This window comes from Symphalangus syndactylus, chromosome 10 (genome assembly GCF_028878055.3).
Source record: "Symphalangus syndactylus isolate Jambi chromosome 10, NHGRI_mSymSyn1-v2.1_pri, whole genome shotgun sequence".
Taxonomy (NCBI): Eukaryota; Metazoa; Chordata; class Mammalia; order Primates; family Hylobatidae; genus Symphalangus; species Symphalangus syndactylus.
The window spans coordinates 123,956,443-124,244,800 of NC_072432.2; the positions used below are offsets into that span (position 1 = coordinate 123,956,443).

Below are 288,358 nucleotides of genomic sequence, written 5' to 3' on the forward strand. Positions count from 1 at the left end.
AACCCCATCATTAGCATGGAGCCTGGTGATTTGATCACTTCCCAGAGGCCCCACCTCTTAACATTGTTACATTGGGTATTAGGTTCCAATGTATTTCAAACATCTAGCCTTCAGAATTGGGAGACAATAAATTTCTGTTGTTTAAGCCACCCAGTCTGTGATACTTTGTTTTGGCAGCCCTACAAACTAATATAGGCAGAAACTAATGCATTTTGTGGGGACATCAACTTTTAGGCTATAGAAGGATTCTTTAAGAATTGAAAAAGTAGAATATAGTCTTTTATTATTTTTTAATTATTAAATTTTTTTTTAGAGACAGGGTCTCAGTCTGTCACCCAGGCTGGAATGCAGTGGCATGATCATAGCTCACCATAACCTTGAACTCCTGGGCTCAAATGATTCTCCTGCCCCAGCCTCTCCAGTAGCTAGGACTACAGGGGCACACCATCACACCTGGCTAATTTTTAATTTTTTGTAGGAACGGGGTCTTGCTATGTCACTCAGGCTGGTCTTGAACTCCTGACCTCAACTGATGCTCTCACCATGGCCTCCCAAAGTGCTGGGATTACAGGCTTAAGCTACTGTGCCTGGCCTTAGAATATTTTTGTCTTAATAGAAGCTCATTTGCATAAGCCTCAAAGGGTTTTAGGAATGACAAGAGCATCTAGTAGCAAAAAGGTAATGGAAGGACGACTTGATCAGTGGCCGAAGAAAGAACATGCATAACTAACCAGCACTTAAGAGACAGGGAGAATGTGGGGGAAGGCATCAGAAGCAGTTCTAATATTCCTGGCTACCCTTCACACGGATTGCTTTTCCTCTAAACGAAGCTGTGTTCACATTAGAATTACTTCTTAGCATTATGAAAGAATCTAGGATCTAAAAGTCATTGCATTTTTACATGTAAGCCCTGCTGTAATGCAATAATTTGCATTTATATAGCAACATTCATCTAAGGCAGAAACATGCTTCTCCAGCATTAACTCATTAATCCTCACAACGTCCTTGTGAAGGAGCTGGTGAGTGTGATTATCTCCCTTTCACAAATAAGAAAAATGGAGCCACAGAGATGATAAGTGATTTGGGTGAGAATAGGTTGAGTCTATATAATGAATTCATAACTAGTATTAATACAAATCTCTTGGAAATGAGTTATAAATGATTGGTTCAATACAGTTTGGTGTTCAGATGTCTCAAAAAATTTTAATAAATGAATATCTTACTTTGGCTTTATAACCAACAGAATCTGATTATTATTCAGGTTTTATTCACCCTGACTGATGAATGACAAAATTTGTCTCACGGGAATTAAATCCACTTTCCTCTCCGACTAATAACTTTAGAGCCCAGGACTCTATGAAAGGAATTACAAGATCAGGGTAATAATAAAAGAAAGTCACTTGGTTTAAACTGGTTATGAGCAATTTTTTTTTTTTAAGACAGGATCTTACTCTGCTGCCTAGGTTGGAGTGCAGTGGTGCAATTGCAGCTCGCTGCAACTTTGAACACTTGGGCTCAAGCGATCCTCCCACCTCAGCCTCCCCAGTAGCTGGGATTACAGGCGTATGCATTACCATGCCCGGCTACTTTTTTCATTCTTTTGTAGAGATGAGGTCTCGCTATTTTGCACAGGCTGGTCTTCAAGTCCTGGCCTGAAGCGATCCTCCCACCTCGGCCTCCCAAAGTGCTGGGATTACAGGCATGAGCCACCACTCCCAGCCTCCCACTTCTGAGATAAAGATTTGGGTGCAAGTAATTTATTCAGAGGTTATCCCAGGAAGCATGTTGAGGGCATGGAGAAATAAAAGAGGAAAGTTCATAACCAGTTTCTTACATGGGTAACAGCTGTGAGCCTCAGCAGATAGAGCCCATTACCCGCAGCTGTTATCCACGTGAGGAACTGGACCTCAGAACTGGCAAGGGAGTTTTTTGTTTTGTTTTGTTTTTTGTTTCTTTAGAGACAGGGTCTACCTCTGTCACCCAGGCTGGAGTGCAGTGGTACAATCATAGCTCACTGCACCTTCCACCTCCTGAGCTCAAAGGATCCTCCCACTTCGGCCTCAGCCTTCCCAGTAGCTGGGACTGCAGGTGTGTACCACCACACCTGGCTATTTTTTTAAAATTATTTTTTGTTGGCCAGGCATGGTGGCTCACGCATGTAATCCCAGCACTTTGGGAGGCCAAAGCAGGCAGATCACTTGAGGTCAGGAGTTCAAGACCAGCCTGGCCAACATGGTGAAACCCCATCTCTATTTAAAATACAAAAATTAGCCAGGCAGGTGGCGGGCACGTGTGGTCCCAGCTATTAGGGAGGCTGAGGCAGGAGAATCACTTGAACCTGGGAGGTGGAAGTTGCAGTGAGCCGAGATCTTGCCACTGCACTCCAGTCTGGGCGATATACTATATATATATATAGTATGGACAGGCTATGTTGCCCATAGCCTGTTACCGTATTAGCTTCCATTTTCTCCATCTCTTCTAAACTGATTTACAAATATATGTGCTTCTTTCTTGTTAGCTACTTTGCCTGCTTTTTCTCTTTTCCACCTGATTCTCTTTTGTAAATATCTTTCCAATGATTGCGAGCTCATTTGGGGCTTTCCTTCCCTTGTCTTGGGCTCATCTCAAACTTCTGGCCTCAAAATTAAAATAAAATAAGAAAAAAAATAGCAAAAAAACAAAAAACAAAAAAACAAACAAACTTCTGGCCTCAAGCCATCCTCTTGCCTCGGCCTCCCAAAGTGCTTGGATTGTAGGCGTGAGCCACTGCACCCGGCCCAGAGTTGAGCTTTTCATCTACCATCTTTTGCTCCTCTTCAGTGAGCATTGTTCCTGTGGCACTTCTGTTCTGCTCTGTGCTCAGGCTGAACACCCCCTGCAGCCAGAGAAATTCCTCTGACAGAGAAGTGCTGGGCAGCCTGGTCCAGCTCAGACCGAGACATCTCATCTGGCCCTGCTGGTGACCTCAGGATAGTGGAAGAGGATAAGATCAAGATACTGACTGCATGTGCTGCAACGTTTAACAAATATTTATTAAATACCTACAATGATGTGTCTGCCACTTTGCTAGGTCTAAGGATAAAAAATAACTCAGACATGGTGATTTCTCTGAAACGTAAAATCTGATCCTGTCATTCTCCATTCCCATCTTCTGGTAGTTCAGATCTACTTTGAACTGCTGCAATATTATAAGAGATGCAGAGAACTTTGCAAACTTGAGGTGGAAAAAACATCAAGTAGCCCTAATGTGTTCTCTTCAATTTCAGTTTGGTTTGACTTAGGGAGGATTCCCCAGACTGCTTTTCCCATCGCCTCCCAATCTCTCAGTTACAGACAGGACTTTGGATTCATGGCAGAGCAGGGCAGAATCCTCTCACTTTATGAACTTCCTTTAGCCACGTCTTAGTTGCTTTTTCCCTAATAGGCTATTTGGGAAGACTGTCTATTTGGCTACTGTATTAGCCCATTTTCATGCTGCTGATAAAGACATACCTGAGAGGCCAGGTGCGGTGGCTTACACCTGTAATCCCAGCACTTTGGGAGGCTGAGGCGGGCGGATTACCTGAGGTTGGGAGTCAGAGACCAGCCTGACCAACATGGAGAAACCCCATCTTTTCTAAAAATACAAAATTAGCCAGGCGTGGTGGCGCATGCCTGTAATCCCAGTTACTCAGGAGGCTGAGGCAGGAAAATCGCTTGAATCTGGGAGGCGGAGATTGGAGGTTGCGGTGAGCCGAGATCGGCCATTGCACTCCAGCCTGGGTGACAAGAGCGCAACTCCATCTCAAAAAACAAAAAAATAACAAAAAAAAACCATACCCGAGACTGGGTGATTTATAAAGAGAAAGAGGTTTAATGGGTTCACAGTTCCACTGGCTAGGGAGGCCTCACAATCGTGGCAGAAGGTGAAAGGCACATCTTACATGGTGGCAGGGAGGAGCGAACTTGTGCAGGAAAACTCCCCTTTATAAAACCATCAGATCTCATGAGACTTGTTCACTATCACAAGAAGAGCATGAGAAAGACCCGCCCCCATGATTCAATTACCTCCCACCAGGTCCCTCCCACGACATGGGAATTGTGGGAGCTACAATTCAAGATGAGATTTGGGTGGGGACACAGCCAAACCATATTAGCTTCCATTTTCTCCATCTCTTCTAAACTGATTTACAAATATATGTGCTTCTTTCTTGTTAACTACTTTGCCTGCTTTTTCTCTTTTCAACCTGATTCTCCTTTGTAAAAATCTTTCCAATGATTGCGAGCTCATTTGGGGCTTTCCTTCCCTATTCTCTGATGATTTATGGTCTCAATTAAAATTTACTGATATTATTATATAATCCCAAAATTCTATGCTTTTTTCTGATTTCCAAGGTGATGCTAGGTAAATTTTTCCATGGGTTAGCAGGTTGTTGATGAGAAAAGACAAGGCCCTGTCTGTTCTGCCTGACAAATGCATCCCAGGTAGCATTTATATACCTTAAACACAACTCTCCAGAGTCAGCCTTCAATTCCTGATCACTGCTTGGCCTAACAGAATAATGATGTCGAGATCCTCAGTTTAACATGGAGGCAAGAGTGATAGGCTATCTATGCATGGGGCTATTTTCTGCTCCGTACTTAAATCACTTGGATTACATTTCCAGACAGTTTTGTGAAGAAGGGAAAGAAAGCAATTTGGGATGCTGAGGAGGATTCAAGTCCTATCTCTATTAATAGTCGGGTAGTGGCTGCTGACTGTTGTACAGCTCTCCTCTTGGGCACCTGTGTGCTTTCTGGTCACAGTCAGACACTGAGAACTATTAAGGGTTGGGTGCAGTGACTCACACCTGTAATTTCAACACTTTAAGAGGCTGAGTCAGAAGGACGACTTGAGGCCAGGAGTGAGACCCCCCTCTCTACCATATATATAGTAAAGACCCTATGTATATAGTCTGTACTATATATAGAGTCTGTACTATATATATATATATATATAGTCTACTATATACAGAGTCTCTACTATATATGTAGAGTCTACCATATATATATAGTCTCTACTATATATATAGTCTCTGCTATATATATAGTCGCTACTATATATAGTCTCTGCTGTATATATATAGTCTCTGCCGTATATATATACAGTCTCTGCTATATATATATAGTCTCTGCTATATATAGTCTCTGCTATATATGTAGTCTCTGCTATATATATATAGTCTGCTAGATATATATATATAGTCTCTGCTATATATATATATAATTAGCCAGGTATGGTGGCATGTGTCTGTAGTCCCAGCTACTTGGGAGGTAGAGGCAGGATGGTCACTTGAGCTCAGGAGTTAGAGGCTGCAGTGTGATTGAACCACTGCACTCCAGCCTGGGCAATAGAGCAAGATCCTATCTCATGAAGAAGAAGCAGAAGGAGAAGGAGAAGGAGGAGGAGAAGAAAGACGAGGAGGAGGAGGAGAAGGAGAAGGAGAAGAAGAAGAAGAAGAAGAAGGAAGAAGAAGAAGAAGAAGAAGAAGAAGAAGAAGAAGAAGAAGAAGAAGAAGAAGAAGAAGTTGAGAAGGAGAAGGAGTAGGAGAGAAAGAGGAAGAATGTGTGTGTGTATGTGTGTATGTGTGTGTGTATGTGTGTGTGTGTATGTGTGTGTATGTGTATGTGTGTGTGTATGTGTGTGTATGTGTGTGTGTATGTGTGTGTATGTGTGTGTGTATGTGTGTGTATGTGTGTGTGTGTATGTGTGTGTGTATGTGTGTGTGTGTGTGTGTATGTGTGTGTGTATGTGTGTGTGTGTATGTGTGTGTGTATGTGTGTGTGTGTATGTGTGTGTATGTGTGTGTGTGTGTATGTGTGTGTATGTGTGTGTGTATGTGTGTGTGTGTATGTGTGTGTGTGTATGTGTGTATGTGTGTGTGTGTATGTGTGTGTATGTGTGTGTGTATGTGTGTGTGTGTATGTGTGTGTGTATGTGTGTGTGTGTATGCGTGTGTGTGTGTATGTGTGTGTGTATGTGTGTGTGTGTGTGTGTGTGTATGTGTGTGTGTGGTGATAACACAAAGACAAAGTCAAGGAGTCTGGAATGCATTAGCCATCTTGCATTATTGACACTACATTTAGGAACTCCAAAAGCTGAGCGTTAATGCCACATCTGTTTGGTTGGTAGCTTTTTTCTAAGGTGACCAGAAGGTAGAAGATATGAAGAAAAGACACAGAAGGTATAATTATATAATTGTAACCAATGAAAGTCAATTTTCTCCTTCACTCATTGAAACAATCTGAGGAGGTTATGAAGTATGGGGCCAAAGACATAAATTCAACCTGTAACTCCCATGCTAAATGGTGGTCCATTTATTATTAGGGGTAGGGGAAAGGAGAAAAAGAATGGAAGTGTACTCTTGTATCACTTTAGAAAACAATTCTAAATGGAAATCACAAGGGCACGTTAGTTTCTCAAAAATCTTGGCCAAAAAGGAAAGGAGAGAGGTAGAATGGTAGCCATAAAGGAATGCAGCATCAAGCCGGGTGTGGTGGCTCACGCCTGTAACCCCAGCACTTTGGGAGGCTGAGGCAGGTGGATCTCTTGAGGTCAGGAGTTCAAGACCCGCCTGACCAACACGGTGAAACCCCATCTCTACTAAAATACAAAAAATTAGCCAGGGGTAGTGGTGGGTGCCTGTAATCCCAGCTACTTGGGAGGCTGAGACAGGAGGATTGCTTGAACTCGGGAGGCAGAGGGTGCAGTAAGCTGAGATGGCACGGCTGCACTCCAGCCCGTATGACAGAATGAGACTCTGTCACCAAAAAAAAAAAAAAAAAAGGAATGCAGAATTAAAAAGCTAGTAAGCAAGCAAGCACTCCATCTTACTGAGATATTATCAAATAAAGTTAGGATATTTTGTTTCTGTCTTTACTCTTTAAATGTTTCCCTTGGTTTTAATTTTTTTTGGCAAAAATGTCCCAGTCTCTACTGTACTCTATGCTCTCACTCTATGTGGGTTAGGTGGGGTTTACTCTGCCTGGGTAATCAGAACAGTCTATCCTCCTGGTCATCAGAATTGGCTGATGAATTGGCTGTAATTCAAGTCAGGCCAATGAAATTTTGGAGAAACTGGTAGAGAGTCACTCTCTTTCTGAAGTGGTTGCTAAGGGGATAGGAGGTAAACTTGGAGCTGCAGGTAGCCATTTTTACTATCATCTGGGGGTGAACCCACATAAGAATGAAATTAACATAGAGGAGAGCATGACTAATAGAGACAGAAGAAGTTATGATTACACTGAATATTTGAATCCAGCCATGCCTGAAATATAACATTTATTACTTGACTTTTCAGTTACATGATCCCATACATTTTCTTTCTTTTATCTTTTCTATAAACAAAGGGTTGAGTTGCCTTTCTTGTGCTTGAGAACCAGAGTTCTAATATAATCTTTTATTAATCAATGGCTTCTCTTTTCCATTGCTCTATTTGGCTTGTGTGAATATTTTTAATATAAACTCAGCCTTTTTTATTGTAATAAAATATACATAACAAAATTTACCATTTTAACTATTTTAAGTGTACAATCGCATGGCATTGAGTGCATTCACAATGTTGTACAACCGTCATAATTATCCATTTAGCTCAGCCTTTTTAAAGAAGGAATATTTCAGTTAACTTTTCTTCTTTATAATCTACTTCCACAGAGGCTTAGTCAATTACAGTAATGCTGGATCAAAACCATTATGTGAAATTAATTTACCAAAAACAATGCTTGTGGGGGCAAAGAAATTACCCATCCACAGGTCACAGAGGAGCTATTTCTCCCAGATACATATTGAGTGGATACAATCTTGTTGCACCCTGAATACCTCTTTAGTCTAATGTTAGTACTGTAAAAGGGCGCAGTACAAAGAAACCTTATTAAGTTATGAAACTACATTAAGAGTCAAAGTCAGAGACACAAATGGATGTATAAACACCATTGACTTTGCATTGGCAAGTCAAATCACTCTAAGTCCTTGATTCTTTGATCTTACCCTTTGTAATCTTTAAACAGGGACTTTGAAAGCACATAAAAACTTGGAGCAATGGGGAATACAAGACACTGAAGTGAATTGTTGCTGGGAAATACATATCAGAATGTAGTAAGATGGCCTCGTGTGTGTGTGTGTGTGTGCTTGTGTGTGTGCTGGGCAGGTAGGGGAGCAGTATTTGGAGAAAGCTAATAAGGGAACCAGCTCAGATTTCATCTGGGTAGACAGACCAATGTGGCCTTCATTTAGAATCTTCAGGGAATTACTGGAGGTGATTTTTCACTTCTCAACCTTCAAATACATCTCTTTCCTTTTCTCTTTCTATTGTCTCTCTCCTCCTATCTTCTGACCAATTTTTGCTTCCACATGTGTCCTTTTTTCTTTTTTCCTTTCCTTTGCCTCAATTCCACACTCACTACCAAAGGCAGTGATAGGCACCACGTACGAATGCTCTGAAATCTCCTTAGAATCCAAAGTTGGTCCATTTAGGCCAGGAATCACCTTAATTTCTCAAAGAAACTCAAGATTTACTCTATCTCTTGACTAATTGCATGGGAGGTCAGAAATCATGTTGTCATATTATATGTACCTGAAATTGTCTCATAGATATTGGATTATTGTGATTTTAGGAGTTCTGGTATTTCAAGCCCTCAGGCATCCTCAATGGAAGATGCAGGAGAAATGATAATGGTTCCAGCTAAGAGTTCTTATTAATAGTGAGTATAATGTAAACATATTTTTTTCCAAGTCTTCATGGATAACAGAAGGAACTGGGATCAAAGGCACTTAAGAGTAACTCACAATGATTTAAAAAATCTGTCCTGCTTGCTACTCTACAATTTTTTTTTTTTCCTGAGACAGGGTTTTGCTGTTGCCCAGGTGGCAGTGCAGTGGCGCAATCTCAGGTCACTGCAAACTCCATGAGCTCAACTGATCCTCCTGAGTAGCTGGGACCAGAGGTACAAGCCACCACACCAGGCTCATTCTTTTTTTTTTTTTTTTTTTTTTTGTAGACATGGGGTTTCACCAAATTGCCCAGGCTGGTCTCAAACTCCTGAGTTCCAGTGATTCTCCCACCTGAGCCTCCCAAAGTGCTGGGATTATAGGTGTGTACCACTGCGCCTGGCCTACTTTACAGTTCTTCTGTGATATTGGGGTCAGTGTGTTGAATTCTGATTTGGTTGATATGTTGCAGATGTTGGGGAACACTCCTGTGAAGAGTGAGGGTTTTCTCTGAAGAGTGTCCCATTTTGGTTTGCTTTTTTTACAGATAGATTTCAAAAAGAATTTTCAGGAAGGCAAGTACTTGGGTGTGGACTGCTGGGTAAGAAATGCAAAGATAGTATCTACAGGAAATTTGGCATTTATCACTTTCCTATTTAAGGTGGTTTTTTTGAGACACTGTTCTGACACAGCTGTAGCACAAGTTGTGGGTAACTAACTTGTGGATGGGCCAGTTAGATTTTTGCTTTAGAGAAGCTGAAATTTAACAATGAGAGTGTGAGTCAATTAGATGATTATGTGTACTTGAACTAAAAGGTCATATACACTCAGGGATGGAATTAATTTCAGGGTGGGGCAAATCCCTGTTGCAGCCAAAATTGTAGAGAGCCTTAAAGGTGGTCTTCAAAGAGAAGCAGGAGAATGGCATAGCAATGCAGGAAAAAGAGACCAGAGATTAAACAGCATCCCAATTGCTTAGGGGAAGCAATGTTAGCTGCTATAATAGATAAAACCCAGGCCGGGTGCAGTGACTCATGCCTGTAATCCCAGCACTTTCGGAGGCTGAGTTGGGTGGATCACTTGAGGCCAGGAGTTTGAGGCCAGCCTAGCTGACATGGTGAAAACCCAAATTCACTAAAAATACAAAAATTAGCCAGGCGTGGTGGCAGGCACCTATAATCCCAGATATTGGGAGGCTGAGGCACAAGAATCACCTGAACCCAGGAGGACGAGGTTGCAGTGAGCCAAGATCACACCCCTGCACTCCAGCCTGGGTGACAGAGTGAGACTCCATCTCAAAAAACAAACAAAAAACTCAGTGGTTTAACAGATGCATTTCCATAGTTTAACATAGTAGAAGTTTGTTTCTAGCTATACAAGGTCCAACTGGGTGCTCTGGGTTGGTGGGTGGCCTTCCCCTTAATCATTCAGGGACCTAAAGTCCTTTTGTCTTGAAGCTCTGTTCTCCTCTAGTGGCTCATAATTATATTTTTGATACCAGTTCCTATGCTGGGTAGAGTGAATAATGCTCTGTAACAGATAAATTCTCACCACAGTGGCTTGACAAAATAGTAATTTACTTCTCGCTCATATAAACTCCAATTTGGGATTTCTGGGTGGAGAACAGCCATCTCTGTGGTCATTCTGAGACACAGAATCTTTCTATTTTATAGATCCACCTCCTTCTAAGGCCTTGGAGTGTAGCTACCTGACAGATTCTTCTTGCTAGCTGCACAGAAAAGCTGATACACTGAGACAGCAGTGTTGCAGTAAAGAAAGTTTAATAATCGCAAGGCTAGACAAGCAGAAAGATGAGAGATAATCCTCAAATCCACCTCTGTGAGAGCTGAGAGGCTAACGTGTTTAGGATAATTTGGTGGGCAGGGGGCTAGGGAATGGGTGCTGCTAATTGGTCGGTGATGAACTCTTAGGCATGTCCAAAGTGTCTTTGTGTGCTGAGTCAGTTTCTGGGTGGGAGTTTCTGGGTGGGATCAGTTCCTTGGTATGAGTTGCAGATCTGAGTGGAGTGAGTCAGTCACCAGAATGGAAAAGGCTGGAAAATATCTCAAAGATCAAACTTAGGTTTTGTTTTGTTTTGTTTTGAGATGGAGTCTCGCTCTGTCACCCAGGTTGGAGTGCAGTGGCATGCGCTCAGCTCACTGCAAGCTCCGCCTCCTGGGCTCATGCCATTCTCCTGCCTCAGCCTCCTGAGTAGCTGGGACTACAGGCACCCACCACCATGCCCGGCTAATTTTTTGTATTTTTAGTAGAGATGGGGTTTCACCTTGTTAGCCAGGAAGGTCTTGATCTCCTGACCTAGTGATCTGCCCGCCTCAGCCTCCCAAAGTGTTGGGATTACAGGTGTGAGCCACTGCGCCTGGCCCTAGGTTTTTTTTTTAATATTTGTTTGTTTGTTTATGATAGAGACAGAGTTTCACCATGTTGCCCAGGCTGGTCTTGAATTCCTGGCCTCAAGCAATCCTCCTAAAGTGCTGGGATTACAGGCATGAACCACTACTCCCAGCCCTTAGGTTTTGACAATAGGAAAACCCTATAGGAACATCTGGGGAAGTTACAAATCTTGTGACCTCTGGCTACATGACTCTTGAGCAGTAAGTGATTATAGAAAGGCAACCTAGGGAGCAATGGCTAGTTATCATTTAACTATGCGTACATTCTAGGAGAATTCTGGCCCCTCCTATAATCCTAACCTTGTGGCTTTTCATTAGTCTTACAAAAGTGATTTCCATCCCCAAGCAGGGAGGGAGTTAGTATCAGGAAGGGGCTGTTATTATCTTTGTTTTAAAGTTAACAAAGACAGCTTGTGAGGTTAGAAGCAACGTGGAGTTAGCAATGTCAGATTTCTTTCACTGTCCTAATTTTTGCAAAGGCAGTTTCAGGAGTGCTCTTCACTAAGTGATCACATGGAGTAAGAGAAGCTGATTGTGTATAGGTGGTGTTTGTGGGTTAGGCCTTCAAAAGGGGGATGACATATTTACTATTCCTTGAGCAGAAGTTAGTCACTTGGCTACAGCTAACTACAAACGGAGGTTGGGGAGGTTAATCTAGCTATGTGGGCAGAAGTAAAGGAAGGTGAGTTTGAGGAGCATTTTTTTTTATTACAAACACTCTGATATTTTCTACTTCTTTTTCTTCCATGACATTTAAGACCATGTCATATGATATATATTTTATTTATTTATTTTGATTATTGTCTGATTCCACCATATAATGTAAACTCTCTGATAAAGGTTTGCTCATGGACATTTTTTACTGCTGTATCTGCCTCATTTAGAACAGTTGCCAGGAGCTTGGGATAGATGCTCAATGAGTCTTTATTGAATGAATGAATATAATTCAAATCTTTCTTTTTCCAGTTCCTATATAGTTCAATCAGCTCGGCTTTGCTTCCTGCCTGTGAGTCCATTCTTGAGCACCTGTGTGTTCTTTCCAAAAAAAGTCTTTTGACTAGAGCTAATTTGACTGTGATTCTTTTTTCCTCTGACAATCGTAAAAAGCCTGGATTGAGATAATACCTACCTCATGAAATAGACTATGAGGTGGAAAAAGACGGGGCCTGAGGGCTTCAGCAAGCAAACCGTATCTTGCAGGATATGTTATTTTGTGGTACATTGTGCATTTATTTTTTCTCTTTTATTGTTCCCCCAAGTTAGTCTTACTAATATTCCAGCCAGCCACATGTTAGGTGTGTTTAGGAAACTTAAGAATTATGTGTGTGTGTGTGTGTGTGTGTGTGTGTGTGTGTGTATGTATAGTTGGTGCAAAAGTAATTGCAGTTTTTCTTCTTTTTTTTTTTGAGACAGGGTCTCACTCTGTCTCCCAGGCTGGAGTGCAGTGGTGTGATCTCAGCTCACTGCAACCTATGCCTCCTGGGTTCAAGCAATTCTCCTGCCTCAGCCTCCCAAGTAGCTGGGATTACAGGGGCCCATCACCATGCCCGGCTAATTTTTTGTTTTGTTTTTTGGTAGAGATAGGTTTTCACCATGTTGGCCAGGCTGGTCTTGAACTCCTGATCTCAAATGATCTGCCTGCCTTGGCCTCCAAAAGTGCTGGAATTACAGGCATGAGCACTGCACCCAGCCTCCTTTGCCATTACTTTTAATGGCAAAAACCACAATTACTTTTGTGCCAACCTAATACATATCGGGTAATATGGTAGAGACTACTAAGTGTCCAACAAAATCCATTATTTTCTTCTTCCATAATAAAAAAAAAAAGATGTGCTATTCCATAGCTACACAGCTAGTGGCCACATTTCCCAGCTTCCCTTGCAGCTAGGTATGACCGTGTGACTCAAGTGTTCCCAGTGGAATGAGCAAAAGCGGTCTGTGCAACTTCTTCCTCGCTTGTTTATGATGGAATCCCCAGCCTTGGTGAACCATTCTTTCCTCCTGCCAGTTACCTGATATGGTGAAGACCAGAGTGCCCTTGGAAGTCACACATTGAGACTGCAGGGCAGCTATTAGCCTGGCTCCCTAAAGGATCATGTGGATAGATTTGCCCATCAACCTAGACCATCGTTCTGGGCTGTTGCGAGGGATAGAAATAAACTTTTTAAAAATGTCATGTTATTTTTTGGTGTCTTGTAACAACAGACTAGTGAGAGATCCTAAAGAGAAATGAGCCTTGGGGGTCAATATCAGGGCTGTGATGTCTAATTGGCCCATTCTCCAATACAATATAATGATTAAAATCATAGGCTTTGTGGTGAAACAACCTGGGTTTGAACAATAGCTTTTCTACTTACTATTTTCAATTTACTAATAAACTGAGTAGTTTACTTAATCTCCCTGGGCCTTGGCTCTCTCTCTGTCTCTCTCTCTCTCTTTTAATTGAAGAACAATATTACCTTAGAGGGTTATTAAGGGGATTAAACGAGATTAAATTATATCAAGCACATGGTAAACATTTAAGAACAGTAGTGATCACAATTTTAAGTCTAGGAATTCCTCCTCTGGCTAGGTGCAATGGCTCACACCTGTAATCCCAGCACTTTGGGAGGCCAAGGCAGGAGGATCCCTTGATCCCAGAAGTTCAAGACCAGCCTGGGCAATGTGGCGAGACCCCAGTCTCTATTAAAAAAAAAAAAGAATTCCTTCTCCATTGCCAACTTTGAGGTACAAAAGCTTGGATTTATTAAAGAGATGGTTGGTTTCCTTATAAGGCACAGAAAGAGCTTTGGATTATCTACGTTGACTGTGGTTAGACACCAAATGCCATAATCTCTGACTCTTCCAAACAAGAGGTGTTCTCACTTTTCAAAATTGAGGTACAATTCGCATACCATAAAATGTATAAATCTTAATCATATAGATCAATAAGCTTTGAAAAACATATACACTGCACTGGAGTTAAGTATCACACCAGCCAATCTATAGAACATTTCCATCATCCCAGAAAGGGTCCTCGTCCGCTTTCCAGTCAATTTCATTCCCAGTGGCAACCACTATCCTGATTTCCATCATCAAAGCTTAGTTTTTCTTGTTCTGGAATTTTATATCAATGGAATTATACAGGATATGGTTTATTTTGCTCAACTTAATGTTTCTGGGATTCATCCATGTTGTTGGTATCATGTCAAAGACAAAACTAAGTCTGAGACAAAATTAGCAAAGGCTCATTATTCATAAACTTGTGGCGAGGGAACCCATCTGCCATCACTTCTGTGGCAGCAAGGGTTCAAAGGTGTTAGAAAGAAAAGTAAGTTTTTATAGAGCAAAAAGAGGAAGTCTTGGGACAGTCTCTGATTGGCAAATATTCTGTTAGGGTGGAATTTTTGGAAGCAGGGGAGACTTTCTAATTGGTTTCCAGGTACATTTGGCAGCTCTTAGTTGGTTGAAAGGGAGCCAGTGGGAGCAGTTTAGGAACAGTTCAAAAGAGGAAGGCCAGGCATGGTGGCTCACGCCTGTAGTCCCAGCACTTTGGAAAACTGAGGATGGAACATTGTTTGAAGCTAGGAGCAGCCTGGACAACACAGTGAGATCCTGTCTCCACATAAAATTTTAAAATTAGCCAGGCATGGTGATGCATCTGTAGTCCTAGGTACTTGGGAGGCTGAGGCAAGAGGATTGTTTGAGCTCAGGAATTTCAGGCTGCAGTGAGCTCTGATCACACCTCTGCACTCCAGACTGGGTGACAGAGTGAGACCCTGTGTCAGAAAAAAGAGAAAAGAGTGTTCAGTGTTGGGAGCAGAGGGCTTTCTGTGGCTAGCCATTGCCTGGAACAATGTTTTTTTGTGGTCAAACTGTCATAACAGTCCTTTGTGGGGGATGTTGCCAGAGCAGGTAATTTCTCAATCAGTAATTTGGTCTTTTTCATTCCCGAGTAGTATTCCATTCAGCATATTATACCATTCCATAGCAAACTACAATTTGTCTATGCATTGATAAATTCTCTTGGGAAAAAACTCAATATACAGCCAATAAATTTGTTAAACTAGGCCAGGTGCAGTGGCTCACACCTGTAATCCCAGCACTGTGGGAGGCTGGGGGGGGCGTGGATCACTTGAGGCCAGGAGTTCGAGACCAGCCTGGCCAACATGGTGAAACCCTGTGTCTACTAAAAATACAAAAAAATTAGCCAGGCGTGGTGGTAGGCATCTGTAGTCCCAGCTACTCAGGAGGCTGAGGCAGGAGAATCGCTTGAACCCAGGAGGCGGAGATTGCAGCGAGCCCAGATTGCACCACTGCACTCCAGCCTGGGCAACAGAGCAAGACTCCATCTAAAACAAAACAAAACAAAACAAAACAAAACAAAACAAAACAAAACAAAACAGTGTTTGTCTTTTTGAAGGAATGTAGAGAGAGCTACACCTAACTGAACAGATGAAAAAAGTAAAGATTCCCTTAGGCAGAAGGCTAAAATAATGTGATAATACCTAAATGTTGGTTAATTTTTTTTTTCAGTTAGAGAATAAATAGGTACAAAATTTTTTTTACTAGTCTCTGAGTCTTTCAGCATTTTAAAAAGTTTTCTATAATTTATTTTAAAGAATCCAATTTAGGCCTAGTCCAAAAAAAGGGAGTCATCTCCTGTTTTAGCAAGTGCTTAGCATAGTTACTAACTGATACTCTTACATTTGTCTTTAATAAATCATCACTTCACCCGAGCAAGTAGAAGAATGGTAATTTGCAAGATTGTGTTGTCTTACTTACAAGTACTCAAGTAATTTCTCTCTCAGAATTCTCCTTGATTAAATGCCTACATTTTACATATCTTTCTTTAAAACATAATAAATCATTCAGCATTATTATTTTCATGTAACAAATACTTATGTGGTAGGTGTCAGGGATACAGTAGTGAAAAATCAACAAGCTTATCCTAAAAACAAGTTGCAAATACTGCAAATGAACAGTTTCCAAGTGAGAAATTCATCAAGCTGAGATTTTGCTTTTGGTGAAAACATGCAGAGAAGTGAGGAATAAAGACATAAGGTGAGATTTCCCAAGGAAGGGCATTCACTCTTACTTCCACAAGCTTGAAAATGCAGGAAGTTCTGTGGTCAAGAAGCTCACGTCTGGGATTAAAAGCATCATTCTTTAGAATGGTTGCTATTCCCTCACCTTAACGTGGAACATTGTTTATAACATACAACACACAAAGAATGGCATTCTTTTAATTTAAAAACAAGATGGGGCTGGGTGTGGTGGCTTACGCCTTAATCTCAACACTTTGGGAGGCCAAGGTGGGCGGCTCACCTGAGGCCAGGAACTCAAGACCACTCTGGCCAACATAGCGAAACCCCATCTCTACTAACAGTACAAAAATTGGCCAGGCATGGTGGTGCACACCTGTAATCCTAGCTACTCAGGAGGCTGAGGCAGGAGAATCGCTTGAACCAGGGAGGTGGAGGTTGCAGTGAGCCGAGATTGTGCCACTGCACTCCAGCCTGGCCTACAGAGTGAGACTCTATCTTAACAACAACAACAACAACAACAACAACAACAACAACAACATGGAAGATGTAGCCTGGATTTTGTGCAAGTAGGACATACAGGTCATACAGATCAAATATGACATACAGGTCAAAGACCACAACAAATTTGCTTCATCTTCACAGAAAAAGCGAAGTTTGTTTGAAATTATCCTATCAAGGTACAAACGGGCAGAAATTAAAGACAGAAGCATTTTTTAATGAATAAATTTTCTTCACTCTAACAACTTTCTGCCATATAGTGATGAGAATGAGAAAGGAACCCTCAAATGCAAATGCTAAACTTTTACGCTGACCTGTTTCTACCGCTATCTAATCAGTGGGCCAATAATGTCCAGAACAGGCAGGCATTGCCTGAAACACAAGATCCATCCCTTGCTGTTTAAGTGACTATTCATGCTGGCAGCAATTTTCACAAAGAGAGAAAACACTGGGGGGAAGGAAGAAAAGTTCATTTTCATTGCTATTCCTCTGTAATGCCAGAAATAGTCTGCTGAACAGTAGTAGGGGAAAAAAAGCCTAACAGACAACTGGTGTTTGTCTGTTTCTAAAAAATATTTGTTAATGAATTGACTACAATGAATAATTGTTTTTGCATCGGCTGGAACAACTTAAGATTTGCCAACGAACAGACTGCTAGCCCAGTGATGGACAGTGGTGCTGCTGGTGGTAACAGAAGCTATTATTCTTTAAATGTTTGCTATGTGCCAGCCATTATTCCACATCTAATCCCACAATAAGCTAATGAAGTGAGCATTATTATTGTGTTCAATGTATTAGGTTGATGCAAAAGTAATTGTGGTTTTGCCATTGAAAATAATGCAGGCTGGGCGCGGTTGCTCATGCCTGTAAATCCCAGTACTTTGGGAGGCCAAGGCGGGTGAATCACCTGAGGTCAGGAGTTCAAGACCAGCCTGGCCAACATGGTGAGAAACCCCGTCTCTACTAAAATTACAAAAAGTAGCCGGGTGTAGTGGTGGGCACCTGTAATCCCAGCTACTCGGGAGGCTGAGCTACTCAGGAGAATTGCTTGAACCCGGGAGGCGGAGGTTACAGTGAACCGAGATGGCGCCATTGCACTCTAGCCTGGGTGACAAGAATGAAACTCCATCTCAAAAAAAAAAAAAAAAAAAAAAGAGTAACGCAAAACCGTGATTACTTCTGCACCAACCCAATACAATGAGGAAATGAGACTAGGGTAAGTTATTTGTCCAAGATCGCACAGCTAATATGCAGGCAGAGCTGGAATTTGAACCCAGGTTGGTGAACATCAAAGCCATGTATAAAACATGCTGTGGAAGAGCTCATGCTTGCTAAAACTTGAGTTCCCAAAATGCCTAGGAAAACATGTGACTTGATATTAAAAACCTAATAATAATAGACCCTACATGCCTTAGGTTTAAATAACTCCTTTTTTTCCTGAATACTGTACTGCATTAGAGCAGTTGAATTCACTCAGTTACCTACTGTACAGTCCAGCAAAGCCAACGATGATGTGGTTGTCACTGTAGGCTTCTGAAGAAAAAGTTGCTTAGGTGTTCTGTGCCTGGTTACTTGTATTATCTTTCTCTATGTAAGATGTGTCTGATGCTAAGAGAGCAGTTCATGGATAGAGAAAGGGAAGGCAACTGAAAGTCAAAGGAGGGTAAAAACCAGGAAACTTGAAGGGACCTATGAAAAACTGAGAAGAGTTAGGAGCAAATTGTTGAAAGATACCACTGCGTGGTGCCCCAAGAGCAGCTGACAATTGGCATGGTATTTTTCATGTTCCTTTTACACAATGGAAAACCCATGACTCTGCTTTATGTATGAGGCAACTGAATATTTTTACTCTAAAATGAGTTTCCATACCTCTGGTATTTGACTAAAGAAAAGCAGTCTCGGGCCGGGCGCGGTGGCTCATGCTTGTAATCCCAGCACTTTGGGAGGCCGAGGCGGGCGGATCACGAGGTCAGGAGATGGAACCACGGTGAAACCCCGTCTCTACTGAAAACGCAAAAAAAAATTAGCCGGGCGCAGTGGCGGGCGCCTGTAGTCCCAGCTACTCGGAGAGGCTGACGCAGGAGAATGGCGTGAACCCGGGAGGCGGAGCTTGCAGTGAGCCGAGATCGCGCCACTGCACTCCAGCCTGGGTGAAAGAGCGAGCCTCCGTCTCAAAAAAAAATAAACAAAAATAAAAAATAAAAATAAAAATAAAAAAATAAAAAAAAAGAAAAGCAGTCTCTACAGTTTTCAAGCACCCAATTTTTCAGTCCTTCCGATTTTTTTCTTTGGGAATACATTAAAACTATTAACTTTCCATGTGTTAAGTAAAAATTATGGGAGGTTATTGCTTTATTTATTTATTTTATTTTTTTTGAGACGGAGTCTCGCTCTGTCGCCCAGGCTGGAGTGCAGTGGCACAATCTCGGCTCACTGCAAGCTCCGCCTCCCGGGTTCACGCCATTCTCCTGCCTCAGCCTCTCCGAGTAGCTGGGACTACAGGCGCCCGCCACCACGCCTGGCTAATTTTTTGTATTTTTAGTAGAGACGGGGTTTCACCGTGGTCTCGATCTCCTGACCTCGTGATCCGCCCGCCTCGGCCTCCCAAAGTGCTAGGATTACAAGCGTGAGCCACCGCGCCCGGCCGAGGTTATTGCTTTAGACTAAGCTCCTGCACTAAGCCCCAACAGATCAAATTAAAAATCAAAATGGCGTCACTCATGCCCAAGGTTCCATATCACCAAACCAAATTAAATTGTTATCTGACCTTTTGAGAAATCAGGAGAGAGATGTAACAGCATAATTTTCCAGACAGGTCAGTTTCAGTCAGCATGATGATAAAGTTCCCTCTGCTTTAATTCTCACAACAAAAGGTAAACTGAGGTAACTGGATGTTAATCAATCCGTTATTTCTCTAATATTCTGTTCTCTTGTTCCTGCCTTACAAGGAAAGTAACTTTGAAATGACCAATATGCTTTTTGTTCTTTCTTTCTGTTTTCTTCAGTCCTGTCTATAAAACCAAACTTGTCTGCTTGGATCATTAGAACATTTATTCTATTTAATGGAATGAAGTGTTGTTGGATTCTAGAATTGCAAATAAGCCAATTAAGATTTTTTTTTTTTTTGGCAGGATCTTGCTCTGTCTCCCAGGCTGGAGTGCAGTAGCACAATCACGGCTCACTGCAGCCTTGACCTCCCGGGCTCAAGGGATCCTCCCACGTCAGCCTCCTGAGTAGCTGGGACTACAGGCACGCACTACCACACCTGGCTAATTTTTGTATTTTTTGTAGAGATAGGGTTTTGCCATGTTTCCCAGACTAGTTTTGAACTCCTGGGCTCAAGCAATCTGCCTGTCTCAGCCTCCCAGAGTGCTGGAATTTCAGAAGCAGCTGCCAATTAAGATATTCAAGTGAGGCCGGGTGCGGTGGCTCATGCCTGTAATTCCAGCACTTTGGGAGGCTGAAGGGGGCGGATCACGAGGTCAGGAGATCAAGACCATGCTGGATAACACGGTGAAACCCCATCTCTACTAAAAATACAAAAATTAACTGGGCATGGTGGTGGGCGCCTGTAGTCCCAGCTACTTGGGAGGCTGAGGCAGGAGAATGACATGAACCCGGGAGGTGGAGCTTGCAGTGAGCCAAAATGGCCCCACTGCACTCCAGCTTGGGCAACAGAGCAAGACTCCATCTCAAAAACAACAACAAAAAAAATTCAAGTGAAATTTTTGTAGTTTTGTCTTTTGACACATGATATCTATGAATTTGCCAAAATGGAGAAATATATCACCAAATTTAAAGTGTAAAATATGTCCTACTTATATACATAAAGTGTAAAATATGTTCTACTTAATTTAGCCTTTCTCTTTAATTATCATTTTCTGAACGTAAATTATATGGCTGTCTATCAAAAAGTGCAAATAAAAAATTCCTACTTTGACACTATCAAAATAAGATATTTAAGTACATAACTAAATTACATGTTTATCTTCAATACACCTTATTCATCACCTCACACAGAATTTATCTGATGTTGGCTATTTAAAAAGCCTTCTTTACAAACTAAGTATTGATTCATGCTACATGGATGAGCTTTAATTCCATTTATATGAAATGTCCAGAACAGGCAAATCTATAGCAACAGAAAGTAGATTAGTGGTTGCTTAAGGCTGATAAGTGGGGACCCAGGGACTGACAACTAATGGGGATGGGGTTTCTTTTATGAAGGATGAAAATGTTCTAAGACTGTAGGGATATTTGTGAACTATCCTATTTTATTTCCATTTAAACCCCAACAAATTTGCATGTGGGAGTACATGCCACTTTAAGTATTGACATAGCAAAATCACATAGTTGCATTCAGAGTTATTCAGCGGTGAGACATGCTACTGTTTATATCTCATCTTTCACAGAGTTGGAGGGTGGCCAGTGATTTCAAATCCATACACAGAGTGCGATGTTTTCTGGTGTAATTAACAAGTGAGAATGTAAATGACTGATGCTGTGTGTCTAGTTTTAGCTCAACCACAAAACCATCTTTTAAAACCAGGAACTACAACATAAAGAAAGAAATTCTATTTAAATAACAATGCTCCATCTGTAGAAAATCAAAGCCAATTACTCTAACCCTTCATTTTCTGTATGCCCTCGTTGTTGAGGACCCAGGCAAGTCAGGAAGATAATTCGTCTGTTGGAATCTTTTTTCTCCTGCTACCAGTTGAGCAATGAATGAATAAATGCACACAAAAAGATACATGAAAGGAGATCACATAAACGAAAGAAAATAACATAGTGTCTAGCATATGGTGGGTATGTGATAAATAAATGATATAGTAGCTTCTTAATAAATAGGAGGGGGTTGTTTCCTGCTAAACAGAGAGCAGGCTTCAGCTTGAAGCTCTTCACTAATGCATAATTACTACTTCACTATGTGAGAGATTCAGAATATAATTAGTTATTTTCAGTATTTAGACTTTTGCTTATTGGGGCAGGGGCAAGAGGATAGAATGCAGAAAGGAGATGATCTATTTTTTTTGTTAGTGCTTACACTTTGTGAGTGTGAGGAAAAGAACATTCAGTCTGGTGGTTCTTGGTGTTTTTAACCTTTTACTCTCTGGCCTCCATGGAGAACTGTCAGGAAAATTTTTAATTTTCACTCTTCTGCTTTGAGATCCATGAATCAAGAAGAGATTGTCCTGAGAGACAAAGACACTTTTCAACTCAGTAGCCTCAGCCTTCAAGCTGATTTGAGAGAGGTGTTGAGTGCCCAGACACCATGCCAAATTGCTTTGACCTGCAACAGTAACGAGAGACAGAGGGATTAGAGAATTCAGAGAAAACATGAAGCACAGCAAGCCGTCTCTACAATTTCATTAAATATCCCCATAGTGGGCAGGCAACTAACAACATGTTCCTCCAGCCAGGAGTGGGGAATCTCCAAATCACTTTTAAGGGAGTTCTGAGGACAGACACAAGGTCTATAGCCTTCCAAAATCTGAGAGTAGCAGAATTTGTTTTAAGGTTGCATAGAAAAAAAATGAGCTGACCTCTTCTGGGCAGGGTGTATCATTCATTCTTTTATTCATTCACTAATTTCACTCAGTTCAATAAATAATGAGTGTCTATTATGTGACAGACTCTGTCTTAGGTCATGGAGATACTCTATTAAATGAAGATATTTAAAATTGATAGTGATGCTGAGAGGGGGGTGTAAAAAGAAGGAAAGAAAATGAGGAAGAAGCCTGGATTGTTATTGGCCCGGGTTAATAAGGATTATGGTCAAATTAGAAACAAACAAAGAAATATACAAACAAACTAGAGAACATGTTAAGATTAGTAGGATTACATCAGAAAAAAAAGAAATCTTTACTGGAAGATGAAAAAGAATAGCTATGTAAAAGGGAAGTAGTAAGGGAGAGAGAAGAGCTTGCAAAAGCTGCGTTTGCCTGAAACTATTTGTGAAGATCTTGAAGATGGACAGCTGAGAGCTTTCATGCCAACTTCTGTGAGTGTAGAATTAGAAAAAGAAGGCATAAGAAGGGAAAAAAGAATAAACATATTTTGTTTGAATAAGTGACTCACTCTTTTGGAATTTTCTTTTTGGTCAAATTTATTTTGAATTGATAATACTTGGTTTCAGAAAAAATAAGTGTGTATACAGTAAAAAATGTCTCTTTCCTAATCTAACACACAGTTACTCTTTCCTAAGGCACCAATTGTGTTTGTTTCTTGTATGTCCTCCCATGGATATTGTATTAGTCCATTTTGCACTGCTGTAAAATATACCCGAGAGGCACTTTATAAAGAAAAGAGGTTTAATTGGCTCACGGTTCTGCAGGTTGTACAGGAAGCATGGCAGCATCTGCTTCTGGGGAGTCCTCAGGAAACATGGCGGAAGGTGAAAGGCCAGCAGGCACGTCCTACGTGGCCAGAGCAGGAGGACGAGAGAGAGTGGAGGGAGGCGCTACACACTTTTAAACAACCAGATCTCGAGAACTCTATCATGAGAACAGCACCAAAGGAATGGTGCTAAACCATTCATGAAAGACCCATCCCCACGATCCAATCATCTCCCACCAGGACCTACCTCCAACACTCGGGATTACAATTCAACATGAGATTTGGGTGAGGACACAGATCCAAATCATATCAGATATTATGCAAATACAAGTACATGCAGTAATATTTTTTAAAATACAACTTCCAAAGCAAATACAAGTATAGGCAGTAATATTTTTTCTCTTTTTATGTAAATGGTACCATACTAAATATGGAGGGGAAAGTACTGAAGTTCTTCTGTGATCAGAGTTGCAATTTGGGAGAAAATGCACTGTTTGGTACTGAATATAATCAGATAAAGGACCAAAGGCTTGCAGTGAGCCGAGATCGCGCCACTGCACTCCAGCCTGGGCGACGACGAGACTCCGTCTCAAAAAAAAAAGTGTGTATTTGTCATAGATAAGCTCCTTGGGGAAAAGGTTCTGGGTCTCTGAGGCATGTGTGTGGATTGTTCTAGCCACTTGGTCTTGTAGTGCCTCTTCCTTGGTTGATGTTCTCTGGTGGATAACACGTCTTGACTACTCCAGTCTTTCCATCTACAAACCTCTTCCCCAGATTTTCTTTTTCCCAGTGTTCCAGTCCTTCTCCTTTCAAGGTCTTGACCAAACAACCAAACCATTTGTCACTGTCCATGAGTCTGCCTAGTCTTAGCTTGGGCCATTTTTCTTTTGCACAAAGTGGATGACCCCAGGTGCACCAACAGAAGCTCTCTCCATTGGGAGGACCTCCCTTCTCCATTTTTCACTTGTACCTACATATTGAGCTGAATCATCCATGAACCAAGCCCTGTCTTTTTCCTTCTCTGTGAACTGTTCACAAGGGCCTTGTTATGTAGTCACAGGTGTGAGCTGAGGGAAAGGTGCAATAGTGGTGAATGACATGGGGTCTGGGGCACCTGCTCGTATAGCTTATTTTTACCTTTTGCCCTTTGCATGTGCTCAATCCTGAATGTGTAACTTCCATCTTAGAATGGAATGCTGCTGAATGCACCTGACCTTATAACTTTGTGGGTGTGACAGATCCAGTTTGTGATGGGTAGTTCTGGACACATGGTCAATTCCCGTCCCACAGCCAAGCATTTCCTCTCTACCAGAACCTAATAGCATACCAGGAGCTGCTTTTCAGATGGTTTATAATTACCTGCTACAAATGGCATGATTTGGCCCAGAACCCTAGGGATCTGCATTGTGATTCTTATGTTGGAATAAAATCCATATGGCATCTTTGCCTACAGCAGATTTCCCTAATAGCATAGGATTAGCTGGGTCAAATGGCAAAGTGATATATCTGTACTGCAGGCTGGATCTGCTGCAGAACCCTTTACTACTCTGGGCCTTACTCAAAGCAGGAAGCTTCCTTGTTATTTGGTAAAAAATAGGCCAGAGCTGTATTTCTGAGTGTGGAATATGATACCTCCAGAACTTGAAGATCCCTTCTAGGTGTTTTGGTTCCCTGCTACTGGTGGAAAGTGTGACATACATTAATGTGTCCTTCAATTTTGTGGGGATATCCCATCATGCCTTAGACCATCGACTCTGAGTATCTTTGCTGATGTACTAGGCCCTTGAAACTTTGCTGGTTTTTTTCTCTATTGTCTGGAATGTGTGTCTTACTGAAGCTTCCAACACATTTGCCACGTTTTGTTTATCTGGGCCAACCAACATAGTGTCATCAATCCGATGGGCCAAGGTGATATTCTGCAGAATGGCCAGAGAATTCAGTTCCCTTTGGGCCATATTTTGACATAGTCCTGTGCCAAGACACTAAACATATAGTCAGTCCCAAGTGAATGTAAATTTTTGAATCTGTCTTTCCGAGACAGAAAAGAAGGCATTTGATAGTTCAATGGCCACATACCATGTACCAGAAGCAGTGTTAATCTGCTCCAGCAAAGATACCACATCTGACACGGCAGGTACAATTTGGACTACTATAGTAGAGTTTGAGGTAGTCCACTGTCATGTTCCAAGATCCAGTTTTTTGTAGGAGCTAAATTGAAGAAGTAAGTGGATGTTTGATGTGAACCACTAATCCCTGCATCCTTTAGGTCTCTAAGAATAGAATTAATCTCTGACATTCCTCCCTGGATATGATACTGTTTTTTAACTTATTATCATTCCAAGGTGGTAGGGGGACACTTCTAGTTCCCATTTTGTTAAATTTTACCCCAAACCAAGTAACAAATGTAGAGTATTCTGCCAACTAGGCCGGGCGCGGTGGCTCACGCCTGTAATCCCAGCACTTTGGGAGGTGGAGGCGGGCGGATCACAAGGTCAGGAGATCGAGACCATCCTGGCTAACACGGTGAAACCCCGTCTCTACTAAAAATACACACACAAAAATTAGCCGCGCGAGGCGGCGGGCGCCTGTATTCCCAGCTACTCGGGAGGCTGAGGCAGGAGAAAGGCATGAACCCGGGAGGCGGAGCTTGCAGTGAGCCGAGATCGCGCCACTGCACTCCAGCCTGGGCGACGACGAGACTCCGTCTCAAAAAAAAAAAAAAAAAAAAGAGTATTCTGCCAACTATTAAGTATGTCTAGTCCAATAATTCATGCATACATATACATATACTCACGTTTGCAAGATATAAAAATAAATCAATTGTATACAAAATATACAAATATCAATTATATTTTATAGGATAGGAATGAACAATAAGAACAATTATAAAAACAACATGAGTGATAGTAACATAAAAATTGTGAATATTTAGGAATATACCTGGAAAAAGATGTGCAAGATGTGTACATTTAAAACTACAGCTCATGAGATAAAAAGAAGAGCTAAATAAATGGAGAGATATATAACGTTCATGGGTCAAAAGACTCAATATTGTTAAAATCTCAATTCTCCCCAAATTGATATATAGATTGAATGCAATCCCTTCAAAAAATTCCATCAGGCTTTATTTTAGACACTGGGAAACTGACTCTCAAATTCATTTGGAAATGCAAAGGACCTAGAATAGCCAAAATGACGTTACAAAGAATAAGAAAGTTGAGAGACTAATGTTTCCGATTTCGAGACATATTAATCAGGACAGTGGAGTGTTGGCCCCTAGATATATAAATATATCAATGGCATAGAATAGAAAGTCCAGAAATAGAGCCATGCATATATGGACAACAGATTTTCAACAAAGATGCAAGGTTAAATCAATGGAATTGAGCAGTCTTTGCAACAAATTGTGTTAGAATTATTTGGTATTCTTTTGCAACAAAATGAACTTTGACCTATATCCTAAACCATGTGCTAAAACTACACAATGTGTCATAGACCTAAACGTGATATATACAATTATAAAATTTATGGAAGGAAACATTGGAGAAAATCTTTGTGACCTTGGGTTAGACATAGAGATTTTAGCTATGGAAACAAAAGCACAGTTCACAAAAGAAACAATTGATAAGGTGAGCTTTATCAAAATGAAATCAAATTCAAATGTTCTTTGAAAGCCATTGCTAAAAAAAAATGAAAAGGCAAGCCATAGAGTGGGAGAAAACATTTGCAAATCCTATATAAGAACTTGTTTAAAGAACTCTTAAAATGCAAACAAGGCGATCAAAAAATGGGCAAACCAAAAATGGACAAAGATTTGACACTAGGCCAAAGAAGATATACGGATAGTAAATAAGCATATGAAAAGATTCACAACATCCCTAGTTATTAGGGAAACGTCAATTAAAACCACAAGAGATGCCCCAACATCCTGTTTGAATGGTGAAAATTTAAAAAGCCGACCACACCAAGTATTGGCGGGGATGTCGAAGGATTGCTGGTGGGAATGTAAAGTGGAACAAGCACTTTGGAAAATAGTTCAACAGTTTCTCAAAAAGTTAAACATATACTTACCATGTGATCCAGTCATTCTATTCCTAGGTGTTTACCAAAGAGAAGTGAAAGCAAATGTACATAACAGTACTTGAATACAACTTTTTATAGGAGCTTTAGTTTTAATAGCCAAAGACCGAATTAAGCCAAATGTTCATCAATAAGTGAATAAATGAACACATTCAGCATCCATATAAATTCAGCATATCCATATCCATAGGATAATATAAAGAAATGAACTATTGATACACACAACAATATGGCTGAATCTCAAAATAAATATGCTGAGTAAAAGAAACCAGATTAAAAAATAGTACATATTGTATGAGTCAATTTAAAACTCTAGAAAATGCAAAGTTATCTATGTTGATGAAAAGTAGGTCAGTGGTTGCCTGGTGATAGGATTAGAATGGGTGTCAGAAGGGGAAGAAAACTTTTTTTTTTTGAGACTTTTTTTGAGTCTCGCTCTTTTGCTCGGGCTACAGTGCAGTGGCGTGATCTTGGCTCACTGCAACTTCCGCCTCCCAGGTTCAAGCGAGTCTCCTGCCTCAGCCTCCCGAGTAGCTGGGATGGGGTTTCACCATGTTGGTTGGCCAGGATGGTCTCGATCTCTTGACCTCATGATCCGCCCACCTTGGCCACCCAAAGTGCTAGGATTACAGGCTTGAGCCACTGCGCCCGGCCAGGGAAGAAAACTTTTTTGGGTAATGAATATATATTTTTATTATTATTTTTCAAATTCTCCTAGATCCTGAGGATGTGCTTATTCTTTTGATTGTGGTGAAGGTTTCACGGCTGTATACATAATCAACACTTATCCAATTGTACATTTGAAATATGCACAGTGGTTTGTATGTCATTTATGCTGCAATAAAATAATTAAAACATGCATCTTTTATGACCAAGACACTTCACTTAAGATATGTGTAAAATGTGTTTAATATAGCCTTGGTTGACACTGTAAGAATCTGTGAACAATGCAATGCCCATTATTAGGGGATTATTTAAATAAATGTTGATGCCTTCACACAATGGAATTATAAGATACTAAAAAGAATTTTACTCATGTCTACACACAGAAAGATACTCAAGATATTTTAAATATAAGAAATAGACCAGGTGTGGTGGCTTATGCCTATAATCCCAGCACTTTGGGAGGTCAAGGTGGGCAGACTGCCTAAGCTCAGGAGTTCAAGATCAGGATGAGCAATATGGTGAAACCCTGTTTCTACAAGAGAAAAAAAAAAAAAAAAAATATATATATATATATATATATATATATTTTTTTTTTTTTTTTTTTTGAGACGGAGTCTTTCTCTGTCACCCAGGCTGGAGTGCAGTGGCGCGATCTCGGCTCACTGCAAGCTCCGCCTCCCGGGTTCACACCATTCTCCTGCCTCAGCCTCCCGAGAAAAAGAAAATATTAGCTGGGCATGGTGGCATGTGCCTGTAGTTCCGGCTACTCAGGAGGCTGAGGTGGGAGGATTGTTTGAGCCCCAGAGGTCAAGGTTGCAGTGATCTGTGATCATGCCACTGCACTTCAGCCAATGTGAAAGAGTGAGACCCTGTCTCAAAATAAATAAATAAATAAATAAATAATTTGCTTGCTGCTGGAGATATACAATGCTACAGCCACTGTAGACAACAGTTTGACAGTTATTCCAAAAATTAAACATAGAGTTACAATATGACCCAGAAATTCCACTCCTCGGTATCATATATACCCAAGAGAATTGAAAATACATGTTCATGTAAAAACTTGTACATGAATGCTCATAGCAGCGTTGTTCATAATAGTCAAAAAGTGGAAACAACCCAAATGTCCATCTGATAAATGGATAAACAAAAAGTGCTATATCCATATGATGGAATATTATTCATAAAAAGGAATAAAAAAGAATGAAGTATTGGTATATCCTACAGCATGGGTTAACCTGAAAGAAGCCAGACATAGAAAGCCACATATTGTATGATTCCTTGATACGTAATGTCCAGAATGGGGAACTCCTAGAGACAGTAGATTAGTGGCTGACAGAGGCTGAGTGAGAAGAAGAATTGGGACTGATTGCTAATAGACATGGCATTTCTTTTTGCAAGGATGAAAATATTCTAGGTGATATGGTGATGGTTACACAACACAGTGAACATAATAAAACAACCAAATGCGTACTTTCAAATAGCAAATTTTATGTTATATGAAGTACATATCAATTTCTTTTTATTACTAATCCTCATTTCAGTAGAGTTTTAAAATATCCCAAAGGGTAATAAATATTAATCCATCCACAGAATTGTTTTTGCTTTTTAAAATATATTCTGATTTGCACATGTAAAATAATGCACACTTATGAAAGAAAGTCTGAACTCCTATGGTGACCTTTACAAGTCCAAGTCAATTCCTAAAACAGGCAATGGTAAAAATACTGAATGATGTTGTACCACATATAGACTGACAAAAATGCAAAAGACTGTGTGAGGAATATCCACATGTTTCTGAGGGTCATTTCCCTGGAAACAGCTTCCTTATGGCTCTTGGAAGGTGGAAAAGCTCCTGTTTCATAAAAATGTGGTAAGAGGTCCTCTTTTTCAATAAACCGTAAGTAGATCCCACTGGTAAGGTCATCAGTCTCCAGAGATACATCTTTAACTGGAAAGATCCTGTAATGTACATGTGGGACTGTTGGTTTCCTGAACCCAAGGATCCAGATTTGAATATTGATAGGTTCAGCTTTAGGATAAGCTATCATTGTATCTATTATCCACTGGAGGCCTTTTGATTTGCTAATTCTTTAGCATCTCCTCCTGCTGGACTTCCATTTCCCTCTTGTGCTACAAGTGCATTCAGAATAATTTTTGTTGCCCCAGACCTTTGCAGAGTAACATGTGTAAGAAATGGCAAGTTATTTTTCTCTGCAAATGCCTGACTTGTTTCTCACCTCTTCCTGAGGAAGCCCCTTTCTGGAAACGAAATAATCCATTTTCGATCTCTGCTCCTGTAATTACTTTCTAAGTGCTTCTGAGAAGCAGCAACTGTTGGTCACGATAAGATCTTCCCTGTCTTATAAAAAAGTCTCTGTGAACTACAGAAACAATTCCAAAGTTTGTGTACTTAAAAATATGATCCATCAACCACATCATCTGAGCAGCACCCAGTCCTTTGTCCTGGAGGCACATCATCAGTGTGCACACATCTGCTGTAGCCTGATGATTCACCAACATCACTGCTTCATCTTTTGAAATTGCTTTAATGTCTTTTCGCCATTCTATCTGTTTTTTTTTTTTTTTTTGAGACAGAGTCTAGCTCTGTCACCCAGGCGGGAGTGTAGTCGTGCGATTTCTGCTCACTGCAACTTCCACCTCCCGGGTTAAAGTGATTCTCCTGCCTCAGCCTCCCAAGTAGCTGGGATTATAGGTGCACGCCACCATGACCAGCTAATTTTTGTATATATATATATATATATATATATATATACACACACATATATATACACACACATATATATATACACATATATATGTATGTATATACATATATGTGTATATATATGTGTGTGTATATATATATGTGTATATATATATATATGTGTATTTTTTTGAGATGGAGTTTCGCTATTTTTGCCCAGGCTGGAGTGCAAGGGCATGATCTCGGCTCACTGCAACCTCTGTCCCCTGGGTTCAAGCGATTCTCCTGCCTCAGCCTCCTGAGTAGCCAGGATTACAGGCACCCGCCACGACACCTGGCTAATCAATTTTTTAAAGTATTATTTTTAAAAAGCTGTGAAAAGCAAAAGTTGTAATGTTAAGAAAAGTAATTTGGATATAGTATAATTGGGTATAGTAAAACATAATTTTACTTAAAAATTAAGGCCCTGTGTGGTGGCTTATGCCTGTAATCCCAGCACTTTGGGAGGCCAATGTGGGTGGATCACTTGAGGCCATGAGTTTGAGACAAGCCTGGCCAACATGGCAAAAACCCATCTCTACTAAGAAAAAAAAAAAAAAATAGAAAAATTAGCTGGGTGTGGTGACACATGCCTACAATCCCAGCTACTCGGGAGGCTGAGGCAGAAGAATCACTTGAACCTGGGAGGTGGAGGTCGCAGTGAGCCAAAATTGCACCACTGCACTCCAGCCTGGGTGACAGGGCAAGACTCTGTCTCAAAATGTATATATATTCCAAATTAATTGATATACATACATATATACGCTTGGACATACAAAAAGATTTTTAAAATTATATTCACATGTTAATATATGTATATAATTAATTTGGAGGACTATTCATTGAACTGTGGAAAACAAATAGTAGAGTTTTGCTATTATGTCATATCAAAATCATTTTAAAATCATCTTTTAAGTGAAAATCATTTTATACTTACTATTTGTACAAACTTAGCTTTTTGTATATTGAAAGAAATGGTTTTCATTCCATAGATAAGATATATATGTGAGATATATGTGAGATATTTGTATGTTAAAATAGTTTGGGTTTTTTTGGTTCTTTTTGAAACAGAGTCTCGCTCTGTTGCCCAGGTTGGAGTGCAGTGGTGCGATCACGGCTCACGGCAGCCTTGACCACTGGGGGCTCAAGCAATCCTCTAACCTCAGCCTCCTGAGTAGCTGGGACCACAGGCACGTGCCACAACACCCAGCTTATTTATTTATTTACTTGTAGAGACAGGGTTTTGCTATGTTGCCCAGGCTGGTCTTGAACAGCTGGGCTTAAGGGATCCTCCCACCTCAGCCTCCCAAAATAGTCTCTGAAGTTTTAAAGTATTTGACTTTTTCTGCAATAGAAAATCGACAATTGAGCTTAAGAGTATTCATTAATACTTTAATATTACTTTTAAGTTTATTACTTATGGTCTGTTCAGATTCTAATTAGGGTGATTCTTTTCCCCCAATTTTGAGTATAGGAATACAAATTATCTCCCTGTCAAACTGAGCAAAATAAGCCTGACCATTTCATTAATGCCCGAGATTCGCTTTGTGTTCTCAAATGCCTCCGTGCAATGGCATGGCAGCCCTGGGAGTGTGCCTCTCTGATCTCCTACTTCAGGGAGGGTAAGTAACTAAAGGCACAAACTGCTGTGTTCTGACTTCCATTCCTGTGTTCAGGCCAGGGCTCCGCTTCCCCTGCGCTGTTCCCATTGACTGCTCATGGCTGGATACTAAGGCAGGCCCATTTCTGAAGACGTAAGACTCCTCTAAAAAGCACCTTTGGCTTGAGCATTCCCTGTTAGCCTTGCTGAATCTTCCTTATTGCAATGCTGCAAACTAAGCTCTTTGTTCTCTCCTTTATAGGGGTGGGATCATAATGGAGCCTGATATCTCACCCAGCCTCCTCCAGCTCCCCATTTTCCCTCACCAGCATTTGACCCAGTATATCTCTTACGTGTCTGATCCTATCTTGGCTTTGGCTTCTCAGATGTCCTGTGCTACCAAAAGTAGTATCAAGAATGATCCAAGAAAACAGGTGGTAAGATTGTGATTTGGAATTGACCTACCAACCCTCCAGTGGGCAAAGAGGATATTAACTTGATTGATAGGTGGGGTGTGGATAGTCGGTAGCATAAGGTGGTGAGTCAAAGGTGAAAGGTTTCATTGATGGTGACCTGGGAAGATGTCCTGGTGGGGAGGAAAGATGTTGCAGGTGTGATGATTGAAGCATTTGAAACTTATGGAGAGAAAAATGTCCTCAAAGACAGCAGAATTGTTGGCTGTTTACTGCTAAGTTATATTGCTGCTAGCTAAGGGATAATGAGAGCAGTTAAGCAAGCAGTAAATGGCTAAGTGTGGGAGGCAAGAGGCTTTTTGGCGTCTTACAAGAAGGCCCTTACCTTCTGCAGTGTGGGAGAGCAGACATGGTGGAACAGGTGAAAATCAAATCGTTAGAACTGTAGAGATCCCTAGATGTTTGAATATTCAGTGAAGAATAGGTTGCCAGCGGTGGGAGCTGGGGGGGGTTCGGGGAACACCTGGGACTCTGGGAAAACTTGGGACCCTGAAAACTGGGATGAGGGTATGTAGATGGAGGCCCTTGAATATATTGTCTAGGCAGACTGCCACCTTCTTTCCCAATCCTTTGGGCTTGCACAAGTGCCCCATCCTTTCTGGTAAGAGCTAGTGCTTCTATTGTGTAAGAAGATGCTGCAGAGGCCCCTCCTTCACAAGGCAACACATGTTTCCCAGTAGGTGCCCTCATCTCTCCTGCCTGATAACTGAGGTTCAGTCCCAGCATAACATGGGTGGGTACATGCTGGGGATGATTAAGTAAAAAGGAGACTACGCACCAGATGAGCCACAAGAATGAGCCAGTGGGAGCCAGAGGAGGGCACCTTGGCCTGTACTTTGAGAGTGCTTGATCAAAGGGCTTGGAATGGAAGTTTCTCAGAAACTGAGATCTAACACCTTGGCCAGGACCCCAGGGAACAGGGCAAACTCACTGTGAGGGTGGTTCTTAGAAGTCTGGGAAGAGTGATGACCAATGCACAGTGAAGGGGAAAATTCTGAGTTGCCTTTAGCAGGAAAGACTTCTGCTACAGGTCCAGGCTGCAGTGCAAGCAACACTGCTCATTGGTCCATAGGATCAGAGGAAGGGATAAAGAGGCTGAGGGAAGTGGGGGCTTGAGAATGAACCCTAGGAACATTCAGGCTCCTGCCACTTCAGTGACATTATTTAGGAGGTCTATTAGGGCATGCCAGGACATCTTCTCCAAAATAAAAAAAAAAAAAAAAAGAAGCAGTCACCTCTTATATCCTTACTCCATACAGGAAGCTGAGCATCCTGGCAAACCTCTTTGGGTTCAGGAGACAACACGTTCCACAGATAAGATTACTGCTCTGCCACATATACTGCCAGCTTTGAGTAGGTCTCAGAGCAGGAAAGGGCACTGCAGCAGGTGAAATGGCCTTAGTTCTTAGTCTGCATGACTGGGCATATCCAAGCCTTTGGAATGTCAGTGTAGGGAAAAGAAGCAGTAGGAAAAGACAGAGTTTGTATCAAACCCTAGGGAGAGAATCACCTTGCAGCCTCTGGGATTCTGGAAGATCATGCCAACCACTGCAGAGAACTACACACCTTTTGAGAAGTTGTTATTACATGACCTGCACGTTGGAAGGTCAAGGTGGGAAGATTGCTTGAGGCAGGAGTTTGAGACCAGCCTGGGTGATACAGAGAGACCCTGTCTCCATTAAAAAAAAAAAAAATTAGGTAGGCATGGTGGTGCATGCCTGTAGTCCCAGCTACTTGGCAGGCTGAGGTGGGAGGATTCCTCGAGCCCAGGAGGTTGAGGCTGCCATGAGCTATGATCGCATAGGCAGTAAACCGCCTTATTCCTTTCACCTTCAATAGATGCATGAGCACCCCCTCCCATCTCACATGTATGGCCATGTGGAAGTTCTCATAGGACCAGCTGAAGGAGGAGGGAAAAGACTGAACTTGGTTTATAGATGAGGTGGGTCTGTATGTAGATGCAAACTGAAAATTGGTGAGGTGGCTTTGAAAGACAGTGGAGAGGGAGAATCTTCCCAATGGGAAGCAGTGCACCTGGTCATCTACTTTGCAAGGAAGAAGTGTCCTGCGTAAGAATATTTATAGTTCCTGGGCAGTGATCGATGGTCTGGCTATCTGGCCAGAAGCCTGGGAGGAAAAGGACTGGAAGACAGGGTCTAGGGGTAGAGGCTTGTGGGTGCACATATGGGAGCAGGCACAGACTGTGAAAATTTTTTTTTGCTTTTTTGAGATGGAGTCTTACTCTGTAACCCAGGCTGGAGTGCAGTGGTGCGATCTTGATTCACTGCAACCTCTGCCTTCCGGATTCAAGCGATTCTCCTGCCTCAGCCTCCCGAGTAGCTGGGTTTACAGACATGCGCCACCACACCTGGCTAATTTTTTGTTGTTGTATTTTTAGTAGAGATGAGGTTTTACCATGTTGCCCAGGCTGGTCTCCAACTCCCAGCCTCAAGTGATCCGCCCACCTCGGCCTCCCAAAGTGCTAGGATTACAGCTGTGAGCCACCACACCCAGCCCAGACTGTGAAGAGTTTTGTATCACAAGTTAATGTCCACCAGAAGCCATCCATCATGGGAGAGGCGCTGACCAACCAAGTTGACAAAGTGACTCGGACAGTTGACCTGAATCAGACTGCCATTGGCCACCTCAGAATTGGCAGGATGGGCACATCAACAGAGTGGCCATGGCAGCAGAGACAGAGGCATCCAACTAAGGGACCACTTCACAGCAAAGGAGGTGGATGGTGTAGGTAGAACACGAAAACCACACCATTCAAAAACTAGCATCACAGAATGCAGAAATAGCCCGTGAGTCAGTTATGCTCCTGGTAGAAGAAAATTTCAGAGATGCATTTTCATGGCCACCACAGACTCTCATGGGCACTGAACAGCTCTAAGTCTCCACCTAACTGGCCCACAGATCCAGCTGTGGTGCTCTGAAATCTATCGTCACGTTTGCCCTGCAGGTGGGCCCTTCCTAGGCTGCTCCCAGCCGATGACTGAGTGTGACAGGGATACCAAGCAGGCTGAACCTGCAAGATGCTGGCCTCTTCTGAAGAGTGACTTTGGCTCAAGGACTCCCCTAGGCCTGGCTGAAACTTGCTTATAATTGTGCTGCAGTCTAAGAAGTAACTTCCTTTCTACCTCCCTCCCCTTTTCTCCTCTCTTCTCCTTCACAGGGGGCGGACTTGCATCTGAGTCTAATGTCTCCTCCACCGGCTCCTTCTCCATTTTCCCTCACTGGCATTTCCTCTAATAAATCTCTTGTACATCTAATTCCTTCTTGGCATCTGCTTCTTGGAGGATCCAGACTAATACAGATGGCATGTATATGTGCTGGTGGGTGTCTAAGGTAGAAAGGCAACTATGTCAATCTTGCATGCTAAGTGTAGTCAATTGGGAGCAGCTGCCAGGAGAGTGCTGAGTTGAGAAAAATTCTAGAGCTGTATCTGGCCATTTGAAATAAATACTATGGCCTACTTTTTTTTTTTTGACAGGGTCTTGCTGTGTCGTCCAGGCTGGAGTGCAGTAGCATGATCACAGCCCACTGAAGCCTCGACCTCCTGGGCTCAAGTGATCCTCCAGCCTCAGCCTCCTGAGTAGCTGGGACTACAGGTACATGCCACCAAGCCCAGCTAATTTTTAAATTTGTTCTAGAGAAGGAGTTTCACCATGTTGCCTAGGCTGGTGTTGAACTCCTGGGCTCAAGTAATCTGCCTGCCTCGGCTCCTAAAATGCTGGGACTACAGGTACATGCCACCAAGCCCAGCTAATTTTTAAATTTGTTCTAGAGAAGGAGTTTCACCATGTTGCCTAGGCTGGTGTTGAACTCCTGGGCTCAAGTAATCTGCCTGCCTCGGCTCCTAAAATGCTGGGATTACAGGTGTGAGCTGCTCCCAGCTGCTATGGTTTATTGGCAAGGTCTACCATGAGGGTTAAAGGAGGAACATCTCGATCTTTCATCAGTCACCTCTGCTGAATATGGATGTTCCCTAAATCTCTATCAAGAAGGGTCATGGCCAGAGAGCTATTGTATGTAAAACTTTTCTTAATGATGGATGATATTTATAATGAGAGTGAATGATTAATGGTACTTAATGATTAATAATAATGATTATAAAAAAATAGGCCAGGCACGATGGCTTATGCCTGTATTCTTAGCACTTTGGGAGGCCAAGGCAGGAGGATTGCTTGAGGCCAGGACTTTGAGGCTGCAGTGAGCCATGATCACGCCACTGCACTCCAGCCTGGGAGATAGAGCGAGACTCTATTTCTCAAAAACAAAGAAGCAAAATAATAACAATGATTATATGTTAATGTAATGATATGATTATGTAATATGATTAATGATAATGCTCAATGATATTTATAAAGCAGTATTCTATCACTGAAAATCCTAAAGTGATACTAAATGCAAGATAATATGTGGCTTAATCATATAAACAATAATTTTCACACCGAAAGATGATGGGTCACATGGAATCTAGAAAAAAAGATTTAAAGCATAAGGATTTGTTAGTGCTTTCCATCTCTGACTTGGGGTGACTGTGCTCTGAGCTGATATGCTGATGTGGTTATTCCTGATTTCTTGGCAGGTCTGTATCATGAAGGCCATCATAACATGATGCCATTCATGAATATTAGTCATTTCCTTTCACCTGATTTTATGCTTGCCAATCAATGTTTTGACATTAAGCAGGTTTTAGAAGTAGATTTTCCAGCTGGGTGCAGTGGTTCAATGCCTGTAATCCCAGTACTTTGGAATGATTGCTCAAGCCCAGGACTTTAAGACCAAGCTGGGCAATATAGGGAAATGCTGTCTCTACAAAAAATAAAAAATTAGCCAGGCATAGTGGCACGTGCCTGTGGTCCCAGCTACTTGGGAGGTTGAGGTGGGAGGATTGCTTGAGTCTGGGAGGTTGAGGTTGCAGTAAGCTGTGATCCTGCCATTGCAGTGCAGCCTGAGCGACAAAGTCAGATGCTGTCTCAAAAAAAAAAAAAAAGAAAGAAAGAAAAGGCAGATTTTCCTACTGGAAAGAGAACGTGCTGACCAGTTGATAGAGGTATTCTAGTCAGTCTAGCATTTGATTTCTTTCCTTTAAAAAAAAAGTCCTTTATAAATTATAAAATAATACAAGCGAATATCATGAAATAATATTCAAAAAGTGTAAAAGCAAACTTCAAAGTTCACTTCTCACACACAGCTTCTTTCCAATCCACTCCCTGGGTGTACCACTTTATTTTTTGTTGTAAGTTAATTGGTTTCTCCATTGAATATCTGATATTCAAGATGTTTTCTTTATGACCTTGTATAAAAGGAATCTCTTGTGAATTCACTCAGAATGAACTAACAAAACTGAGTTTCCTTTTTTCTTTTTCTTTTTTACTTCTTCCTTCATCAAAGTCTTCTTAGCTAAAAAAAAAACCTGAACTTCCAAATACACAAAAGTGAGGGCCAGCCTTTTCATTCAGTCCTTTTGATCTTCATGTGCCAGTGTTTTGTTAAGTCTTTTATGATGGGAAATTTGCTTCGTGAAAAGTGTAAGAGGAGAACAATTTGGCATAATATGTGTAGTGCTGAATTCAGTGAGTTCACTGAATTTCATGATTTATTCAGTCCTGTGAACTACCACTCCCTTATTTTGTGTATATTGTATTACTTTCTAGTTATTTTCCGAAAGTCTTTTCACCTCCCTTGAATCCCTGCCAAGGATAAAGGATAAAGTAGGAGGTAAGAAAATAACTTTAGTCCTAGTGCAAGTCAGTATGCACCTACTTCAACAGTTTTTTAGCAAGATCGCATGAAGACAAATCTGAAATTATGTAGACTGCAGATTGGCTTATTATTATTATTGGCCATTTTCAAACTCAAAGCAATTTCCGATGAGAAAAATTACTTCCCCAACACAAGTACTATTATGCTTTTAGTGTACATGGAATTTATTATGCAAGATTTTCCCTACTGGAAAGAGAACATTTGGGTCTGTTTCTGAAAATGCTTTCCCATAAGGATCTAGGGAAAACCTTGAGCATAAGGTCTCTAAGGGAAAATTACTGTTTTAGGAACAGAAAAGATAACTTACCAAAATAATGCTAATAATGCTATAAAAATGGATATAATTACGTAATTTAAAAAATGATTTCACTTACAGAGGGACTACATTATTTTTATAGAGGACAAAACTTACAAAGTATATTCATGTTATTTAAGGCTGATAAGGTTTTTAAAAAATTTCACTACTACCAACGAAAGCTGATAAGCATTTTTCAGGATAATCTTTTTGATGGGACAAACAATGATCACAATTAATACAGAAATCTGGTTGACTGTGGGTGTAAAATTAGAAATATTTTCATGTAGATTAAACAGATTTTTCTTCCAAAAGAAAATGTGCAATTAATTTGTAGCACATTTATTATTTACCAGTTTTCATAAAATGGAATACAGTTAAGGTAGTTACAAAAATATATTGTAGAAATATCTTTGGTGAGAGGCTGTGATTTAGTAAATATTGCATTTATTTCAGATAGTCTCAGAAGCAAGCTTAGGGTTCACATTGGCACTATTCTCTAAACTTCATTTTCTGATGTTAGAAGTTAGACACAATTTAATAGCATTTGAGGCAAAAGTTACTGGGCCTGAAACTCTTTATATAATAAAGAACCATAGTAGTATGGGAAGATCATTTCAGTCATCATACCTGCTAGATTCTTAGACTGATAGGTTTGATCATCTTCTATTTAAGGTCAATGATTGTTGCTCAAGGAGCTTTAATACATTTGTTTTGATTTTTTTCTTTTCAAATTTTAACATTACCCATGAGTTAGGCAAAGTACCAAGGTCGGAATGCAAATTTACATAGTGCCTTTATATTGAATTTATCTCTGGCTTGGGAGAAACAGCCCTCTGCCCTCATGAAGATATTAGCAGGTTCACTTGGCCTTCTGTTGTGATTTAATATAGATGCAGAAGCTAAAAATCCAATAAAACCATTGCCATGAGTTTATCTATTATGACATTCTGGCATATGATGTCAGTTTGTCCTGGAAAATTCAAAATTAATTTTTTTGTCCCTATTTTCATATATGAGAAGTGGAACTTTTAATATCAGCATATAGAAATGGCCTTTTCAATGTCATTTGAGTTGCAATAAAGGTTTCGAAGGCATACTTGCTTTCATGCAAGTGTTATCTCCTGGCTCAACCAGGTGATAAAACCTTATTAATAAATTACAAAATAGATAAAGTCACTGTAATAGACTGGATTGGCACATTTTTGATCTTCTCAACTTACTTATTTCCAGTTCTGATAGGTCTAGTTTCTATAGATCCTACCCAAACATGATTTTGGAAGCCAGACAAACTGCACTGAAATTTATAAAGGTACCACGAATTTGGGGGCACAAATGATATAATGAAATAAACACAAAATCAACTTTTGGGGCCCAATAGAGCTGAGCTGCTTTCTGTAAAATAATTAAGAATCCAAACTAATCACACATATAAACAAGTTTATTAGATTGTCAGTGATACTTTGAGACAAATTCAAGTTATTTTATTTTACTTCATATAAACAGAGGAAGGGAGGAAAGTTTTAAACTTCAAGCTTTGTTCAGCATGTGTGCAGTTAGCATCCACAAAAGCACCATTGGGTATGGGAGAATTAGCACCACAGAATTTTAGGACCTAACTGTTAACATGCATCACTGAAAAACTTGGAACATAAAAACTGAAGTAGTACGTGGTATGGTCTATTATAAACAATACAAGGCAATTTATGATTTGTTCTCATACAGTACAATACAATCACAATAAATGAGAACCTTTTAAGAACAATATGGGACAAAAACCACCTTGTACCCTGTTAACACTAAAGCAGTTACAGATTTAAAAAAATGTTTCTGGTAAGAGGCAGTGGGTTGAAATTATCCCTCCCCCCTCAATTTTTAAATTCAGAGTTATATAGTTACATGATCTCTTAAGAAAGTATTTTCAAATCTATACGTCTCTCTACCTCAAGGCTGACAAATGGTGGTTTGAAAACAGAAAGGCTCGATGAATTAAAAAAAACAAAACCCAAAAACTGGATAGAGTCGAAAGGTACTTCAATGTGGTGGAAATTATTCAACATAAGATCAGTTTGGAAATGATGCCAGTGGTGTTGATACTTGTCTTCCCTTCCGTGGAGGAATGTCAAGTACTGAGGCCTTGCATTCATGATGAACTTCAGTTCATTTCTTTCACCGAATGCCTTTATTCTGAGGTGTAACATAAGAGATTTATTCCTTATTCCTCAACTGTTTTTGTAGTATCATGGGGCTGTTCCTTATGCTTGATTTGACAACAGTGAAAAAGGTTGATATTCTCTCTGGATTTGGGGTAATTTGTGAGCTAAAGAAAAAATATTAATTTGAATTTAGCAAACAGGAAGTTTTCAAGGGAGTTCCACTATTTTCACAGTACAAACCCATAATTAATCTCGTTGAAAACCTTTCTGTTAGAAAGCATGTAACAAACCCTCAATTTTTAGTTGTGTCTAGGCCAATTTTGGCATAGTTGAAGCTACTGCATAAGAAATGTGTAATAAGGATTGATAGATACAGGTATATTCAGATCTCAATGCATTGATGCCAAGGAAAATATAATTTTACTCACCAAGAGAAGAATATACCTTGAAGCATCTATGCAGACACATGAATCAATCATGTATCTGCCCAACTTCTAATTCTGGAATAGTGATAACAGGGTCATTTAGGAAAAAGTACTCAATTACAGTACGGCAGCAATTTTATGTTGTATATATTTAACAGCAAAACATTTTTGAAAATAGAAATCAGTACTATATGGTAAGTTTACAATTCACCATTTCTATACTTGTAGTACATGCGTTTATTTGTTTTCCAAGTTTAAAAAAATCCCACTAGGACCAACATCTTTCAGAACAACAATCTAACATTAAACAAAACTTCCTAAGGAAAATATTTAGCATCACAGAGAGTTGAGAAACGTCTGTTACTCAGCATCACAAAATACTCAATAGGTCTACATTGAAGATTGTTCATGCCAGGACATTAACACACCTTTGGGTTAATATATCTTATTTTCAAAAAAAAACAAAGAACCAAACCAAACAACTGACATGGAATTTGTGTTTGGTCTCCCCTTCACAAGGATAGACCTCTGATAAACTTGACTCCTTTCTGTATCATGTAATGATCAGACTGTCTATGAAACTGCATGTACATTTAGTAAAACATTTAAAATTAGAGATGGAAAAATGACCACCAGAGAGAATGACTTAAAGATACGTAAACTTACAGAAAAATGTGTTTTTTGTAAAAGTGTACTGCCCCTCAAGCAAAAAAGAAAGTGGAGTTTGTCCACTTTGAAATAATTTTCTGTTGAAAAAATTTCTTGGATAAAAGCCTATCCTTATGAATGTCAGAAAGATGTTAAGGTTTAGCTTGAGAGGGTTGAACCCTTTTGAAAAAATTATCCTATGCTTTTTCTGCTGAACTAAATTCCTTGTATAAATCAAGTACTAATTTCCTGAAGAGGAAACAGCTACACACAGCAGCACATCCATGTTGATGATTTAAATTTGATAGTTCACCAGGCATGGCTGACTTTAGCAAAAAAGAAACAAACGGATGTTTTAATGTTTTAGAATTACACTAAAAAAACTCAGCTAAAACAAAATTGAATTATAATGGACTGGCTTAATAATTATGATTGCCTTTACATTTGATCAACATTTCAAGACAAGGTAGTACCAATTAAAAGTAAGATTTAAAAATAAAAACTGTCCAAAAATTGTTCAGTGAAAAAGCCTTCAAATTTTACAACATTTTAAAATCTCAAATGATCGTAGACTAACTTAGACTAACAGTCCTGTAATCACATATAGTTTTGTTATTCTTGAGTTTTATTTCTGTATTGTTCATCGGTTATATTAACAATTTTTCTGTTAAGTTACAATAGTTTGAATTAACACATTATACCATAAGAGGCTTTAGAAAAACATGTAACTAGGATAAATTTATAAAATGATAAAAGAATAATTTAACGGATTTTTGACATATTCTATACAGACGAATAGCTAGTTCAAGGTAATAAAGTGCCTTCTTTTCCAGGTAATTAATTTATCATTAAAATATTTTAAGGCTTTATAAGAAACTCAATGCTATCAGAAGTTTGATAGCATATGGAGTTATGTTATTAATTAGCATTCTTTTGTAGCTCTTGTTTCATGTAATCTTCAATCCATAAGGTATTAATATTTTTTAATGATTAGCAGCTTACAATTATAAATTTGAATTGTCAATTCTGAATTCATTTTGTGGGGAAAGTGAAGGATGTATAATTTCTAAATGCTGTGATAGACTCATGTTGCTTCTGAACAATATAGTTTATGGCGTAATATACAGCAGCCAATGCCCCTCAGAGAATTCAACAGAATATTTAATCCCATGGCAAACAGGGCCATCATTTTATCCATTCATTCATATATCCTGCTGTCTTTACATTTACATTTAAAATGATCATGCAGGCCTAAACAAAAAAGGCCAGAGAAAACCTAAGGTAAATTTTTCAGGTACAGGCACAATGAATATCTTTTATTGCAACAGTTTATGCATAATCTATATTGGTGCCAACACCTAAAGTTAAGCATTTATATTTATTTTTATTTTGCTTCTACTACCCATGGGTGCATGACAGTAAAATACTGGTAACCTAAAAGAATGTAGGTGTATGAGTATATACATATAAAATAGCATATATATATATGTGATATTCATAATAATACAGAATTCTGATGCTTCCAAGTCTTGTCATTTCTCTTTAGGGGATATGGGTGTGTTTTAAGCACTTCTGTGTACTTAGTTGTCTTGGCAGCTCCAGAGTTTAGATAAATTATGACTATATGGACATCAACTACTCAATTATTTATGACCAATGAAAACTAATTAAAAAGTTTGAATATTCTTTTTCAGGAATTCAGTTATTTTTATCAGAAAATTACTAAAATCAGGCACAAGATTAAGTGGTCATGATACCTAAAATATTCTTCTGGTTACCACTGGATTAATTTAAAATGGTTCTTAAATTAAAGGTTTTGAAGTTAGGATAGAGGAGGAATGCTAAAACTCATTGCAAAGAATGGTTTAAGTTAAACATTCTGTGTAATTAGAAAAACAGGAATTACCAGTAGGAAAAAAGTGCTAGTCTTAAAATTGGGTTTGGTTTTGACTCTAAAGCCTAGTAAGAATAATTACTGGGAATTAGAAAAAAATTAAGTGGCATTAACCTTTATAATTGCACATTCCTTTACCAAAGTGCCACAAGTTGACAAATATTTTTCTAAAATGCACAATGCTACTTTTCAAAATCTAAATACATATACAGTTTTACCTTTTTCATACTGGTATAGTACAGATTCATACATTCAGCACAAATATAACCAAGAAGATGATACTTTCTAGAAACAGTATAGTCTTTGTTTTTTGTTTTAAACAACTGTTAAGAGGCTTTGTGATTATGAGGATTCAAATCCAAGTACTATGTAGTCAAAGCATTACCATAAAACCTGAAAACATCATGATGGTTTGTTTAGGCGAATTTTAGTAATGCTCTGCCATGCAATGTACATAAGTCATATGTGTTTTCCTTTGAAATAAAAAAAACCACACTGGTTTAATTACCCTGTTTTTATCTATTTGTCTACATATACATCTTGTCTCCAATCACTGAAATGACAATATATGTAACAATCAAGTTTTGAAAACAGTATTAAACACTGAGGTTTCTAGCCTTAACTGGCCATTCCTATAAAGTCCAGCAAAAATGTCTGATGCATGGGTTATTAATTTTCATGCTTCTATTTCTTTACTCTAAATAGAAACACTAAATGGAAATGTTCAGAGATAATATAATGACAAAAGGACAGTAAAGAACAAAGCACCAACATGTGGAACAAATAAAAGTAATATGCAACTCTGTGGAGGTTCTCCATATTACCAAATTTGGCAAATCAGGGATGACAATAAAAAATGAAGATCTCTTACTCATGTAATAATCATATTGATATATAGTTGTAAATAAATGGAATGCACAGAAAGTTAAATTTTGAATATTTTTGTTGTTTCTGAGTGTGATAAAACTAGAGTTGCCTCATTATAAACTAAGATTCTCCCCACCCCAAAATTCTATTGTTCAGAGGAGAGAGAGAATGTAAGATTATGATTCTCTGTGACAGATGACCTGGGCTCTGCTACACCACAGGCTAAACTCTGCGGTGTAGTGCCCCCATTTAATTAGGGTGAAAGCTGGTAAGAACATAAAAGTACTAAAGTTAAAATTAGGATTAGTTCATAGTCAAAGAACATTAAATAACTGTCTAAATGGGTCTCTTCCTTGAGCATCTGAATCTTAGGTATAAGAATGACTATATAGAAGCATCTTAAAAACATGGCCCATTCTATAAATTCATCTTTTGAGGGTGTATAATGGGATATAAATTGGCATCCTCATCTTCTGAGAGAATTAACAAACTTTAAAAACATAACTAAAATCAGAAAAGATCAGGCATAATAAATCACTGATAACTCCCCCAAACCCAACATACTGGCAAGTTAATCACAGGATAGATATTCATCTTATTTAACAAACCTTCCTACAGTTTCTGAGTATTAAAATATAATCCGTTGTTTGTGAATAATAGTCTCGGATAGTTTCAGCATTTAAATATTGGAGAAATACTTCCGATAAACATTGAAATACAGAAATTCTTAATAGAAGCTGCAGATTTATAGAAACTTCATAGTATGTGTGATATTCCAACTATATTTAGCTCACATAATACCCAAAATAATACAACATTCCACAATTTATCTTGTTAATACACACAGGTATTTTCTTGACTTTGTAAAAGCTAGGCAATTGTATTTACCTAAAATAGCTTTTCCCTGGTAATGGTCCTATAGTGTCGACATAAATACTGAACATACCTATGAGAATCATTTCTACCCTATAATTTAATATTGTTTTCTTTTATTCAGCTGCTTTGTAGCTCTTTTCATTTCCAAAATGCTTCACAACTAATTATAACAGTTATTTCTCACTGTATCCCAATGAGCAAGGCAAAGTTAATGAATTGCTTGTGCAGTGGTTTGGGGGCACAGGTTTATAATGATCTTACGTAGCTTCTCTGCTCTCTGGGCAGTTATCTAGCATTGTCCATGTTGTAAGTACCTATACTGTGTGCTCTTTGGGTCCAAAGACTGGATCTTCTTGTCTGCTATATTACCCAGACCCAGAGAAATGGTTAGCTCATACCACAGGCAAAATAAATATCTATTGATTTAATGAATGAATGAGAAATGGGACTGAGAAAACAGAACAAAGAACCTCACTATAACACTGTCCTACCCCTAACCCCCACAAAAAGCTGTGCTGGTCCACTTTTGCTTCGCCCATACAATGGGGTAGGTAGTATTACTTGTCTAAAAGAATAGGGTAGTATTACTCACTCTTGAAATGGTACTCTTGAATCGGGTAGTATTACTCTTGAATAGGGTAGTATTACTCACTCCTGAATTGCTATGGCAAAACCCATATGATATGTTTTCCAGAGAACCAATGACAAAATTGACTATTACTACAACTACTTCTAAAACTCTGAATTACTCATCTTTACCTTTGCCAAGCATTTAAATTAAAAGTTGTGCATCTGGTAGACTATTCTTTTCTTAAGCTAATTCAGGCATAATGAATCAAGGAAATAATCCTCATAGCTGCAATCATTAACATGAATATGGAGACTATGAGAGGGAATAAAAAGGCAGTTATGCATATACACAAAGGGGATCTGGGGACTACTGGTTCTTCATTGTTGTGGAAATTAGGGCAGGAAAGCTAAGACCTGTAAAAGGATAATAATTATATTGAACCATTGAATACTGACAGGTAAGACTTGATGTTGAAAGTCTCTTCTACCTCTAAAATTCTATATTATGCTAACTGGTTCTTCCTCTGATAAGACGGGAATCTGTACAGTATTCAAAATATATTTTCTTTTTTTTTTTTTTAAATGATAGTTAAATCCAAAAAGTTTGATGTTTTGGAACTCTTGAACAACTGTATTAAATGTTTTCTTTAAGCCACCATTACTCCTTCTTTTGCAATGATACCATGTAAAGTATTTTATTTTATTTTTATTTTTCTTAAGACAGGGTCTCTCTCTGAAGCCCAGGCTGGGGTGCAATGGCGTGATCTCGGCTCACTGCAACCTCTGCCTCCTGGGTTCAAGTGATTCTCCTGGCTCAGCCTCCCAAGTAGCTGGGATTACAGGCACCCACCACCATGCGTGGCTAATTTTTGTATTTTTAGTAGAGATGGTGTTTCACCACGTTGGCCAGGCTGGTCTCGAACTCTTGACCTCAGGTGATCCACTTGCCTTGGCTTCCCAAAGTGCTAGGATTACAGGCGTGAGCCACCGCGCCCGGCCGAGATCTCTTTTACCTTTCTAACATTAAATGGATAGCAGTGTTCATATTCAAATGGGAACAAAGACCATATCCTCATTTTCTCATCTGGAAACAAACAAACATTATCGGCAGTTTAATTAAAATTAATTACTACAACCAAAACGATAATGAACTGTTTAGAGACTTCAATTCATACTTTTGAGCGATTGCTCAAAAGCACTTATCAATCTTGAGAAGATATATCCTTGAGGCTTAGTATGACAGCACTGTGAGTTGCCCTTCTGGGTTAAATTATACAAATAAGATTCTCTTGGTAATTCAAATGTAACTGCTTTTGTATGAGAAATGACTTAGGCCAAATTCTACACTAAAGTAGGTCATGTTAAAGGGAGGATTTATTTCAGTATTTTTGGAATTATCAGAATGAAATACAAAGATGGTAAAACAACTTAGGAACCTGAAGAAAAAAGTAAGTATGATAGGGGAAAAGGAAACCACTGTATTTCAGTGGTAGGTGAAAGAAATCAGAAAAGCGAATGAGAAATATTTCAAGAATGGGAATAATCTGAAACTTCATCAGTGTTTTCTCTCAGTAATCAGGCTATATTTCTTATTTCTTTTGGGTACCATTTTTTTTTTTCCCACTGAAGTGATATAAGCATTATAGTACTATAGGGCTACTTTTTTTCTGGCTGAATAATTGTATAAATATAGAAAACTGGCTGGGCACAGTGCCTCACACCTGTCATCCCAGCACTTTGGGAGGCCACAGTGGGCAGATCACTTGACGTCAGGAGTTTGAGACCAGCCTGGCCAACATGGCAAAACCCCATCTCTACTAAAAATACAAAAATTAGCTGGGTGTGGTGGTGCCCACTTGTAATCCCAGCTACTTGGGAGGCTGAGGCAAAAGAATCGCTTGAACCTGGGAAGTGGAGGTTGCAATGAACCGAGATCGCCCCACTGCACTCCAGCCTGGGTGACAGAGCAAGATTCCATCTCAAAAAACAAACAAACAAACAAAAAAACCATACTAACTTTTTGTAAAAGTAAGAAAGTGGCTGTTGGTATGTGACAATGTTTTGGGATCTCTTTGTGCTCCTGCAGCTCCTTATTTCAGTCTTGAAGGTGGAGATGGTAAGAATGGGGGTGGACTAGCCAAAGGCCAGCTCAACCCTCTCCTTTATGATGTCGAAATTCAGCCACCTTTTTGGTAACTATAGCATTTTCTTGAAAAAGACAATAAGCAGAAAGTAAAAATTCACCCTTTAGATTTGTTGGTACACAATTTACTATGGCTCCCCAGAATCACAGTATAATCTTTGCTTAAATTTACTGCCACTCCCCAGAATCTCAATGAATCTTTGCATAACACGGCAAACAATTTAATTAGGACTTTCTAAAGAAGAAAAATGCAATCTGGATGCTGCTCTTACTGTATCTACTCTTGTTTCATTTATATAATGTTTGTTTGGAATTACAGATCAAAATGAGTTTCTAATAATAAAACTGAGTTCATCAGGTCTATATTACATAATTTTAAGAGGGCATAAAAGCTCCTAAGGCATCATCATATTGATAAACAAGTAAAACATTCTTTCCAGCACGTTTTGATAATGGAGATACTACAAGAAAAATATCCTTGGCTGGGCACAGTGGCTCATGCAGGTAATCCCAGCACTTTGGAAGCCCAAGGTGGGTGGATCACTTGAGGTTAGGAGTTCGAGACCAGCCTGGCTAACATGGTGAAACCCCATCTCTACTAAAAAATACAGAAATTAGCTGGGCATGGTGGCAGGTGCCAGCTACTAGGGAGGCTGAGGCAAGAGAATTGCTTGAACTGGGGAGGCAGAGGTTGCAGTTGCAGTGAGCCAAGATTGAGCCACTGCACTCCAGACTGGGCAACAGAGCAAGACTCTGTCTCAAAAAAAAGAATATCCTTAAATGGGATTATTTCTCAAACTAGTTTCTGCAGTCAAAGCAGAACTATAAAGTGATGGAAACAGTAATAGTTTTACGGCTATTACAATTGCTGATGTGAACTCAGGTTCTGTTTTTAGTAATTTAGAGTCTTCCAAAAGAGTAGCTCTTGATGCATATAACACTAACTAAGGTGGGAGAGTTGTTCGGATGTTAGAAGTACTGTCACTTAATATTAATATAAGAGGGTATTTTCTCCCCCTGCATTCTTACTACAGGTTTGCTGCCATGATTTTAATAGTAGTTATGTGTTAATCAAGATATTAAGTGACAATCTGCTTATTTGTTGCCCGTTTTAAAAAAGTGTCATCAGCATGTAATCCCAGCACTTTGGGAGGCTGAGGCGGGTGGATCACGAGGTCAGGAGATAGAGACCACGGTGAAACCCCGTCTCTACTAAAAATACAAAAAAAATTAGCCGGGCATGGTGGCGGGCGCCTGTAGTCCCAGCTACTCGGAGAGGCTGAGGCAGGAGAATGGTGTGAACCCAGGAGGCGGAGCTTGCAGTGAGCCGAGATTGCGCCACTGCACTCCAGCCTGGGCGACAGAGCGAGACTCCGTCTCAAAAAAAAAAAAAAAAAAAAGTATCATCAGCAATAAAAGAAACACTCTACTGACAGACTCAAAAACATAGACAATCTCAAAATTATTATGTTGAGTGAAATAAGCCAAACAGAGAAAAATACATGCAGACCAGGCATAGTGGCTCATGCCCATAATCCTAGCACTTTGGGAGGCCGAGATGGGCAGATCAACTGAGCTCAGGAGTTTGAGACCAGCCTGGGCAACATAGTGAAACCCCATCTCTACAAAAAATACAAAAGTTAGCTGGGTGTGGTGGCATGTGCCTGTACTTGGGAGGCTGAGGCATGAGAATTGCTTAAACCTGGGAGGTGGAGATTGCAGCGAGCTGAGATCGTGCCACTGCACTCCAGCCCGGTGACAGAGTGAGATTCTGTCACCAAAACAAAACAAAACAAAAAGAAAAATACATGCAATTAACAGGGGATTCCAGAATACACAAAACTAACCTGTGGTGATAGACTTCTGATCAGTGGTTGCTTTTGGAAGTCAGGGTCAGGGGATTGTTGACTGGGGAGGGGTACATGTGAACTTTCTGGGGTGGCAGAAATGTGTCTTCATATTCATCAAATCTGACTGAATGGCATGCTAAGATCTGAGCATTTTATTAAATTATATCTTAATAAAAATGTTAAAATGCATTATAATGAAACACAATATTTCTTGTAAAGCATCAGAAGTTGCTTGGCATTTTTCTTTTTTCTTTTTTTTTTAATTTCAAAACTTCTCCCTTCAAACCACCACATAGAGAACAACATGCCCTGGAAAGGGATTCATGACTAATTCTCTATGGAGGACATGGGTTTTATATCAGGGGCTACTAGTGGAGCAACAGGACACCACCAGTAGAGAGAGGAGACTGATGCACTTAAAACTTATAGGTGGGAAGGAAACAAGATTTTACCTTATGCCTCCTGCTGCACAATCAAGTGTATACATGATCTATCACATTTCAAAATCATGTTGAATGCCAGTGTCTGGGAGCCTAACTTATGACTACCTTACCACTTCAAATCTAAGGGGCCACTCATTCATCAGCTTTAAAGAGGTTACATTCAGAGTCAAACAGCCAATGAATTCCCAGCTTCCTACAGAAATAACTTTATTACACTATCTGACAATTCTAAAAATAAATAAGTGAGAAAATTCTATTGGTTTTGAGAAGAAAACAGTAATGACCTCGACAGAATTTATCCACATGTCATGCCAAATTCATCTACAAAATTAAAACTGTCATCAGAAGGCTGGCTGTGGTGGCTCACGGCTGTAATCCCAGCACTTTGGGAGGGCAAGGAGGGTGGATCACAAGGTCAGGAGATCGAGACCAGCCATGGCCAATACGGTGAAACCCTGTCTCTACTAAAAATACAAAAATTAGCCAGGCGTGGTGGTGGGCGCCTGTAGTCCCAGCTACTCAGGAGGCTGAGGCTGGAGAATAGCTCCGTCTCAAAACAAAAATAAAAACTAAAACACCCTATCATCAGAAGTCAGACAATTATTTCTCTAATTTACTTCTTTTTGTAATTCCAAGTGAAACCCACCAAAGGCTTTTGCTGTCCCAAATCCACCTATAACATACAAAGACATCTAAAACATGTAATTTTTACTATTCATTATCATCTCCACCTTAGGTTAGAGGGGAAAAATAAAAATAGTGAGCAATTTCCCTAGTACAATGCTGGGCCTGTGGGAGGAACTCAATACATATTTGTTGACTGAATAAACAAATGTTCTCATTCCCCTTGAATTGCCATTTCTTACCTCACACAGTGTCTTCTAACTCAACATTACACATTCAATATGGTTAAAAAGGAAAAGCATAGGCACATACTTAGCTTTTTTTAAAAAAGCTCTGGAACTCCCAAGCCACACATTATATTGCTACTGCTATTATGCTATTAACATAAAAGTTGCATAAATATATCTTGACCCAATTGTAAAAATGATAAATTGATACAACAGATTCTTAGCTATCAGATCTTCCTTTTAAAAACTCAATTAGTGACACTAAAGGACATTATTTGCCTCTCTAGAGTGAACAATAAAAAGTTTTGGGATCAAGAAAAAGGACAGTCATGTGCTGTTTCATGTAAACATTTCTGAGGGTGAGAGGAAGAATCATTAGTATCAAAGGAAAATAGAGTTCTAAGAGCTAGATGATAGAAAAATATATAGTTCAAATATGAAAGAGGAATATCTCAGTATTAAGATGGTGGTCTGGTAAAAGCTGTTTTATGACAGTCACTGGGGCCTAAATTATAATGGTTCTTTACTATCCTGAAATTAAAGATTAAAGTGTGCATCAGCCTTTAAAAAGCTATTTTTTTCAGAGTCAAATGACCCACTAACACAATCTTATAATAATGTTTTCAACTTGAAAATAAAGAGGTGAGAAAACTCTTCTAGTTGAAGGATAAAAACAAATATTCTGAATGACGCCTATATAATCTCACTGATTTTGAAGCAAAATCAGTGTAATCAGAAAAACAGACACTGAACAGTGGAAGAACCACTTAATAACGTCTAGTTCAAGTTCTGAAACGACTAGTTAAATGATGTCAAAGTCATACAAATATTTTTCCTATCTCTTGTAAAATGAGGGTGCTATATTGCCCCCAAAGACACCTTCAGGCAAAAAACGATCAAAGTCGATGGTAGATCTAGACGAGAAAAATTGTAGGTACTAGGAAATAGGTGAATGTAATACTTTCAGCGCTGCAGCAATTGGTCCCTCAATCATGCAAACAGCCTAATGATCATCTTTTTTTAAAAAAAGAAAAAAACAAAGCTGTTCTGATTTCCTCCAGGAATAAAACTATGTTTCAATTATTTTCCAGTCTGTGGATAGTTTATTCATTTTCTTACTAGTGTCTTTGGATGAGTGGGAAATTTTAATTTTGATGGAGTCTAATGTATTGTTTTTTTCTTTTATAGTTAGTGCTTTTTGTTTCCTGTGCAAGAAATTTTTGCCTGCACAATTGTGCACTTTTATATTTGACTGAAATCAGTTTCATGAGATTATAAGCAGCCCAGTTCCCTTGCAGCTGCTACACCTAAAGGTTCCTATGGTAAAAGGAGGCTCCGTTTGAATTTTGCATAATGTTGTTATACTTTCCAGGGAACCATCCATTTCGTGGGTTGGGAAGAATTAATAATGATGTTAGTATTTGTTAAATGCTTTGATTATGTGGCATTTTGTTAACAGCCTTACGTACCCGAAGGCATTTAACTTTCTGTTTTTTGAGATGGAATCTTGCTCTGTTGCTCAGCCTGGAGTGTAGTGGCATGATCTCGGATCGCTGCCACTGCAACCTCCACCTCCTGGGTTCAAGCGATTCTCTTGCCTCAGCCTCCCGAGTAGCTGGGATTACAGCTGTGTGCCACCACACCTGGTTAATTTTTGTATTTTTAGTAAAGATGGGGTTTCACCATGTTGGCCAGGCTGGTCTTGAATGCCTGACCTCAAGTGAGACCCGCCTTGGCCTCCCAAAGCGCTGGGATTACAGGCGTGAGCCACTGCGCCTGGTCGCATTTAACTTTTTTAAGAGAATTCTGGTTGACTCTAGGTTCTGTGAGGGCAGGGAACCTTATGTTTTGTTATCAATATAATCCCCTGAACTTTAAAGATTGACAGTCACATAGTAGGTGATTGATAAATATACAATGAATGATGAATGAATTCTCACAACTCTATACAGTTATATAAACTGCTCCAAATTTCACAATAAATGACAGAATTTGGACTTAAACCTAGGATTGGCTGACACCAAGGTCTGTTCTGTTTACACTTTATACTAGGCCACTGAGATTGCCTGATAACTTTAGGGGATCCAATACCTAAAAATACAGCTGAAATTACTGCCATTGCTTAAGGGGGTAGAGGAAGTGGATTAAAGTCATTGTAGTTTTCTTCTCCTGGCAAAAGGCAAGTGTGGAACTCCTATTAAGCTCCTCCGTGAGAATCTTAGCCATATTGATCTGACTTTTATGTTTATAACTATATGATAATTTGTGCAGATCTAGCCAATCTGAAACTTCTATGGCCATAAATACAGAAAAGGCCAGAATAATTCGGTCAGGTGCAGTGGCTCACACTTGTAATCCCAGCACTTTGGGAGGTTAAAATGGGTGGATCACTTGAGGTCAGGAGTTCAAGACCAGTCTGGCCAACACAGTGTCTCTGCCAAAAAATACAAAAATTAGCTGGGCATGGTGACATACACCTGTAGTCCCAGCTACTCTGGGGGCTGGGGTGGGAGAAGTACTTGAACCCGGGAGGTGGAAGTTGCAATGAGCCGAGATCGCGCCACTGCACTCTAGCCTGGGTGACGGAGTGAGACTCTGTCTCAAAACAAAACAAAACAAAACAAAACAACAACAACAAAAACCACCAGAATAATTCCATCTGCATGTTAAGAATTCAGAATTTAGCCTGCTAGTTCCTCAGCGATGCTACAAAACCATGGTTAACTGGGAATGCCAGGGAGCGAAATCATTTACTTAACAGCAATTCCTAGCTAACAGTATGCTTTTAATCCTATTGAAATGGAAATATTTCTAATATGTATTATTTTGATTTTTTGCTTTAATAAATACAACATAATAAACATGATTAAATTTTGCATGCACAAATGAGAACACTGCAGTGCTCTAGGGCCTTCACTGTCAACAACTGTAATCATGGTACTCATGCAGATGAAAAACAGTGGGTTCTTGAGTTGGATCCTGGATCATTCCTTTCAAACAGGTTTCTGAAAAAGTCTGCTTCTAACTTATCGTGTGGTCATTTATCTCTTGTTCATAAGCATGTAGAGGGAAAACCAGCCTAGGCAACATAGGGAGACCCTGTGTCCACAAAAAATAGAAAAAATAGAAAAAATAGCTGGGCGTGGTAGTGCATGCCTGTAGTCCCAGCTACTCAGGAGGCTGAGGCGGGAGGATAACTTAAGCCCCGGAAGTCAAGGCTGCAGTGAGCCGTCTGCACCACTGCACTCCAGCCTGGGTGACAAAGCAAGACCCTGTCTCGAAAAAATAAAAAATAAAAAAATAATAAAAAATGGAATGCAGGGAAAAGATTTACTCGCTGTTTAATTAACCAAACTTATTATGCAAATGAAGTAGTTTTACCTCTTAAATCCTCTAAACGATATCACTTTTGGAGGGCTATTCTGCAATGCAGGTGCCATGACAAGATTTGGGTTGACAGGTGAGGAAACGTCAAGTTCTGGAAAGTTAGCTAAGGTGGGAAGCTCAGGCAGGGAGTCTTAAGCACAGAGGACAAAGGCTCAGAGTTTGAGGCAGAGGCTGAGGTCGGCAAGCAGCTGGTGCACAGACATGAGCACCAATGTAATGAGTTGCTAGGCCTTCTGCCAGGGCCAAAACCAAGAGTTTACTGAGTGCAGAATTGAGCCTAAAGACGTGATGAAAGCAACAAAATACCTAGAATGCATTTCAAAAAAACTCTTTAAATGAGCTATAAACATATATGCTTAATTTTGCCAAATTTTGATTTCAAGTTTACCTCTTTAAATTTCTATGTTATTATTAATATAAAAGGCTTCAATGAGCAGTGGGCTTGTTAAAACCCTGGTATTTTTATCAGGCAGCTAAGTGATTACATCAAATCATTTCACCTGCGGGGCTTTGGTTTTCTTCATCTGTTAAGTGGGGATAGTGATATTGAACTAATCTAAATCAGGAGTTTCATCAAGGTAAAATGAGGTATAATAGAAAAAAGAACTTGGAAAATGATTTTAACTTATATGTAAATTATTATAACTTAAAATTACGTATTCTTTTTATATTTAATTGAATTAGAAAATATTTCATAATTAATGACCAGTTATGGAAAACTTTCAGGACAAATTTTTTGTACTCATGATTAACTGAATTTATCTATTAATTGTCTTCATTGCAATGTCTCTACAGTGAAAATTATTACAACTGTGGATTTACTAACACAGAGGTGTTAGTAAATCTCATTTGGTTGGCTAAGACATTGGTGAGATAGTCATCATAGCTGAGAACACTGATGGATTTTTGTCAATCCAAACATATGAGGAGAAAAAAATTTGTGAATACACTGTATATGCAATGAGAGTGAAATAAAATTAGCGAGGATGAATACAAAAGCCTGGGGCAGGAAGGGCTAACATGTGACATGTATATAACTACTCTTTGCTTTCCTCATCTAACTGCCCCATCAACATACAGAAATCATTGCAGTCTTTTACCATGGGCTTGAATGGAGCTTCACAATCATCTCCAACCTAGGACTCACGTAGTCATTACCACTTGAACACAATGGCACATGAGATGAAACAGAACAGTTATTTTCACCCTAGGACATCAAGGCAGATTTGGAATGAGGAAGACAGAATTATTGTTTAAAACAGTATCATTGTATTTCTCTAAATCTGCATCAATGAAATATATTTTGAGCACTACGACAGTATGTAGATAGTTAATCATATTTAAAGGATAAATTGATAAGGGAAAAATAATGCATAGCATTTTATACTAGATAGCTTCAAATACACTTCCATATATACCAACATACTGTCTGGCACATGGCAGATAATCAAATAAATATCTGTTGAATGAACAAAATGATACTGTAATTAGGCTCCAAAAGCTGCTTTGAATCAAATAACTTTGGACATGGCACGCTTAAAGCTAATGGCAGTGAAATATTTGTCTTTCCTAAGTTATTGTATCCCTAGACCCTAGCACAGAGCCTGGCAAAAAGTAGCCACTCAATGTCCATTGAATGAGTAGAGGAACAGCATCACTTATCCATTAAGCAAGGGAAAGAATATTTCTGAAATAAAATTTAGGGTGTGCAGGCAACAAATCATCCTTTAATTGTGTCATCTTTGAAATAAAGATGACATAGCATTTTTTGTTAGGTTTTAAAACTATCACTTTCATTAACAATTGTCGCCATTTAGATTTGTCTGTTAAGTACTGTGATTCTGAAGCAACAAGATTTCAAAGACAAAACAGGAACAGGAATGCTGGTGATTAAGTGAAAAGAGATGATTTAAGTAATCAGCCCAGTGCAAGGTGGAGAGGGGAATACAAAAGAGGAAGAAACAGTCTGCTTTGAAACTTAAATTCAAGTTAAGGAGTTAGGATTTTTCATATGGGAAACAAGTTTAAAATATACTCTAACAAGTTTTAGGTTGTGTGTCTAAAAAATCTCTTGGAACTGGAAGAATTGCCTATTTAAAACTTTTGTGTACAGGGCCAAAAGATAAGTCTTATTGATTATATATATGATATATCATGATCAACTAGTTTTTGTGTTAGTTCCAAGGTAATTTATATGTAAAATTAAAATGGCAGGGTAAAAAAGGGAACTGGGCAAATTAGGCAGAGAAGCAGCATACTGCACACTGTAAAGTGGCCATAACTAAATATGAACCATGCCAAGAAGGAAAGGATGGTCAATAAATGTCAGATGAGAGATGAAACCAAGGGGAGTGGGAGGAAAATGAGAAAAGGCCAAAGAAGAAAGTAGAAACTACCTTTAAGAGAAGTTTCACTGACTTCAGGGATACAGAAATTGAAGGGGTTCTTAGAGATCATCACTCTGATCCAATTCCCTCAATTTATGGATAAGCAAGCTGGGGTCCACAGAGGTTAAATGACTTGCCCCAGGCCCAGCTAGAAGGCATAGATCCAAGGCTTCTGAAAGACAGTGCATCATCTCTATGTCACACTACTGCACACCATGAGGTCAGCAGCAAGACTGCAAGGATTTTTTAAAACAATTTTCTGAATGATCGAAATAGTAGTCCAAATAATACACAACTAATTTTTGGAGATTATTAATTATAGCATAGATATACTGAGTAATTTAGCATTCACATTCTCTTTATAGTTATTTTGTGACAAATTTACTAAGTAATCATTTAGAATTGAGTTATTAAGAATCTAATTTAAGAATCAGGTTGTGTTTACCTAAGATTGATTAATTTTTTTATATAAAATATAAAACATTTGCATCAAATAAAATGTAGATTTTATTTAATATGCTTCAAGTCAGATGCAAATCACCTTAATAGAGGGCACTGCTTGAATTAGAGCTTGGTATATGATTAAATATAATACTTGGGTCTTTGAAAAAGTGAGTCAAACAATAAATGGTGATCAACAAACCAAATCACATAGTTACCTAGTGACCCAAAAACTTGCTTAAAGAGGAGTACAGTTTAGTAACGCTTGAAGAACAATAATGCAAACTAACTTTAGTCATTATAAATCTTATGGCATTCTTCATTCCAAGTAAGTTTAATATAATAATTGATATATTAGGTAAATATGTATGAAATAAAGGCTGAGAACTTGGGGAATTTTCAGGCTAGAATTCATTGTAATATATAAAGGTTCCTGGCCAGGTGCGGTGGCTCATGCCTGTAATCCCAGCACTTTGGGAGCCCGAAGCAGGAGGATTACCTGAGGTCAGGAGTTCGAGACTAGCCTGGCCAACATGGTGAAACCCCCGTCTCTACTAAAAACATAAAATTAGCCAGGCATGGTGGCAGGCGCCTGTAATCCCAGTTATTCAGGAGGCTGAAGCAGGAGAATCACTTGAACCCGGGAGGCGGAGGTTGCAGTGAGCTGAGATTGCGCGACTGCACTCCAGCCTGGGCAACAAGAGCGAAACTCTGTCTCAAAAAAAAAAGGTTCCTACTGGCAAAATATTAGTGTCCAGCTTAGGTTAGAAGCTAAAAATTGAGGGGAGGTTAAGTTCTGGCATCACATGCTCTGAGGAATGCATGGCATTAAATAAACTTCTGTGATTTCAGGGTGGTTTGGTGACCAATGAGGAAAGATCTTAAAGAGTGAGGGGAGCACTGAAAACCAAAAAAGGTAATTGCCTGGAACATTACTGAATCAGCTGCAACACAACTCCTTCACTAAATCTTTTCAACTCAAGCAGTATTTTTTCCCCCAGAAAATATTTCTAATTTTATAATGGAAATCAAAGAAAAAATGAGATTCAATAATACCAATATGTTGCAGCAGATCATTAAAAAAATCGGAATTATTCCAGATTATGGAATTATTTAAAATGGTTCCATACAAATAGCATTTGTCTGAAAAACTCATAAGGTAGCATTGATATAAATTGTTAAATACATGAAACGAAGACTTATTTATCATTATCCAAGAGTCATGATCAATCAGTTTTTGTGCTAGCTCTGAAATAATTTAGGCCAAGAAAAGACAGATTTTTTTCCCTATGGGAAGATCATAAGAAGCATACTCATAATTATAGTGTTTTTGGTTATTTAGATGTATATTGCTTATAAGACTTTAAGCTTTTATTGATTTCTTTAAAAAATTTTAATAACAGGAAGAGAAATGTTTCAAAAGAAAAACTTTTACAGAATAAGAGTTTAAAAAATGTATTTCTTGGGTTGAGTATTTTCTTACTGCCAAAGATTTTGAAAATAACACTTGAAACAGTTCATTTGCAGAAAAATACATTTTTATTTTTTACGTATTTCCTCCCAAATTGTGTTTCTATTAAAGCTGTTTAAAGTTAAACCGTTTTATACTGAATAAGCAAAGATTATGAAATCATTTAGTAAACATTAATTTGACAGATTCCAGAAAAACATCCAATCTACTACTTACGTTATAAAGTGTTATGGTAAAACAGTCTTAGAATGTAGACAGGAAAAAGCCAAGGAAATTCTAGGATTTAAGCCTAATTGCCCTGGTAACTCTAACCTTAAACCTTCAACAAACAAATAAAATAACAAACCAGCCAGGAAGCATAAAGTGAGATCCATAGGTCTCAAGAGGAATAAAGGCTTACCTTCCCCTGTAAATCAGTGGAAAAGAATAAAATACCTTTATTCCAGGATAAAATACCTTCACTCAAAGATTATAAGCATATCTTATCTCAATACAAGCACAATTGCTTTGTAATTATAAATCTTTTTGCATGTGAGAATTCTAACAATACAGGAGATAAGGTTTATACTTGGAGAGCTAAATAGCAATAACTGTAAACCCATTATGGATGGGAGAAAGGTTAAGAAAACATATTGCTTATTTAAAGAAAAGGTTGAGAAGAAAGTGTAATGGTAGTTGCCAGGCTTGGTAGGGAAAGGAAGACGGGGAGTTGTTCAATGGATATAGCTTTTCAGTTTTGCAGGACAAAAAAATTCTGGAGATTGGTTGCATGACAAGGTGAATATATTTAACGCTACTGAACACAACATTACTGAACACTTAGAAATGCTTAAGATGGTAAATTTTATGCTATGCATTTTTTTAACCACAATTGAAAACAAACAAACAAACAAACAAACACACCACCACCAGAAGTGAGGCATTCAAAGATTGACTAGATTGACTAAGGCAATTCTTTTCTACTCCTGATAAATGATAGGTTTATACTGTATATATATTAAAAAAAAAAAAGAGGTTGAGAAATGTCATTTGAGACTTAAACGGTCAACTTTTGAGCCTGAAAGATTAGTCACTTGGCTCTGAAGGCTCTGAATGTTTGGTTGTGAAATCCAGGGAGTATGAAACCAGTGGACTGATGTCAAGTAAGACCAGACAGACAGAACTTGAGTTTAGGAGGCGGGTGAGAAACTGGCATTTCCAGTAATCACTGCCCAGAAAGCTGGCCAATATGATAGCATACAAAATCTTAAACACCTGGATTTATGCATTTAGCCTCTCTGTGTTTAAAGTGAGCCCTGGCTGGGTGCAGTGCCTCATGCCTGTAATTCCAGCACTACGGGAGGCTGAGATGGGAGAAATGCTTGAGCCCAGGACTTTAACACCAGCTGGGTCAACATAAAGAGATGCTGTCACTACAAAAAATAAAAAAATTAGCCAGGCACGGTGGCATGCACCTATGGTCCCAGCTACTTGGGAGGCTGAGGTGGGAGGACTGCTTGTGCCTGTCAAGACGAGGCTGCAGTGAGCTGTGATTGGGCCACTGCACTCCAGCTTGGGTGACAGAACAAGACCCTATCTCAAAAACAAACAAACAAACAATGACAAAAACAAACAAACAAACCAAGGTCGGGCGCAGTGGCTCATACCTGTAATTCCAGCACTTTGGGAGGCCAAGGTGGGCAGGTCAGCTGAGGCTAGGAGTTTGAGGCCAGCTGAGGCTAGGAGTTTGAGACCAGCCTGGCCAACATAGTGAAACCCTGTCTCTATCAAAAATACAAAAATTAGCCAGGCGTGGTGGCACATGCCTGTAGTCCCAGCTACTCAGGAGGCTGAGGCATGAGAATCACTTGAACCTGGGAGGTGGAGGTTGCAGTGAGCTGAGATTGCACCACTGCACCCCAGCCTGGGCAACAGAGTGAGACTCCGTCTCAAAAATAAATAAACAAATAGATTGATAAATAAATAAAAAAAATAAAGTGAACCCCAGATACTACTTATTAATATTGTAACAAAAAATCATCATTCCATGGTGTCATGACTGACAGTATTTAAAACTTAAGCAATTTCTGCTGGAAAAATGATATGGAAGAAAGAATGCAAGTCTAACAAGAAACAAAAAAAAAAAAAAAAGAAAGAACGCAAGTCCACCGTCTAAGTCAATGACAAAGAGTGGCTTCCAGACCACTTGTATCAGAACGAGTAATACAATGAAAAATGCCAATTTCTGAACCCCTCTCTTGAACCAATCAAATGAGAATCTCTGAGGATGGGGACCAAATCTATATTTTTATTTAATACACCTGCACACTTATGTTTGAGAATCACTGGACTAAATTTTAAAGGATGCAACTGCTGTAATTTTTTTTTTTTTTTTTTTTTTTGAGACGGAGTCTCACTCTGTAGCCCAGGCTGGAGTGCAGTGGCACGATCTCGGCTCACTGCAAGCTCCTCCTCCCGGGTTCACGCCATTCTCCTGCCTCAGCCTCTCCGAGTAGCTGGGACTACAGGCGCCCGCCACCACGCCCGGCTAATTTTTTTTGTATTTTTAGTAGAGACGGGGTTTCACTGTGGTCTCGATCTCCTGACCTCGTGATCCGCCCGCCTCGGCCTCCCAAAGTGCTGGGATTACAAGCGTGAGCCACCGCGCCCGGCCACTGCTGTCATTTTAATGGGGGTTAGAACTCATTAGAAGCAAATGTAGAGTTTAATACTTAAGAGTATCTTTGATGACATCATCATGGCCATCACTCTAGTTTCTCAGAGGCATTCTGGAGATGCTCTGCTCTTTTAAAGGAGAGATGATCAAAAGAAAAAAAAAAAGGAAAGAGATTTCAAACAATCTCTTTCACATATTAGAAGAGACACATTCCAGGTGAGTCACATGGTAGTTTGTGCTGCAACTGCCAGCTATCTGGCTAAGCTAGAAATTTTTAGAGCTACAATGAGAACTTTTATGTCTCTGAAGCAGGAATGACAAATAGCAAATATTTGGCATGAATGCTGTTTTTTCCCTCTCCCTGTAGATACGAACACAGCACTTTAGGGCAGCCAATCAATTGTAGATACAAGCGAGATGAAACCAATTTGCCACTACTTCTCCAGGGACAAGAAAAAGGTGAATGTTTATAAAATCTTTTACATATATATGTAAAAAATTGCATATATATGCATGTGCAATATACGTATGTTTAATATATATTACACATACTCTCTATAAGAGAGTATATATCTATATATCTATTATATATAAAGTGTATGTAATATTTATCTAGAGGAATAAAATTTGCTTAGCCAAATATTTAGAAATGTGCAATATAGTTTATAGATGTTTGTGTGATAACATTTAAATCACTCAGATCTCTCCATAAAAGCTACTATTTGCCCACTTGAAATCTGGAAATCTTACAGTATCACAAGAAAGCACAGATGATTGGAAGTAACAACAAAAAAGTGGACACCACCAGGGAGAATCGAGTTTCATACAAATTCACTAGGTCCTGAATTTAGATATTATTGCATTTGTAGCAATAATGAACTTACTTGGAAACTTGCTGTCTAAATCAAAAAATTTAAGATGAAATTAGCAAACGATGTTGCTTCTTTCCACCTTAATTAGCAGTGTAAGAAAAAATGGAGAAAGATATTATAGATGTTTCGACTTTTAAACAGAATTTAATGTGAATTTTTATAAAGAAAAAATTTGATAATATCCAATAATTTGGTTTTCCAATTTACCCTACTGCCTCTTGTGTCGTTCTAAATAAACCTATAGCAGGTACTTTTGAAATAGCACTATAAATACTAAATTTATTCCTTCATATTTTTGAAAAAAGATTGAAAGTGAAAAGTTTCTTTGAAAATTATAAAAGGTAGACTTAATCTTCCAGAATAAATTTCATAAATACTATTTAACTAGTCATTTAATTAATAAAGTTCATGAAAATTTAAAACCTAGTTCTTACGTTGTTTTGCAATAACAAAGGATGGGAAGAAGGATTTCTTTTCTTTATATGTTTTCACAATAATATTAGAAAATTTGAAATCACACTTCTTTATCCAAACCAGTAAATTAACAGAAAGCCTGAAGGCAAAAGTTCCAATGATAATTCCCAATAAATTCTGAATCCCTCAGAGTGGAGAAGAATCTCTGAGCCATAACAATTCACCTTTTCTGATTTATTAATTCCCTTTATGCATCCCACATTCAGTGCGTGCCTAGTCTCTACCTTAAATAATTCCAGGAGCAGAGAAGTCACGCAATCCTTAAAGTTTGCCCTAATGTTGAGCTGAAGTCTACTATAAATTTATTCTGCCTGAAGTCTACTTAAAGTATAATTCTAACACTTAATTTTTTTAAATCTAAAATTTATCTTGTAGCCAGAATACAAATGAATAGATAATTTTTTAAAAAGTTACATTGCCTATGATCCATTTGAGTTTGTGACTATCTCTGTTATGTCAGCAGTTAGTTAATCATTTTCACAATTAGGAACTCATTCAGTGTTCTGGAGTGCTAATCATTCAAAGGTAGTAGCTGTTAAGAGAAGTCAATGAACTTGCAGAACTGCCAAATGTCTATGTATGAATTAATTTAATACTTCAATACAATGTAATACACTAGAATGACAGCATTAAGGTTTATATGTAGTTATAGATATTATATAGATTTAGATATAAAATATGGCTTTATTATTGGGAGGCTGAGGCGGGTGGATCACGAGGTCAGAAGATCAAGACCATCTTGGCTAACATGGTGAAAACCCGTCTCTACTAAAGAATAGAAAAAATTAGGCGTGGTGGTGGGTGCCTGTAGTCCCAGCAACTCGGGAGGCTGAGGCAGGAGAATGGCATGAACCCGGGAGGCGGAGCTTGCAGTGAGCCGAGATTGCGCCACTGCACTCCAGCCTAGGCGACAGAGCAAGGCTCTGTCTCAAAAAAAAAAAATACATATATGGTTTTATTAATTTTGATCAACATATTAATTATGGTACAGAATATCTACAAGGTTGTCAAGCATAGAATAAATTATTTAAAAATATGTTAGTTATAGAAAATGGGCTCAATGAGTGTTCAGGTGAAACACCTCTAATTTTTTTTTTTTTTTTAGAGGGAGTCTTGCTCTGTTGCCCAGGCTGGAGGGCAGTGGCTCAATCTTGGCTCACTGCAATCTCCACCTCCTGGGTTCAAGTGATTCTCCTGCCTCAGCCTCCCAAGTAGCTGGGATTACAGGAGCCTGCCAACATGCCTGGCTAATTTTTGTATTTTAGCAGAGACGGGTTTCACTACCTAGGTCAAGCTGATCTTGAACTCCTGATCTCAAATGATCTGCCTGCCTCCGCCTCCCAAAGTATTGGGATTACAGGCATGAGCCACCATGCCCAGCCAATATCTCTATGTTTGGTTTTTTTTTTTTTTTTTGTGAGATGGAGTCTCACTCGTCATCCCCATGCCTGGCTAATTTTTTGTATTTTTAGTAGAGACGGGGTTTCACTATGTTAGCCAGGCTGGTCTCGAATGCCTGACCTTGTGATCCACCTGCCTTGGACTCCCAAAGTGCTGGGAGTACAGGCGTGAGCCACCACGTCTGGCCCAGTATCTCTAATTTTAAAGCAATGAGTTCAGTTGTTAATCTAAAGAAAAGTACTGTAGGCTGGGGGTGGTGGTTCATGCCTATAATCCCACCACTTTGGGAGGCCAAGGCGGGTGGATCACCTGAGGTCAGGAGTTCGAGACCAGCCTGGCCAACATGGCAAAACCCTGTTTCTACTAAGAATACAAAAATTAGCTGGGCGTGGTGGCACACGCCTATAATTCCAGCTACTCAGGAGGCTGAGGCTGGAGAATCGCTTGAACCCGGGAGGCAGAGTTTGCAGACAAAAAAAGGTACTGTAAACACACTACAGTATATAGTTCCTCCATTCTGTATGTACAGAGAGGATACAGGAAGATGGTAAAAATGCGATACGCTTTTAGAAGAAATTAGTATATTTCTCACCATTTATATATCTTAAGAGATAATCAGCATTTTAAGCTCTAGCCTTTAAATTCTGTTTACTTAGCATATTCTAGTAATTATGAACAATTTGAGCTACATGATGTATGTCACAAAATGGAAAACTAAGGGACTAAATTAATTCCAAGGTCTTTCAAGTCCTAATATTTAATAGTTATTAAGCTTGTATTAATAATTCTTAGGTAGAGAAATTGTTCACTTTTCTTTACCAAGATTTATATCATAATTACATAATAAATTAAAAATATGCATCAGTCTCCATATATTTAAAAGCTAAGCTTTTCACATGAGGCTTCATAACTGTTAATTCCTATCAGATTTCTCTCAAGATAGCTGTTGAAAAATGAGAGGGAATCAGAAAGGTTATTCAAAAGGGAAGAAAATAATTTTTTACAAAACTCTGGTCAACTTAATAAAAATGTTGCTTGTTTCAAGATTTGTAAGCTTGTCAAGGTAGAAGGAGTAGCTCTCAGAGTCTTCTTTCCACCTAGATACCCTAGTTGTTTTGACTGAGTTTTTCCATCACTATCTTTTGTAGCTAAGGTAAAATCTCATCAGCTGACAGCAGTGTGGTTCTTAAAGTGCGGTCCCCCTACATCACAGCATCCACTCTCCTTGGGACTGTTAGAAATGCATATTCTTGGTCTTCTCCCCACCTCACCAGTCCTACTGAACAGAAACTCTGAGCTGGGGCCAGCAGTCTGTGGTTTAACAAACCATCGAGATGATTTGTATTCACACTGAAGTTTGAAAATTAGTGTACTATAGTAATGGGGAAAAATATGTATCTGTAAATGGAGCAATTATCTGTTTATTCTACTGGAAATAAGAGAAAGAGGAAAAAATTTGGTAATTAAATATGAAAATGAGTGGAATGATATAGGGAGGAGTATGGCAGGAAAAGTTGTGAGACATCAATAAGATGGCAGGGAAAAGTTGTAAGAAATCAATAAAACTTCCAAAAATATTGATAAGATTTATTTTGAAACTAAGATAACATAACCAGTTGTTTTTGGTTCATGAAAATGAAATTGTAGACCCATGGTGAATAGTAATTTGTCTCCTCTCTGCCCTTAGGGATGAAACTGTGAAGCTCTTCTACATTCTTATGATCTGACCCCTTTAAAAAATTATGACATTTATTGGAAATAGTTGATCAAGATTAGAGGTTTTATCTGTAAACTAAAGATCAAATAACTTGTATTTATTAGCACCAACTTTAACCAACGGAATCCTCACATAAGCCAAGTGTCTCTTTGGTGAGACTTGTCCCACATATAGGGGGATGGTTTTGGATAAAATAATTCCCAGTAAGCTGAGGCAGATGTATAGTGGCGGCTGGGGGTAGACTGTGCTTTATTAAGAGTTGGAAGGATCAGCTTCATAGGAAGTCTGAAAGGCAGTTTGGCCTAACTGAATGGGCAGAATCTTTGGCTTTGGTGTAAATTTCGGTTCAAATACATTAGTTCTGATATTCTGAACCAGTTTATAAACCTCTGGAAAATCATATGAAAATGGGGATGATAATAGGGTTGTTATAAGGATTAGGAATAGTAGCTATAAGGGACCCAGCTATGTCTAGTATACATTGGTCAATAAGTAATAGTTATTACTACTAATAAATCTTAATTGACTCTTCCTTTTCTTACCACCTTCTCTTTTAAAATGGTCATGGTGAAACTTCTCTAGGGACAAAATTCATTTCTTTCTTTTTTTTTTTGAGATGGCGTCTCACTCCGTTGCCCAGGCAGGAGTGCAGTGGTGCCATCTCAGCTCACTGCAACCTCCGCCTCCTGGGTTCAAGTGATTTTCCTGCCTCAGCCTTCTGATCAGCTGGGATTACAGGAGCGCGCCACCATGCCTGGCTAATTTTGGTATTTTTAGTAGAGACGGAGTTTCACCATGTTGGTCAGGCTGGTCTTGAACTCCTGAACTTAAAGTGATCTGCCTGTCTTGGCCTCCCAAAGTGCTGGGATTACAGGTGTGAGCCACCACACCCAGCCTAAATTCATTTCTGAAATTACCTGGCAATCATGCTAGTCAAAAATATTTTCTGAAGATGCACTGTGTGTTGAAAAGTTGGAGCAATTGACCTTTCAGTTCATGTCATCCCAAGTCAAATCTGTTTTCTATTCATCCTAAACTGTTATATAGAAATCTGGCAAGAGTGTGGAGAACAGTTCAGTGAAGTAGTAGCCCTTCTTTCTTAGAGTCTATAGATCTAGCTCACAGGGCAATTTCTAGATTTTCAAAGAGCAGCTCTGGTCTCTATTGTGTTTCAATTGTCTTCTGAACAAATAAATAGGATGGAATGGGTCCATGTGATAGTGAAAGAAATTAATGCCCTTACCCACTTCCAACAGGGTACAGTGTACAGGAGGGAAGAAGAAAAGAGGATTATAATGAATGGAATTTTGGAATTCTATTTTTACAACTGATTATAACATGAGATACCCTTTTTGGAGCATTTACTAAGCAAAAGATTTTGTTCTATTGACATTCTAGACTGACAAATCATTGGAATAAACCACACTGCTAGTTTGAAGAACCTAGAAATAAAATACAGCAGTCTCTGAAGTAAATTAGCAAATGATAAGGAATGTTGTGAATTTGGGTGCCTGTATGTATCTTTATTCTTACTCCTACATCATTTTCTATGGTTCTGTTGTTTTATTTTGCTCAGTGGTTTTGGCACGTAGGTGAGTTCTTTTGGTAAAGTTGCTTAGAATATCTGATGGGAAGCCGAGGAAGGTTCCTACAAAATGGCAAGGGTAAAGAATTGCCAAACTAAACTATTCTCTCAAATCCCACTTAGATTTCAAACACCACTGAAAAAGAAGCAATCAAGAATTTAAAATGTATCTGCTATTTTGAGAAGAGGGAAGAGAAAAGAGAGAAAACATTTTCTAACAACAGCCAATTCATTCTATAGAATTTGTTGAAAACAGACCAACCAAATTGCTATTTTGAATCACCACCAGGGCAAAGATTAGTTATCATATGGAATGTTTCCGTAATGGAATTTATGTGCACAGAAACTTTTGAAATTAGCAAAATACACACGCATATGCACTTTGAAATACACTTAAGTTACTCTTAAATGGAATCTCTGATAAACAAATAGGCACCAAAAGAGAGGTCTAGGGAGAAACATGTCACTCTTTTTTAAACCTCTTCACTGGCAGTGGCGGGGCACTGCATAGTTGAGGACAGGGGTGCTTAAATACATGCTTCTCTGCACTCCAGCCTGGGTGACAGAGCGAGACTCCATCTCAAAAAAAAAAAAAAAATAGTAATAATAAATAAATAAATAAATAAATAAATAAATAAGTGCTTCTAAGACAAAAACCTTGTGTGCTGCTTCTTCTCTTTTCCAGTCACCATCCTTTCACGTTTCTTAAGGCTAAAAAAAACCCCAAACCATTAGATGTTTAATCTTTCCATATCCTAGTAGTTACAGGTCCTCTAAAACAGAACCATACTGTTCACAGGTCAGTATCCTTTCTGTTGGTCTTTGTCAGACATCATTATTACTAGCACAGGATATTCGACAGGATCAACAAAAAGGAATCAAAGACAGTAGGGACCACTACCATGACAGCTGCAGTATTATTTGGCAAAGTGATCTATGGTTATTTTAGGAACAATGGCATTTCAGGAAGTGATATTAATCTGTAAAATTCCTTTGCCATGGAGAATATAAAAAATGATTACAGAATATGCAGAAACAAGCAATGCTCCTTCCAAATAATGAGATATTTGATATAATAAGGAGATGGGAGATAATCAATATTTAAAAATATTCCTTTTTAAAAAATTAAAGTTTAGGATAGTTATGTAGTTAGTATACAACAACTTGGTCTTAATAAGTACTAGAAACAAAATTTTATTTTGTGTGGCTAAAGAAATACATACATATTATAAAACTGACATTTTTTTGCATTGTTCCGTTGGGTATCATCACAGGTTGCTGCATCACTATAGTTGTTTTTAATGTAAACAGATAAACTCTCACACTTTCCAACTCTGGTATTATCCATCTATTTTTCCTTTTACAGTCCACTGATACAGAATTTTAAACGTTTAGAGTAGGAGGGAACCTTAGCTTCCAGCACAATACTGTTCATCTTTCACATGAGGAAATCATCCAACAGAAGTTGAATGATTTACTCAGGGTCAGGCCACACCTTGGCAGAATTAGATCTTATTACTCTTTCTCAAATGCTCTTTTAAAGGTTAAACAGAGATTGAGTTTTGAGAATGACTTATTTCTCTTAGATGAATTTTGTTATAGACAAGCAAAATAATCAGCCACTATCTTTCTCTTTTCTATTTCTTCTTTTCTGTTTGCTACCTCTAGGCAAAAACCTCATCAAATCACAACAAAATTCTGAAGATTTCTGTATTATCTAAGAGAACCATTTTCTTTAAGAAAAATAAAATACTAAATATGTTTTGAATATAAAAGTTTCTGATAAAAGAAATCCTGACTTTAATCAGATCAAGTAAGATAATCAGATTTATACCATTATTTTGATAAAGACAAAAAAACCAACATAAGCTTTTTTTCCCCAATCTTACACTTTGAGCAACTCTTAAATACTATAAACACTTTTCATTAGGGACTATTTTTCCCTTTTCCTAGGAAAATGAAAACCAAATAGAACAATTTTTTGCAAAAATTAAGTTTAAGAGGGTAAAATGTGAAGACAGAGAACTGCTACTTAATCAGAAATAAGTTAACAATATTAAACAGGAAAGTATATATTCCATTTCAATGAGTTATTTTTTTCTTCATATTCATATCACAAAGGAACTTCACTATAGCAGCACTAATTCATTATGTTTTTATTTACTGGTGGATGTCACTGGCCTCAATAAAAATATGTAACTTTCATAAGAAATATTCAAAAGAACATAAAGTTTGAAAAATATAATTTACCAGAAAGCACCAACATGGGAAGCTCTTCAATTAAGGATGGGAAATTATTAATATGTTTTACCCTAAATTTAAGCAAAATTCATTCCTAAAGATGAATTTTTAATGAATTTTATAATGAATTATTCAGCATGAAAATAAAGGGAGCAAACTCTTTTATGCTTTTAAAATATATTTAAGAGGATCTTATCTTTTAACAACACCTCTCTCATTTTGTAAACAGGACATTATGCTACCAAATATAGAGTTATTATTCTAAAGTTTAAAGCAATGCTTTAAATTTTTAAACCTTATGACATGTTCATAAAATTCACAGACACCAATCCATGAAAAAATTCTTCTCCCTCAACACACATTTTTAAAGATATTTGCAATTGTATTGGATCTTTTACTCTGGTTGCTTTAATTCATAATTAGATAGCATCTTTCAGGACTCAAGTATGGGATCTTTCATTTTTCAGATAATTTTTTCTTGGTGGTCAATAGAAAAGTCATATCAAAATGCACTCTTGAGGGGAATGAAAAGAGAATTATGATTTTTGGGGACGGGTGCTCACAAAACTATTAAAGCAGCTTTATGTTTATAGGACTAGTAATAATGCTAACTTTATTAAAAAATGATATTGACCATTTTATATTCTTCCAGCAGAGAGACAGTTTAGCTGTACTTGTAACCTCACAGCACCCCAATTTTTACTCCTTCCCCAAGTCATCCCAGCGCCTTTGGTCCCAAGACTACTGACAGACTCTTGGTCCTTCAGTGAAAAATCAATGCTTTAAACGATCGGGTCTAGAGTTACCTATTTGCTTAAACTTGGATTTGATGAGGTTGCTAAATGAACATTATACCTTTCTCATAAAGATAAAGGCTTCATGCTAATAAAGTATTTCAACAGAATTATAACATACCTTTTTACTATAGTTCTAATACTCATTTGCTCTTATAAGGGCAAGGTCTTTGGATAAAGATAATAGTAACACAATTGGTAAAAATTGACTGAAAGTGATACTTTATTAAAGCTTTTAAATATGGGTGTTTTTCATTAGGGAATACGGTTTAAGATAACACTTGGTTAAATTATTTAATATCCTGGCACTCCTGAACTGCATTACTTCAGGAAAAAGACCAATATATTTGTGAGGGGAATATAGGAAGGCAAGATGGCTAGGAAGAGGGAAAGGAAACTAGTAGGATAAACTGAATATTTGTATATTAAAAATACACATATATTTGCATTTTAAGTAAATACCAATGGGATTCATTCAAAATTTCCTCGATATTTCCTTGGTATGGTTAATATATTTCAAATTAAGTGATATGTTAACTAGCTCAAGTATGATATCTAAGTTAAAAAAAAGTCACTTAAAATGACAGATCTGAAATTGAACCTACTAGGTACAAGATAGTATATATAATATGTTTTCATCTGTATGTTTTAAAAAGAATATATATATATATACATACACATATACTTGTATATGCCGAGTAACTCTAGAAGGATATACAAGAAATTGCTAACATTGGTTGCTACTTTTCACCCTCTACCCATCTGTACTGTTTCCATTTTGTACTATATGTATGTTTTTCCCTATTCAAAAATATTGATTAAAATCTCATTACCAAAATAAATTTAAATGATTTAAAATAGCATGTCAAATTAATAACAACTATGGATTTTTTCCATTATACATGAAAATATATACTTATACATATATTATTTTTCTAAGCTCTACCTACTAAATTTGGGTATATTTTCTTTATGACAGTTACTGTGATCTGAAAACCCAATTTTCACATGATATTAAGTTGGGAAAAACACATTTTCCCTGAACTTCATTGCTACAGTATGGTGGACTATGAGTTGTTTCAACAGCATGTTAACATTCTTATTCTTTTTCTCTGATGGGCTAGCCATTAGCCACCATTTCTCTTTGAAATTCAAGAAATATTTAAGGATATTTCAGAAGGATTTAAGATCCTTTTCAGGCAGTGATAAATATCACACCTGTATTATTCTGTAGGCATAGAATCAATGTTAACTCCTCTTTGTATGTTGTCAAAGATGTTTGGTGTTTTAGTAAAGACAGACTTCAAACTAAGTGGTGACTAAGCAAACCCCTTACATAAAGCTTTGAATAGGATTTCATCAATAGTTCCAATGAAAAACATTTGGAGATAAGCAGGAAAAAAAGCTCACACTTACGAAAAAATATTTTCAGAAAAACCACTTAAAATTCAAATTAAGTCCTATTCATTTAAATATTAAAATATACCAAAAACCCAAATTTAAAGGAATGATAATACATACGTCAGCTTTCAATGGTAGCTGCTTATTTAAAATGAGCATCTGAGGGTATATTCCAATTTCATCCTCTTCAAATTGTGCAGCTCAGATAAATGTTTATTTTATGGAAAATATTTGCAAAATTACAATATAAACACATGATTATATTAAGGTAGGATGACTATATAATTTATTCTTATCTATAGATATAAAATGAACGCAGTAAATATAGCACACTCTTGATGAATTGTTAGTACACAGTGTTTCTCAGTAAAGTATTATTAAGCAACAGTTATCTAGTTTTCAAATGTACATCTTAAGAAGCTTTTAAGATGGAAGGATACACTAAATCCCCCAATACCCTTTTTAGTTGGTGAAGGTTAGTACTTCTGTGAATTCTGAGATACCATATTTGTGTTAGTGACTGTTCATAGGCTCCTTGCATTTCCTTAACTTGAAACCTTACTTCTTTAGTCTGAGTGTTCTTTAAATAATGCCACATCAGCTAACCACACTTTTAATTTGAGTATAATATTATGTACTGCATATTTATTCATTACTTAAACACATGTCAACAATGAAACAATGATTGAAAAAAATTTTGTCTAGACAAATTCCCCAAATTAACTGTCAGGGCATTGTGGGGAATCTCAACTAAATATAGTCTCAACTGTAATACGAATTTGGGTTAGAAATAGTATTTTATTTATTCTAGTTCTTAAGACATCAAATGTGAACCCTACTTTAAAATTCTTTGTTAAATATACTGGGATTTGTTTCAAAAGCATCTTCTACCCTTCTCCATTACACTGATTTAATGGAAACCTGTTACTACAACAGTTCCAACACAAACATATGCATGCACGGGATCACCTTATAGATTCTAGCTACATAGTTATTGAAACACATCCCACCTGTCAAGTGGCATAAATGTACATCTTCTATATACAAAAGGTAAAGTGCATTATTAAATTAGTGAACTGACAGATTGTCTGCCTGGACCATACAGCTTTCAAATAGACAAATGTGAAATTCTCCTATTAGAACCAATTATTTCAAGAGGTTCCAACTAGCTTTTCCACCCTGTCATTTATTTTTTTGGCCATGCTCTTTAGTGCAAATAAGCTTGTGTTTGACTCAAGTTTCAGGGACATGGCAGTCTGGGGCTTTAACAAGGAAAACTATAAAATGTAGAAGAACTTTAATATCTTTATAATACATTGCATCTTTTGCATATAAGCAACAGATTAGTGCTGCTTTCAATTGCTAGGAGCACACTGCCAACTATCAAGAGGAACCCGTTTCCAAATTTCATACTATTAGCTTATATTACTACAGTTTTGAGCCTGTACCACATTATGCTTGGATTATTATGTGCAAACATCATCAGTGTTTTAGAATGATACAGTGAACTAGTACTTTTGTTTACTAACTTTCATGCTCATTTTTTAACTTCTAACTTCCAGTTGCCTTAAGAGTTTAATGTCTTCAAGGCAGGGATTCTGTTATTTTGAAGGATACCATGAACACTTGCAGCTCCATGTATGTTACAAATGACAATAAATAAAATGCATATCGCACAGATAAGAATAGTAGCTTATTTTATAAGATACATGGCAATACATGTCCTAAGACCAGAGTTTTGAACTGGATCATATTTAATTATGGCTAATGAATTCTTGGGAATTTTAAGTATCAAAAAATCATAGCATCATCTCATTTTTCAATGATTAACTGAAAAAAATGAAACAAAAGGACTGGCAGAAGGCTTAATAATTTTAGAGCATATTCAATTGCCAGTATATATGCATCTATTTTAATCTGCAGCTTTGAGATGGTAAAAACTTTGAAGTATACATACAAGGTAGAAAATCTGGCTGCTTAACTAATTCTTTACTTAAATAATTAATGGAAAACTAAATTTAATAATGTTTATATACAATGAGTTAAAGATATTTATCTTTAAGTCTGACATGGTATTGTACGTATGTATACACACATATATATGTATACATGTATATACATATGTGTGTGTGTATATATATAGATATAGACACATACCCAAATCTTATCAGACCCAAAAGGTAAAAGGAAATCATTTAGACCTAATGGATATAAATATTTTAGAAAGGAAGACTTTAAGAGAGTGTATACACTCATAGCAATAGAGATAGGAACAATCAAATACTAGAATATTCACAGCTCCAGTTTGCCAAAATCTGACAGGTTGATTATTATTAATAGGCACTATGATGGGCAGCAATAACAATCAGTAGTACAGTAATTCAAGTGCACATCACTCCTTCATAGACCAAAAACTACTTTTTTAGCAAGCCTACATAGTTATTTTACAGTTAGGACTGTTTAAAAATCCTTGCTACTTTTAGAGTCTCAACACCCACCATGTGCTATTAGCTCTAGTACTAACATTATCTCCTAACCTTCAGTTGTTCCATAGTGATCCAGATGGTCCACAATTTTAATGAACTAATGAGATTCCTTCACGCTACTAGAGGAAATGTGAAATACAATCTGCAAACCAACACTAGTATATATGTTGGGGTTACTGATTGCTTGTTCTTAAGTAACATAAACCAATGAAATTAATTTTCTTAATTCATACCATCAAGTTTTCTTAGTGACCTCACATAAATGTATTGGGGGACAAAACTCTGGAAGAAAAAAATTGCTGATATAATTTTAAATTACTTTTAGCATATGAAAGAGCTACATTCTGATTTGAATCCATGCAGTCAGCTCTCATCAATGAGAGTGATATTTGGGGGTTGAAATCAGTGTTCTGGCTCTTAAATACGATTAGATGGACTTATTGTGTGGGAGGTGAATAAAGCCAAGATAAAAGACAATAATCTCATTCAGAAGAAAATATAGCTGAATAGATGTAATTTCAGTCAGTTAATATAGGATGGGTTGGTACACATATAACACTATACCCACTTGTTTAAAAAATTGCTTAGGTGTTGAAAAATTGCTGTGGCACTTCCTGGAAAGTAATTTTTAATACAGGTAAATGGGTGAGTCTTGTGTAAAGTCAGAAAGAGCACCTTGGAAAATGCCTGAATTTTCCTTTCAAATATATTTATAACCAATCTTCAAATAATATTTTTCTCAGACTGGAAATCTGTATTCTAAATTCTTTTTAGAAAAAAAAAAAAATAATCCCCGCCCGCTCCAGAATTAAAACACCTGTAAAATTCAGGTTTATATTGGAAGTGTTGACATGGTTTTAAGGGTAGCAATTGCAAAAGTGCTACTAAAATATATTATTACAGGTATATTTTTATATCAGTTAATTGGTGCACCAACCCTTCTGAAATAGTGTTAAAGAAGAAGCATAAAGTATAACACCTTGAGTCCATGATATATTTTGGGGAAGAAACCTCTTGCAATCCTCAAATTAGCATGAAAAGCTAAAACACCAAGATTTCCATAGCAAAGCCATTGGATGAAGCCTCCCACTCAATGTGACATAAAACTAATTCCTGAAACTTTGGAAAGTCAATAAAAATATATGGAACATTAAGTAGAGGTAAAGAAGGGATTGTAACTAAACTTAGAATAACGAATTAAAACTCTCCCATGGCTTTGATATGGCAACTATAAAATGTAGGGTTACCACAAAGTTTGAAATTATAGAATACTATAGTATTCTTAAGAAATATTATGACATTGTATTTTTAAGGTTTAATTAGATAATAAGATTTGATCCTTTGATGGTATATTCAGTTATCCAACGGACAATATACGTCTACTTGTACTTTTATAAGTAAATATTTATATATACCGCAGGTCAATTTCTGTTTCTGTGGTAACTGCCCTACAGGTAAGCTTAGCAGCTTTTAATGAAGTAGGATTGAAATACTTTTGGGGGAATTTGTTAACTAGAAAGTCACACTTCCATTTAAGTATATGTATATTTTTTTCAGGATTATGTCATAGTGCAATGTAAATCTTAGTTATGGTATTTAGAATGTCAGAATGTCACATTTTGTGCTGATTTGCATACTTCAATAGTCTGGAGCAGTTGAAGCAGCTAAACTATTTAGCTCTGGGAAGGTTGGAATTCCCGTAAGAATTATAGTGATCTATGTGTAACATAACATGAGAATCAGACTTCTTGAAGTATAACTACTAGAGGTATTACTAATAACAATGGGCCAAAAAAGAGGAAAAACTTCTTCAAAGGATAATGGATCAGTACTTTTAGCCAATTTGTGATTTTAAATTTTGCCTGATGGAGTTCAATTTCACTCTAGTCGAGGCATTCTTGTTCTTCACCACTGGCCTTTCTGCCATCCATTCTCTTTTCTTTATGGCTGTTGCAAATTTTCCTCATCTCTTCTTCATACTTGATAAAATTCTCCCCAAACCTTGTCCAAGCTTTGAATGGAACAGTAATAGTATTACGGTAAGGTGGTCTCACCTCACTTACCTTCAGGAAAATTCCATATTTATTAGAGCCCACATCAAAGTAGAACCTTTTATTGTCCACTCTGAAAGAAGTCCCCTCGGGGAGTTCAAGCGGGTCATCATCTCCACCTCTTCGTTCTTCTATGTCTCCTTCGCCATAGTCTTCAATCAGCTGCACCAAGGCATCACGAAACTCAATCATTCCTTGTGCTGGGAGGACAATAGTCTGTTCTTGGCCCAAACTGTGGCCAAAATAACCTATCATGCCAGTCCCCCGCATCATGGTTTGTCTAATCCGTAGGAAGCGACCCCGCTGATTTTCCTTTAGGTCTAGGTAATATTTCCTGTTGTCCCTCTCGATATAGTCTGTTTTCAGGACACTGTGAGGATGCTCTTCGGACCCCACCGAGACTGGTGGGGAGGGTGCCGAGTGCTTCTGCCTTCTCCTGGAGCCTTGTTCTTTGCTGTGGCCATGCTCTAGCCGGTGGCCTTTCAGGCCCAGGTGGGCATAGTGCTCGATGAAGTCCCCTAGACAGTCCTTCAGCTCCGCTGCCACAGACAGGGAGAGGGTCAGTTTACTCTTTCTGATGTTGTCCTGCCGGCCTCTCCCTATCCAGACTTCGGCTATCTTCAGGAAGCGGCCCCGGGAGCTTTGCTTCACGTCTAGGTAAAACCTCTTTTTCTGGATGTCCACTCGTTTGGAGGCCAGCTCCTGGATTTCGGCTGCGCCCCCGGCCTGATTAGGGGTGGCTGAGGCCGCGTAGTGGGGGTAGTGGGAGTGCTGGGCCTGGGGATAGAGTCTACTCTTGCTTAGGCCGGAGCCCCCTACATTCTTGCCTCCGCGGCCGCGGCCGCCGCCGCCTCCCCTTCGCCTGGCTCTTTCCATCTTCAGCTGCAAGTGACAAACAGACACACGGGGTGGGATGGGGGAGGGGTGTTGAGAACAATCGCAGACGCCCCTCGGCCTGACAGCCCCCGCCGCCGCCCGCGACCCCCACGCCGGGCCGGGCTCCCCCGGCGCCGCAGCGCGGGGCTCCAGCCACTGCCGGCCGGTTGGCGGCCGCCGCTCCGGCTCTGCCCGCGCTCCCCGCATCCCTCCGCCGCCCCCGGGGCCGCTCCCGCACGCTGCCGCCGCCCGTCCCGCGCTGCGCGGCCCCAGGTCCCCAGCCGGCGGGCACTCACATCATCTCTGCCATCACCGCCGCCGCCGATGCCCTTCACGACCACCGCCGCCGCCGCCGCCAGCTCTCGGCCCCTCTGCTGCAGCCGCCGCAGCCGCCGCCCCCCGCCTCCTCCCCCGCCGCCACCGCTCGCACTGCCCCCCGCCGGAGCAGCCGGGCAGGGGCATCGCCCGCGGCGCCCACCGCAGCCGCCCCTCCTGCGGCCGCTGCGGGGGCCGCCGCCTGGCTTCGGACACCGGCCCCACACCCGCCAGAAGGGGAGGGGAGGGGAGGCGGGGAGAGCGACGGCGGGGGGCGGGCGGTGGACCCCGCCTCCCCAGGCACAGCCCGCTGAGAAGAGCGGGTCTCCGCTCTTCCTCAGTGCAAGCTCTGACAGAAGCCCGGCGCGTGGGGTGCAGCGGGAGTGCAAGGGGACTGGACAGGTGTGAAGATGGGAATGAGGACGGGGCGGCGGGAGTGTTCTCACTTCTCCGGATTCCACCGGGATGCAGGACTCTTAACTGTCCAGCGGCACCTGCAAAGAGACTACACTTCCCGAGGTGCTTAGCGGCAGCGAGGGCCTCTACGCATGCGCACCGCGGCGCGCTGGGCGGGGCTGGATGGGCTGTAGTGGGAGGGTTGCAGCGCCGCGCGAAAGGCGAGCCGGGCCGGGGGCGGGGACGGGGCTGGAGGGGCGGGGCGGGGCGGGGCGGGGCGGGTCGGTCTCCCGGAGCTGATGTGTAGTGTGTGCGCCGGGGAAGCGCCGGGTTGTACTCGGCAGCGCGGGAATAAAGTTTGCTGATTTGGTGTCTAGCCTGGATGCCTGGGTTGCAGGCCCTCCTTGTGGTGGCGCTCCACAGTCATCCGGCTGAAGGAGAAGACCTGTTGGACTGGATCTTCTCGGGGTAACGTGTCTTCCTATTCCGGTTTTCCCAGCTCCGTGCCCCGGAGTATCTATGGTGCTAGGCTTCTGAGACACGTGGAGGTGCTTAGGCCCGCGGAGCAGGCCCCTGGGCTGTGTTTGTGAGATTCTGGAAAATCTGGAGCAGCCCCTCTGGAGCAGCTGGGAAAGGCGTCTCTCGGAGTTTCCGCCATCCAAAAAGTGCTTCCCCGCCCCTGACGGCTCCAGCCTGATGTTTATTTACCCTGCGCGTTTAGGATTGCTCTTTTTCCAGTACGGCCTTTATTATGGCAGAAATTGAGCCACTCCAGGTCTGCAAAGCAAAGTCGAGGGAAATAACCTGCTGCCTATGATTTACCAAGTGATGATGGATATTTTTGAGTTCAAATCACTCAGTCTTTAATGGATTTTCTTTTCTTTTTTTCCTAGTTGAATCTCAGTTGTTCTCAGGCTAGGTTTGATATGAAAAATACTACTGCCTATTGAAGAGGGTAATATAATTCTTAGGATGCTAATACAGGAGTCTGTAAGTCGGTGTACTTCAGGCTTTTTATGGTTTGGTACATTTCTTTTTAGGGGTGGGAGATTGGGATAAGTAGGACAGTTCAGATCTTGATGCCATTGAATAGTGGTGTCTACCTAAAAGGAAGAGGCTGGAGCACAAAATTATAATTTAAAGTGTTTACTTCAGCCAAAATGAGGACAGCTGCCTAGGACTCATTTCCCAGTTGCCTTGGGGAGTGCTCCTTCAGCCTTGGTTACAAGCAGGTTTTTAAAGGCGAAGGGTAAGAGTGGGCTGAGACAAAGTTGGTCAGGAATTGTTATTGATTTACAGAGATACCATTGCTTAGTGATTGGCTGTACACTGTAACTCATAGGGTATGAGTTATCGTGTCCAGCATATGGCATTTTATGGCTTCTTGGTGCCAGTCTAGAGCCCATATAGCAGGTGGGCTTTAAGAGATAATTATCCAGCTCAAACGGGGAGTGAGACGGGACTGTTTTTTCATTCTAATGCTTCTCTGGGCCTGATAATTTAAAGGGGCTTGCATTCTTCAGCTAAAATTTTATTTTCTTCTATTTTTTTTCCCCCACAGTGGTCTCCCTTTATTAATCCAACAAATGTTTGTTAAGGACTGCTCTAGGCACTAGAGATACCAGTAATGAACAAAACAGACAAACATCTCTCTCCTTTTGGAGCTTACATTTTAGTGGAAAGAGACAGGCAAAAAGTAAAATGTATAGGATGACAGAAGGTAAAAATAGAGATTAAAAAGGAAAGGGGGATGAAGAGTGTGTGTGTGTGTGTTGTGGGTGGGGGGCTGTAGGGAGCTGCAGTTTTACAATAAGGGTCAGGGAAGTCCTCACTGAGAAGGGAATTTTTGAGTCCAGAGCTCAAGGAAGTGAGAGAAGTTACCTTGACGTTCTCTGGAGAAGAAAGTACAAAGGCCCTGGGGGAACCTGCCTCTTTATATTCAGAGAGCAACTTAAGAGGCCTAGTGAACTGGAGCAGAGCGGAGAGGAGGTCAGAGGTCAGGCCAGAAAGGGAAAAGGGCCAGAATGTGTAGGACTTTGGGCTATATTGAAAATTTGGAGGCCGGGTGCGGTGGCTCACGCCTGTAATCCCAGCACTTTGGGAGGCCGAGGTTGGCGAATCACGAGGTCAGGAGATCAAGACCATCCTGGCTAACACGGTGAAACCCCGTCTGTACTAAAAATACAAAAAAATTAGCCGGGCGTGGTGGCGGGCGCCTGTAGTCCCAGCTACTCTGGAGACTGAGGCAGGAGAACGGCGTGAACCCAGGAAGCGAAGCTTGCAGTGAGCCGAGATCGCGCCACTGCACTCCAGCGTGGGAGACAGAGCGAGACTCCGTCTCAAAAAACAAAAAAAAAAACCAAAAAAAAGAAAATTTGGGCTTTCATTCTGAGGGAGATGGGAAGCTGTTGGAGAGTTGTTAGGGAAACGTGATCTGAATTATGTTTCTAAAAAATTATGGCAAGATACCATAAAATTTGCCATCTTAACCATTTTTAAGTGTTCAATTTAGTGACATTAATTACACTCATCATGTTGTGAAATCATCACCACCACTATTTCCAAGACCTTAACGACTTCAAACAGAAACTATAACTTTTAAGCAGTAACTCCCCATTGCCTCATCCGCCCAGCCCTTAGTGACTTTAAATGCACATTCTTCCTCTACAAATTCGCCTATTCAAGATAGTCTACATAAGTGGAATCATATAATATTTGTCTTTTTTGTATCTGGCCAATTCCACTCAGCATTCTTTTTTAAACAGCTTTATTGAGATATAATTAATATATCATATGTTTCACCCATTTAAAGTGTGCAATACAATGGTTTTTAGTTTGTCTTCAGAGTTGTACAACCTTTATCACAATTACCTTTAGGATTTTTTCATTACCCAAAAGAGAATCTCCATAACCATTAGTACTCAATCCCACCCGCTTTCCTAGGCAATCACTTACCTATTTTTTTGTCTCTATATAGCTATCAAACCCTATGATATTCCTTCTATCTAACTGTATTTTCGTACTCTTTAACAACCTCTCTTCATTCCCACCACCCATCCATCCCAGCCTCTGGTAATCACCGTTCTGCTTACTACCTCAATGACATCAAATTTTTTAGCTCCCACATATAAGTGAGAACATGGGATATTTGTCTTTCCCTGCCTGGTTTATTTCACTTGACAAAATGTCTTCCAGTTCCATTCATGTTGCTGCAAATGACAGGATCTCATTCTTTATTATGGCTTAATAATATTTCATTGTATACATAGATCACATTTTTTTTATCCACTCATCTGTTGATGGACAGTTAGCTTGATTCCATATTCTGGCTATTGTTGAATAGTGCTGCGGGAAACATGGAAGTGCAGATAGCTCTTTGATATACTGATTTCATTTCCCTTGCATATATACGCTGTAGTGGATTTGCTGGACCCGCTTGTAGTTCTACATTTAATATTTTGAGTTATTTCCATAATGGTGGTAATAATTTACATTCCTACCAACAGTGAGGAAGGAGTTCCCTTTTCTCCACATCCTCGCCAACACTTACCTTTTGTCTTTTTGGTAATAGCCATTCTAACAGGTGTGAGGTGATATCTCATTGTGATTTTGATTTACATTTCCCTGATGGTTATTGATGAGCAATGTTTCATATACCTGTTGGTTATTTGTATATCTCCTTTTGAGAAATGTCTATTCAGGTCTTTTGCTCATTTTTAAAATATGGTTTGTTTATTTATTTATTTTTTTGCTATTGAGTTGTTTGACATCCTTAAACATTTTGGAAATTAACCTCTTATTAGATGTATAGTTTGCAAGTATTTTTTCTGATTTTGTAGATTCTGTCTTCACTCTGTTGAATTTGCTGTGCAGAGAAGCATTTTATTTTGATGTAATCCCTTCGTCTATTTTTGCTTTTGTTACCTTTGCTTTTGAAGTCATATCCAAAAAATCATTACCCAGATCAGCAGTCCCCAACCTTTTTGGTACCAAGGACTGGTTTCATCGAAGACAATTTTTCCATCCACAGGAGGGAGGGGATGGTTTCAGGATGATTCAAGCACATTACATTTATTGTGCACTTTGTTTCTATTATTATTACATTGTAATATATAATGAAATAATTGCACAATTCACCATAATGTAGAATCACTGGGAGCCCTGAGCTTGTTTTCCTGAAACTTGAGGGTCCAATCTGGGAGTGATGGGAGACAGTGACAGATCATAAGGCATTAGGTTCTCCTAAGGAGCATACAACCTAGATCCCTTGCATGCGCAATTCACAGTAGGGTTTGGGCTGCTATGAGAATCTAATGCCACCGTTGATGTGTCAGGAGGTGGAGCTCAGGTGGTAATGTGAGGAATGGGGAGCAGCTGTAAATAAAAATGAAGCTTCGCTTGCTTGCCTGCTGCTCACCTACTGCTTTGTGGCCTGGTTCCTAACAGGCCGTGGACTGGTACTAATCTGCGGCCCCGGGGTTGGGAACCTCTAGCCCTGACCAATGTTAGGGAGCTTTTTTCCTGTGTTTTCTTCAAGTGGTTTCATGGCTTTGGGTCTTACATTTAAGTCTTTAGTCCATTTTGAGTTGATGCTGTATGTGGTGAGAGATAATTGACTACTTTCATTCTTTTGCATATGGTTATCAGTTTTCCCAACACCATTTATTGAAGAGCCTGACCTTTCCCCATTGTGGGTTCTTGGCTCTTTTGTCAAAAATCAGTTGGCTATAAATGTGTGGTTTTATTTCTTGGGTCTCTATTCTCTTCTGTTATCTGTGTGTCTCTTTATGCCAGTACCGTGCTGTTTTGATTACTAGAGTTTAGTATATTTTGAAGTCAGGTAGTGTGATGCCCCTAGCTTTGTTCTTTTAGCTCAAGATTGCTTTGGCTATTCACAGTCTTTTGTGAGGATAATGTTTTCAAGGTTCACCCATGTTTTGGCATGTATCAGAACTCGATTTCTTTTTATGGCTGAATAATATTCTACTGTTTATATTATATATATGCCATATTTATTTATTCATATGTTGATGGACACTTAGGTTGTTTCCACCTTTTGGCTATTATGAATAATGCTGTTATTAACATTGGTGTACAAGAATCTGAGTTCATATTTTCAATTCTTTTGGGAATATACCTACGAGTGGACTTACTGGATCATATGGTAAGCTTTTGGTTTAGCTTTTTAAGGAACTGCTAAAACTGTTTTTCCATGGGAGCACTGTATAAGTGTTCCAGTTCTCCATATGCTCACCAAAACTTAATTTCCTTTTTTAAAAATTATAGCTATCCTAGTAGGTGGTGGAAAGTGGTATCTTACTGTGGTTTTGTTTTGTATTTCTTTAATGACTAATGATGTTGAGCATCTTTTAATGTGCTTATTGGCCATTATATATCTTCTTTGGGGAACTGTCTGTTAAGTCCTTTGCCCATTTTTTAATTGAGTTTTTTTTTTCTGTTGAATTGTAGGAGATCTTTATATATTCTGAATATTAAACCCTTATTGGGTATATGATTTGCAAATAATTTCTCCCATTTTGTGGGTTTTCTTCACTTTTTGGTATTGTTCTTTGATTCACTTTTAAATTTTTATAGAGTCCAGTTTATCTATTTTTTCTTTTGTTGCCTATGCTTTTGGCATCATACCTAATTCCCAAATCCAAGGCCGTGAAGATTTTCTGCTATGTTTTCTTTTAATAGTTTTATAGTTTTACTTTTTCTATTGGAGTTTTAAGTTAATTCTTGTATATTAGTGATACATTTTAAGTTATTTTTGTATATGGTGTGAGGTAGGGGTCCAACTTCACTCTTTTCCATATGGAGATCCAGTTGTCCCAGCACCACATGTTTAAGAGTCTATTCTTTCCCCACTGAATGGACTTGGCACCCTTGTCAAAAATCAATTGGTTGTAAATGTATGGATTTACTTCTGGAATCTCTATTCTATTCTATTTTATTTATATTTCTGTCCTTATGCCTGTACCACACTGTTTTGATTACTGTAGCTTTGTAGTAAGTTTAGAAATTGGGAGACATGAGTCCTCCAACTTTATTCTTCTTTTTCAAGATTATTTTGGCTGTTTGGGGTCCCTTGCAATTCTGGTGAATTTGAGGATCACCTTTTCCATTTCTGCAGAAAAGCCTTTTGATAGGGATTGCATTGAATCTGTAGATAACTTTGGGTAGTATTGACATCTTAACAATATTAAGTCTTTCTATGCATGAACATGGGATATCTTTCCATTTATTTGTGTTTTCTTTAATTTCTTTCAGCAGCATTCTGTAGTTTTCAGAGCACACGTTTTTCACCTCCTTGGTTAAATTTATTCCTTGGCATTTTATTCTTTTAGCTGCTATTGTAAATGCAGTTACTTTCTTAGTTTCCTTTCAGATTGTTCATTTCTGGTGTATAGCAACAGCTGATATTTCAGTGTTGATGTTGTACTCTGTAACTTTGTTGAATTTACTTATTAGATCTAGTAGCTTTCTTTTGAGATTTTTATATGGGATTATGTCATCTGTATACAGAGATAGTTTTACTTCTTCCTTTCCATTATGGATGCCTTTTATTTCTTTTCCATATCTAATTTCTCTGGCTAGAACTTTCAATATGATGTTGAAAAGCAGTGGTGAAAGTGGGTATCTTTGTCTTGCTTCCTATCTTAGGTGGAAAGCTTTCAGTCTTTCACCATTAAGTATGGTGTTAGCTGTGGGTTTTCATAAATGCCCTTTATCATGTTGAGGAAATACCCTTTTATTCCTAGTTTTCTGAGTTTTTATCATGAAAGGGTGTTGGATTTTGTCAAATGCCTTTTTCTGTGTCAATTGAAATGATCATGTATTTTTCCTCCCTTATCTTAATGTAATGTGTTATATTGATTAATTTTCTTATGTTGAACCACCCTTGCCTTTCTGGGGTAAATTTCAGACGCTCATGTTATATAGTCCTTTAAATTGAGTTATCTTGTAACAGAATCACTCTGCCACTGTTTTGAGCATAGGCCATGGGGAAAAGCAGGTAAAAGGTAATATGGCTTGAACCAGCATTGTAGCAGCGGAAGTGGTGAGAGGAGGTCGAATTTTGGCTTTGTTTTGAAGATAGAACCAACAGTATTTGCTGACAGATTAGATGCAGAATGTGAAAGGAGGAGATGAGTCAGGATGAATCCAAGGCTTTTGGCATGAGCAACCAGAAAGATGAAGGTGACTACTAGGAAGGGAAATACACAAAAGGAGCAGTTTGGGGAAACTTTATATCTATTGAGTGGAATATGCCAATTAGAGATTCAAATATCCAGTAAATAATTGGCTATCAAAGTTTGAAGTTAAGAGGAATGGTCTAGGCTGTTTATATAACTTTGGAAGTCATTAGTATATAACAGCTAATTTAAAAGCCAGCAGACTCTAAGGGAGTGAGTGTAGAGGGAGAAGAGAACAGGTCTGTGACTTGAATCCTGGAATGCTGTGATGTTTAGAGATTGGGGAGGTAAGAAGGAGCAGCAGAGTATACTGAAAAGGAGTTGTTACTGATATAGATGGAGACTCAAGAATTATCACAGAAGCCTGATAAAATGTTTCAAGAAGATGGGTGTGATTAATTGTGTCACTTACTGCCGGTACATTGACTCAGATGAGCGTTGAGAATTGGCTATAGGATTTGACAACATAAAAGTCATTGGAAACCTTGACATGAGCCCTTTTCGTGGAGTGGAGTGGTTACAATGGATTTAAGAGAGGATTAAAGGAGTGGAAACAGATGCTAGTATAGATGACTCGTTTGAGTAGTTTTCCTACAAAGGGGAGAATAATAATGGAGCAGTTAGCCAAAAGTTGAGTTTTTTTTTTTTCTTTTTTTTAGTTGGGAAAAATTACGTATATGTTGATGGGTCTTTTCTGGCAGACCAGTAGAGAGAAAAAGTTGATGATGTAGGAGACGGGAAAATGTCTTTGAGTAGATGTCTTTGAGAAAATGTCTTTGAGTAGATGAGAGGTTTGCACACATGGAGAGGTTGGATGTAGGAGTACAGACAGTTCATCCATAGTTACATAAGAAAAGGTAGATGTATTAGGGTTCTCCTGAGAAACAGAACCAATAGGAGATCTTTATATCTCTGTGTCCATCTCTATCTGTATCTCTGTCTCTGTATCTATCAAGAGATTATAAAAGTCTTAAGATCTGCCAGGAGATATACCCACGGGAGCTAATGGTATAGTTCCAGGCCAGTTGTGAAGGCCTGAGAACCAGGAGAGCCTATGGTGTACGTTCCAGTCTGAGTCCAAGTCTGAAGGCAGGAGAAAACCAATGTCCCAGCTCAAAGACAGGCAGAGGGAGCAGATCTTCCCTTACTTAGCCTTTTTATTTATTCAGGCCTTCAACAAATTGAAGGCCCACCCACATTAGGGAGGGCAGTCTGTTTTACTCAGTCTACTGAATCAAATGTTAGTCTCACCCAGAAACATCCTCACAGACACACCCAGAATAATGGTTAGCCAAATATCTGGGCACCCCATGGCCCACTCAAATTGACACATAAAATTAACCACCACAGTAGAATATATGGGTACAAATATAATTATGTGACATAGATTTCAGGGTAAGAGCTTGTGGAAATTCATTTTTGATTGCTTCTAATGAAATCGGAAGCAAGATCATCAGCTAAGAGTGACGATTGGTGGAGGAAATATGAAGTTTAAGTGGAGAGGAGAAGGTATAAAATAGTCTTAGGAGGGGAGGATAGTAAATAGATTAGGGAAAAGTTGTAGGATTGCCAGGAAGCACTAAGGGCCCACTTGAGGCTGGTGGTCACAAATTTAAAGTGAGACCAGTCAAAATCGTTGTGCTTTTCACCTGCTACATTCATTCAGCTGCATAGGTACAGGCACAGAGTTGGTCAAGAGTTCTTTTTTATTCGGGGTTAGAGTTTTGCCAGGAGATAATAATAAAGCCAGAAGGGCAATGAATTTGAGGGAGTATGCAAGGAAGTGGCTATTAACTTGGAGTTTAAACTGATCAAGAAGAGAAGTAAGGACTGCCCAAGGGGTGAGGACAATGATATGGTAGCAGGGCCCTTAAAGGCCCCAGTTAGATGAAAAGATTGTTGGAATTGAGTTTCTAGAGGGAATGAACTTGAAAAACAGGAGGTGTTGGTTGGAGAGTGGGATGTATGGAATTGAGATTATGGAAGGATTCAGTCGTTGGTAATAACATAGTATCTTTGTAGGAATAAATGGGTGGAGCAGGATGCAGACAAGATCACTGGAGGAGGGCTGGTCAGAAGACTGGGAGGCACTATCTCCCTTGGATATTATACATCAAAGATTGTGATCTACTAGACAAGTAGTGGGGAAAGGGTAGGATATAGATATTAATGGCTATAGTTTTGATGGTGATGGTCATGGTGATGATGATGGTCCATTAACACTCAACTCAAATACCATCAATTTGATTAATATCTAACACGACAAAGTTAGGTGTTGAGTTACATGTGGTTATATTGTAACTAATAGTCAACCCTTCATGGACTTCTATTCTTTGATGAGACTCTTCTTGTAGGAGTAGTAGGTGCCTTAAAGCACCTTTTCATAGTTGTCAGATTGAAATCCTTCACCAGTGGTTTAGTTTAACCCTGCTACTGTGGAAGCTTCTCTTGGCTTTCTGTGTGGGCTGCTTCTTTGTCTAGTTTTACCTTTTAGCATAAAAGGGGTTAGCATACTATTGTGAATAATTTATTGGTGAGAAGGTAAGCAGAGAAGTAGAGTACTCTATGACCTAGTAATTTCATATCTAGGAATCTATCCTATAGAAATGATAGGAATGCCTAACAACACCCACATATCCACAAGGGTATTCATTGAACGTTATTTTTGGTGAAATTCGCAAGCAACCTAATTATCATCAATAGGGAATTGTTCAATTATGATAGATAAAATGGAATTCTATTCAGTCTTCAAAAAGTCAGATCAAGAAGTGGTATTACATTTTAATTATCCCATCCTGTCAACAAGAGTGCCTTCAGTTGCAAGTAATGGAAAAACCAGTCAAACTGACTTCAGCAATAAAAGGTTATTTATTGGTCTGTTTCATGGAGACATCTGAGGTAGAGTGGCCTTCAGGCAAGTTCACTCAAGGATCCGACTATTTTTCTGGCCTTATTCTTGGCCCTCTTCTATGAAACCACCTTCAGGGTGGTTTCTTATATGCTCGTAAGATGGCTACTTGCATCAACCTTGACTACATCTAGCAGGAGCAAAAGCATCCTTTCTCGTGCCAGAGGAGAGTCCCGAGATTTATTGCAATTGGACTGCCTTGGAACCAATAATTATGGCCAGGAGATGGAGGCTAGAGAACTGAGACCTGGGTCATAGCTCCTATCCTTGAATCAGTTGTATAGCAAGGGGAACTGGATTTTCCTATTGGCCTTAAGACAGTTGGATTTCACCTTAGTCTTGGTGATGAGGTCAATTCCATCCATAAAACTTTGCTGTTACACATTTTGGGATGGAGTGAGGAGGGCTGAATGGATATTAGGATGCTACTGAAATTTACCGTACACAATGGATCATTATCGTCTTCTTTCTTAGTGTTAAGGTAATCAGCCTCTTTTTCCTCCTCCTGTGCTTGACTTTACTAAAACCATGAGACATGTTTAACCTCAGGACTCCAATTTGAAAAAATATAGACTTATTTACTTTATTACTTACAGAAGCCCTTCATAGTACTCTCAGATAGCAAGAAAGAGGTAGACAGGGAGTGAGGGAGGGGGGATCATGCTTACCGAGAAACAAATTATAGAGTATTGAAACTCCCCTTCATATACCTGACCTCAATCCCATTCAGTTACCAGTAGGGGCCCCTATTAATTGGTACCTCACCAGCTTTTGCTGTTCATTCATAAAACTGAGTCATTGAAGTACAGTAGAAAAATAATTGGACTACAAGATAACTTATTTCCTTCTAGGAAATCCATAATTTCAAAATATCTGATTTTTCTTCTTGTTTGTATTATGTAAACTTACCCTGTCTGAGGGTCCTCCTGGATTGTTCTTTGCATTTATATATACATAGAATTCCATTTTCTTTTTTCTTGTTTTTTTTTTTAGATGGAGTCTCACTCTGTCGCCCAGGCTGCAGTGCAGTGGCACAATCTCGGCTCACTGCAAGCTCCGCCTTCCGGGTTCACGCCATTCTCCTGCCTCAGCCTCCCCAGCAGCTGGGACTACAGGCGCATGCTGCCACTCCCGGCTAATTTTTTGTATTTTTAGTAGAGACGGGGTTTCACTGTGTTAGCCAGTATGGTCTCGATCTCCTGATTTCGTGATCCGCCCACCTTGGCTTCCTGAAATGCTGGGATTACAGGCGTGAGCCACCTTGCCCGACCTTCTTTTTTTTTTTTTGAGACGTTGAGATGGAGTCTCACTCTGTTGCCCAGGCTGGAGTGCAATGGCACGTTTTCGGCTCACTGCAACCTCCACCTCCTGGGTTCAAGTGATTCTCCTGCCTCAGCCTCCTGAGTAGCTGGGATTACAGGCACCTGCCACCATGCTCTGCTAATTTTTGTATTTTTAGTAGAGATGGGGTTTTACCATGTTGGTCAGGCTGGTCTCGAACTCCTGACTTCGTGTTCTGCCTGCCTCGGCCTCCCAAAGTTCTGGGATTACAGGCGTGAGCCACCGTGCCCGGCCAATTTCATTTTCTATTTTAAAATTTAAACTACCACTGACACTTCGTTTTCCCTCTGTTTTACTTAGCATTTATCTTAGAGAATGATCTTAATATGTATAGTTCTATTTTATTCTTTTACTGGCAGCTTAGTATGCCATATTTTGGATGTGTCATTGTTTGTTTACCTATTAATTTACCCTATAACTGCTTCCCGTGTTTTTGCTTTTACAAAGGGATGTAATGAACATCCTTTACGTACGTCTTTGTGCGTATGTGCAAATATTTCCATAGGATAGATGTAATTACTGACTTGAAGGTTATGCAGATTTAAAATTTTGATGCCGTCTATGAAACGTCTTTCAAAATGGTGATGCCAGTTTCTTCTCTTTTTAGAGAAGACCAATTACTGCATATGGTCAATCTTTTAAATTTTTGCTGGTAATGATATATCAAAGTTATAACCAGTTTTTTGACCTCATTTCTTGAATAACTTGTTTTTTCTCAAAGATAAGAAATGCTTCCTTCATCGTATGTCAAATTTCCATATTTACATGGATCTATTTCTGGACATGGCAAGTTTTATTTATTTATTGTATGTATTTACGGTGTACAACATGATGTTTTGATACACATATACATAGTGAAATGATTCCTACAGTCAAACAAATTAACATGTTCACCACCTTCCATAGTCTCTGCAGTCTTCAAGGTTTTCTCCATATGGGATGAGACATGCTATGTCTGATCTGTTTTTGTATTTTTACACCAATTCCACACTAATTTTTTTTTTTTTTTTTTTGACGGGGAGTCTCGTTCTTATTGCCCAGGCTGGAGTGCAATGGCATGATCTCCGCTCACTGCAACCTCCGCCTCCCAGGTTCAAGCAATTCTCCTGCCTCAGCCTCCCTAGTAGCTGGGATTACAGCACTGGCTACCACACCTGGCTAATTTTTGTATTTTTAGTAGAGACGGGGTTTCACCATGTTGGCCAGGCTGGTCTCGAACTCCTGACCTCAGGTGATCTGCCCGCCTCAGCCTCTGAAAGTGCTGGGATTACAGGTGTGAGCCACCTCACCTGACACACACTATTTTAATTACTGTAGTTTTAAAAGTTTCGTATTTAATACGGTGAATTTTTCCTTGCTGGTCTTGTTTTTCAAAAAAAAAATTGCTGCTCTTGAGTATTTTCTCTTCCCAGTGAACTTTAATGTAAAATCATGTGGTTCAATGAAAAATTCTGATGACTTTTTTTCTTGGTATTGCTTCTTGAGTGTATTGATTTAATTAATATATTTACAGTTTTGGGTCTGGCTGTGCTGGAACTCTGTGTCTTATCCAGTCCTTTTTTAACTGTCTTAATAAAATTTGCTAGTTATCTTTAAAGTGGATCTTGTATATTTTATGTTAGGTTTATTCCCAGGTAGGTTGTCATTTTCGCTGTTACTGATTTTGGATATACATTTTGGATATAATTGTATAATTTTTACCTGGATATAATTGTATTTGATTCTGTCTCATATATAAAAATGAGATAGGATAATAATTTATCCTAGGATAAAAATAATTTGAGTATCCTTATTTTGAATCTGGTACCTTACTTGCTCTTCTTAAACAAATAGATAAAATTACTTGTCTTCAAAGAGATACTGTGGAAAAATTATTTATTTTAGGAGACTTTGGAGCTTTGATAAAAATTAGGCTTATCTTTTGTAAAAGCTGGTTAGTGATAGCAATCAGACTCTTTTGAAGGTGATTTTTTTTCTTTCCTTTGATAAAATGCTTAATATGAGGGAGGATTAAGAAAGAGGATGGCTTTTGAACAGTTTCTTCATGGGGAAATAAGAAATTAGAATAATTTCATGTTCTCCAAAAAAGAACAATGACCTTCCCTCCTGAGCCTACTTCAGGCCTCTGTTTCTTTCTGACTCTGTTGTTCTCATCTCTGCATTTTTCTCATCTCTTCTACTGTTAGTGTTTTAGTCTGGCTCCTCAGCAGAGGGCAGAAATTCACCTTCTCTTTAGCTGTCTTTGAAACCAAGAAGATAGAGGTATGAGATCTTCATAGTCTGTGGTAAGAATAATAGAAGCCATCAGAAAAAAATATCAAAGCTTTGTAGCTCCTCCTGGAAGTTTTGATGTGAAGCAGGAGACATCACCTGTTGGTACCTGACTCGCTTTTGCTGTTCATTCATAAAACAGAGTCTCTGAAGTACAGTAGAAAAATAATTAGACTGGAGGATAACTTTTTTCCTTCCAGGAATTACACAATCACAAAATTGCTGATTTTTCTTCTTATTCATATTACATAAACTTATCCTGTCCAAAGAGACTATATTTGAACTTACTATGTAAGATTTGCATTAGGTAAATTTATGGCTGCTTCCAGAATTGTGTATTAATTTTCCAGTTTCTTTTTTACCCAATCTCCACTTTTACCTTTCCCTCTTCCCCTTATACTTAAATTGGTCCTATTGTAAAATTTATGCATTTCTCTTTCTACCTGGCAATGCTGATTATTTTTATTTTTTTTATTTTTTGAGGCAAGGTCTCACTCTTTCACCCAGGCGGTAGTGCAGTGGCACGATCATGGCTCACTGCAGCCTCGAACCCCTGGGCTCAAGTGATCCTCCCACCTCAGTCTCCCAAGTAGCTGGGACTACAGATGTGTGCCATCGCACCTGGCTAATTTTTGTATTTTTTGTTGAGACAGAGTTCGCCATGTTGCCTAGGCTGGTCTTGAACTCCTGGACTCAAGCCATCCTCCTGCCTCAGCCTCCCAAAGTGCTGGAATTACTGGCACGTACCACTACGTCCAGCCAGGGCTGAGTTTCTGAATCATCATTGCAGCAAGAGGAATTGGATTACCTTTAGACCACTGGCTCTACTGTGGACTGGGAGTGGGACACCTTCCTTAAAGCACATTGGACATTGGCTTTGTGGGTAACTGATCTTTACCTGAATGAAATTTATTGGTACTGTATTAAGGGTCCAGGGTGGAATGGATGCTAGCAAGGCAACTGTCAACATCCACTTACTGATGAATCCTATAAAATTTTATCTCAGGCCATACGAAGTAACAGTACTAAATATGAAAGGAAAAATAGACAGCCTAAGCAACTTTTTAAATTGACTTACTTGAAAACTTTCTCTGCAGTTTCCCAGTTTATAATGGTTGATTTCAGCTGACTGGCTATAGCTACTTAGAGAACAGAGGAAATTCATTAAAAATAATGAATTATTCAGTTGGGTAGTGAAATCCAGTTATAAAGCACTTTGCTGTGCCATGGATTCAGTTCAGGTCAAGTGATGTTCCTGGTTTATGGGCAGTGCGGCTTCTCACTATGACACAGCAAAGAACGTGGCTTTTATCCTTTACCCTTGTTGCTAACTAAAATTAATGGCATTTTATTGTGTTTATTTGTTTGATTCCATTTACAGTTTATTTCACTTGGTTTTATTAGTACAAAATTGTGCTTTATGTAATATTTGACAGTTAGGAAAAATTGTTAGATACCTATAAAGAAACAAGTCTCTCAAAAATCATCCTACTACTTTTAAAAATTACATCGTCTTGCTACAGTTAACCTAGATGTGAATGGGTAATTTTATTTAGCTTTTCTGGTTTGTTTGCTTGGTCTGTTTGGAGGGAAGTTAAGATTAGCAGAAATGTAGTAATAGATTCATGAAAGTCTTGAAAGCTTCTTTAATTAGAGAATTTAATGAGGGCTTTGGCATGCATTCTTTGGTTTTTCTCTGTTTTCCTCTACCCCTTCTTATTCTTTTTGGTTCATAGAAAAGTAGAAAGAAATTCTCAAAAACCATACAGGAAAATACCTTATAAATGATATCTTCTGCAATAAACTATAGATTGTATACATGTATCTGTATCTAGGTACACAATCTGTGTGTGTGTTTATATATGCATGTGTGTGTATAAATGTATAAATTAATTACTAGTATATACGTAAGTATAAAAGCTGAATGTGCAAGGTTACATTTTCAGAAAATATGTAATATAATAAAAGAGATCAAGCTCAGAATTTTTAAAAAGTTTATTGCGTTTTCTGTTAAAAATGAAAGGCTTTTTTGACTGGAAGCTGCTTCTCAGTAAAAATAACATAATTGTGTTGGTGAAGCCCAAAATTCTAATGAAAATTAGGGTGTTGACAACCAAACTGAATTGCTGGAGTACTTAAGCTGCTTTGGTTTTGTAATCTTTCTGTGTCAGAATATTTGAAAAACACTTATTAATCCAGTCTTGTAACTTATCCTTGAAATCTCGTTTTTAATATTCTTTCCCACACACATGAAAAGTTAGATGAGTATATGAATTTCTCTTGTCAGACTAGTTGGAAACCTCCTAAATATAGTTTGTGCAGTATAGTTAAAGAGAAAGAACATCCTGGCTAACACGGTGAAACCCTGTCTCTACTAAAAAAAATACAAAAAAATGAGCCGGGCATGGTGGCGGGTGCGTGTAGTTCCAGCTACTCTGGAGGCTGAGGCAGGAGAATGGCGTGAACCCGGGAGGCAGAGCTTGCAGTGAGCCGAGATCACCCCACTGCACTCCAGCCTGGGCGACAGTGTGAGACTCCGTCTCAAAAAACAAAAACAAAAAAAAAAAAAAGAGAGAGAGAGAGAAAGAAAATAGGCCCAGCAAGATAGCTCACGCCTGTAATCTCAGCACATTGGGAGGCTGAGGTAGGGAGGATTGCTTGAGGCCAGGAGTTCAAGACCAGCCTGGGCAACATGGTGAAACTCCATTTCTACAAAAAATACAAAAATTCACTGGGCATGGTGGCATGTGCCTGTAGTCCCAGCTACTTGAGAGGCTAAGTGGGAGGACTGCTTAAGCCTGGGGAGGTTGAGGCTGCAGTGAGCTGTGACTGAGCAACAGAGCTAGACTCTATCTCAAAAAAAAAAAAAGAAAAAAGAGATGTGTTTCGAAATTCAGTACTTTTTTTGAGTGAGGTCCAATGGGTCAGAAAGAAGCATTGGATAAATGAATCCATTTTCTCTTCTCTGTTTGAATTTGTAATTTGAAAGAATATTCTACCTATAAAGTACTTCAGTGCTTAATTAGCTGTCAGTGAATATATATATCTTATCTAATTCGTATGGATTTGCTATTTTTATCTGTACCTACAGATTCTTGACCTCTCTAAAGGCATCCCAGTATACTATAGGGAATGAGGTATAATAGCAGTAAAAGACCTGTCACTAGTCCTGTCATCATTCCAACTCATGTGTAATTATAGTTTAAAAGAAGTGACATCATATGTATTGCTGTTTATCTTTACATTAATCTTGTGGTCAAGAAAGCAAATAATATAATATATAATAATGATATAATATCATAAGACAAGTAATATAATAATGGGAATATAATCCCATTTTACAAATGAGGAAATGAAAATTTAGAAAAATAAAGTGGCTCGTCCAAGGTCACATGGATACTAAGTGACCAAGTGTCAAAGCAGAATTTTCCAAATAATTTAAAGATAATTCTTGTACAAATATAGAATGAACACATGTCATATGTGTTGTGTTAATGACACATTAACATAGCAGGATGACAACATTGGTTCAGAGAGATGCAAAGATAAATATAGACATTGGAGGAAAAAGTTGGAAATAAGATTGCTAGGTTAGATACAAAGCTGTGTTATAGGGTAATAAAAACCATAGACTTTGAGGTTATCTTTTTTACTGGACAGGATTCAGTTACACCTTTTATGAGACCAAAATTTATTATTTAACATGTGGATATTAGAGTCTGAGTTTTAAAATTATTAGTAAATAACCAGTCAAATAAAGATATGTCCCCTAATGAAATACTGATAATCGCTGGGTGAGCTTGTGCTGCCATATGCCATTGAAATGACATACTGCCCTCTCTTTGTCTTCTAAGTTTTGAATACTTTTTTTTTTTTTTTTGACACAAAGCAGCATTGGAACCTAAGTTTTCTGACTTTCAGTCCAGATTTCTTTCCACTCTACTTCCTGCTTCTTCATAGTATAATTTTCAACACTAGAACAGTCTGCATAACTTTTGCAAAATCAGCTAGTCTTATTAGTTTTCCTTTGTGCAAAGTGATGTAGACACAGCTTTCTTCTTCAGAGAAACATTGTGAAATTCAATGAATATTTGTAAAATTTGCATACATGCCCAACGTGACAAATTGAAATTATAACTTAAGTATTGCAACTGTTCTTTTAGGATATTTTGTTAGCAAATTTCAGAGTAATTATAAATATTCTTGCATTTTTATTGTAATCAGTATTTATAAAACAGTGTATTTCATCACATTAACCTTTACATATTTTGAATAAAATATAATTGAACCGTTTTAAATAGTAAGTGGAAATTTTTCCACATTAAACAGTATAATGGGCTAGCAGAGTTAAGCATTGCATTATTTAACTAATAATTTTTTCCTGAACTTCAGATTATTATCTGTATGTGTCATATAACTTGACAATTTTTTTTTTTTAGTGCTTTTCAAAAAGAGTGGGATACTTTATTCAGTTTAGCCCTCAAGCAATTAGGCAAGTCAGTTACCATGGTAACAGTAGGTATTAATTTCCTTACCTAGTTAGAGGTTTTATGAACAAAGAAATCTCTGAGTTCATCCACCAAAACCCAACTTTCTCTTGAGACTGGCCTCTTGAGACTGGTGTTAAATCTGTCTATTTTCTAGAAGATGACACTATTCTAAGTGGAAAATGCGGTTCTCTTGAGGTGAATTTCTACTCTATCAGAGTGAAGTAGAGTATGGTTTAAAAGTTAAGTGATTAAAAAGCTACCCTTTCTTAGCTAATTTGGAATGTAATTGGTCTTAATTTTTCTAAATTTGTTCTAACTAAAATCTTATTGGCGTGATTTCTATTGACATGAACTAGAAGTGACTTCAGCAGACAACTTGTCCCAATATCTAAATGCTGTCAAATAGAATCACTTAAGATGAATTTCTTCCAAAACAGAGTTCACAACTTTGACAGATAATCTCTTAGCATTTAATTGACTAGTATTACCAACTTTATGGAATAGGTCCACTCATTTAGCTATCATGAGGACCATTTTGCAACTAATTTATCAAAAAGCCTTCACCAAGAAGTTGCATATCTAATTGATATTTTAGAATGCATTATGGAGATTAAAAATCACCACAATGGGTTGTTAATAATGCCAGCCTCGAACTTTCAGTTTTAGAACATTTTATCTGTGTTCTGTAGTCAAAGTTGGTAAGGTGTGCAGTGGGTCATGTTTGACTTGCTGCTTGTTTTTGTACTATGTGCTAAATGGTTTCTACATTTTTCAGTGGTTGAAAAGTCAAAAGAAGAAGAATATTTTATGGAATTTAAATAAATCCAGGTTTCAGTGTCTATAGGTAAAATTTCATTGTAACATTATTATGCTTAAGTATTGTTTATGACTTCTTTGCTATAGTGACAAACTTGAGTAGTTTTAACAAAGATCGTCTGGCCCATAAGGCCTAGGACAGTTACTATCTAACCCTTTAGAGAAAAAAATTGCTGGTCCTTGTTCTATAGTATGAAAAAATATAGCCTTGATTATTCATTAAAAAATTATTTTCCCATTTTATTGACATACTTTTGTCCCCTGATTGTTAAAAGGAATGCATGTTCTTATAGAAAAGTTGGAATATATAGAAAAGTATAAAGAAGGATATGAAAAACCATTTGCAATTGTGAGATAACCACTAATGTTTTCATATACATTGCTCCAGACTTACACACAAACACACACGTGTATTTATTTTATACAATTAGAGTCTAATTTCCTTTTTGAGACAGTCTTGCTCTGTTGCCCAGGGTGGAGTGCAGTGGCAAGATTTCAGCTCACTGAAACCTCTGCCTCCTGGGCTCAAGTGATTCTTGTGCCTCAGCCTCCTGAGTAACTGGGATTACAGGCGTGCACCACCTTGTGGACGCCTAATTTTTGTATTTTTAGTAGAGACGGGGTTTCGCCATATGCCCAGGCTGGTCTCGAACCCCTGGCCTCAAATCATCTGCCTGCCTTGGCCTCCCAAAGTGCTGGGATTACATATGTGAGCCACCACGCCTTAATTTTTTAATTTGCTTTTTTCACTTGAATAATTATAAGAACATTATTTTTAATGACTGTGTAGTGTTCTGTTTTATGGATGTACCATACTTAATTATTTAGTCATAATTTATTAATATGAGGTTGATAAACATGATAATCAGATTGAGCTCAAGAAGCTAGTTATACGGTTGAACAATTAATGAATCCCAGGTACCTCGCTGGGTTGCTGAGGCTGTTACTTTTTTCCTGCCTGTTTGGAACACTGTGTTTGGGACCAGTGAGGCAAAGAAAATTGAAGAGCTGCCATTTTCAATTATTCTATTAGAAGATACATTGAAGATTTGTCAAATGACATAGACACAACACTAATCCAGAAGATTATTTAATCAAAAAGGCATTCATTTCAGATATGAATTCATAAACATTTGTAATGATCCTCAGTTTGAAGACTGTATAGAATCCCTGAAGAACTGGAAGACATTATTTGCTTGGCAAAGAGAAGTCCCCAAACCAACTGGGGATGAAATATTTGAAGAGATAAATGAATACTTTGAAACATACAAGATACTATGGAAAAAGAGTGGAAGTTTGGGACAGGTAATGACAGGAAGATATAAAAGCTTTACATTAAGTTCAATCTAAAACTTTATTCCAAGTAACAGGTTGTCTTATTCATGGAGAAGCAGTTGTAAATTAAAACTTGCCTGTGGTTTGGAATTTCACATTAAATGATTACATTAAAAATTCAAATGGTGAGCCTAACTAAATCCAAGCTCCTACAGTACCTTCTTTTCACCTTTAGGTGAAGAAATGCGATGAGCTATTTTATTACTGATTATGTGGACAGTCCAAAGGAAGATTTATAAGCGAAAAGGAAAAATTTAAATTATTCCATGTGAGTGATTCTTACTTTGCAGATTTGTTGAAGTGTAGTTACTGGCTTCAAAAAGTGGTATCCTTAACTGACATTTTGAGCACTTGAATTCACTCAGTAAAAAAATGCAATGATCATGTGGAAAATACATTAAGGTATATGACAGAGTTTATGGATTCAGAGCAAAAATTCAGCTTTGGAAAAGTGAAGTTAAAATGGTTTTATAAGTAATGTTTAATTGGTGTTATTTGAATCCTAAAGAAGAATTAATAGTACTAATAGAGAAAAGTCAGTGTGTGTCTGTGACAAAGCTTTAATATTATTTTGAAATACTTGATATAAAAAAGTTCACGTTTACTCAAAGCTTACTTAAATCATCAGAATAAATTAACATATTTCTAAATTAAAGAAAAGGAGAAGCTATTAGACTTAAAGAATTTTTACACCCTTGAAATACATATAATTTGAAGAGATTAAGTTGTTGGAATACTGGTTAGTGGTGAAAAAGGAGTTTTCAGTCTATGAGAGCAAAGCCTTCTCTTTTGCCATTTGCTTCTTTGTAGTGGTTACTATGTAGAATTCGAAGAAAATATTGTTAAAAAGTCTTGGTCAGGAGTAGAGTGTAGCATAAACCCAATGCATTTTAACATTAATAATGAGGAAAAGGGAATGCATGATAATTTCATCAAGTCGGAAAAAAATGGAAAAAGAAAAAGAGGAAACTGAAGAAAGTAACTAATGAAAGTAAGGTGAAAGGGAAAACAACTTTTTATACCACCTGTGAATGAGATTAATTTTCATTTCCATACTGAAAGACAAATATATTCCAATTAAGCCATTCAAAATAAAAAACAATTTTTTTTTTTTGTAAGAGATGGGATCTCACTATGTTGACCAAGTTAGTCTTGAACTCCTGTCCTCAATCAGTCCTCCTGCTTCAGCCTCCTAAAGTGCTAGGATTTCAGGCATGAGCCACTGCGCCTGGCCAAAACCAAAATTAAGCAACAAAACAACAACCAAAATTCCAGACAGCCTTTAAAATAATGATAAAGGTTGAAAAATTATAGATAGTAGTAGGTAGATAAGATTTCAGAAAAAGTCCAAACCAAAGCAAATCATAATACGTTATTTTAAAGGGGGGTTTAAAATCCTTTAAAGGTACAATATGAAGCATTATGAAATTATAAAATACATGTTTTTTTAAAAAATTAATTTTATGTTAAGTTCCAGGATACGTGTGCAGGACGTGCAGGTTTGTTACATAGGTAAATGTGCCATGGTGGTTTGCTGCACCTATCAATCTGTCACCTAGGTATTAAGCCCCGCATACATTAGCTGTTTTTCCTGATGTTGTCCCTCCTCCAGGACCCAGTGTGTGTTGTTCCCCATGTATTCTCATTGTTCAGCTCCCACTTACAAGTAAGAACATGTGGTATTTGGTTTTCTGTTCCTTTGTTAATTTGCTGAGGATAATGGATTCCAGTTCCATCCATGTCCCTGCAAAGTACATGATCGTGTTCCTTTTTATGGCTGCATAGTATTCCATTGTATATGTACCACATTTTCTTTATCTAGTCTATCATTGATGGGCATTTGGGTTTTTTCCATGTCTTTGCTATTGTGAATAGTGCTGCAGTGAACATGTGTGTGCTTGTATCTTTATAATAGAATGATTTATATTCCTTTGGGTATATAGCCAGTAAGATAATTGTATAACCCAGTAATAGGATTGCAGGGTCAAATGGTATTTCTGGTTCTAGGTCTTTGAGGAATTGCCACACTGTCTTCCACAATGGTTGAACTAGTTTACATTCCCACCAACAGTGTAAAAGCATTCCTATTTCTCCATAGCCTTGCCAGCACCTGTTGTTTCTTGATTTTTTAATAAACGCCATTCTGACTGGCATGAGAGGGTATCTAATTGTGGTTTTAATTTGTATACAAAAAAGATTTGTATTTCTCTACTGATCAGTGATGTTGAGCTTTTTTTCATGTTTGATGGTTGCATAAATGTCTTTTTGAGAAGTGTCTGTTCACGTCCTCTGCCCACTTTTTAATGGGATTCTTTGTTTTTTTTTCTTGTAAATTTGTTTGAGTTCCTTGTAGATTCTGGATATTAGACCTTTGTCAGATGGATAGATTGCAAAAATTTTCTCCCATTCTGTAGATTATCTGTTCACTCTGATTTGCTGTGCAGAAGCTAAAAGATATGATTTTAGAAAAAGACATGTCAAAGTCATACATGCTCAACGACATAGCGAGTACATATGTAAATAAAAAATTATTTTATGCTGTGAATTTGACCGAGAATAACCTTTACCTCGTCAGGAATTACAGTCCTCATGTATGGTAAAGGATTTCCCTATTGCAAATTATTCCACAACATTAATTTTCTGTGTGCTTTTTATCTATCCCAAGATACAAGTAAATTTGACAAAGATGTTAGGTTTGTAAACAAATTTACATTCTAATTCTTTGCCTGGAATTATCTGGGTAGAATTTTGCATGCAAAAGAGTATTTACATCTAAAAAATTATATATTTCAAATTAAAATGATTTTAGCGTTATAGACAGAAGGAAAGAGTTATTGAAGTTTAATTCTGTTTTGGCAGTGTAAATGAATTACTTACAAAATTTCAGAAGTCTACAGGTGTTTTTATAAAGTTTGTGTTATTTGTGGAAACCTCAGTTTTCTGGCATTTTGCCAATGAGGTCTACTCTAAGTATAGCAGAAATTTGTTTTCCAGCCTTATAAATATATATTTTAAGATTAAGAACTGATTTTACTTATATAATCTGGGATCAGTTTTTGACTTCTCCTGTCAAGGATTTTGAATTTGTGACAAAATATACACTTATTGATAACCAGTGACATATATAAAATGCATTACAGTTAATAAAGCATATGTATTTTACGTATTTTTTCACTACATATGATGCATGTGGCAACCCCAAGAGTTGAGTTGTACCCATCGGCAAACTTTGGTCATGATTCTGTGAATATAGGCAAGCACCAATTGCAGACAGAACATTCTATTTTTGAGTCCCAAACCGTGAGAAACAAATTATAGAAATGTACGTTTCTTTTGCATTAGGACACGTTGTAGTTTTGTATTAACACACTAGTTTTAAGCAATATTTGCTAAAACATTGCACAAAGGAAGTTGTGTTGGTTTTGGGACTCCTGCATTATTATTTTTAATTATGTGGTTTATTTGACTACCCCACGTTTTCAAGCATAAATTAATAAATCCATAATTCCAGGCTTATTAACAATAAACAATCTAGATAGCTGAACTCTTTCTTGCCAACATTTTCTAGATATGGACTGTTTGGTATTTTTCTACTAATAAAGACCCTTAGTAAGCTGCCTTCTGGTTTGATGTCATTGGGATGTTTACTGGGAACTTTGGTGGAGGTCTTTCAGTCTCTCTCCCCTAGTGGTGAAAGAATGAGTTACAAACGTGCTCTGTTAACCCTTTCCTTCCCAATGCACAATAGCGATGGAGTTTGTTCTATATGGAAAATTTGTTTGATAAAGTATTCTTTAAAATTTTTTGTTCCATAAATTACCAGTATTTTCAGTTTCTGATTCGTGCTTGGGATAGTTGCTGAATGTTGTTTAATTTTGTCAGAATTTATATTGTTAAATATCAAATACAACAAACTATCCTCAAATCATAAATAGTTAATGTAATTAACATCCTGTTTCATCATGAGACTCTTCAGTGTTACATTAAAAACTGCTACCTCTTGGGCCAGGCATGGTGGCTCACGCCTGTAATCCCGGCACTTTGGGAGGCCGAGGTGGGCGGATCACGAGGTCAGGAGATTGAGACCATCCTGGCTAACATGGTGAAACCCCGTCGCTACTAAAACATACAAAAAATTAGCCGGGCGTGGTGGCGGGCTCCTGTAGTCCCAGCTACTCAGGAGGCTGAGGCAGGAGAATGGCGTGAACTCAGGAGGCGGAGCTTGCAGAGAGCTGAGATCGTGCCACTGCACTCCAGCCTGGGCGACACAGCAAGACTCCGTCTCAAAAAAAAAACAAAAAACAAAAAACAAAAAAACTGCTACCTCCTTATTACAAATAGGAACTACAGTTGAAGTTTGAGGAATTTGCTAAGAACTAAGCCTTGAACTAAGGCTATTTCAATTGAGTATGAGTCATATCAGGGTACGGATCCATTTTACTATTAACAAAACAAATACGTTCTGTTTTTTTTTTAATGCACACACCACCTTTGAGAGATTCTTATTCACTGTATTTTCTTTAATTATAATTGAATGTTGGTTTACATTGATGAGTGCCCTCAAAGATATTAACAGAATTTTAAAAAATCCTCTAAAAAACTCATTCTTAGGGAAATTTGTTCACTTACTAGGCGACGAGCAAAATAAAAATCCTTAATATAGAAGAGCTATTATCTGTCTTCAAAATTAAGTCTTTGAGTAGATTTATGAATAAATCTAATAGTTTTGCTGAATTTACTTAGATCTTAAGACAGAATAATCATGTAGAAAATTTAAAATGCCAGGAATTCATAATGATTCATATACCCAAGAATTTTCATTGATAGTGAGGTAAGGTTATTCTTGAGAAAGAATAAAAGTCATAGGATAATATAATTTTGAAACTACCAGAATTATACAAGTCAATTAAAATGCTGATTTGTTTTAAGAGGAAGAAATACTAAATACATAATTATTAGATGCAGCATATTGTATCTGTTTTCTTCTATGATTCTAGCTCTTATAAGCTATGCTTGGACCTAGGTGTCATAACTTACTTTAAATATGTATGTTTGGTTTTCATTCATATTGACAGTACTACCTCTCAGTTTTCTTTCAGATATTGTTTTGTATTTACCCATGAAGACATTGTTTTTTGGACTGCAAATAGGACATTTCAAAGATGAATGAAAAAAAATTGGAAACAGCTCCACAGCAGCGGAAATGTCCTGAATGGATGAATGTGCAGAATAAAAGATGTGCTGTAGAAGAAAGAAAGGTATGTTGTTCATTGACTGTTCTTTCGGGTGGGAAATTTAATTTATATTTGACTGTGCAAAGAGTCAGTTGTTACTTGTAAACTTCAAGTCATTGTTTAGGTCAGAGTTGCTGTTGTCTAAATGCACCAGGACCTAGTTGTTGAAAGGGTAAACTGGAATAAACTTTAATTGAGTTTACAAAATGAGAATTCTTACTGTATATTTTCTCTTTTTTGGGTTGACTTTACCAGTTTGTTCTAGTTCAGATAATTTAGACAACATTAACTTTGTTGAGTTTTTTGTTTGCCAGCCAGTCTTCAGCATTTTAAGGCAACATTATTATTACAGCTACAATACGAATATAATTACCAGAAAAAAACTCAGGAAAATAAATGCTTTTATGAAAATGGGATTAGAGGTTTGAAAATAAACTTGTTAGGAGAAATAATTTTACAATGGGATGGTTTTTTCTTTGTTAAGTTTTCTTTATGACTTCATTAGTTTATAAAACATTAATTGATAAAACTTAGAACTATAAATTGAATGCTTCAGTGAACTGTATTATTTCAGTGAACATTTGTTATTTTATGTGAACTTTGTGCCTGTTTTGAAATTTACTAAACTCAAGGCATGTGTTCGGAAGAGTGTTTTTGAAGACGACCTGCCCTTCTTAGAATTCACTGGATCCATTGTGTATAGTTATGACGCTAGTGATTGCTCTTTCCTGTCAGAAGATATTAGGTAAGTGATTTGAATTTCCTGATTTTATTTGAATTTGGACTCTTAGAAGGTACTATTATGGTAATGTTTGTGAATATACTGAGTTTTACAAGTGAGGTGTGTTCAATAGATAATTATTTCTATGTATAGACTATCACCAAGTTTTCCATTTCAAATAAAAAGTCACTGAATTAATTTGTAATCTGTCAGTTTGTTCATTCATAAGCTTTTCTATTACTTCAGACAGTTTTTTTTTAACTTTTTTAGTATATGTGCTGCTGAAGCGAGCACGACAGTTTTTTAACTTTCAGTACTTAAGATGTTACATATAGAGCTACTGAACATACTGTGTTTATTTTACCAATTTAGGGAAAAAATGCAAAAATTATTTAACTTTAAATGCACCTTTATATTTCATTAAAAATATCAACATAGTAATATTTAATAATGGCTATGATTGGCCCTGTTGTGTTTAATTAGCAACAATTGTAGCAAATGATCCTTAAAAAATGTTCTAACTAAACATTTGAGGCCAGGCACGGTGGCTCAGGCCTGTAATCCCAGCACTTTGTGAGGCCGAGGCAGGTGGATCACGAGGTCAGGAGATCGAGACCATCCCGGCTAACATGGTGAAACCCTGTCTCTACTAAATACAAAAAATTAGCCAGGTGTGGTGGCGTGCGCCTGTAGTCTCAGCTACTCAGGAGGCTGAAGCAGGAGAATCGCTTGAACCTGAGAGGCAGAGGTTGCGGTGAGCCAAGATTGCGCCACTGCACTCCAGCCTGGGCAACAGAGCGAGGCTCTGTCTCAAAAAAAAAATCCAAAAAAAAAAAAACAAACAAACCCCACAAACAGACAAAACACATTAGAAATGTCTGTTAGTACTTTTAAAGGCCTTGTAAAATTAGGACTGCAATAATGCAATATAAGGCTCTCGAAGCATAAAACGAGTAATAAGGAATTCATTCAGATCTTTTTTGAAGTGGTTATACCTGTCTTTTTAAAAAAAAAAAAAAAGAAAAAAAATTTGTTATGTATTGGGTTAAAAAAAGCAGAGGTGCTGGGCACAGTGGCTCATGCCTATAATCGCTACACTTTGGGAGGCCAAGGCAGGAGGATCGCTTGAGCCCAGGAGTTTGAGACCAGCCATAGTAAGACCCCCATCTCTACAAAAAAATTTAAAATTAGCCAGGTGTCTGTGGTCCCAGCTATTCAGGAGGCCTAGGTTTTGGGCCTGAGAGGTTGAGGCTGCAGTGAGCCTTGATCACACCATTGCACTCCAGCATGGGCAACAGGGCAAGACCCTGTCTCAAACAGACAAACAAACAAACAAAAGGCAGAGGTAGGTTAAGCTATTTATTAATGGTCTTCTGGTATAGATATAAGCTAGAAATAACATTCAAGTGTTTTTACTTTTACTACAGTTATCTGGCCACTTTGGGACTCATTATACTGAATTAGTTTCACAGAGGAGGTAAAATCTGTTGTTTATGATTACATATTAAGTCTACCATTTTACCTTCAGCATCGCTATAGTATGTCATATCTGAAGGCAATTAGCACAAGTGACTTGAAGAATTGTAGTTTTGATGACTTGTATGTATTTTATAAAAGGCAGGCAGAGTTTTTGTGTTTGCTTTCCCCTCCTCTGGACACTAAAGTTTTGCTACCACAGGTTTCCAACAATTTGATTATGATGTGCCCTTGTGTAATGTGGTTGGTGTTTATTTGGCTTGGAGTTCATTGAATTTTTTTGATCTGTGGGCTTATACCTTTAATCAGATTTGAAAAATGTCTTCAGTTCTTTTTTCCTCCTATCCTGTTATTCTTTTCTCTTTCTGGGACTCTTAGTACACACAAGTTTGATTGCTTGATACTGTGTCGCAGGCCACCGAGGCTCTTTCCTTTCAGTCTTTTCTTCTTTCTTCCTTTTTTTCTTTCTGTGTTTCATTTTGAATAGCTTGAGTAGTTTCGTTTCCTGTCTTCAAGTTCACTTATATTTTTTTCTTCTGTAGTGTCTGGTCTGTTTATACCATCCTGTGAATTTCTTTTTTAGATACTACATATTTTGTTTATCTCTAGAAGTTCCATTTCGTTCTTAATTTTTTTTTCCATTTTAGCTCTCATTATTCGTGTTTCTTTCAAAATTCTTGAACATATTTAGCATATTTTTAATAGCTGTTTTAATGTACTTGTCTGTTAATTCCATTATTCTAGGATTTTTTCTTTCTATTGGATGATTTTTCTCCTGGTTATGGGTCATATTTTCCTGTTTATTCTTACAGCTGTGAATTTTTTTTTTTAAATTAGGCATTGTGATTTTACTTTGTGGAATGTTAGATTTTATTGTTTTCCTTTAAAGAAAGGAACTTTGTCAGACATCTAAGTTACTTGAAGATCAACTTCAAGTAACTTGTTTTGAGGCTTGTTTTCAAGCTTGATGAGGGAAAGTCTACGTTTCCCTTTAGTCTAAGGGTAATTTAGGACTATAATAAGATGTGACCCTTCTGGAGTCTTTATTGACTGCCTCTGGTGATCAACGATCTCTTCTCTGACTTTTCAGAGCTTTAATGCCTCTTACCTTTGTGTAAGTCCGTCCTGAGAATCATTCAGCTTACGGTTGTTTGCCCAGCCCCATAGAGTTTTAGTCTATGAATGAGACCAAAGGAGTCCCTTAGGAAGATTTCTGGAGCTCTTTTCCTGCCTAGCTTCCTGCTCTCCAGAACTCTGCCCCGTGAGTTCCAGGTCCTTCAGCTTCCAGGGCTCTAAACTCTTGTCTCCCCAACTCATTGCTCTCCTTGGGATTCTTCTCCCTGTTATGTTGTCTGCAGTGGGTCCCAGGAAGAATGTGGGGCAACTGTAAGGTTCACCCTTCATTTCCCTTCCCTTGGAGATCATAGTCCTGTACTGCCTGTTGTCTAGTATCCGAAACAGTTGTTTTATATGTTTCATCCAAGTTTAGATTTGTTTGTGGTGGGAGGGTGAGTCTGGCCTCCCTTGTTATATTATGTTGGCCTGAAGCAGAAGGTGAGTTTCTTTTATTTTTAAAATATATTTTCAATTGTTAACAACTATCAAATAGGCAAGTATCAACAACAATAGATAACAATATAATAAATATGCATATTCCTCCCACTTTGTTTATCAAATCTTAATTTTCTTCAATTTTTTTTTTAATAGGGTCTCACTCTGTTGCTCGTGCTGGAGTAACAGTGGTGTGATCTTGGTTCACTGCAACCTCCGCCTTTTGGGCTCAAGTGATCCTCCTGCCTCAGCCTCCGAGTAGCTGAGACTACAGGCATGCACCATCACGCCCAGATAATTTATATATATATTTTTTATAGAGATGGGGTTTTTGCCATGTTGCCCAGGCTGGTCTCAAATTCCTGGACTCAAGCAATCTGGCTGCCTTGGCTCCCCAAAGTGCTGGGATTACAGGCGTGAACCACTGCGCCTGGCCTGTTTTCTTCAGTTCTTTATTAAGAAATGAAACAATAAAATACAGCTGAAGCCCCATGTTTGTTCTTTCTGATTCTCCCCCGTGCCCCTCTGAGATAACTTCTGTGAGTTTTGTGCATTATTTTTTCTTTTTAATAAACCAGGGTCTTGCTCTGTTATCCAGGCTGGAGTGCGATGGCGAGGTCATACTCAATGCAGCCTCAACCTTATGGGCTCGAGTGATCCTTTCGCCTCAGCCTCTCAAGTAGGTAGAACTACTGGTATGTGCTGCCATGCCTGGCTAATTTTTTTATTTATATTTTTTAAAGACAGGGTCTCACTATGTTTCCCAGGCTAGTTTTGAACTCCTGGCTTCAAGTGATCCTCCTGCCTTGGTCTCTCAAATCACTGGGATTACAGGCGTGAGCCACTGGCTGCTCACATGTATTTTATGATAGTACTTAATAATTTTATATCTGAAAATATTATATAATGTTATTTTGCCCATATAAAAACTTTAAAAAATGCTAACAAACTGTGTGTACTCTGTAACTTGTCTTTTTTACTCAACACTATGTTTTTGAGAATTTTTCTTGTTGATCTGTGTAGTTACATTTTAACTGTTACATCTTACAGTGTTTCATTATGCAACAGTTGGTTCAATCCATTCTCTTGTTAATAGAAATTTAGTTTGTTTCTAATTTTTGCCAGTAGGAACAGTGTTGCAATGCACATTCTTAAACACGTCTGTTTGTACACATCTGAGGGTTTCATTTATTTGTGACGAAACTTGCCAGGTCATACTGTTTATGCACCTTCAAATAGATATTGTCGTTGTCAAAGTTTTTTTCCAAAAGGATTTTACCAATTTATACATTCATCACCGATAGATATCCTCTTAACACGTGGCATTCTGAAACTTTAATTTTTACCAATCAGATAGATGTGAAATCATGTAGACTTAATTTGCATTTCTTTGACTTCTAGTGAGAAGTAGTGTCTTCACTTATTTTTTGGATTTTTAAAATTTATTTTTTATTTTTGTTTTTCTTAGAGACAGGGTCTTGCACTTTTACCCAGGCTGAAGTGCAGTGATGTGATCATAGCTCACGCTAACCTCGAACTCCTGGACTCAAGTGATCCTCCTGCCTCAGCTTCCTAAGTAGCTGGGACTACAGGTGTGTGCCACCAAGCCCAGCTAATTTTTAATTTTTTTTTGTAGAGACATGCTGTGTTGCCCAGGTTGGTCTTAAACTCCTAGTCTCAAGCAGTCCTCCTGCCTTGACTTCCCAAAGTGCTGGGATTACAAGGGTGAACCACCATACCTGGCCATATCTTTTGGATTTATTGGTCATTTGGATTTTCTTTTGGGAATTACCTGTTCATATTTTTCTCCATTTTTCTGCTGAATAATTTGTCTTTTCTTGTTTTTCAAGAAATTTTGCATATTTTCTGGCTGTTCATTATCAGTTGTATGTGCTGCAGATAACTTGAACAGTCTGTGGTTGCCTTTTAATTTTTGAATTATGTCTTTAGTTATGCAGAAGTTTAAAATTTTAACATAATTAATTTACACTATTTTTCTCCCTTTAGCATGAGTCTATCAGATGGGGATGTGGTGGGATTTGACATGGAGTGGCCACCATTATACAATAAAGGGAAACTTGGCAAAGTTGCACTAATTCAGTTGTGTGTTTCTGAGAGCAAATGTTACTTGTTCCACATTTCTTCCATGTCAGGTTGGTATCTCTTCATTTCATTTTTATATGGCTGATAATTGTAATATGTCAACTTTATCCCTATAAAATTAAGTTCTTTTATTAGCTGGCTGTTCTCTCATTATCTCAAATTTATTTAAGTATTTATGTTCTACCTGATTCACTCACATTCCTTGTTTTATTTAATTTTCACAACATACCTGTGAGGCATTGACATTTTTTCTGTTTTAGAGAAGAGAAAACTGAAATTTTAAGAGGCTAAATGACCAGGATATGTACTGCTATTGCTAGCAGGAGTGGCATTCAAACTGATTATTTTTTCTTGTCATTTATCAATCAGGACTGTTTGCTTTAGTTAAGAAATACTCAAGGTGAATGTGTTTCTGAATTTAAAATTCCTGTTAAATACAAATTTAAACATAAACATGGTATGTGTAAGAAGTAGGACATAAATCCATCATACTTGACAGAACTTATGGAAATAACAAGAAAATGTTACAGTTTTTCCCCAGGGATTAAAAATGTTGCTTGAAAATAAAGCAGTTAAAAAGGCAGGTGTAGGAATTGAAGGAGATCAGTGGAAACTTCTATGTGACTTTGATATCAAATTGAAGAATTTTGTGGAGTTGACAGATGTTGCCAATAAAAAGGTAAAAGCAATCTATATATAATTTTCATAATGAAGATAATTTTGTGTTACACAGAATGTACTTTCTATCTGAATGTTAGATTTTTTTGAAAAAGCTTGTTATATAATGTTTTTCTAGCAATAAAAAAGTTCAAGTGAATGTTCTTTAATGAAAACTTTTAGTTTTTTTTTTTTTTTAACTTTTGTTTCAAGATCAGGGGTACATGTGCATGTTTGTTACACAGGTAAACTTGTGTCATGGGGGTTTATTGTACAGATTATTTTATCACCCAGGTATTAAGCCTGGTACCCATTAGTTATTTTTCCTGATTCTCTTCCTCCCTCCTCCCACCCTCCACCTCCCACAGTGTGTGTTGTTCCTCTCTATGTGTCCATGTTTTCTTATCATTTAGCTCCCACTTATAAGTGAGAACATATGGTATTTGCTTTTCCATTCCTGTGTTAGTTTGCTAAGGATAATGGCCTCCAGTGCCATCCATGTCCCTGCAAAGGACATGATCTTGTTTTTTTTATGGCTGCATAGTATTCCATGGTGTATATGTACCACATTTTTTTTTATGCAGTCGATCATTGATGGGCATTTAGGCTGATTCCATGTCTTTGCTATTGTAAATAGTGCTGCAGTGAACATATGCGTGCATGTGTCTTTATAACAGAATGATTTATATTCCTTTTGATATATACCCAGTAATGGGATTGCTGGGGCAAATGGTATTTCTTTCTTTAGGTCTTTGAGGAATTGCTACATAGTTTTCCACAATGGAAAACCTTTAGTTCTAATCCACTGTCTTGGCACAGAGTTTTTTTTGTTTTGTTTTTTTTTTTTTTTGAGATGGAGTTTCGCTCTTGTTGCCCAGGCTGGAGTGGAATGTTGCGATCTCGGCTCACTGCAACCTCCGCCTCCCAGGTTTAAGTGGTTCTCCTGCCTCAGGCTCCTGAGTAGCTGGGGTTACAGGCATGCACCACCACGCCTAGCTAATTTTGTATTTTTAGTAGAGACGGGGTTTCTCCATGTTGGTCAGGCTGATCTCGAACTCCTGACCTCAGATAATCTGCCTGCCTCAGCCTCCCAAAGTGCTGAGATTACAGGCGTGAGCCACTGCATCTGGCCAGCAGACAGTTTCTTTTTTTCTTTTTTTTTTTTTTTTTTTTTGAGACAGAGTCTTGCTCTGTCACCCAGGCTGGAGTGCAGTGGTGCAATCTTGGCTCACTGAAACCTCTGCCTCTTGGGTTCAAGCGACTCTCCTGCCTCAGCCTCCCGAGTAGCTGGGACTACAGGCATGCCACCACACCCAGCTGATTTTTTGTATTTTCTTTTAGTAGAGACGAGATTTCACTGTGTTAGCCAGGATGGTCTTGATCTCCTGACCTCATGATCCACCTGCCTCGGCCTCCTAAAGTGCTGCGATTACACAGTTTCTTTAAGCAAGCCTTCTCTTTCCCTTCCTCCCAGTTCTTGGTACTCTTTCACTTTCATATATTTGCAAATGTAAAATTGTGTATTAGGTGTATATTTTTAATCCATGTATACCAGTAACTTAAAAAAAATTTTTAAGAGAGAGCATAATGGAGCTCTTGTGATACAGTGCTCTTAGTGGAAGTTTGGCTATTAATTCCATCACCTATATTTCACATATTTTATTAATGAAGTCATTAAATTAAATTCTCATATTTAGCCAAGTATTCATTTGGCTGGGAGGTAGAAAGCCTACTAACCAACTTTTTTTCATGAACAATATTTTTAAAGTCCAAGAATTTTAATACCTACATTAGGGAAATTCTAGAATTAAATTCTTACAATGTGGACTGCATATGAGGCTTTTAGTGACAGGGAATTTGTTGAAGGCTATCTGTGGGTTGTATTTTGTTATAACATTTCCTAATTTTATTTGTAGTATGTTCATTTGATGTCATTTGGTAATACCTGAAAACAGGAACTGATTTTACTGTGTTGCATTTTCATCATTTCTAGCTGAAATGTACAGAGACCTGGAGCCTCAACAGTCTGGTTAAACACCTCTTAGGTAAACAGCTCCTGAAAGACAAGTCTATCCGCTGTAGCAATTGGAGTAAATTTCCTCTCACTGAGGACCAGAAACTGTATGCAGCCACTGATGCTTATGTACGTGCTTAAAAATCTTTAGAAATTGTGATGTGTTTTAAAAACATTATTATAAATGACTTTAGAAAAATTTTATTGTAGTAGTGGCAGAAACTCTACCAAAATATTTTATATCAATTTGGCATTGAAAAATGCTTCGGAAGACATTTAGTGAAACTGTTCATTCTCGATATTAATTAGCAAGTACCAATCAACAGATTGTTCAATGCTAGTTATTTTCATTGTCATGAAGCCAAATTAATGTCTAATTTGTATGTTAAAAAAATGTGAACTTGCTGAAAACATGAAAGGCTAATAAATCCAGGCTGAGCAAGCATAAATAGTACTGATGATGGATTTGATATATAAACAGTTCAGAATGAAAATAATTATAGTACAGTTTCTATTTTGAAACTGGCCTTATTTCTTATATATAAAATGTGGTGAAATTTTAGAAAAATTGCCTCCAAATTTAGCTTGTTGCTGCCATTAGATATATTTTTATATTTACGTGTTTGTATGTAGTGAAATCTGGGCTTATCTTTATATATGGCACTATTGTGTGTTTTTTAAGAAACGCATTTTATTCCACAGTGAATTTGTTTTCTCCTAACTCATGCTTTCATTTGTAGATGAATATTTTATTGTTTCTCCTTTGCATCTATCAAAGGAATGGAAACTCCTTTGAATTGTAACCAGCAAACAATTCATTTTTATTAAGGAAATTGGATGATAATTTTCCTTTAAAAGATATCCCCAAACTTGAGACTAACATTCTCAGCTGATTTAAGTAGGATTTCTCTTACTAGATTGCATTTTGTTAGATTCCATTATAGGTTATTTTATTTGGATATTGTGTGTAATATTGAGTGTGAAAAAGTGAAAACAAACTTTTAAGGCTTAGACAGCTTACTTTCTCAATTTTCACAATTGGTATGATTATTAAATGAGGACATATTGATATTTGTGTCACATAATAGGTTGAATTCCATGTTTGGGTGCTTTGTGAATCATTCTCCGATTTTTCTGAAGATGGGACTTACTGTTTTATTTCGGTGATCTTTAGCATACTTTTTAAATTTTTCTGTTTTTTTATAGGCTGGTTTTATTATTTACCGAAATTTAGAAATTTTGGATGATACTGTGCAAAGGTTTGCTATAAATAAAGGTATGTTAAGATCCATAAATAAAATGTGAATTCACTCTTTTATGAGGTTTATCTCCAAAAAAGGCAATATTCACATATTTGCAAAGCATTTAGTACTATAACTTCTTGAATGTCTGAGCAGTCCTGACATTAGAGTGGGATCCATCGGGGCCCAAGATTAGTGTTTCATCTTTGTTACTTGTGGCAAAGCAGCCCTTACTTCTTTTACTTTGTAGCATTGCTATGTATTTGGCTTCTAGAGTTGGGGCTTTGTGGCTTTCATAATAGCGGTGACACAACCAGCTTTCTCCCAGTCTGGAGATTATACATCCTTGCTATAAGTATTTAAAATGCTTTCTATATAATGCTTTAAAACATATAAGATGACTTATCCCCAAGATGGTAGCTAATAAACACTAAGTGATAAAGTAGGTAAAGATCCATTTATTCATTTATTAAATATTGTTGAGCATTTTACAGTGCTTTCTAACATTCTGATGTACATTTCTAATTTTATTCTGTCATTTTTCTCCAAAAATAATGGACATGTCGTCCAACCTCAGTGCTGTTTTTAGAGGTCTTGATAAGCCAGTGAGAGCAGAAGGAGCCACGTAGTGGAGTGGGTGAGCCCAGGCTTTTTGTTGCACAGACCAATGTGAATCCCAGCTGTGTGACCTGGGATGTACCTGTTTCTTCAAGCATGGAATGTAGATACTAGCATAATGTCCGTTTTACCGTTTTATAGAATAATTGTGAACACTTAAAGGGATAAACTATTCGAAGCATCTACATTGATATAAAGTTATCACTATTCTTGTAGCTTCCTTTTGGAGATTTTAAATGATTGTGTTTAAGATGTTAATTAAATTAGGCCATTTTGCTAAATACTCTTAAAAATATGGCATGACTGCCTCATATAAAATGATATGATATTCTTTATAATTGTCGCTGAGAAGGGATTCAGAGCCTCCGTGGGTGGCAGGCCCTCCTTTATATGTTAAGATAGAAGAGTCTTTATTCTTACTTCTCCTCCCTGGAGAGCCACTTCCTATGAATGCCTGCTGGTTTTCTGTAGTCAGAGGTCTTGTAGCTGTAACTTAGAGTCAGCCTCCATATCCCTGGGTTCTGCATCTGTGGATTCAACCAACCACAGATTGAGAACATTCAAGCCAAAAAAAAAATTCACAGTTTTAAAAAAGGAAAAGTTGAATTTCTTGCATGGAGTACCACATCGAATCTATATGAATGAAGTGATGCGTAGGCATTGTATAAGGTATTATAAGAAATCCGGAGATGATTTAAAGTATACAGGACAATGTGTATAGGTTATATGCAAATATTGCAGCATTTTATATAAGAGACTTGATCATGTATGGATTTGATATCAGTGGGAGGGAGGTTCCTGGAACCGATCCCTCAAGGATACAGAGGAATGACTGTATGTTAATTAACTGAGGCAGGTGATAGGTTTTTTAAGCTGATTAGGGAAACGGTATATAAGAACTTACTTAACTCATAATAAAACTAAAATTCAGCAGAGGAGAGTTATGATTTTTTGGCTTTATGGTTTGTGGAATTGCATGTAGGTTACATATACAATTTTGTTACATGTGCAATTTTGATGAAAATGCTTCCAAGGAATGTTTACGATATTTTTCACTAAAGTAACATATTAATAACACAGTACTGGAAGTCCTGGTATCTGTGTACCTGTCATTTATGACAGGTATGAATAGAATTCATTTATGACAAATGAATGCTACATTATTTGACCTTTACTTCTTTTTCCCTTTATTACATTATATATGTGAGTATATTGTGACATCTTGACTCAGATTCCAGTGAATTGTATTAGATTGGTGCAAAAATAATTGTGGTTTTGGTCATTTTTAATGGCAAAAACGACAATTACTTTTGCACCAACCTAATAACTAAGATTACCATCTTTTTTTCCTTCCTTCCTCCCTTCCTTCCTTTCTGTTATTCAGCCAGAAGTATCAGCATCACTGTTCTCTAATTTTCTTCATGTACATATGGATGATATTTTTAAATGACCACTTTTCTCTTTTGCTTTTTATTATTAGACTGTTTTTTTCTTCTTGTTAAAGGATAAAAATATTAGAACATAAAAGGATATTTACACATTGTTTCCTCATTGACTTATTCCCAAGATGGTAGCTAATAAACACCAAATGATATAGTAGTTAAAGATACATTTACTCATTTATTAAATATTGTTGAGCATTTTACGATATGGGAATATAGTAGTGAACAAGCCAGGCATACTCTGTTTCCTGAGGGGCCTACAGTTTTATTGGGGATATAGATGAGTGAAGAAAGCAATTGCAGTATAGGGAGATGAGTCTTATATCATGGGAAAACAAGGTGCTGTAGTTGGCACACCGAGAGGCATCTGACACATATTGGGGGAAATATTCTAGAATACTTCCTGGAGAAAGTGCAGGTAAAAGCCAGACCTGAAACCTGAGCAAGAGTTAGCTAAGGCCAAGGGCAGTAATCCTAGCACTTTGGGAGGCTGTAATCCTAGCACTTAGGGAGGCTGAGGTGGGTGGATCACCTGAGGTCAGGAGTTCGAGACCAGCCTGGCCAAAATGGTGCAACACCATCTGTACTAAAAATACAAAAAATCAGCTGATTGTGGTGACGGGCACCTGTAATCCCAGCTACTTGGGAGGCTGAGGCAGGAGAATCGCTTTAATCTGGGAGGCGGAGGTTATAGTGAGCCGAGATCGCGCCATTGTGCTCCAGCCTGCACAAGAGCGAGACTCTGTCTCAAAAAAAAAAAAAGTTAGCTAGCTGAAGAGTATAGGAAAGAATGGGTACACGAAATTACAGGTGCCAAGTTACAGAGGTAAGAGAAATGATGGTATCTATATAGTGAACATTGAATAGGGCTGGGCAGATGAAGGTGAAGCAGAAAAAGGAAAGCAGATGGGCCATGGTAAGGAGTTTATATCTCCTCCCAAGAGCAATCGAAGTGACTGAGAGTTTTAAACACAGCAGTGAAGTGAATTACATTAAAAAAATAAGAACTTGGGCTCTAGAATAAAAAATGGATGGTAGGAGGGAGGCAGGAGTCACCGTAGGAATATCTTTTGGGAGGCTGTGACAATAATCCAAGTGAGAAGTAATGGCAACTTGAGTGGGTTAATTGTGTTGAGAATGGAGAGAAGTTGACAGATTCAAAATTCATTTTTTTTCTTTTTTTGAGTCTCACTCTGTCACCCAGGCTGGAGTGCAGTGATGCGATCTTGGCTTACCACAGCTTCCACCTCCTGGGTTCAAGTGATTCTCCTGCCTCAGCCTCCTGAGTAACTGGGATTACAGGTACCTGCCACCACGCCCAGCTAATTTTTGTATGTTTAGTGGAGATGTGGTTTTGCCATTTTGGCCAGGCTGGTCTCGAACTCCTGGTCTCAAGTCTTCCGCCCACCTCAGCCTCCCAAAGCGCTAGAATTATAGGCATGAACTACCACACCTGACCTCAAAATACATTTAATAGAGCAAGCATGAGTCACTATGCCCAGCCTCAAAATACATTTAATAAACCAATGGAATTTGAGGTAATGATGAAAGACACATGTCAAGGATCATTCCTGTGTTGTTGGCATAAGCAACGGGTGAAAAGCATTGAGGAAGAGCAGGATTTCGGGATGCGTTGTCACACAGTTGATTTTAGGTATGTTAAGGGAGGGAGAGCTGTAAGACAGCAAAGTGGAGGTGGTGCAAGAATTAGTTGTGTTGGCTGTAGCGCAGAGGACAGTTTGAGTTAAGAGAGTTGGGACTGAGAATCCCCAGGAACTCTTAGTGTTGAACATTTGCGTGGAGAGGGGGACACCAAAGGAGTTGCCATAGACATCGAGGAAATTAGGAGGTGTGATGTGCAGAAAGCCAAGTGAAGAAAATGTTTTAAGTAGGAGGATGCTATCAACTGTTTTAAATTCTGCTGAGAGTTTGAGAAACCGAGGACTTAGAATTCATCATTAGATTTGGCAATGCACTGATCATTTGTAATCTTTTAAACAATAGTTTTGCTGTACTGGGTAGCATAGGAGTGTTTTGAGGAGTGGTCATTTGGAGCATATGCTATTCAAACAGAGAAGAGTCCACGGGCTTTGGTATCATGAAGGTCCTGTAACCAAGAGAATGAGGTGGGTGGAAGTCATATTAACGTGAATAGAGGAGTAAGTTAGATCTGAGGAATGTGGAAACAGAGACAGGGTCTCATTATGTTGCCCAGCCTGGCTCAGACTCGTGGCCTCAAGCGATCCTCCTGCCTCAGCCTCCTGAATACCTCGGGTTTCAGGCCTCTGCATCTGGCTTGAAAACAACATTTTCTTAGAAGCTTGTTTTAGTTGTTTTAGAAATAACTAAGGCATGTGTAAGCAACTGTTCTAGAAGCTTAGTTTGGAAAGGGAACGTTTATTGATGCATATAACACTTATATGTTGGGTGCTTATGTGTCAGGCACTGTTAGAGTTGCTCAGGAAAATTTACAAACCAAGCAAACCATGCCGCTTCATTTCCTTTGGGTGAAGTGAGAGAGCCATGTAGTTAGCTGAAGGAAGAGCATAGCAGGATTAGAGGGAAGAAAGTGCAAAGCCTCCTAGGGTGATTGGCTGGCTCTTTTGGAGGAACAGTGCCTATAACTGAATGAAATGAGTGAGGGTAAGTGTGAGTGGCAGGAAATGAGGCTAGAAAAGGAGCTTGGGCCACATCACTTAGGGCCTTGTAGGCTGTGAATCTGACTTCATTTCTTATTAATGAAAATAAATACGATGATGGGTGATGGGAAACCCATAGAAGGTTTGGAGCAGAAGAATGATATAATTAAAATTTTATTTTAGAAAGATTTTTCTGGTTGTTGTAAGAGGAAAAATGTTTAGCCCCAGGGCATTTTGGCAGAGAGTTAGGAGGCTATTGTAACAGCCCAGGCAATAGACAATAATTGTTTGAATTAGGCGGGTAGCAATAGAAGTGATGAGAGGTGGTAGCTTCTGTAGGTATTTGGAAGATATATATTGTGAGGGATTTGCTGATGAATTCCCTGTAAGGGGTGAGATGTAAAGATTCATAGAACATTAAGATATTTTGTTCAGATCATCTGATGAATGGAAAGGTCAGTTATAGTGGACAGATTATGAGAAGAACAGGTTTGGGTGAGAAAACTTTAGATTTCAGTGTTGGATATCCTAAGTTTTAGATGATTATTGATATCCAAGAGAATATCTTAGTTGGAAATATGATCCCAAAGTTCAAGGTTGGGGTTGGAGATGTAATTCAGATCTGATGGTAGTTAAAGCAGTGAGACTGAATGAGATAAAATAGGGAGTGAATGAAATAAAGAATAGACGTGATATTGACCTCAAGGGCACACCAGCATTTAGAGGTTGGGAAGATGAGGAGAGGCAGCAAAGAGGACTGGGAGGGCCACTAATGAAGGAGGGAAGTACAGGAGGTGTTTAGTTCTGAAGCCACCTGAAGAAAATGTTTGAAATAGGAAGAAGTTGTCAGTTGCTTTAAATCATTTGGAGAGGTTGAGTGAGATGAGAGTCTAGAATTAACAGTTAGGTTCGATGGTGTAGAGGCCATCAGTAACCTTTATTTTCTTTTTTTTTTTTGAGATGGAGTCTTGCTCAGTCGCCCGGGCTGGAATGCAGTGGCGCGATCTCCGCTCACTGCAAGCTCCGCCTCCCGGGTTCACACTATTCTCCTGCCTCAGCCTCCCGAGTAGCTGGGACTACAGGCGCCTGCCACCATGCCCGGCTAATTTTTTTTTTTTTTTTGTATTTTTAGTAGAGATGGGGTTTCACCATGTTAGCCAGGATAGTCTTGATCTCCTGACCTCGTGATCCACCCGCCTCGGCCTCCCAAAGTGCTGGGATTACAGGCGTGAGCCACTGCGCCCCGCTCATCAGTAACCTTTTCAAAAGCAGCTTTGCTCTACTGATTTGGGTAAAAGCTTAGTTGCAGTTGGTTTGGGAGGAAATGGGAGCAGAAAATTTGAGAGAGTGAGTATAGACAACTCTTCCAAGGAATTTCGCTATAAATGGGAGTAGAGATCTGAAGACTGAATAATTAGCAAATTGAAAAGTGGGAAGACGAGGTAATTCTCATATTATTTCATTTTTCTTAGTGAAATAAGAGGTGAAGTTGTTCTCTGAGTAATAGGAGGGTCAAACAGGTGTTAGAAGTTCACAAAGGAAGAGGTTTGAAATAGTCATTTTGAGAGTGGGAAATGTAGAAGAATTAACAGTCATTGCTGAGGGTGCGTTTGAAATCTGTCATGAGTTTAAAATAACTTGTGTCATCATCGATGTGCTTTATTTTCAACTCTATTCAACTGCTTGGGTGTAGGCATCAGGTAGGTTAAAAAAAGTGGGCTTTATTACTAGTAGAGGTTTTGCCAGGTAATTACCATGGAGGGAGGGAAGAGCAAAGGAGTTGAGAGTCTATAGAGAAAAAGGAATGATTACTGTAATGTGGGTAAGAGAGGAATGGAAGGCTCAGTGGGGAGTGGGAGTAGGGATGGGATAGGTAAGGAAAAGGTGATAGGATCAATGGATTTGGTTCTGCAAGTGTCAAAGTATTGTTGGGGAAAGCATGCTGGAAGGAAAGATAGGGATGCTGGTGTTCTCAGGCTGGAAGGCTTACAGTTGAAGTCTGGAAGTGGTGATTTTGTTGGCAATTATAAGGTCAACGGTATGACTATGGAATTGAGTGGCTAAGGTCTGTTGAAGAAAAGATTGTCGGAAATGCAGGGGTCAAGGAACTGGCCTGCGGGTGTTGAAGTCACTGGCAGTGATCACAGGAATAGTAGTGGAGGGAAAGTCAGTTAATAAATCAGGCACTAAGATCTCCAAGGGATGAAAGGATGCAGTTTGGAGATGACAAGATACTGTAGTAATCAGGAATAGCAGGTTTTGTAGCTCTGTCTCATAGGTCTCAGAGGAGATGGGCTTTTGAAGGACAAGAGAAATGATGATGAATAAATTCTAAGCAAGCGAAGTGTTTGGGAAAGCAGGGCAGGCTTTGTGCTGTTGATGGCAAATGATGTACCAGACAGGATGAAGTTGAGAATTTGGATCACTGATTAGAAAGGCTTACATTTTATTTTGGCCGGGGGTGGTAGCTCGTGCCTGTAATCCCAGCACTTTGGGAGGCCAAGGTGGGTGGATCCCTTGAGGCCAGAAGTTGGAGACCAGCCTGGCCACCATGGCGAAACACTGTCTCTACTAGAAATACAAAAAAAAAAAAAAAAAAAATTAGCTGGTTGTGGTGGCACATGCCTGTAGTCCCAGCTACTCCAGGGGCTAGGGCATGAGAATAGCTTGAAGCCGGGAGGTGGAGGTTGCAGTGAGCCGAGATTGCGCCACTGCACTCCAGCCTGGGCGACAGAGTGAGACTCTGTCTCAAAAAGAAAAAAAAAAGGAAGGGCTTACATTTTATTTTGGTGATGACTGGGAATGAAGGCAATGAGGGATGACTGTTGAAGGCTGTGCTTACTAAACAGTATTATTAAGTAGCAGCATACATGGTGTTATACTGACTTCTGATTTTGCAATAGTACAGACGGGTTCAGATTCTCATTTCCATATTCTCCTTCTGCCTAGGCGAATAACTGCTGGGTTATAATACATATGACTGCAGATCATTTGGAATTTACTTTAAATTTAAACAATAAAAATTTGAAAGAGAGGGAAAGCGACTGAGACAATTTGGGGATTGAATAAGAAGGTCTTTTTGCTGGAATTCATTTAAGGAAATAAAATGAAAATTTGAGCCCTAATATTATTTAATGAAGTAGTATCTCTGCTTTGTGGTTTGAAAATTAATATTGATGTTTTTTTTCCCCCAGAGGAAGAAATCCTACTTAGTGACATGAACAAACAGTTGACTTCAATCTCTGAGGAAGTGATGGATCTGGCTAAGCATCTTCCTGATGCTTTCAGTAAATTGGAAAACCCACAGAGGTTAAATATTACCTTTTTTTTTTTTTAACTTAAATCAATTCTGTTTTTTTTTTTTATCACATTTTCCTATATGTGAAGAATACTAGTCATTAAGGCTGACTCATAGAAATTTGCTTGAATACACACACACAGACTGACGTATAAATTTGAGAAATATCTTTCCAGTTGTTGAATAGTGAATCCAAAGGTTTAAGCCTTTTCTGTCTGCTTTGTAGGATGTTTTATGAAACAAAGGAATAGAAATTGTATTCATATTACACATTTTGAAATTATATCTATATTATATTTTTGGTCAAAGCAAAATAAATTATACATTAAGGAAAATATTTAAGATTCAAAGTTGTCATTTTCTTTCTGTTAATGAGTATCTTTGATTTAATAACATTTATAGTTTGGTCACTTGAAATCTATAGCGACCAAAAGCAACTTCATACTTAGTAGCCTCATTTCTGTTATTATCTGATTATTACTTAAGAATTCTACTTAATTAATAGATTATTGGAACAAAAGGCATTCTAATTTTAGAGATTCTTTTATAGTTAAAGCACTAGGTAACTTAAAAAATTTGGATCAAATGTTATACAGATTAATAGACCTTGGAATACAGGGGCTATGTCTTTTTGGAATCAGACCTTGTCCTGGCCTTAATTGCAGGATGACTTCCTTATTAAATCTCTAAAAGCAGGAATGCTCTGGAATAATGAACAATTAGAATGTGGTAATGTAATTTTGGGCCAAAAAATACTTTGTAGAAATGTGAAGCTCTTACTTGGAATAGAAAGAATTCTGACTTGAAAAAGTGCAGTTAATGTATGCTTTTCTGGATAAGATTTGTGATGGATTTTGATTGAGATTTAAAACCCTGATACATAAATTTAGCTTTTTTGTCAAAGTAAGTTGCCCCCCTAGAATTTGTTTTGGTAATTTTTAATGCAAACTTGGAGAATTTCTGAAAGATGTAACTTTCTTTTTTTTGAGACGGAGTCTCGCTCTGTTGCCCAGGCTGGAGTGTAGTGACATGATCTCGGCTCACTGCAAGCTCCGCCTCCCAGGTTGACACCATTCTCCTGCCTCAGCCTCCTGAGTAGCTGGGACTACCGGCGCCTGCCACCCCATCTGGCTAATTTTTTTTTATTTTTAGTAGAGACGGGGTTTCACCGTGTTAGCCAGGACCGTGGTCTCGATCTCCTCACCTCATGGTCTGCCCGCCTCAGCCTCCCAAAGTGCTGGGATTACAGGCATTAGCCACTGTGCCCGGCCTGAAAGATGTAACTTTAAAATGGGGAAGGATACTAGTAAAGCCATTTCTTACTCATTTATACATTTTTCCCTCCATGAAATTAGAGCAGTCACCTTTTACATGACTTTTACATGCATTTCAGATTTTTGTACTAGCAATTAAAATATCTACTGGATGTAAATCACATATGCTTAATGCTTTGCTTCCTAATATCTGTTGAAGTCAATTAAAATATAAAGACAGATCTTTAAATTGAAAATGTTTTATTTGGGAAGCAAGAATTAAATCTGGGGCATATACACAGACTGGGTATCTTTGATATCTCTGAAGAACAAAGAGAAGTTTGGAAGTTATAGAAAAAGGAAAATGTGACATATTGTTTTTCCAGAAAGTTCTTTGGCACTAGTAAATTTTGGGGAGTTGGAAGCTCTGATTGGTTAGTGACTGTGGTGGGTAAAACTAGTCTTAGAGTCGCAACAGGTTGTTTCAGTATCTATTAGATAAAACGGGTTTTAGGTTACAATAGGCAGTTACAGCAGCTAGGCTCGCAGAAAATTACATTCTTAGAGTAATGTTATGTGCCTTGAGTGCTTTTTTCCCCTTGGCCCTTGACCCTGATTTAGTTGGATATGACACGAATTATCAATTTATATAATTACTTTTTACATATTGAAGCTACATAGGTTTTCTTAAAACTTGGAAATGGGAAATACCGGGTCTTGTGAAGTTTTAGTGCGAAAACAATAACTAGTCTCTTATTTCATGCTCTTTGTAACAAGTCTGCAGTAATATCTAATGTATCTAGATGACACCTCGGAACCAGGAGGGAACAAAAAAGACCTCTGAGCAGTCAAAATAATGCTATAAGCATGTATTCCAGCTTACTTTCTGCATTTCCAGTGGAGTGCAGGAGGCCACATTTTGTTCATGGATCCAGTTTGACAAGCTTGGGTACTGAGTTAAAGTAAAAATGGTGTAAATAAGTAATGATATGCACATGACAGTAGGTGGAAGTGACAGCTGACAATCTGAAAGAGTGGACAAAACTATAAAAATCAGAACTAAGAACTCTTAGAGTGGTTTGAAGTTTGTTACAGAAGGGAGCAGCGTTATGCTTCAGTGGACTCTGAAGGTATTGGCAGTGTATAGTACTGCTTAGTCATTGATTTAAATTCAGTATATATCTCTTCTATTGCTGTCATGTACTTGACATTCTGCTGGGTGCTAAGGCTGTCTGCAGGCTACTAATATGCATAATAACAATCCTGAAAAAGAAGGAAAAGTACACTGTGCCTTACTGAAGAAGGCAGGACAGCCTTTGGTACTTGTTAGAGTAAATATTAGTTATCTTACATAAAGCATGTTATATTCCCTGATGTCAGGGCCTGATAAATGAGCCCTTACACTCTTGATAGTCAATCTGTGCCACTGTTGCTGTGTTTGTATGTTACACCATTTCCTGTCCGTGTAACAATTAAACTGAATCACATATTTGTTCCTACTAAACTATTTGCATATAATTTTAAAATTTCAGTGGCTGTATATAAAGCTAAAAGTTCTTTATAAGATTTATAGAATTTTAGACTGTTTAAATTAGATAACATTAGTGTGTTTTTAGTTTTTGAATTTAATTTTGCTCTTGATTTTGTTTGTGTTAATGTAGACTTTTCTACTTAAGCTTGAGCCCAACTTTGGAGTGGTGTTTTCGGTGATGGAAGTAACTGGAAATAACTCATAAAACCACTTAGTATTTTTGATAGGTTATTCCCATGAAGGATCAAATTTTTACTTGAGTCATTAATATAAAATTTTAAAAGGCATGTCAGATTTTATGAAGCATTGATTTTAAATATATAAATATTAGAAGACCTAAACAAAATCACTAAAAGTAAAACATGTCCTTGCCTATCATACTCCCTTCACTTTTACTAATTTCTGCTTTTTTGAAGTACTTTAATAAGCTCTACAACAAACAGACGAGATATTGTGCCTCATTTTACACTCTAGTAGTGGTTTTCCATTCCAACTAACTAGGTTGGGTTATAATATAGTCGTTTAAACTTACTTAGTTAAAATGTTATACATTAGCAACTGCAATTAAGGAGCTAAGAAATTCAGCTCATATTTATTTATATGCATCTTATCCGTATTTTCTCACTTGTTATATTTGCCTACTGATGGGAAATTGATTTTTTTCTGTTCCAAAAATGTAGAGTTTCGAGATTTTTGGAGATGCAAAATAGCATCATTTTCAAATTAGAGCACAGACACTCTTACTTGTTGCAGTTGGGACTAGTAATTGATCAGTGAAGTGAAAAAATTAGGCAAAACGGTATCATCAAAATTTTCTTTCTTTTTTTTTTTCGAGATGGAGTATTGCTCTTGTCACCCCGGCTGGAGTGCAATGGCACGATCTCAGCTCACTGGGACCTCCACCTATGGGATTCAAGTGATTCTCCTGCCTCAGCCTCCTGAGTAGCTGAGATTACAGGCGCGTGCCACCACGTCCAGCTAATTTTTGTATTTTTAGTAGAGATATGGTTTTGCCATGTTGGCCAGACTGGTCTCGAACTCCTGACCTCAAGTGATTCACCCGCCTTAGCCTCCCAAAGTGCTGGGATTACAGGCGTGAGCCACTGCACCCGCCCCAAATTTTCTTTTAAGTTAATGTTTGTTTGTTCCAATCTTTTTGTGTATGTCAAGGCTTTTTCATTACATACAGGCCAGCTCTTTGGAATTCTGCATAGTGTTTCTTGTTTAAACCACACCTATAATGTACCATCTACAATTTCCAATTCTTTAAGACAGTGAAAAATTAAGACACTTGAAGCAATCTGAGTGCAGAGTCCTAGGCATTATAATTTTCCTTGAGACTTTTAGGGTTCTTTTATCACAGTTTATCAAACACCTTTTTTTTTAAACAAAAAAGAAATTTACAAAATCTTTCCATGTATTCAACTTAGAATTTAGTGAAATAGGGTGTTTTTTTTTTGGTGGTCATGTATCATCAACTTACTTTACATTTAATTAAATTAATCAACAAAAAACATATAGTTGGCATAAACAAATTTGGGACCAAGCACTACTGACTCTTAGTAAACATGCAAGTCCACTGTTGGTGCAGAAGTGCCTTGATGCTAGAGAGTAGCCTGCAAGCTGTAATTATATATGGGCATTAGGGAATGAAGAACAGCCTTAATACTATTGATCTTTTAAGTGAAGGTCAGCTTAGAAAGCTTTTACTTATTAAAAAGCTTCACAATTTGTCCTTGTAGTTAATGCAATTAAAGTTGAATTAATCTTTCTTAATTTTTTTTTAGGGTTTCTATCTTACTAAAGGATATTTCAGAAAATCTGTATTCACTGAGGAAGATGATAATTGGGTCTACTAACCTTGAGACTGAACTGAGGCCCAGCAATAACTTAAACTTATTATCTTTTGAAGATTCAACTACTGGGGGAGTACAACAGAAACAAATTAGAGAACATAAAGTTTTAATTAACGTTGAAGATGAAACGTGGGACCCAACACTTGATCATTTAGCTAAACATGATGGAGAAGATGTACTTGGAAATAAAGTGGAACGAAAAGAAGATGGATTTGAAGATGGAGTAGAAGACAATAAATTGAAAGAGAATACGGAAAGAGCTTGTTTGATGTCGTTAGATATTACAGAACATGAACTCCAAATTTTGGAACAGCAGGCTCAAGAAGAGTATCTTAGTGATATTGCGTATAAATCCACTGAGGTACTAATTAAAGAGGAAGCACATTTTTAGTTATTCGTAGGGTCTGGCTGACTTTATTTCTGTAAAGGGGCAGATAGTAAATATTTTAGGCTTTGTGGGTCATACAGTCTCTGTTGCAGTTACTCAGTTCTGCTGTTGTAGTGTGAAAGCAGCCACAGACAAATGTAAACAAATGTGCCTGTCTGTGTTTCAATAAAACTTTATCTACAAAAACAGATAGTAGGCCACATTTGGCTTGTGAGCCGTAGTTTGCTGTTCCTGACTTAGTATGATATGCAGCATTGTGTAGTGGAAAGATTTTATAGTGTCAGCAGACATTTGTTTGCTATTTTATAATTTCGTATGCTTTTTTCATAATAGATATCTCTGCTTTTGTGGATTCTCTTCATATCTACTAGTGTTTACTCTTCTGACTTTGATTTCTGGGGGTGTATTTTATTTCTTTATACAGAATTTTTTTCTTTTTTCTTTTGAGACAGGGTCTTGCTCTGTCACCCCAGCTGGAGTGCAGAGGTGTGATCTTGGCTCTTTGCAGCCTTCAACTCCTGGGCTTAAGCGATCCTCTCACCTCAGCCTCCCTAGTAGCTGGGACCACAGGCCTGCACCACTACACTCAGCTAAGTTTTGTATTTTTTATAGAGATGGGGTTTCACTCTCTTGCCCAGACTGGTCTCCAACTCCTGGACTCAAGTGATCCACCTCCCAAAGTGTTAGAATTATAGGTGTGAGTCACTGTGCATGGCCCAGAATTTCTTCACTTGCTCATGTGAGAGGGTTTCTAATAAACTCCTGATGCTTTTGCTTGACACTATAGTTTTATTGTCATCTCAGAGTCAGATTTTTTCTTTAATTTCTTCATTAAATTAATTTATTGATTTCTCATTTGTTTTGCATTAGTTTACAAAATTACTTAAGATGCCTATGTTCTCTGAAATTTTATATTTTATTTCACGATAAATAAGTTTTTTAAAAAAATTAGATTTGACCATTTAATTAGAGTTATATCCCCATCACTTTTCTAATGGCAACAATAATTTTAGCATTTGAGCAATTCTCTATATTTTGGTAACTATTAGTAATCACTTCTATCAGTATATACATGCATTTCATTTTAAAATGGTTTTCAAAATATTCTCATACCAACCATTCATAAAGGATGTTCCCCTTCTGGGAAATATCAGTTTTTGCTAACATCTGCATTTCCCTTTGATTTTCTAGGAATTTCTTATTAGGTATACACTTTAGGTGATATGTTTCATATAATATTATAGGATTATCAGGATTTCATCATTTTTTTTTTTTCTTTTTTTTTGAGACAGAGTCTTGCTCTGTTGCCCAGGCTGGAGTGCAGTGGCACGATCTCGGCTCACTGCAAGCTCCGCCTCCCGGGTTCACGCCATTCTCCTGCCTCAGCCTCCCAAGTAGCTGGGACTACAGGCAGCCGCCACCACGCCTGGCTAATTTTTTGTATTTTTTAGTAGAGACGGGGTTTCACTGTGTTAGCCAAGATGGTCTTGATCTCCTGACCTCGTGATTTTTTTTTTTTTCTTTTTTTTTTTTTTTTGAGATGGAATCTATCTCTGTTACCCAAGCTGGAGTGCAGTGGCGCAGTCTTGGCTCACTGCAACCTCTGCCTCCCCGGTTCAAGGGATTCTCCTACCTCAGCCTCCTGAGTCGCTGGGATTACAGGTGCCCGCCACCACACCTGGCTAATTTTTGTATTTTTAGTAGAGACGGGGTTTCACCATGTCGGCCATGCTGATCTCGAACTCCTGACCTCAAGGGATCCGCCTGCCTTGGCCTCCCAAAGTGCTGGGATTACAGGTGTGAGCCACTGCACCTGGCCTTGGATTTCGTGATTTGACTGACATCTTTTACACCAATTATTGCCATTTTTTATTGGGTACTAATTATTAGTATTGTTTTCTTTATTCGTTAAATAAGAAGTAAAAGAACTTTTAAAAAATAAAATAACTTTTTTTCCTAGTAAAAAGCTTATTTTCAATTTTTTTTTATTGCTTAAATTTTGCAGGTTAATTAAGGCTGTACTTCTTTTTCCTACTTCCTGTTTAAATATTTGGCATTTTTGAGGGTTTTCTTTTTATGGATTTTTGTGGAGGATCCCATCTCGTTGGACACTTGGTTCCTGGAGATTGCCAAATTATTGAAAAGTTTCCTCATACCCAAACATTGGCAATAGACTGAATAAATAACATCTCTGAAACTTTTTCAATTATGTAGAGAATGCTATTTGTAAAATACTGATTTATTTAAAGATATTACAATCATAGTAGTTTTTTGCAATCTTTTTTAAATCAGTGGATGTCAAGGAGCAACTATTGTTCTTTGTAGGGCATTTTTCAACATTGTGAAGAGTTCTTATACTCAAAAAGTTTGGGAGACACAGTTTGACATTGTTTAACCTGAGTTGAACTTGTCATTTTGTATTCTTGTTTAGAGCAGGGATTATATTTTGTCTCTTTATCTAACTTTGTATTCCTATTTCTTTCTTTCTCTTTGGTTCTTTGTTTCTTTGTTCATTCTTCTCTCTCTCCCTTTTTTATCTATCATATAAATATGTAAATATATATTATATATCCATTAGGGAAGAGGAAGTTGTCTAAAGATATCTAATATATAGGAGTTTTGTTCTGCAGAAAAGAGGATATGAAGTCAATTATATTGGAAATTAATGCTTAATACTTTTTTTAAAGCATTTATCTCCCAATAATAATGAAAACGATACGTCCTATGTAATTGAGAGCGATGAAGATTTAGAAATGGAGATGCTTAAGGTATGTTTACAATTATAAAAACATTACTTCAAGTTCTTTCCAAAGGACGTTGAATTAAGTAAAATATTAACTAATTCTAAACCAGGTTCCACCACAATGAAATTGCTACTAATTATGTAACATTAGATTTCACATTTTCCAATTCATGTTTCTTTTATGTAGTCTATGAATAATGGGTTAGAGGTAATATACTAATTTTAAATGTGCTTTCCTTGTTCCTTCTTATTTTTTATTTTGAGACAGGGTCTCACTCTATCACCCAGGCTGGAGTGCAGTTGCTCCATCTTGGCTCACTGCAACCTTCACCTCCTGGGCTCAAGTGATCCTCCTGCATAAGCCTTCGGCGACCTGTATAAGCCTCTGGCGTAGCTGGGATTATGGGCGTGCACCACCATGCCCGGCTAATTTTTATAGTTTTAGTAGAGACAGGGTTTCACCATGTTGTCCTTGCTGGTCTCGAACTCCTTACCTCAAGTAATCCACCCGCCTTGGCCTCCCAAAGTGCTGGGATTACAGGTGTGAGCCACTGCACCTGGCCTTGGATTTCATTATTTGACTGACATCTTTTACACCAATTATTGCCATTTTTTTATTGGGTACCAATTATTAGTATTGTTTTCTTTACTCTTTAAGAAGCAAAAGAACTTGTTTTCTTAAAAAAGAACTTTTTTCCTAGTAAAAAGCTTATTTTCAATTTTTTTTATTGCTTAAATTTTGCAGGTTAATTAAGGCTGTACTTCCTTTTCCTACTTTCTGTTTAAATATTTGGCATTTTTTGAATGTTTTCTTTCTATGGATTTTTGTGGAGGATCCCATCTCGTTGGACACTTGGTTCCTGGAGATTGCCAAATTATTGAAAAGTTTCCTCATACCCAAACATTGGCAATAGACTGAATAAATAACATCTCTGACACTATTTTTCAATTATATAGAGAATGCTATTTGTAAAATACTGATTTATTTAAAGATATTACAATCATAGTAGTTTTTTGCAATTTTTTTTTAAATCAGTGGATGTCAAGGAACAACTATTGTTCTTCATACGGCATTTTTCAACATTGTGAAGAGTTCTTATATTCAAAAAGTTTGGGAGACACAGTTTGACATTGTTTAACCTGAGTTGAACTTGTCATTTTGTATTCTTGTTTAGAGCAGAGATTTTATTTTGTCTCTTTATCTAACTTTGTATTCGTAACTGTATTTCTTTCTTTCTCTTTGGTTCTTTGTTTCTTTGTTCATTCTTCTCTCTCTCCTTTTTTTATCTATCATATAAATATGTAAATATATATTATATATCCATTAGGGAAGAGGAAGTTGTCTAAAGATATCTAGTATATAGGAGCTTTGTTCTGCGAAAAGAGGATATGAAGTCAATTATATTGGAAATTAATGCTTAATACTTTTTTTTAAAGCATTTATCTCCCAATAATAATGAAAACGATACGTCCTATGTAATTGAGAGCGATGAAGATTTAGAAATGGAGATGCTTAAGGTATGTTTACAATTATAAAAACATTACTTCAAGTTCTTTCCAAAGGACGTTGAATTAAGTAAAATATTAACTAATTCTAAACCAGCTTCCACCACAATGAAATTGCTACTAATTATATAACATTAGATTTCACATTTTCCAATTCATGTTTCTTTTATGTAGTCTATGAATAATGGGTTAGAGGTAATATACTAATTTTAAATGTACTTTCTTTGTTCCTTTTTTTTTGAAACAGGGTCTCACTCTGTCACCCAGGCTGGGGTGTAGTGGTGTCATCTTGACTCACTGCGACCTTCACATCTGGGGCTCAAGTGATCCTCCTGCATGAGCCTCCCGAGTAGCTGGGATTACAGGTGTGCGCCACCATACCCGGCATATTTTTGTATTTTTTGTAGAGATGGGGTTTCACCATGTTGCCCAGGATGGTCTTAAACTCCTGGGCTCAAGTGATCCACTGTCCTCAGCCTCCCAGTGTGCTGGGGATTGCAGGTGTGAGCCGCCGCATCCAGCCCTATGTTTCTTCTTGTGTTACTTTCTTGTAATTTTTTCCTGGAATATGGGTAGTGATTTGGCTCTCCAGTATTGAAATTGAGTTTCCTTTCTTCCAATTCATGTGTATCCATTTTTATTTGGAAGTTTTGTTTTTATACATTCAATAATCATCTTTCTTTGGTATTATTTACTATGGATATTTTATATTATATAATTTTCGAATGGATTAAATGGTTCAGTTTTACTCATTTATTATTGAGATTGAAAATACTAGTTTATAATTTATATATTTTCTATTCCTTTAACTCTAATTTCTTTGTCAGGTGTTATTAACCAAAGATGTATAATGAGAAAAGCCAATGTAGCTAAATTAAGTAAAAAATGAAGAAAAACACAGAAGTTCACCATTATGCATTTTTTTATTCTTAATCTTTAGGTTGATGAAATTTTTTTATTTTTATGAAATGAGATTAATTTCCTGACTTTTTTAGTTTTGAGGCCAAGTAATGAGTAGTGAGTAAGAGTGTATATTCTAGGGCCAGGCATGGTGGCTCACTCATGTAATCTCAGCACTTTGGGAGGCCGAGGCAGGAGGATCACTTCATTCCAGGAGTTTAAGACCAACCTGGGCAACATGGCAAAACCCTGTCTCTCCAGAAAAATACAGGAATTGGCTGGGTGTGGTGGCATGCACCTGTAGTCCCAGCTACTTGGGAGGCTGAGGTGGGAGGATCACCTGGGGAGCCTGGGGAGGTTGAGGCTGCAGTCAGCCATGACCATGCCACTGCACTCCAGCCTGGGTGACAGAGTGAGACCCTGTCTCAATTAAAAAATTAAAAAAAAAAAAGTAGATTGTGAATTCAGATGGAGGTTTGAATCCCACCTTTTCCAGTTAGTATCTGTGTGACTTTGGGGAAGTTTCTTAGCATCTTTGATACTCAGTTAACAGTTATAATTATTATTTAAGGTATTGCTTGAGAAGAGCTTAGTATAGAGCCTGACATTTAGTAAGTGTTTAATAAATATTAGCTAACAGTAAAACTAGAACATAAATACTGAATTGTATTTTGTTATTAATTATCCATTTCTCTGAGAAGTACTGTTGTAATAGTACATTTATAGGAAACTTGTGGATGTCTACAAATGTATACATTAAATCTCTTAGAAGGCAACCTGGATGCCCATATTAGAGAACTCTATTTTAAAAATGCATTCTAAGTATGTTTGTGGACTTGAATAAAATAAAACAAACAGAAACAGAAACACTTCTTTTTTCTGCCTTCAGGCTTGTAATGAACATACTTTTTTTTTTTTTAAAAAAAACCTTCAAAATGAAAAGATTAAATAAAAGGTTTAATAAAAAGAGAAAGTAAAAACTGTAGTTTAATAAAGTCTTCCTGTCTCTTCATAGTTAAAAAATGTTATAGATGAAACAATTTTGAAATATTCTTGAAATAGATAATCTATTTAGGGGAGAATGTCAAGATGCTGTCAAGCCAAAATAAAAACAAATAACTTTATTTCACGTTTGTAAAATTCCTTTTCTAAAATGATTTGAATCTTTTGTTGTTTTGACAATTCCAAAACACATTTATTGTTTGCTCATAGTTTCAGCCTTATTCAAAAAGAGTGCGACTGACATGATATAGAGGAACTTGTTACAAAAATAACATTAAAATCCACGTTTACTACTTGAGAATCGAAAATATTGAAGCGCAATAAAGAAAAAATGTTTTAAATTATCCAAATTTAAAATTTATGATAGCTTTCCCCAGGGGCAGTTTATTATATGCTATTAATGAGCCTTGTTTATGCTGGAAATGTTCCATCTTTGGCCTTGCGCCTTAGAAACCATTCATGAGCACATATTTAAACTGGAGCACACATGTTCTTTTGTAGTATGGCTTGCACATCTGCCAGCTTTCAACAAAATTGTAGGCCCTGTTAATAATAGTCCTTTTGTGTTTGGTGAAAAAGATACGACACTGTCAGTGGTTTTGCTTTTAAAATTTCTTTTAAACTTTCAGTCTTTAGAAAATCTCAATAGTGGCACGGTAGAACCAACACATTCTAAATGCTTAGAAATGGAAAGAAATCTGGGTCTTCCTACTAAAGAAGAAGAAGAATATGATGATGAAAATGAAGCTAATGAAGAGGAAGAAGATGATGATAAGGGTAAGCACTAAAGTATGTTTGAAATGACTCACCTGTGATACCTACCACTGACTTTAACTTAGGATCCAGTTTTGGATGGTTTGGAGGTCAGGGACTTTGTGGCATGTAGTTAGTTATTGGATCCTTATAAGCTTTTGTCTCCTTAGTGCTTTTGTCTCCATAAAGCACAATCTTTCTACTTAGAAAAATAGAGTAATAGTAGCATTATGATGATAAAAATATCTTTCCCTTTGTTTTTTTGTATTAAATACAGATGTGATTTCTCCAAATCATTATAGTTCTCATTTAGAATTATTAAAGCTGAGAACTCTAATAATGAACTTTCATTGTTTAGTGGTAAATTATCTTGATTCTTTGTTTTGCCTTTTCTTGGCCACTCGGGAATCTTTCAAGCTCACTGTGGACAGGGAAAGTGACTTGGGTAGAGCTAGCATAACTTCATTGTGCTGTGCAGTTAGAATTTTGACCAAAGATGTAGGTAACTAACTTTTCCTAACTAAATTAGATTTAGGTAACTAAACTAAACGAGATTTTGGTAACTAAATTTAGGTGTAACTATATTTAGCTTTAGATAACTAAAACGAAGATTTTATTTTATCTGTGGACTTTTTTAGTGCAGCACTAATGTAATTTCTGATTACCATTAATTGAAGGTTGGTTATATTATAACATTTGGATTGGTATATTGCTTGCCGTGGTTTGTTCTAAATGTTAGCCTTTAGAAGTATTCCTGATTCTAAAACATCAGTTTTTTTTAATAGTCCTGGCAAAGTGTGAATCACAACAAAATTCTAATACTTAAAAGTAATCCAAGTGTCACAGATGGTACCCAGAAGACCAATTTGTATTGGAATTAAAAAATAGAAAACATTAACCCATGGTAGCTATCACTGTATTCTTTCAAAGAAGCCAATGAAATGAACTGTTTTCTCCCTCTATGTGGTGTTTTTCTATTTGAACATAAATGCCCATTTTATTTTATTTCAAGACTCTTTGTTGCCAGCACCCAATGAAGAGCAAGTTACTTGCCTCAAGATGTACTTTGGCCATTCCAGTTTTAAACCGTGAGTATAATCTCAGTTAATCAAATCACATATTTAGTATTCTCTTTAATACAAGGGAAAAGGCAAATAACCTGTCTGCTTAACAGCAACAGCACAACTTCACTATAGTTATACATGCCACACTGTATTTTCTGTGTGACTACAAAATTATTTCAAAGTGATATTTATATAAAATTCATTTCTGCGAATTGTTTTTATAAGTGAGGAAAAATAGTTTTCCTTTAACTGAGCGGTTCTGAGTAGAAACTAATTTAAAGATACTTATAAATAAATGTTAATTTAATACTGACTTGTTTTTCATTAAACGAGTGTCTATGTGCCTGTTTTGTGGATATTACTCAGAACATGCAGATGTACTAGAAGTTCTTAATACAACAATTTGAGGAATAGTGATAATCTTATCTATTTTAATGTACTCAAAATATGTTTACATCTAACAGACACATTTTTGTAAGGATTAAATGAGATGAATAAGAATGAGATGAACAAGTAAATGTGAATAAAACTAATAAGCATGTGAAAATCTAGACTGGATTTTTCCTATTCTGAGAATTTAAAATATAATCCACTGAAGTATTTCTTTCCTTTTTTCTTTTGATCTTAAACATTTTTTATTTATGTCTTACATACAGAAAAGTGCACATGGTGTAGAGATCAATGAATTTTCATAAACTGGGCACCCTGTAGCCAGCACTTAGTTAAGAATAGGTCAATAACAGCATGCCAGAAGACCACCTCTCCAATTGATTTTTCCCGTGATATTTTATTAAGAAAATTTTCTAAGATGTAGTAAAGTTGAAAGAACTTTTTTCTGTGCATGTCTGTATTCCCCCCACCTAAATTCAACTATCATTACTATACTTGCTTTATCACATATCCATCCATTCATATCTCTCTATCCATCCATTCATTCATTCCAGTTTTAAAATGCATCTCAGGGTCAATTGAGGACACCATTACACTTCCACCTAAGTATTTCAGCATGTAAATTATTAATGAGTTAAATATTTACTTACAGTTTTTTCTTTGGTGTAAAATTTGCACATAAGGAAATATAAAACTTTAAGTGTACATTTGCAAATTTTAAGTATACATGTGCATACCCATGTAACCCAAATTCTTATTAATAGATATTATTATCATCACCTCACAGAGTTCCCTTATTTCCCTTTTCAGTCAGTCCTTGTCCCTGAGCATTTCTCTTATTATTTTAAAGTATTGATTCTTTTGGATATCTAGTATGAAGCTTAGAATCTGTTTTTTGCTTTAGATGTATGTAGTGAAATTTAATACATATACCAAATGGTAATTGTTAATTAGCTTGAATGGGAGGTTGGTCAAATGGCGTTTTTTTTAAAGTTCCAGGTTTGTGCATTTATGTATGAAGTTCGAAAGTAAATTCTATAAGAGGAAATGAAAAATTGAATGGATTTTAATTTTGTACCTTGGGTTTCTTATTAATAAAACAAAATAGCTTTTTGCTTTTCACCTTCAAGTGTTCAGTGGAAAGTGATTCATTCAGTATTGGAAGAAAGAAGAGATAATGTTGCTGTCATGGCAACTGGTAAGTTGTACTTAAGCAAATAACCTAATCCTTTAAAAAAATAAAACAAAGAGTTTGAAATGCTTAATCTTTCATTAAACTCTCAAAATACAAATACAACTACAAATGATGTAAAATATAGAAGAGAGTGAACGAAGAACAGATGCTCAGATTTATGTATCAATTAGCTTTTCGTAAGATAGCATGCTAGTATTGACCATTCATCTGTATAAGTACATTGTAAAAAGAAATGAAAGCATCCAAGGTTTATTTTTATTTCTATGATCATATTTTTTTCATTTCAAGGATATGGAAAGAGTTTGTGCTTCCAGTATCCACCTGTTTATGTAGGCAAGATTGGCCTTGTCATCTCTCCCCTTATTTCTCTGATGGAAGACCAAGTGCTACACCTTAAGTGAGTCATGTTATCATTGCCACAACATCACCCTCTTTTTTTCTTCTGTGGGTGAAACATCTGATCTATCATGCATGTTGAAATCTAGTTCACAATAACGCATTTCTGCAGATATTGCTTTATCTTTATTGGTAATAAATGACCCTTTAGTGGAAGAGCTTGTCTTCTTTCTTATGTTCTCTATAATTCAAAGCTACTAGGTGGCCTTCATAAAATTTTTTTAAAAAACATTATAACTTTAGCTGGTTTACATTGAATATCTCAAAATTCTTTTCTCTTTCTTTTACCCTTGCTTTTTAGCTTGATAAGAAGTGTATACATGGAAGTATATTTTTTATCTATGAAAAACTTTTCAGCTTCTTCAACCTGAGCTTGCAATCTGTTCTTCAATTGATACGTAATATCTTTACATATTCATGGGGTACTGTAGTATTTTGATACACTCATATCAAATACACTTGATCAAATCAGGGCATTTGTTCATCAAATTGAACATTTATCATTTCTTTGTGCTGGGAACATTTCTAATCTTTTCTTTGAGTTATTTTGAAATACACAGTATTATTGTTGTTAACTATAGTTACCCTACTGTTGGTTAATGAGTACAAACATACAGTTAGATAGAGGGAATAGGTTCTAGCAACCTATTCCTTTACCCCCCGGCATCCCCTGCTGCCCTGAGCTTGCAGTCTCTTTCAAAGACCCACCTTAAAAACCTAATGCTAAATGACGAGTTAATGGGTGCAGCAAACCAACATGGCACATGGATACATATGTAACAAACCTGCACATTGTGCACATGTACCCTAAAACCTGAAGTATAATAATAAAAAAAAAACAAAAAAAACTTGCATTCTGATAAGGCCCTTGAAGGAATTTGCTTATCAAGTTAGTAAGTGACAAAAAAGAAAATTGCAAAGAACAGGAATATACATTATTATATTTCTTTATTCTTTCTCACTTAAGAATGAAATTGATATGTGTAGTGTGTACATGGTGCCAGAATATTCGTTTTTCTTCTTATAGAATGTCCAACATCCCAGCTTGCTTCCTTGGATCAGCACAGTCAGAAAATGTTCTAACAGATATTAAATTGTGAGTAATTTTTTTTCTCTCAACTTTTATTTTGGATTCATGGGGGTGCATGTGCAAGTTTGTTACATGGGTGAATTAATGTTGCTGAGGAAGTTGTGAGTAATTTATGTGATTTCTAATCATGTGGTCAGATGTCTGTGGTATATGAGAGAATTTTGTACACAAATTTTATTAAATCCATGAAAAAAAAGTCCATGATTTTAAAATGCACTTTCTTTTGTGCCTTTGCAGGACTGTTATTTTTTAAATCCTTCAAACTTGAAGAAATCTGTTATTCTCAGTTCTTGGGCTATAAGATTAGTATTGTACTCATAGAATTACAAAAATTTTGGTTTTGGAAGAGAAGTTGGAGAGTATCAAGATTTGTCTCATTTTATAGATGAGAAAACTGAGGCTCAGAGACAAGTAATTTGCCCAAAATCACTCAATGACTGGCTGAGCAGGGACTGGATTCTAGGTCTCTTGCCCAACCAATTCTATCATGATGTAATTCCTAGGGAGAATGTCATCTCAGATACACATACACACACCCATTTTGTGTGTGTGTGTGTATATATATATGTACACACACACACAAACATATGTAGACATATATATACACACACACATATATTAATGTATACGCATATATATGCATGTTCTAATTCAGAACATTTTCATCACTCCCAAAAGAACACCCCTGTCCATTAAGCAGTCGCTTTCTTTACATATATATTAGTATATACATACACACGAGATACACATATATTTACTGAGTTTTGATAAATGCATACAAAGATGTAAACCAAACCTCTAACAAGATACAGAATATCACTGACACTCTAGAAAGTTTCTTCATGTCCCTCCCTAGTCTGTCCTTCCATCGTCCATTCTAGGCAAGCCACTGCTCTGATTTTCTCTACCATAGTTTGGTAGAATGCCATATAAATGCAGTCACACAATATTAACTCTTTTGTGTAAGACTTCTTTCATTTGGTGTAATGTTTCTGAGATTCTTCATGCTGTTGCATGTATCAGTAGTTTTCGGTTTTGTTTTGTTTTGTTTTTGTTTTTTTCAGAGACAGGGTCTCCTTCTGTCACCCAGGCTAGAGTACAGTGGCACAATCATAGCTTACTGCAGCCTCTAACTACTGGGCTCAAGCTATCCTCCTGCCTCTCAAGTAGCTAGGCTGCAGGCATGTTCCACCATGCCTGGCTAATTATTAAATTTTTTGTAGAGGCAGGATCTTGCTTGGTTGCCCAGGCTGGTCTTGAACTCTTGGTGTCAGGATTGTTTCCAGTTTTGGATTATTACAAATAAAGCTGAGACACATAGAAGTCTTTGTATGGACATATGTTTTCTTCATTTTATTGATACATGTCAAGGGGTGGGATGACTAGATCATGTGGTGGATATATGTTTAACTTTCTTTTTTCTGAGATAAAATTAGAAAGCAATCCTCCTGCCTTGGCTTTCCAAAGTGCTGGGATTACAGGCGTGAACCACCGCACCTGATGTAGTTGTTGTTGTTGTTGTTGCTTTAATATCTGATTATTATTTTATTGTATTTCATTGAATATAGCACAGTTTGTTTTTACATTTTCTTATTGATAGACACCTAGGCTATTTTTCTAGTTTTGGACTGTTACTAATAAAGCTGCTATACACATCCTTATAAAAATCTTTCTTGTGAACATGTTTTCTTTTTTTCTAAGCATTTTAAATCACCTGTATTGAGGTGTAATTGACTTACAATAAATTTTATATGCTGAGAATGTATACTTTGATAAGTTTTGACACAGGTGTGCACTCACGAAACCATCATCACAATCCAGATAATGAACATATTCATCACCCACAAAGTTTACCTTTTTGTTTTAACCCCAGTCACCGGGTAACTGCTGAGCTCCTTCCTGTTACTGTAGACTAGTTTGCATTTTCTAAACTTACATACATGGAGTCAATCATATTTTATGTGCTCTTTTTTGTCTGATTTAAATAATGCAGTATAATTATTTTGAGATTCATTCATGTTATTACATTGATTAATAGTTCATTCGTCTTATTGTTAAGTGGATTACATTTTGAATATCCAACAAGTTGTTTATCCATTCACCTGGTAGACATTTGGATCGTTTCCAGTTTTGGGTTATTACAAATAAAGCTGCTGTGAACATTCGTATGTAAGTCTTTGTATAGACATATGTTTTCGTTTTATTATGTATGAAGGAGCAGAATGACTGGAACATGTGATGCATATATGTTTAACTTTCTTTTTTCTAATTGAGATAAAATTCACAGAACATAACTTTTACCATTTTAATCATTACTAAAGTCCAGAGGGTTTTGGTATAGTAATAATATATAACCATCATAATTAATTCCAGAACATTTTCCTAACTCCCCAAAGAAATTCCATACCCATTAAGTGGTCATTCCCTATTTTCCCTTTGCTTTTCTTTCTTTCTTTTTCTTTTTTTTTTTTTTTTTGAGACAGGGTCTCCCTCTGTCTCCCGGGCTGGAGTGCACTCGCATGATCTTGGTTCACTGCAGCCTTGATTTCCTGGGCTCAATCCATCCTCCCACCGGAGATGGGACTGTAGGCATACGTTACCATACCTGGCTAATTTGTTTTATTTTTAGTGGAGATGAGATTTTGCTGTGTTGCCCAGGTTGTTCTCAAACTCCTGGGCTCAAGTAATTGTCCCACCTCAGCCTTCCAAAATGCTGGGATTACAGGCGTGAGCCACTCTGCCCGGCCTATTGTCTCTGTTCTGCCCACTTCCAACCACTAATCTACTTTCTGTCTCTATGATTTGCCGATTCTGGATATTTCTATAAATTATACAGTATATGGCCTTTTGTGTCTGGCTTCTTCCATTTAGCATAATGATATCAGTACTTCATTCGGTCTTTTTTTATGACTGAATAATATTCCATAGCATGGGCATACACATTTTAAAAATTCATTCAGCAGTGATGGACATTTTGGTTGTTTCCTTTTTTGACTGTTATGAATAATGATGCTATGAACATTTGTGTACCAATTTTTTTATAAACATACATTTTCAACGCTTTTGCATATATGCCTAAGAGTGGAATTGCTGGGCTATATGCTAATTCTTTAAGAAACTATGAAGCTTTTGAGAGTGATTGTATCATGGGATATTCCCACCAGCAGTGTATGAGAGGTCCAGTTCCTCCCCATCCTTGCCATCACTTAGTCTGGCTGATCTTTAATTTAAGCCATTCTAATAGTATCTCATTGTATTTTTAGTTTGCTTTTCCCTAATGACTAATTATATTGAGCATTTTTTCATACACTTATTGGCCATCTGTATATCTTCTTTGAGGAAGTATCTGTTCAAATCTTTTGCCTATTTTTTACTTAGTGAGTTTTGATAGTCATTTCTATATTCTGAATATAAATTCTTTATTTGATATATGCTTTGCAAACATTTTCTCCTAGTTTATGACTTTTCATACTTTCCACACAGTTCTTTTGAAGAGCAGCAGTTTTTCATTTTAATAAAGTCCAGTTTGTCGATTTGTTCTTTTAGGGATTTTGCTTTTAGTGTTTTGACCCAAGGTCACAAAGATTTGCTTTTATGTTTTCTCCTAAAAGTTTTATAGTTTTAAGTTTTACATTTAGATTTATGATTCATTTTTAGTAAATGTTGTCTATTGTATGAGGTATTGATTACAGTTTATGTATTTTTCACAATTGTTCCAGCTCCATTTTTTAAAAAGACTATGCTTTTACACTGAATTGACTTTGTACCTTTGTCAAAAATAAATTGACTACATATATGTGGGTCTGTTGCTGCACTCTGTATTCTGTGTTCTGTGGATCTATTTGTTTGTCTTGATTGGTGTCTTGATTACTGTAGCTTTATAATAAACCTGGAAATCGGGTAGTGCAAGGCCTCTAGCTTTGTTCTTTCCTTTCAAAGTCGTTCTGGCTATTCTATGTCCTTTGTATTTCTGTGAGCATGTCAGCATCACCTTTTCAATCCAAATGCCTGCTGGGATTTTGATTGAGTTTACCTTGAATCTAGATATCGAAACAATTAGCTGTCTTGATAATTATTGTCACTGTTCTATACTGAAGAAACTGGGCATGCTAAAGTAACTTGGCTAACATCACTTACCTTGTAAGAAGTAGAACTGGGCGGTTTGACATCGGAGCTTATTCTTTATACCATTTCCTATGTTAATTGGAATACAGTATTAATTTCATAAAGGTAAAGGCATATCTGTTTTGTTCCTATTTGATGCCTTGTGAAAACACAATGCCTAGTGCACAATAGACACTTAAACTTATCTGTTGAATGGACAGGTGAATGCTTTTAAAGTCTTTCCATATAGAAAATTAAGTTTCATTATATTTGACTTGATCTAGGTCTTCATTTCATGGAATGGAGAACAGACTCTAAATATTTTGCCCCAGACCTAGCCTTATTACAAACATTGTCTCAATTAGGATTCTGTCTACCCAGAATAGAAATTAACTCAAGCTAGCATGAATGTATATTGAAATTTATATTTAGGTTAAAGGAATGTCTCATAGATCCCACTCAAAGGAAATTAGCCAGCCCTTAGGAAGAGACTGGAATTGGGTTTGGAAAATACAATAGGTCTTTCTTTTTATCTATAGTCTTTAGTGAGTCTTCCTCATTTTTCTCTCTGAAGAGATAGGCGTTCTCTGCATGTATATAGCATTCTTTTAGATTTTCGTGACATAAAGTATTATTTAAACATTCATCAGGTATCTTGATTTTAAGTTGTAATTCCTTGAGATGATTGTTTTTATTGTTAATATGTTTCCTTTCCTGTTTTTTTTTTTTTGTTTGTTTGTTTTGTTTGTTTTTACAGAGGTAAATACCGGATTGTATACATAACTCCAGAATACTGTTCAGGTAACATGGGCCTGCTCCAGCAACTTGAGGCTGATATTGGTAAGTGGTAAAGAAAGATCTCTGTAAATACTTACTGAGTTAATATTTAGAGTTAAACCTATGGATGGACACTGGATTTCACTTCTGTTAAAGTTTATTTCAAACATTACTTCCTCCAGGAAATCTCTGACACTCTAACTTGGTGTTTCACCTATCTTATCCCATGATACTCTATAATTCCTTTTGCTATAGAAATTAGGCTCTGTTATCATAATTACCTGTTTATATATCTGTTTTCTTCCTCTAGGCTATAAACTTTTCAAGGGAAAAATATCACTTTTTAAAATATATGTTTCCCCCGTGTAGTGCTTGGCATATAGGCACTTAAACATATTGTTGAATGAATGTTGAATCCTAGGTTCTATGAAATTTTAATTTACTTGTTTTTCATGTTCTGAATCTAAATTAAGTCAATGTAGTGGTTTTGTACCCTCTTTGTTCATAAGAATCACTTTTCAAACTTTAAAAAAAATGTAGGTAACCAACCCCCAACCTTGAAAATTATGATTTAACAGGCCTGGGGTGGCACCTGGCATTGGTGGCTTCTCACAGGTGATTCTGATATATAGCCGGGTTGGAAACCACAGTACCTTTGATTAGTTGCCACTAGTGAGTATGATTTATTACAAAAACCAAAAACTTAGATTCAATTTCCTAGAAAGTGTAAATATAGAATTAGTCAAAAGCTGATAGTACTTTTTTTGTACTTAAAAATATTTTAAGCCTCAGTATAGTGAGACCTCGTCTCTACAAATAATTTTTTAAAAAATTGGCTGAGCCTGGTGATGCATGACCGTAGTCCAAGCTACTTGGGAGGCTGAGGTAGGAGGATTGTTTGAGCCTGGGAGATGGAGGCTGCGGTGAGCCAAGATCATGCTACTGTACTCCATCCTGGGCAACAGAGTGAGACCATGCCTCAAAAAAAAATTTTTTTTTCTTCTTGGTGGTTAGGCTCAACTATCCAAGAATTGCAATTATGGCTTCTATTGCAAATGCCCCTATTTCACACCTTCAGTTGGCCTAACCAAATTCAATTTTTCAATATCATATGATCTTTTTGTATAATTATGTATTCAAATAATTCTAGATAGGTTAGGTTTTCGAATTGCAATGTCTCATTTAATGGTTACTTTCATATAACTGTAGGAAAGCATTTGATAATTTTTCCAACAATATAATGAAAACAAACTCGTATCTTTTTTAGTATGTGTTTAAACCAACAAAAGAATGAGGGCAGCAATTAACATTTCATTAAGTATATTAGCAAAGAGTACATTTATGAGCTCTTAAACTCCCTTATTGACATACTGTATTTTTTGCCTTTAATGGACAATGAATTTGATATATTTCCTATTAGGTTGTATGAAGTTATTGTGAGTATTTCACTTTGGATTAAGAATAAGTACCCTATATATAAATTTCATGGTTGTATTGCAAAAGCTAGGGTCTATGTCCATTGTGGTTTGGGTACGTTTTTATTATTTGCTTTGTTTCTGTGATAGTGTTAAATGAATAATAAGCTTAAGTATTTAAGCAAATAATACTTTTGACAAGTAATTAAAACTCTCTGTTTCTGTTTTTTTTTGTAATGGATGAATTATGGACACTACAATTATTAGAGCAGCGTACTTTGCTTATGATGGATGAAAATGTTCTCTGGTTGACTCAGTGTTGAATAAAAAGGGATAAATTAAATAAAAATTATTTTTGAAATATTTTCCTTTGCCTTTTGTTGTGGGAAATTGTACAATGCTTGCAAAAATGAATATATGCAGGATGTTATTTGTACAGCAGTCTGACATTTAGCTAATCAGATTCCTCATTTTTAGGTAAATGTTAAATTACTTAAGTAGTCTGGATTTTTAACAGAAACAGCAAACATAGTTTTATAGGGAGGCTCCTTACCAACCAGACTTTTAACTTAAGTGAATGTTGGCAAAAGCTTGTCTAAACTGATTTCGAGGGATAAGGTTTAGCTCCGTTAAAAGCTAGTTTGTCAAACCTGTAACTAAAGCTTTTAAAAAAAGGAAAGTTTTAAAATAAAAGACACCATCATCTCTGTTTTAACCTATTTAATTTAAAATCTGGGCTGAAGTGGGAGTATTGCTTGAACCCAGGAGTTTGAGACCAGCCTGGGCAACACAGTGAGACCCCCACCTCTGGAAAAAAAAAAAATTGAGCTGAACATGGTACCTATTATAGTGCTAGTTACGAAAGAAAGAGAGAGAGAGAGAAGGAAGGAAGGGAGGGAGGGAGGAAGGAAGGGAGGGAGGGGCCGGGAGCAGTGGCTCACGCCTGTAATCCCAGCACTTTGGGAGGCCAAGACGGGTGGATCACGAGGTCAGGAGATCGAGACCATCCTGGCGAACATGGTGAAACCCTGTCTCTACTAAAAATAAAAAATAAAATTAGCCTGGCTTGGTGGCGGGTGCCTGTAGTCCCACCTAATGGGGAGGGTAAGGCAGGAGAATGGCATGAACCCAGGAGGCAGAGCTTGCAGTGAGCTGAGATTGCGCCACTGCACTTTAGCCTAAAAAAAGGAAGGAAGGAAGGAAAGCAGGAAGGAAGGAAGGAAAAATCAGTCACTCACTCAGGTTTAGTTTCAAAAGCCAAAATAATTATAGTGATAATATTGAATTTTTTCCAGCCACTCAGTAGTACCCAGAGAATTTTGATACAAATAACTGACTTTGCCCCCATGTTTAGTAGTTTGTTTTTTTTTTTTGTCTTTCTTTCTTCTCCACACTCTCTTAGGACTGTTGTAGCTTGTAATGTCAGTGAATTGTAATTGTTTATTTGCGTGTCTGTCTCCTCTTTTAGAATTGTGAACTTCTCAGGTCATAGATTGTATTTTATTAGTCTTTGTATTCCTGGAAAAGTGTTTGGATAATAATAGATATTTATTAACCATAATAGGAGTAGTAGCATTTTTTTGTGTGTGTGCCAGGCCCTATTTTAGCATTTTATGTGAATGATATAATCTAATTTTTAGAGCATCTAGAAAATGTTAGGTACCATTATTATCCATATTTTACTTGTGAGAGGACTGAGACTTGGAAAGCTTAAGTAACTTGCTTAAGGTAATATACATGGCAGATGGTGGAGCCAGGTTCTGCATCTGGGCAGTCTGACTTTAGAGCTTTTTAATCATCCTCCTCCTCTGTTGGAACATTATTAATGCTCAGAGAAGTATCAAAGAATGATCATATTCATTGAAGGAAAAAATTATTCTTAAGTATCAATTTGTAAATTGAGGACAAAAGCACTACTGTTACTACTTTGGAAAATCTGAAGACATTGTCACGGATGATTTTACAATAAAATCCTTTTCTGACATGCATTACAACACACTATTGACTCCGTTTCAGTGTGTGTGTCTGGTGTGGGGGCAGAGTAGAGAGGCTACTACAGGAAGAAAGAATAAATTACATTTCTTCTTACCTACTTTGTACATCATGTGATTTAGCGCCTCCCATACCATTTTACATTAGAAAATGCGGCTGTCCTCCTGTGCTCTAATGCTGGCATTTCGGAGGACTCTTTGCAATATGATATGTGATCAATCATTGATGGCAATGCAGTTAATTTCAGTAGAAATTTGCTGACTCTTTTTATCTCTTTTAATAGCTAACGCATGAGATAAAATTGAAGGTATTACCAAGGAGAAATGCAGGTGGATAGTTTTGGAGACAAAGTCACAGTAAACAATTCATCTGTCCAAGGACTAGTGATGAAAGCTGAGATCCAATAAGTGTCTTGTTTGGATTAATACATAAATATTTCCTTTTAAAATTCTTAGCCTTTTATTCATATATCTCCCCTCTCCCTATTTCCAATAATGATTTTTGGTGTTAATGTGATGATATTTATGCTTCTGTTTTTATAGGAACCAAATACTTTGATTTGGTTATTTATTCTCCTTTGGAGATGTAGATGAGTTTATTTTTTCCTTTTGAGCTTTATCTTTTCCTTTATGTGTTTTTCTTTTTTACAGGTATCACACTCATCGCTGTGGATGAGGCTCACTGTATTTCTGAGTGGGGGCATGATTTTAGGAATTCATTCAGGAAGTTGGGCTCCCTAAAGACAGCACTCCCAAAGGTAAGCTTTGCCAAGTCTGATGTCCCGAAATTACATTCTTAATAAGGAGAGCGTTCAGGACTGGGGAGTGGTAAAAAAGCTGAAGACTTCACTATAAAGGAGCAAATGGGTAATGTAAAACGAGAACTATTTTTTTTAGAAAATTCTAAAGTTGGCATATAATCTATTGAGGAATACAGTAGAACAAGGCTTGACAAACCTTTTCTGAAAGGACCAATAATACATATTTCAAGCTTTATAGGCCACATGTAGTCTGTATCACATATTCCTCTCTCTCTCTGTTTTTTCTTTTAGTAACTCTTTAAAAATGTAAAAGGTTACATTTTTCACTGGTGGGCCATAGCAAAACAGGCTGTGGGCCATATTTGTCCGAATGTCTTCTCAGTGATCTTTCATCCATATGTCCTTTTACTCTAGGATGCTGTGAAATCCCGTTTACCCCTTCTTGTATCACATTGAAAACCTAAAGTTTGAACTATTCTACAGAGATTTTATTAAAGCTTTCAGTATTAGAATTTCCCTTTCTTCCCTAATTATAAAAAATAGCAAATTTTGGCCAGGCGCGGTGGCTCACGCCTGTAATCCCAGCACTTAGGGAGGCCGAGGTGGGCGGATCACCTGAGGTCAGGAGTTTGAGACCAGCCTGGTCAACATGGTGAAACCCTGTCTCTACTAGAAATACAAAAAGTAGCTGGGCGTGGTGGCAGGCGCCTGTAATCCCAGCTACTCGGGAGGCTGAGACGGGGGAATTGCTTGAACTTGGGGGGGTGGAGGTTGCAGTGAGCCAAGATCTCGTGCCATTCCACTCCAGCCTGGGCAACAAGAGCAAAACTCTGTCTGAAAAAAAAAAAAGCAAAGTTTTACATGAATATTCTACATGATTGGCATATTTATGTGAATGGTTTAAAGACTCATAATACTAGCACTGTTTTATTTTTTATTTTGAAAATTGTAGATTCTCTAGAAGTTGTAGAAAAAAAACGTATGTAGAGGTCCTATGTACCTTTCACCCAGTTTCCTGAGCAGTAACATCTTGTGTGACTATAGTACAATATCAAAACTAGGAATATGACATTTGCACAGTATCTAGAGTTTATTCCTATTTTTCTAGTTTTGTAAGTACTCTTTTGTATGGCGTGTGTATTGTTCTATACAGTTTAATCTCATGTACATTTGTGTAACTACCACTGCAGTCAGGAAGCCAACTGTTCCCTTACCACAAAGCTCCCTGGAGCTGTTCTTCCCATCCCTAGCCCTAGCCACTGGCAACCACAAATCTGGTCTCTATCTCTAAAATATTATTTCAAGAATGTTATGTACATGGAATCATGCAATTTGCCACCTATTGGAATTAGTTTTTTTCACTCAACATAACTACCTTGAGATCTGTCCAAGTGGTTTGTGGTCATGTGTTGCTTAACAACAGGGATATGTTCTGAGAAATGTGTTCTTAGGACATTTCGTGGTTGTCCGAACATGCACTTACACAAACCTACATGATAAAGCTTACTGCATACCTAGGCTATATGATAGAGCCTATCGCTCCTAGGCTGTAAACCTGTACAGATGTTACTGTAATGAATACTGCAGGCAATTGTAATACAATGGTAAGTATTTGTGTATCTAAACATATCTAATGTAGAAAAGGCACAGTAAAACTACAGTATAAAAGATAAAAGATGGTATACCTGTATAGGGTGCTTCCTGCGAATGGAGCTTGTAGGACTGGAAGTTGCTCTGAGTGAGTGAGTGAGTGGTGAGTGAATGTAAAGGCCTAGGATATTACTCTACACTACTGTAGACTTTACACATATTGTACACTTAGGCTACACTAAATTTTTAAATTTTTCTTTAAAAATTTTCTTTCTTCAATAATAAATTAATCTCAGTTTACTGTAACTTTAATTCATAAACCTAAAACATTTTTTGACTTTGGACTCTTGTAATAACTCTTAGATTAAAACATGAACACATTGTACAGCTGTACAAAAATTTTTTCTTCCTTGATTAATGCATTCCATAATGCTTTATTTTAAAATTTTATTATTTTTATTTTTTAAACTTTTTTGTTAAAAACTAAAATACACGCATATCAGCCTAGACCTACATAGGGTCAGGATCATCAATGTTGCTGTCTTCCACCTCCACGTCTTGTCCCACTGGAAAGTCTTTAGGGGCAGTAACACTCATGGAGCTGTCATCTGTGATAACAATGCCTTCTCCTAGATACCTCCTGAAGGACCTGCCTGAGGCTGTTTTACAGTTAACTTTAAAAAATGAATACATAGAAGGACTATACTCTAAAATAATGGAAAAGGGTATAGGTAAATACACAAACCAGTAACATACTTGTTTATTATTCATCAAGTTATATACTGTATATAATTGTATGTACTATACTTTTTAATGCCTGGCAGTGCAGTAGGTTTATTGACAGCAGCATCACCACAAACGTGAGCAGTGCCTTGTGCTAAGACATTATGCCGGCTATGACATCACTTCGTGATAGGAATTTTTCAGCTCCATTATAATCTTATGGGACACTGTTCCACATGTGCTCCGTCATTGACAGAAATGCCGTTAAGTACCACATGACTGTTTTTCGGTAGTCTGTTCCTTTTTATTATTACAGAATATTCCATGGTATGGTTGTACCACAGTTTAACTGATCACCTGTTGAAGAACTTTTGGGTTGTTTTCCAGTTTTTTACTATTATGTATAAAGATGCTATGAACATTTGTGTGTATCTCAAAGGTTTATTTATTTATTTTTATTTTTTTGAGACAAGAGTCTGGTTCTGTCACCCTGGCTGGAATGCAGTGGCGCGATCTAGGCTCACTGCAAGCTCCGCCTCCCGGGTTCACGCCATTCTCCTGCCTCAGCCTCCCGAGTAGCTGGGACTACAGTGCCCGCCACCGTGCCCGGCTAATTTTTTGTATTTTTAGTAGAGACGGGGTTTCACCGTGTTAGCCAGGATGGTCTCGATCTCCTGACCTCGTGATCCACCTGCCTTGGCCTCCCAAAGTGCTGGGATTACAGGCGTGAGCCACCGCGCCCCGCCTTCAAAGATTCTTTAATGGGTGAATGGTTAAACAACCTGAAAATATAAAAGTTTTCATTTCTCTGGGATAAGTGTCCAGGAGTGTATTTTTAGTTTTTAAGGAATTGCCAACCTGTTTTCCAAAGTGACTATAGCATTTTACATTCCTATCAGCAGTGTGTGAATGATCTAGTTATCCTTGCCACCATTTGTTGTTGCAACTGTGTTTTATTTTAGCCATAGGTGTTAAGTGGTATCTCACTTTTAATTTGAATTTCTCTCATGGCTAATGTTGAATGTCTTTTCATATGCTAATTTGCCTCTGGTGAAATTCCTTACATAATTGGAGTGCTTGGTTTTTTGTGTTGAGTTTTAAGAGTTTAAAAAATACATTGTAGATATGAGTCCTTGGTCAGATACGTGGTTTCAAATATTTCTTTCAGTTTGTAGCTTGTCTTTTCATTCTTTTTACCATGTCTTTCACAGAGTAAATATTTTACATTTTAGTGAAATCCAGTTTATCATTTTTTCTTTTATGGATTGTGCTCTTCACCTAGCCGTAGATCCTGAAGATTTTCTCCTGTGGTTCTTTCCTAAAATTGTTACAGTTTTATGTTTTAGGTCTGTGATCCATTTTGAGTTAAATTTTGTATAAGGTGTGAGGTTTAAGTCAAGGTTCATTGTTTTCCCAATAGATGTTAAATTGCTGCAGATCCTTTGTTGAATAGGCTGTCCTTCCCCTGTTAAATTGCGTTTGCCCCTTTGCTGAAAGTCATTTGGGTGTATTTGTGTGGGTCCATTTCTGGGTTCTCTAGCCTGTTATATTAATTTTGAATGAATAAATAAAGTTGGCTTATGTTTAAGTTTTCTTGGTAGTAGCGAGGCAACGGTGCCTTCTGAGTGAGCCCAGGATTTCACAGTTTTGTGAGTAAACTGTGTTAGAAATTGTTTGTTATTCTTTTGGTAGATTGTCTAGTTCAATTTCATTGCTCATTAATCTTGCTTATAGATAGCAAATTGAAAGGCATCTCAGAAATAGTTATCTTTTGTTAGCTTATCTCACAGAGTTTGGTTGGAGCAGATATTAAAACAGAACAAATGAAAAAGAAATTAAATATACTAGTTAGCAAGTTTACATTGAGGGAAAATCAAACCATGTGAATTGAGCTCCAGTGATGTGGCTGGCCTTGGGTCAGATTTTTGTATCATGGTTCAACAAGGTAGCTATTAAAATCTTCATACTTTTTCTTGAAATAATTCTTTAGTAGTCACATAGGACAGCACACACTCCTGGATTTCTTCTTTCCTTACTGTCTCTTTATTCTCAGCCTCCTGTTTCTTCTCATCTCCCTGCCCTTTTAATGTTGGCTTTCCAGAAACCTTAGTCTTTGGACCTACGTTTGCACTCATTTTCTTGGTGATTTCACCCAACATACAGTTTTATTTTATTTTATTTTTTTATTTTTGAGATGGAGTTTCACTCCTGTTGCCCAGGCTGGAGTGCAATGGTGTGATCTTAGCTCACTGCAACCTCTGCCTCCCGGGTTCAAGTGATTCTCCTGCCTCAGCTTCCCGAGTAGTTGGGATTATAGGCACCTGCCACTATGCCTGGCTCATTTTTGTATTTTTAGTAGAGATGGAGTTTCACCATATTGGCCAGGCTGGTCTCGAACTCCTGACCTCAGGTGATCCACCTGCCTTGGCTTTCCAAAGTGCTGGGATTACAGATGTGAGCCACCACGTCCAGCCTACAGTTTTAAATGTCAAGTCTATACTGAGAACTCCCAAATTTTTATCTCCATCATAGACTGATATCTGCAGTATATGAGTGATCCAGTTGTTTTTGCCTCTTTGCCAGCATTTGGTGTTGTCACTATGAGTTCATTTTAGCCATTTAATAGAATATATGTACATATATATGTGTGTACACACAGGCACACATCTATGTAACTACTAAACATGCCTCTGGTGAGATGACCAACAGGTGTCTCAAACTTAACCTCTTCCTAACTGACTTCTGTGTAGCACTCCAGATCTGCTCTTTCCTCACTCTCCTCCATCTTGTTTAACAGCAGCTCCATTGGCCAAAATTTTGGAATTTTCCTCAATCTTTTCTCTTTTTCTCACACTCCACTGTTTATTTAAACAGTAAGGAAATCTCGTGAGGTCTTCAGAATGTATGCAGAATTAAATCACTTCTCTCTTGATCCCTGCCATTCCCCAGGTACAAGCCACCATCTCCTTAGAGCCTCCTGCTTTCACTCTTTCCATCCCTCATTCTTTTTCAACACAGCGTCCAGAGTGATACTTTAAAAATGAAGTCTGATAGATCATGTCTTCTGCTCAGAACCATCTAGTAGCATGCCATTTCACTCTAAATAAAGGCAAAAGTCCTTATGATGAATTACTGATCCTCATGCGATCTGGCCTTCCATTTTCCCTCTGATCTCATTCTCTACTGGTCTCCTCATTCACTGGATGCAGCCACACCACCCTCCTTGTTTTTCTTCGGACATTCCAGGCATGCTTCAGTGCCTGGGCTTTGCGCCTGCTGCTTCTTCTCCCTGAATACGTTTCCCCCACATTATCTATAGGATGTTCTCCCCTACTTCTCTCAGATCTCTTGCATTTAGGCCTCCTGGGCCACCATATTTGAAATATCAGATTAGTTCCCCCTTCCCCATCATTCAGCATTCCTCGTAAGTCTTTGCTGTTTTAAAAATAGCACTATCACTGTCTAACTGACTGTGTTATATTTTGTTAATTTTCTGTGGGTTCTTTTTCACTAGAATATTCTTTGTAGGGAGGAGTTTTTGATTGTTTGGTTTATAAAATCTGGAACAATACCTGGCTTACAGGAGGTGCTCAATATATAATGGGGTGAATGAATGAATGAATTATGATGAGAAAGCTGAGAATCAGTAAAGTGACTTTCCAAAACAGGTAGTGGGCAGTATAGAGTTGGGCCATAAATAGCTACACCATACGACATCCTGCTAGTTTCTAAAGCAAATGATTTGAAAGAGGCATAAAACGTAATTTCTGCCCTCAAGTAGCCCATAGTTCAGTAAAAGAGTTTAGATTCATACCTATAACAGTAGAAGTAATAGCACCAAACGAAAGATGGTATTATGAATTGGTACAAATAATACAAAAAGATGAACAGTGTTAGTAGTACATGTTTAGAAGGGATTTCTGTGGTGAAAGTCACTAGGCACAGTGCACCTGGAGGACTGATTTTCGTTAATTTAGAATGGTTTAAAGTAAGCTTTTGGAAACTAGGAAGATTACTTTCTGTAATCCTTTCCTAGGCCTTTGATTCTAGAAGGAGTGTGTTAAAGGAGTTTTAAATATTTTATACAGTTCTTAAACATTTTTAAGCTTGAATTAAATCTTTTATTATGTCTGGCCATGGACGTCATTGGCTCATTTTCATTTCTTGGGAGGATTAATAAAGCACATTCCTTCTGTTGGGCCTCCAGTGCAGGGAGCGTGTTGGCCGAGCAATGGCTGAGAAAATGTTTTTCCTCTGGTGTTTTCAAGAACCCTTTTTATTAGCTAAGTGGTGAGACATGCCACCTGGTGGTTATAGTACTATCATTTTTCTCACTGTTCTTGGTGCTTTTTTTCTCCTTCTGATTCCAGTTATACTAGGACAACTGCTATAAACCTGGAATGTTTCACACTATATTATTTCAATAATTTCAAAAACAGCAGAAATCACTAAGCTGTTTGGCACAAAGATTCCTATTTGGAAGGAATCAGACAAAGTGAGTGTTGAGAAAGAACAGCCAGGCAGAAAGCTTTGCATCAGTCTTAAAGTTCTTTACATTTCAAGTAAGAGGAACTGTGAAATCCATTAAGACGTGGGGTTTTTCTATTACCTTCTCCCCAGTATCTATTACAAAGATCAGCACATAGTAGGTACTCAGTAACTATTTAGAATGAATGCATGAATGAATGAAGTATGTGTGATGTTATGGAGTACAAAGTTAGAATTAGCAACATGACCTGAATTTAGAAGCGGGTGGGATACTTATACTTTTCTCAATCTGTGGGCGCTACACCACTGAAGTATATCTCTAAGATTAATTTATATTTGGTTGTTTGATTTAGCAAAACTTGCTGCCTGTTAAAAAGAAATTAAGACCTGCCAACTTAAAGAATACATTTTGTGGGCCGGGTGCGGTGGCTCACGCTTGTAATCCCAGCACTTTGGGAGGCCGAGGCGGGTGGATAACGAGGTCAGGAGATCGAGACCATGGTGAAACCCCGTCTCTACTAAAAATACAAAAAAATTAGCCGGGCGTAGTGGCGGGCGCCTGTAGTCCCAGCTACTCGGAGAGGCTGAGGCAGGAGAATGGCGTGAACCCGGGAGGTGGAGCTTGCAGTGAGCCGAGATCGTGCCACTGCACTCCAGCCTGGGTGACAGAGCGAGACTGTCTCAAAAAAAAAAAAAAAAGAAAAAAGAAAAAGAAGAATACATTTTGTGAGTTAAGAACTAAGTGACAGTATAATTTATTACCCAAAGCAGTTTGCTTCTGAAAATTAAAGAGTTCAAGCTATTAATAATTATGCTGTGACTGCAGGCATAAACTGGGAATGTCCCAGCAAATGAGGATGTATTGTCACCCTTCTCAGCCTGCGTGTGTGTTGTTTTTAAGCTTCACTCTAGTTTATATATTTTAAATGTCATAAAACACCACATACTTATAAGAGAAAAGGTTCTGTTCATTGCTGAAGTGGAAGTTTATCATTAATTTTTAATATATTCTGTTACTTTATTTTCTAATTGTAGAAGCAACATTCTTAGCTATATCTTTCTAGAATGTTAAAGCAAAAGAGTAAATTTATAGTGATTTTCACTGTTACCAGATTGCTGGAATAGGGAATTTCTGGTAGCAAAATGGGAATTTTTAAGTTGGAAGGGTCTAACACATCATATAGCCCTCTCCATCTCATTTTTTTTGCTGAAAAAACTGAGCCCTTGCAAACGTCAGTTGCAAATCTGGGGGTAGTACTCATGTCTCTGAAGTTCTTATATAGAATTCTTTTTATTTATTTTAATAACAATATTTATAATAGTTGAAACTTTTTGAGTGCTTACTATATTTCATGCATTACGTTCAGCACTTTACATGTTTTATCTCACTTGATATTCACAATTTTATGAGATTGGCACTGTTATTGTAGCCATTTTATAGATGAGGAAACTGAAGCTTAGAGAGTTAAATAAAGAGCTCAAAATCTCACATCTAGTAAGTGGCAAAAACAGAATTTCAACTCAAGCAATCTGATTCCAAAACAGACTTTTTCCACTGTGCTGCCATTCTTTTGCCTGTTTTTTCTGTTAACTTCTTAAATATATGTCATGTTTCATGCTTACTTCCTCATTTTCGTAAATACATTACCTGCCCACTTATACATTATATTGCTTAGAAACAAACCCAACCCTCTTTTCTTATGGACTGTATCCTGAAAATTACTGTTTTTAATATGCAGTTAAACAAGTATTTTATTAGTGCATTTATATAAATTATGTAACCAAAACACTTAACTGGTGAAAGTGCTTTACTGTGAGAGTGAGAATGTGCATGTTCTAAGAACCTTTAATTTTTAAACCTCCCTTATTCTCAGCCTTATATTTGTTAAAACCTGTGTGTTAACACAGATACACCCATGTTAGGGGCTGATTAGAGAAACCAACCTCTTTATAGATTAGCTTGTTCATCTTTAAGTTGCTAGGCAGGCACTGTAAATTCAGAGAACAATCTGATTGTAAGCCACAAATCAATGAAATTAATTTTGGGGTTGCCTTTTAAAATAGTGTCACAAAATTCAAGGATAAAGAATGTAAACATTATGCCAATTATCTCGTCACATTAGTTTTGATTTAATTTTTTTAATTAGAAAAAACCTACTCTTAAACTTAATTGATTATTTTTAAATATTAGTTTGGAGATAATTTTTATTTCAGTAAAGTTATAGTGATTGAAAAAGTAGTTTTTAATTTTTAATAAATTGATCTTGTTTTAATTTTGAGTCGTATTCTAGAATTGCTTCTTTGCAAATTGGTAAATTGCACATACATTTCCACTTACATACAAGATAATTGCTATAGTTGGTTTGTATAATAGATGCAGTGCATCTGAAGAGGTATTTTATGAGAATATTGTTTCCTGTATCTGTCATGAGCCAAAAAGAATATTTTTAAGAAAGTTATATTCTTGGTGATAGAACAGCTGATAATTTAGAAACAACTGTAAGACAGTCCACTTTTTCTGATTATGAAATAATACCATAGTTAAGTGTAATTTCCTGTAATAGAATAAAAATATGAGATCTAGTTTTAGGGGAGGCATATTGTTATTGTACCTTAGAATTTCTGGAAGATGACATATTCATGCTTTTCCTGATAACTGCTGAGTCTCCTGCTTTGTCTGCCAATCCAGTCAAGAAGTCTTTGCTAGCAATCAATTAATAATACATGTTTCATTTATACATATTTCCTATATATAGTACATTATTGATTATCTCTGTACCACTGAAGAGAGGTTATCTGGGTCATTAGAGCTTTGCTTCTAGATTTGTGAAGCCAAAAACCTATATATTTAAAATAGGAGGCCAAAAAAAAAAAAAAAAAAGACCATTGCTTTATATAGTTAGATTTTCAGTGAATTGAGAGTTTATCATTTGTAATTATACATTAATCAAATATAAGGCATAATATACCCCCCTGCTTATATCAGCACCATTTCAAATGTAATGTTAAAAAATAATAAATGGAGAAGTAGATAGCTAACAAGTAGGCTTAATTTAATAAGACAAGGTAAATGGCATTTGGAAACCTCATGGATTTAATGTTTTGTTTAAATAATTTCTGATTTTTAAAAAGTAAATACTGTATCCAGAAGGCTGAGAAACAAGTTAGTAGGGAGATTTTTTCTTTGCAAAAAAATTTTACAGTTGTGTCTTTAACATTGTGCCACAAACTGTTGTCTTACCAGTCTCTTTGTAAGAAAGCAATAGACATGTTGGGAATGAATGAGCTCTTTCCTTTTTAAAATATCAGTTTTACATCATTCAGGTTCCAATTGTTGCACTTACTGCTACTGCGAGTTCTTCAATCCGGGAAGACATTGTACGTTGCTTAAATTTGAGAAATCCTCAGATCACCTGTACTGGTTTTGATCGACCAAACCTGTATTTAGAAGTTAGGCGAAAAACAGGGAATATCCTTCAGGATCTGCAGCCATTTCTTGTCAAAACAAGGTAAGGATTTAATGGTTGATGAATTTTGGTAATGATTTCCTTTTTTTTTTTTTTTTTTTAACAACTTATGTATTTTATGTTATTTATGATTTCCTTCTAATGCATATTTAACATATTTCAAATTCCACCTAGTTTTGGTCCAAGTCAAGCATGATGTTATATAATCAATTCAGTGATTGAGAATAGTCTATTTTTAAAAGCAGAAACTATTTTTCCTAATATTTTAATACCCCATTCTGTTGCTTAAACAGGGCATATACTATTTATTTTTATTTTTAAAAATTTTATTTATTTATTTATAGAGACAGGGTCTCGCTGTCGTCCAGGCTGGAATGCAGTGGTGTGATCACAACCCACTGCAGCCTCAAACTCCTGGGTTCAAGCAGTCCTCCTGCCTCAGTCTCCCAAGTAGCTGGAACTACAAGCTTGCACCGCCATGCCTGGCTAGGACATATACTCTTAATGATTGACAAGTAAACAAGCAAACATAAAATGTCTCTTTCATCTGAATTCTGTCTAGTTTACTAATTACATGACTTCAGTCTTAAGGAACTTAGAAAAGGTCATCTTACAAGTACAGTGGAGCCTGTATTGTGTTCCAAGAACGATTGTAGGTGCTTTATATAAATGATCTAATTTAATCCCTATAACTGCTCAGTAAGTTACGTATTATTTTCATTTTACTGTTGAGGAAACTGACGTTAGTACTGTTTTTCTGTTTATTTTGTTTAAAGGCATTTTAAATATATATGTTAAGAAGTTTTCAAAAGCCTTTATTTTACTTTTTATAAGACTTTATTTTACTATTTGAGACAGTGTCTTGCTCTGTCACCCAGGCTGGAGTGCGGTGGCACGATCCTGGCTCACTACATCTTCCACCTCCTGGGTTCAAGCTATTCTCCTACCTCAGTCTCCCAAGTAGCTAAGATTACAGGTGTGCGCCACCATGCCAGGCTAATTTTTGTGTATTTTTTAGTGGAGACGGGGTTTCACCATGGTGGCCAGGCTGATCTCAAACTCCTGACCTCAAGTGATCCACCTGTGTTGGCCTCCCAAAGTGCTGGAATTACAGGTGTTGGCCACTGTGCCTGGCCAGTTTATAATTTTAAACATTAAAATAAATGCTTCTTGTCCAATCATGGTGTCTCACACCCATAATCCCAGCACTTTGGGAGGCAGACGTCGGAGAATCACTTGAGGCCAGGAGTTCGAGACCAGCCTGGGCAACATGGTGAATCCCTGTCTCTACAAAAAATACAAAAATTAGCTGGGCATGGTGGTGCATGCCTGTAGTCCCAGCTATTTGGGAGGCTGAGGTGGGAGGATCATTTGAGCCCAGGATGTTGGGGCTGCAGTGAGCTGAGATCACACCATTGTACTCCAGGCTGGATGACAGAGCAAGGCCCCATTTCAAAAAAAAAAAAGAAAAAGCTGCTTCTACCAACACAAACACAAAACAAGCATAGACAAATAGAGTTTAAAGGACATCCTTGGTGTTTTCCTCTAAAGGGAAGATTGATGCTAGGCCAAGAAAATCCTGGAGTTATTCTTGAGGACCTTAAGGAGTAATTTAAATGTAGGAATAATTTAAATGTAGGATTTGCTCCTGGCTTTCTTGTCCTATATTCAGAATAAAAGAAGAATGGATCGAATATATTCTGAGTGTTCTGGCCATTCTAGTGCTCTCTGAAGTGAGTACTCATTATGTTTCACTTCCCTTTCATCCTAAAGAGGAAAAGTTCTTTTGAAGAAGGCTGTTTGTCCTGGGTTAGAGTCTCCATAGTCAGATCGTTATCTCCTCCTAATCTTCGATCCTGTTCAGTCTCTATGGCACTTTCCCCCATAATAACACTCTCTATGGCACTTTCCCTTATAATAACACTCTCCTTTTTAAAGCAGTTTGCCTTTTTTGTGTATAATATTGTTCTCCTGTTTTTCTGACGTCCTGGTCCTCTTATAATATCCTATGCAAATGTTTCTTTCTGTTTTTCATGTTGACTCTGCTAATTGAGGTCTTTGTTACTTTTTAGCCCAGACTATTATAATTTCCCTAACAGATATCCCCTCTCCCCAGTGCCCCTTGTTGCTTTCTGTGCAGTTTACAAATTATTGTCTGCAAACACATCCTTAAGTCTGGAATACCTTTCTGGAACTCCTTACTAGGAAATACAGACCAGACTCAGTGTAACATTCAACACTACTGAAGATCTAGGTATTTAATATGAATTTTTTTTTTGAAGCAGATCAAGAAAGATTTTTGTACCCATTTTTAATCCTCCAAGAAGACTTAGGATAGCAGGAAACCATTGAGAGTCAGAACGCTTTCTACAGATCTTAGGTGAACAGAAACTTTCTTCTTCATGAGCAGTGAGGTAGAGGGTAATTAAGGCTTCAGAGCATTGCCCGTTATTTCCATCTTCTTTCCTTCCTTTAATTCTTCTAAATTCCTTTAATTTGTTTATCAGTATTCACATATTTTTATCCATTGAGCTAAGGTGTTTCTTAAACTAACCCTATTTTGTTAAAGCCTTAATTATAATATATTCATAATACATTTAAGTGAGATAGATGAGCCTCTCATATAATTTAGTGGTTAGATTAGATCAGAATTTTCGCCCCTCAGAAAATTAAGAGGAAATAACAGTCTGTAGCAAATCACTTGGCAAAGCAATGACTCCGTTTGTAATAGGAATTTTTACTCTTTTGATTTATCTGTTACATAAATTCAAATTTTTACATATTTTCCACCTTTTTTAAAAAAGAGTGATATATGGTCAATATCAATTTGAACAATACTGTTGCATATAAATTGAAAAGGACTCCAATTTTCCAGTTCCGTACCTCAGTTGTGATCACTGTTGGTATTTTGGCATTTAGTTATATAGACTTCCTTTCTCTGACTCTACTACTGTGCAGATATATAGTTGCAGTTTTTTGTTGTTGTTAAGTTGATACAGAAATAGTTGCATACTATATCCATTATTTATGCAAAATGTTTTTTAATTTAAAGTATCTTTGCTATCTTTCCTATCTTTCCATATATTGCATTTTCTTAAATTATAGCCTTACTATATATAGGATATTACAATATTTAGGTTTTGGTGAGTAGTTTTTTCTTCTTTGAAAACTTGTTTTTAAAATACGATTTTTTTTTTTTTTGACATGGAGTCTTGCTCTGTCGCCTAGGCTGTAATGCAGTGGCGGAATCTTGGCTCGCTGCAGCCTCCCCCTCCTGGGTTCCAGCGATTCTCCTGCCTCAGCCTCCTGGGTAGCTGGGATTACAGGCACATGCCACCATGCCCTGCTAATTTTTGTATTTTTAGTAGAGACGGGGTTTCATCATGTTGGCCAGGCTGGTCTTGAACTTCTGAGCTCAGGTAATCCGCCCACCTTGGCATCCCAAAGTGCTGGGATTACAGGCGTGAGCAACTGTGCTTGGCCTTAAAATAAGATACACTAAAAAAAAACTTATATTTTTTCACTCCATTAAGTAGTTTACTGTGAATTTTTGATATTGAAGCCCATTTGGTTGCTGTCAAAAATAGATTTGAGCAGACTATTCAGTATGACTCTTGTAGTGAAATTATTGCCTTTTTTCCTCTGCTTAAGTTTTCAGTGGCTTTTGTCATAGTCCTTAAAGGTTTTACAATTTTTTTAATGTTTAATCTTTAAATGTTTGCTTAATATTTCATAGTATGAGTGTAGATAATGATGAATGTTTAGATGACTTTTTACTATTATAGTGTTGCAGTGAATATTTGTTTACATTTGTCTTTTGGCCAATAAGCAAATATTTTTGTAAATTAGAATCCTAAAATTGAAATTGAATCAAAAGTTACATACATTTGAAATTGATTAACTTTTCCTAAATCTAAAATAGTATAGTCTTTTTTATATTGTCAGCATAAATGAATGCACTTATGTAAATTAATATTTTTAGGCGTTAAGTAAAATGTTCTATGGAAATTGAACATTTAAATTGTTTATATTTCTATGGAAATTTTTTACACTTTTAATAAAGAAGCACAAGTTTCTACAAAATACATTCTAATAGATGTTTTCTATAACATTCAGTCTCAAGATTACTAGTAAATACTTCTTTGAACTGTAAAAGGAATCTTTTAATATTATAAGAAAGCTCTTGCTTTAGTAAACATTTAGAAACTCAACTTTATTACCATAAGCGAGAATAAGAACAGTGTAACAAGTTTTATGCATACTCCTTTGTAAACCCTCACCAGACTAATTGTTAATCTGGTGCCTTGCATTCCCCAAAGTATTTGTATCTGTTGTTTATAAGTTTTTATCAAGGTTTCAGCTAAAACAAATAAATTTGTCTCTGGTTTTAGCTTTAATTTGAACTGAAAGTCAAAACTGAGTTTTGGGGACTTCACACAATTCATTTGGACATTTGATTCTCCATAACGTTTTAAATTTTCATGCACTTAAATATATCATTATTTTTGATAGGCTTTTTTCCTTTAGTCTTTTCTTTAGAAAGTAGAAAGGAAGAATTAAATAAGATAAAACCGAACTGGTCTGAAGCATGTATACAGTATATATGTTTGCTCTTTTGTTCTTCTTTTTCTTTAGTTCCCTCTGGGAATTTAAAGGTCCGACAATCATCTACTGTCCTTCTAGAAAAATGACACAACAAGTTACAGATGAACTTAGGAAACTGAATCTATCCTGTGGAACATACCATGCGGGCATGAGTTTTCGCACAAGGAAAGACATTCATCATAGGTTTGTGAGAGATGAAATTCAGGTATAAGGATCAATCATCATTGCTCTCCGTTGCTCATAGTGGAAGTAGATATTTCTCAAATGTTTATTTACCAGATCTTTATTGAATACTTCCTTTGTGTTGAACATAAAGCAGTCCCTCTGATAAATGTGGGAGAACAAACTTGCAGATTAGTATAAATAGCAATCTGTACCTAGTGCTTAGGTGCACAGAGGAGGGAGCAATAGCTCTGTCAAGGTAGCTGTGTAATGGGGGTGGTCCATCCAGGAAAATTCAATTAGAGTCCAAACATGTAAATAGAAGTTTTTCAAGTATGCCAGGCCAGTAAGTGATGAGGGGAAAGGAATTGGTTGTAGAATTCCAGGAAGAAGGACTAGCAGGTACAAAAACACTTTGATATGAGAACACATATTGGGTTCAGGAAATGTGACTGGTATGGAATGGTTGGAGGGAAAGAGAATGTGGGGTAGGAATGGCACAAAGTATGGACAAAGAGGCAGGGTGGAACCATTAGAGACTTGAGAGAACAGTTGAATGGGTTGGTTGGCCAGGCTATAGATGGCTTTAAAACTTGCAAAGAAGCAGTCTGGGCTTGGTATCATATACCTGTTAGTTTTCTCTGACTACTTTAGCTTTAGAATTTTTAGTTTAGATACAATTTTATGTATTAGGTAAAACGGATTAAAGTAGAATGACTCTGGCTGAAGTTAATGTGAGGGAAAAGGAGGTCCAAGAGTCTCTGGACCTTGAAGACACTCCCTGTTGGGGTCTTATAATCCTTGGAGTGCCACAGAATCATTTGAAAACCATCATGATGTACTACTCTGTGTTTTTAAACAAGATAATAGGATTATAGAAACATTAGACTGGCAGCAATAAGTTGGATTGATTTGAAGAAGAGAAACTGAAGAACGGAAAGGGTATCGATGCAGCTATTGTGAAATTCTACAGTTGAGATTCCTGTCCTGATTGGACTGGCTCAGTGGGTGTCATAGAGGATTTATTTGGGAGAGTTTAAGTTCAAGGCACATGAGTAGGTTTAAGTCAACAACTTGACACTGTCAACATGAAATCCGCACTCGGTCACTATAAGTCCGGGGAAGAGCCCTCCCCTGAAGTTAGGAATTTAACTTCAGCTCTCGCATTTTCTGTCCCACTGGTCATCCATTTCTTCTCTATCCATCTCTCTTTCTGATATCTAGTTGTTATCAATATTGTTGAAAAGCTTAAGTATGATTCATATTCACTGTCTATAAATTTCACTACACATAGTCATGCTGTAATGCATACCCGCCTGAAAGCATCTACTTTCTCTTTCCCTTCTTTCCAAAGATAGGAATACCATTCACAGCTGTTTAGAATAGAAATTTTATCCAAATTCTTTGGTGTTTATATTTTTGTTCTGTTATTTCAGTGTCTTGAATATTGTCAAATAACATTTATTAGCTGCTACTGCTACTACTGAATGTTAATAATCAATCTTCAAGCCATTAACTGACCACTGGTTTCTTCTATCTTAATGTATTAGTAATTATTCATTTAGAGTAAAACATCTCCCAGAACATGAAAGAGTACAAACTTTATTCATGTTACGTTGTGACAGGAGACTTTGTTGGATGCGCCTGATTTTCCTGCCAATACACAGCTTCATTAAAACATTAATGCTTTGAAATATGGCTTAGGAAACTTCACAATGATCATTAATTACACCTAATTTCTGGAAGAGTATATACATGTATGTGTTGCAGTATTCTTCCTTTCTGTGGCGGGATGTCACAAATTTTTATCCACATTATGAAAATTTAAAAATTGATACTGGTTTTTTCTCCCTACGTTGATATCAGATATTCTGTTTTATCTGACAGCTGGCCCAATATACTCCTACTTTGCCATTATAAAGAATTCAAAAGCTTCATATTTGCATTGAAAGTTCTCAAACACTTTGTAAAGATGATGAAAATATGTTTCATCATCTATGTAGAATAGTCAGGTGTTCTTGCAATTGATTACTTGCTACCGAGAATTGAATACCTACTGAGTGCATAATGTATAGAATTCTAGATATTCACTTTGGTGTATTTTTACAGTTGTTATATACATTAGTGTGGGCTCTAAAAGTGGAGGTGACAGCTGTAGCTCTTAATGTCTTACATTGAGTGATGTTTAGAATCTTAAATTTTCTTTTGTAATTTTAGAAAAAAGTATACTTTTCTTTCTTATTTTTATAACCAGATCCAACCACATTTGCATGTAGATAGGCATTTTTAGTCTTGACCATTCATTTTTACTTTTAATCCTTACTTTTATTAGTTTTGTATCTTTTCGTATTTCATTTCCCCTTTCAAGATGCCTTGAGTCCTTTCTTTTTACGAACGATGTTGTGAATAAGTTATTTGATAAAATATCTTTACACCTGAGAGTTTATAAGGATAGTTTGAAAATCATGTCTGTAAAATAGGTTGATCTCACCTAAAAATAATATCATATAATTAAAATTAGAATTATTATTGTGTTGCTTTTGACTCTTACATATAGCAAAAAATTGCTGAGTCTTACTCAGCCAGAGCTTTTACTTAGTATGATATTCATTCCTATATTTACTTTTTTCTCACCTTTCTCATACTTTCTTTTACTTACTCAGCATTTTCCTCCTTTCCTCCCTCCTTTCCTTTCTTCTTTCCTTCTTTTCTCTTCCTTTCGTATTCCTGGTCCATCTTAGCATGTAATCTTTATGAAATGGCATGCAGATAGGTCTATTGTTCTTACAGTAAAAAGTTTCAAGGCCTCATGTCTTTCCCACTTCTGTTTCCCATTCACAACCTTTTTAGCTGATTCTTTTGGTACTTTACCACTATATCTTGCCATAGTTTACGTACATGGCTCCTACTTAATTTTTTGTTTATTTGTGTATTAGTTGTAGGCATTATTTATCGACTCCTCTCTCTGAAAGATGAAAGGTTAGCTCTCTTTCACATTCTTTACTGCCCTTTTTTCTTACCTTGTCCGTGTATTTCTAACCCCCTTTCCTCCTAATATGTTTATGTCATAATTTTGGCTAGAGTAGTGTATACGATTTACATAATTATTACTCGATAAATGCTTTTTATGCTCTCTGAGCCATGTAGTATATTATGGCTATTTTTCTTTCTTACCTATTTGTATTTTTATTGTTATTACCTAAAAAAAAATTTTCTATGTCTTATCACTAATTCTTCCCTAAAATGTCCCACAGTTGTGTAAACTTACCTCAGTATATTCATAGATATGAGACATCCTATCAATTTTACCCTCTTAAAGATGCAGAGATAATGCATCATGTTTCATCCCACCGTCTTTAATGAGAAGCTTCCATCTTAGATTAATATTAGAGAATGTTAAGATACTCTGCAATCAGGTAAGGATACTTGAAACTTCATTATAATGCAAAAGTTTTCTTTAACACAATAAATATTTTGAGCCTCTTTTGTGTCTTGTATTCATAGGAGTTCAGATAGACCACTTTATTTACTATTTTTTATAGAGAGTGAACAGAAATCCCATTTCTAGTCACCAGTCCTTAATCTGCTAATCGGGCAGATAATCTATAAATGATTGGTTGAAATAACATTAAATTCCACTTTGTGCCAGGGACTTAAGTTATTGAACAAATTATTCTTACAAAAAGGTATAAATGTAAGGTTTTCATTCTACTAAATATGTTTGTCAAACTGTGTTGTGATTTATTCTCAGTGTGTCATAGCTACCATAGCTTTTGGAATGGGCATTAATAAAGCTGACATTCGCCAAGTCATTCACTATGGTGCTCCTAAGGAAATGGAATCATATTATCAGGAGATTGGTAGAGCTGGTCGTGATGGACTTCAAAGTTCTTGTCACGTCCTCTGGGCTCCTGCAGACATTAACGTAAATAGGTAAAAAAAAATTTATTGTTTTTACTCTTGCAGATTTCTTTCTTTCCATATAAACCTCGAAAGTGTTTGAGGCTCTTTCCAGTATCCCAAGTAATTTGTGAGTGCATTTAAAGTTAAAAAAAAAAAGAAAAAGAAAACCTCCCCAAATCCAGAGGACATGTAAGAAGAACATTTGTGGTAAGAGTTGCCACTTGGAGATGAGCTAATTTCAGCATGCCTTAGTTAGTGTGAGGAATTAACTAAATCAGGACAGTACTTGGGACTGTCACAGAGATCCTATGGAATACTTTCCTACCATTGTGCATTAATGAGCAGGTTCTTTTCCTCTCCTCAGATCCTGTCAAGTTGCGATGTCTTCAGCCATAGTTACTTCAACTACCACTGATTTTGTTACTGATTCTTCCTTCCCATGCTACAGTGGTGATTATTCCAGAGGATTTCTCTCAGTCCCTGTTTGACTCTTGTTACTATTTGTTTTCTTGGTTAGTTCCATGAGACCATGCCAGTTCTCCTTGACTGTGTATGAATCATTGTGTTGCACTGTACTGATAGACTGCCGTAAGTCAATATTAAGTGTTCAGTATCTAAGTGCAGGAGAACCATTCTACTTAAGTACTCAACAAGTAGTTTGTTGGCATTTAAATTCTATGAGATTTTTTGTTGTAAAGGAAAACATTATCTTGCAAAGATTTCGGGGCAGCATTTACCAATACTTTGTTCCTTCATCTGTAGGAAAAAGAATCTCAGGAGAAAAACCTATACATGGTAATCAATGGGGCTGCCAAGCTGATGAAGTATTTTCAGAGTACACCTTTGTGTAGCTGAATAAATTGAGATCTTAAATGGACATATTAGCTCATTTTAGTAAAATGATAAGAGAGTGCCTCCCACTGCAGTTTTTGTTTTTATGCATCATTAAACAATGTGTTTTTGAGTGTCCACTGTGTTCCATGAACTATGCTATGTGTGGGAGATATAATAGTAAAGAAAAGCAAAGTACCTGCTTCCATAGAATTTGGTATAATGGGAATGGTAATTCTTTAGAGAATCACATAACTGTGGATACATAGGCTTCATTTTACTGTTCTCCTTTTGTGTTTGAAAATGTCAACAATCAAAATTTTTTAAAAAAGGAATCATGCAACATATTTAAAATTATAACTGTGTTTAGTGTAATGAAGGGAAATTGCATTGAGTAGTAAGAATATGTAATGGTGTGTGGTATTTCCCAAGTTAAAAAAGTCAGATAAGGCTTCCTTGTGGAAGTGATAGTTCAAATCTGAAAGAAGAATAGGAATTAATTAGGTAAAAATGTTTGATGCAAATTTTAAGATTTTCCTTCTGAGTAGTCAGTCGCTTTTCCTTCTTAACATAGAAGATGACAAAACCATCCTTTTTTTGTACATAACAATTCTTGTTTTCCTTTAGACAGTTGTATCTGTCAAGCTTCTTATGATCTAATTTAAATAATTGGGATAGAACACAGCTGTACATGTTACTATTAAATATGGAATATATCAAACATAAGTTGATTCCTACCAGTTCTGATTTTATTTGTGTATTTTGTTAAAGGTACTGAGGACGTTAATATCCAGTTTTATATTGTGCATTTGAAGGTTCATCAATAAATACAATTCTTGTTTCTCTGGGTCTTAAAAGATATTTTAAATGGTTATCTCATTAAGATTTAACAGGAAATAACAGTGATTCAAATCAAATAGTGGTGCCAGAAACCCATACTTGAATTTTGGGTACAGACAGGTTACCCTTTGCATCAATCCTGAGGAAACTAAAACTATAGGATTAATCAGGATAAAAAAGAATTGAGCAAGGATTCAGGAGGGATCTGTATCATCCCGGTGACAACCCTCTTCTAGAAAAAACTAGAAAGTCTAGAGTAAATGAAGTTGCTGGTTCTCACCTGGAAAGGTCAGTTACTCACAAAATTTTTAGAGTCTATCTTATGCCGTAATTCTGTCACTGAGAGAAGAAACTTGTCCAGTCATCATGTAATCTTCATGTAAATTTATATTTTTAATTGCAGAATTCATAGCACAGGCAAAGTCCCAATGTCTGCATTTGCTGTTACCTTAAATAGTCAAACCCCAAAGTTATTGTAATCTTTTTTTAAGAGAGAATAATTCGCAAAATAATCTCGGTCCAATAGATCTTTCAGTGGATCCAAGTGATTTCCATGAATGGTTTAGAATTTTTTTAATTTTCAAATTGTTTTTATTCTGTGGAATACAGGACTTATTTTTGTAGTCCCAAAAGAAGAATAAATATTTATTTATTTGCCGTTAAGAGTTGTAGTTTTGTTTTCTCAAATTTGTCCTGACACTGATGAGATTAGTTAAATGTAGGTCATCTGAACCAAATACAAAGAAGGACCGAGTTCTGAGAGTGTGGGCGTTTGTTTTCTTGTTTTTTTTTTTTCTATAGGAGGGGAACAAGGTAAACTAAACAAACAAACAAAATAAAGCAAAAAAGAACTGATTTTTATCCCTTGAGGTAGAAAGAATGAGATTACAGCGGGCCCCCTTATCTGCATTTTCACTTTCTATGTTTTAGTTACTCACAACCACGTCCAAAATATTAAATAGAAAATCCCAGAAATAATTCATAAATTTTAAATCAGTGGTGGCTTTGAGTACTGTAATGAAATTTTGTGCCATCCCACTCAGTTGGCCTCGACTCCCTTAGAATCATCCCTTTGTCCAGTGCATTCACATTGTATTTACTCCCTGTCTGTTAGTCACTTGTTGCAGTATCGCAGTGCTTGTGTTCAAGTAACGCTTATTTTACTTAAGAATGGCCCCAAAGCACAAGAGTACTGTGCCTAAATTTATAAATTAAACTTTTCATAGGTAGATACGTATAGGAAAAAACATAATACATACAGGATTTGGTACTATTCTGCGGCTTCAGGCATCCACTGGAGGTCTTGGAATGTATCCCTTGTGGATAAGGAGGAACTGTATATGGTTAACCTAGGAGCTAGAGTCAACAGTTGGAAGAGACTTTGGGGATAATTACATGGAAGAGCATGGTGGCTGGTGGTTTCAGATGACAAGAATGTTTTTGAATAACGGATCATTTGTGTCTTCAGACTTTCCAGAACTCCTTGAGAATTATGCAGAGGTATTTAATCAGTCAGAAGGTTGAATAGTCAAATTATTAGTGAGTGAAGTCTATTTTGATGAGGATTTTACTAATGCTGTCCCTTAGATATTATAAGTAAATCATCGTTTTCTTTTGAAATATCTGAAACCTAGTTAACACGGACTTATTTATTCTTGCAAAGATACGCAAAGCTAATTGGGAGATTGTCGTCATCTGATATTTGATATTCATGGGCTTTCTTCACAGAAGACTAGAAATTAACAGAGTCACGATGAATTATGGCTGCATTGACTTTAGAAAACAAACACCTCTTTAATGTTATTTAACAATTTTGAATAAATTTGATATGGCAAACAAATCAGTTATAATTGATTGAAAAATGAACTTAATTCTAATACTTGACTGGTGTTCCATAATAACCCATAATACTAAGAGACAGTTTTGGAGGGCGAGAAGTCCTGAAGAGCAGATAGAGATAAAGGCTCAAATTTGAGCTTCTGTCAGTATTCCTTACATCAGTGCTTTTAGTTTCTTATACAAAATAAATTAAAGAATAACCTTTTTACTGGGAAAAGGTAAAAATTAATAAATTGTAGAAGCCTTGTTTGAAGCCAAAAAGTGTGTGACATGTAAATTGAAATGAAAAACCTTAGAGTTTATGGTACTTTTTCAAAGCAGCTAAAGAATTGATACTTGGACACAGGAAGAATTTTTTTCAAAAGCAATTTTTATAAAATCAGAAAAATGTTTACTTCTTGTTGGGGGCATTGACTGGAAAGGAATACAACAGAACTTTCTGAGATGCTAGAAATGTTTTTTATCTTGATGGGGTGTGGGTTTTGTAGATAATGAAAAATAAACAGTAAAAAATAAATAAATAAAAAGTAAGAAAGTTGCCAATACAGTTTTACATATTCCTGTGATGTTTTTAATCGACAGGCACCTTCTTACTGAGATACGTAATGAGAAGTTTCGATTATACAAATTAAAGATGATGGCAAAGATGGAAAAATATCTTCATTCTAGCAGATGTAGGAGACAGTATGTATTATTTATTTTATGCCAATAATATGGATTTATGGATGATGCTCTTTTAAGAAAACAATTTGGCTAAATAATTATCAGTATTTTGAAAAAATATTTTGTTGCTGTTACATGTGTGCTGAATTTTTAAGGCTAACTTCTTTGTGTCTGAGTAAGCTGAAGTCAAATAATGAGGTCCCAAGTGAATCAATTAATGATTATTTTACCTCATTATTTTCAGGAATGAACTTAACATATACGTTTCTGTTCTTTAAAATTTTGTCTTGGGTAGAATCATCTTGTCTCATTTTGAGGACAAACAAGTACAAAAAGCCTCCTTGGGAATTATGGGAACTGAAAAATGCTGTGATAATTGCAGGTCCAGGTAAAGATTTCTTATTATAGATGGACATTCTAAAAGTCTTTCTTTCTCTTCCTATTCATGTTTAATTGAATTTTTGTTGAATGATAAGTATTTCAGTTTTTTAAACAAAACGATGAATGTATTTAGATATGAGAAAGCAAACAATATTAAAGTATTTTGCTTAAAAAATAGATAAAGCAATAAAATGGTAGCCCTAAATCTAAACATATCAATAGTTATATTAAATGTAAATGATCTAAAATATTATTTAAAGGTGTAAATGGTAAGAATTGGTTTAAAAACATGACCCTGTTCTATATGTTGTCCACAAGAAATCCACTATAATTATATAGATAGGTTTCAAAAAGAATAAAACATTACATTCCATGAAAACATTAATCAAAAGGAAGCTGGAGTTGTTACTTTAATATTAGACAATGGAGACTTTGGAGCAAAGAATATTATCAGGATAAAGAAGGATATTATATGATGTAAAAGAATCATTTCACCAGTGTATCATTCAGGGTTCACCAGAGAAACAGGACCACTGATATTATGGATATATATATATGGGGAGAGCGAGGAAGAACAAATATGGGGAGAGAGGGATGAGGGGACTGATTTTGAAGAATTAGCTCACGAAATTGTGGGGGTTGGCAAGTCTGAAATTTGTAGAGCAGGTCAATAGGCTGGAAACTCAGGCAAGAGGTGATGTTACAGTCTTGAGGCAGAATTTCTTCTCCAGCAAACCTAGTTTTTGCCCTTTAGTCCTGCCACTGAGTGGATGAGGCCCACCCACATTATTGACAGTAATCTCCTATACTTAAAGTCAACTGATTATAAATGTTAATCACATCTACAAAATATTTTACAGCAACATCTAGATTAGTGTTTGACCAAACAACTGAGCATCATAGGCTAGCCAAGTTGATGCATAATATTAATCATCACAACCAAGAAGACATCCTAAATATATATATATATCCACATATATATGTAGATATATATATATCTGCTTAACAAAAAGACTGACAGAACTGAAAGGAGAAATAGAGAAACCTACAGTTACATTTGGTGACTTCAAACATATCTCAATAATCAATAAAACTGATAGACCAAAAAGTCAGTAAGAAGATAGAAGAAATGAACAGGACTATCAACATGCTGGATCTCATTGACTTTTTTAGAACATTCTACCCAACAACAGTAGAGTACACATTCTTTTCAAGTGCAGATGCAATATTCATGAACATGGATCATATTCAGAGTCATAAAACAAACCTTAACAAATTTAAGAATCTTGTATTTGTATATTTTTTGACTAGAATGGAATTAAACTAGAAAGCAATAACAGAAAGATAACAGAAAAGTTTCTAAACCTTAGAAACCTTAGAAATTAAATAACACACTTATAAATAAATCTGTGAGTCAAAGAGGAAGTCTCAAGGCAAATCAGAAAATGCTTTGAACTGAATGAAATGAAAATACAAAATGTGTGAGATGCAGCTAATGCAATACTGAGAAGGAAATTTATAGTATTAAATACCTATATTATAAAAGAAGAAATGTCTCAAATCAATACCTAAGCTTACGTCTTAAGCAACAAGCAAATAAGAGCAAAATAAATCAAAACGAAGCAAACAGAAGGAAATAATAAAGAACAGGTCAATGAATAGAAAAACTATGGTCATACCACTGCTGTCCAGCCTGGGTGACAGAGTGAGACCCTAGGTCAAAAAAAATTAAAAAACAAAGCAGTATGCAGCATTCATTGTCAGTGAATAGAAAATGGAAAAACAATAGAGAAAATCAATGAACTCAAAAGCTCATTCTGTGTAAAGATCAACAAAATTGATACAAACTTCTAACAAGACTGACAGAAAGAGAAAAGACACAGAAGACCAATACCAGGAATGAAAGAGGGAATTTCACTACAGACCCCCCAGGTATTACTAGGGATGATAAGGGAACACTATGAACAACTCAGAACATAACTTTAATAATTTAGATGAAATGGATCAATTTCTTGATAATCTCAAGCTAATTAAACTTACAGTGAATTAGATAACCTGCATAGTGTTACAACCATTAGAGGGATTTAATTCTATGTTAAAAATCTCTGAAAATAAAATTCTCTAGCTCAAAGAGTTTCAATGACAAATTCTACCAAACATTTAGAAGACAAAATAATACCAATTCTATAGCGTGTTCCCATTTATATAATAGTCTTTGAAACATAAAACTATGCTAGAGGGATGAAGAAAAGATCAGTGGTTATTAGAGATTGGGGGAGGGAGAAGGTATGATTCCAAAGGATAATACAAGACAGTATTTTGGAGTGATAGATTTATCGTGCCCTGATTGTGATGGGAGTTAGATGAATCTATGGATATCTTAAAATTTGTAGAACTTTACACATACATACAACCAATTTGCCTATGTTAATTGAAAAAATAAAAACAAATTATTTACCTGGTTGCGTTAGCTACATACCTAAGTTCAATAGCTGCATTATTGTAAGACAAAAGAAGCATTATTAAGGATGGAGTTTTTCTCTGTGTAGTGGCAAATAGTTCCTTCACTAAGAAGATAGAATTGTTCTATGCACCTTTAAAAAAAAACAAAAACAACAAAAAAAACCACAACCTACAAACAACTACTTGCCTGGTGCGGTGGCTCACACTTGTAGTATCAGCACTTTGGGAGGCTGAGGTGGGAGGATCACTTGAGACCAGGATTTTTAAGACTAGTCTGGGCAAAAAACTGAGACTGTGTCTCTACAAAAGTAAAAAATAAATTAAAAAAATTAGCTAGGCATAGCGTCCTGTGCCTCTAGTCCCAGCTACTATGGAGGCTGAGGTGGAAAGATCACTTGAGCCTGGAAAGTCAAGACTGCAGCTGCAGTGAGCCGTGATGGCACCACTACACTCCAGGCTGGGCGTCAGAGTCAGACTCTGTCTCACATAAAAAAATAAATGAATAATAATAACAATAATAATAAAAACTAGTCTGGGCGTCATGGCTCACACCTGTAGTCCTAGCCCTTTGGAAGGCTGAGGCAGGAGGATTGCTTGAACCCAAGACTTTGAGAACAGTCTGGGCAACATAGCAAGACCCCTCTCTATTTAAAAAAAAAAACAAACTTAAAAATCCAGCAAATACATAAAGCACAAAGCTGACAGAAGAGGTGGAGAAATCAACAAATCCACCATATAAGTGGGAGAATTTGATGTAATTTTTAGTTATTGGTAGGGTAAAGAATCCAAAAATTAGTACACTATAGAAAATTTGGTCAACATAGTAATAAGTTTGATTTATCAGATACATAGTATATAGAGCCCTAGACCAAGCAACTGTAGCAGTGTATCTCAAGTATTTTTACTTCATGACCCACATAGCAAATGATATGTGTATGTAACACATTGGACTAATTGTCAGAGTTAAGTTTCTGTCCAAAACCCTAAGATCTGCAATGATTAACCTTTCAGCACTCTTACAACTCACTTGTTTATAGCACACTGATTGAGAAGCACTGAAAGACTTCATTCCTCAAACATACATGGAATATTTCTAAAAACTATGTATTGGGCTGGGTGTGGTGGCTCACGCCTGTAATCCCAGCACTTTGGGAGGCCGAGGTGGGCGGATCCCGAGGTCAGGAGATCGAGACCATCGTGGCTAACATGGTGAAACCCCGTCTCTACTAAAAATACAAAAAATTAGCCAGGCGTGGTGGCGGGCGCCTGTAGTCCCACTACTCGGGAGGCTGAGGCAGGAGAATGGTGTGAACCTGGGAGGCGGAGCTTGCAGTGAGCCGAGATTGCACCACTGCACTCCAGCCTGGGCAACAGAGCGAGACTGTCTCAAAAAACCCAACCAAACAAACAAAAAAACTAAACAAACAAAAAAACAAAAAAAAACTATATATTAGAGCATGGGTTGGCAAACTATGGCCTGTAGGCCAAATCTGCATGCCGTTTTTTTTTTTTTTTTTTAATTTTTTTTTGACATAGGGTCTCACTGTCACACAGGCTGTATGACCATAGCTCACTGTAACCTCAAATTCCTGGGCTCAAGCAATTCTCTCGCCTCAGCTTCCCAAGTAGCTACAGGTACGCACTACCTGGCCCAGTTAATTAAAAAAAATTTTTTTTGTTGGTAGAGGCAGAGTCTCAGTATGTTGCCCAGGCTGGTTTTCAAACTCCTTCCCTCAATCAGTCCTCCTACCTCAGCCTCCTAAAGTGCTGTGATTATAGGCATGAGCCATCACGCTTGACTAATGTTTTTGTAAATAAAGTTTTCTCAGAACAGAGCCATGCCTTTTGTTTATGTGTTATGTAGGGCTGCTTGAGTTAAGTAGTTGGCACAAAGCCTATCATGGCCCATAAAGCCTGAAATACTTACTATCTGGTCCTTTATAGAAAGTGTTTTCTGACCCTGTACTAGACTAGCTTGTCTCAAAATTCTTCAATGAATTTGGAAGTTTTCTCACCACACTTTCTGACCATAATGCACTTGAGTTAGAAATAAATAAGGGGATAAACAACAAAATTCTCATGCATTTGGAAATTAAAAATAACACTTAATTCATATTCAAAGAAAGAAACTGGAAATTAAAAGAAAATTTAAACCTACAGATAACTACATTAATATGCATTAACACTTTTAGAACTTAGGGATAGTTACAATGATATACATTAAAACTGGTAAGAGGCTAGATACGTTGGCTCACGCCTATAATCCCAGCACTTTGGGAAGCCGAGGCTGGGGGATCACGAGGTCAAGAGATCGAAACCATCCTGGCCAACATGGTGAAACCCCGTCTCTACTAAAAATACAAAAATTAGCTGGGCATGGTGGCATGTGCCTGTAGTCCCAGCTACTTGGGAGGCTGAGGCAGGAGAATCGCCTGAACCTGGGAGACGGAGGTTTCCATGAGCCGAGATTGGACCACTGCACTCCAGCCTGGCGATAGAGCGACACTCTGTCTCAAAAACAAAAACAAAAAACTAGTAAGAGGGCCCAGTGGCTCACACCTGTCATTGTAGCTCTTTGGGAGACTGAGGAGAGAGGATCAGTTGAGGCCAGGAGTTCAAGACCAGTCTGGGCAACATAATGAGACCCCATCTCTACAAAATTTTAACAACAACAACAACAACAAAACTGGTAAGAGGCAACATGAATAGTACTTTGTGGGAGTTTGATAGCTTGAAATACTCATAATAGAAAAGAAAAGTAATCAGCTAAGCATCTCACTAAAGAGATTAGGAGAATAAACCTAAGCATAGTTTTTTTCCCAAACATTATTATATTTGGAATATTGAATGCATTCTTATTGCTATTTCAAATATACTTACTCTGAGGAAAGCAATTGAATTAGATAGTTGAACTCTATAGTAGATTTTCTTTAATGAGTCCTTTTGTTCTCAACCTACTTAAATAATTCTCATTTGAATTTATGATAATTTTAGATCTACCCAAAGGTTGACTTAGGAATTTAACTTCTAAATCTACTCAAATGAAAGGTTTATAATCTTTGTGTCATATTTTACAGTCATTAGCATTTAACAATTTATAGCATAGGATTTGGGGGTTTTTTTTTTTCATTTTAAATAAGAAGTTTATTTAAACAAGACACTTGACTAAGGGAAAACTATTTTGGAGTTGTATTACTAGAGTAATTTATTTCTACTTAAAGACAGATTGCCCCACAAGTAACAGCTACATAAAAACAGCTGTAAAATTGTCCTTGGTTTTACAGTGATAAATGAAAAACATTAAAATTATCTAATTGAACAAGGTATGCAAGGATTTTTATATTGTTTTTTGCTAAAACCGTGACAGCATAATAACATCCTGGAGTATAAAGATAAGAGCTGAATGAGCAGGCCACTAGGGGACAAAGGGAGTCTTTTCACAGAACCAGTGCTTCTTTTCCCCACCCTATCTCCATTGAGGTCAATCTAAACATATTATTGGCCATTTAGTTAAAAAAAGAAAGAAAAGAAAAGCAATATGCCTGTGGACATACACCAGTTACTTTCTGTGCAATAAAAGACTGAGGAAGGGGAAAATGAAAGAATAGAGAAAACTGTGTAGTCAGGATATGGTGGAACCAAATTGCAACTTTCTTTTTTTTTTGAGACGGTTTTGCTCTCGTCACCCAGGCTGGAGTGTAGTAGTGGCCCAATCTCGGCTCACTGCAACCTCTGCCTCTCATGTTAAAGCCATTCTCCTGCCTCAGCCTTCTGAGTAGCTGGGATTACAGGTGCATGCCACCATACTCGGCTAATTTTTGTATTTTTACTAGAGATGGGTTTTCACTGTGGTGGCCAGGCTGGTCTTGAACGCCTGACCTCAAGTGATCCACCCGCCTCGGCCTCCCAAAGTGCTGGGATTACAGGTGTGAGCCACTGCGCCTGGCCAAATTGTAGCTTTCTAATTGAGACTGTATTCTTGGTCTGGAAGAGTAGAGTTCTGCAGTAAAGTAGCAGGTCCCCCTTTTAGTAGATATCTCCATATCAGCTGCTGGAACACATCAGTTTTATCTTAAGCCTCACTTCCAAATGTGCAGATGTGTCTGGTTCATTGATTGGCTGCCTGTCAAATTGAAACCTGATTTGCCTCATTGACAAACCGTGTCCCTTACGATAGGCTTTCATTGGTTTACTAAGTGGTGTGGTGCGTGGCTCTTCATCTTAAACTGCACCACAGTTTAAGATGAACCTTCAAATGAACATTTTCCTTGTTCTCAGTCTTGACTCCTTCCTTGGGCTTTCTGTGGACCCTGGTGAGTTTGGCAGCCTCCTCAGCTGCTGCTTCACAAAAGAGTTACCAGGTCTGCCCCGAATGAGTGAGCCCCTAAACAGGACCAGGAGTGGCAGAAGAAAGAGGCAGCAACTGAGATGTGTTTTTTCTATGCTGAAAGGCTTTTTTTTTTTTTTGCAACAAATCTTTTTTTGCAACACACCTTTAACACTAAACTCCAATATTTATATAATTGGTCAAGTAAGTGGAGCTGTTCTAGCTATCAATACAGCAACTCTGCTTGCTTGTCCTATTATTAACATTATTCCTTTCTGTAGTCTGAGGCGCCTCCCATGAAACTTGCTTCTAGGGCACTAGGATTGAGAACCATCAACATAAAGTATCTGTTATGCTATAATAGTTTATTTTTCATATTTTAGATACTTTACATACTCAGGTATAATGAACTTTATTCGTAGCTTCTGAAGTAGTTGGCACATTTGAGATATTTTTTACTTGGCTAATTGTTATGCCAAATCTTTTGATTTCTAAAGATACATGCCTTGGCTAAGCTTTCTTCAAATGTTATTATTTTTATTTAGATTGGATCATTGCTATTCCACGGATGACTCAGAGGATACATCCTGGGACTTTGGTCCGCAAGCATTTCAGCTTTTGTCTGCTGTGGACATCTTAGGGGGAAAATTTGGAATTGGGCTTCCAATTTTATTTCTCCGAGGATCTGTAAGTATATCTGTGAATTCCCTTCATAGATCTTCCTTTACTTCTGTTACACTTTTCTTCAGAGATTTGCAGTATTATGATTGTAACTTTGACTTCAGATGGGTGACTAGGAACTCAATAGAGTCCTACTAAGTTCCAGGTAAATACTACATTCATTACTTTGGATAAAACCTGTGTTTATGGCATCTTCTGCTGTTTTCATGTTCCAAGCCGATGTTCAGCTCTGCAGCTCCGTCTGGAAGCACTGTGTTAGTTTATCACATTGCATTTGGGTGAATCCCTAGACTAGTCTTGCTTAGGATAATTAGGAAAAGTTAACTTTCATTGTGTCAAGGGACAGGTAGAACAAGATTGTCCTTCTGTCCAGGAAACTCTTAAATTCTTCAAGGAAAACTTTAGTTATAGGGATTATTTTTTAAATGTCTAATTTCAGTAACAATATTTGGGACATATTTATTTTTCCTTCTGTTTCCTATCAGAAGTATTTAAGGTTATAAGAAAATTGTGGTTTTTGCCTTTCCTAATGAATAAATAATCAATTAAATTCAGCTACATTTTTTTGGAGTGATTGATGTTCCAGTATTCTTCTAAACAACCACGGGTACAAATGTGAACAAGATAGGACCCTTGCAGTCCAAGAGCTTGTTCTATAGTCCTTTCCTTTATATGATTTTTTTTCCCCTGATTTAGAAGTCTATAAAGCAAAGCTAAATATTACACACTGATATTGGCTGAATAGATCACGAGCGAGAGATAGGATACTTTGCAAATATGCATATTTATTAAAATATACTTTAAAATAGAGATTAAAATTCTCATTTTGAATGTAGAATAGGTAAGCATTTATTTGTGAAATACTCGAATGCTTCATGTAAATACTTTCTGAGTTTGTATTTTTAGAGAGGAACATATTGGAGGCTGAGGCAGAAGAATGGCGTGAACCTGGGAGGCGGAGCTTGCGGTGAGCCGAGATTGTGCCACTGCACTCCAGCCTGGGCAACAGAGCAAGACTCTGTCTCAAAAAAAAAAAAAGGAACATATTTATTAAATTAGTTGTGAAATATTTTTAATGAAATATATTGAAAACTTAGTGTACTGATGTTTTTAGATTCTAAATGGAGTTTAAAATTTTGTTTGTAAATCACAAGTTGGATAAGAAATTTAATAGTAGAAGTGTTGCCTAAGGAACTGTTTTAGGTGTTGTGAGTGAAACTGTATTTTTTATAACAAGAATTTTAGTTGTAAGCGACAGCTTCAATATAATTGAGATCTATGAAAATGTATTCTGTCTCTATCACCTTCAAAACCTGTGTATCCCAGTTGAATGTATAATTTATAAAAATTATTCTTGTTTTAATTTGGTGTAATCTAGCCATATCCAGTATCAACAAATAGGTCTAAGTAGGCTCCTTGACAAACTTGAACTGGCCACAAGAGAGATCAGATTTCACCTATTAAAAAGCCAAATCAGACCACTTACACTCACAGTCTCTTCTGGGAGTCCTCAAATTAAGAAGTTTATCCTTTGTGAAATATTATACTACCCTTGCTAGATAAAAGTAAAACTTTTCTGAAGGTACCACTGAATGAAAATCTGTAGACACTAAATGCAATGAAAATAAGGCAATGTTTTTTTTCTCCCCATTTCAGTGATCTTGGTATCCTGGGATATTGTTTTAAAAATTATCATTATAGTTCCTTTGAGAATTTAGTAAAATGTTCCCTTTAACCAACTTAGGAAAAATTAATATCTTTGTACATGATTTTGAGCTGTAAAATAAACATTTTAAACTGGGAATAATTGGAGTTTAAAGAGATAATGTATGTAACATATAGTAGCAGCATATAATTCTCTCTTACACAAGATTTTTCTAAATAGTAAAAACAGTTATGTAGCCTATCTAGGGGTTCGTGAATAGAGTTTAAAATTTTGTTTTGAACCTGCAAGTTTGATTAGAAATTAAACAGTAAAGGTATTACTTAAGGAACTTTGTTTTAGCTGTCTAAACAACTTACTATATAAAAATCTTTAAACATTCTGTATAAATATGTGATAAGATATGCAATGACCTTAATTTTATAGATTAGAAAATAAAAACACACTCATTAATTTGCATAACTGAGAGATTAAGTGAAAATTCTCTTCTGATCACATTAGCAGAATGCCAAATCTTGTCGTGGCACTAGAATTAGACGGTAGTTTTGATAATACATGATTTGACTATAGACATTTGTTGAAACTATTGGTAGTTTTAATCACTTTTGTAATTTTCAAACTAACGGGAGAAGATTATCCATCCTGTTTTCTAGACAAGCTATTTCATCTGAATGAAATATATTCCTAGAGATAATTATCACTATATCTTTTGGTTTTATTTTGCACATAGAATTATAGTTCACAATGACTTTCTGAAGCTCTAAAGTTACAGCTGTGAGCTTCTTTAGCCTGTAGGGACTGGGAAAAAGCACCCCCGTCCTCCTCCCCCTGCGAAAAAAAAAAGTTAAAGTGTTTTTAACAATAGCAATGGGCTTTTTGTAGTTTAAGAACTCAGGAGTTGCTCAGGCTGGAATGCAGTGGTGTGATCATAGCTTGCTGCAGCCTTGAACTCCTGGGTTCAAGCAGTCCTCCCACCTCAGCCTCCAGAGTAGCTGGGATCACAGGTGCCACCACACCCAGCTATTTTTTTTATTTTTTATCTTTTTTTGTAGGTACGGGGTCTCCCCATGTTGCCCTGCCTGTCTCAAACTCCAGGGCTCAAGTGATACCCCCCACCCTTGGCCTCCCAAAGCACCAAGAGTCACTGTGCCAGGCTGAGTTTAAAATTTCTTGAGTTGGAGTTTATGGCTATTTTTTCCACTAGTTATTAAACATGTATTTTTGTATAAGGCACTGTATTGCATTTTGTGGGGGGGATTCAAAGCTAAATTAGATGAGACGCATCACCTATTATGGAAGATGTTACTTAAGAAGAAATGAGTGTAATGTAGCAGAGAATGAGATAAGGGACATGTGAATACATATAAATGCTATTGAAGTTCTGAAGGGAGAGAGTGTTTAGAGAAATTAGAGGAGTCTTTGTGAAGGTATCACTAGAACTTCCTATTTTTGTGGAATATATGGTAGATTTTGGTGTGATTCTGTGGATTTGGACATTCATTCAGAGAAGGAATGAGGGAAGAAGGGTGGAGAAGAATGTGGCATTCGCAGTACAAAAAGCAATTGTGACTTTTAAAGAAGTTAGTATGAAGAAGTGGCAAGTCTTCCCTTCCCTTCCCTTCCCTTCCCTTCCCTTCCCTTCCCTTCCCTTCCCTTCCCCCCTTCCCTTCCCTTCCCTTCCCTTCCCTTCCCTTCCCTTCCCTTCCCTTCCCTTCCCTTCCCTTCTCTCTTTTTTTCTTTTTTTCTCTGTCAGATACTGGTGTAAAGACTTTGTTTTTACCGGAAACTGATATGTTGGGTCATGTACCCTGGCCAGTCAGTTCTCTTTATTCTAACACTTACCGATCAGTTAGATTTCCACATTCCATGATATGTCAGTTTTGGTGACCCTTATTTTTCCACCTGGTTTATAAAGGGAAAGAATGAGATACGTCACCCAGGCTCTGGAATACAGTGGCATGATGATAGGTCACAGCAGCCTCAAAGTTTCCAGTTCAAGCGATCCTACCTCCTTGGCCTCCTGAGTACGTGGCACTACAGGTGCATGCCACCATGCCCAGCTAACTTTTTTGTGGAGACAGGGTCTCCCTATGTTTCCCAGGCTGGTCTTGAACCCCTGGCCTCAAGTGATCCGCCCACCTTGGCTTCCCCAGATATTGGGATTACAGGCCTGAGCCACTGTGCCAGCCTGAAAATTTCTCTTTTTGAGATGGCATCCCACAGAAGTATACCTGCTTAGAGCTAACACTGGCAAAAAGACTATTTAATCCTATTGCCTTATTTTACTGTAGTTGAGATTGAGTTACACTGAAAGCTGAATGACCTGCCCTAGGTCATACTGTTACTTTGTGCCAGAGTCAGGATGAGCAAATGGCTTTCCTGCCTGCTTGTCTAGTGTCTTTTCTATTTGTTGTGCTGTCACATGCAGTTTTAAATTTGTATTTTTATGCCCAATGGACATGGTAGCTCACACCTGTAATTTCAGCACTTTTGGGAAGCCGAGGTGGGGGGATTGCCCGAGACCGGGAGTTCAAGATGAGCCTGGGCAACATAGCGAGACTCCGTCTCTACAAAAAAAATTTTTTAAATTAGCCGAGTGGTGATATGTGTGCGTGTAGTCCTCCTTGTGGGAGGTTGAGGTGGGAGGATCGATTGAATCTAGGAATTCAGGACTGCAGTGAGCCATGATCACACCACTGCACTCCAGCCTGGGTGACAGAGCAATACCCTGTCTTGAATGAATGAATGAATGAATGAATGAATGCCCAAATCCCTAAGCTGTGTTCTGTATAGCAGCTTTCTCATCATAGGCAGTTTTTACTCTATCAGTGGACAACCTACAAAACTAAGTTAACTAAACACTTAAGCAATTAACAGAGGAGGCCTTGTTCAGAGTGAGAAATCATTAAGCATTTGTTGTTGAAAATTCTTACTGTACTCTGTTTTAATTCTGTTTTTTTTAATGTTACTTTTTTTAGTTTGGATTCCTAGTTGAAAAGGGAATATGATTCCTTTAAAACAAAGATACTCTGTTTTAAAGCAAAGGTATATCATCCTCTTCATGGTGATTGCCATGGAAACAAGACAATGTAAATTTATTCACATAGTACACAGTTTTCATAGTTATTGATCATGAGGGGAAGGGACAGTTAATCCCTACTGATCAGGTAAAACCTCATTGTTTCATACTAATAAATGGTTTTTTTATGCTTATGAAAGGAAAAGCCAGAAGAGTTAATTTTTAGTGTTTAGAGAGCTAGTGATTCTAGTTAGGGAACTTAATACCCTTGGTGTTATTAGTTTGCAAGCAATAAAATCTACTGCCAAGGTAATCCCTAGCAGATGTAGAATACCATTAACAAGTGTTCCAGGGAAGGAAACCCAACTAGATACCAAGTCATGCTTTTTACTCTTAGATTAAGAAATTCAGGTTGAGTTAAAGGATCAGCTGTTAACTAATAAAAAGCAGATTAATATTACGGAGCCAGGGGCTTTGTCCTGGTTATGGACTTAATCTTCACAGCATCCTCAAGAGATGAAAATGAATATACCTGCATATTAGATGAGGAAATAGAAGATAAGTAACTTGCCAGAGCTATGACTGGAAGGCAGGTAGTGTAGCTTAAGAGCCCCCACATGTATGTATATTGGGTGTGTTTGTGGGGGGGTGCATGTGAGTACTTGTGCATGCGTGTGGTATAATAAGAAAAAAATTAGCATTTATGCCTGTAATTCCAGCACTTTGGGAGACTGAGGCACAAGGATCTCTCAACCCCAAGAGTTCCAGACGAGTCTAGGCAACATAGCGAGACCCCACCTCTACAAAAAAGTTTTAAAAATATTAGCCGGCATGGTGGAATACACCTGTAGTCTCAGCTGCTTGGGACGCTGAGGTGGGAGGATCCTTGAGTCCAGGAGATTGAGGCTACGGTGAGCTATGATGACACCTCTGCACTCCAGCTTGGGTGACAAAGAGATACCCTGTCTCAAAAAAAAAAAATTAGAACTAGTTATCTGGAGGCCTGTGTTCTAGTCCTAGGTTTAGTACGGCTACACAGTGAGACATTAGGCTACCATTTAACATCTTTGAACCTCTGATAATTTGTTAACAATATGGGTAAAGATGACTAAGATAGATCAAAGAGCTCCAACATTCCCTCCAGCTCTGAAATTCTATGGTATCTTATTTTACTTATAAAAATAAATTATATTATGTATATTTAAAGTATACAATTTGATGTTATGGGTCACCTATAGTAAAATGATTACTATAATGAAACTAATTAACATATCCATCATCTTATATTGTTAACCATTTTTTTGTTTTTGTGGCAAAAGCAGCTGAAATCTACTCATTTAACAGGAATCTCACATACAGTACAGTGGTATTAACTGTAATTCTCATGTCATACATTTGATCTCTAGACTTGTTTATGCTACGTATGTTTGACTTTTAAACATTCTACTCAAATCAACCCTAAGTCAGGGTTAGCACAGACAAGACTTGTTAACAAGGAAGAAGGTGCCACATTGTACCTGGGTGTTTATATTTCCCTAAATCTTGTTCTGATCATATTTTAGTAAATATAATCATCAGGACACTAAAATTCATTCCTTAGCTATTAAAAAATTCTATTCTATTTTTATTGTTAAGATTTAAGAGAGCATGGTACAGATTCTCTTAACTATGCCTATCAGAAGCCTATATTTTAAGTCCAATATATAGGCACTGCTCTATTGTCTCCGTTGGGAACTTACCCTGCTTTACCTAATTTCATCCTAGCTTCCTTTTTGTGAAAGATCACCCTTATTTAGCCTATTTTTTGGCAAATCTATACCTTAGAAATAGTAAATCACATAAGCATATTAATATTTATGATGTGATTTATTTTTGTTTTCAGTCATATACTTGGGAAGATTCTCAAATATTAAAGCAGTGTATCTTTACATTGAAGTATGTCGTTCTTGTTCTGTTTTAGAAGGCTTGTATTTGCATTTTTAATATTCCAAAAGATAAACCTGTAATCCTAATGTTTTCATCAATTCAGTAAAACCAATACATTTGTAATAGAGAGCCCTATAGTTGCCTCAGTTAAGTTTGCTGCAACTCATTTTATATATTCTTTTAATTTTGATCCCTGGATTTTTAATCGATTATTAAACCTTCATTAGGATATATATGAAATGTAAAAATGTTGAGTTATAATCTGCCTTTTTCTATAATTTTATACTGCATTGTTATATAGAAATTTAAATTGCTCATAATCATTCTAGTGAATTTAAGCAGAAAGGTATTTATTACTAGGTATTAAATGGCTTATAATATTGTTGACAAGGTTCCACTGCAAAATAGTTCACCAAGGGAGCTGTGGCCTCTTCTGTGATCAAGAAGCCATGTGTCAACTTGGGAAGCTTCCACTACAGCACCTAACCCCAGACTACATTGAGTAGGAAGCTGTAATAATCAGGAAGCTTCTACCTTTGCATGCTCTGCAAACCAACGTGAGCCTGCTATAATTTGTAACCACAAAACGGATGCCTGTTGATACTTATGAAGCTTGTCATTGTATGCTGGGTTCTTTGCTAATACTTTCTTATAAACATTAAATACCTCCACAATCATGCATGCCAGCAGAAACAGCAGAGGAGTAGCCTTGGCTTCACTTCCTGCTTATACCTGTCATGCAAATATACAGAACCCAGAACCCTAGCTGAAAGGCAGTTTGAGAACTAGTATTTGTATTGTCCCAGATTCTGCAGTGGAAGAATTCATAGTAGATGGAAGTTAGAATGACCCTTGAATTACAATCAGCCACATTCACCACAAATATATTAAATAAGAGTAACTTTTCATAAAGCTCTAGGTTGACCCATAACATCAAATACTTCTTTGTTTTTTTGTTTTGTTTTGTTTTTGAGATAGGGTCTCACTCCGTTGCTCAGTCTGGAGTGCAGTGGTGTCATCATAGCTCACTGCAGTCTTGATCTCCTGAGCTCGAACGATTCTCCTGCCTCAGCTCCTGCTTCAGCCTCCTGAGTAGCTGGGACAACAGGTACACACCACCACACTATGTGGGTCTCACTGTGTTGCCCAGGATGGTCTTAAGCTCCTGGGCTTAAGCGATCCTCCCAAAGTGTTGGGATTACTAGCATGAACCACTGTGCCTGGCCCATATACTATATATGTTTAAAAGTAGTATTTAAATGTGTAGGATGAATGAAAGAGGCAGTAAAAGGACAAAGTGAATGAAAAAGTACTTTTATAGGGAGTGAAAGCAGGAGAGTCCTCTCTGTTAGAGAACAACAGAATTGCATATGACAGACTAGCTTTCTTAACATTTCTAGAACTTGATGGCTGTGAAGGCCTCCCATAGGAATTCTCCCTTCACTTAGGAAAACATACCTCAAAACCATCAGCTGTTTAGCATGCACCTGGTATATCTCAGTGAAGCAGCTAAATTATAAATGATTAAGTAAACTTTGCAATGTACCATGTGCAAAAGCACAGCGAAAACAAAAATGCATTGGAAGCTGTGAGTTGTTGCAATGCACTCATGGATGAGTAGCTATTGTTTCGCATTGGGGTTTTTTTTTTTTTTTTTTTTTGAGATGGAGTCTCGCTCTGTCGCCCAGGCTGGAGTGCAGTGGCGTGATCTCGGCTCACTGCAAGCTCCGCCTCCCAGATTCACGCCATCCTTCTGCGTCAGCCTCCCGAGTAGCTGGGACCATAGGTGCCCGTCACAACACCCGGCTAATTTTTTGCATTTTTAGTAGAGACGGGGTTTCACCATGTTAGCCACAATGGTCTCGATCTCCTGACCTCGTGATCCACCCGCCTTGGCCTCCGAAAGTGCTGGGATTACAGGCATGACACATTGCATTTTATATAATTCTCATGGTTCTAGTCTCGAGCTGTAGGATTTTGATCACTGTTTCAAACAATAATGTGAGTTTGCTAAGAGGTCTAAATAACAAAAGCTAAGTGTTCCAAACACATATCCAAACCTATACATTGGGAAATGCATCTGAATTTTATGTGAAATTTCCTGCCATTATTTAAGACACAAAAGGAACATTATTTTGATAATGTATTTATTTGTGAGTTGAGTGTTCAGAATGAGCACGATGGGTATAACATTTTTGTAGGTTTTTAAAGTTGAGGGAGCCGCTGTGGCTCAGGCTGGTTGCCCTTGCACTTGGGGAGGCGAGGCTACATGTTCGAGGCCAACCTGGTCAACATTGATTAAAGTTGAAATTTAGTGTAAATCCAAAGAATCAGTAGACAAGTCTGTGTTTTACTTAACCTATATGTTTAAAGTAGCATTTTTAGATACTGATTTTATTCCTAATTTCAGAATTCTCAGCGTCTTGCCGATCAATATCGCAGGCACAGTTTATTTGGCACTGGCAAGGATCAAACAGAGAGTTGGTGGAAGGCTTTTTCCCGTCAGCTCATCATTGAGGGATTCTTGGAAGAAGTTTCTAGGTATAACAAATTTGTGAAGATTTGCACCCTTACGAAAAAGGTAAACAGTGTAGGAGTCTGCCTGTTTAACTTAATTTTGTTTCCCACTCTGTATTAAAAGATCCTTTTTGCTTTTAATAGGGTAGAAATTGGCTTCATAAAGCTAATACAGAATCTCAGAGCCTCATCCTTCAAGCTAATGAAGAATTGTGTCCAAAGAAATTTCTTCTGCCTAGGTTCATTTTTCAGTTTTTTTCTTGTAACTTCTGGGTTTTTTGTTGCTATTTATGTGATTCAGATTATACCAGTTTATAGGCCTCTCACAAGTAAAATGAATTACCTGTTTATTTTTGTATGCCTATTTTAGTCAGTTTGGGGGAAGGGATCTGTGAGGAAAGGGTAAGTCATAGAGCACTTTTCTTTTTTAAGAGACAGAGTCTCTCTGTCGCTCAAGCTGGAGTGCAGTGGTGCGATCATAGCTCACTGCAGCCTCGATCTTGTGGGCCCAAGTAATCCTCAGCCACCTGAGTAGCTCATAGACATGCACTACTATGCCCAGCTAATATATTTTAATTTTTTGTATAGAGACAAGGTCTCCTTGTGCTTCCTAGGCTGGTCTTGAACTCCTGAGCTCAAGTGATCTTCCTGCCTCAGCCTCCCAAACTACTGGGATTAGAGGCATGATCCACCACTCCCAGCCAGAACATTTTCTTGGTTGATGGGAAGTAGCTGACCATGGTATTTAGAAAACTTCTTTCTCATTGATTAAAGAAGCAGTATTGAAATCAATGCTGAGGAATCCATATATCGTATTTACTTCTCGTGTGTAGAAGTGGAAAGGGAATACATTTGTTGCTTACTTTTTTGTACCTTTACGTGCGATTTATCACTTGTGAGTTTTTTTTTTCAAGCATCTTAAAGCTTCCAGAGCTTTTTCTGGAAAAAAAAATCAGTTTTAAAAATCACCGGTTCTAAAAGGGTAATATCTTATTCATCTTTCTGAGAGTGGAGTATCATGATTCATGAATTTAGATACTTGCATCTTAACATTTGAAATACATTTTATTATTTTTCAGCTTGAAAACTGTCTCTTCAGGCACCAAAGAGCATTGTTATAATCAAGTACCAGTTGAATTAACTACAGAGAAGAAGGTTTGTTTTCAAGAAATTGTTCTGATTTATTTCATTCTTTATTGATTCAAATTCTGTTTAAAATTTTATATTTTAATTCCTTTCCAATTAAAGAGAAAATGGCATATATAACAAAGCATAAAATTTGGCAAGGGAATTGATGTGAACAGACTAAAATGTATGGTATATAATTTCTGGGGCTAATAAAGAACTGGAGGTATTTGAGAAAGGAATTAATTTGGGTTCTTTTAAACCTATCTTCTAACTCATTTGGCTTAGAGTATTCACATGTTATAATACTTATAGTTGATCAAAAAATTGATTCCTAAGTGTTTTATTAAAGACACACACACACACACATACATTCTTTCTCTCTCTCTGTCTCACACACATACACACACACTCACATACTTTCTTGCTTTTTTTGATCTAAGATCTTAGATAACTATTACAGATTAAATACTAATTCACTGGCAGACTTCAGCTAATTAGAATGCTGGAATAATAGGCAAGCATAGTGAATTACATTTTCTGGTGAACCTTTTCTGCTTTATTGAAGTATGCAGAATGTAATTGAATTGTTTTTATAACTTTGGCATTTGCTGTATCTTAGAGCATTCTTTTGATGATTTATTTTCTGTAGTTTTGGGAGGGATAAGACATTGGAATGCGTTTCTAACTACCTTTGGAACTTTAGAAACTGATAATTTAGGAGGTTATTTTCAGGTGATTTATTTGACGGCTTGATTAGGCAAAGAAAAAATTGTGATTTTGAGATTTTTGTGTCTTATTTTCTTCACATTTAAAAGTTTTTTGAAACTTTTTTTTTAACGGACCTTTATATGTTTAAATGCAGTCTAACTTGGAGAAGTTATATTCTTATAAACCATGTGAAAAGATTTCTTCTGGGAGTAACATTTCTAAAAAAAGGTACAGAGTGCCATATTTCTATGTTCTATACTTACTTTATGAATACTTTTTTTTCTAAAGAGAAAGAACTGTCAGATATTGGGCTATTTCATTGGCAAAAGGAAGTTAAATTTAAAACATAAGCTCTTCAGTATTAGAATGATCAAAGTGAGCTATGAAATAATAATGTTAATTTAATAGCTAACACTTCTTGGATATTACTGTTTGTCAGGCATTATGTTAAACGCTAAGAACTTTATATGTGATATCTCATTTAATTCTTACAAGAGCCTAACAGCTGTTATTATTTATCGCCATTTTATAGTTGAAGATACCAAGGGTTAAGAAGTTGACAAACTTGTTCAAGAGCATACAGCTAATGGCTGAGCTGGCTTTCAAATCTATATTTATCTACCTCTAGCATCAAGACACTATTTATTTTTCTTTGTATGAAATATATACAGGCATACTTTGTTTTATTGTGCCTGGCTTTATTGTGATTTGCAGATATTGTGTTTCTTATAAATTGAAGGTTTGTGGCAGCCCTGCGTCAAACAGGTCATATTAGCCCCATTTTCCAATAGCATGTTCTGTTGTCATGTCTTTGTGTTATATTTTGTTAGTTCTTGACCGGCCATTCACCGTTTTTCTCCCTCTCCTCGGGCCTCCCTGTTCCCTGAGAGACAACAAAATTGAAATTAGGCCAGTTAATAACTCTAGAATAATCTCTAAGTGTTTTTTTTTTTTTTTTTTTTTTTTGAGACTGAGTCTCACTGTCGTTCAGGCTGGAGTGCAGTGGCACAATCTCGGCTCACTGCAGCCTTCACCTCCCGGGTTCAAGCGACTCTCCTGTCTTAGCCTCCTGAATAGCTGGGACTACAGGCGCCCCCCACCATGCCTGGCTAATTTTTGTATTTTTAGTAGAGACGGGTTTTTGCCGTGTTGGTCAGGTGGATCTTGAACTCCTAACCTCAGGTGATCCACCCGCCTAGGCCTCCCAAAGTGCTGGGATTACAGGTGTGAGCCGCTGTGCCTGGCCCATCTCTAAGTGTTTAAGTGAAAGGAAGATTCACATGTCTCTCAATTTAAATCAAAAGCTAAAAGTGATTAAGCTTAGTGAGGAAGCCATGTCAAAAGCTGAGATAGGCCAAAAGCTAGGCCCCTTGCACCGGTTAGTTTGCAAAGGCAAAAGTTCCTGAAGGAAATTAAAAATGCTACCCCAGTGAATACACCAATGATAAGAAAGCAAAGCAGCCTTTTTGCTGATATGGAGAAAGTTTTAGTGGTCTTTATAGGAGATTAAACCAGCCACAACATTCCCTTGAGCCAAAGCCTAATCCAGAGCAAAGCCCTAACTCTCTTCAATTCTCTGAAAGCTGAGAGAGGTGAGGAAGCTGCAGAATAAAAGTTTGAGGCAAGCAGAGGTTGGTTCATGAGGTTTAAGGAAAGAAGCCGTCTCCATAACATAAAAGTGCAAAGTGAAACAGCAAGTGCTGGTGTAGAAGCTGTAGCAAGTTACCCAGAAGATCTAGCTAAGATCATCGATGAAGGTACCTGCACTAACAGACTTTGAATGTAGACCAAATGCTTTCTACCAGAAGAAGCTGTCTAGTACTTTCATAGCTAGAGAGAAGTCAATACCTGGCTTCAAAGCTTCAAAGGACAAGCTGACTCTCTTGTTAGAAGCTGATGCAGCTGGTGACTTTAAGTTGAAGCCAGTGCTCATTTAGCATTCTGAAAATCCTAGGACCCTTAAGAATTATGCTATATCTACTCTGCCTTTGCTACATACATGTAACAACAAAGTCTTGATGATACCTGTTTACAGCGTGGTTTACTGAATACTTTAAGCCCATTGTTGAAACCTGCTTAGACAAAAGATTCCTTTCAAAATGTTACTGCTCATTGACAACACTTAGTCACCAAGAGCCATAATGGAGACATACAAGGAGACTAACGTTGTTTTCATGCCTGCTCACTTAACATCGATTCTGTAGCTCATGGATCAAGAAGTAAATTAACTTTTCAAGTATTATTATTTAAGAAATACATTTTGTAATGCTTTAGCTTCCGTAGATAGTGATTATCAGAGACAGGTTTTTAAGAGGTTTTCCAGAAAACCTTCTGGAAAATATTCACTATTCTAGATGTCATGAAGAATATTTGTGATTCAGGAGAGTAGATTAGAATATCAGTATTAATAGGAATTTGGAAGAAGTCGATTCTCATTAAAATCAAGGGTTTAGTGATAGACATACTGAGTTTGGGATACCTGTGGAGTAGTCCAGAAATTAATTTAAATATGTGGGCTTAGTGTACAGAAGTGAGCAGGGTGCTTATATATGAATAAATATTATTTTAAGATATATTTAAATTTTCCTTAAAATAATACCTATACTTGATATAAAAAGTTAATTGGAAATTAGTGGCTTATGACAAGCATACCAGCCCACACTCTTCCCAAACCCACTTTGCTCTTATTCATAGAAGCTGTCATCTTCAAATCTTCCAGCTGATTTCTCTGGCGTGTGCCTTCTTATTTCTGAATGACATGCTTAGAGTACTATTTTTTTGACTTAGCAATTTTAGAAATTTTCTACTCATCTCCTATTATGGTAGATTTCCCCGCCTTCATTCCTCCTCCAATATAATTATATTTTGTCATATTAATAATTTGTTTATATATATTTTTAATATAATATGATAATATTGTATTTATATTATTATAACTACACAAATATTATATACATACTACTAACCCAACTGTGTCATTATGGCCACCACTACCTGTATTTTTTTCCTCGTGTTAGTGATTGTCTTTGTTTTCTTTTCTTGGTTTTTAGTATTCCTTTTACTAATTTTCTTTTTTCCTATTTCAATCTCTCATTGTTTGTTTACTCATTTGGAGTGTTCCTTGACTTTTATCCCCTCTCACCTAGTGACATTTTAATTTTAGTTATCAAATTTTTAACTTCTAAGAATGCTTCTTGTTCTCTTCTTGTTTCTTCTTCCCCACCAGCCAAAAATCTGTGATGTTATAGCAAGGATCATACATTGTATCCCAGTAGGTTAAGAAACCTTGGTTAAAACCTGTTGCATCCCAGTAAGTTAAAAGATATTAACGTGTCATCTTCAGTATGGATAAAAGAATATTTTCTTTCAAAAGCAGTTGGTTGAGGAAGAGAATGGGACAAATGCTCTTTTTAAAATACACCAATTTTGTAATGAACTCAAATTGCAATTTTAACTTTACCATTATAATGAATGTATTTTTTCCAAAATGTTTCAAATCTAGGCTGTTGTCATTTAAATAACAAATTACCTTACTGGTATCATGGAGAATAAATGTTTGTACTGATTTGGAAAGATATTCTCATTTAGAGGATGAAATAGAAAGTAAATGAGGAGAAAAAAAAGCTTTTATTATTTATTTTCTTTTAAATATTTTAGTATCATGGTACAGTCACCAGAAAAATCTTACAGTTCCTCAGAGCCTGTTATTTCGGCACAAGAGCAGGAGACTCAGGTAAGGCTTTTGTAAAAAGGTAATTAGTTTATGATAGAGTGGTTATGATTCTATGCATGCTTGAAATTCTGTATTTTGCCAGTATTTTAAAAATTGTTCTTAAGCTAAGAGTCTGAGTTTATATTTCAGTTTATATTCATTCTAAGGAAAAATGTGGTATCTGAAGCTCTAAAAATAAAGGACTAGATCTTTTAAGTACATTTTAAAAAGTGTTGTTTCTTTGTTTTTTGTTCAGATTGTGTTATATGGCAAATTGGTAGAAGCTAGGCAGAAACATGCCAATAAAATGGATGTTCCACCAGCTATTCTGGCAACAAACAAGATACTGCTGGATATGGCCAAAATGAGGTAAACTATATTTTGCATGTGTTCTCATTTATTTCCTTCTAACAGAATAGATTTGGAAAATATATCTAAGTTGATAATATGACCATAGCTTCCACTGTCACATCTGGGAGGTGACACAGATTGCCCCTGCTGCGATGCTTATCTCTTTGCCAAGCTTTAGTACCGTGTTTCTATATAAATAAAAACCAGTTACGTTTTCAGCAATCATATTCAATATTTATAAAATCTAACTCCTTATCTACCCACCCTGCATTTTATCCAAATGCTGAAACTCCTCTTTTTGGATTCTTTATTTTTGATTATCGTACCATCACATTCCTAGTCAGAAGTTCCTAATGCTTAAAACCTCTGATCCAAATTTTCTCTCCTCCAGTATAAAACCCCTTCCTCTTCCTCTTCTTCTTCTTCATTTTTTTTTTTTTTTGTCTGAAGACATGTCTCACTGTGTTGCCCATGCTGGAGTGTAGTGGTGCGATCACTGCTCACTGCAGCCTTGACCACCTGGACTCAAGCTATCCTCCCACCTCAGCCTCCTGAGTAGCTGGGACTACAGAACATGCCACCATGCTCAGCTAATTTTTGTATTTGTTGTAGAGACAGGGTTTTGCCATATTGCCCAGGCTGGTCTTGAACTCCTAAGCTCAAGCAATCTTCCCGCCTCAGTCTCCAAAGTGCTGGCACTACAGGTGTGAGCCACTGTGCCTGGCCTCTTTTTCTTATTTAAATACTTTTCATACCTTTTGTAAAACAGGTTCCTTGTTGCCTGTCTATGCCTTCCTCCTCCTTCTTAATGACACCACGTTAATTCTGACTGTTTTCCCTTGGCCTGTTGCAGAAGCCTTTTAACTATTAACCCTTCATTCTCTCTCTCTGTTTCATCCGATGTATGAGTACCAAACTAAATCTTCCTTTATCATATCTTACTTCTGCTTAAATGGTTTCTTTCTAGCTTAGAATTCAAGGCCCTCCATTTATGAACTTAAACTTACTTTTCCATCTAAGTTACAGAATTTGAAATGGTTTATCTTACCTGGATTGTTTATCACTTGTTGAAGACCCGTTTTCAACTTCCATATATTTATTTACAGTGTTGCTTCTCCTTGTAGTTTCCTTGATTCCTCAAAATTCCTTTTAAGAAATTCTTGAAGATCTCGCTTTATTACTATTTCTCACTTTATTACTATAACGACTATGAGAAGGTCTTTCATGGTCTTATCAGCAAAGTAATTCCTCTCTCTTGAATTCATAGAGGACTTTCAGATGAATTCTAAAGATGCTTCTGTAGCACTTACCACACAATGCTATATTTTATTTTTTTGTAATTAGTGGTAAACAAGTATTATTATATCTTCTAGATTTTAAACTCCGAATAAAGATACTAGCTCCTCATCTTTTTGTATGTCTCCTGTAGCACCTAGCATAATGCCTCATAAACACGAGGTGATCATTAAATATTTAGAAGAAATTATTTCCCAAGAATAGTTGCTTGGTAATTGTATTTGTCTTTTGCTTCCTTTTAAAAAATTGTTTCTGTCACTAAATTGCATCCAATAGATGTTACTTGAGTACAGAATTTCTAATGACATTACACAGTGCTACATCTGACACTAATTCTTTTGTTAAAAAATAAATATTCTAAGACCATACTTTAATAGAGGTTTTTTTTTTTTTTGTTTTGGTGACGGAGTCTCACTCTGTCACCTAGGCTGGAGTGCAGTGGCGCGATCTCGGCTCACTGCAACCTCCGCCTCCCAGGTTCAAGCAATTCTCCCGCCTCAGCCTCTGGAATAGCTGGGACTACAGGTGCACGCCACCACCCCCAGCTAGTTTTTTGTATTTTAGTAGAGATGAGGTTTTACTGGGTTGTCCAGGCTGGTCTTGAACTCCTGAGCTCAGGCAATCCAACCCGCCCCGGCCTCCCAAAGTGTTGGGATGACAGGTGTGAGCCACCATGCCTGGCCCAGAGGAGATATTTAATGAAAAAGAATAATCATTAGATCGGCAAATTTTTAGAAGGAGGGCATCGAATGGGTTCTTGGATTTTGGACACAATAAGAAATATTGAGCTAAAAGTCTGAAGGAATTGGCAGATATACTGTTACAGATAAACACTTTGTAGAAGAAAATAATGAATGAGACTTTCTTAGCCTCTTAGTTGTTCCCCGTTAGAGCCTCATATTTTTCCTTTTCGTGACAATAAAAATAATAATAAAATCAGTAATAGAGTGAATATATGAGATGTTAACCTGTTTCTTTATGACAATGTCCTGTTTACCAGTTAACAGTGTGTTTTTGTGGTGATGGGGGCAAAACAAATCTTTAAATGGTAGAAAGCAAAGAAAGAAATTATAAAACATGATTAGTTGTATTATACATTGTTTTGGTTGTTGGAAAAACTATACGTTTATTGAGAGAATCATTATGAAGCTGAGCATCAGCTATATTGCTGGAGTGATACTGTTTCAGTGGTTTCTTGACCTTTTTGTTGTTGTTATTAAACACAGACCAACTACGGTTGAAAACGTAAAAAGGATTGATGGTGTTTCTGAAGGCAAAGCTGCCATGTTGGCCCCTCTGTTGGAAGTCATCAAACATTTCTGCCAAACAAATAGCGTTCAGGTAAAATACTGTGGTTTGCAGGAGCCCTTAGAGAATAAGCATTTTTTGTAACCATTTCAAAAGTACCCTTCAGAAGCAACATTTGCTCACTTTATTTGCATTTCCATACTGGACACTTAGAAAATGAATTAAAATGGTTTTTACAGTCAATCTGTTGTAAAAACATGTCAGTTATCTACTTTTAAAGATGATACTAAAAAGTAGTTGTCCAGGCTGCTGATGTCTTTCTATTTCATTGGGAGGTTTTGTTTTTAAATTGGAAACACTATTTTAGGTTGATAAATTATAATTTTACATTCAAATGTGGTAGTTGGAATTTAAAGCTGGAGAGTTATCCTTCCTATAAGTTGGTCAGGAGCTCGGCCACTTTCTCTTGGTTTAGCGTCTTCTCTAATCTCCCTTCTGTTCCAGTAATGTTGTCTTTTGATAGTAAGTGGATTTCATATTATTCTCTTCAGTTTTAATAGTGTTTCCTTCATATCCTTTTATTATTGCTTGTTCTGCCATAAGTGGCCATTTCCAGAAAGGTCATTTGGGATTTTCTCTAAACTCCACGTAGCAGACTCTATGATGCGTACTCTGCAGAAGGTGAGGCAGTGGGAGGTAGAGGGGAGACTACTGGACTAGGAGTCACGGAATCAGGACTTCAGTTCTTCCTTACAGTTGTTCACCTGGTGAACCTGCACATGTCCTTTAATTTCCTTGGGTCTCCATTTCCTCAGCTACACAATGGAAATGACACTTCCTCCCCCACATCCAGGAAACAACAGATGACATTAGAAAAATAGAAGACATGGGATAAGTATAAAACGTTGAAAGAGTTAAACACATTCAAGGCAATATTAAGGGATTATTTTTTACTTCCAAGAAGCTCCTGGAAGCTTTGGGCAGGCACAGTTGGATCCTACTTTAGAAAAATCTTTCTCTAACTATAAGTAGAAAATCCTTCTGCTTTTTGAATGTAGCATTTCCCTCTTTTGATATAGAGTATCTTTGGCAACTTTAAATTTTCTTTTTCATACTCTTATATAAGACATCATGTGAAAATTCTTATTTCTTACTGAGTTTTTGGAAATGAAATTATAATGTCTTAATAGTTTGAGAAAGAATATCATACCTACCAGCGGTAATTGAGTAAGTTCCCTCTCTTTGGACACTTGACGGTAGTATCTTCTTTGATGAATTAGTGATATTATTTAATAATGAATGAATGATCTCTCCTAACTCCCCTTCAGAAGAGGAAACTGAAGTAGGGGAAAAGGTAAATTCCCCAAGGGATAGGTATGAAACCTTTATGAACCTTCTGGATAGAGAAGATGACTACTGATTTCTGTGATTAGAAATTATACTTGGGTTATTCTGCAAATTGAAACGATTTATTTTAAAAAAAATCAACTTTAATGTTTATTAAGCAAGTTTTGTTATTCATGAGTTCCATTAGCCTTTAATTTTTTTTTTAAATTTTGAAGTAAAATTTCTTACTGTCACAATACACATTAAAAATTACAAATATGACACATATTAAACGCATTAAGATGGCCATATAGGAAAAATATGCTAAAATATTTTTATATAAATACATTTTTTGAGAATTTTGAGAATTTATGGAATGAAGTAATGATATAATCCATAAATGTACAATTAAAGAGTTTAGGGATATCCAAAATACTTGGCAAAGTAATCTGAAATAACACTCTTAGGAAGGTAGGGCAACAGTGTGATTCTAGTAAGCAAAAATCTAATCAAATCATAGTCTAGTCCCAGCTACTCGGGAGGCTGAGGCAGGAGAATGGCGTGAACCCAGGTGGCGGAGCTTGCGGTAAGCCGAGATCGCGCCACTGCACTCCAGCCTCGGCGACAGAGCGAGACTCCATCTCAAAAAAAAAAAAAAAAAAAAAAAAGACTATATGAACATATATGGCATAAATATGTACAAATATTATTTATTTAAAAAAAATCCAGGGGTAGGGGCAGGGTAGTTAGAAAATACCTAAGGATGTTCATGAAATAATACTGGCTATGAATGACAGTTGCTGAAACCAGGTGATGCCCATCTTATTCCCTCTACTTGTGTATATATTTGATATATCCCACAATAAACCTTAAAAAAAAAAGATGAGTGGTCAATTATAGGAAGATATAAATAGAAAAGGCAGTAAGGACAAAAGTTGGCAAAGCTTACCTAAGCACTCTTCAGATAAAAAGACATTTTTGCTAACTAGATTTGAATATTATAGTTTAATTGTCAAGGAGAATGCCTCAACTTAATCTTTGTTAAGAGACTACTTAAGGCACTATCAGAAGTTCCCTTATGGCGAGGTGCAATCCCTCGTGCCTGTAATCCCAGCACTTTGGGAGGCCAAGGCAGGCAGGTTGCCTGAGGCCAAGAATTAGAAAACAACCTGGGAAACATAGCGAGACCCCACCTCTACAAAAACAATTTTTAAAATTAGCCAGGCGTGGTGGTGCTAGCCTGTAATCCCAGCTACTTAGGACACTAAGGCAGGAGGATTGCTTGAGCCCAAGGATTTGAGGCTGCAGTGAGCCATCATTGTGTCACAGTACTCCAGCCTAAGTGATAGGGAAAAAAAAAGTGTCTTTGTTATATTCCAAACTTGTTCTCAACTTTCAGGTGAGCTGGCTTCCTATATAACTCTTCTATAGGACAGAACATACTGGTTGGGGCAAGTGAAACCGTCCAGTTGTATGCCTCATAAATTAATGAATTTGCTTTCTAATATATACAGTGATATTTATACACACATACACATAAAACCAAGTTCAATAGATGGGTAGTGCAGCTCTATTCCCCAAAACCCAACTACCCTGTAACAAGACACATTAGACTTTTGAGCTTGCAAGGATGAGGATGAAATGCTGGCCTAGACCATGGCGTTGCCACAGTGGGGTGACCAGTCTGAACAGCCAACAATGCTTCCTCAGTAAATACCTATTTTGTCTTGGTGGGGTTTCTACAAATTGCAAAATGCGGCTATTCTGAAGCTGTAAAAGAGAAACAGACACATGTAATACCTGGGACTGTTTTATTAGGCCCACCATATGCTCAGAACATGAAATCTCCACTGCTAGGGTTATTTGATTGAAATTATGTTTTGTGTTGATGTGAGAGTTTAGCTCTGAGATTCTTCCACATGTAAAATGTAATCCCCCAAAAGATTTGGCAAGCACGTTTTATTGCCTTGGGTCAGATAATTCAAACATTAGGCATCATCTATATAGCATGTAAAAAGTAAAACAGAAACATTTATGTTTCTCACCAAGAAGTAAATTAATACTCAACTAATATATTTCTTAAACTCCCTAGTAACAGAGTATGGAAACAAAAAATAAATTTCTTTCCAAAAGAAGAGCTCATAGACACATTTCCTCATATATGTATACATAATATAGTAGAACACATGATAAATAACCTTATAAAAATCATACCAATATCATTCATCAAGAGACGAGGCTCTTTATTAATTTCGTTTGTTACAGGTTTTATTATGACTGTAGTATGCTGTTTTCATCTACCTTTTATGTGTAGTTAAAAAAAAGTTGTCTATCTCTTTACCTTTATTTCAGCCTTTAAAAAGATTCCATTATTTTTTCATTAATCTTGTTTTTCAGTCGTTCCTCATTTTTTCTTTTAAACATTTCTTAAAGAACCATATTTAAGATTTTATAGAATACTTAGATTTCTAGTTGGGATGTATCATTTAAAATTAGATATGTAGAGAGAGTGTTATGATGTATTTCCTTATGATATATTAGTGGTTACAGTACCTAAATTTGAATAGTGATTCTGTTCATTCATTCCTTCATTCATTCAATATTCACTTCCAGGGAAATGGGGACTTATTTAAAGACAGAGTGGTTCACATTATAGTTCCTTTTTTTAGTCCTTCTTATTGGTTAAAGAGAAGACTAGGAAATGTTTGTTATCACAAGTACTTTATTAAAATTTTGTGTGCTCTAGCATTATTTTACCTTTTTAAATCAATATGTTAAAAATTCAACTTCTTTTTGAGCTCTCCATAAAAAGGGAATTATTTGTTGCTTATAGGTTTAATTTGTGTTTTTTTTTCTTGATGGCTAATTATCATATTTATATTCTATTATTGTATTGATATTACTGATCATTTGTGCTACATTAAAAATTCTGTAGACAGACCTCTTTTCAAGTACAAAACCTCAAGAAGAACAGAAGACGAGTCTGGTAGCAAAAAATAAAATATGCACACTTTCACAGTCTATGGCCGTCACATACTCTTTATTCCAAGAAAAGAAGATGCCTTTGGTAAGTGTGACTTTCATGTTACAGGGAGTTTTTTTGGTTTATTTAAACTTGTGTTTTATCAGCTTTTTAGTATTAAAGCTCTGGCTTGGGATCAATTTCCTCCAACCCTACAATAAAGCTCAGTTTATTTTTAATTTTAAAAGAGAATATTGTTTTCTTTTTCTGTTAAGCCTCCCTGTTAAGTAATAGCAGCAAGTTTAGTTTGGCCATGAATATCTTCTAGAGATTGTATCGGGGTACTGATAAACACATTTATAGCTCAGGGATACTGCATCAGCCATATTTTAAAATGGGACTAATAGTTTAAAAACTATAAATATTCACAGTGTTAAGAAACAATCTCAAGATGCATTAAGAAAAAGGAAGGTGCAAAACAGAAAAACAAACGTAAATGTGTGTGCATAAGCATGCTTATGTAGTCACATATTCTTGTATGTGTACAAAAAATACACACTGGATCTCTGGAAGCATAGCCAAGCAACTGGAAATATGTTTTTAAAAACTTGCTTTTCATTCTATCTCTTCTAGTACTGTTTTGATGCTCTTTGAAAACAATCTAATTGCTGTAACAAATGACCATACGTAGGCCGGGTGTGGTGGCTCATGCCTGTAATCCCAGCACTTTGGGAGGCTGAGGCAGGCGGATCATTTGAGGCCAGGGATTTGAGACCAGCTGGACAACATAGGGAGACGCTGTCTCTACTAAAAATACAAAAATTAGCCGAGCATAGTGATGCATGCCTGTAATCCCAGATACTTGAGAGGCGGAGACATGGGACTTGCATGAACCCAGGAGGCAGAGGTTGCAGTGAGCTGAGATTGCGCCACTGCATTCCAGCCTGGGTGACTGAGCAAGACTCGGTCTCCAAAAAAAAAAAAAGACCATATGTAATGTTTCTTCATTGTTCTAAGATAAATCTTTAAGGCTGTTGAGGTTTATTGTATACAAAATGGAGAGTAAGTTTTAATGGAATGGGACAAAATGAGGCTTACGGTTAAGTTTGAGTTCACATCCTCTTGACATTAAGTTGATTTGGAACAAGTGATATGGTCCAATGCCTGCTTTTCTGTTGTCTTTGGTTCCATCCACTAGTGCCTGTGTTACACACCTTTTATTCAGGTTTGATCATTTAAAATAAATAAGAATAAGCAGTCCATAGCTTATCTTACTAAATAAATGCTCTAATTTGACAGTCGTGTTTCTTAAAGTTCCTTACAAAGGCCATTGCCGAAGAAACCAAATAATTCCATTATACTATTTTTGAAATAGAACACATAAGAAATGGGAATTTCAAGTTCAGTTTCTTATGTAAATAATAACTTCTATGTACATGTTAAATATGCCTGTATATACCTCATTTGACCATGTATGTATAGTAGAAATGACAACAGTTACTAAGAAAATTTGTTATTGGCTCCAAATTTTCTGAATAAAGTGTATTCTAATGCTCCGCCGAAATACGGGGTTTCATGTGTTAGTTTATGTATTCATGGTTAAAAATGTGAAGACTGTTATATCTTCATTTGTGTCTTTTGGTATTATTTGGTTGTATTTTATTGTGTGATAGGTGGTATAATTATCCTTACCTCCCAGGAGTCTGAGAGGGTCTTGCCAGTTAACCGCAGAATTCAACATGCTTAGAACTAATTAATCAGGAGCAATACTACAATTAGTTGGAGGTAATTTGAAACCTGGTATCAAATAACCCTGATATTATGCACACATGGTGCACACTTTTCTAGTAGACATTTAATGAAAGTAATTTAAAACCTACCTTTGAAGGATGAAAAACATTGCCTTAAATGCTCTATTCTGTGAAAGTATCAACATTTATGCAAATACAGTCTAAATTCAGACTTTGAAAATGTATTGAAAGAGAGGATCATGAAATAAGTTAGAGCTGAGTGACAAAGCTTTCTGAGTGTTTAAAAGAATGTTTTACCTAATAAGTATCTGAAATGTATTTGGAGCCACATTTGTTTAAAGAACTGTATAAATATGTAGCACTGTTCATGTGAAGTTCAATAGTAGGAAAATGCTGACAGCCCTTGTGGAACTGTGGTTATTATTTTATGAATAGAGCCAATTTCAAACACCTATTAGAGTCTTCTCAGGAACCTTTTATAGAATGCATCTGGAGCCTTATGTTATCGCTAAGCATTTTAGGATTTGTCTTCTTGGAAATTTGTGTAACCAAACTACCATGTGTTATTTCAAGTGTATATAGTATTGGGTTACAGTTTACTATGTTTTCAGAAGGTTGTGACAACTATTAGACGTACAGAGAATGACTTCTCTGCCACTAATGGCTTTCTAAAGTGAATAGAGAGGGGCGAGGATTGAATTCTTCGGTAAAGCTGGGTGATTTTGTTTTATTCAATACAGTATAAGTATAAAAAGTAGAACCTATAGAGAGCTGTAATGGGGGTAGTTTTAAAGAAATTCTGGGCTGGGCATGGTGGCTCACGCCTGTAATCCCAGCACTTTGGGAGGCCGAGGCGGGCGGATCACAAGGTCAGGAGATCGAAACCATCCTGGCTAACACAGTGAAACCCCGTCTCTACCAAAAATACAAAAAAAAAAAAAAATAGCTGGGTGAGGTGGTGGGCGCCTGTAGTCCCAGCTACTTGGGAGGCTGAGGCAAGAGAATGGCATGAAGCCTGCAGTGGGGAGCCTGCAGTGAGCCAAGATTGCGCCACTGCACTCCAGCACTCCAGCCTGGGCGATAGCACGACTCTGTCTCAAAAAAAAAAAAGAAAGAAACTCTGAAAATGAAAAACTTAGGTAAAGGTTTAGTTCATTGTTTATTTCACACTGAGCATTTACTACCTGAATGTTTTGGACATTTTATTTCCATGACTGGAGTGGACACTTTTGCAATTCACTGGGTTCTTTTGCTGTTCTTTCTCTAGAAGAGCATAGCTGAGAGCAGGATTCTGCCTCTCATGACAATTGGCATGCACTTATCCCAAGCGGTGAAAGCTGGCTGCCCCCTTGATTTGGAGCGAGCAGGCCTGACTCCAGAGGTTCAGAAGATTATTGCTGATGTTATCCGAAACCCTCCCGTCAACTCAGGTGAGAAGCGTGGCCTGGCTCTGCACCCTTAATGACTTGATGAAGTAAACAAGCAATCCACTATATTTTTCACTTTTAACAGCATTAATCCTTTATGCTATTATGAAAACCTTACTTTTGTGATTCTTTTTCTTGTTTTAGGAAAACAATCTTTCTTCCCATTATCACTCACAGGAAAATATAGTGAGAAATTTTTTTGTTTTGTTTTGTTTTTTGAGACAGAGTTTTGCTCTGTTGCCTAGGCTGGAGTGCAGTGGTGTGATCTTGGCTCACTGCAACCTCTATCTCCCGGGTTCAAGCGATTCTCTTGCCTCAGCTTCCTGAGTAGCTGGGACTACAGGCGTGTGCCACCATGTCCAGCTATTTTTTGTGTTTTTTGATAGAGACAGGGTTTTCCATGTTGGACAGGCAGGTCTCGAACTCCTGACCTCAGGTGATCCGACCACCTCAGCCTCCCAAAGTGCTGCGATTACAGGTGTGAGCCATGGCATGTGAGACACTGAGAAATTTTTATTTTCCTTTTCAGCTTAAGGTTACAACTTCCCCACCATCCAAAACAGTGCACTTTCATTTTTCTTCTAATTTCTACCTCATCACTTGCAAAAACCATATTTTTCTCCACATTCATTCCCAGTAGCTTCCTGACTCCTAGTTCTTCCCTAAACCCTTCTGAGTCCTTGTCATTGGTTTTGCTCGAGTAGCCTTTCTAATCAACACAGTCATTGGTATCAGTTACTGTGACATGGAAGGGACAGACCAAGTTCTGTGGGCCTCCATGTAGAAGGATTTCCTGTCACTTTGCTGCAGAACCTCAGCTGTGCTTGTGGAGAGCAAGCCCCTTTGCTTGCCCTGTAGAAATATTTTAAATTATTATCCTTTTTTTTTTTTTTTTAACACAAGTAAATAGGAGATACGTTAGAGGATTTTCTCTCCTAGATGTGTAAATACAAACTTGGGGTCTTATAACTCAATAAATCTGATAAATTTCTTTAGACTGTTAGGATAGAGCAGTGGCCATACCAATAGCCTCATCTCCAAAGCTGCAGTGAAGATACTTTTTACTACCTTAAAGTCTTTCCCACTTGTGAACAACTTGTGAACAATTCCCCCCAGGAATTTGGAAGATCACTCTCTGAAAGCACAGTCAATACTGTACTTAAATGGATCTGAGCAAAAATAAGTCACTTAGAAGACAGGATTATTTCTAGGCTTGAGCATGACTTGACTGAAGGTCTAAAGAACGAACAGCTCCTTCACTTCCATTGATCACGGTGGAAGCACAGGGAAAGGACAGACACAGAGGCAAGTTGGAGTAGTGCTCATCTAAGTTCCAGGGATGCGGGGGTGTGGCCAGGGGACTTCAAGTATAGTAAGTAAATAACCTATTTATAAGTTATGTCAATGTCATGTTTGAAATAGAAAACCAAATACTGCATGTTCTTACTTATAAGCAGGAGCTAAAGTTGGTGCATATGGATATAAAAATGAGAACAGGCCAGGCGTGGTGGCTTGAGTCTGTAATCCCAGCACTTTGGGAGACCTAGATGGAAGGATTGCTTGAGCTCAGGAGTTCAAGACCAGCCTGAGCAACATAGTGTGACCCCCATCTCTACAAAAAATAAGAAAATTAGCCAGACATGGTGGCGTATACCTATAGTCCCAGCTACTCGGGAGGCTGAGTCAGGAGGAGTACTTGAGCTCAGGAGTTTGGGGTTATAATGAGCTGTGATCATGCCACTGTGCTCCAGCCTGAGTGACAGAGTGAGAACCTGTCTCAAAAGGAGAAAAAAAAAAAGTCACAGTAGACACTGGGGATACTGAGGGGAGGGAAGCAACAATGGTTGAAAAGGTGGGAAGGGACAGTGGTTGAAAAACTACATGTTGGGTACTATGCCCACTATCTGGGTGATGGGATCAGTTGTACCTCAGACCTCAGCATCTCAGCAATATACTAATGTAACAAACCTGCCCATGTACTACCTGAGTCTAAAATAAAAGTTATAATTTAAAAAAATTATAATAAAATCAGAAAATAAAGATCTGAGATGGAAAATTAAAAGACCAAAGCCACCCATAAGCACAATAAATCCTCCCCCCCAAAAATTATATATATATAAAAAAAAGGTATTGCGCCAGGCATGGTGGCTCACGCCTGTAATCCTAGCACTTTGGGAGGCTGAGATAGGCAAATGACTTGAGGTCAGGAGTTCAAGACCAGCCTGGCCAACATGGTGAAACCCTGTCTCTACTAAAAATACAAAAATTAGCCAGCAGTGGTGACGCACGCCTGTAATCCCATTTACTCAGGAGGCTGAGGCAGGAGAATCGCTTGAACCAGGGAGGCGGAGGTTGCAGTGAGCCGAGATCATGCCACTGCACTTCAGCCTGGGTGACAGAGCGAGACTCCGTCTCAAAAAAAAAAAAAAAAAAAAAAAAAAAGACCTTATACCCTGACAAGTTTTAGTTTGTGCAGGAATGCTAGAATGACTCAAGATTGGAAAAATCTTTAAATGTTAATTACCACAATAAGGATAAAAGGAGAAAAATTACCTAATGTCATCTGAGCAAAAAGAAGAAGAAATGAAAGACATTAAAAATTGGGAAAAATTTATATTTGACAATATCTTAACAACGAATTCTGCTTCTATATCACTTCCTAGCTTTCTGATGGTAACTACCCATGCAGATCTGTATGTAAGGAATGGACGTAGTAGTCATGCTAATCTGAGTATTTATCTGTGTGATACTTATGAATTAACGATGTAAGTTAATAAGTTAGCATTTCATGAACCTGGTTAATACCGATTTGCTAAGGTTAAATTAGCCAAATCCTGAACTAAGCTGTAAAACATCCAAGGTAGGGTAGAGAGGCATCTTATGAGAAAGCTGGCCAACTCTTCTGGTCACCTTCTAATCTTCCTAACTTCAGAAATCAAGGCAGAGAGAGGAAAATAGTAATTACTTTGTAGGATTAGATTTATGGTTGTCGAAACCTCTGTTTCTCTAGTGCAGAATGAGATAGCGTTTTAGGAAAAGCCAGAGACTCAAGTGTCTTCTTCATGCTCGTAGTCTGGAATTTTTCTTCCTTTAGAAATGTATTGTCTCTCAGGGCTTAAAGCAATTTGCATCTTTTGATGAGACGTTGAGTAATAGGCAATATTCTCTGAAATAATTTGTGCAGGCCGGGCACAGTGGCTCACGCATAAAATCCCAGCACTTTGGGAGGCCGAGGCTGAGGTCAGGAGTTGGAGACGAGCCTGACCAACATGGTGAAACCCCGTCTCTACTAAAAACACCAAAATTAGCTGGGCTTGGTGGCACACACCTGTAATCTCAGCTACTTGGGAGGCCGAGGCAGGAGAATTGCTTGAACCCCCATGGGAGGTGGAGGTTGTAGTGAGCCGAGATGGCGTCATTGTACTACAGTCTGGACAACAGAGTGAGACTGTCTCAAAAAAAAAAAAAAAAAAAAAAAGGAATTTGTGCAATTCCCCCTGCCCCCCTTTTTTTTTCTATTGGCATTTTTGCGATCATTTAGCTGCCTTCTTTATATGCTGAAACTTACAGGTGGTGTTGGTCTAGTCAGTAAGAGCAAAGGCTTTGGCAATAGAGAGATCTGTATTTAGACCTTGGCTCTAGCATTTCATTGTTATGTGACCTCCATCAAGTGACCCAATTTCCCTAATCCTCAATTTCCTCATCTCTAAGACAGGGAGAGTTAATATTGCCTCTCTTATAGAATTGTGAGAAATATAGTTGTGTCGCTTGATGATGGGGATGAATTCTGAGAAATGCGTTGTTAGGCGATTTCATTTTGTGGGAACCTCACAGAGTGGACTTAAACAAACCTAGATGGTATGGCCTACTACACACCTAGGCTGTACGGTATAGCTCCTGTCTTCAAACCTGTACAGCATGTGACTTTACTGAACACTGTAGGCAATTATAACACAGTGGTGGAAGCGGAAGCGGGCGCGCGGCGAGGGGGTGGGCGCGCGGCGAGGGGGGTGGGCGCGCGGCGAGGGGGGTGGGCTCGCGGCAAAGGGGGTGGCCCCGCTTCGTGGCCCCGTGCGAGGGCGGAGCCCCACGGCCGGGAGCACCCAGGCTAGCCCTGAGCTAGGGCTCAAGACAGAAGGAATGAGTGAATGAATGACTTAATTTACCTCTTGTCCCTAGGGCAGGGAAACAGCGCATTCATTCACTCCTACTTCCCAAGTGTCGGGGCGTAAGGATGGGCCTCGGGAGTCCATGAATGCCCTGCAGTTGTGTGGAAAATGCTATCGGTGTCTGCATTTTTCTAGGGAGAGGAGCTATAGCTGTATATTCATTCCCAAAGGGTCTTGTGACCCCAAAAAAGGTTAAAAGCCAGGACAAACTTCTGCCACCCCGAATGATGACAGGAGACCTTCCGGGGTCTTTCTGGTAGCTTCTCCCGCAAGCCACTTCTAGACTGCAGCTAGACCAGTGGACCAAAAGCACTTTCCAGATTTCGCATCTTGGCTCAGTGTTCTGCATTTCTGTAATCAAGAATGGATGAGAACCAAGGTTTGGCTATTTCTGAGATTCTCTTTGGAGCATTACTCAAAATGTCCCGTGTTCCCGTGTGCCGTGGGTTTAAAGTCGGTCTGCATGAGTTAAATAAAGGACTTCCAAGCTTCAAAAAAAACAAAAAAAAAACAAAAAAAAACACAGTGGTAAGTGGTATTTGTATATATAAACATAGTGAAACATAGAAAAGGCCCAGTAGAAATACAGTGTAAAAGATTTTTTAAAAAGGCTGGGCGTGATGGCTCACGCCTGTAATCCCGGCACTTTGGGAGGCCGAGGCAGGCGGATCACTTGAGGTCAGGAATTCAAGACCAGCCTGGCCAACATGATGAAACCCCATCTCTACTAAAAATACAAAAATTAGCCGGGTGTGGTGGTGGGCGCCTGTAATCCCAGCTACTCAGGAGGCTGAAGCAGGAGAATCGCTTGAACCCAGGAGGTGGAGGTTGCAGTGGGTCAAGATTGTGCCACTGCACTTCAGCCTGGGAGACAGAGCAACACTCTGTCTCAAAAAAAAAAAAAAAAAAAAAAAAAAGATAATAAAGGGTACATCTGTATAGGGCACTTACCACAAATGGAGCTTGCACCCTGGGAGTTGCTCTGGGTGAGTCAGTGAGTGAGTGGTGATGTGAAGACCTAGGACTATGCACTGCTGTAGACTTTATAAACCCTGTGCACTTAGGCCACACTCACCCCTGTGATACAAGTCTACCTACCGTATAACGTACCTGCATATGTACCCTTGAAACTAAAATAAAAGTTAGAAGATTTATCTTCTTTTGCCAATAATAAATTAACCTTAGCTTACTGTAATGATTTTTCTTTATGAATTAAAATCTTTTTACTCTTTTGTAATAACACTTAGCTTAAAACACAAACATATTGTATAGCTATACAAATATATTTTCTTTATATCCTTCTTCTTTAAGCTTTTTTCTGGTTTTGATTTTGTTAAATTTGTTTTTACTGTTTACATTTTTTTGTTAAAAACCAAGACAAAAACCCACACATTAGTTTAGGCCTACATGGGCTCAGGATCATCAGTCTCACTATCTTCCACCTCCACATCTTGTCCCACCAGGTCTTCAGGGGCAGTCATATGCATGGGGCTGTCATCTCCTATGATAACAATGCCTTCTTCTGGACACCTCCAGAAAGGCCTGCCTGTTTTACAGTGAACTTCTAAAAAATAATAAAATGTATAGTATAGCAAACACATAAACATAGTAACATAGTCATTTATTATCATTTTCAAGTATTATGTACTGTACATAATTGTATATGCTAGACTTTTACACAGCTGGCAGCAAAGTGAGTTTGTTTACACCATTACCACCACAAACACATGGGTGATGCTTTGCACTGTGATGTTACCATGGCTGTGATGTCACTAGTTGATAGGAACTTTTCAGCTCTGTGATAATCTAATGGATACTTGTTCCTGTTGGCTGCCCATCGTTGACTGACACATCATTATGTGGTACATGACTGTAAATTAGATACTGTTCAGAAAGCTTTGTCACACTGGTAATAGCAAATGGTGGTGGCGAATATGATGATGATGATGATGATTGAAGACGTAGATAGTAAAATTTTATGGTGTCTTAAAAATACCCTCGAAATATGATTTTTTTATAGTCTGTCATTTTTAATAGGCACTTAAGAATGTATGAACTTATGTGTCTTGGAATTGCTCTTCTCGAGGACTATCTTTGTGGCGTTCTCTGTATTTTCTGAAATTGAATATTGGCCTGCCTTGCTAGATTGGGGAAGTTCTCCTGGATAATATATTGCAGAGTGTTTTCCAACTTGGTTCCATTCTCCCCGTCATTTTCAGGTACACCAATCAGACGTAGGTTTGGTCTTTTCACCTAGTCCCAAATTTCTTGGAGGCTTTGTTCGTTTCTTTTTATTCTTTTTTCTCTAAACTTCCCTTCTCGCTTCATTTCATTCATTTCATCTTCCATCAGCGATACACTTTCTTCCAGTTGATCGCATCGGCTACCGAGGCTTCTGCAATCTTCGCGTAGTTCTCGATACTTGGCTTTCAGCTCCGTCAGCTCCTTTAAGCCCTTCTCTCCATGGGTTACTCTAGTTATCCATTCGTCTAATTTTTTTTCATAGTTTTTAACTTCTTTGCTATTGTTTTGAATTTCCTCCCATAGCTCAGAGTAGTTTGATCGTCTGAAGCCTTATTCTCTCAACTTGTCAAAGTCATTCACCGTCCAGCTTTGTTCCGTTGCTGGTGAGGAACTGCGTTCCTTTGGAGGAGGAGAGGTGCTCTGCTTTTTAGAGTTTCCAGTTTTTCTGCTCTGTTTTTTCCCCATCTTTGTGGTTTTATCTACTTTTGGTTTTTGATGATGGTGATGTACAGATGGGTTTTTGGTGTGGATGTCCTTTCTGTTTGTTAGTTTTCCTTCTCCCAGACAGGACCCTCAGCTGCAGGTCTGTTGGAGTTTGCTAGAGGTCCACTCCAGACCCTGTTTGGCTGGGTGTCAGCAGCGGTGGCTGCAGAACAGCAGATTTTCGTGAGACCACAAATTCAGCTGTCTGATAGTTCCTCTGGAAGTTTTGTCTCAGAGGAGTACCCCGCCGAGTGAGGTGTCAGTCTGTCCCTGCTGGGGGGTGCCTCCCAGTTAGGCTGCTTGGGGGTCAGGGACCCACTTTAGGAGGCAGTCTGCCCGTTCTCAGATCTCCAGCTGCGTGCTGGGAGAACCGCTACTCTCTTCAAAGCTGTCAGTCAGACAGGGACATTGTCAGATTCACCAAAGTTGAAATGAAGGAAAAAATGTTCAGGGCAGCCAGAGAGAAAGGTCGGGTTACGCACAAAGGGAAGCCCATCAGACTAACAGCTGATCTCTCGGCAGAAACTCTACAAGCCAGAAGAGAGTGGGGGCCGATATTCAACATTCTTAAAGAAAAGAATTTTCAACCCAGAATTTCCTATCCAGCCAAACTAAGCTTCATAAGTGAAGGAAAAATAAAATACTTTACAGACAAGCAAACGCTGAATGATTTTGTCACTACCAGGCCTGCCCTAAAAGAGCTCCTGAAGGAAGCACTAAACGTGGAAAGGAACAACCGGTACCAGCCCCTGCAAAAACATGCCAAATTGTAAATACCATCGAGGCTAGGAAGAAACTGCATCAACTAATGAGCAAAATAACCAACTAACATCATAATGACAGGATCAGATTCACATATAACAATATTAACTTTAAATGTCAATGGGCTAAATGCTCCAATTAAAAGACACAGACTGGCAAACTGGATAAGGAGTCAAGACCCATCAGTGTGCTGTATTCAGGAAACCCATCTCACATGCAGAGACACACATAGACTCAAAATAAAGGGATGGAGGAAGATCTATCAAGCAAATGGTAAACAAAAAAAGGCAGGGGTTGCAATCCTAGTCTCTGATAAAATAGACTTTAAACCAACAAAGATCAAAAGAGACAAAGAAGGCCATTACATAATGGTAAAGGGATCAATTCAACAAGAAGAGCTAACCTAAATATATATGCACCCAACACAAGAGCACCCAGATTCATAAAGCAAGTCCTGAGTGACCTACAAAGGGACTTAAACTCCCACACAATAATAATGGGAGATTTTAACAACCCAATGTCAACATTAGACAGATCAATAAGACAGAAAGTTAACAAGGATATCCAGGAATTGAACTCAGCTCTGCACAAAGTGGACCTAATAGACATCTACAGAACTCTCCACCCCAAATCAACAGAATATACATTTTTTTCAGCACCACACCACACCTATTCAAAAACTGACCACATAGTTGGAAGTAAAGCACTCCTCAGCAAATGTAAAAGAACAGAAATTATAACAAACTGTCTCTCAGACCACAGTGCAATCAAACTAGAACTCAGGATTAAGAAACTCACTCAAAACCGCTCAACTACATGGAAACTGAACAACCTGCTCCTGAATGACTATTGGGTACATAATGAAATGAAGGCAGAAATAAAGATGTTCTTTGAAGCCAACGAGAACAAAGACACAACATACCAGAATCTCTGGGACACATTCAAAGCAATGTGTAGAGGGAAATTTATAGCACTAAATGCCCACAAGAGAAAGCAGGAAAGATCCAAAATTGACACCCTAACATCACAATTAAAAGAACTAGAAAAGCAAGAGCAAACACATTCAAAAGCTAGCAGAAGGCTAGAAATAACTAAAATCAGAGCAGAACTGAAGGAAATAGAGACATAAAAAACCCTTCAAAAAATTAATGAATCCAGGAGCTGGTTTTTTGAAAGATCAACAAAATTGATAGACCGCTAGCAAGACTAATAAGAGAGAAGAATCAAATAGATGCAATAAAAAATGAAAAAGGGGATATCACCACTGATCTCACAGAAATACAATCTACCATCAGAGAATACTACAAACACCTCTATGCAAATAAACTAGAAAATCTAGAAGAAATGGATAAATTCCTCGACAAATACACCCTCCCAAGACTAAACCAGGAAGAAGTTGAATCTCTGAATAGACCAATAACAGGCTCTGAAATTGTGGCAAGAATCAATAGCTTACCAACCAAAAAGAGTCCAGGACCTGATGGATCCACAGCCGAATTCTACCAGAGGTACAAGGAGGAACTGGTACCATTCCTTCTGAAACTATTCCAATTGATAGAAAAAGAGGGAATCCTCCCTAACACATTTTATGAGGCCAGCATTGTCCTGATACCAAAGCCTGGCAGAGACATAACCAAAAAAGAGAATTTCAGACCAATATCCTTGATGAACATTGATGCAAAAATCCTCAATAAAATACTGGCAAACTGAATCCAGCAGCACATCAAAAAGCTTATCCACCATGATCAAGTGGGCTTCATCCCTGGGATGCAAGGCTGGTTCAACATACGCAAATCAATAAATGTAATCCAGCATATAAACAAAACCAAAGACAAAAACCACATGATTATCTCAATAGATGCAGAAAAGGCCTTTGACAAAATTCAACAACGCTTCATGCTAAAAACTCTCAATAAATTAAGTATTGATGGGACGTATCTCAAAATAATAAGAGCTATCTATGACAAACCCACAGCCAATATCATACTGAATGGGCAAAAACTGGAAGCATTCCCTTTGAAAACTGGCACAAGACAGGGATGCCCTCTCACCACTCCCATTCAACAAAGTGCTGGAAGTTCTGGCCAGGGCAATCAGGCAGGAGAAGGAAATAAAGGGTATTCAATTAGGAAAAGAGGAAGTCAAATTGTCCCTGTTTGCAGATGACATGATTGTATATCTAGAAAACCCCATTGTCTCAGCCCAAAATCTCCTTAAGCTGATTAGCAACTTCAGCAAAGTCTCAGGATACAAAATCAATGTACAAAAATCACAAGCATTCTTGTACACCAATCACAGACAAACAGAGAGCCAAATCATGAGTGAACTCCCATTCACAATTGCTTCAAAGAGAATAAAATACCTAGGAATCCAACTTACAAGGGATGTGAAGGACCTCTTCAAGGAGAACTACAAACCACTGCTCAATGAAATAAAAGAGGATACAAACAAATGGAAGAACATTCCATGCTCTTGGGTAGGAAGAACCAATATCGTGAAAATGGCCATACTGCCCAAGGTAATTTATAGATTCAATGCAATCCCCATCAAGCTACCAATGATTTTCTTCACAGAATTGGAAAAAACTACTTTAAAGTTCATATGGAACCAAAAAAGAGTCCGCATGGCCAAGTCAATCCTAAGCCAAAAGAACAAAGCTGGAGGCATCACGCTACCTGACTTCAAACTATACTACGAGGCTACAGTAACCAAAACAGCATGGTACTGGTACCACAACAGAGACATAGATCAATGGAACAGAACAGAGCCCTCAGAAATGATGCCACATATCTACAACTATCTGATCTTTGACAAACCTGACAAAAACAAGAAATGGGGAAAGGATTCCCTATTTAATAAATGGTGCTGGAAAACTGGCTAGCCATATGTAGAAAGCTGAAACTGGATCCCTTTCTTACACCTTATACAAAAATTAATTCAAGATGGATTAAAGACTTAAATGTTAGACCTAAAACCATTAAAATCCTACAAGAAAACCTAGGCAATACCATTCAGGACATAGGCGTGGGCAAGGACTTCATGTCTAAAACACCAAAAGCAATGGCAACAAAAGCCAAAATTGACAAATGAGATCTAATTAAACTAAAGAGCTTCTGCACAGCAAAAGAAACTACCATCAGAGTGAACAGGCAACCTACAGAATGGGAGAAAATCTTTGCAACCTACTCATCTGACAAAGGGCTAATATCCAGAATCTACAATGAACTCAAACATATTTACAAGAAAAAAACAACCCCATCAAAAAGTGGGCGAAGGACATGAACAAACACTTCTTAAAAGAAGACATTTATGCAGCCAAAAAACATGAAAAAATGCTCATCATCACTGGCCATCAGAGAAATGCAAATCAAAACCACAGTGAGATACCATCTCACACCAGTTAGAATGGCCATCATTAAAAAGTCAGGAAACAACAGGTGCTGGAGAGGATGTGGAGAAATAGGAACACTTTTACACTGTTGGTGGGACTGTAAACTAGTTCAACCATTGTGGAAGTCAGTGTGGTGATTCCTCAGGGATCTAGAACTAAAATACCATTTGACCCAGCCATCCCATTACTGGGTATATACCCAAAGGACTATAAATCATGCTGCTATAAAGACACATGCACACATATGTTTATTGCGGCACTATTCACAATAGCAAAGACTTGGAACCAACCCAAATGTCCAACAATGATAGACTGGATTATGAAAATGTGGCACATATTCACCATGGAATGGTATGCAGCCATAAAAAATGATGAGTTCATGTCCTTTATAGGAACATGGATGAAACTGGAAACCATCATTCTCAGTAAACTATCGCAAGGACAAAAAACCAAACACCATATGTTCTCACTCATAGGTGGGAATTGAACAATGAGAACTCATGGACACAGGAAGGGGAACATCACACTCTGGGGAATGTTGTGGGGTGGGGGGAGGAGGGAGAGACATCATTAGGAGATATACCTAATGCTAAATGACGAGTTAATGGGTGCAGCAAAACAACATGGCACATGTATACGTATGTAACAAACCTGCACATTGTGCACATGTACCCTAAAACCTAAAGTATGATAATAATAAAAAAAAGAATGTATGAACTTAATAAGTATATAAGAATGTTCCCCAAAATGTATTTTATACAGACATACAATTTAAGAATTCAAACAGGTTGTAATGGGGTGTGTGTGTGTGTGTGTGCGCACGCACACGTGCGTGCACGCATGCATTCTCATTCACACCAAAGAATTCTTGGGCATATGTTCCCGAATGTCCTAAATGGACTTTCTAACATCACTTTATTATGGGCAAAGGGAAATGGTAAAGGAAAATTTCATATTATATTATTCAGCCATGTATTGACAGCATCTGTTTTATTTGCCTATGGTAAAGAATTGAAGTGCTGTTAATTTGCTTTCTAAATCATGTAGGCACAAAGTTATGGAACTTTAGATTTAGAAATGAAATTGGAAATCATTACACTTTCCCTTTCCATCCCCACCCTGTTTTGGAGATAAGGAATGTGAGGCCTAGAGAGTTATAAAACTGTTTTAATACCATGTCTAAGATTAATGACTAAGTTTTTCTTTTTATTCGTGTTAAAGTTGTGTTGCCAATTAACTTAAAAGAAAGAAATATGCAATTTCTAATCCTGAGATAAGATATGGGTATATAAACTCTAACTTGATGAGTGAAACAAACTAACTTATTTGTAATCCATTTCATATCTTTATTTATTGGGTGTTTTTACCCCTTACCTTTAAAGTAAGAAATATTAAAATCAAGCAGAATATAATAATGAAAAATTCTTAAGACATACTTATTAAAAACTTATCCTTCTGTTAATACACTGTATGTTGGTTGCATATATAATATGAAAAAGTATATTTTTTGTAGCCTACTTTTAAATCCAGAATAGAGGAGGTTAAGAAGGTTGTGATAACCATGAACTCTTTTTTTTTTTTTTTTTTTTTTTTTTGAGACAAAGTCTTACTCTGTTGCCCAGGCTGGTGTGCAGTGGTACAGTCATAGCTTACTGCAGCCTTGAACTCTTGGGCTCAAGCAAGCCTTCCACTTCAGCCTCCCAAGTAGCTGGGACCACACCTGGCTAATTTTTAAATATTTTTGTAGAGATGGGGTCTCACTAATTTGCCCAGGCTAGTCTTGAACCCCTAGCCTCAAGCAATCCTCCCACCTCAGCCTGCCTAAGTGCTGGGATTACAGGTGTGAGCCACTGAGCCCAGCCCTCTTTTATTTCTTTTGATAGTACACTCATAATCGTTAAACTATCATTTATGGATGTGAGATTGTGCTTTTGGATTCTTATTTTTTCTTTATAAAATACTTTTTGTTCTCTTACTGTAGAAAACATTGTTGGATTATAAATGATAATAACAAGGAATGAGGATATACATACTATAATAACGATTCAGATATGTTATTTTCATATTTTATTTAACTGTAGCCATGCCACAATAATTTAGAGTTTTAAAGAACAAGTTTGATTGAAATCTAAACTTTGTACAATCCTGAATTGAGAAGTTTCCTATATTTTATTATGACACAATCTTTACCTAAATATAAAGTAATTATGAATTGAGAAAACATAGCTATTAATTTCATACTCTGTTAAGTAGATTTTGTCTGGAAAACTGTTCATATTTAAAGGAGCTTTGTACCTTTGTATTCTTTTCGTTTTTCCTTGTTTATATAATTTTAAACTCTGTATGGATTTGGCATTCTAACTATGCTTAATAATAAATTAAGGCATTGAATGAGGTACCTAGATAGTATTTTGATTAATTTTATTCCCCAATTCTTAATGTGCGAGTAACTGGAAAATTAAGAGTGGCTTCCAAGGGATCTACTACAAAAGTAAGGGTAATATGATCTCTTTTAAAACACTGAAGGTGTGTAGCCAGTGTTGTTGTTAATTCTGCAGTAGATATTTTTAGCACTTATTTACGTGGGAAGTTAGAGCAGAGTAAGATGCACCTCTAAAGCTAAATGCCACTTATTTGCATATATATAAAATGCAGGATGAATTTACCATAGAAATATAAAGCGTACTTATAGAAATGTATTAGAAAAATATATGAATTTTTAACTTATATCTAGAAATTAACCTTATACATTTAACTTTAAATCATTAGTAGTGGTTTAACACCATAAGCGGGTGTTTATGCATCATCATTTTATGAACAAAAGACATTCTAATTTTAGAAATAAAGTGATTCAAAAGAGAATAAAATATCTTATTTTTTCTTTTAAAATTAATTTGTTTAGCCCATTACACGATAATAGCTCAAGCTTGTGTGATTTTTCCCTAAAAAATTGGTTTATAAATATTACATTTACAGTATGAAGAAATTAATCATACATAGTTTATTTATCTAATTTCTAAATACCCACGGAAGAAAATGAATTTAATGCAATATAGTTGTATATTACTTGGTTTCGAGTGTGGGAAAATTTATATGGTCTTTCTAAAACCACACTATCAGTAGAAATACAATGTGAGCTACATATGCAATTTTACATGTTCTAGTAGCCACATTTTAAAAAGTAAATGGATGCAATTTATTTTGAAAATATAACTTAGTCTACTATATTTAAAATTTTATCATTTCAACATGTAATCAATATGAAAATATTAATGAGGTATTTTACGTACTTTTTTCTGTAATAAGCCTTTGTAATCAGGTATGTACTTTATATATACAACAAATCTTCTGATGCTAAATTTTAACTGGAAATACTTGATCTGTGTTTAGCTTTTGTAAAATTTACTGTTGAACAAAGTGGACTAATGTGCCCAAGTTGTTCCAAACATATTTTAAAATTTGAAGACAAAAAGGAACTCAAAGTAAATTTGGATACACACATACAACAGAATACTCCTCAGCCATTAAAAAATGATGAAATAGTAAAATTGGGGGAATTTTGACGATATTAGGATGATATAATGACCAAGGGACAAATACAATTTTAGTTTGGTTGAGAGATATGATAGTCACGTTGCTGATTTTACTATGTATAGAGGTTATCTTTTCCTTTCTAAGATTTTGAAACTTTAGTTAACCCACTGACCTAGTTTCTATTAGCTGTGTAACTTTCTCTTCCTGTTTTGTTTTGTTTTGTTTTGTTTTTTTGCTTTTTAAACTGCAGTGTTTTGAGGAGTCTTGGAGTAGCAAGCTAACCTTTGGAAGAAAGGAAAATATAAACCTGAAAACTAGTAATTTAAAGAACGTCTTTTCAGGTTGTCATTTGAAAAATACTTGGTTCCTGATCACTAATTTGAATTGGGTGTCAAATGTTTGATATGTTTTGTAAATAGGTGAAGACGAGTGAGTAGGTTCTAAACTGCTTGGGTTTACCGCACTCTGGAGCATTGCAGAAGAACGTGGTGTTGGAAGGAAGTGCTGAAACATAGTTATTGGCTTGCCTATAGGAGGGTGCTACATAATTTTAGAAGGTGTCAAGAAATTGACACAGTCTGAATTAGTTCTGTTGAGCTGCAAAAAATGTAAAGTTTCTTGATTCTGAAAATAAGAAATATGTTCCCAGAAATCTCATCTAGTTAATGTGCTTTTAAAATCATTGATGTCTCTTGTTATTACAATAATAGCCATTGAAAGAATCTTTTTTATTAGAATCTTATTTATAAGTACGATTAGCTTCTACTTAAATAAATTGTTTTTATACTTGATGTTAGGCAAAAGGCCAACAAGTGATCAGAATAAATTATTTTAAGAGAAAACTAATTATAATTGATATTTGGAATTGGAAGCACAATTTCCTTTAGAACAATTCCACAAATGGTTGTTTTGATTCTCACGGCAGCCCACAAAAGACAATTTGAAACACAATTTATGCAGTGTCAATAGTACTGACCTGACTTTGGATCTTGGAGGCAGGGGCTTCAGGTGATACCCGAGTGGACTTTTTACTCTATTTCCATTCCGTAAGGCTGTAGGCATTTGAAAGAGGAAACTTTTCTTTGGCAACCTTCCTCCTTCCTTTCTACAGAATATTTCACTATTTCTAGCTCATAGGTTTTCTAAAATATTCTCTGTAATTTATTTTGAAATGGAGTTTTTTTATCTTTTACAGATATGAGTAAAATTAACCTAATCAGAATGTTAGTTCCTGAAAACATTGACACGTACCTTATCCACATGGCGATTGAGATCCTTAAACATGGTCCTGACAGCGGACTTCAACCTTCATGTGATGTCAACAAAAGGAGATGTTTTCCCAGTTCTGAAGAGATCTGTTCAAGTTCTAAGAGAAGCAAGGAAGAAGTAGGCATCAATACCGAGGTATTAATTATATATAGAATTTTCATATAGTGTCAGTTTGTTCAATTTGCATATCCTAGTACTAGAATGCTATATTTTTTGAACTGTTATGAATTTTGATATGATTACTTTCTCTATGTGCTACATTTCCTTTGCTTTTCATAAATATGATCTGAGAAAAGTAATTTAAAAAAAGGACAGTAAAAGGGAGGTTTAGTCCATCTGTTTAGCTTATTGTGTAGAATGTCAGCTTAAATTTTACCTGTACCTCATATTGACCATATAGCCTGGCAAATCTTTCTTTCGGAGGTATAGTTAATAGATTTAAGCATATGGCAGTTTATGTAGTTAATGAAAGTGAAAACAAATTGTATTATAAATACCTCCCAAACTGGTTTATTATCATTCTGTCATTCTTCCTGCTCTATTACTATGATATTGAATATCTGAGGTACAAGGATTATTGTTGCTTGTTGCTCTGCGCATTTCCTAGTGCTTTTGCATGATGAGAGAAAGATTGCAAATTTAGTATTATGTTAGATGGTATGTTTTATTAAAATCAAGTGCTTCAAAAATAATTGCTCTGTGTATGGCATGAGATAAATAGCAATCAGATAATATTATTTAATAATATGACTATTAAATGATGGCATAAATTTGAAAATTTGACCTTTGGCATCTTCCAGGTCTAAAATTACATGACTCCATTATAAATATTTTTGAAATGATTAACTAAAAAATTGTTTCAATTCTTAGTTGGTAAATTCAGTGTGGTAGTAGGTGGTGGTGATTATTTGTATTAGAGAATTAGAAATTACACTTTAATTCTAAGGTAATCTTTATAGGATGTCCAGCAATTAAACTCCTACGTTTTTGAATTGCTTAAAAATAAGGGAACTGATCTTTTTAAATTCTGTACTTGAGTTAGGTCTGTATATATAGTCGTGTCCTAGATAATCTAATGGAACTTAATTAGTTGGAAATCTTTATATTGTTTATAACTGAACTAGCTATAAGAGGAACATTAAAGAAAACATATTTTGGGTGGAGGTAATGAAATTTAGCTTCTAATGCTCAGCCTTTTATTTCTGTAATCTATACCAGATACCTAAGACCCTCTTATTTTTTCCCAGCTTCAACCTGTTAGTACAGGAAAAGGTGTAACTTACTATTTTTCCTCAATATTGAAGCACATTTGTAGTGAAATATTATTTTAACTATATATTGCCATTTTTGCTTTTTCCCTATTTCAGTAACATTACATGTCAACAAGAGAATGGGGGGTATTTTGGGAGGGGTTGGGTGGGAAGAAATTTTACTAAGCTTACTAGATTCTAAAAGGTATACCTTATTTGGCCCCTTTTCCCCATTTAGGGGAACAAGGGTGTTGGGGGTTGGGAAGTAGATAAGAGGTGAGTGAGTCATCCAAAGCATCTGTCCTCATCAGCCTCCCTGTATGAAAAGCTGATTTCTGTGGAGTGTTGGAGGCCTACTTTCAGAATCTGTCATATGCTAACATTCATCTTCTCTACTGACCTGATTTATATCCCTTAGTCTGTTTCATTTTATAATTATGAGGCTTCTGACAAAGGATAAAGTCATTAGAACAAATTCTTTTTATTAGTTGATGTATTGTTATGTTTATATCTCTTATGTTTGCTATTAAGATAGAAGCTCAATCATGTCTTTGTTTAACAGAAAGGTGATGTCTTGGCATTGATAATTCTGATTCAATATCCATAGGTACATGGTGGATTCTTTAAATATTTAGTATTCTTTTATTTCTGGAAAGTTTTCTTAAATGATAGTTTTTTACAATTTCATTTCTATAAAGTTTTCTTAAATCATACTATTTAGCATTTTGTTCCATTACTTCATATTTCTTCTTCAGGAACTCCTGCTATGCGTGTATGTTGGATCTTCTTTACCTAGCTTCAATATTTGTCACCTTTCATGCATTCTTTTTATCTCATTTCTCTTTACATTTTTTCTTCCTTTTCACCTTCTAGTTCTCTTTTAACATAATCAGGTGTATTTATTTCTGTATTCCACATAGCTTAGTATTCACTTATTTTTTAATTATTTTAAAAACATTTTTAGATTTAAAAATTCTTTTTTTATTTATATATACATATATTATTTTATTTTTACCAAAGGAGCAACACTATTAACTGAAGACTTCTATAATTTTTTTCTCTTATTTCTGATTCTTTCCTCAGTTTTCCCCCAGTTTTGAATTTTTCTAATTTTGATTTGTGATGTCCTTTTGTGTTTTAGATAATTTTCCTAATGTTTTCCAGCTCATTTTGAAAGGCTACAGTTTTATTCTGTATCTAGTCAAGTCTTTCTGGTGTCAAAGATTTGACCTTGATACTTTTCTTTTGCTCATTTTCGTATGAGATTAGTTTTCCTATACTTTCAAAAGAAGGCATGGTTCAAGATGGCTTTCCCAATTTCACATCTGTCTCTAATGTTTTTGTGTAACGTCTAAAATATGGAAACTTGGTTTATGAGATCTACTCTGCCGTTTTTATCTGGGCTTTCTCTTCCTTTTGTCTCTGTTGTACCTGTCCTGCTTGGTTTTAATTTAACCCCAGTGGTTTCTCCTGAATGTGGAGCCTTCTAGAAGGCAGCCTCAGCTAGTCCCAGGGTTCAGAGTAGCCAGCTGCTCTCTTCACCTAAGAGACCACTGTGAATTCCTTGTACTCACTTGCTATTGGCTTGGACAAAAGCCCTCCCATTTTCAGATGCTATTATCAGATTAATCTCTCATTAATCTGTCTTTCCAGTGTATGCCTGTGGGCTATCTTGGGGTTCTCTTGTTACCAGACATCTCCCTGCTTGCTTCTGCTTTCTCCCATACAGATGTCAGTACTGTGCAGGTCTTAATTGCTGTTGGTGGTTTGCCCCTACATTCTTACAGTTTTAGTTTCCCAAGGATACCTTTAAACTTGGTTTTATTGTAAATGTTGACAGTGGATTTTGGGTTTTACTATCTAGTTCTGTCTTAATTCTGGAATTCAGAAAGATTAAAAGCTCTGTTGCTGCTGCTGCTGCCACCGTCTTCCCAGTACCCTCTCCTCCTATGTCTTTTTTTCTTCTTATTTTTCTTGACTGTATGAGAGAGAATGTATGACATTTCCTGCTTGACCACTGTTTGATTATAAATTAAAATACACAATATTTTATACAAATTGTTTTGTAGAAGATTTATTTACAGATGCTCTTTCACAGGTAAAATTGATTTATGAAAATAGTTTTCATGACAAATGCATCAGGCTTGGTAACTAAATATATGGATTGATCTTGTTTATAAATGAAATTAAATGTGAACGTAACTTATGTATTTCTGTATTTGCTTACATCTGTATGTACACATATAATCAGCAAATGAGTTGACATTTCCTATTTGTAACTTAATGGTAATAGCTTGGTAACAGAGTTGGGAGTATTAAAAAGATGTAAAGAGCCCCTTAAAATTTTGTTGCTGGGAATTCTAGTCTTCTACTGATGAAGGAAATAGACACTGGAAGGCATTGCTTCTATTAGGTAACTTAGATCTCATACTGACGACTTCTTCAAATACTTATTGTTGACACTCAAAAGACACACTTAGTGTAAGTAAGCATTTCCCCCCTTTTCTCAGTGAAATAAGATCATTATTATAATTCCATTATAAATGCTGATGATCATATTTATAGAAATATAGAAGACTTGAAATGATATTAGCTACCAATTAATGTGTTTGAAGAAGAAATCAGAATGTGTTTTGCTATTTTACATTTATTCTTATTTAACTCCAAATAATTCAGTGATGTTATATACTATTATTTCCATTTCTCTGTGAAGACGTTGAAGCTTCAGTAACATGCATAATAAGGTCAGACATTTAGCAAGTGGCTCAGTTAAAATTCAAACCTGGTTCTGCCTGGTTTCAAAGTCTGTGCTACTCCATGGTATTAGGCTACAACATGACTTAGGGTTTCTTCCTCTGCTCTGTTGCTGTACAGATGTCCTCCTCTTTTGGCAGAGTGGGAGAAAATTTTTGCAATCTATCCATCTGATAAAGGTCCAATATCCAGAATCTACCAGGAACCTAAACAAATCTACAAGGAACCTAAGCAAATTTACAAGAAAAAAAAACATTAAAAAGTGGGCAAAGGACTTGATCAGACACATCTCAAAAGAAGACATTTATGTAGCCAACAAACATGAAAAAAAGCTCAACATCACTGATCATTAGAAAAATGCAAAATGCCTTTTCTGTATGCCACCTTATATCCCCAATATTTATTATTTCTAAGTCACAGTATCTTACAGTGTATATAAGTCTCATCCATTCTTTTGATTTTCTCTTCCCTGCTTGCAATTGGGTACCTAGGAACAAAGTTGCAATCTGAGCCAGTTTTTTCTTTAGCCTTTGCTGATGTGTAAAAAGCCATTTTTTCTACCCTGGATTTCTTTACTTAAGCTGGAACAGCTAAGTTTTTACCTTTCTTAAATATAAAGTTTCGGAGTCTTCTGCCAAGGATCTTTTGCTGTTTTCCTACTGTTAAATATTTCAAAGCCTTTTTTAAACATATGAAGTATAATCAAACATAGCAAGCAGCTGATGAACAATATCTAGATAAGTCTTCATTCTTGAAATGGAATAAATGGTATTTTTGTATTTTAGGCTAACAGGCATCTTGTACCTTAGATAAGGCCAACCTTCTCATAAAATTGCTCAATTACTTTTATTAATAATAACCAAATTAACTCTGGATTCCAGAGTGTACTCATGATGGAATGGTTTCTCTGTCATGTTATCCTGAGGATCTAGTACTCTGAGGTAACACAAATGTATGCCACTTTAGGCTTATGAAACACTCAGCTACTTAAAATTATTTAATTTTTTTCATGTGCAGATGGTATTGTACCCAAACACTACCTTTGTGTGTGTGTGTGTTTTGTTTTGTTTTGTTTTGTTTTGTTTTGTTTTGTTTTGTTTTGAGACAGGGTCTTACTCTGCCCAGGCTGGAGTGCAGTGGCGTGATTATAGCTTACTACAGCCTTGACCTCCTGGGCTCCAGTGGTCCTCCCAAAGTGTTGGGATTGCAGGCATGAGCCACTTCACCCAGCCTTAAATTATTTTTTTTCAATGATGTTTAACCTGAGGGTTAGAGGCTCTTTGGCACGTGAGCTGCTGAAATGTGTGCAGAAGTGTTGTGCTCATGTATGTTTCTCTTTTTTTCTGGGAAGTGGATCTGTAGTGATTCTCAGATGAGTCTATGAGACAAGAAACTTTTATTTTTTTCATTTATTTAGCAAATGTTTGTTAAGTATACTATGCCTTGGCCACTCTACAGGGTGCTGATTGGACCAGTCTGTCTACCTACCATTGTAGATGTTAGAAGCTATATTCTTTTCACATGCCTAATATAACTCTTTGTGTATGTATGCATGCCCAGGCATGTTCCTTCCTCAGAACATTAAATTCACCATTTTGGTCCACTCAAGGCAAGTACACCGTGGGACACAGATCTGAAATAATGTCCAGATTTTTACTTACTGAATGAGGTGTCTTGAGTGTATAAGACTACATGATGAGATGGCAAATAATTGCCTGAAGAAATGATATAGTGATTTTGTGTGTCTTATATTTATTTACTTTTTGATCCAGAAATAAATTATATAGATACCACTGTTTTGTTTGGATGGGGGAGAAAGGATGGGAACCTATGTTACTTTTTTGCAACTAATACCCCTTCTCAGTAGTACAAATATTTGATTTCTTTTTCTTTCTATTTCCTATAGACTTCATCTGCAGAGAGAGAGAGACGATTACCTGTGTGGTTTGCCAAAGGAAGTGATACCAGCAAGAAATTAATGGACAAAACGAAAAGGGGAGGTCTTTTTAGTTAAGCCGGCAATTACCGGAACAATTATGTTTCTTGCTGTATTATAAGAGAAGAGCTATATTTTATTTCTGAAGAGTAAGGAATAGTATTTTGGCTTAAAAATTATTCTAATTACAAAGTTCACTGTTTATTGAAGAACTGGCATGTTAAATAAGCCTTCTGCAATTCATGTAAAGTTTCTGGGTCTTCTGGGAGCCTACGTGAGTACATCACCTAACAGAATATTAAATTAGACTTCCTGTCAGATTGCGTTAAGAAACTGTTACTGCCCTATTTTCTAATCTCTTTATTAAAACAGTGTATTTGGAAAATGTTATGTGCTCTGATTTGATATAGATAACAGATTAGTAGTTACATGGTAATTATGTGATCTATAATATTCATATATTATCAAAATTCTGTTTTGTAAATGTAAGAAAGCATAGTTATTTTACAAATTGTCTTTTCTGTCTTTTGAAGAACCTCTTAAATACATTGTTAAATGGTATTAGTTGACCAGGCCAGTGAAAATGAAACCACATTTTGGGTGCCATTAAATAGGGAAAAAACATGTAAAAAATGTAAAATGGATACCAATTGCACTAGGCAACTGTACTTGTATTTTATATACAATTTCTATTATTTTTCAAATAATAAAACAATGTTTTTCATACTGAATATTATATATGTATTTTTTAGCTTTAATTTACTTAATTACTTTAATCTCTCTTATGTAGCACATGTGACTTAATTTAAAACCTATACTGTGACACAGAGTTGGGTAAATAATGATTATTTAACTTTAAGCAGTTCACTATACATTTCAAAGCCTTTGACTGGCTTTTTTGTAAATAAAAATAACTTGTTAAGAAAAATATATGTGTCATAGAAGAACTAGAAAATTCAGGGAAGTGAGAAAAATGAAAATAAAAATCATTCATAATTTTACTAGTAGCTAATCACAGTCAACCCCTTTTGTGTATCCCACCAGACTTTTTTATATTCATTTGTTTTTAGGTAAAATATAAAAGTCTCGTATATTCCCATTTTTCTGCATTGCTTTACCAGAAGGTAGTGGCGCCTATTAAATATGATATGCCAACAACGATAGACTGGATTAAGAAAATGTGGCACATATACACCATGGAATACTATGCAGCCATAAAAAATGATGAGTTCATGTCCTTTTTAGGGACATGGATGAAACTGGAAATCATCATTCTCAGTAAACTATCGCAAGGACAAAAAACCAAACACCGCATGTTCTCACTCATAGGTGGGAATTGAACAATGAGAACACATGGACACAGGAAGGGGAACATCACACTCCGGGGACTGTTGTGGGGTGGGGGGAGGGATAGCATTAGGAGATATACCTAATGCTAAATGACGAGTTAATGGGTGCAGCACACCAACATGGCACATGTATACATATGTAACAAACCTACACATTGTGCACATATACCCTAAAACTTAAAGTATAATAATTAAAAAAATATATGTGATATGTAGTTCTCCAGCCATGGCTTCTGCATTTGCATGCTTTTGTGTGTGCATCTGCAATACCCTGTGAATATCCTGTGTGGTGGAGTGGCAGGTATGCACAGACACGTCTGCTGCATGCCTAGGTACGAGGCTGTCTCCAGGAGAAGCACTTGTTTGATTATTTGAGTTGCCAATTGAATTTGCTGCTTTTTTTCATGGAATGCCATTTTCACTGAAAAGAATGACTAACGAAAAACGATGATTGATTATTAGATTTGGATGTTTGGCAGACATTTTCTCAAAATTGAACTAAGCTGGCCTCTTCACGGAAAACAACTGGTATTTGTTGTGCCAATGATAAAATTGGAGACTTCTAGCAAAATGTATAATTTTGGAAAAGTTGTGTTCCTCCATTGGAAGCTTGACAGCTTTCCTTAACATAAAGACTTCTCTTTCTCTTCGTTTTCACTACTACTGCTACTACTAATTCTTCTTCTGATTCTTCTTCTTCTTCCTTTTCCTTCCTCCTCCTCCTCCTCCTCCTCCTTCTTCTTCTTCTCCTCTCTCTCTCTTTCTCTCTTTCTTTCAAGCAGTCCTCCCGCCTGAGTCTCCCAAAATAGTGGGATTACAGGTATGAGCCACCATGCACAGCCTTACATAAAGCCTTTTCTAATGAGATGGATAGTAACTAACAAATGTGAGTTTTTGATATTATATAAAGATTTTTTCTGTGTTTAGATGATCCATATAACTCAGTGAATCAGTATGTTCTGAATGACTAATATGTGATGTTAAGAAATCATGACTGAGCCCGGGCGTGGTGGCTCACGCCTGTAATCCCAGCACTTTGGGAGGCTGAGGCAGGTGGATCACCTGAGGTCAGGAGTTCAAGACCAGCCCGGCCAACATGGTGAAACCCTGTCTCTACTAAAAATCCAAAAATTAGCTAGCTAGGTGTGTTGGTGCGCACCTACAATCCCAACTACTTGGGAGGCTGAGGCAGGAGAATCGCTTGAACCCAGGAGGTGAGGATTGCAGTGAGCTGAGATCGCACCACTGCACCCCAGCCTGGCGACAGAGCAAGACTCCGTCTCAAAAATAAAAAAAGAAATCTTGACTGGGTAAAAGATCTGTTCAGAGTACAAGATGGACCAATGGATTTGAATATAATATAACAGAGTATGAAAAAGTTTATTGGTATAGTTTCAGATTACACACTGCAACTAATCTTTAAGAAACTATCACTTGTCCAGTTTTTGGTAAAATTTCAGAGAAGAATGTCCACCATTATCTGAACAGGCTATTAAAATACTCTTTTCCAACTACATGCCAGTGTAAAGTCAGATGTTTTTCATATACTTCAGCCAAAACAGCATATCAAAATGGATTGAATGTAGAAGCAGATCTGAGAATACAGCCACCTCTGTTAAGCCAGACAATGAGATTTGCAAAATGTAAAACAATGCTGCTGTTCTCAGTTTTTAAAAAGATGTTTTTTAAAAGTACTTATGTTAATGTGAACTTGGTTTACTACTGCTATTTTTAAATAAAACAAGAAACATTTTTAAATGTTTTAATTTCTAAAGTGGTAGTGATAGATATAACCTACATTAACAAAAGCTCTTTGGGGTCCTCAGTGATTTTTAAGAGTATAGAAGGGTTCTTAGACCTAAGAGACTGAGAAATGCTGATATAATGTTTTATTATAAAGGTGTACCATGAATTATATACCTTACTTCATATTGTTGGACATTAAAGTTGCTTTCAGTTTTTTTGTTTTAAACAGCACTGCTTTGACCTTTTTAAAAAAATGAGTCAGGGTCTTGCTGTGTTGCCCAGGTTGGAGCGCAGTGGTTATTCACAGGCATGATCACAGCATGCTATAGCCTTGAATTCCTGGGCTCATGTGATACTTCTGCCTCAGCCTCCTGAGTAGCTGGGAGTATAGGCGTGCACCACTATGCCCAGCTGCTTTGAACATTCTTGAAATGAAATATGGTATAGTCTCATACCATATCATAGCCAGCGGGGGAGAGAGAGAATTTTGTTATTGTTATGTTATCTGTAGTGGACTTTACGCCTTCCCAGCATAAATTCTCTCTTTCCCCATTTCTTGTGGCTCTTGATTTTTGTTGGGGTTCATTCCAAGGAGAATAATTTCCATCTGGATATTGGATTGGCACCTGTGACCTCTTCTGAGCTAGTCCCTAGTAACAGCGTTTGGATCTTGGGTAGGTGTGTGGCTAGCTGAGCTGCTGGTTCATGCCTTTCCTGAAATGAGCCCTACCTCTGAATATTTGAGAAACATGGGACATTAACTTCCCTTTACTCACGTTAAACCCCTTTGAATGAGGAGTTGTTTTTCACTTCCAGTTGTGTTCAGTTGTCACAGAAGCACGGTGATGTGATTGGTGGAAGGACCCGTCAACAGACCCAGAAGATGTAAAGTGTTTTTAAGCTCAAAGGATATGGAATCTCAGAGGTAGTTACACCGAGTAGAGAATGAAGCAGCTCCTGGATGGAGGCAGAGGCTTCCTGGATCTTCAAGTTCTGTATGGGTTGTTGTATTAGGTTGGTGCAAAAGTGAGGCAGGAGAATAGGGTCTGGAGGCAGGGAAACTAAGGCCGATTCACACTGACTTCCTAGAACTAAATCAAAAGGAAAACCCCAATTTTCCAGACCTAAATAACAAAAGTACCAGATGGCTCCTCCCTTTCAACCGCCCCTCCCCCACAACTTTCTGTGTGGCACATGGAAAATTGAAAGTATCTCTGGTTGCTTTCTGCGTAGGGATGTAACTTTGTAACTAATCGGACGGATAGCAGGCCAAGTCTTGTCTGTATAGAAATGTAACTGTAACTTCACTTTAGCCTCTGATTGGTTGCTTTCCACAACCAATCAGATGCTTGCATAGGGTGTAACCGTTGTGACTTCACAAAGTGGTGGAAGTGTGGAAGGGCTATTTAAATTTTTATTCAGCCTCTGATTGGTTGTTTCACTTAAGCCTCTGACTGGTTCTTGAGTCCTGGAGCCAGTGGAGGGTACTTTATTTTCAGTAAATGCATGCTTTTGTTGCTTCATTCTTTCCTTGCTTTGTGCATTTTGTTCAATTCTTCGTTCAAGACACCAAGAGCCTGGACACCCTCCACTGGTAACAAAAGTCATTGGTGTTTTTGCCATTAGAAGTAATGGCACAGAACAAGTACATGAGAGCGATTTCTTATGGAAAATTAAATGGAGCATAAGTCGTGTGCTCAGGTAAGGGAGCTGGGAACCGGCAGAGGAAGGTCTCCAACCCACACCCGTGGGATCTGAGTCTTTGAAAGTCCGTCCTCACCCTGTGTGAAGAATGGGAGCACGGCTGGACTCGTCACCGGGGGTTTTGGGGGTCTGAACTTGTCATTTGAGGGTGTAGGGAGGTTGGATGAGTCACAGGGGTGCAGGGAGGGGGCCCACTGGAGCTCCACCAGGACCCCAGCGCCCTAGATCCAAACCTGGTCATGCTTCCCACGCTCAGAGGCAAACCCCCCTCCCTTTGGGGGGCGGAGTCAGACGAGGCCCCCTCTCCATCCTTTTCCATGTCCGGTGGGGGCGGGACTTTAAAGGTAAAAACAGCAATTACTTTTGCACCAACTTATCTTCTAAGTTTCCCTCCCGTCGCTCCCTACCACCTGAGTGTGTTTGGAGGCTCTGGCTCTTTGTACCTGCCTGATCACCAGGTACAAGTAGCTGGGCCAGAAGGACCTCGGCACATTACGGAATATTTACTATAGAAACAGGTAAGCTGAAGGCGAATTCTCCAGGTGTAGCCTGTGACCATAGATTCAGACAAAGCCCTGCCTGTTACCTGGAATTCAAAAAAGCTGTAGCCCTACCAGATAGAATAGGAAAAGAATATAGGATTCTTCCTATTCAAATAGGTTGCATATAATTAAGAGCATGAAAGATCCAATGGAATGAACTCAGAGTAGTTTTTGAGCTTAATAGACTTGAAGTATCTTATGGAAAAGAATTGCAAAATCACAGAAACAGTGAAGAAGGTTAGTTACAGCCTTGATGGGGTAGCTGACTTCAGCAGTCTCAGCTATCTGAAAAGGTATTTCCCAGATTTTGGCTGGGAACATAATCCTTAAATCATTTGAGATAATGTACTTGTTTCCTTACGGGGTAAATGTGTTTAAACCTTGAGAAAATGTAGACATAAGTAGAATATAGAATAAATTAAAACTTTGGTAGTAATGTTTTAGGATTAAGGAATAATAGGTACATATTTGATATTTAAGCATTTGTAATGCTTGAGATAATTTATCCTACTCAAGTAACAGATTACTCTTGTGACTCCAATGTAAAATGTATCATTGAAAAATTAGTATCTGCTTGTGATTTTTAAGTAGAAACCCTGCCATTTGAAAGGTATTTGCCTTTATTAATAGAGATATTTCATATGAATGTTTAAATTTGTTATTGCATAGAAGTATTTAAACAGGTTTCACTTGCAAGAGAAAGATATCTAATAGGTTACTCTTAATCAGTACTAAATTACCACAATTACTATGTTCTATTAATATCGATTCATTAAAACCCAGAGCTTTAATTATGTGTCAGAAAATTAATTAAACTTTAGCCTCACAATCAGCTTTATTTTCTAACTCAATGTTTAAAAATTGACAAGTATGTATTATACTTATGTCTTCATTCAGTAAACATTTGCATTTGTAGAATGCAAGACAACATGCTAGACACATGAAAGATGGAATAAATAGAAGAAAATGCAACACAGATCTCATGCTTAAGAGGGACAGATTTACTCTGAAGATTCAATGAAAAAACATCCACAAAAAACTTTTCTACAAGAAACAAAACATTTTAAAGAAAACATTTACTTCAGCCGGGTGCGGTGGCTTACGCCTGTAATCCCAGCACTTTGGGAGGGCGAGGCGGGTGCATCACAAGGTCAGAAGTTCAAGACCAGACTGGCCAGTATGGTGAAACTGCATCTCTACTAAAAATACAAAAATTAGCTGGGTGTGGTGGCGTGCGCCTGTGATCCCCGCTACTCAGGAGGCTGAGGCAGGAGAATCGCTTAAACCTGGGAGGCGGAGGTTGCAGTGAGCCGAGATCAGGCCATTGCACTACAGCCTGGGCAACAAAGTGAGACTCGACTCAAAAAAAAAAAAAAAAAAAGAAAAAAAGAAAACATTCACTTCACATAGTAAGATATGAGAAAAAATGGACTCTCTGAATGAAAAAAAGAGATCATGTGAAAGATTTGCACTTTTTTTTTTTTAAAGTTATGGACTGAATCAATCATTAACATCTGTTATTTCAGGGGAGTGGCACTGGAAGGGTGAAAGGGCTATTTACATTTTTATAATCTCCATGTCTTTTAAATCAAATCAATATATATTGCATTTATTCTTTTAGTTAAAATTTTAAGAACTTTATAAAAAATAGAGACAGGGACCCCCTTTGTTACCCAGGCTGGTCTCAAACTCCTGGGCTTAAGTGATCCTCCTGCCTCAATTAGAAGGGTAGAAAGGCCAGCTGTTTACGTTTCTATAATCTCTGTTAAATCAAATATATATTGCATTTATTATTTTAAATTTTAAAAACTTTTTTAAAAATAGAGATGGGATCTTCCTATGTTGTCCAGGCTGGTTGTGAGCTCCTAGGATCAAGTGATCCTCCTGTCTTGACCTTTCAAAGAGCTGGGATTACAGGCATGAGCCACCATGCCCAGCCTATTTATTTGTTTATTTATTTTTAAATAAACAGGGTCTCACTCTCACCAGACTGAAGTGCAGTGGTGTGATCATAGCTCTCTGCAGCCTCAAACTCCTGGACTCAAGCAATCAACTAGCCTCAGCCTCTGAGTACTGAGACGACAGGCATGTGCCATCACACCCAGCTAATATTTTAGTAGAGATGGGGTCTTCCTGTGTTGCCGAGACGAGTCTCAAACTCTTGGCCTCAGCCTCCCAAAGCACTGGGATTACAGGCATAAGCCACAACACATGGCCCTGCTTTTAAAAAATATATAGTGGGCAGGGCTTTCTGGGATGATGGGCCACCATTACATCTGCTTTCTCTCCATTCTGAATGTCAGCCTCCATACACCTCTCTTGAGCCATCTCTTGATGCCTAGGACTGGCAGGCAAGCAGGATCTTAGGGTGCTGGCTGGAGGGCTGGAAAGCCCCAGGGCAAGGGTATGAATGTGAAGGATTTTAAGGAGATTCTTGGACCCCAAGGGAACTACTGGTCCTGGTTTCCTAAAGTATGTTAGATCTTCTTGGCCCCTAAAGAATCAAGGAAAAGCTGAATAGGTGGACTGAATCCTTTCCAGCACTGAGGCTGGGAGAACTCTATGACACCAGTAGGTGCTCATCCTGGTGCTGCCATGAACCTGACTACCTACTTCTGCTAAACTCTCCAGCAGTTGAGCCTTCAAGAGAAGACGTCCTCCACCTTTTCCATGAGGTGAAGAATCCTTGGAGCCAGGGGACGTGCTTACTGGCTCACACCTGTCTCCGTCCTCTAGACCATGCTCCCCAGAATGCCTGGCCCAAACACTCCTGAGCCTCCAGGGGCTGCAGGGGCTTCTGGCCTTTTTCCCCATCTGATGAGTTCATTTCTTGGTCTGAAAGATTGCGACAGTTACTATGAGACTGAATGAAGGGAGACGAATGCAGAAATGAATACTATGCAGCCATAAAAAATGATGAGTTCGTGTCCTTTGTAGGGACATGGATGAAACTGGAAAACATCATTCTCAGTAAACTATCGCAAGGACAAAAAACCAAACAGCGCATGTTCTCACTCATAGGTGGGAATTGAACAATGAGAACTCACGGACACAGGAAGGGGAACATCACACTCCGGGGACTGTTGTGGGGTGGGGGGAGGGGGGAGGGACAGCATTAGGAGATATACCTAATGCTAAATGACGAGTTAATGGGTGCAGGAAATCAACATGGCACATGGATACATATGTAACAAACCTGCATATTGTGCACATGTACCCTAAAACCTAAAGTATAATAAAAAAAAAAAAAAAGAAAACTTAAGACAAAAGTAACTGTTTTAAAGAAAGGGGCCGAGGGAAGAAGAGGGTCCCTGCTTCTAATGAGCAAAGGCAGCCGCCCTGAGTTTCTACAGCCCTTCGTATTTATTAGGTAGAAAGAGCAGGGAGGAGGAAGTAACGACTGGTCAGATGCTTGATTGATCACAGGTTCGTATTATTGCTAACAGGCTTCAGATGTGCCTGATCACAACAAACACTTGCGCCTGGGCGTGACTGCCCTCAGCATTCCTTCTGGGCGGCAGACACAGTTTGTCAGTTTGCTAACAACCTGCTTTCCTGAGAACAGTTTGCTCCTTACTCATGTAGCCTCCAGTGATTTACTGAGTTGATCACGACCCTCACTCTTTCAGCCTCCAACAAAAGATGATCAAAGAATGGCTGTTTGCAGAGGTTATGGACAAGGCTTGATGTCCAGGCCGAGTGTCCGTATGCACAGGAGCCTCTTGGTGGTGCAGAGTGAAGCCAGAGGAGGAGGAGTGGGTTGTGTCCACGGGCTGATTCTTCCTGCACCAACAGGACAGAATCCTAAGGAATCCAAGCATTTGAAATTCAAATCTGGTCTTCCAGGTTGTTATGTATTTGTCTAGGTAGGAGGCTAGAATGTATTTAAATGGGGTTAGCCTGACATATTTATATATTTCATATTTAGGCTTCCATTTGTTCCTTTTTCTTGCATCCCCAAAATATATTAGAGGTGGGCCTGTCTGTTCTCTTGGACAAAAGGACCTCAGCGAGCTTCCACTGTTCTCTGAATGTTTCCTTCCTAGTTTTCTGTGTATACAAGAATTCCTAGTTTTCTGTTATATACAATTTTACTTCCACTTTTTAAAGACTAAAATGTATGATTTTTTTAGTCAATATTGATATAATGGACCAATATATTTTACTGTTATTTTTGCTTACTGTTTCTTGTTTTTTTTGCCTTCCTCATCTTCTCACTAAGTTTGTCTGACTACAGCCACATACCATTCATTCAATACCAACTCTTTTTTATTTTTATTTTTTGGAGAGAGGGTCTCACTCTGTCACCCAGGCTGGAGTGCAGTGCCATGATCATGGTTCACTGCAGTCTCAAACTCTTGGACTCAAATGTTCTTCCTGCCTCAGCCTCCTGAGTAGCTGGGACCACAGGTGCACACCACCATGCCTGGTTAATTAAAAACAAAATTTTTTTTTTAGAGACGGGGTCTCACTATGTTGCCTAGGCTGGTTTCAAACTCCTGGGGTCAAATGATCGAATACCAACTCAACAGGTGGTGAGACCCAGTGGTCTAGACAAACAGCCACATAGCAATATGTTTTTCTCCATGATTCATATCCATGTTCGTTTGTTACAAAATAACAGGCATGAACATTTTCTTCAGAGAGGGACATCCCCACTTATCCATCAATGACTCATTTGGTGTCCATTCCAAACTATTAAACTTTGCAAAAGCAGACATGAGAAAAGAAACAAGTCAATGTTTTTATCACATGTTGGTGCCAGCTTCCCATAGTGGTGCTAAATTTATGAAATTGGAACAAAACAAAAACCCAAACAAGCCAACAATGAAAAGCTATTTAGTGAACACCGTGACTAACAAGCTTATTAGAATAGCCTATCAGAGCCATGTGTGGATTTTGTAGGGGGAAAGATTTTCTTCCCTCCTAGATATTTTGCAAAATAAAAGTAAAACATTATGTTTATGTACGTGGTAGATAGAATTCCACAAGCTTCAAATTCAACAACTCAAAAATGTTGCTTTTACTTTCCATATCTCAGAAGTCACTTTTATTTTATTTATTTTTTAGAGATAGGGTCTCACTCTGTTGCCCCAGCTGGAGTTGCAGTGGCGCAATCATAGCTCACTGCAGCCTTGAACTCCTGGGCTCAAGCAGTCCTCTTATCTCAGCCTCCTGAGTAGCTGGGACTACAGGCACATACCACCACTCCTGGCTAATTTTTAAATTCTGTGTAGATATGGGATCTTGCTGTGTTGACCAGGCTGGTCTTGAACTCTTGGCCTCAAGCGATCCTCCCACCTTGGCCTCCCAAAGTGCTGGGATTGCAGGTGTGAGCCACCATACCCACCGAGAAATCTCTATTTTAAACCCCAATTCCTCTTGATAGTAAAAAGAGAATGTCATCTTGGTTTATTTTGGGTAGGCTGGATCGCTTCAAGGTTCCCCCTCCTCCTCCTTTTCCTGTGAGTAAAACTTGAAGCTCTGACAGAGGCCTGCAAGCCCTGATGGGATCTGTCCTCAGTCCCTCCCGGACTCATCTTCTACCATCTTGCTGTCACTCCATCTCCCTGTCCTTCCCTTTGCTTCACCCATACCAGACCCTGTACTGTTCCTGGAAGACACCAGGCATGCTATGTCTTAGGGGAGAATGTGATTTCACCAAGTAGTGCCCCCCAAGTAACATACATTTGCCCTGACTGCTCTTTTCACCTGCTGCGCTGTTCCCCCAGATAACCACAGGAAAACTCTGCCAACTCCTTCCAGTCTATTGAACTATATACCATGAGTAACTTAAAATCTCCATGCCCTGTCCCGTTCTCTCTTACCTGTTCCAATACTTATTTATGATGTTGATATATGATCTCCCTCTACTAGACTGTAAGCTCCTTGACAGCGGGGATTCTTGTCTGTTTTGTTCACTGCTGTGTCTTTTTAGCACCTGGAAAAATGCCTGGCACACAGTAGGAACTCAGTAAATACCTGCTGAATAAATAAACATGAATAAATCAATGAATGGGGATGCCTAAGTGCTTCGGGATTCTGGTCAAAGCTTTGGCAACTAGGGACGCACAGGGACCCTCATCACCTCTGCCTCCTAGGCAGGTATCCACTGAGATCCGCAATCCCATCTGGTCCTTGGACCAGTTACCCTTCATGTTGGCCTCTGTTAAGATGTCCAGGTTGTATCTGGTCTCCCACATAGCGTCCCTTTATTACTATCCCTGGACCTCAGCAGTCAGCCACACATTCAGTAAAGTCCACAGCTCTGCCATCTCCTAGCTAGGGGACTTTGGACAAGTTACTTAGACACTCTGAGCCTTGTTTGTAACATGCAGAGACGTTGCTGGGATTAAGACACAATGCCTGTAGACCATTTAACAATTGCTGTCACACATGGTTGGTATTCACTCAGCTGTCACTATGGAAATAGCAGACAGAAAAGGCACAGCATCAGTGGCTGGGTGTCCAGAGAGAAGCAGCCTATCTCTCTAGATAATACTTGGCAGGCAACTACTTGGCAAAATCACAGCAGTCTGGTGTGTGGCCCTTTACTGACCTTGATTAAAAATCGGGTGTCAACACCCCAAGTGGATCCTTCTTACAGGTGCAGATTCAGACATTATCCAAGTTGACAGAGACGGAAGTAAATATTCAACAAATATTTATTGAGCAACGTGCCAGGCGCTGTTGTAGGTGCTGGAATACAGCAATGAACAAAAAAAGTGAAACATTCTTCCTTAGATGGTGATAAAGTGATAGGAGGACACAGCAGGGAAAGGGTTTGGACTATTTTTTTTTTCAAATTGTAGTATTCATTTATTTTTAATGGTATATATTTATTTTTTTATTATTATACTTTAAATTCTGAGATACATGTGCAGAATGTGCAGGTTTGTTACATAGGTATACATGTGCCGTGGTGGTTTGCTGTACCTATCAACCCATCATCTGCATTACATGTTTCTCCTAATACTATCCCTCCCCTAGCCCTCCACCCCCTGACAGGCCCCAGTGTGTGATGTTCCTCTCCCTGTGTCCATGTGTTCTCATTGTTCAACTCTCACTTACGAGTGAGAACATGCGGTGTTTGGTTTTCTGTTCTTGTGTTAGTTTGCTGAGAATGATGGTTTCCAGCTTATTCTATGTCCCTGCAAAGGACATAAACTCATCCTTTTTTATGGCTGCATAGTATTCCATGGTGTATATGTGCCACATTTTCTTTTCTTTTTCTTTTTTTTTCTGTTATTGACAATAAATTTATGTAGTTTTTCTTCTTCTTATTATTATTATACTTTAAGTTTTAGGGTACATGTGCACAATGTGCAGGTTTGTTACATATGTGTCCATGTGCCATGTTGGTGCGCTGCACCCATTAACTCATCATTCACCATTAGGTATATCTCCTAATGCTGTCCCTCCCCCCTCCCCCTACCCCACAACAGTCCCCGGAGTGTGATGTTCCCCTTCCTGTGTCCGTGAGTTCTCATTGTTCAATTCCCACCTATGAGTGAGAACATGCGGTGTTTGGTTTTTTGTCCTTGCGATAGTTTACTGAGAATGATGGTTTCCAGTTTCATCCATGTCCCTAAAAAGGACATGAACTCATCATTTTTTATGGCTGCATAGTATTCCATGGTGTATATGTGCCACATTTTCTTAATCCAGTCTATCATTGTTGGACATTTGGGTTGGTTCCAAGTCTTTGCTCTTGTGAATAGTGCCGCAATAAACAAACGTGTGCATGTGTCTTTATAGCAGCATGATTTATAGTCCTTTGGGTTCTAGATCCCTGAGGAATTGCCACACTGACTTCCACAATGGTTGAACTAGTTTACAGTCCCACCAACAGTGTAAAAGTGTTCCTATTTCTCCACATCCTCTCCAGCACCTGTTGTTTCCTGACTTTTTAATGATGGCCATTCTAACTGGTATGAGATGGTATCTCACTGTGGTTTTGATTTGCATTTGTCTGATGGCCAGTGATGATGAGCATTTTTTCATGTGTTTTTTGGCTGCATAAATGTCTTCTTTTGAGAAGTGTCTGTTCATATCCTTTGCCCACTTTTTGATGGGGTTGTTTTTTTTTTCTTGTAAATTTGTTTGAGTTCATTGTAGATTCTGGATATTAGCCCTTTGTCAGATGAGTAGGTTGCCAAAATTTTCTCCCATTTTGTAGGTTGCCTGTTCACTCCGATGGTAGTTTCTTTTGCTGTGCAGAAGCTCTTTAGTATAATTAGATCCCATTTGTCAGTTTTGGCTTTTGTTGCCATTGCTTTTGGTGTTTTAGACATGAAGTTTGCAGATGATATGATTGTATATCTAGAAAACCCCATTGTCTCAGCCCAAAATCTCCTTAAGCTGCTAAGCAACTTCAGCAAAGTCTCAGGATACAAAATCAATGTACAAAAATCACAAGCATTCTTGTACACCAATCACAGACAAACAGAGAGCCAAATCATGAGTGAACTCCCATTCACAATTGCTTCAAAGAGAATCAAATACCTACGAATCCAACTTACAAGGGATGTGAAGGACCTCTTCAAGGAGAACTACAAACCACTGCTCAATGAAATAAAAGAGGATACAAACAAATGGAAGAACATTCCATGCTCATAGGTTGGAAGAATCAATATCGTGAAAATGGCCATACTGCCCAAGGTAATTTATAGATTCAATGCCATCCCCATCAAGCTACCAATGACTTTCTTCACAAAATTGGAAAAAACTACTTTAAAGTTCATATGGAACCAAAAAAGAGCCCACATGGCCAAGTCAATCCTAAGCCAAAAGAACAAAGCTGGAGGCATCACGCTACCTGACTCCAAACTATACTACAAGACTACAGTAACCAAAACAGCATGGTACTGGTACCACAACAGAGACATAGATCAATGGATCAGAACAGAGCCCTCAGAAATAATGCCGTGTATCTACAACTATCTGATTTTTGACAAACCTGACAAAAATAAGCAATGGGAAAAGGAGTCCCTATTTAATAAATGGTGCTGGGAAAACTGGCTAGCCATATGTAGAAAGCTGAAACTGGATCCTTTCCTTACACCTTATACAAAAATTAATTCAAGATGGATTAAAGACTTACATGTTAGACCTAAAACCATAAAAACCCTAGAAGAAAACCTAGGCAATACCATTCAGGACATAGGCATGGACTATTTCAATTTGGGACAGGAAACGCCTTGCTGAGAGAGTGAGGGTTGAGCTCTGGAATTAGCCTGGGTTTGACCACATGTAACTGCAACTTTGAGCAGGTCGATCCACTCTAGGTCTCTTTTATTAACACCATTGTGTGTAAGAGGAAATAGAGACTTAGCTAAAGTCGTTGGAGAATTGAATGTGGTGCAGCACTCAGCGCAACGCAGGAATAATAAAAGCCAGCTGTTCTCATCCTTTGCCCATAGAAAAGCTATCGGGAAAGCCACGTTATAGTCTGAAGGCTGCCTACTGGTTTGGTCAAAGAAAGGGGAGTTAGAAAATTTTCATGTTTAATTAAGGGCGTGGGGCTAGATTTCTTGAGGTGCCAGAGTAATGCTTGCTTTTCATGAACAATGGATACAAGATATGGGCATTGCAGAACCTTCAAAGAACATAACTGGAATAATCAAATAACTGGAAGTTCATGAAATATTCTGGCTCATGAATTAGTTATCTGGTAAGTCACAGTCTGAAAGTCACAGAATACAAATTACTTTAAATTTCCTCCAAAGCTTACAGAGTAAGGGGAGGGACATTTAAGATGCGGAGGAAGCGCTGAACTTGCAAAGAGGAAGAAGGAGGGCAGTGGCTGCTGGAACTCTGTAACCCTTAGAGAAGATGTGGGTGGGATTTGGCAAGTCCCCTAGACCCTCTTTGTTTTGGGTCCTAATAGGGACAGTTTATTATTTTTAGTGACTCACGTGAATTGTGTACTGTTTTAAGCATCCACCAAAAGCCTTTCAGCTTTTTCCCTAATTAGACTCATTCTCACGCAGGGAGGAACTGAACATTTTACCTCTTTGGTTCAAGAGCACCATCTAGTGGTCAGATTTGGTAATTTCGGGTTTTTTGGCCCTGGAAAATCAAAGAGCATTTTGATTTGGTTGTGTTTGATTTTGGTCCATTTACCAACACAGGTTTTTTGGGGGACAAAATAATGTGAAAATCAGGGGAATCAGGTGAGGACATTGGATGTCTCTGTCATAGACGATGGCGAGCTCAGTCGATTTTACGCTTCTTACCTCAGCTGGTCTGGAGAAGAGCAAGCCTGACAAACAGCACAAAGAAAGTGGCTCTGCCTCTGTGGTGTGCTGGGCATTCTGGTCACATAGATGGGAAGACGAGGCCCTTTCCGACAAATATGCAAATCCCCCACATCTCCAAATTTGGTAGCTCTGGGGCTTAGGGCAGCTTCTGGAGAGAGAACTCAGACCTAGCCTGCTGGAGCAGGAAGGGCTTCTGAGAAGATGATATCTGGACGATCTAAGGAGTGTAAATAAGAAATAGCCACCAGGCATGGTGGCTCACACCTGTAATCCCAGCACTTTGGGAGGCTGAGGTGGGCGGGTCGCTTGACAAAGTCGGGAATTTGAGACCAGCCGGGGCAACATGATGAAACCCCGTCTCTACAAAAAATACAAAAATTACCTGGGTGTGGTGGCATGCACCTATAGTCCCAGTTACTCTGGAGGCTGAGGTGGGAGGATCACTTGAGCCTGAGAGGTTGAGGCTGCAGTGAGTCGTGATGGCGTCACTGCACTCCAGCCCGGGCGACAGAGTGAGACCCTATCTTAAAAAAAAATGAAAGAAAAAAGAAGAGGTCAGGAGTTTGAGACCAACGTGGCCAACATGATGAAACCCCATCTCTACTAAAAATTCAAAAAAAATCAGCAGGGTGTGGTGGCATGCGCCTGTAATCCCAGCTACTGTGGAGGTTGAGACCAGAGAATTCCTTGAATCCGGGAGGCGGACGTTGCAGTGAGCCGAGATCACACCACTGCACTCCAGCCTGGGCGACAGAGCAAGACTCCACCTCAAAAAAAAAAAGAAAAAAGAAAAAGAAAAAGAAAAGACAAGAGCCAGGTGGAGAACAGGGGAAAGGCCAGAAGAGCAGGAGTGTAAAAGGTGTGGAATGGCATGCGGGGGAGTAACACGGTTTTTTTTTTGCTTTTTTGTTTTTTTTTTTTAAACAGAGTCTCGCTCTGTTGCCCAGTTTGGAGTACAGTGGCATGATCTTGGCTCACTGCAACCTCCACCTCCCGGGTTCGAGCGATTCTCCTGCCTCAGCCTCCTGAGTAGCTGGGACTATAGGCGTGTGCCACCAAACCTGGCTAATTTTTGTATTTTTAGTAGAGATGGGGTTTCATCATGTTGGCCAGGCTGGTCTCGAACTCCTGACCTCAAGTGATCCGCCTGCCTCAGCCTCCCAAAGTGCTGGGATTACAGGCATGAGCCACCGTGCCCAGCTAGTAATAAGGTATTGATTGAACCAGAGCGTGGTGTGCAGGGTTGGGTGTGTCAAGATCGGGAATCAGCAAGCAGCACAGGCGGTGTCCTGGGTGGGGATCTGGGGCTCAGGCCTTCCTGCTATCCTGCTACCCACCTGCACACTTGTTCATTTTCTTTCCACTCGTTTTTCTCCCTTGCCCAGACTTCAGGTCTACCGGCTACACTTCTTGATTTCATTGGCCTTCAAAATTCGGTTCAATAAGGAAAGTTTTAGCATTATTTTCATATAGGTCCTTGACATTTCTTGCTAAGGTTATCATTAGATTCTTTTTTTTTTAATGGTGTAATCGTTCAGGCCTTCACTCAAATGTCATCTCTCTAGAGAAGCCTTCCTTGACTACCATACCAAAAACGCTTCCAGCACTGCTACCGTCTATCCCAGCCTATCCTCTCACGTCCTGTGGTCCTGAGGTTCTGTGATAATGTTCTATAATTCTGTGCTGTCCAATATGGTAGCCATGAGCCACATGTATTCATATAGTCGCTATTGAGCACTATATAATGTGGCTAGTGCAATTGACACACTACAATTTTAGTTGAATGCAATTTAAATTAATTTACATTGAAATAGCCACATGTTTGGCTCACACCTGTAATCCTAGCACTTTGGGAGGCTGAGGTGGGCGGATCACCTGAGGTCAAGAGTTCAGGGCCAGCCTGGCCAACGTGGTGAAACCCCATCTCTACTAAAAATACAAAAATTAGCCGGTTGTGGTGGCACGCGCCTGTAATCCCAGCTACTCAGGAGGCCGAGGCAGGAGAATCACTTGAACCTGGGAGGCGGAGGTTGCAGTGAGCAGAGATTGTGCCACTTCAGTCCAGCATGGCAAAAGAGTGATACTCCATCTAAAAAAAAAAAAAAAAAAAGAAACAGAAATAGCCATATGTGGCTGGCGGCTATTGTATTGGACAGCACAGCTCTGTTTCTCCCACTAGAATGTAATTTGATGAGGGTGGGGACTTGGACTTATTCACAGCCGAATGCCTAGAATGGAACATAACTGCTATGTTTTGAATGTTTGTGTCCCTTCCAAAATTTATGTTGAAACTTAATCCCCTATATAACAGTTGAAGAACCTTTTAGAAGGTAATTAGGCCACGAGGGCAGAGTCCTCATGGATGGGATTAGGGTCTTATAACAGGACTTGAGTCCTCTTATAAGGAACGGAGGGTTCACATTTCCTCCCCGTCTGCCATGTGAGGACACAGCGTGTGTCCCCTCTGAAGGACACAGCAACAAGGCTCCATTTTGGAAGCAGAGAGCAGCCCTCATCAGACACTGAACCTACTGGCGCCTTGATCTTGGACCTCCGGCCTCCAGAACTATGAGAAATAAACTACTGTTGTTTGTAAATTGCACAGTCTGTGGCATTTTGTTATGAAAGCAGCACAAACAGACTAAGACAAATCGGTTCTGGCACATATTAGTAACTCAGTGATTCTTTGTAGAGTGAGCACATGTGTGAATGAATGAATGAATGAATACATTGCCATGCACAGCTTTCACGTGTCGTGAGTACAAATGAGAAAATACAATCATGCTGCCATTGCAATGGCTTGAAACCCCAGCACTTAGTGGCAGGAAGTCTGTCATTTTTTGCAATTCTCCTTCCCAAGTGTTTCCAGACTCCCGAGGAGTGCACATGTATGTTTAGGAATCAGTTCTCATCTGCCAGAACATGGGAAGGGAGTTAGTTGATAGCTGTTCAGCTGCTTCAAGTGCGGTCCTAGCTGACCCTGGAGGATCCAGGTACCTATGGGTGCCATTGCGGCCACCTTTGCACTATCCTGTGAGAAATTCTCTCTCATCCTTGGTGATGTCCTCCTGTGGTAACCTCAGTGAGAGAACTCCATTGATTCCCTAAACCAGAGGTCCCCAACCTTTTTGGCACCAGGGACTGGTTTCGTGGGAGATAATTTTTCCATGGACCATGGGTGGGGAGGGGGGGATGGTTTTGGAATAATTCAAGTGTATTATAATACGTTTATTGTGTACCTTGTTATTATTATTACACTGTAGTATAGAATAATTATACAGCACATCATAATGTCTAATCAGTGGGAGCCCTGAGCTTGTTTTCCTGCAACTAGACGGTCCCGTCTGGGGGTGATGGGACACAGTGGCAGATCATCAGGCATTAGATTCTCTTAAGGAACATGCAACCTAGATCCCTTGCATATGCAGTTCACAGTAGGGCTCATGCTCCTATAAGAATCTAACGCTGCTGCTGATCTGACAGGAGGCGGAGCTCAAGTGGTAATGTGATGGATGGGGAACTGCTGTAAATACAGTTGAAGCCGCTCACCTCTTGCTTTGCAGCTGGGGGCTGGGTACCCCTGCCCTAGACAGTAGACTTCTCAAGGGAAGGGGAAAGAATGGGCCAAGGAACTGTGTCAGTCAAGAGGGCCCCCACTCAATGGAAATAGACCAGCCACTGGTATTACAGTGCAAGTCAAGGAAGCTGGTCTCAGAGCTGTTAGAGGGGACGAGTGATAAGCAGATCACACCCGGGAAGACTTGGCATCAAGATGGAGAGGAGGGAATGCAGTGCACCTGGTGGCAGCCATAGGATCTCCTTCCAAGGCTGCGCTGGAGGACAGCTGCCTCCTAAGAACAGGAAAGTGAATCAGAGTGAGGCTGTCATTATAGCAATATAAAGAAAGATGAGTGCTTGTTTGGGAATCTGGACAGAATTAGCATCTCCTTGCTTTAGGATAGTGGCTTCTTTTCACTCTTGAACAAAATGCTCTCCTTAATAACTGCAGACCCAGGATAACATGGAGTCATTGTTCAAATTCACCCTGTTGCAGGATTCTCCAGTTATCAGCATTTGTGCGTGTGTGCGTGCGCGCGTGTACCTACATGTGCACAGATGTATACACACACAGACAAACACACTCCAGGCTTTGGGGAAATCATATTCATAGATGCCTGTCTCTACCTTTATTATGTTAAAGAGAATCCTGACTCTCATGTCACGGACTTCATTCATTGTGTTGCTCACATGCAGGAAAAAACAAACAGAGTGCAATAAGGATAATTCATTGATTTGTGGGGAAAGAGAGAATGTATTGGTTTGTGGGGAAAGAGACAATAAGTGAATGTTTCCTGTTCTAGGACTGGCTTCGCCTTGTCAATAATTGATTTTGTTTTTGAGAATACGTTTCAAAGCCTTTAAAGCAGTGTGCAATTAAGGATGATATTTTTGCCTGAAATGACTACTTTGCATCATGTAGAAGGAAATAGGTCTTTTAAAGGCAACAGAGGCAAGTCTAGGACCCCAGAGCTTTAGAAGGCTCTGGGCTTCGGGTATGTGTCTGATGTGTTGCGAGTTGCAGGGGATGGGAGGGATGTCCACTGTGGGCCAGTTTCTACCAGCCACTGAGAAGCTGGAATTTGTTCATTCATTTATAGAGCAACAGAAGTTGGAATCGAAGTCTGTCTGTCAGTCCCTATGTACAGGGTGTAATTGAATTGACTTCTCTACTCTCAATTGGAACTTCCTTTGACCTGTAGTGAGAACACTCTATGGCTCCCTCTAATCTAAAAAGGGTTTTTTTTTTAACTTTCCTCCCTACTCCCTTGTCCCCTAACCAACATAGAGAGCTCAGCCCACAGCCTCACAGACAGAATGAGAGCAATGCTTAATCCTTGCTCAATGAATCTCATGGCTTCCTCTAGTCTTCAAACTTGGATTCCAAGTGCCTTGAAGAGCCGGGCACAGTGGCTCATGCCTGTAATCCCAACACTTTGGGAGGCTGAGGCAAGGGTGGATCACTTGAGGTCAGGAGTTCAAGACCAGCCTGGCCAACATGGCAAAACCCTGATTCTACAAAACATATAGAAATTAGCCACTCCTGTGGTGCATGCCTGAAATCCCAGATACTCCAGAGGCTGAGGGAGGAGAATCACTTGAACCTCGGAGGTGGAGGTTGCAGTGAGTGGAGATCACACTACTGCACTCCACTCTGTCTCAAATAATAGTAATATATTTTTAAAGTGACTTGAAGAAAGAACTGCACTTTTGCAGAGAGCATCTCCGAAGCTCAGGGTAAGTGCCGTGCTGCTTACCATCCTGGAATGGAACCAGACCACCCATCCCCAGGTGGGACAACTGCACTCCCAGGATAACCCCTGAGTTACCGGCAGACTTGTGTCTGCCCCCAGTTCAGATCTTGAAGTCCTAGCCCCCAGTGCCTCAGGATGTAACTGTAGATTCTTTAAAGAGTGAATTAAGATGAGGTCATTACTAAAAGCCTAGACCTGACCACTACGCAATCTATGCATGCAACAAAATTTTACATGTACCCCATCAATTTGTACAAATTAAATAAAACTAAGTCATTACAGTGGGTCCTAATCCAGTACGACGTTTTTGTGTTTGTTTTTGTTTTCAGGTGGAGTCTCATTCTGTCGCCCAGGCTGGAGTGCAGTGACGTGAACTCAGCTCACTGCAACCTCCACCTCCTGGGTTCAAGCAATTCTCCTGCCTCAGCCTCCGGAGTAGCTGGGATTACAGGCATGTGCCACCACATTCAGCTAATTATTTTGTATTTTTAATAGAGACAGGGTTTCATCGTGTTGCTCAGGCTGGTCTCGAACTCTTGACCTCAAGTGATTTGCCTGCCTTGGCCTCCCAAAGTGCTGGGATTACAGGTGTGAGCCACCGCGCCCGGCCTGCTGTTCTTATTAGAAGAAGAGATTAAGACAGAGACACAGACACAGAGGAAAGGCTGAGTGAGGACACAGGGAGAAGACAGCCATCTGCAAGCCAAGTAGAGAGGCCTCAGAAGAAACTAACCCTACTGACATCCTGAGCCTGGGCTTCCAGCATCTAGAAACTGTGAGAAAATAAATATCTGCTGTCTAAGCCACCCAGCCTGTGGTATTTCGTTGTGGTAGCCCTAACAGACTAATACACCCCGAGTCTCTCATTGTTCAAATCATCCTGTAGAACTGACTCAACAGGCATTTTTTGAGCAGGGTTTTCTGTTCATGTACTCATTAATTTTCCTTAAATTAAAAGAAAAGTTGCAAATACAATATACAAAATTAAAAGTTCAATTAGAAAAAGAGTTTCTATAATCAGCCTACTCAGAATTAACCATGGTTTCAAATAGGGATTTTGCTGGTGTTTTTTGTTTTGTTTTGAGACAAAGTTTTGCTCCTTTCTCTCAGGCTGGAGTGCAATGATGTGATCTCAGCTCACTGCAACCTCCACCTCTGGGTTCAAGTGATTCTCCCGCCTCAGCCTCCCAAGCAGCTGGGATTACAGGCAAGCGCTACCACACCCGGCTAATTTTGTATTTTTATTAGAGATGGGGTATCGGCCCTCCTTGGCCTCCCAAAGTGCTGGGATTACAGGCGTGAGCCACTGCGCCCATTTCTTTATTAGCTGTTTTGTTTTGAAATCAACTTTGAAAAATGTCTTGATATCTCATCATGTCCCCAACGCCATTTGGAGTGGTCACACAGCATTCTGTTGTATGATGTACCATGCTTTATCTAACTCGTGTCCTATTTTTGGATAGTTCGGATTTTCCTCTTTTCACTATTATAAGCAATGCTGCAATGGACATCCTTTTAAATACTTTTAAAAAACAAAAACCCTCTGGGTACAAGTACCTGTGTATAGACTTGCAGGGTCAAAACTTTTCATTTGAAGGCTGTTGATATGTACTACCAAATGGTCCTCCAGAAAGTGGTCTTCTCCTCACCCTCATCAGTTCTGGGAGTTATCACCTTTTTGCATTTTGCCAAGCTGATAGGTAAAAAAGTGTCTCTTACTATTGTATGTATTTGAATTAAATTTATTTATTTATTTATTTAGACAGGGTCTGGTTCTGTCCCCCAGGTAGGAGTGCAGTGGTGCAATCATAGCTCACTGCAGCCGTCAACTCCCGGGCTCCAGCAATCCTCCTGCCTCAGCTTCCTAAGTAGCTGGGACTATAGGTGGGTCCAGCTAATTACGTTTTTTTTTTTTTTTTTTAAGATACAAGGTCTCACTACTTCCTCCAAGCTGGTCTTGAACTCCTGAGCTCAAGCAATCCTCCCACCTCAGCCTCCTGAGTTGCTGGGATTACAGGCAGGAGCCACTGTGCCTGGCTATTGTATATTTCAAAATAACGAAAAGAGTGGAATTGGAAGTTCCTCACACAAAGAAATGACAAATGCTTGAGATAACGGTTATCATAATTATCCTGATTTGATCATTACAACTTGTATGCTTATATCAAAATAGCATATAAATATTTATATTTTAAAAATTATCTTTATATTTATGTGATATTTTGATATATTTTGTAATGATCATTTTACATATGTACGTATTTGTACATATATACATACCAAATAAACCATACATATTTATACATATGCACATAGGTACAAACCAAAGAAATTGGGATATGGCTATCCCAGTTCTATTAAAAAATTGAGATGTTTTTCTTCTTTATTGATATTTCCTACTGTTTATTTGTTTTAAAAAATAATTTATCCTTGAGTCAGTTGTGATGATTTCTACCTGTATAGAGATTACTAGTTTGATGGAAATCATTTCATTTATTGTTAAAAATTGTATAACGATATTATCTCCTAATTGAAAATTTTCCTTTATCTCTGTGATTATATTCCATTTCTCATTCATCATATTTTCGTTTCATTCCAGTTTTCCTTGGTTAGACTTTCCTATGATTTGTGTCTTTTACTGTTCGTTTCAAAGAACAGCCTTGGTATTTATTTATCAATTCTATTTCTTTTTAATTTCACAATTAATTGTTTTCTGCTTTTACCATGACTAATTCCTACCACTGCTTTCATAGATTAATTTTGTGTTCTTTTTCTTGTTTCTTGAATTAATTAATTTATTTTCATTTTTAAAAAACTTAATAATAAAAATACTTAAAGTCCCAAATCTTTTTCTGAGTACTGTGGGATTCTTTCCATGTGCTTTGGCATGTAGTACGACTACTGCAATCGGCATAGATGGTATTACAGTTCTTACTCCTTCTTACATCCGGGGATTCCTAAGGAGACTGATTGTAAATTTGCAAGAAGTTTGACTTCTAAAAGTGCTAGGCTCCTTTTTGATGTCTAGTCTCACCCATTTCTTCTGTTTTTCTCTAGTAACTGAGCTCAGGTTTTGTTGAAGGCAGCAAACTACTAGCTAAAACTGCTCAATGTTTTCCAGCTAAAATTGCTCAAGTATTCCCTGCAGCTAGTTAGGGCAAGTTACCTGGCTCTGTCTAGAGAGATGGAGATGCAGATCTTTGGAGACAGAGTCCCCTCTGAACAAAAAGGCAAAGACTTACCAGCAGAAAACCCATTTGCTCTTTCCCCCTCCTCCTCACTGACGTGCAAGTGTTATGTCTGGAGGTACGAGAAAAGGAAAGCATAAGGATAAAATCTAACAGGCTAAGAATGACAGGGCAGAAAGATAGAAAGGATCTGTGTCCCCGATGGCATCATTGTACCAGCAAGACTGATGATGATGTAAGTCAAATGAATGCCCAGCTGCTGTTGGCTGTGTTTTTTGTTATTTGCAGCTGAATGCATTGCTAATGTAAACATTACCTTGCAGCCAGAGAATACGGCTTGCCAAAAGTCTACTTTTGTATATTAATCATGATACAATGGCTGGACAGAGTGGCTCTCAGCTGTAATCCCAGCACTTGGGGAGGCCGAGGCAGGCGGATCACTTGAGGTTAGGAGTTTGAGACCAGCCTGACCAAAATGACAAACCCCCATCTCTACTAAAAATGCAAAAATTAGCTGGGCATGGTGGCTTCTGCCTGTAATTCCAGCTACATGGGAGGCTGAGGCAGGAGAATCGCCTGAATGCGGGAGGAGGAGGTTGCAGTGAGCCAAGACAGTGCCATTGCACTCCAGCCTGGGCAACAGAGTGAGATTCAGTCTCAAATAATAATAATAATGATAATGATATGCCAACTGCTATAGCACCCAGACTGCAAAATGTACATCACAACAGTCTGGTTCTCTGTTCTCTTTGTTTAGGGGTAAGCATGGAGCTTAATTTTGATCTATGAGACAACGTGGGAAGTCCATTGGGTTAGAAGTGCTTCTGGTCAAGGTTTCTTTGCTTCTAAAAGAGGAATGTGAGGAAAAAGTCCCTGTCTTGGTGTGGATTTTGGTGTGGGGGGATGTATATAAAGCCTGTAGCTATCAATGCCATCTGGCAAACTTGACGGGAGCAGCTGATTCTGAGCTGGTAGAATATAGAAATGGAAAGAATTTAGATCTTGATATGGTTGAGAGACTGCCCTCCCTTGGGACTTCTTTTTTGTGTGTGAGTTAACAAGTTTCCTTATTGTTAAGTTGCTTTAGTGGGTTTGCTATTACTTGTAGCCAAAACATCTTATTTATTATGGCACCATCTCTTTTATTCTCTCATTCTGCTATCCTTATTACAAGTATATTTACAAGCTCATTGTCATTCATGTCATCATTTTAATCAGCACCAACGACAGCATCACCAGTAACATTTATTGAGTGTTTTTAAGTGCCAGGCCCTGTTTTTCTCATTTAAATCTTACACCAGTCCCTACTGCTCAGATACTATTCTTTTTAAAAATTATTTTATTTATTTTAGGGACAGGATCTTGCTCTGTTGCCCAGGCTGGAGTGCAGTGGCATGATCATAGCTCACTGAAGCCTCAAGCTCCTGGGCTCAAGTGATCTTCCTGCTTCAGTTTCCCAAAGTGCTGGGATTACAGATGTGACCACTACCCCCTGTCCTATTATTACTGATTCAAATTTACAGATGAGGAAAACAAGGCTTAGGAAGGCTACATAATTTCCTAGATTGCTTATTTAGTAAGCGGCAGAGCCAGGATTCAAACCCAGACCTGAGTGACTCCTAGACTAGTTCATGCCACTGTGATATGGCCTTTCACATCTCTTCTTTCATTCATCATCATGATATCTTTCTCCTCTGAGTTCCAGGGAAGTTTCTCAAGTTCGACTGCCAATTTTCTACAGGATTTTCCTGTGATATCTAACTCCTTCATTTACTGCTTCCATTATATTTCATATCACCTACAATTTCCCTTATGTCTAAAACCAATTGCTCGTATATCTAAGATGCAACATCCTTCTGAATTATAGTGTTAATGCAATAGGGTATTTTGAAGGTTTCTGTATGTTTCCTGTAGAAAAGTTATCTCAAAGGGGGATATATACTTCCATTTCCCAGTGGTCTACTTCTTTCAAGCCACAAGTAGGGCACTTTCTCTTGTTAGTTTAATCTTATATATGATTTTCAGTATTTCCAGTGTTAGAATTTGAGATTCGGAGAACTATGAGTCTCTGTTTTAATCTTCCAGTCCTAGGAAAAGGAGAAATAGGGCTGCCTATCTTTGCTGTGGTTTTTTTTTGCCAGTTTAATTTCTAATTGACTGTGAGAAGTATCAAGAGATCTATAGCTCAAGGCAGTTGAATGGCCCAGAGCTTCACAGCTGAGACAAGTGACTTCTTTTCCATGTTTATTGTGGCAGCCAAGGTCAGCAGACGCCATGCCTCTTGCTCTAAGTGCCTGGACCACCCCCGTTAGGAGCTTCTCACAGCAACAACTCCACTTGACCCACGATAAGGGAGGTTGGCACTGTGTCTCTCTCTTTGTACATTTTGTTTTCTAAGTTGCTTGTAGGGCCAAGCTTTGAGTCCTTGTTACCATCAGCTTAAGCTCCGGCCTCTCTGAGTTGGAGGATTTTGTTTGTGTTTGATTAGAGCCTGTTGGCAGAAGCAAGTGCCAAAGTCAGACATAAAACAGAAAACTCTAATGTGGTGTCAAGTCTTTTCCAGATGTTACTGATCCTCTTTCTTTTCATTTTTTGTTATTTTTGATCCCCTTCCTTTTCGCTTCCCATAGGTTGACCTTTGCTGTCCTACAGGCAGTACAAAGATTGGGTCTTTCTGTCTCTGTGTCTCCTGCCCTCAGACTCCTACCATGGGTCTTTTCTTTCTTTCTTTATTTTTTTTGAGATGGAGTCTCGCTCTGTCGCCCAGGCTGGAGTGCAGTGGCGCGATCTCGGCTCACTGCAAGCTCCGCCTCCTGGGTTCAAGCGATTCTCCTGCCTCAGCCTCTCCGAGTAGCTGGGACTATAGGTGTGCACCACCACGCCCAGTTAATTGTTGTATTTTTACTAGAGACAAGGTTTCACCATGTTGGCCAGGATGGTCTCAATCTCTTGACCTTGTGATCCACCTGCCTCAGCCTCCCAAAGTGCTGGGATTACAGGTGTGAGCCACCGTGCCCAGCCTGAACTTTTCCTTTTAAGACAATTGTAGATTCAAATCCTGTGTCCTCTCTTACATAGTTTCCTCCAATGGGGGCATTTTACAAATATAATAACCAGGATATTGACATTGATACATTTGATACAGTCAAGTTACATTTTCATCACCAGAAAGATCCTGGTGTTACTCTTTTATAGCCTCCTATACCTGCCTCCTTCTCCCCACCCCCATCCCTCACCCCGGCAACCACTAATCTGTTCTCCATTTCTACAATTTTGTCGTTTCAAAAATGTTATATAAACAGAATCATACAGTTTCTCATCTTTGAAATCGGCTCTTTCCTGTTTTTTTTTTTTCTTTTCTTTTCTTTTTTTTTTTTGAGATGGAGTCTCACTCTGCCGCCCAGGCTGGAGTGCACTGGTGTGATCTCAGCTCACTGCAACCTCCACCTCCAATCACGGGTTGAAGAGATTCTCCTGCCTCAGCCTCCCAAGTAGCTGGGATTACAGGTGCCCACCACCATGCTCAGCTAATTTTTTTTGTATTTTTATTAGAGGCAAGGTTTCACTATGTTGGCCAGGCTGGTCTTGAACTCCTGACCTCAGGTGATCTGCCTCGGCCTCCCAACTTGCTGGGATTACAGGGATGAGCCACCGCACCCGGCTGAGATTGGCTCTTTCACTCAGCATAATTCCCTGGAGATTTCATTCAAGTTGTTGCATGTATCAATAGCTTGTTTCTTTTCATTGCCACCTAGTTTTCAATGGTATGAATGCCACATTACTTGTTTCATCAGCCACCTGGTGGAAAACATCAGGGTTGTTCCCAGTTTTTAACTATTATGAATAAAGTTGCTATGAACATTTGTGTACAGGTTTTTGTGTGAACATATTATCATTCCTCTGAGATGAATCAATGCCAAAGAATGTAATGGTATGTTTAGTTTTATAAGAAACTGCCAAACTGTTTTCCAGAGTGGCTATATGATTTTGTATTCCTACTAGCAGTGTATGAATAATCTGGTTTCTTTACATCCTCACCAGCATTTGATGTTCTCAGTGTTTTTTTTATTTTAGCTAATCTGATATGGATGTAGTGCAATATCACTGTGGTCTTAATTTTTAGTTCACTAGTGCTAATGATGTTGAACATCTTTCATGTACTTATTTGCCATCTGTATATCCACTTGGTGAAATACTTCATGTCTTTAAAGAAGACCTGAGATTTTTAAAAAACTGTTGAGTTTTGAGAATTTAAAAAATATATTCTAGATACTAGTACTTTGTTGGATACATGGTTTGTAAATATTGTATCCTAGTTTTTAGCTTGTCTTTTCATGTGTGTTAAAGCTTGTCTCCCATTTTATTCTTTGTTTTCTGTTTATTTGCTTTGTTTCTTATTCCTCTCTTCTCACTTTGGGTGGATTATTTGAATATTTTTCAAGGTTTCATCTTGATTTATTTGTAGCATTTTGGGTACATCTCTTTGTACAGTTTTCTTAGTGGTTGCCCTAGGTGTTACCATATACTTATGTCAAGAGTCACGTTCTGCTGGTGTCAGTGCTTTTCCAGTTGAAGGCAAGTGTGGAAAACTTACCTCCATTTAGATTCCTTTACTCTTCCCATTTTAAAAACATGTGTCTCAAGTATTCCCTCTACATTCATTGATCCCCACACCAGAGAGTGTTATTTTGGCTTTAACCTTCTAATATAATTTAAGACACTCAGGAGAATAGGATCATCTGTTATGTTTCCCCCCATCTTTGCCTGTTTTGATGTTCTTCATTCTTTTCCAAAGTTTCAAGCATTCTTCTGTTATGATTTCCTTTCTGTTTAAAGAACTTCCTTTAGTTGTTCTTTAAGGACAGATTTACTAGAAACAGATTCTCAGTTTTTCTTCATCTGAGAATGTCTTTACTTCCCCTTAATTCCTGAAGGATATTTTCACTGGATATGGAATTTGCGAGTGATAGTTCTCTAAGTACTTGAAAAATGTTATGCCACTTTCTGCTGTCTTTTATGGTTTCAGAAGAGAAATCCACTTTCATTCAAACTGGTATTTCCCTGTAAGTAATGGATGTTTTCTGTCTAGTTGCCTTCAAGACTTTGTCTTTAGTTTTTACAAGATTAATTATAATATGTCTTGGGGTGAATTTCTTTGAGTTTATCCTGCTTATGATAGTTCACACAGCTTTTTGAAACTGTAGGTTTATGTCTTCCACCAAATTTTACTGAATTTCTTCAGTTCTATGGTCTTGCTCCTCTTCCTGAAGTATTCCAATGATACCATGTTCTCTTTTGTTACAGTCCCACTGGTCTTTGAGACTCTCTGTTCGTTTTATTTCGGTCTTTCTTTTCTCTGTTGTTCAGATTGGGTAAATTCCATTGATCTACCTTCAAGTCCGCTGATTCTGTCCTCTATCATCTCTACTATTGAGCCTAATCACACAGTTTTAATTTTGATTATTGTATTTCTCAGTTCTATAATTTCCATTTGGTTGTTTTTCAATGACTTCCATTTTTGCTGAAATTTTCGCTTGCTTCAAGAGAATTTGTAATTACTTGTTGACGCACTTTTATAATATCTGTTTAAAATACTTGTCATGTAATTCCAGCATCTAATTCATCTTGGTGTTGACATCTGTTTATTGCTCACTTAAAAATAAAAAATAAAAAACACCTAGACTTTATTTTTTATAGCAGTTTAAGGTTCACAGCAAAATTGAGAAGAAAGTAAAGAGTGCTCCCAGAAAAATAGTACCCCTATGCAGAACTTCCCTGATATTGTTTGGCTGTGTCCCCCGCCAAATCTCCTTTTGAATGGTAGCTCTCACAATTCCCACGTGTTGTGGGAGGGAGCCAGTGGGAGGTAATTGGATAATGGGGGCGAATCTTTCCCATGCTGTTCTCATGACAGTGAATAAGTCTCATGAGATCTGATGGTTTTATAAAGAGGGTTCCCCTGCACAAGTCCTCTCTTGCCTGGTGCCAGGTAAGAAGTCCCTTTGCTCTTCCTTCATCTTCCATTATGATTGCGAGGTCTCCCCAGCCATGTGGAACTGTAAGTCCATTAAACCTCCTTTTCTGCATAAAGTACCCAGTCTTGGGTATGTCTTTATTAGCAGTGCGAGAATGGACTAATACACTCCCTATCAACATCCCCCACCAGACTGGTATGTTTGTTACAGTCGATGAACCTATGTCAGCACAGCATTATTTCCCAAGCTCCATAGCTTATATGAGGATTCGCTGTTGATGTTTACATTCTGTGAGTATTGACAAATGTGTGATGAAATGTATTGACCATTATAGTGTCATGCAGAATACAGGATGGTTTCACTGTCCTAAGCAATCTTCTGTGCTCCCCTTATTCATCCTTCCCTTCTGTGAAAGCCCTGGCAACCACCGAGCTTTTTACTGCCTCCATTGTTTTGCTTTTTCCAGGATGTCATAGAGATGGAATCATACAGTAGGTAGCCTTTTGAAATTGCCTTCTTTCACTTAGTAATATGATTCCTCCATGTCTTTTCATGGCTTGATAGCTAATTTCTTTATAGTGCTGAGTAGTATTCCATTCACTTATAATTCCTTGAATTCATTGTTTGGAATATTTTGCAGAGGCTATGCTATTCCCTAACTTTATGCATCTTCACTCACAGGATTATTTTTTTCTCACTGATGCTTATTTATATAAAAGCCATATCAACAACTATATTTTACACATCAAAAATTTTCAGACTTCAGGTTGCTCCAAAGAAGGAATGACCCCATTCTTCTCAGGTCCTCTTCCTCATAACTAAAAGACTCTGAACAAAGCACAGAAAGTTGTGGAAGGCTCTGAAAGGTGAAAGGAGAAGGTGGACTGCCTAGGGACCTCAGGACTTGGAAAACAACTCAGTGGGGAATTCCCTGGATTTCCTTATCACCTCCCTTATATCCTGGACATGGAGCTGCAGAAGGCTCCAACCTACCGTCACCAACGGGCATAGAAGAAAAAAGCTCCAAGAAAAGCCTGTTCCTCCTGGCCAGATGACTGGGCAAGGGTGGCCTGACAACAGAAAACCCACAACTAGGAATTACAGGTAACTCCAGAGAGGATCAGCTTGAGTGGTTAAAATAAGTACATGGAAAACAAAAAGAAGCAATTTTCTTTTTTTGTAAAACAGCTTGTACTGTAATAACTTAGACTTTTTTTTTTTTTTTTTTTGAGACTGAGTCTCACTCTATTGCCCAGGCTAGAGTGCTGTGATGCAATCTTGGCTCACTGCAACGTTCGCCTCCTGGGTTCAAGTGATTATCATGCCTCAGCTTCCCGAGTAGTTGGGATTACAGGCATGCACCACCACACCAACTAATTTTTGTATTTTTAGTAGAGATGAGGTTTGACCATGTTGGCCAGACTGGTCTTGAACTCCTGACCTCAAATGATCCGCCCACCTTGGCCTCCCAAAGTGCTGAGATTACAAGCCAGAGCCACCACGCCCAGCCAACTTGGACTTATTTTTATAATAATTTGTCACTGTAGATATTGAATCAATTTTTATTTAATCTTGATTTTTTTCTTGAGCTGCATTAGAAATTCATTGCAATATTTCAATTTATAAATCTTATTAAAAATTACTACTACCTAGATCTCATTGTTTCCTTTTCTTTTTTCTTTTTTGAGACATGGTCTTGCTCTGTCACCCAGGAGTGCAGTAGGACAATCATAACTCACTGCAGCCTCCAACTCCTGGGCTCAAACGATCCTCCCACCTCAGCCTCCCGAGTAGGTGGGACTATAGGTGCACGCCACCCATACGTGGCTAATTTTTTTTTTTTTTTTTTGTAGAGACAAGGTCTCACTCTGTTGCCCAGGCTGGTCTTGAACTCCTGGCTTCAAGCAATCCTCCCGCCTTAGCCTCCCAAATTGTTGGGATTTCAGGCATGAGCCACTGCACCTGGCCTCATTTTTTTTCCTTGAATAAAGTGTACTGGTAAATTTTGGGCTCATGAGGGTATATATGCATTATTTTCTTAAAATCAAGCCTGAATCAAAGAAACTTCTGCTTTAGTTTTAGTGATATTTGTCCCAAATGTTTAAAGACTGTATCATTCTGATGAATTGGATATTCCCACTGAGAGATGTTCAATAGGCCTTGATTGAAATGTTCTTCATTTTCTTTTTAAATTCTATTTACAGTAGTCTGCATGTGTTAGAACTTTCAGAAAGGGACAGATTTCTGTCTGGGCTGTCCCCACCAACCAGAAGGGTCTGAGAGGCACTGACTTGCCCTGGGGTGATATTTCTGCAGGCCTTCGCTCCTCTGTAGGAAGACAGCCTAGAACAGAGGTGGAGGATGCCTCGGGCCTGCCTAGACCAACAGCCATTCCCTGGTGATGCTGTAGTGTGAAGACCCTTGTCTTTCCCAGCACCTGTGATAGCTTTCAAATTATTCTTTTCAGACAAACTTTATGCCTGTTTCTTTATCTCTAGTTTGCATCCTAACAGAAAAAGCCAATTACCTAGAAGGGGAAGTCAGACTGGTCCCCGCTGCTCTCCCCACATCCCCACTGTCCCCAATATTGAATGCCGTAAGACAATGGAATGAAATTCCAATGTCCATGAAATTCTGAGGGGAGACATTTTGACTCAAGAATATATACTCAGTGAAGATGTCCTTTATTTATTTATTAAAATAATTTTTTTTTGAGATGGAGTCTCCCTCTGTCTCCCAGGCTGGAGTGCAGTGGTGCGATCTTGGCTCACTGCAACCTCTGCCTCCTGGCTGAAAGTGATTCTCCTGCCTCAGCCTCCTGAGTAGCTGGGATTACAGGTACTCGCCACCACACCTGGCTGATTATTATTATATTTTTTGGCAAAGACAGGGTTTCACCATGTTGGCTAGGCTGGTCTCGAACTCCAGACCTCAGGTGATCCTCTCGCTTCGGCCTCCCAAAGTGCTGGGATTACAGGCGTGAGCCACCACGTCTGGCCAAAGATGTCCTTTAACTAAAGACTTCTGGCATATATTACCTTAAAAATATAAATATAAAAGCATGAAGAAAATACAACCTCCATGAAAATATTTTTGCCAATGAATCTAGAAAAATAAGAATTGATTCAAAATAACGAATAGGGAAGCTGTAATAAAATGACTTGAGGGTTCATTGAATCCATTTAAATATATGTCTCTTACTAAAATCACTAAGAGTCATAATTAGAGAATGAAGTAAGTGGCATAAATCTAAACAATGTGAATAACAATATACCTAAAAAAAACTAAGGAGTTTGGAGAGAGGATATGGGAGGATGTGTTCTTTCATAGTAGGGAGTTAGTTAATATTCTTTAAAATGGAAACATGTAAGAAAAAAGACCCTAATAACTGAAAACTAAGTTTTCCTCAATCTTTTTTCATATCCTTTGAAGGCTGTTTTAAGAAATAATATCTGAAGAACATCGATTTGATGTTCACAATTCCAATTGATTTTCCTTCTGTGAAATTCAAGTGAAATGAAATAAATACGTTTTGTTAAAAATGGTGTGATCCCATTTAAGTAAACGTCCTTTCTTTTACCTATCTATCCATCTATAATCTGTATCTATTCATCCATCAATGGATACATGTGCACAGATAAATGGCCCCTTTGGTGAAGGGCTGAGAGGGTATTGTTTTCTAACCCCAACCTGTGAGGGCTTCCATGAGGCCAGTGGAATCATTTTGAAATGTGTTTACCACAGCAGGGAGACACAGAAGACTGGGGTCTCACACCTGTGTGGGAACTCCAGAGGGTGAAAGAAGGGCCAATGAGCTGCTCCGGTGACACAGCACGGAGGGTGGCTGCCGTGCTGGGTGCGGCCTGCCTTCCTAGAGAATGTCAGGGAAAGGGATGTGGGGTCATTTCCTGTGGACACATTTAAGCCAAGTAGGGGAGAGCTCTGGTATGGGGTCCTCTTGGGGCCTGTTGGACAGCGTTGACCAGCAGAGAGAGGATGCCCAAGGGTTGAAGGAGGAGTGGGTAAGAGGTTCTCTAGGTCATGGGAACTTCTGAATTTCCCATGGAAAGCACCACCATAATCTATGTGCAACGAACAGCCAGACCCACCTGGGAATTCTAGGCCAGCAAGAATCCCTTACTTCCTCACTGGCTGCCACGTGGCTCTGACCATGCAGAGGTCTGAACTGTAGCTTCCCAGTGGGGGAAGAAGTAGGCTGGGAGAGAGAAGGGGACAGAGGAACCGCACCCCCCTTCCCCACCTCCAAACAGAAGCCAGTAAAAATTGAGGGATGGAGAAAAATCTAAGGCTAAATTAAGTTTTGGAACTTTGGCACGATCAAGGCTCACTGCAGCCTCAACCTCCTGGGCTCAATCTTCCCTCCTCAGCCTCCTGAGTAGCTGGGACTACAGGCACATACAACCATGCCCACCTTTTTTTTTTTTTCGTAGAGATGGGGTATTGCTATGTTGCTCTGGGCTGGTCTCAAACTCCTGGGCTCAAGCAATTCTCCTGCCTTGGCCTCCAAAAGTGCTGGGATTATAGGTGTGAGCCATTGGCCCTGCCAAGTTTAAGAACTTTTACTGTTATAAGAGACTATTTTAATTATTATTATTATTTTTTAGACAGTCTTACTCCATACCCAGGCTGGAGTGCAGTGGCACAGTCTTGGCTCACTATAACCTCTGCCTTCCAGGTTTAAGCGATTCTCCTGTCTCGGCCTCCTGAGTAGCTGGAATTAGTAGAGATGGGGATTCACCATGTTGATCAGGCTGGTCTGGAACACCTGACCTCAAGTGATCCACCTGCCTTAGCCTCCCAAAGTGCTGGGATTACAGTAGATATTTTAATTTTTTTGCATGGAGGCTATTTTTATGACTAAAAGTGAATGAAGGATATTTTGTATCTTCCAGGAGTTTGGAAAGTCAAGTCTGTCTGCACCCAGCCACTTGCCTGCCATGGTGCCCGCAGCCTCGAATTTTTGACCTTTGTTTATGCTGCTCTGTCTACCCAGAATGCTCTCCACTGACGGAAACCTACTATGTCTTCAAGGCCAAATTCCAGCATCACTTCCACCGTGAAGCCTTCATAAATCTACTCAAGTGGAAACTTCTTAACCCCTCTAAACTGTCTTAGCATCTTGGTTGTAGTATTGGTTTAGCATAGCACAAATTCTACCCAAAATTTCACTAAGTCTGTTCTAAGCAAATCTTGGATAATTTGCTAACACTAAAATTAAACCTGTTCTCTTTTGTTTTTTTTCTAACAATGAAACAAACCTGGTCTTACTCTTTTGCCCAAGCTGGAGTACAGTGGTGTGATCATGTCTCACTGCAGCCAGGAACTCCTGGACTCGAGGGATCGTCCTACCTCAGCCTCCTGAGTAGCTGGGACTACAGGTGTGCATAACCGTGCCTGGCTAGTTTTTAAATTTTTATGTAGGGACAGAGTTTTGCTATGTTGTCCAGGCTGGTCTCGAACAATTGACCTCAAGTGATCCCCCCACCTTGGCCTTTCAAAGTGCTGGGATTAGAGGTGTGAGCCGCCACACCCAGCCCCGTTCTCTCTTTTGCATCTATATTAGTCTCTGTGCTCTTGGGAAAAGTGGACCAATATCATTTCAAAACTTGATGAAAAAGAAAATTAAAATCTCATCCTCGGGAACTAAAATCACAAACCACCCAGCAAGGGTCCACACCTCTATGAGACTGGCATTTAGAAAACAGGACCACAGTTGAAGCAACGGTTCTTTCTTTACCTTCCCTGCCTGTGACAGACTGCATGTGCTGATTATCCCTGTGTTTTCTGCAGAGCTTGCCTTCCTGGTGATACAGTACTTTATTTTATTCTGAGGGCCCCTTCCTGCCAGGGGATATCTGGCAGCGGATACATAAAACTGCACAAAATGGAACAAGTTATAGGTCATATAAAATTTCAGGACGTTGTTGAGATGGAGAAGTTGCTAAATTGGAGACACCACGATGTGAAATCCCAGGGTCCCAGAATATTGATGGAGCTAGTGTGTTTTTCTTATGTAATATTTTATGGTGTCTGGGAAATGGAGTTGCCTAAGTGAACTCATTTTTTATGTCTAGGGGAATAGCAACATAACTATCATCTAACACTAAATAAAGAGAAGCAAAATGTGCTACATTTAGAAAGTGATGGTATTATCCCCAGCTGAGGCAGACTTAGTGATGGTGTTAGAAATAAAGTATGGTGGGAGGCTGAGGCAGGTGGATTGCATGAGCTCAGGAGTTTGAGACCAGACTGGGCAACACGGTGAAACCCCATCTCTACAAAAAATACAAAAATTAGCCGGGCATGGTGGCATGTGCCTGTAGTTCCAGCTACTCAGGAGGCTGAGGTGGGAGGGTCGCCTGAGCCTGGGAGGCAAAGGGTGCAGTGAGCAGTGATTGCACCACTGCACTCCAGCCCGGGCAACAAAGCAAGACTCTGTTGCAAGGAAAAAAAAAAAAAAAAGAAAAGAGAAAAAAAAGTATGGTGTTAAAAGAAAAGGGGATTATGAATTGTTGATATTTTCCCCCTTCAGTGAAAACTTACAGCATATTCTTAGCTAAATGCTTTAACCTTACAAATTTCTTTAGTGAAATTTCCAGTTTATGTATGTAAATAACACTTCAATGGCTTAATAAGAAAAATCAAAGTTCCCCTGCAAAAAGGAAAGAGGGTCTTGACATGGTTTGGCTCTCTGTCCCCACCCAAATCTCATTTCAAATTGTAATCCCCATAATCCCTACATGTGGAGGGAGGGTCCTCGTGGGAGGTAATTGGATCATAGGGACGGTTTCCCCCATGCTGTTCTCACGATAGTGAGAGAGTTCTCACGAGATCTGACGGTTTTATAAGGGGCTCTTTTCCCCGTCACTCTCTCTCTTGTTGCCTCGTGAAGAAGGTATATGTTTCTCCTTCGCCTTCTGCCATGAGTGTAAGTTTTCTGAGGCCTCCCCAACCATGTGGAACTGTGAGTAAATTAAAACTTTTTCCTTTATAAATTATCCAGTCTTGTATCTTTATAGCAAGGTGAAAATGAACAAATAGACTTCTAACAGCAAAATACAGGAAAATGAAAAACCTTCTCTCCAGAGGTGACCATAATTAACAACTTGGAATAAATAATATTTAATTGGTTGTCAAATCTTTGACACATCTGAGTTACCTTTAATCATTGTAGGAATTCATCATGTATTCTAAGCTTTTATAAGCTGAACTCCAAACAATAAAACTAAGAGGAAGAAATTATCCTGTTGCATAAAGCGAGTTATAAATTGTTCTTCTACACTTTATAACATCCTTCCAGTGTGTGAATTTCAGGTTTTCTGAGTTTTAGCTAAATCTGTGTAAGAATGACATATTACAAATTAATATGGGATTAACTGTCTCGTAAGTGCAAAAAGCAAATTTCTAAAACCTGCCTTAGCCTATAAAGGCTTCAGCTGTCTACGTCAGCAGGAGGCCAAGAGAACCTGAATGTTTTGCTAAAAGACTTGTGAGATTGGAAAAACTCCAATTTCAAAATCATGTGCTTTTGGAAGAAACATATGCTTAACATTCTGAAAGGATCTTCCAGCGAATAGAAGGATTTTCTATAAGGATACTTAGAGAGTGAGATGTATATGTCAGGCTCTGCAACATTTGAAAATAGCCTGTTTTCTCCAACAAATGGTATACAGTTTTTTTATAGATAATGTTTTGAGAAAATGAAAATACTCCCATATGAACTTTCAAAACTATTTTCTGAGCTGTTAAGCATTTTATGTGTGTGTGTTTAACACTTTGTTATAAAGAGCAAATCACTTGAAAAGAAGATTCTTTTTCATAGTCTTACTTGCAATGTGAGTTGAAAAATACTTTCAGCTTTCACTACTCAGTTGTTATGGGGTATCACTCTTCCTGGCTTGTCTCCCAGCCGTTTTCTTACTCTTTTACTTTTCTTTTCTTTCTTCTTCTTCTTCTTCTTTTTTTTTTTTTTTGACACGAAGTCTTCTGCTGCTGCCCAGGCTGGAGTGCAGTGGTGCGATCTTGGCTCACTGCAACCTCTGCCTCCAAGGTTCAAGCGATTCTCATGCCTCATCTTCCTGAGTAGCTGGGATTACACGCGTGCACCACAATGCCTAGCTAACTTTTTGTGTGTTTTTAGTAGAGACAGAGTTTCCCCATGTTGGCCAGGCTGGTCTGGAACTCCTGACCTCAGATGATCTGCCTGCCTCGGCCTCTCAAAATGCCGGGATACAGATGCGAACCACTGCGCCTGGCCCATTTTCTTTATTATATGTGGAGAGGGTTTCTTATCAGAGTGTGATTTATATCTTTCTGCAGATTAGCTGCTAAAAGGGACAGGAAGAAAGTATTATAAAGCTTTGCTGTGTTCTCTAGTGGGAGGGTGCCGGTGGGTAGAAACATGCTTTGTTTCCCAAATACACAACCAGCCTTGGTAGATGGGGACAGAGGCATATGGTCTCTACTGGAAATTACTTGCAAAGCCTACTTACTGTTAGACTTACGAGGACGAAAGAATCTTGAAATGTCTTCTAATCTGCCCCTGTGTTCAGGTAGAACATTGCATAAGCATCGTCTTTTAATGTCTTATTTTCCTTCTGTTCTTCTTTTCCTTTTCTCCTCTCATTCCCCCCACTCCATCCTTCCTTCTGCCATTTCCTTGTCCCTCCTCCTTCCTCTCAGGGAAATTATTCATCCTCTTTTCAGACTGCCCCTGAGTTGGCCAGAGTTCAAGGGAGAGGACCCTGGCTCAGGGATCACAAGATTTAAACCCAGAGCAGGTGGAAAAGTGGCTCTTTAATGAGATCACAGATAAGTTACACAAATTACAAAAAATTATTGATTGGCTCATGCTCTGGTCTAATTCCAGTTTAGGAACCAAGTCTCATGCACTTGTACTGTTCGTAAGGAAATCACCATGTTTGTGGTGTGCATGAGGATTAAACTGGGACCCGAGGCATCTTTGGAAGAGCCTGGGGCAAGAAGCCAACTGGCCGCTCCACCACCCCTGACATTTTGGAGCTCATACTTCTCTTGGTTCACTTTCCCCAGAGGTTACCACGTCGGCACTCAGAGATTGTCTCTGTCTTAGTGCTGCCAAATACACCGCCAGGAACTGGTGCTTTCTTTTTTATTAGCTGTAGTTTCTGAGGAGTAATTATAGCTTTTCCTTTCTGAGAATGATGTTTTCAGGACATAAACATACTCCACACCTGTTTTCTGTAATGTTGTCAGAAGATAGCCCTCAGCTGGCAGCTCCCTCTGGAAATTGCCCACGGCTGTTCTTGATGGGGGCAGCTTGCATTAGTGACTAAATTAGGAGGAATCTAAGGCCAGGTGCTCCTGCTGCCACGCAGGACAATTCAGAAGGTCCATTTTGGCTTTATTGTGCCTCCATGTGAGGCAGGACAATAGGGTCTGGAGGCAGGGAAACCAAGGCCAATTCATGCCAACTTCCTAGAAATAAATCAAAAGGAAAGCCCCGACTTTCCACACCTAAGTAACAAAAGGACCAGAGGCTACTTCCTTTGCAATGCCCCCACCCCCGGCCTCGCATCCCCCGCTTGCTTTCTATAACCAGTTAGACTCTTGTTTAGGGTGTAACCTTTGTAACTTCACTTCAGCCTCTGATTGCAGACCACTACTTCATTTACTTAGGGTGTACACCAAGTAACCAATGAGAAACCTTTAGAGGGTATTTAAACCCCAGAAAATTCTGTAAGGAGAACTTTTGAGCCGTCTCCCACCCGGTGGAGTGTACTTTCATTTTCAGTACATCTCTGCTTTTGTTGCTTCATTCTTTCCTTGTTTTGTTTGTGCATTTTGTCCAATTCTTTGTTCAAAATGCCAAGAACCTGGTCACCCTCCACTGGTAACACATGGAGTGGGCTGAAGCCTTTGTTGAGGCTGAATCACTGCTCAGCTTCTCTCTCTCAGTCCTGGCCCCTTCTCCTTCCTTTCACAGGGCTTAATCCCATGAGCATTCTCTAATAAATCTACTGCGTGTGAATCCCTGTTTCAGAGTCTCTCCAGGGAACCTAACCTGTAAAAATTATCTTTTCTTAATCTTGCCAGGGAAGACAATCATACACAAAAGTAAAAACCCTCCAAACAGAAGAAGTCTCATAAATTACTGGCATTACAATACATTACACAGTCTGGTGCTTTAGCATGCCAAGGTCAAGTTCTCATTCTCTTTGGCTGGGTTACAAGAATGGGTGGGTAGAACCCCAAACAACTGGGTAGAAGAGGGAGATTCAGACTTTCTCATAGAAAAGAAATTTCCAGAACTGACTCAACACCAAGCCACATCGGAGGCACTTTCATGCAGGGGCTAAGGGAATAGACTCTGTGGACAGAATAACTTAGTTTGCATTCTGGCTCTGCTATTTACTGTGTCTCCATGCCATACTCCTCTCATTTGTAAAATGAGAACAGTAGTAGTACTTACTCTATAGGGTTATGAGAGACTGAATGTACAAATAGACAATGGCCAGACCATATGCAGAAATAGTACCCTTACAGTCTGCAGCAACCAGCCCAAAAACCAACCCATTAAGCCCATGAAGCTAGCCTGCCCACAAGTCAGCTTTGTCCAGACTTAATAATTTCCTCACATGTTTTGTTTAATACTGTATTTTTTATTATTCTAATCAACTTTAATTAATAAAGTTTTTTTTTTTTGAGATGGAGTCTAGCTCTGTTGCTCAGGCTAGAGTGCAGTGGCATGATCTTGGCTCACTGCAACTTCTGCCTCCCGGGTTCAAGCAATTCTCCTGCCTCAGTCTCCCAGGTAGCTGGGATTACAGGTGCACACCACCATGCCCGGCTAATTTTGTATTTTTAGTAGACACGGGGTTTCACCATGTTGGCCAGGCTGGTCTCGAACTCCTGACCTCAGGTGGTCTTCCCGCCTTGTCCTCCCAAAGCGCTGGAATTACAGGCATGAGCCACCATGCCTGGCCCTAATCCACTTTTTTTTCTGAGGACTCCTGATTTTCAGAAGTTCTTAAGTGGAGATATTGACCTACATAGTCGGTAAAGGGTTCTATGGCAGACACCAGGCCTGACAGGTGTCCCTTCCTTTGCCCCAGATGGCTTCCAGGAGGGCTTTTTCAACACCCCGTCTCTGTAGGTTCCGGTGTTAATTTCTCAAGTGTCCTATTGATGCCTTTGATTCTATCTGTCTTCTGGGCCCAAGACCCTTGGTTCTGGAAGGCTCTCTTCCCATGTTGCACTATTTTGTGGATCCCATAATCTACTTTTATCCTTCATGATGCCATGTTCACATGTCAATTACACTATCCTTTTCAGCCTTGTCTGATGGGAAAATTCCTCCAGGAAATTCTACATACACCAATATAATTCTATATATGCCCATTTATATCTCTGATCCATTAGCCTACCAGAATTATCCTATAAAATACCTAGATATATAGAGAAATTTGCAACTCTGGTTTCTACTTCCAGATTACAGCAGGCAGAAACTTTGGCTCTTGGCCCATCGAGTCACTCTGGATCTGTTTCAGTGTTCCAGACTGGGACTTAGGGGCAAAATGAGGCCTTGTCCTTCGCCTCGAAAAAGCTCAAAATTTTACTTCAGAAAACTGGCATGTCTAGGTTTCAGATTGTCCTGGGTCTTCCAGTGTCCTGAGCACACTGAGGCTTATTCCTTTGCTTTTCGTTGTCTGTACCAGCCGCTTATACAGAGCCAGTTCTGACCTGGAGGGTGATGGCATGGGATTTAAGATTGGTGACTTGGGGGTTTATGGGAATATGTATGAATTCCAGTTTAGTTCCAATTAGTGGCTCTGAATTTTCTTTCACTTGATGTGGCCAGATTATGCTGTGATATTGGCAGAAATGAGTTCCTGACTTTTTCCCCTATGGTCTAGATAGCAGAAAATCCAGCTCAGCTAGAAATATAAGCTTGTGCACAGACACTGCTGAAAATGGTGGCTGATGTGGGGGCTCTAGGAGACTGGCCCTGGTTTCACATTATCGTGGATCCTATGGAAAGTGGACACTGGTAAAAGTGTTTCTGGAGGATTTTAAGATGCGCCACTGGTGCTCTAATTTCCCTGGGTCCTGGAGCCATTGGTTCTGATAACTGATATCCCGGATCTTCAAGGAGGGTAGACTTTAGGACCACACTAGAGGTCAGGGTCCTGGCCTGGACTTCAGATTACCCCTGGTGGTCCTGAGCTGCACTTGAGCTTATTTCCTCAAGCTACCCATCAGAAAACAGGAGCCTTGTTGAGATGAGCCTGGTTCATTGCTAATGAGCTTGGCTTAATTTTGCCCCCAGAAGCTTGAGGATTTGTTTGGATTTGGCATCTCTATTCATTTTTTTTTTTTTAAGCAAGCATGTCTAGTGGACTTAGTTGCATGCTGGTTGGAGGGAAAATTAATCTCTGACCTGAGCAGCCTAATGGCAGGCCAGCTGGCATCAAGCTTGGACTCTGAAAGGGAGGCATTAGAGTTTGGGCCTCGCTGTCTGTAGACAACCAGGTGGCCCTTTGGGAAAGTGAGATCAACTCTTCATTGAAAGGAGGTTGATATTGAAGAAAAGAACTTTCACAGTGTGTGAATACTTTTTTTTTTGTTTTGAGACAGATTCTCACCCTGTCACTCAGGCTGGAGTGCAGTGGTATGATCTCAGCTCACTGCTACCTCCTCCTCCTGGGTTCAAGCAATCCTCCTGCCTCAGCCTCCCAAGTAGCTGAGATTACAGGCATGTGCCACCACACCTGGCTAATTTTTTAAAAATAATATTTTTGGTTGATTAGGGGTTTCACCATGTTGGCCAGGCTAGTCTCAAACTCCTGACCTCAAGTGATCTGCCTGCCTCGACCTCCCAAAGTGCTGGGATTACAGCCGTGAGCCACTGTGCCCAGCCAGTATGTGAGTTCTTAACAGTCAAAGCAAAAGAGCATGTAGGTAACAAGTTTGTAATGGAAGAAGGACTAGAAGGAGGTGATTAGACATGGTTTAGAACAGTGATAGTGTGGCTTGAAAGCTGTGGCACGCAGCTGGTAGCCCAATGTTCCCAAGAACCACCATCCATTTGGAAGCAAACCCTTCCTCAGAGTGGCCTGTTGGAGTCTCCACCCATGTAGAATCAGCTTGCAGAGCTGGTGCCTCAAAAGAAAAGCTTTGCAATGAATTAGAAGGGCCATTTTAAGAGAAAAGGTGCTCTGCTAGTGATAGCTGACAGCTAATTTGGAGACCGAAGGACTATTTCTTTAATATAACAGGTGACTCTGAGTCATTAAGAAAAATATTAAATTATATTCTGCAGATTCTAAGAATACATCTATAGGATGCATTTACAAAGACTAGATTATTACAAACAATTCAAGTAATGACAAGTTCAGTAACCTAGAGAATTCACTGACATGGAGCACCATTTCTCAGTGTCAAGGTCTGTTGCAAGGACCATAGTTTCATCAAACTAGGTTGAAAGAGAAATCACTAGAAGGATACTGGGCTCTCTCAGGAAATGAGAAAGTAGGTATGGGCCTCATAGATGCTAAAACCAATAACTAGAGGGTCAGAGAAGAGAATTCTCTCTTTTTCTCTGAAGCCAGGTAGTCCATTTTCTTTGCTTTTCTTAATCTCCCTGATTCATGATCAGCCTTTTCTTTTCTTTTCTTTTCTTTTCTTTTCTTTTCTTTTCTTTTCTTTTCCTTTCCTTTCCTTTCCTTTCCTTTCTTTTCTTTTTTATTTTTTTGATACAGAGTCTTGTTCTGTCACCCAGGCTGGAGTGAAGTGGCATGATCATAGCTCACTGTAACCTATAATGCATGGACTAAAATGATCTTCCTGGCTCGGCCCCCTGAGGAGCTGAAACTACACTCAGGCATGTGCTAACACACCTGGTTGATGGTTTTTGTTTTTGTTTTTGTTTTTTTTGAGACAGAGTCTCACTCTGTTGGCCAGGCTGGAGTATAGTGGTGCAATCTGGGCTCACTGCAACCTACACCTTCCGGGTTCAAGCGATTCTCCTGCCTCAGCTTCTCAAGTGGCTGAGATTACAGGCAGATGCCACTGCGCTGGGCTAATTTTTGTATTTTTAGTAGAGATGGGGTTTTGTCATATTGGCCAGGCTGTTCTTGAACTCCTGACCTCAGACAATCCACCTGCTTCGGCCTCCGAAAGTGCTGAGATTACAGGCGTGAACCACCATGCCCGGACCTTTTTTTCCCCTAGTTTCTATAGTGTCAGGGTCTTGTAATGTTGCCCAGCCTGGTCTAGAACTCCTGGCCTCAAGTGATCCTCCTGCCTTGGCCTCCCAAAGTGCTGAAATTATAGGCAGAAACTGCTGTGCCTGGCCCTAGATCAGCATTTTATATTTTAGCATGCACATGGCTGTCCCATCCGAGCTGCATGTAGCCTTCTAGATACTCAATAAGAACTCAGTACAGGCTGTCTGGTCCTCCTGTCTTTTGGATCCAGTTCTCTCATGACATCATTTGCTTGGCTCATAGTATTGGTATTGGCATGTATTGGTGGTTCTTAGGTCATGTCTCCAGCTCTGGTCCAATCAGCTGTGGTCATGGGGGCAAAATGACTGTAAGAGGAGTTTTATTCAGTCATTCACTCAATAAATATTGAACATCAAAAAATTTTGTTTTGGCCAGGTATTCTAAGTAGCTGGAGTTCAATCTTGAGCAAAGCATACATGCATGGGTCTTGTTGTCATGGCCTTATAGTATAGCAGGGAAGACAGATATTAATGAAATATTGTAAAAATTATTTATTTATTAGAGACAGGGTCTCACTCTGTCGCCCAGGCTGGAGTGCAGTGGTGTGGTCATAGTTAACTGCAGTCTTGAACTCCTGGCCTCAAGGGGTCCTCCTGCCTCAGCCTCCTGGGTAGCTGGGACTACTGCTGGGACCACTATTTATTTTAAATTTGTTTGTAGAGACAGAGTTTTGCTATCTTTCCCAGGCTGGTCTGCAACTCCTGGCCTCAAGTGATCCTCCTGTCTTGGCCTCCCAAAGTGTTGGGATTATCAGTGTGAGCTGCCAGGCCTGGCCAGATACTAATGCAGTATTAACACACACGAATATGTAACAAGATGCTGTAGGGTGCTGAATGCAATCATGTTTTCTCAATTCGATTACAAAGGCTTACAATAAGGAAAAACCACAGCAAGCATTCTATACTCTAAGTTGGAGGGACAGTTAGTGCTCTGGACCAGCCACACCACTCAGGACTTCCTGGGAAGCACTCAGAGAACAGACCCAAATGCCTCCCACAATACCTGACCCCCCTCCTCTGGATATGAGAAGAGGACCTGGAGGGGGAAGAGGAATGCTGCCTTTTGGAGGACAGCAGTGTTTGAGATGTGAAGCTATTCTTGTCCTTCTCCTCCTCAAGCTGGAGGGAAAGTGGGGATTTTTTCTTTCCGAAGCCAAGGCAGGGAAGCCCCCAAGAGAACCATTAGTGAAGGAACTGCCTTATATTCTTACCAACAGTTCGGTTAATAACAAATTAAGTAACATACAGTAGGGTCTGTAAGCGGGCATCTGCTCATCTAGCAGACTTGCTGGGCTGCTGCTGTGTTACTGGAACAGGACAAAGGCTTTCTGGGGAGAGATCTGTGGCAGGTGGGAAGGAAGTCAATGTTTCCCTGCCTCAAGATTCAGGTTATTGCCAACTACGGAAGTTGGATATTACAAGGGCCTACTGGCTGAAGAATTGGCCATGAGGGAAGAAGAGATTGGGGCTACAGAGGCCCTGGGCTGCTACATTATGGGATAAATTAATGCACATTAAAGCCAGCAGTGACTGGCCCAGTCACTCTAAGAGCGACCATCTGTTTGGGAATGAGCCCTCCCTCCGAGGGGCCTGTGGAATGTCTACCCGCCTACCTGACACTAAAGACCAGAGATCTAGGAGGGCAGTTAACGGCCCTTGGGAGGGAATGCCAAGTTCACTCTTGTTCCTCTTTTTACCCCAAGACCAAAGGAGCAGGTACAAGGAAGAGAAAGAGGGAAGGGGAGGTGCGTGAGAACAGACCCCAGATTGTGTCCCCTACAGCATCCCCCACCCTCTCACCCTCAGCCACTGGAGCCACAAAGAAGAGAAAGAGACCTGATCGAATATTGACTCAAATTTTAAAATGAACAGGACCAAGCCTTTAAGAAACAGAATGCAATTGTTTTCATCATGGAAACTGATCACTAAGATTATCACGGTATTCAGTGAAAAGGGCTTTTAAATAAGGGAGTAAGTAAGGGGCTCAGGGTTTGGGGGAGGTGGACAGAAAGCAGAGAGGCATTGCAACCATGTGCCCAACTCCACCTGGCCAGAAACCTACGGAGGCAAGAAATCAGTGTGAAATGAACGCCCTCCAGGGAGACACAAGGAAGGAGTCTGCTGTCAAAGAGAATACAAAGAAAGATTGGGTGTGTGGCTGTAAAAATTGGCATTTTGAATTAGACCTCTAGTGCACCTTTCATTCTAAGGGGAGAAAAATAGGCCCAGGGAGAAGTGACCTCCTTGATCCCACATGGCCAGTTGCTGGAGAAAGGCAGAGACTAGAATGCAGTGCTGGGCTGACTTGGGTGGTCAAGTGCATTCCTTCTCCAACATTTAGCATCATTTAGCATCATCCCACAAGGGAGTGAGAAGGCAGGGGGGTATCTGATGCTGACAACAATCATTTCCCCCCTTGTAACATTCTTCATGGTCAGCCCTGGGAATCAGATTTCTGCTTTTTATGGAATTCAAGACCAGCTACAGTCACCTAGTATTCCTGTGAACAGGTGCTGGCTTTCTTCTTCTTCTTCTTCTTCTTTTTTTTTTTTTTTTAAACACTTTATATCGTTTATTAATGCAGTATACATTAGATGTAAAATCTGCAGTTTCTAAGCACACCATGTTTAGATCTTTCAGATCCTTTTGCAGTTTTAGGTTATTTCTACAGAGGTACCTTTAGGTGAATGAATAACACATTCTGTAATTCCTGAAAATATAGTATAGAGTGAAATAATTTAAATATAATTTAGGCGCATGTTGATTATGAAAATAGATTATCTCTCAATACAATACTTCTCTGTCTTGGTAAAAATAATAAAGCAAAGAAAATAACTCATTTCTGAAGTTGCTTTCCTTCACTTGTAAAGGTCTGATCTCCTCCCACTATGCATATGTACCCTTTACTGTTAAGGAAAGCTTTGCATATGTAGATATAGAAGAATAAGCTACGTAAATACTAAAGATATGTCATTCTCCCAAAGGAAACACAGGGGTTTTTCAATGATTCTTTGCCTCATGTTGATGAGTCTGTAGAATTCAGAACCCATTTGGACACAGCTAATATCCCTGCTCTTGGAGTAGAAATAAGGACACCAGGTCATTTGTAGGGAGGTACAGGCCCTTCCTCTGCTGCTGCAGAGAGGCAGTGACTCAAGAAAACTGGGCTAAAATTTGTTTAAAAAAAAAAAAAGTAAAAGAATCACAGGTTCTGACTGGTATTACATCTTGGACCAGCCATATGCCTTTATTTTTACTTTATATATTTTTTTCGGTGGCTGTAATCAAATGTGTTTAAAATTCCTCATTCCCTACTGTGGGGTTCTAGCTGCAATTATATTACATTGCCGTTTAACAGGCAACTCTACCATCTTCATTCATATAAGCTTTGATTGCAGTAGCTCTGGATTTAGTATCTATTTCTAAGCTGGCCCTATATAAACTATTTGGTATTTGAATTAAATGAATATTAATGATAGACTTTGGTTTTTTGGTTTTGAAGTATCTTCCTATGCTTGTGATGATTGTATGAGAAAACTAGGCTAATAGTGTAAATAGATAGAATTGCTTGGTCTGGTGTTGAGTGGAACTTGCCTAGAATGAAATTCTGAGAAATTCTCATTTATAAGTGTTGTAGTGATAGGTAAGTTATTCCTCCATCCGGAGTTCCACTGTACCTTTGGAATGACAGTGATGTACAACGATGTCTTTCTTTCCACTCTGTCTCAATCAGTAAGAACTGGGTATTACTTTAATTTAGCTACTGTTTTGTCCTAAAAAGTAAACATTATGAAAATGAGCCTGAAAAGAGTCTTAGGGAGTCTGGTCTCACCATATTCATACGGTGTGACAGGTATTTAAAGAGGGAGGCATCACTAAAGTTATTTATGAACCTGAACAACGTTTTCCAAGTTTTCATGAAGTTTTAACAATTTAAATATCCATACTGCATCTAGGTATTCAATAAATATAATTGCATATGTTATGCTTTCCATAAATTAAAATCCCCAAGTGCCTCTCAAACCAAGATGGTATTTCCACATCACGCCTATTTAAAAGCAAATATAATAGATACTATTCCTGCTCATAAAACCAGGTAAACCCCCCTACCCCGTTCAAAAGGCAGAAATATCTAGTTTCCCTACATCTATTGAATGAGTGCTTTTGTGTTAAAAATCAGAATATGGAAAAAAACGTCAGTTTTTTCTCCTATGCACCGCTGAGAACAAGCATAATCCTCTAAATGATTTTTAAAAATTTCCTTACAGTGTTACTTCTTCTAGACAACTGAGTGGGTGGAGAAAGAAAAGTGATAAGGAAAACGTTTTCATTTTCTACATCTTCCAGCCCCTAAAATTCTCATCTGACACTTTGTGACATGGGTAATGGTGTCAGCATCTCTTCAAATATAGCTCCCTTCATGTTGGACCCACTCAGGTTGGCTTCTGGAAGATCACGCCCAGACAGATGACAGTTCTCTAAATCAGTTCCTGCCAGAGTTGCTCCTCTGAGGTTACAGTTCTTCAACTTTGCATTTTTTTAAGGTAGCCACTCTCAGGTTAATTCCTGTCATCTGACTTCCTTCCATATCCACACCTTTCAGATTAGCACCTTCTAAATTGGCTTTAAGACCAGAAGGATCCTCAAAATTACAGTTTCAGGGATGCTCCTTCTGCATTAGAACAGAGCATCTTGACTCCCTGGAGATTTGCACGGTCAAGCACTGATCCAGAGAGATCAGCTCGTTCAAGATTTGCACAGCAAAGATTTGCATGTGCGAGATTGCAGCGGCTTAAATTGGCAATTTTGAAGTTAACATATTGAAGGTCCAAACGAGAAAGATCAGCACCACTGAAGTTCAAACCCTGGCATCGCAGTTCTGACTTGGTTGGAGTTGCTAGCAAAAATCGGACAAATTCCTTTTGGGATATTGGTGAATGATCCTCCGGTGGTTGAGAGTTCTTTATTGCCACTTCTAGGTGTTCAATCAATGAATAAATGCCAAAAAATCTTGCTGCTTCTAACACACCCAATAAATTAATACCATTATTTACAATGAGCTGTCCACAACGCAAGTAATTCAAAATGAGTTCAAAGTACTCAGGACTTCGGTCAATTAAGAAAGCTCCTCTAGGATCTTACTTATTTCCCCAGACACCTTTGTCCTTAAACATGTGGGCCAGCACACTGTCAGGTTATTTATTCACTGAAGTGCTCCGTGTAGTTGTAAAGTACCGCGCCTCCAACATTTGATGTCAGCCAGTCTATGTGGAATCCCAACAATCCTTCAGGAGGCTTAGAATCTGTCTGAGGATCTTCCGTTCTTGGGGCTGCCGTTCAGGAACAGGGCCACCCGCCTCATCGCGCTGACCCTGCTGGGTCCTGAGTGAACCACCACCCTCCCACCTGGTCCTCCTCCCACCTTTTTCTCCTCCTGCCCTTCCCCTCCCTCTACCCTCTCGGATTCGCCTCCCTTCACCACCTTCCTGCCCTTGGAGACATACCACACATACGCACCGGCTTTCTTCTAATGGTATTACCAAGATTAATGAGCTGAACAGAACATACATTGAAAGCATTGTGATTAACTGACTTGTAACAACTCCCTAATGGTTCTCTTATATTTTTGGGTTTATTGTAAATAACAAAATGGCACCTCAAGTGGTTGAATCTCAACTACTTCAAGGTTTATTCTCAGGTCAGGTACTTTATCCTCAAGGTTTTATAAATATATTCCCCTCATTTATATTTCATTCATTCATTCATTCCCCAGACATTCATTAAACAGTTTCTTTGTGTTAGGCTCTAAGGTGGGTACAATATTGTCCATTGACTTTGCAGCTCACTGTCTAGTATGAGAGAAAAGTCTGTAGACAAATAATAGCAAGTAAAGTGTGCTAGCTGCTACCTTAGAGGTGTTGCAAAAGTGCAAAGAGTGGTTGGAAAACAAAATCTTTGAAGAGATATGAGTCTTGAAGTTGGAAAAAAGCAGAAGGGGGTACTCCAGGGAGAGAGATTATGATGGAGAAATGTGGAGATATGGCTGCATGTCATGATTAGAAACTGCAAGATTTATTCTGTTACAAAGATACATTCACATGTGTGTTCATTGCAGCACTATTCATAATAGCAAAGACATGGAATCAACCCCAATGCCCATAGTTGATAGACTGGATAAAGAAAATGTGGTACATATACACCATGAAATACTATGCAGCCATAAAAAGGAAAAAGATCATGCCCTTTGCAGGGATATGGATGGAGCTGGAAGCCATTATCCTCAGCAAACCCATGCAGGAACAGAAGCCCAAACACTGCATGTTCTTACTTATAAGTGGGAGCTGAACAATGAGAACACATGGACACAGGGAAGGGAACAACACACACTGGGGCCTGTTGGAGGGTGGGGTCAGGGGAGGAAGAACATTAGAAAAAATAGCTAATGCATGGGGGGCGTAATACCTCGGTGATGGGTTGATGGTGCAGCAAACCACCATGGCACATGTTTATGTAACAATCCTGCACTTGTACCCCAGAACTTAAAAAAATTAAAAAAAGAGTTTTTTTATCCCAACTTCTAGACCATTTGGGAAGATTAGTGTGTGTGGATGAAGCGCACAGGGTTCAAAACTGGGAATGACAGTTGATAAGGGTGGAAAGGGGAGGCTGATGCTGGATCACCGGGACTGGGAATGCCATGCCGAGGACTTGACACTTGATCCTGTACTTTGTAGGGAGCCACCCATTGAACAGCTTACTAGAAAATGTGCTTCTTAGAAAATGTCACCCAGATGGGGGTATGAAGAGTGGATTAAGGGTGACAAGAATGGAGGCAGGATTAACAGTTTGGCTTATTTAAAAAAAAAAAAATCATTGGTATTTAACCTCATTCCCAAAGAACTTGAAATACTTTATAAAAATAAAGAGCAAGAGAACAAAGCATTTTATGAAGAAATTGGGGGTAGATAGGGAGAGAAAGAGGACTCTTGGGGTAAAATTATACACTAAAATGCATGTCCCAGGCTGGGTGCGGTGGCTTAGGCCTATAATCCCAGCACTTTGGGAGGCCGAGGCAGACAGATCACTTGAGGTCAGGAGTTCGAGACCAGCCTGGGCAACATGGTGAAACCTTGTCTCTGCTAAAATACAAAAAATTAGCCAGGCATGCTGGTGGGCGCCTATAGTCCCAGCTACTCGGGAGGCTGAGGCATGAGAATTGCTTGAACCTGGGAGGCGGAGGTGGCAGTGAGCCAAGATTGTACCACTGCACTCCAGCCTGGGTGACAGAGCGAGTTTCCTTCTCAAAAAAAAAAAAAAAAAAAAAAAAAAAAAGGGAAAAGAAAATGCAAGTCCCCCTACTAAAAGTGGGTTGCCCATTCCTGGTACTGAGATTTACAAAGAGAGTAGTGCATTGACTTAGTGTTAATGTCCTCAGCAACATCGATGTGACACAGGCTGATGGAGGCTCATGAACCCCATTTGTCCTTCCTGTGCTCACAGGAGGACTACATTTTCCAGTCTCCCTTTTAGTTAGGCCAGTGGGGCACGGGCTGTTGGAATGTCATGGATGTGATGTCATCTACTTTGCTCTTCTAGCTCTTCCTTCCCCTTTGCATAGATCTTGGAAGGCATCAGTTTTAAGTGGTGTGACCTTCAACACACTTTGGACTTTTCATGAGCAATAAATTAATCCTTAACTTGTTCAATCACAGAGATTTTGGAGTTTACTACTGCAGCATATGTTAACCTCCCCTGATTAATAAAAGCCCTATTGTAAACCCATTTTAAAAATCAGCCACACTGTTAATCATGCCTCCAGTCTTGCCACCCTTAATCCACTCTTCACACCACTGTCTGGGTATCTGTCTTTTGGACAGTAGTGGGAAATTAATTTTTTGAATTTGGTAGCACTAACCTGGTCAGTGGCAGACAGGATTATTATAACACGGTCCCTGTGGAGATGCATTTTTCCCCTCCATCATTCACTGGCAATAGCTCATTGGGCTGCTTCAGATTTTCTGGAAGCCATGAAGCCATGACAAGTCTTGATTCTCTGCTGATGATTGTTGGTCAGTCCTATGGTCGTGATTATAATTCACTGCAAATGTAAGAGGGCATTCAGCAACCTCTGATTATATATCAATCTTTCTATTTTTTTTTTTGTTGTTTCTTCGAAAGCACTTAAGATGCAATGAAGTTTTTTTTTTTTTTTTTTTTTTGCATAGACAATGCCTTTCTCTGTTGCACAGGCTGCAGTGCAGTGGTGTGAACATAGCTCACTGCAGTCTCAAATTCCTAGGCTCAAGGGATCCTCTCACCTCAGCCTCCTGAGTAACTGGGACTACAGGCACACACCACTGCACCCGGATATATATATATAAATATATCTGTATATAAATATATCTATATATAAATATATATTTATATCTCTAATAGATATAAATATATATCTATATAATAGATATCTATATATCTCTATATAATAGATATAAATATCTATATAATAGATATATAGATATCTATTATATATAATATATAGATATAGATATATAGATATATATATCTATTAAATAGATATAAATATATAGATATCTATATTTATATATAGATATAAATATATAGATATCTATATATAGATATAAATATATATAGATATCTATATATATAGATATAAATATATAGATATCTATATTTATATATAGATATAAATATATATAAATATATAGATATATAAATATATATTTATATATAGATATATAAATATATATAGATATATATAAATATATATTTTAATATATAATATATTTATATTTAAATATATATTTTATATATTTATATTTAATATATATTAAATATATATTATATTTAATATATTTTTTATATTTATATATAGATATAAATATATATAGATATAATTATATAGAGATAATATATAGATATATTTGGAAGACATGGGGGTCGTACCGTCTTGCCTAGGCTGGTCTTAAACTCCTGGCCTCGAGATCCTCCCACAGCACTGGGATTACAGGCAGAAGCCACCATGCTTGGCCTGCAATTGCCTCTTTAACATCCACCATAATAGTCTTCCTTTGTTTATTTCAGAAGTGTTGAGTGCTGCCTCTTGCACAATTTTTGTCATGGGTCAAAACCGTTCATTAGAACACAAAGTAGATGGAATAACAACACAGATACCACCCTCATTGACTACATGGTGCAGTGTGATGTGCTAGAGCTCATTGGCTGAGAGTGGATGGTTCCATGAGTTGGGCCAACTCTTACTAAGAATTTATCATAGCATGCAGTACATTGGGAAAATACAGGAATGGTATCCTAGAGCAAGTTGTTTATACATTTTTTAGAAAAATATTTCAGAATCAGGAGGTTTACAACAAATACGTGCTGATCAAGAATTTGTTAAATGGATATTATAAGGACTTCTGTGTAGCTGTTTATTATAGCTTTCAAAGCAAGCAGCTGGCACAATGCCACTGCACAATTCAGTGTTTGTCATTCTATGAGGATTAAAAGTGATGTGGTCCTGGTATCTAGTTCTCTGATCATCAGGAAATAATGGTCTTTTTATCATCAAGCAATTACCCATGAAGTCACGCTTTGATACTGAGCTTGTGATCAATATTCTGGATGAGAGAATAGTGAGATTACACTCTTACAAATTCTCGATGGATGGTGTTTTAGGTTTCCAATTTGGGGAAGATACACACACTTTATTAGATAGTTGCAGTGGGCATAGCCAGATGTCAAATTCAGAAAAGTTGTTTTCATGGATGAAGCGCATTGTTTATTCCATTTTGATGTAATTTTATTCTTATTTATAAAATAAAAAAAAGTCGGTGTTTTTCCAATACAAAAACAAATGGGACCATGAATTCCATGGTTCTATACAATATAGTACAATCATGATATCTTTAGTCTTTCCAATATAAATGGGAAAAAGAAGACATCTAGATTAAAGTAATATTAGTTTTTGGTAAATCCTTCAAGGTAAAGTGATTGTATTAAATACCCCTCAGTAACCAAATAGTCTCGCAATGTGGGATATTTAGACATGGAACCAAAACCTCAGATTTTGTTTTGGAATAGGTGATCTTGAGTAACACCTTCTGATAGCAATATACAGCAGGGCCAAGTATTTATTATTGTCACTCCTTATCTGTGGCATTAAAGCCATACAATTCACTAGAGGGAATTCCTTTTTTCTTTTTTTCCTGTTAATAAAAAATACAAGTATTTGTGCTGATGTTTTAATATCTGAAATAAAAAATCCTAAAAGGTAAACTTCTTGCTTATTTAAGTAAAAGAATCACTGGGACTCAAAGAGTTACTCTTTTTAGAAAATTGCCATCAACTACGTTCTTCCTGTTAGAACTTAAAGAGGAAGTATTAGATTCTACCATTAAAAATTGTCGTTTGATAATTCTGAAGGAAGATTCTCTTTCTTTCGTGCTCTATTATAATTATTATTACATTTAAAAACAAAAAAAGCCCAGAGTAAGTAAATTAAAACATTTGGCAAGGCCCAACTACTTTCCACTTTACCTTCTCTTTTTCACTATTTTAGCTATTCTTTTTGCTATTCACCCCCATATTTCTAAATAATGCATAGACATCACTATTTCTTCTTCCTCCCTTCTCACCAATTTCCACCAATACTTTTACACTTCCCCCCGCCCCTCCACACATGTAACACCCTATTCTACCAATATTGCTACCTATTTGATAAATCAGTATTTTATTATGACTATGCAAATAGTATCCATTGCCGTGCCTTGCTGTGCCTTGTAGTGTATTATAATTCTGTTTACTTTTATTTAACTTTTTGCTTTCTATAGATCAAGTATACTATTTTACATTTTTAACCTTTCTATTTACCTATTTAATTTTTTTTTTTGAGGCAGAGTCTCGCTTTGTCACCCAGGCTGGAGTGCAGTGGCGTGATCTTGGCTCACTGCAATCTCCACCTCCCGGGTTCAAGAGATTCTCCTGACTCAGCCTCCTGAGTAGCTGGGATTACAGGTATCCACCACAACCCCCAGCTAATTTTTGTATTTTTAGTAGAGAGGGGGTTTCACCATGTTGGCCAGGCTGGTCTTGAACTCTTGACCTCAAGTGATCTGCCCACCTCAGCCTCCCAAAGCGCTGGGATTACAGGTGTGAACCACCATGCTTGGCCTTACCTACTTAAGTTAGTTCTAAACTCTGTTAAAATATAAATTTCCCCACAATACATTCAAATGTAGTGGGCAGGCCTGTCTGCCTGCCTGCCCTCCCTCTCTCTTACTCTCCCTTTTTTCCTCTCTCCCTTCTCTTTTTTCATTTCCCCCACTGGTGACATTCATTCTGTAGCCCCAGATTCCCCTGCTCCAACCTGGATGAGTTTTCTCCAGGAAGATGTCTGAGTACTGGCTTTCCTTCTACTGTCACCGTGGAAATTTCGTTTGCCTCTTTCCTGAATTGGATTCCATGCCTTCCCCTTTCTTGGTTTATTGCTATACTTGGTCAAGCACATCCCCCTGAAACTTTTCGTAAAAGGGTACATCACGTAAAAGGGCACATCACAGGTTAATTTTTTAAGATTTTTGCATGTTCAAACATATTTTTATTCTACTCTTACACTTGCATGAGTTTCAACTCTACATTAGTCAGCTTGGGCTGCCTTAACAGAATACCACAGTCTGGGTGTTTTAAACAACAGACATTTATTTATTTTCTCACAGTTCTGGAGGCTGGAAGTCCAAGGTCAAAGTTCCAGCTGATTCTGTTTCTGGTGAGGGCTCTCTTCCTGGCTTGCAGATGGCTGCCTTCTTGCTGTGTCCTCACAAAGCCTTTCTTCCAAGAGTGGACACAGGGACAGAGATAGCAAGAGTGAGCTCTCTGGTGTCTCTTCTTAGAAGTACACTAATCCTATCACATCAGTGCTCTATGTAAATGACCTCATTTAATCTCAATTACTTTCTTAGAGGCCGCATCTCCAAACATAGCCACACTGGGAGCTAGGGATTACAATTATTTTTTTCCTTAAAATTTTGAAGGCAAGTTTCCATTACCTTCTAGCATTCAGTGATTTTGAGACGTCTGAGACCATCCTCATTACAAATCCTGTGTATTGAACTGTTTTGTCCTTCTGGAGGCTTTTAAGATCTTCTCTTTATCCCCAGGCTTCTGAAATTTCATGATGACATGCTTTGGTGTATGTTTTCCTAAAAAAAATTCATGGTGTGGATGAAAAATTGTGGATATTTTAAACTGAGAAATTCATGTTATTTAATCTGAATGTTAAAAAATTCTTTTTAGCTAATTTATTTTCTATTTCCTTTTTTACAAAGAATTTCTATTTTTCTGATTTAGATCTGATCCTTTCTTTTTTTTACTAAATTGTATTTTTCATATTTAATTTCTTTGTCTTTTTATTCCCTGTCTGTCTACTGAATGTTGGTATCTATATCTATCTATAAATATATACAGCCCTGAGGCTAGATAGTAAAGGTATACTGTTCTTTCTACTATATGAAGGCAACTACCTCTAATTATATTGCTAATAAGGATGGAGAAAATTGCTAAGTGCACACTAATTTCCAGGAGCTGTTTTAATTTTCTCTAGTGAAGATACCACATTTGTATGCAGTGGTTGGCGTCACCATCTGCTACTGTTTGTGACAGTCTGTAGTCATCTTTGTGCCCTTTCTGGCTTTGGCATTGGGAAAACAGATGCATTTAATGGTGTTGTGTTGAGAATTATCACCCTGGGTGTCTAAAGTAGTCCAATTCAGAGAAACAAAGTAGAATGGTGGTTTCCAGGGGCTGGGAAAGGGGGAGATAGGGAGTTGTTGTTTATGGGTGTAGAGTCTGAGTTTTGCAAGATGAAAATGTTCTGGTGATCCATCACAATGTGAATATATATAACACGACTGAACTGTGTGCTTAAAATTGGGTAAGATGGTAAATTATGTTATGTGTTTTTTATAATTTTTTTAAAAGCAAAACAACGAAGAATTATCACTGCATTTCTCAAATATTTGATGGTGGCAATTATTGCTGCAGTTATCATGGGGATGTAGCACTGTGTTTGGTTTACTATCTCAGTAAAGGCTGAAGCAGTTCCAGAAGTTTCTACTCTGCCCTTCCTACCCAAGTAGCCCTCACTTCACAGACCAGAGAACCAAAGTAAGGAGTCTACCAATTACTAAATATATCTATTCCCACTGTACATTCTGGGGTTAGGGAAATGATCATAGATAGAGTGGGTCTCTGGTCTTCACAGCCAATATCTAATAACGCAGAAGGTCAGGTATTTCACTTTCCCCAATATCCAGATAGTCTCTTAAATGGCAGTAGGACCCTCTGGGAAAGCCCTGGAGGATGATTTAGGGTGAACATCTGTGGCTGCATTGCAGGATCCTTACTCAAAGTTCTTGCTCAAAGGGTTTTGGGTGTATATACTATGTATTTGTTTTTTAGAGTCAGAGTCTCCCTCTCTTGCCCAGGCTGGAGTGCGGTGATGCAATCAAAGCTCACTGCAGCCTCAAACTCCTGGGCTCAACTGATCCTCCTGCCTCTTGGCCTCCCAAAGCACAAAGATTACAAGTATGAGCCACTGGGCCAGCCAGGTGAACTCACTTAGATGTGGAGACTAGTTAAGAGGCTGTGAATTCCTTGCTGCAGCAGCTAGAGTGAGGTGTCTGCCCAGCAGACCTGGAATTCTTCCATTTATAATTACCAAGCAGCATCCTCATAGTCTGTCCACCCCTTTCATTGACAGGGATTCCACGATCTATTAGACAACCCCAGAATCCTGCGAGTCTAAACCCTCGGATAACAACTGAGTTCTTGTGGCTTTAGTGATCATTGTGCCCCCCTCACCTGTGGTGGTCAGGGTTGCTGCCTATCCTCCAGTACACTAGGGTCCCATTTTCCCCACCAAAGCCAGGGAGCATTGGTTCTTCTGCAGCGTTTCCCTCTGTCATCATTGGCTTATGGAGAAGAGCTACTGCAGACCTTTAAAAGATGCCGATTACTGCCTTTCCCACCAACAAATGTCTTCCCCTCTCGTCAATGAATTACTTAATTTCCAATGTCTTGGTGAAGGCAGTGTCCTCAGCTCCTTCTAGTGGGTAAGGGTAGGAGTGGCTATGGAGGTCGCTCATAATAGATCTGTTTCAACATCTCCGCCTCACTGAGCTTTTGGATTTCTTCTTCTACAGTAAACCAGAGGATTTTTAGCATGTTAACCTCATTGACTGCTTCTCACTGTTGAGTCCAGGCTTCAGTTAACCAATCCAGTAGATTGGTAACACTACTCCCTGGCACTGAAGCCAGTTTATTAAATTCTAATTCTGGATTACAAGTACCCATATCAATACATGCAGTCCAAACAGCTTTATATATTTCAGTTTCTTGGTGCCATGCCCTTCAAATCGCTCCCATACATACCCTTCAGAAACCTGTAGGGGACATTGCACTTCTTTGTTTTCTCTCTGTTAGGATCGAACGGTCATGATGAACTTGGAGTCAAGAATAGTTGAGGGTCTGGCCAGGTCCTGAGCATAAGAAACATTCATATTTGAAGCAACTACCCCCGGTACAATCATCGAAATGTTTTTTCTGCCCCAGGAAAAAGGCAGCGAAACTCAGAGTGGGGAGGGATTGATTCCACTTTCAAGGAAGGTTCAAAAAGATCTGGGCGTTCAACGCACTCAACCTCATTTCTGATTGCTCAGATGGCCTCCTCCCTAACTCAAGCTTCCCCTCCTTCATCACCAACCAATACCCTTATCTTGGTGAACAGACATGATAGTGCTGATCACTCGGTGGGTTTTTCAATTTGACATCTCCTAAAAACAGGCTTGCTCTTGGGCCTCAGCTATTCATTCTGTAACTGCGTAAGACAAAGGACTCTTAACCAACCTTCCTTCCTTCCCTCCCTCCCTTCCTTCCTTCCTTCCTTCCTTCCTTCCTTCCTTCCTTCCTTCCTTCCTTCCTTCCTTGCTTCCTTGCTTCCTTCCTTCCTATTGAGACAGAGTCTCATTCTGTCGCCCAGGCTGGAGTGCAGTGGTACAATCATGGCTCACTGCAGCCTTGAATTCTTGGGCTCAAGCAACCCTCCCACCTCAGCCTCCTGAGTAGCTGGGACCACAGGTGAGCACCACCATAACTGACTACTTAAAAACTTTTTTTTTTTTGGTCGTGGAGCCAGGGTCTACATTGCCTAGGCTGGTTTTGAACTCCTGGGGTCAAGTGAGCCTCCTGCTTTCCCAAGGTGTTGGGATTACAGGTGTGAGCCATTGTGCCTGGCCTGGTTTTCTATGTTTGTTTTGAGTTGAATGATTACCAACTCCAATTTCTTCTTTCCCCTAGGTATCCTCTCTAGGGAAATCAGAAAAAGCCAGCTGGTCCCATAATCTTTATAATCATCCCTACATGTTTTATAAGTACTGTTGTTGCCATAGCAATGATATATCCCAGACTCTTTATTTTTCAGCAACTTGCCTCCTACCTGCACTTCATCCCATCCCTACCTGTGATAATCTAAGTAATGGTGATGCCAACACAGGCCATGGGTTACTAGAATCCCACTTCCTTTTAACAAGGAGGTTAACAAGGAGGTTATTTGCGAGCTTCAAAAATCGGTATGATAAGCTCAACCAAGAATCCCATTTTGAAAGACTTTTTCCTAGTTTCACTCCAGGCAACAACGACTCTATCAGTCAGGGTCCTGTCAAGAAACAAATGGCATGCCCAAACGAGTTATTTGGAAGAGGATTTAATAGGGGACTATGTCTAGAGGTGCAGGTAAGGTTTGAGGAAGCTAGCTGATGCTATTATAGGACTATGGGTTAGTAACTGTGGGGAGTTGACAGCACAGGCTGGAAGAGGCAAGGGGAGGATCGTCCTGGATCTGGAGAGGGAAGCTCTGGGCAGATACCTGTCTGTCAAAGCCAGGCCTTTGGGAGAAGGAGGAAGCTGCTCAAAGGAGGGAGCAGGGAAAATAAACCCTTTGACCTTTCTTGTTTTCGTTTTTGTTTTTTCCTTTTTCTTTTCTCTTTCTTTCTTTTTTTTTTAAATTATACTTTAAGTTTTAGGGTACATGCACACAATGTGCAGGTTTGTTACATATGTATACATGTGCCATGTTGGTGTGCTGCACCCATTAACTCGTCATTTAGCATTAGGTATATCTCCTAATGCTATCCCTCCCCCTCCCCCGACCCTACAACAGGCCCCGGTGTGTGATGTTCCCCTTCCTGTGTCCATGTGTTCTCACTGTTCAAGTCCCATCTATGAGTGAGAACATGCAGTGTTTGGTTTTTTGTCCTTGTGATAGTTTGCTGAGAATGATGGTTTCCAACTTCATCCATGTCCCTACAAAGGACATGAACTCATCATTTTTTATGGCTGCATAGCATTCCATGGTGTATATGTGCCACATTTTCTTAATCCATTCTATCATTGTTGGACATTTGGGTTGCTTCCAAGTCTTTGCTATTGTGAATAGTGCCACAATAAACATACGTGTGCATGTGTCTTTATAGCAGCATGATTTATAATCCTTTGGGTATATACCCGGTAATGGGATGGCTGGGTCAAATGGTATTTCTAGTTCTAGATCCCTGAGGAATCGCCACACTGACTTCCACAATGGGTGAACTAGTTTACAGTCCCACCAACAGTGTAAAAGTGTTCCTATTTCTCCACATCCTCTCCAGCACCTGTTGTTTCCTGACTTTTTAATGATGGCCATTCTCACTGGTGTGAGATGGTATCTCATTGTGGTTTTGATTTGCATTTGTCTGATGGCCAGTGATGATGAGCATTTTTTCATGTGTTTTTTGGCTGCATAAATGTCTTCTTTTGAGAAGTGTCTGTTCATGTCCTATGCCCACTTTTTGATGGGCTTGTTTGTTTTTTTCTTGTAAATTTGTTTGAGTTCATTGTAGATTCTGGATATTAGCCTTTTGTCAGGTCAATGGATTGCAAAAATTTTCTCCCATTCTGTAGGTTGCCTGTTCACTCTGATGGTAGTTTCTTTTGCTGTGCAGAAGCTCTTTAGTTTAATTAGATCCCATTTGTCAATTTTGGCTTTTGTTGCCATTGCTTTTGGTGTTTTAGACATGAAGTCCTAGCCCATGCCTATGTCCTGAAGGGTGTTGCCTAGGTTTTCTTCTAGGATTTTTATGGTTTTAGGTCTAACATTTAAGTCTTTAATCCATCTTGAATTAATTTTTGTATAAGGTGTAAGGAAGGGATCCAGTTTCAGCTTTCTACATATGGCTAGCCAGTTTTCCCAGCACCATTTATTAAATAGGGAATCCTTTCCCCATTTCTTGTTTTTGTCAGGTTTGTCAAAGATCAGATAGTTGTAGATATGTGGCATTATTTCTGAGGGCTCTGTTCTGTTCTGTTGATCTATATCTCTGTTTTGGTACCAGTACCATGCTGTTTTGGTTACTGTAGCCTTGTAGTATAGTTTGAAGTCAGGTAGCATGATGCCTCCAGCTTTGTTCTTTTGGCTTAGGATTGACTTGGCAATGCAGGCTCTTTTTTGGTTCCATATGAACTTGAAAGTAGTTTTTTCCAATTCTGTGAAGAAAGTCATTGGTAGCTTGATGGGGATGGCATTGAATCTATAAATTACCTTGGGCAGTATGGCCATTTTCACGATATTGACTCTTCCTACCCATGAGCATAGAATGTTCTTCCATTTGTTTGTATCCTCTTTTCTTTCATTGAGCAGTGGTTTGTAGTTCTCCTTGAAGAAGTCCTTCACATCCCTTGTAAGTTGGATTCCTAGGTATTTTATTCTCTTTGAAGCAATTGTGAATGGGAGTTCACTCATGATTTGGCTCTGTTTGTCTGTTATTGGTGTGTAAGAATGCTTGTGATTTTTGCCCATTGATTTTGTATCCTGAGACTGCTGAAGTTGCTTATCAGCTTAAGGAGATTTTGGGCTGAGATGATGGGGTTTTCTAGATATACAATCATGTCATCTGCAAACAGGGACAATTTGACTTCTTCTTTTCCTAATTGAATACCCTTTATTTCCTTCTCCTGCCTGATTGCTCTGGCCAGAACTTCCAACACTATGTTGAATAGGAGTGGTGAGAGAGGGCATCCCTGTCTTGTGCCAGTTTTCAAAGGGAATGCTTCCAGTTTTTGCCCATTCAGTATGATATTGGCTGTGGGTTTGTCATAGATAGCTCTTATTATTTTGAGGTACGTCCCATCAATACCTAATTTACTGAGAGTTTTTAGTATGAAGTGTTGTTGAATTTTGTCAAAGGCCTTTTCTGCATCTATTGGGATAATCATGTGGTTTTTGACTTTGGTTCTATTTATATGCTGGATTACGTTTATTGATTTGCATATGTTGAAACAGCCTTGCATCCCGGGGTTGAAGCCCACTTGATCATGGTGGATAAGCTTTTTGATGTGCTGCTGGATTTGGTTTGCCAGTATTTTATTGAGGATTTTTGCATTGATGTTCATCAAGGATATTGGTCTAAAATTCTCTTTTTTTGTTGTGTCTCTGCCAGGCTTTGGTATCAGGATGATGCTGGCCTCATGAAATGAGTTAGGGAGGATTTCCTCTTTTTCTATTGATTGGAATAGTTTCAGAAGGAGTGGGACCAGCTCCTCCTTGTACCTCTGGTAGAATTTGGCTGTGAATCCAACTGGTCCTGGATGTTTTTTGGTTGGTAAGCTATTAATTATTGCCTCAATTTCAGAGCCTGTTATTGGTCTATTCAGAGACTTAACTTCTTCCTGGTTTAGTCTAGGGAGGGTGTTTGTATCGAGGAATTTATCCATTTCTTCTAGATTTTCTAGTTTATTTGCATAGAGGTGTTTATAGTATTCTCTGACGGTAGTTTGTATGTCTGTGGGATCGGTGGTGGTATCCCCTTTATCATTTTTTATTGCGTCTATTTGATTCTTCTCTCTTTTCTTCTTTATTAGTCTTGCTAGCAGTCTATCAATTTTGTTGATATTTTCAAAAAACCAGCTCCTGGATTCATTGATTTTTTGAAGGGTTTTTTGTGTCTCTATTTCCTTCAGTTCTGCTCTGATCTTAGTTATTTCTTGCCTTCTGCTAGCTTTTGAATGTGTTTGCTCTTGCTTCTCTAGTTCTTTTAATTGTGATGTTAGGGTGTTAATTTTAGATCTTTCCTCTTTGTCTTGTGGGCATTTAGTGCTATAAATTTCCCTCTACACATTGCTTTGAATGTGTCCCAGAGATGCTGGTATGTTGTGTCTTTGTTCTCATTGGTTTCAAAGAACATCTTTATTTCTGCCTTCATTTCGTTATGTACCCAGTAGTCATTCAGGAGCAGGTTGTTCAGTTTCCATGTAGTTGAGTGGTTTTGAGTGAGTTTCTTAATCCTGAGTTCTAGTTTGATTGCACTGTGGTCTGAGA

The 288,358-nt window shown here is 38.2% G+C and overlaps 2 protein-coding genes and 2 pseudogenes across 9 annotated transcripts; 1 reads left to right on the forward strand and 3 right to left on the reverse strand.

Moving 5' to 3' along the window:
* Window positions 1–20,844: 20,844 nt before the first annotated feature.
* On the reverse strand, window positions 20,845–78,174 carry PURG (purine rich element binding protein G). Of its 4 annotated transcripts, none has more exons than XM_063610897.1 (3): window positions 77,895–78,009; window positions 76,735–77,604; window positions 20,845–21,954 (listed from the first exon to the last, which is right to left on the reverse strand). In XM_063610897.1, the coding sequence occupies exons 2-3, from the start codon at window positions 77,596–77,598 to the stop codon at window positions 21,898–21,900; spliced, it is 921 nt and encodes a 306-aa protein (XP_063466967.1). In that variant the 5' UTR covers window positions 77,599–77,604; window positions 77,895–78,009; the 3' UTR covers window positions 20,845–21,897. The 4 variants fall into 4 exon arrangements, with proteins under 4 accessions (XP_063466967.1, XP_055151881.1, XP_055151882.1 ...); XM_055295906.2 differs by lacking the exon at window positions 20,845–21,954 and adding an exon at window positions 40,056–40,955 and having other exon boundaries at window positions 77,895–78,174; XM_055295907.2 differs by lacking the exon at window positions 20,845–21,954 and adding an exon at window positions 40,056–47,155.
* Window positions 29,358–33,255, reverse strand: LOC129491668 (acyl-CoA:lysophosphatidylglycerol acyltransferase 1-like; annotated as a pseudogene).
* Window positions 78,175–78,574: 400 nt separating the features above from the next.
* WRN (WRN RecQ like helicase) lies at window positions 78,575–225,298 on the forward strand. Of its 5 annotated transcripts, none has more exons than XM_063610892.1 (36): window positions 78,613–78,777; window positions 92,682–92,907; window positions 103,758–103,927; window positions 104,536–104,648; window positions 109,659–109,804; window positions 110,285–110,433; window positions 112,405–112,554; window positions 113,632–113,701; window positions 121,560–121,674; window positions 126,235–126,664; window positions 129,379–129,459; window positions 130,872–130,952; window positions 133,472–133,619; window positions 134,608–134,683; window positions 136,180–136,247; window positions 136,533–136,641; window positions 137,668–137,736; window positions 142,592–142,674; window positions 146,669–146,775; window positions 156,904–157,088; window positions 161,682–161,856; window positions 165,565–165,746; window positions 169,809–169,910; window positions 170,185–170,277; window positions 177,606–177,747; window positions 186,760–186,930; window positions 187,011–187,105; window positions 187,946–188,021; window positions 188,857–188,930; window positions 192,360–192,435; window positions 192,671–192,783; window positions 195,288–195,402; window positions 199,571–199,702; window positions 202,616–202,778; window positions 218,554–218,762; window positions 224,538–225,298. In XM_063610892.1, exons 3-36 carry the CDS (start codon window positions 103,832–103,834, stop codon window positions 224,643–224,645), a joined length of 4,302 nt encoding a protein of 1,433 aa, XP_063466962.1. In that variant the 5' UTR covers window positions 78,613–78,777; window positions 92,682–92,907; window positions 103,758–103,831; the 3' UTR covers window positions 224,646–225,298. The 5 variants fall into 5 exon arrangements, with proteins under 5 accessions (XP_055151883.2, XP_063466962.1, XP_063466964.1 ...); XM_063610894.1 differs by lacking the exon at window positions 92,682–92,907 and adding an exon at window positions 98,845–98,937; XM_055295908.2 differs by lacking the exon at window positions 92,682–92,907 and having other exon boundaries at window positions 78,575–78,777.
* A 47,993-nt stretch (window positions 225,299–273,291) lies between these two features.
* LOC129491669 (BTB/POZ domain-containing protein KCTD9-like) lies at window positions 273,292–275,429 on the reverse strand (annotated as a pseudogene).
* Window positions 275,430–288,358: the final 12,929 nt, after the last annotated feature.

Bases quoted from the DNA above. Each gene is read 5' to 3' on its own strand.
- PURG (XM_055295905.2), bottom strand. From the start codon at position 77,598: ATGGAAAGAGCCAGGCGAAGGGGAGGCGGCGGCGGCCGCGGCCGCGGA.
- WRN (XM_055295908.2), top strand. From the start codon at position 103,832: ATGAATGAAAAAAAATTGGAAACAGCTCCACAGCAGCGGAAATGTCCT. The intron at 133,620-134,607 runs GTAAGCACTAAA...TTTTATTTCAAG, and splicing joins GGAAGAAGATGATGATAAGG to ACTCTTTGTTGCCAGCACCC. The intron at 136,248-136,532 runs GTAAGTTGTACT...TTTCATTTCAAG, and splicing joins TGTTGCTGTCATGGCAACTG to GATATGGAAAGAGTTTGTGC.